This window comes from Scyliorhinus torazame, chromosome 10, assembly GCF_047496885.1.
Source record: "Scyliorhinus torazame isolate Kashiwa2021f chromosome 10, sScyTor2.1, whole genome shotgun sequence".
Classification (NCBI taxonomy): domain Eukaryota; kingdom Metazoa; phylum Chordata; class Chondrichthyes; order Carcharhiniformes; family Scyliorhinidae; genus Scyliorhinus; species Scyliorhinus torazame.
In genome coordinates, this window is record NC_092716.1 from 30,367,443 (window position 1) to 30,655,800 (window position 288,358).

A 288,358-nucleotide genomic window follows, 5' to 3' on the forward strand; every position below is an offset into this window, starting at 1 on the left:
TAATAGCCGTCGCACGTTGACATTTAGTTGTCTCCCCTTTACGAACCCTGTCTGGTCTTCGTGCACCACCCCCGGGACACAATCCTCTATCCTCGCTGCCAGCACCTTTGCTAGCAACTTGGCGTCCACATTTAGCAGTGAGATAGGCCTATAGGACCCGCACTGCAGCGGATCTTTATCCCACTTCAAGATTAGCGATATCATCGCCTCCGACATTGTCGGGGGTAGGGTCCCCCCTTCTCTGGCCTCGTTAAAGGTCCTTACCAGCAGCGGGGCCAACAAGTCCACATATTTTCTATAGAATTCCACCGGGAACCCATCTGGTCCCGGGGCCTTCCCTGCCTGCATGTTCCCCAGCCCCTTGGTAACGTCGTCCACCCCAATCGGCGCCCCCAGGCCTTCCACCTCCTGCTCCTCCACCCTCGGGAACCTTGATCCAAAAACTGCCGCATCTCCTCTTTTACCTCCTGGGGTTGAGACCTATAAAGTCTCTCGTAAAAGGTCTTAAACACCTCGTTTATCTTCCCTGCTCTCCGCACCGTAGCTCCCTTTTCATCCCTAATTCCCCCTATCTCCCTCACCGCTGTCCTCTTTCGCAGCTGATGGGCCAACAGGCGACTCGCCTTTTCCCCATATTCATATCTCATCCCCTGTGCCTTCCTCCACTGTGCCTCCGCCCTCCTTGTGGTCAACAGGTCGAACTCCGTCTGGAGTCGTCGCCTCTCCCTGTATAGTCCTTCCTCCGGGGCCTCCGTGTATTCTTTATCTACCCTCAAAATCTCCCCCAGTAGTCTTTCCCTTTCCTTGGCCTCTATTTTCCCCTTGTGGGCCCTGATGGAGATCAGCTCTCCTCTGGCCACCGCCTTTAGTGCTTCCCATACTACTCCCACTCGGACCTCCCCGACGTCATTGGCCTCCAGGTATCTTTCGATACATCCCCGCACCCTTCTGCAGACTCCCTCATCCGCCAGTAATCCCACATTCAGTCGCCAGAGTGAACGCTGCTCCCTCTCCTCTCCTAGTTCCAGGTCCACCCAGTGTGGGGCATGATCTGAAACAGCTATGGCTGAGTACTCAGTTCCTTCCACCCTCGAGATCAGTGACCTTCCCAAAACAAAGAAATCTATCCGGGAGTACACCTTGTGAACATGGGAGAAGAAGGAGAACTCTTTGGCCTTCGGCCTAACAAATCGCCATGGATCCACTCCCCCCATTTGGTCCATAAACCCCCTAAGCACCTTGGCCGCTGCCGGCCTTCTTCTGGTCCTAGATCTAGATCTATCTCACCCTGGGTCCAACACGGTGTTGAAGTCCCCGCCCCCATTATCAGGTTTCCTACCTCCAGGTCCGGGATACGTCCCAGCATCCGCTTCATAAATCCCGCATCATCCCAATTCGGGGCATATACGTTAACCAACACGACCTCCATTCCCTCCAGTCTGCCACTCACCATCACATATCTGCCTCCGCTGTCTGCTACAATGTTCCTAGCTTCGAATGACACCCGTTTCCCCACCAGTATGGCCACCCCTCTGTTCTTTGCATCCAACCCTGAGTGGAACACCTGTCCCACCCATCCTTTCCTTAACCTAACTTGGTCCGCCACCTTCAGGTGCGTCTCCTGAAGCATGGCCACGTCTGCCCTCAGTCCTTTCAAGTGCGCGAACACTCGGGCCCTTTTAATCGGCCCATTTAGGCCTCTCACGTTCCACGTGATCAGCCGAACTGGGGGGCTGCCTGCCCCCCTCCCCTGTCGACTAGCCATCACCCTCTCTAGGCCAGTCCCACGTCCCGGTTCCGCGCACCCACCCGTTCCCCAGGTGGCGCATTCCCGCCCCGACCACCCTTTTACCAGTTCCTCTTCGATCTCTGCAGCAGCAACCCAGTTATCCTCCCCCCCTCCTCCCCCCCCCCCCCCGCCCCCCGCTAGATCCCCATCATATTGCTTCCGAAAGTCAGCTGACTTCAACTGACCCCGGCTTCTCCCGCTCTCTCCTTGACCCCCCCGTGTGGGTAACTCCCATCTACCTTGCGCCTATCTTCCCGCCATCATCTTTCTGGCGCGGGAACAAGAACAATAAGCCCCGTGTTCTCTATAGCTGTCCCGCCCCTTGTGGCGCAGCTCCCTCTGCCGCCCCACTCCCATTCCCCATCCCCCGCCTATGTCTCTTCTTCCCCCCCCACCGGCGCCCACATTTCTTAGTGTCCCCCCCTCCCCAATTTACATCTCTATATACATCAGCATTGTCATTTCTCCTCTAACATCAGTCCCTCAGTTCTGATCCAGTTTCTCGTTTTTAATGAAGATCCATGCTTCTTCCGCCGTTTCGAAGTAGTGATCCCTCTCCTGGTGCGTGACCCACAGTCGCGCCGGCTGCAACATCCCGAACTTCACCTTCTTCTTGTGTAGCACCTCCTTGGCTCGATTAAAACTCGCCCTCCTTCTCGCCACCTCCGCACTCCAATCCTGGTACACCCGTACCACCGCATTCTCCCATCTACTACTTCGTACCTTTTTGGCCCATCTCAGAACCACCTCTCTGTCATTGAAGCGATGAAATCGCACGATCGTCGCCCTAGGTGGTTCTCCCGCCTTTGGTCTCCTCGCAGGGACCCGATGGGCCCCTTCCACTTCCAAGGGGCCCGAGGGGGCCTCAGCTCCCATTAGCGAGCGTAGCATCGTGCTCACGTAAGCCCCGCCGTCCGCTCCTTCCACTCCCTCGGGGAGACCCAGGATCCGAAGGTTCTTTCTCCGTGATCTGTTTTCTAGGACTTCAATCCTTTCAATGCACTTTTTGTGGAGCGCCTCGTGCATCTGCGTTTTGACCGCCAGGCCCAGGATCTCGTCCTCGTTGTCCGTCACCTTCTGCTCCACCACGCGGAGCTCCATCTCCTGGGTCTTTTGTGCCTCCTTAAGCCCCTCAATTGCTTGTAGCATCGGGGCCAGCACCTCCTTCTTAAGCAGCTCCACACACCATCTCAAAAATTCGTCTTGGTCCGGCCCCCATGTCGCCTGGGCTCTCTCTGCCGCCATCTTGCTCCTTTTTCCTTCTGCCCCTGTCCTCGAGGATTCTTCGCGATCTGGCCGCCTCCGCCGATATTTTTCTTTTTCGTTGGGGGGGACTCCCTGTTGTCTCACCCCACACCGGGTTTCTTCCCGAAAAAATTCCCCGTTGGGGCTCTTAAAAGAGCCCGAAGATCCGTTCGAGCTGGAGCCGCCGAAACGTGCGGCTTAGCTGGTCATCGCCGCAACCGGAAGTCTATAAAACACTGTTGAAAGTAATTTTTCTCAACCATTATTTTCTGTGGAAAAAGTCACTCTTTTATTATTCATTTCATATCGGTGCCATTTATTGTTCATCCCAACTTTGCCTCAAAGGATGGCAGTGGGCCACCTTCTTGAACGTTTGTTGTTTGACTTCCTGGACCATTTGAAAGGGCAATGAAGACTAAACCATGATGGTTTGCGACTGGAGCCACATATAGACGACGCCAGACAAGGATAGCAGTGGGGTTTTTCACAGGATGTGGGCATCAGTGGCTAGGCCAACATTTATTGTCAATTCCTAATTGCCTTTGAGAAGGTGGTGGTGAGCCGTCTCTTGAACAGCTGCAGTTCAAGTGGTGTAGGAACATCCACAGTGCTGTTGGGAAGGGAGTTCCAGGATTTTGACCCAATGGCAGCAAAAGAACAGCAATATAGTTCCAGCTCAGGATGGTGGGTGACTTGCAGGTGGTGGTGTTCCCAGCATCTGCTGCCCTTGTCCTTCTAAGTACTAAAGGTTTGCAGGTTTAGCAGGTGCTGTCAAAAGAGCTGCAGTGCATTGCTAAATTGCCTTTTGTAGATGCTGCCAATGTAGGTCAGTGGGGGAAGAGCGGAGATGCTGAATGGGGTGTTGATAAAGTGAGCCGTTGTATCCTGGATGGTGCCAAGCTTCTTAAGTGATACTGGGACTGCACTCATCCAGACAAAAGGAGAGTACTCCACCACAGTCCTGACATGTGCCTTGTGGATAATAGACAGGCTTTGAGGAGTCAGAAGGTGAGCTACTCACCACCATGTTCCCTGACTCTGACCTGATGTTCTGCTGTTACAGCCAGTGTATTTATGTGGCTGGTTCAGTTCAGTTTCTGGTCAATGGTAACCCCCAGGATGTTGTTAGTGAGGAATTCAGCAATGGTAATGCCATTGAATGCAAGGAGAGATGGTTAGATTCTCTTTTGTTGGAGATGGCCATTATCTAGCACTTGTGTATTGTGAATTTACTTGCCACTTATGAGCCCAAGCATGAATGTTGTCCCAGTCTTGCTGTTTATGGGCACAGCATCAATCCCAAAAGAACATCCATGAACCAGTTGAATTTTCATGACAATCAGGCAGCTTTATTATCACTTTTACTGATAAAGGGTGCTGGATTCTCCAATTCTGGGACTATGTCCCCACGCCGGCGTGGGAACGGTGGCGTTTTACACCAGGAAAACAGGCGCAAAACGGCCTCCAATTCCCCGTTTTGCTGGGGGCTAGCAGGGAGGCAGTGTAGAGCACCCGACTCTAGCTGCCGATACGGCCTGGAGAATTGCCGGGTCCGTCGCCATGCATGCGCACGGTGGCAGCCAGCAGCAGCTACGGCGTGCTTCATGGCAGAGGCCGCTCATGGACCCGGCCCATGAAATAGTCCCCCCCCTTGGGCCGACTCGCATGCCCCGGACTGCCCCACCAAAGTACCCCAAGCCCCAAATATGTCCCCGCCTGCCCGCGGATCGGCACTCCTCCTCCGACTGTGGCGCCGTTGGACTGAGGCCGCAGCTGCCACGCCGAGTTCCCAACGGATGAGACCACACATGCCCCGTGCCGTTGGGAACTCAGCCGGTCAGGGGCGGAGCATTGGGTGGCGGGCCTCAAGTAATGGCCTGAGGCCATCGATACATGGCATGGCGTACTCTGTGAATACGCCGCTTTGGAAGGGGCGGAGAAACGCAAAAGCGCCGCAGCCCCCGATTTCGTTGCAAATTTAGATTCTCCGGCTGTTCGCGGAACCCGATTTCGGCATCAGCGACTGGAGAATCCAGCCCCTGATTTTTAAAAGATATATTTCCAGAATTGTTTCTACTGAATTCAAATATTCAGTCTGTCCTGTGGCATTTGAACTCAATTTCTGTAATTATTAGTTCAGGTGTTTGAGCTAATCATTCAGTGACGCGACTACCGTCCAATTAATCCATAAATTGACAGGGCCTTTTAAGTGGCAAACACGGTGCCCATCATTGTAACTATGCTTCGATTCTAACATCAGACAGAGATTTGGGTGCTGCAGTGCTCTAATAGCTCGCTGATTTTACCCCAGCCTCTCCATTTATTGTACTAGTTACTGCAATGTTCAAATATGTTTTTAATTATTTACAGCAATTTTTCAGGGCCAACTTTTTCTTCTGTATCCAGCCCCTTAATTAAATGCCCATTTCCCTTTAAAGCTCTCCATCGGTTTTGTCATCAGGATTGAATACTTTACCATTCCCACCCAAGAGCTTCCAATGTCAGGCCAATTTAAGGGCAGCAGCTCATCTCCCATCTGATCCACCATATTCACCTCTGGCCTACGACACAAATGCATTGGATGGATCAATACCACCTACCTGCCTTTTCGTTATTAATTTTCATTGTTCTTGAGTGAAATGCCTTTGAGCAACAGAGTCCTGTAATTTTGGAGAAAATATATCCCAAAGTATCTTATGATACACAGCACACTGCACAGTATACTACACTTGATATATGTAGGACAGAAGCAGCCCATTTGGTACAATTAGTCTGTGCCGGTGTTAATGCTCACGCAAGCCTACTCCCATCTTCCCTCATCTAAATCTATCATTATAACCTTCTATCCCCTCCTCCTTCGTCTGCTTGTCTAGATTCCACTTAAATACATTCACTTCAACACTCCCTGTGGTACCGAGTTCCACATTTTCAACACTCCTTGAGTAAAGAAATGTCTTCTGAATTTCCTATTGGATTTCCTTGCTGACTTTCTTACATTGTGTAGCGCACAAAGACTCACGAGAGACGAATAGAGATGAAGTCGATGAGGCTTTATTAAGCGTGACTTGTTCCCCGCAGTTCAGTAGCTGACTGGCCTGCGGGGGAGAACTCCAGGTTCTTATACTCCGCCTTCAGGGCGGAGCTAGAGGTCAACAGCCAACCAGGACCCAGGATCTGTCAACCAATGACATCACGGCTTCACAGTCCCACATGACCCCTAATGCATACGACCACATTCACTCCTTGTTAAAAATGAACCCGGCGGGGTGGTGCTTCGTATGGTGGTAAGGGTTTACAAGGCTGGTCCTGGGAGGAAAACTTTTGCATGTCATCACAGCATGTACAGAGGTTTTTTTTTGTTTTGAACTATTTACAGTAAAAGGGGGAAAAGGAAAACGTTCTCGTTACAGTCCACAATATAGTAGTGTTACATTGATGCCACAAGTCGGTCGGGCGGTCTGGTCGTCCTCGTCGATCGCCTCGGCCCCGGTGGTGGTGCTTGTTCCCGTATTGTTGTCTCCGGGAGCCTTACGGTTTCTGCTTCCGCTTCACTTCTGGTCGGACCTGGGAGGAGGACCGATCCCCCCGGAAAGGGGGCGCTCGCGGGGTGCGCCGGTGGCAGGGAGGGGGTGATTGGTGTCGGGGGGGGTGTGCGTGTTGCCGGCGGGCGCCAGATCTCGCAGGGAGACCGTGTCCTGTCGGCCGTCGGGGTACTCGTCGTAAGCGTACTGCGGGTTCGCGTGGAGGAGGCGAACCCTCTCGACCAACGGGTCCGACTTGTGCGCCCGCACATGTTTTCGGAGCAGGATGGGTCCTGGGACCGCCAGCCAGGTCGGCAGCGACGTTCCAGAGGCGGACTTCCTGGGGAAGACAAGGAGGCGCTCATGAGGCGTTTGGTTAGTGCTAGTACACAGTAGCGACCGGATGGAGTGGAGAGCGTCCGGGAGGACCTCCTGCCACCGTGAAACTGGGAGGTCCCTGGACCGTAGGGCCAGTAGGACGGTCTTCCAGACCGTGCCTTTCTCCCTCTCTACTTGCCCGTTCCCCCGGGGGTTGTAGCTGGTCGTCCTGCTCGAGGCTATACCGTTGCTGAGCAGGAACTGGCGCAGCTCGTCACTCATAAAGGAGGACCCCCTGTCGCTGTGGACGTATGCGGGGCAACCGAACAGTGTGAATATGGTGTTAAGGGCTTTAATGACTGTGGCCGCTGTCATGTCAGGGCAGGGGGTGGCAAAGGGGAAACGGGAGTACTCGTCCACCACGTTCAGGAAGTATATGTTGCGGTCGGTGGAGGGGAGGGGCCCTTTGAAATCCAGAACAAGGCGTTCAAAGGGACGGGAAGCCTTGATCAGGTGCACACCATCCGGCCTGAAAAAGTGCGGTTTGCACTCTGCGCAGATGTGGCAGTTCCTTGTGACTGTACGGACCTCCTCCACAGAGTAGGGGAGGTTGCGGGACTTTATAAAGTGGTAGAACCGAGTGACCCCCGGGTAGCAGAGGTCCTCGTGGAGGGTTTGGAGGCGGTTAATTTGTGCGTTGGCACATGTGCCGCGGGATAGGGCGTCGGACGGCTCGTTCAGCTTTCCGGGACGGTACATGATCTCATAGTTGAAGGTGGAGAGCTCGATCCTCCACCTTAAGATCTTGTCGTTCTTAATTTTGCCCCGCTGTGCATTATTGAACATGAAGGCTACCGACCGTTGGTCCGTGAGGAGAGTGAACCTCCTGCCGGCCAGGTAATGCCTCCAATGTCGCACAGCTTCCACTATGGCTTGGGCTTCCTTTTCCACTGAGGAGTGGCGGATTTCTGAAGCGTGGAGGGTTCGGGAGAAAAAGGCCACGGGCCTGCCCGCTTGGTTAAGGGTGGCCGCTAGAGCTACATCGGAGGCGTCGCTCTCGACCTGGAAGGGGAGGGACTCGTCGATGGCGCGCATCGTGGCCTTTGCGATATCCGCTTTGATGCGGCTGAAGGCCTGGCAAGCCTCTGTCGACAGAGGGAAGGTCGTGGTCTGTATTAGGGGGCGGGCCTTGTCTGCGTACTGGGGGACCCACTGGGCGTAATATGAAAAAAAACCCAGGCAGCGTTTTAGGGCTTTTGAGCAGTGCTGGAGGGGAAATTCCATGAGGGGGCGCATGCGTTCGGGGTCGGGGCCTATTATCCCATTGCGCACTACATATCCCAAGATGGCTAGCCGGTTTGTGCTAAACACGCACTTGTCCTCGTTGTATGTGAGGTTCAAGGCTTTAGTGGTCTGGAGGAAATTTTGGAGGTTGGCGTCGTGGTCCTGCTGATCGTGGCCGCAGATGGTCACGCTGTCGAGGTACGGGAACGTGGCCTGCAACCCGTGTTGATCAACCATTCGGTCCATCTCTCGTTGGAAGACCGAGACCCCGTTTGTGACGCCAAATGGGACCCTTAGGAAGTGGTATAATCGCCCGTCTGCCTCGAAGGCTGTGTACTAGCGGTCACTTGGGCGGATGGGGAGCTGATGGTAGGCGGACTTGAGGTCCACGGTGGAGAAGACCTTATATTGGGCAATCCGATTGACCATGTCGGATATGCGGGGGAGAGGGTACGCATCTAGTTGTGTGTACCTGTTGATGGTCTGGCTATAGTCTATGATCATCCTTTGCTTCTCCCCTGTCTTTACTACTACCACTTGTGCTCTCCAGGGACTGTTGCTGGCCTGGATTATGCCTTCCTTCAGTAGCCGCTGGACTTCGGACCGAATGAAGGTCCGGTCCTGGGCGCTGTACCGTCTGCTCCTAGTGGCGATGGGTTTGCAATCCGGCGTGAGGTTTGCAAACAAGGATTGGGGCTCAACCTTGAGGGTTGCGAGGCCGCAGATAGTGAGTGGGGGTATTGGGCCGCCGAATTGAAACGTTAGGCTCTGCAGGTTGCACTGGAAATCTAATCCCAGTAATGTGGGCGCGCAGAGTTGGGGAAGGACGTAGAGCCTGTAGTTTTTAAACTCCCTCCCTTGCACCGTTAGGGTTACTATGCAGAAGCCTTTAATCTGTACGGAGTGGGATCCTGCAGCTAGGGAAATCTTTTGCGCACTGGGACGGATGGTCAAAAAACAGCGTCTTACCGTGTCGGGGTGGATGAAGCTTTCCGTGCTCCCGGAGTCGACCAGGCATGGTGTCTCGTGCCCGTTTATCAGCACCGTTGTTGTCGTCGTCTGGAGCGTCCGGGGCCGTGCTTGGTCCAGCGTCATTGAGGCCAGACGTGATCGTAGTGTTTGAGCGTCTTCCTCGAACCCCGTGGAGCCGTCGACACTGGGGTCCGTTGTTGCCGTCCAAGATGGCGGCGTGGGTGAACAAAATGGCCACCCCCATGCATCGCACATGGCTGGGGGGTCACAAGATGGCGGCGGGGGTGGACAAAATGGCCGTCCCCATGCGTCGCACAGGTCTGGGGGATCCCAAGATGGCGGCGCCCCTCCTCCCCTCGTGGTGGCCGGTACCCAAAATGGCGGCGCCTGCGGGTCGCACATGGGGCGCTGGGGGGGTTGGGGAGCGTCAGAAACGCGCAGATCGCCTTGTTCTCCGGGGACAGCGGTAGTCGGGACCCAAACTGGTTGTGCCTGCGGGTCGTACATGGGGCGCTGGACAGCGGTGGCCGGGACCCAAACTGGTTGCGCCTGCGGGTCGTACATGGGGCGCTGGGGGGGTTGGGGAGCGTTAGAAGCGCGCAGGAATCCTTGTTCGCCGGGGACCGCGGCGACCTCCCGGGTCCGGCACACAGCCGCGAAATGGCCCTTTTTCCCGCAGCTATTACAAGTCGCTGCGCGGGCCGGGCAGCGCTGCCGGGGGTGTTTCGCCTGGCCGCAGAAATAGCAGCGAGCTCCCCCGGGACGACGTGGCGTCTGAACCGCGCAAGCCTGTGTGGTGGCGGGGGGGGGTTTGTCGCGACGGGGGTCCACGGAGCCCAAGGGGCTGCCGCGCGGTCGGGGCCGTAGGCGCGGGCGTTTCGCGCGGCCACATTAGTGAGGCTGCAAGGGCCCGTGCCTCTGAGAGTCCTAGCGACTCTTTTTCTAAAAGTCTTTGGCGGATTTGGGAAGAGTTCATACCAGCCACAAACTCATCGCGAATTAACATGTCCGTGTGTTCAATCGCGTTTACCAGCGGGCAGCTGCAGGCCCGTCCCAAAATTAGTAGCGCGGCGGAGAAATCATCTATCGATTCTCCGGGACTTTGCCGTCTCGTTGCGAGTTGGTAGCGTGCGTAGATCTGGTTCACTGGGCGAACATAGATGCTTTTTAGTGCTGCGAACGCCGTCTGGTAATCCTCTGCGTCTTCGATGAGAGGGAAAATTTCCGGGCTTACCCTCGAGTGCAGGACCTGTAGTTTCTGGTCTTCTGTGACCCGGCCGGGGGCCGTTCTGAGGTAGGCCTCGAAACAAGTCTGCCAGTGTTTGAAAACTGCTGCTGAGTTCACTGCGTTGGGGCTGATCCTCAGGCATTCCGGGATGATCCTGAGCTCCATAGTTCTTTTAAGCACGCTTAATAAATTGTAGCGCACAAAGACTCACGAGAGACGAATAGAGATGAAGTCGATGAGGCTTTATTAAGCGTGACTTGTTCCCCGCAGTTCAGTAGCTGACTGGCCTGCGGGGAGAACTCCAGGTTCTTATACTCCGCCTTCAGGGTGGAGCTAGAGGTCAACAGCCAACCAGGACCCGGGATCTGTCAGCCAATGACCTCACGGCTTCACAGTCCCACATGACCCCTAATGCATACTACCACACATTGATGTATTACGATCTGGTGAGGGACCATTAACAATTAAAAATAAATCCACATGCCTTGTTTGAACCAATAAAACTGCACCACAAGATTTCACTTATTTTAACAAAGCAAACTTTATTGTATACAAAAGACTTGAACAAGCACTATCAACTGAACAATACGGTTTATTAACAATATATCTTATGCATTCAGGTTTATCTCCTGCTTCCCCCAAGAGTTTTCTTCTCAGGCACATTAATCTTAAAGCAATTTACCTCTGAACGGACCAACCATAAGCATGCCTCAGTCATCTGGAGAATTCTCCTCAGCTTCAGCTATTCGGAGGTAAAACTTTCAGTTGCGGGACTGGTTTAGCACAGGGCTAAATCGCTGGCTTTGAAAGCAGACCGAGGCAGGTCAGCAGCATGGTTCAATTCCTGTACCAGCCTCCCCAAACAGGCGCCGGAATGTGGCGGCTAGGGGCTTTTCACAGTAACTTTATTTGAAGCCGACTTGTGACAATAAGCGATTTTCATTTCATTTTCATTTCTTGACAGTGGAGGCCTCAGTCCCTTGTTCTGGTTACATTTCCATTGTTTCCAAGTTAATTTGCTGGTGATTTTATTTTACTATAGGTTACCATTAGGCCCACTGTAGATTTCCCCACTAGCTTCAGACTAGGCAATCTTACAGCTTCTGTTCTTTACAATATTCAAGCTGAAATTAAGACTCGCCCTCTTTCCAATCGGTCAGTGTACTTCACGAAGGAATCAACCAAACACTTCGACTTGTCCAAACCAGAATCTTTTATTGAGTCTCGTGGGGTAAGATAGCAATCTGGTACAGAGCATGTTATCATGGAGCCTGCTAACTACTCCTTTGGATCTTGCACCTAGCACTGACCATTCACTTGTTTGTCTTATTACCCTCTCAATCTTCTTATGAAGATGGCCAGATGCGTCTTCCTTTATATCGGACTCGTAGGTCACGTGACCTTAGTCTAGAGACCGCATGGTGTGTCTGTGCCGCCACCTGCTGGTTGGAGGTCGCACACCATCCATCTATGATATAGCCCATAGGCATATCACCACACCTCGCACAAAAGAAAACATTCACTCTGTGTACACTCGATCACCATTTCACTCTTTCATAATTTCAAAACCCTCTTTTGGGTCACCCCTCAGCTTTTTTTAAAAAAAACAGAAAAGGGACCAGCCTGTCAACCCTTTCCTGATATGTATACCCACACATTTCTGGTATCGTCTTTGTAAATCTTCTCTTCACCCACTTTAGTGCCTCTATACCCTTTTACTTTTTATCTTTCTTATCATACTATAGAATACTGCATGAAAAAATGTACTTTCTCATTTTGATTTCTGGTATGAGATGAGGAGCAAGAATGTTCCTTGCTGGTCATGTGTGAGGCAGTCATTTTGTTGAATACCTTTCACATTTATAACCTGGGCTGATATCTAGCCCATACCCTTGAAAAGATGATCGGTTCTGTCTGGTGGTGGTAAAAGCCTTGGGTGAATTTGCCTGAGTGTAATCAAGTGTACCCGCACCCTCCTCACAATAGGGATAGACCTACAGCACAAAGTAGTGCTTAACCAACAATCTTGCTGAGGGGGCACAGAGACAGCTGATGTGGGGAATAGTGTGTTGGCACAAAGGTTTTCAGACACAGGGATCAGATTTATTTTTTGTTGTAGCTTTTATTCTGCCTGTGCAAAGTTACCCTGGTTTGGAAGGGGCTGACGTTGACGGGGATGGCATGAACTGGGAAGTTGTCCATTCCTCAGTGTCATCATCTTGATGAGTATTACATTTCAAGCAAAAAATTAAATATTTCTAAATTTTAATCTAGCGACATCTTTCATACATAGCATTTGATTGAAAGTGCTGGTATTGATTGTTCAACCATCCATGCACAGTCGTGTGATGTTATGAGAGCTGCTCAGTTTTGTCAAAGTAATTTCACAAGCACGAAAAAAAGTCATTAAAAAATGTCACTTCAACAACTGGGTACTAGAGCATGAATTACTAAAGTGGATAGTGGCCACTGTACGTTTCAGACTTAAGCATGTACAGTGAAACCAACTGATAACCACTTATAGCTTTGTTATATTAAACCAGAACTGTTTGAGCTGTGTTGGAGGAATATATATCAATGTCACTTGCCACTGATTCCAAAATGAAAAGCAATAATCGGAAAGTTAAATAGCTATTCATCATTTACAGTTGAGTTATTCAAATAAATGTGTATTTGTGACTTTCAGACGCTGTCCAAATTTACATTTCTCTGTATTAATTGCCTTACAATAAATCCTCATTTTAATGATGCAGGGTATTTTTGTAACTTTGACAAAAAAAAACAGCTTTGATCAAGGCAGATGTGGTTTTCTGTCGAGATTGTCCTGAACAAAGTCTTTTTTGCATTCTGACTGAGCATACGGTGTAACAAGCATTTCTGTAGAACTTAGAAATTGCCCTTCAGATCTCATCAGACCTCAGGAACAGTATAAGAATGATTTATAGTTTATCTCCCACGGTACCAGTAGGATTTGCTCAGAAGCTCCTGATCGAATTGAGGCTACACTTAATCTTTTGCCTTTGGGGAATGGTCCTCCTGAACACATGCGCACATACACGTGCGCACAACAGCAAAATACGAACTAAACTTTTTGACTTCCCCAGCAGGTTTTGCCGAGGGTGCCTGTAATAGCCCGCACGGGGCCAACGGGGTGGGACTGATTATCTTCCCCATGGCTGTTGCGGAACACGTGCTCCCCGCTAGGGGCGGGGGATCTTTATTCACCTCTGTGCTGAAGGTTGGCCCGTGAGGCACTGAGCAGAAAAGAACCCGGTAGGGATCTACCGGGCTGTGTGTATATTGAGCTGTAAATAAAGACTTTGTTTCTTTATTTCACTCGGCATGGACTCCCCACGTCCTTGTTAAAATGCACACAGCAGGTGCTGCTGAAGAACCTTGAAGGTTCCAATGACAACATAGGACCTGATTAGTCCATATTAATTAATGAGGCTGCTGCCTGAGGCAGGCACTTAAAAAGGGCCTAGTTAAGAAGGCAGTGGCTGGGAGTTGAGGGTGGCTGGTCCAGGAAGTGTTTGCATGGCTATTTTAACTGTATACCTGAGCCTGATCAGCAGGACAAGGAAGGAAATCCCACCTCCCAGAATGCCAGAACTGACTCTCGTGTTTTTTCCCTGATGCCTCATTAGTTGCCTCCAAGGCTGTGTAGTTTTAGTCAGGAATGCCATGTTGGTGAAAGACCACAAATCTCCAGTTGGCTGAACCAGAAAATTGTAAAAAGAAAATACACCTTTTGAAGAATTCACTGATACTGCTGCTATCAGCCATCAAGTTTTAGTGCCATACTCTGATAAAATAACATTCCTTTAGATCAATACTTACAAAAAAAAGTGAAACGCTTTGTTCAAATCCAATGGTGTGGCAGGAGAATAATATTGCTTTAGGCTAGAGTCTTGTTGGATTTTCTCTACATTTTCTCCCCGGGACCGGTACTAATCTCATTGGAAATTCAGCAACTGAATGCTCTCCAAAGATGGTAACAGGGATTGCACGAAAATTGTAATTAGAGGAGTGGAATGTTTGATGGAGATACAGGGCAGAAGGTGATTGCAGAGATGCAGTAGAGCTATGGAAGGATTTAAAGATGATAAATTTAATGAAGGGCACGGAGCAGATTATGAGGATGAAAGTGATAAGTTGAGTGAGACTTGGTGTAGGACAGGATTAATGCAGCAAAGTTAATGACTAACGGGTGGCCAGATAAGAGAGCAAGTGAGCAACCGAACTGGTGATAAATGCCTGTATAGCAGCTAATGAAGGGAGGGGAGTAAGGTGAAGCCACTCAACACTGTGGATGTGAAAGTAAGCAGTTGATTGGACAGGCGAATTATGGAAAGATGTTGGAAAGAAAAGGATTTTAAAGTATATGGAGGAATAAATGGATACGGAGCAGGAAGGTTAAAAGATAATTTCCATAAATTTAATATCCATTAAGTTAAGTCAATTCAAAACTCTGCTACCACACACTAACTCATTCACCCATCACCCCATTGCCCGCTAACCTACATTTGCTTCCGGTTAATCAACACCCCAACTGTAAAATTCTCATTCTCCATGGTCTTGCCCATCCCTACCTTGGTAACCTCTTCCAGCCTCTAAAACCCTCTGTGTGCCTCCAATTCTGGCCTATTATACATCACTGAAGGCACAGCCTTTAGCTGCCTTAGCCCGAGGCTCTGGAATTCCTCTCTAAATGTCTCCATTTCTGTATCTCATCTTTTCTATCATCCTTCAAGAAGCTCCTTAACACCGACCCCTTTGACAAAACATTTGGCCACCTGCCCTAATACCTCGTTATATGGTTTTGAGTCAAATTTTGTGCACTAATGCTCCCTGCTGTGGGGTGTTTTACAATGTTGAAGGCTCTCTATACAGGTGCAAGTTATTTTTATTGACTGGGAACTCATGGTGGAGAGATGGGAGGTGGAGTGGTAAATACTAACATGGATTGGTTGGGCTGCATGGCATGCTTCCATGTTATAGCTTCCATTCACGTCTATGTCTCTGTGATGAAAACGATGTTGGCATTGAACTAATCTCTGGATTGACTTGGACTTAAAAAATACTGGGGTAGAATTCAGCCTGAGAGAATGGTAGGCATCCATGGTAAGGAGTGAAGTTTACGGTTGTTCCTGCAGATGATGACTTTGGTCTTCTGCATGTTGATCTGAAATAGATTTTGATTCACCTGAAATTGGGCAGCAGTTAAATAATCTATTGGCACAGAGACAGCCAGGAAAAGTCAAGAGCAATGTTGAAAGAGGGTTATACCTGAGTTCAATCAGTGAACGTGTAAGGGCTGCACCCTTGTATGCCGATGTTCTCAATGGGTAGTGTACAAATTATTTTTTTTTAAATTTAAAGTACCTTTTTTTTCCCCAATAAAAGGACAATTTAGCGTGGCCAATCCACCTACCCTGCACATCTTTGGGTTGTGGGGGTGAGACCCATGCAGACACGGGAAGAATATGCAAACTCCATGTGGCCAGTGACTCAGGGCTGGGATCGAACCCGGGCCTTCAGCGCAGTGCTAACGCAGTGCTAACCATTGCGTGACCGTACTGCCCAATAGCATACAAATGATCAGGAAGGTCAATCACAGGATTTAGAGGATGAATTGATAAGAATTTTTAATGCTCATTACATGCAATTACACGTCCTTTCCAATCTCCTCAAAAATTGGAGGAATCATGGCTGGAATTGCAGGAAAATGGGGCAGTGAGTCACCACCACCTCACCATCTAACATTGATATCCCCACCTTCAGCACCACATGCTGCATGCTAACGGTATTGGAGTGGCGGATGGGGCGGAAGGAAAGAAGCACACTCATAATCTCCGGTCACCACTGAACCCCAGGGCCCCCTGGGATAAAGTAGTAATAGACCTGTTATTATTAAATTATGAGGGGCATAGACAGAGTGGATAGCCAGAGGCTTTTCCCCGGGGTAGAGGGGTCAATTACTAGGGGGCATAGGTTTAAGGTGAGAGGGGCAAGGTTTAGAGTAGATGTACGAGGCAAGTTTTTTACGCAGAGGGTAGTGGGTGCCAGGAACTTGCTACCGGAGGAGGTGGTGGAAGCAGGGACGATAGTGACATTTAAGGGGCATCTTGACAAATACATGAATGAGGGATACGGACCCAGGAAGTGTAGAAGATTGTAGTTTAGTCGGGCAGCATGGTCGGCACGGGCTTGGAGGGCCGAAGGGCCTGTTCCTGTGCTGTACATTTCTTTGTTCTGTGATCTTGCAAAATCTCCAAATTCTTCAACTATAGGGGAGAAGGCTTAAGAGAGCCCTCCCATCCCTCCATCTTTTCCGAAAGCCTCACCTGTTTAGCCTTCAGTCTGACACCTTTCATTTTGTTTTCAGGGCATATTTCGCCCTTTAATCTCTCTTCGTACCTTTTGTGCTGCTACAATGTCCTCATGACAGCATCACAGAATTTTTCACCTCTTCCATGGCACCAGAGGGAGCCTCTGGTGGAGAGGAAATCCCATCAGGGGATTGCCATGCATATCAAGTAACCCCTGAGCCAAGAAAATAAGTGAAGGTCTGGACGGATTGAGAGGGGCAGGCAGAAATCCCACCATGTTGGAACTCAAAAAAGACGAATTGAACTCTTAGAATCTTACGTTTACTCACAAAGTCTTTTGCCTTTCATTAGATCATGGGAGCATTTACTTAACATCACACAGTGGCATTGTATATGTTATCCACCCACATCAAATATCTCAGAAATTTAACTGCTGACAATAGCTGCTGTTGAACTACATTTTCATAACATCCACTCAACCTTTTCATTTTAATATATTGTAGAACTTGAATGTCACATAAGACGAAGCGACTTGAACAACATCAAGGTCCAATGTCAGGTTTCATCCCAGAGCATTAACATTGATGTATGCTCACATATTTTATTGGCTGGGACAGTCGAACTGCATTACATGCAACATTGTAGACTTGCAGCCCAAGATTAGAAAAGGCAATAAATTGAGTTATGTAGAAAGCATTTACATTTCACGTGTAAAGATTAGTGATGAAAAGAAACTGCACTCTTCAGCATCTGTACTTCTCAGCATGGGGGCGGCAAGGTAGCACAGTGGATAGCACTGTTGCTTCACAGAGCCAGGGTCCCAGGTTCGATTCCCGGCTTGGGTCACTGTCTGTGCGGAGTCTGCACTTTCTCCCCGTGTCGGCGTGGGTTTCCTCCGGGTGCTCCGGTTTTCTCCCACAAGTCCCGAAAGACGTGCTTGTTAGGTGAATTGGGCATTCTGAATTTTCCCTCAGTGCACCCGAACAGGCGCCGGAATGTGGCGACGAGGGGATTTTCACAGTACCTTCGTTGCTAATGTAAGTCTACTTGTGACACTAATAAAGATTACTAAAAGAAGTACTGAAAGTGAAAATGCATTCGGATGGATGAGCAAAGGGGAAGAGCAAATGGTTTGTGGCATATTAGTGCACAGCTGGCAGGTGCACAGCGGAGGGGTTGGGGGTGGCGGGTGCATTAGTTATGGTTGCCGCTGATTTTTAAATCTTGACCAACAAAGGAATGTCAAACTGAGGTCCTCACGCGACTGCACACAGTTACCTTTGCTTGAGCAGGGCAGACTGATTACCTGATGAGTGAGCATTTGGACACTTGTTTGCCCATCCCTAATTGGACTTGAACTGAGTGGTTTGTTAGGCCATTTTAGAGGGGCAGTTAAGATTCAGCCACATTGTTATAGGCCAGACTGGGTAAGGATGGCAGATTTCCATCAATGAACCAGATGGGTTTGGTGATAGCTAGCATGGTCATCGTTACTGGTGGTTGACTTTATCTTCCAGATTAATGACTTGCAGTTAAATTGCACAGCTGCCATGGTGGTATTTGAACCTGTGTGCCCCAAGGCCTGGACCTCTGGATTACCAGTCCAGTGACAATACTGTTACTCCACCTTCTGAGTATGTACAATATTTTCTGAATTAATTTCAGATTTCCAACATCTGCATGGTTCAATTAATTCCCGGGATTTGCTAATCCTTGAAATCTTATAATCGACTATTGAGACTGACACTCGTCTCATTTTTTGAACCTGCTGCAATGTATCTCACTGTGCAGCCCTGTACAACACTTGCCAGTTTTGACTGCCATGACCAATGCCCGTGGAGCGACCTATTGGTCAATTAGTTACCACCTGAGCTGTAAATTTCATTTAGTTTGGCATTCTTGAAGATAAAAATGTTAATATGTGATGAGAAAGGCCAGAGAGTGATTTCAAAAATAAGCTTTGGCAATTTCGACCCTATTCTCAGTGAACACAAGATCACAATGCAGACTAATTTTCCACTCACTATTCAATCAGAACTACAGCTGCAATTAGGATGGAGCTGCCATGCTGGTTCAGTAGGGTGGAGGAAAGGAAATTACAAAGAACTAAAGCATCACCCAGTTGATGAATTCCGTGTCCACACACACAGATAAAATGTTTAGGATGCATCGACACCAACATAAATATTGTACTGTCCATTCTGCATATAAGCCAACATAATCTCACTGTTTTTGTGTATATCACCTCCATTTTTTGTCATTTCAAGGTTTTGATGTTTGTAACAGGAAGCATTAATTAACTTGTTGATTGAAATCCAATTTGTTCGAAGGAACCACACTTTCAGTCAAAGATCTTGTGAATGTGTAAAGATTTCCCAATATAATATTGTAGATTATGCACGATCATTTCTGCCAATCGCTGCGAAGTCTACATATTGTCACAACATCATGGATCTTTTGTGTCCCTGGGTACTAAATTAGCAGTCTGTAGAGATTGTAACATTTAAGGTAGAGTATGTTCTAATGCTTATCCTGCCAAGTAACAAGGTTGGACCCTCTGGGAGTGTTTTGATAGATTCTCAGATCAGCTCAAGGATCAGGGAGCAACTCTCCTTGAGACAGTCAGTTTCAGGGTGCCTGTCAGCCAACAAGTGTCACAAAGGCAAAATGGACAGAAACAGGTCCCAGTTAAGTTAAAAGAAAGGAGCAGAGAAACAGACTCCAAATTAAAGAAAGAGCAGTGGGGAGCAGGCTTTAAGTAAAGAGGGACACTGGGGCAAGGTACCCCTTTGGAGCAGTGGTGTTCTGCTTGGGGTGGCCTTGGATCTGAAAGTGCGCTTGTGAGATAATGTTGAGCGCACTGGGGAATCCAGGGAGAAGGATTCTTAGAAGGCAAGATTGAAACCCTGTGTTGAGGTGGACCATTGTTAAAGCTGACTTTGTGGGGACAACTTTTGGTGAGAACTCCATGGAGAGATGCTCGAAGGTAAAGCAAGGAATCCCTCATGAGTTTCAATGAGATTCTTTGTCTAGGTGTTTACTGATATCTGGATGGGTTATTGAGAAATCCATGGACTCTGTCTTGGTTGCATCTGTCACTTCCTTGGTTATCGGTATGTTCGACCACATTTTGTCTTTTAATTCATAGTGCCTGTTATGATCCCAATTGATGTTACTACTGGACAGGTCGGATCCCAGGATGGAATCTGGCTTGATATAAACCAACATTTATTTTTTGTTTTGGTACATGGATGAACAGAGTAACAGGTGCTGATGAATTTTTAACAAAAGAACAAAACATATATTAAACAAGAAAATATTCACGATAATACACTACTCCTTCACCCCAGCTACCTTTACAGATATATGCAGATTTGCAAGGATAACACAATTACAAAATCCATCTTATACTCTAATGTTCTCAGTAAGTACACAGCCCATGTAAACCAATAGGTGAAATGTGATCAGACAACCTACACTCTGAACCCTAGTAACAGATATTATCCAAAACAACTTCTGCAGATTTCTCATCAAATCCTCCCAGATCCTTGTCATGCTCTAAACGACTGGTTTCACTGGAACTCTGGCTTCTACACAAGAGCTTCCAAACTCCGCTCTTGAAGAACACACCTTGAAATCTTTTCCCAAACAATGCTTGGATGCCTTTACCAAGGGTCCATCTCCAGGATTTGAACCTCTCCTTTTGGTTTCCGCTGCCCTGGATTTCCACTTGTATTCAAGCTTCTAGTAATCTCCCATGAACCCGGCCATACCAACAGAACACCACCGCTTCACAGGCTGTATTTATCTGTCACCAACCTTAGGATTACCTCATATGTTTGGCATCTCACTCGCTGACTTCACCCAGTCTGCACATTGCAGCCCTGTCTTTAACTGGGAGCCTCTCTCTGCTCCTTACTTCAACTTGATTTGACCTCACAGTTTTCCTGGGACTTTCCTATTTCCCATTCCCTAGTTTCTGGGACTTTCTGTTCTTCAGCATGGGATTGGCTTTCTGTCCCTAAGCATTATCCTGCCTGTTCTGACTTTCCACTGAGTTACCCCGGGTGGGATTCCCCGGGAATCGGCGGGGCGGGCAGAAACGGCGCAGTGGAGTGGCGGGAAACACTCCGGCGTCGGGCCGCCCCAAAGGTGCGGAATCCTCTGCACCTTCAGGGGCTAGGCCGTCGCCGGAGTGGTTTCCGCCCCGCCGGCCGGGTCCGCGCATGCGCGGGAGTGTCAGCGGTTGCTGGCGTCATCCCCGCACGTGCGCGGGGGGGGGGGGGGGGGATTCACCTTTGCACCGGCCATCGCGGATACTTACACGGCCAAAGCGTAGGAATAGAGTGCCCCCACGGCACAGGCCCGCCCGTGGATCGGTGGGCCCCGATTGCCAGGCCACCTTGGGGGCACCCCCAGAGCCAGATCGCCCCCCGCCCCCCCCCCCCCCCCCGAGGACCCCGGAGCCCGCCCATGCCGCCAGGTCCCGCCGGTAAGGGACCAATTCCAATTTATGCCGGCGGGACCTGCATAGAACGACGGGACTTCGGCCCATCGCGGGCCGGAGAATCGCCGGGCAGAGCCCGCCAACCGGCGCGGCACGATTCTCGCCCCCGCCAAATCTCCGGCGCCGGAGAATTCGGCAGCAGGCGGGGGCAGGATTCACGCCACCTCCCGGTGATTCTCCGACCCTGCGGGGGGTCGGAGAATCTCACCCCCGGTTCCAAATTGAAACTCAGTGCTTCTGCTTCTCACTGTGGGCCGCTGGTTGCTAAGCAAAAGCTCAGTTTTTTTATACTCTGATGTTTTAACAGTCGTAAAACCTGCATTATAATATAGTGAAACTAAACCTGTAGACTTTTTTTTAACATGAAACTAAACTGAAGTTATTAACCATTTATTTGCATGCAAATACATAAACAAGATTAAGCTGATTTACACTTATATCTTGGGTGAAATTTGGGCAAGTATTATTACTGGTGCACTGGACCTTGCGGTGAGCCAAGGGGTAACTCTTTAACGGAGTTGGCATAAAGTTAATCCGAGGGCCACCCTTTCTCCCCCCCCCCACACACAATGCAAGACCTGCCCACCCACCCCCACCAGAACCCTCCCACCGCCCCCCTACCAGAGACGCCTGAAAAAAAGAGGCCTCCTAAATAAAAATAACCCCCACAGAGAATCCCTAAAAATGAAACCCGCCCAGTGACCTCCTAAATAAAGAGACACCCCACAGAGACCCCTAAATATGGAAATCCCCAGAAAAGTGACTCCTGTCAGGAAATCCCTTAGAAGAGTGACCCCCATCAGAGGCCCCCCACCCCCCTCCGCCCCAGAAGAAAGACTCCTGGAAGCCAATTCAGACAGGCAATGAATAAATTACTGTTTTAACACTCACCTGACATACACCTGCTGGCTTAGACACAGGAGGCACCACCTGTCAATTCCTGAAAAGAGAAAACCAGTCAGCTGTGTTTAAACTCCCTCAGATCTTTGATCTGCAAGCTGTTCATTCATTTCTCTTTGATATTGATTTTACTAGGCTGTGATTGACATCTTCCACGCCACACACAGCTGTCAGCATTGTTCCATTCACTTTCCTTCACGGTTGAGTAACTTTAAAGTGCTGTAACTTCAATGTTTATAAAGATCAAGCTTTGATTGACAGGTCCTGGGTCACTTCAAACAGAATTAAATGGTTAGCAATCTCCTCTCTGCACGGTTCTGTGATTTTGAAGCGGTCCACTGGAAACTGAATATAAGAGTATAAGGTCCGTATTGTAAATTGTTTCACCTTTAGAAAAACAAACTGTACAGGCCCTTGAAGTGGGCAGCATGGTAGCATAGTGGTTAGCACAATTGCTTCACAGCTCCAGGGTCCCAGGTTCGATTCCCGGCTTGGGTCACTGTCTGTGTGGAGTCTGCACGTTCTCCCCGTGTGTGCGTGGGTTTCCTCCGGGTGCTCCGGTTTCCTCCCACAATCCAAAGATGTATTAGGTGGATTGGCCATGCTAAATTGTCCTGAGTGTCCAAAATTGCCCTTAGTGTTGGGTGGGGTTACTGCGTAATGGGGTTAGGGTGGAGGTGTGGGCTTGGGTAGGGTCCTCTTTCCAAGAGCCGGTGCAGACCCGATGGTTCGAATGGCCTCCTACTGCACTATAAATTCTATGATTCAACCCACGATGTTGGGCCGACCATTTATCCTAATCTAAGATCAACCTAGCCCCTTCAATTTACTGCTATCCATGTGCCTGTCCAAGAGTCTCTTAAATGTCCTGACAGAACATGGAACAGTACTTGTAAAGTTTAGTTTTTTTCCTGTGGGTTTATTACAAAAGCAGGTGTCTTGAATCTCAACCTTTGTCTACTTTAAACAGCCTTTTATTGCTCTTTGGCCGATCTCCCCCTCCACATTCTGGGGTCTGATCAAGGATCATAACAACATATGAAGCCCACATTGATGCAATTAACTTCTGTATGGATTTGAATCATTGCCAGAAATGTCTCGATTTTATTGCATGTTGACCTGAAATTCATGACTGAAGACATCATGAGGAGTTTTAGTGTTTAAAAAATGTGGTGATCTGTTTCCATCTGTTTCCATTACATAAGTAGTTCAGAGAAAATGGAATTCAACACCAGATGTACATGAAGAACAGCTTTCACATTCATTGCAGCAATAAATGGAAAAAAAAACTTGTTCAAGATAAATTGGATTGTTGCATTTCAAACTGCACACAAATTGATTTAGTTTTCCATTTTAAATCAAATTCAGAGCTTGTCAACTTTCTATCACAAAAACAATGGAGGCGTAGCAATTTAATGGCATCACATCCATTTTATAGGCTTAAATGAGCTCCTAAATGTTCAACAGTATGCGCATCTCCACCTGCACTGGAAGTGTGCCCTCCATCATATCGGTAAAGACTCTTGCATGGAGTCTGCAGTTGAAACAAACATTCGGCTCCATGTATGTCTACAGGTAGACAGCTTGTTTAAGGCCAAATTTGTTTGTGACTGCATTATACATCAGTCTGTACTCGCAGTCACTTAGCAACTAAATCAGTGATCCTCAAATGGTCCACTGGTGGGTACCTCTGTAAGGGTACGTTTCAAGGACATGGCGCCGGGTCAGAGAATTCCCGGACATGCCCCGGTGCCCTGACGCCGGCTTCCCCATTCTCCGGCGCCATTTTTCGGGCGCCGGCGGGATCGCCGCCACGCCGGTTGGGGGCATGTTGACAACGCCCCTCCCCGGCGATTCTTCGGGCCCCAATGGGCCGAGTGGCCGACGAGTTTGGCCCAGTCCCGCCGGCGTGGATTACTCAGGTCCCATACGGCGGGACCTGGAAGGTAAGTGTGCGGGGGCCGTCCTGGAGGGGGGGGGTGCGGGGGTATCTGACCCCGGGGATGCGGGGGCCCCACGGTGGCCTAGCCCGCGATCAGGGCCTACCGATCGGCGGGCGGGCTGGTTCCATGGGGTCCTACTTTGCGCCACGCTGGGCCCCTGCAGGGTTCTGCCATATTGCCCGGGGGCCAGCACGGGGAAGGGAACCCCCGCGCATGCATGGAAATACAGCGGTCATTCCGCGCATGCGCAGGAATATGCCGGCCGTTCCGCGTATGCGTGGACTTGCGCGGGCCTTTCCCCGCCGGCTGGAGCTGCGGGGACAACTCGGGCGGCAAACTAGCACCCTAGAAAGGTGAGAATTCCTCACTTTCGGGGGCCGTTGACCCAAAGTCGTTGGCGCCGGTTTCCATGCCAGCATGAGGACTTAGCCCCATTTTTAGAGAATCACGCCCCGTGCGTCTGAGATGGACACTCATGGTGCCTCCCAGCATTGGTGAGTTAGCTTTGGGCCACAACTGGCGTCTGCAGCTCACTGATAGTAAACCAATGACTTCTGCGATTCAAGTTTCTCAGGGCCTACCATTGGCCTCATGAAGCATCTGCACTAGAAGTGCATCTCAGCTCAGGAATGATCCAATTTCTAGGCCTGAATCTCAAGATTCGATTCTTCAAAATCAGCTATGGCCTTGGGAAATAACACAAGAAGTAGGAGCAGGAGTGGACCAAATGGTCCGTCGAGCCTGTTACACCATTCAGTACGATCAGGGCTGATCCTGGGCTTCAGCTCCATTTTCTCACCTGCTACTCATATCCCTTGATCCCCTGAGACACCAAAAATCTCTCAACCCAGCCTTGAATGTGTTCAATGATGGAGTATTCATAACCCTCTGGGGTAGAGAACTCCTAAGGTTTACAACCCTGTCAATGAAGTGATTTCTCCTCATCTCCGCCCCATACCGGCCTCGCCGAACAGGCGCCGGAATGTGGCGACTAGGGGCTTTTCACAGTAACTTCATTGAAGTCTACTCGTGACAATAAGCGATTATTATGATTATAAATGTTCGGCCCCTGATCCTGCAACTGTGACTTCGTGCTTTAGATTCCCCAAACAATCTCTCAGCACCTAAACTATCAGTCCCCTTCAGATTTTCGTAGGTTTAAATGAGACTGCTTCTCATACTTCTAAACTCCAGGAAATATAAGCCCAATTTACTCAGCCGCTCATCATAGGACAACCCCCCCATGCTCGGAACAATTTAGTGAACCTTCACTGTACTGCCTCATATCCAAGTATATCCTTTCTTAAAATAAATCATGACTGTTCTTCCTGGCAACTGGACTTAATGTTGAACTGGCACAAGAACAGGATAAAGGAGGAGGTGATGGTTTAGTAGTAAAGTCACTGGACTACCTGACCTGTCAGGCCTACATGTAACTGCAGACCCAATGTGGTTGACACATATCTGTCCTCTGAAATGGCCAGCAAGCCACTCAGTTGTATTAAACCTCTACAAAGTCTAAAAGGAGTGAAAACGGATGGACCATCTGGCATTGGCCGGGGAAGAGTTAACAGCAAATCCAACTCTCTTGACCCTGTAAAGGTGTCCTTCAAAACACCTGGCGCATTGTGCCAAAATGGGAGAGCTTCCCCATAAATTAGTCGAGCAATGTCCTGACATTGTCTTTAAGATATGCTTCCGAGAGAATGGCTATGTCCCAAACACCACCATCACCAGAGGTGGCAGCATCGCGGTATAAAGTTGGGAGAGAGTTGGCCTGGGAATCCTCAACATTGCCTTTGGACGCCATGAAGTATCATGGCATCAGGTCAGCCATAGGCAAGGAAACCTTGTGATGATTATAACCTACCACCTGCGATCAGCTGATGAATCAGTACTCCTTCATGTTGAACACCAATTGGAAGAAGCAGTGAAGGTGGCCAGGGCACAGAAGATACTCTAGGTTTGGGAATTTAATGTCCATCACTGAGAGTAGCTCAGTAACACCACTACTGACAAAGCTGACCAGATCCTAAAGGACATAGCTGCTGGATTGGATTGGTGGCAGGTGTGAGGGAATCAGCAAAGGGCAACAACTTATCTGACCTCATCATCACCATTCTACCTGTTACAGATGCATCTGTTCATGGCAGTACTGGGAGGAATAACCATCGCACAGTCCTTGTGGAGACGAAGTTCTGTCTTCACATTGAGGATATCCTCCAACGTGCTGTGTAGCACCAGCACCATCAATGAGAGGGGGCCGATTTAGCTCAGTTGGCTAGATTGCTGATTCATGATGCAGAGTGAGGCCAGCAGCGCAGGTTATTCATGAAGGCCACGCCTTCTCAACCTTGATCCTCAGGTTAAACCATCACCAGTCAGCTCTCCCCCTCAAAGGGCAAAGCAGCCTATGGTCATCTAGGACTATGGCCACTTTACCTTACCTTTAGATGCGAGAGATTTTGAACAGATATAGCAACTCAAAACTGGGTATCCATGAGGCGCTGGCGGCCTCTCAGTAGCAGCAGATTTCTATTCAACCACAGTCTGTAACCTCATGACCCGGCAGATCTACCACTCTAGTTCAATGAGGAATGCAGGAGGGCATGCCAGCAGCAGTACCAGGATTACCTAAAAATAAGGTGTTAACCCGGTGAACCTGCAGCACATAATTACTTGCATGCAAAACAGTGGAATCAGCTTTTATAGACAGGGCCAAGCAATTCTACAACCAGTGGATCAGATCTAAGCTCTGCAGTTCATTCGCTTTGCCTTCATTCTAACGACATCCAGTCCTGAATGGTGGTGGACAATTAAGTAACTAACAGGGGGAGGAGGCTCCACGTATACTCTCATCCTCAATGATGGGGGAGTCTAGGACATCTATGCAAAAGACAAGGCTGAAGCAATAGCAACTATCTTCAGCCAGCTGAGTATCACAAATGCCAGTCTTCAGCCACAAGAAATCCTAAAGCCCCTGGATACTGCAAAGGCTATGGGCCCTGAGAGTATCCCGACAACAGTACTGAAGACTTGTATTCCAGAACTAGCTGTGTCCCAAGCCAAGTTGTTCCAGTACAGCTACAACACTGGTATGTACCCGACAATGTGGAAAATTGCCCAGGTATGACTTGTCCATAAAAAGCAGGTCATATCCAACCCAGCTAGTTACCCTGTCAGTCTACTCTTGATCATTAACATAGTGATGAAAGGTGCAATTGATAATGCAATCAAAGTGGCATTTACTCACCAATAATCTTCTCAGTGACTTTCAAATTGTGTTCTCCCAGGGAGGGCCTCTCGGTTCCTGATCTCATTACTGCCTTGGTCCAACATGGATTAAAAAATGAACAAAAGAGATGAGTTGAGTGACGGCTCTTGATCGCCATGTTGCATTTTACCACGTTTGGTATCAAGGAGCCAACTGAAATCAATAGGAATCGAGGGAAAACTCTCCACTGGTTGGAGTCATATGATGTTATTGGAGGTCATAGTCCTGGTACATCACTGCAGTGGTTCCTCAAAGTAGTGTCCAAGGCCCAACCATCTTCAATTGCTTCATCAATGACCTTCCCTCCACCATTAGGTCAGAAGTGAGGATGTTTGCGGATGTTTACACAATGTTCAGCACCATTCACTCCTCCGCAGCCACTGAAGCAGTCTGTGTTCATATGAAGCAAGACCTGAATAATATTCAGGCTTGCGCTGACTCACGGCAAGTCACATTTATGCCACACAATTGCCAGGCAATGCCATCTCCAACAAGAGAGAATCTAACAATCCCCTCCTGATATTCAATGGCATTAACATCGCTGGTTCCCTCAATATCAACATCCTTTGGGGGTTACCATTGACCAGGAGCTTCACTGGACCAGTCATATAAATACTGTGGCTGCAAGAGCAGGTCAGAGGAATTCTGCAGAGAGTAACTCCCCAAAGCCCATCTACCATCTTCAAGGCAAAAGTTAGGAGTGATAGAATACACTCCACTTGACTGAATGAGTGCAGCTCCAACAACATTATTTTGGACAAAGTAACTTGCTTGATTGGCATCTTTAACATCCACCCCCTCCGCCACTGACTCACAGTGGCAGCAGTGTGTACCGTCTACAATATGCACTGCGGAAACTCGCCAAGGCACTTTTGACAGATGTTTCCAAACCTGCGACCTCTAACCCTGTAAGAACAAGGGCAGCAGATGCATGGGAACACCACCACCTGCAAATTCCCTTCCAAGTCACTCACCAACCTGACAAGGAACTACATCACCATTCCTTTAGTTTTCCTGGGTCAAAGTCTTGGAATCCCCTTCCTTACAGCACTGCGAATGCACCTACACCGCATGGAGTGCAGCCGTTCAAGAAGATAATGCACCACCACCTTCACCAGAGCCATCATGGATGGGCAATAAATGCAGGTCTAGCCAGCAACACCCACATCCCATGAACAAATGTTTTAAAAATTACAGTGAGACATAAGCGAGAATGATCTTAGAAATCTGTGAATGTGCTATCTCTGTTGTGTTCCTGTGGGAGACCATTTATATGTTGGAACAGTGAAAGGAATCTAATATTGCTCCCGTGGTTACCAGCGATTTACAACAGTAGTCTGGAGAATTACAGACTTCTGTTAGCTTTGCCTTTGCCTGCCAAGCTAGATGTCCAATGGTGCAGCTGATGGCTCTCGCAATGGCTGGCAGGTTAATATTGTTCAATATCTTACCATTTGTAGTGGGTGATTCCTCAAACAATGCAGACCATGGGCGGGATTCTCCAATCCCCGCCGGGTCGGAGAATTGCCGGGGGGCGGCGTGAATCCTGCCCCCGCCGGCTGCCATATTCTCCGGCGCCGGGGTTTTGGCGGGGATCGCGCCACGCCGGTAGGCCCCCCGCAATGGGCCGAGTGGCCGCCTGTTTTCGGCGGGTCCCGCCGGCGTAAATCACAACAGGTCCTTACCAGCGGGACCTGGCTCCACAGGCGGCCTGCAGAGTCCTCGGGGGGGGGGGGGCATCTGGCCCCGGGGGGATTCCCCCCGGTGGCCTGGCGACCGGAGCCCACCGATCCGCGGCCGGCCTGTGCTGTGGGGGCACTCTTACTCTCCGCACCAGCCGCTGCCAACCTCCGCCATGGCCAGTGCAGAGAAGAACCCCCCTGCGCATGCGCTGGGATGACGCCGGCACATGCTGGCGCTCCCCCACATGCGCCAAATCGCGTCGGCCGACGGAGGCTCTTCGGCGTCGCTTGGCGTGGCACCAAGCCAGCTGGCGCGGCGCCAAACACTCCGCCGCCGACCTAGCGGCTGAACGTGCGGAGGATTCCGCACCTTCGGGGCGGCCCGACGCCGGAGTGGTTCACGCCACACCTCGGTGCCGGAGTAGCCCACCCCGCCGGTTCGCGGAGAATCCCGCCCCATATGTTTCAATCTCCAAGCACAACACGCAGGCTATTTTGTAGCCTGATTCAGAATGCTCCCGATGGATTTTTTCTCTATATTGTGGAACACGGACTCATCAGCGCCTTCACACAACAGGATACCAACCAATGAAACCAGGAATTTAGTCTTTTCTCATCACCCCCCCCCACGCCCCCACCCCCCCACCCCCTCACACTTCAGGTGACTGGATGTGAAAGTTGTCTGTAAAGCTGGTAGAGTGAGGAGAAAGCTCGTGCACGGCACATATTTATTGCTTGTTGCAGGCCTAGTAATGCGGATTATAAAAGAATCAAAGAGATTTTGTTAAGCCGTATTCCTCATGTGGCATGCAACAAATGGCGGACGAGAGAGTTTTCGCCTGCCGTAGAATCCACATTGTGGAAAGATAAAATTACTTCCAAGGCTGAGAACATAGAACATTACAGCGCAGTACAGGCCCTTCGGCCCTTGATGTTGCGCCGACCTGTGAAACCACTCTAAAGCCCATCTACATTATTCCCTTATCATCCATATGTTTATCCAGTGACCATTTAAATGCCCTTAATGTTGGCGAGTCCACTACTGTTGCAGGCGGGGCATTCCACGCCCTTACTACTCTCAGTAAAGAACCTACCTCTGACATCAAACTTATATCTATCTCCCCTCAATTTAAAGCTATGTCCCCTTGTGCTAGACATCACCATCCGAGGAAAAAGGCTCTCACTGTCCACCCTATCCAATCCTCTGATCATCTTGTATGCCTCAATTAAGTCACCTCTTAACCTTCTTCTCTCTAACGAAAACAGCCTCAAGTCCCTCAGCCTTTCCTCATAAGATCTTCCCTCCATACCAGGCAACATCCTGGTAAATCTGCTCTGCACCCTTTCCAATGCTTCCACATCCTTCCTATAATGCGGCGACCAGAACTGTACGCAATACTCCAAATGCGGCCGCACCAGAGTTTTGTACAGCTGCAACATGACCTCATGGCTCCGAAACTCAATGCCTCTACCAATAAAAGCTAACACACCGTCCGCCTTCTTAACAACCCTATCAACTTGGGTGGCAACTTTCAGGGATCTATGTACATGGACACCGAGATCTCTCTGCTCATCCACACTACCAAGAATCTTACCATTAGCCCAGTACTCTGTATTCCTGTTACTCCTTCCAAAATGAATCACCTCACACTTTTCTGCATTAAACTCCATTCGCCATCTCTCAGCCCAGCTCTGCAGCTTATCTATGTCCCTCTGTAACTTGTAACATCCTTCCGCACTGCCCACAATTCCACCGACTTTAGTGTCATCTGCAAATTTACTCACCCATCCTTCTACGCCCTCGTCCAGGTCATTTATAAAAATGACAAACAGCAGTGGCCCCAAAACAGATCCTTGTGGTACACCACTAGTAACTGAACTCCAGGCTGAACATTTCACATCAACCACCACCCTCTGTCTTCTTACAGCTAGCCAATTTCGGATCCAAACTGCTAAATCACCCTGAATCCCATGCCTCTGTATTTTCTGCAATAGCCTACCATGGGGAATTTTATCAAACGCTTTACTGAAATCCATATACACCACATCAACTGCTTTACCCTCATCCACCTGTTTGGTCACCTTCTCAAAGAACTCAATAAAGTTTGTGAGGCACGACCTACCCTTCACGAATCCGTGTTGACTATTCATAATCAAATTATTCCTTTCTGGATGATTATAAATCCTATCTCTTATAAATCTTTCCAAGACTTTGCCCACAACAGAAGTAAGGCTCACTGGTCTATAGTTACCGGGGTTGTCTCTACTCCCCTTCTTGAACAAGGGGACAACATTTGCTATCCTTCAGTCTTCTGGCACTATTCCTGTAGACAATGACGACATAAAGATCAAAGCCAAAAGCTCAGCAATCTCCTCCCTAGCTTCCCAGAGAATCCTAAGATAAATCCCATCCGGCCCAGGGGACTTATCTATTTTCACACTTTCCAGAATTGCTAACACCTCCTCCTTATGAATCTCAAGCCCTTCTAGTCTAGTAGCCTGTATCTCAGTGTTCTCCTCGACAACATTGTCTTTTTCCTGTGTGAATATTGACAAAAAATATTCATTTAGCACCTCTCCTATCTCCTCGGAGTCCACGCATAACTTCCCGCTACTGTCCTTGGCTGGCCCTACCCTTAACCTAGTCATTCTTTTATTCCTGACATACCTATAGAAAGCTTTAGGGTTATCCTTGATCCTACCTGCCAAAGACTTCTCATGTCCCCTCCTGGCTCTTTGCTCTCTCTTTAGGTCCTTCCTAGCTAACTTGTAACTCTCACGCACCCTAACTGAACCTTCACATAGAATTTACAGTGCAGAAGGAGGCCATTCGGCCCATCGAGTCTGCACCGGCTCTTGGAAAGAGCACCCTACCCAAGGTCAACACCACCACCCTAGCCCCATAGCCCAGTAACCCCACCCAACACTAAGGGCAATTTTGGACACTTAAGGGCAATTTATCATGGCCAATCCACCTAACCTGCACATCTTTGGACTGTGGGAGGAAACCGGAGCACCCGGAGGAAACCCACGCACACACGGGGAGGATGTGCAGACTCCGCACAGACAGTGACCCAAGCCGGAATCGAACCTGGGACCCTGGAGCTCATCTATCTTTACATAAGCCTCCTTCTTCCTCTTGACAAGTGATTCAACTACTTTTGTAAAGCACGGTTGCCTCGCTCGACCATTTCCTCTCTGCCTGACAGGTACATACTTATCAAGGACACGCGGTAGCTGTTCCTTGAACAAGCTCCACATTTCAATTGTGCCCATCCCCTGCAGTTTCCTTCCCCATCCTATGCATCCTAAGTATTGCCTCATCGCATCATAATTGCCTTTCCCCCAGTTATAACTCTTGTCCTGCGGTATATACCTATCCCTTTCCATCGCTATAGTAAACGTAACCGAATTGTGGTCATTATCACCAAAGTGCTCACGGACCTCCAAATCTAACACCTGTCCTGGTTCATTACCCAGTACCAAATCCAATGTGGCCTCATCTCTTGTTGGCCTATGTAGCGCACAAAGACTCACGAGAGACGAATAGAGATGTAGTCGATGAGGCTTTATTAAGCGTGACTTGTTCCCCGCAGTTCAGTAGCTGACTGGCCTGCGGGGGAGAACTCCAGGTTCTTATACTCCGCCTTCAGGGCGGAGCTAGAGGTCAACAGCCAACCAGGACCCGGGATCTGTCAGCCAATGACATCACGGCTTCACAGTCCCACATGACCCCTAATGCATACTACCACATTCACCCCTTGTTAAAAATGAACCCGGCGGGGTGGTGCTTCGTATGGTGGTAAGGGTTTACAAGGCTGGTCCTGGGAGGAAAACTTTTGCATGTCATCACAGCATGTACAGAGGGTTTTTTTTGTTTTGAACTATTTACAGTAAAAGGGGGAAAAGGAAAACGTTCTTGTTACAGTCCACAATATAGTAGTGTTACATTGATGCCACAAGTCGGTCGGGCGGTCTGGTCGTCCTCGTCGATCGCCTCGGCCCCGGTGGTGGTGCTTGTTCCCGTGTTGTCGTCTCCGGGAGCCTTACGGTTTCTGCTTCCGCTTCACTTCTGGTCGGACCTGGGAGGAGGACCGATCCCCCCGGGAAGGGGGCGCTCGCGGGGTGCGCCGGTGGCAGGGAGGGGGTGATTGGTGTCGGGGGGGTGTGCGTGTTGCCGGCGGGCGCCAGATCTCGCAGGGAGACCGTGTCCTGTCGGCCGTCGGGGTACTCCACGTAAGCATACTGCGGGTTCGCGTGGAGGAGGCGAACCCTCTCGACCAACGGGTCCGACTTGTGCGCCCGCACATGTTTTCGGAGCAGGATGGGTCCTTGGACCGCCAGCCAGGTCGGCAGCGACGCTCCAGAGGAGGACTTCCTGGGGAAGACAAGGAGGCGCTCATGAGGCGTTTGGTTAGTGCTAGTACACAGTAGCGACCGGATGGAGTGGAGAGCGTCCGGAGGACCTCCTGCCACCATGAAACTGGGAGGTCCCTGGACCGTAGGGCCAGTAGGACGGTCTTCCAGACCATGCCGTTCTCCCTCTCTACTTGCCCGTTCCCCCGGGGGTTGTAGCTGGTCGTCCTGCTCGAGGCTATACCGTTGATATATCGGGGAGATTGTGCAAACGCCACACGGATAGTGACCCAGAGCCGGGATCGTACCTGGGATCTCGGCGCCGTGAGGCAGCAGGCTAACCACTGCACCACCGTGCTGCCTAAATTGGCTCATTAATGAGCCTGTTGTGAATGGGCAGGTCACTTGCATAGGCCCCTTCCCATCTCCATCTTAATTTTGTGCCATTCTCTCATTACCAGCAGATTGATACACAGCCTCTTCTAGGAGACCCAGCCACCATTTTCCCTGCCGTGATAGGCTGTATTACATTCTGCCCATTGTATCTTTAACTCATGTCAGCCATGGTTCCTAGCCAACAGGAAACATGAAGCAGGTGAAAACGGACTTAATCCATGGGGTAGGTGCTTTTATAGCACTGCTTGTGGGCCAAGAGGATCGGGAGTGTTTCCTCCAAAATCAACACGCTACCAGACAAAACCCTACAGTGATCTATCTGCTTCGAAGGCGGCATGGTGGCGCATTGGTTAGCACGGTTGCCTCACGGCGCCGAGGACCCGGGTTCAATCCCGGCCCTGGGTCACTGTCCGGGTGGAGTTTGCACATTCTCCCCATGTCTGCATGGGTCTCACGCCCACAACAAAAAATTGTGTAGGCTAGGTGGATTGGCCACGCTAAATTGCCCCTTAATTGGGAAAAAAAGAATTGAGTACTCGAAATGTATATTCAAAAAAAAGATCTATCTGCTTCTGTGAAACCATCTGCCTGTCCCCTGCCTCTGACTTCATTTTGATACCCCTCAACCTTTCCTCCCATCACCACCAGCTGCCTCCACCCCTGCCCAACCATGATTGCAACTTCCTCTTTCCGATCATCTCTGTCCCAATCAGAATGTCCCACCCTGCACCACTTCTCCCATAATCCTCCCACAAGAAATACCTGCTCTCCTGTCTGTGGCCTTGTGTTGCTGGTTCTCCTGCCTCACAGGCCTTCAGCATGTTAATGAGACTGCCTGCATTAGGAAACCAAGAGAAAATAAAATCAAACAAATGGGAACCCATTCTCCTGTGTCTCCCAATCATAAAACAACGTCCCCACATGGAAAGCACCCCCAGGCTAAAATCCAAACTCAAAGAAATTACTTTGTTCCCTCCTGGTCCTCAAGCGCTGGTCTTAAATTGAACAAAACCTTTGATTGACAGGCTTGGCTTCCAGTCAAGCAGAGAGCTAGTAGATTAAGACCACGGGTACAGGTAAGTAGAATGAATGGGATAAAAACAAATAAGTTCAATCCTTACTGGCACTCTGGGTCCTAAGAAAGATTTTAGGCATAACATGAAGCAAATATATTCTATATTTGATCATTTTCCCCATTAAATGACTTCCTGTGCAATAACCGTTAGCTCAAAAATGTAGGGCTTTTCTGTGGGCCAATTAAATTCTTTCACTTAATAGTCTTAAACTGGGAATCCTTTTTATATCCTGCAGTGATTACTTATCAATAAGGAATGGGAGATATTCTCATTAAAGCACGCATTTTCTTCATGAAGTGAAACCACTGTGAAAACTCTCTTTAGCCACGTTGAACCAAATATTGGGATTTTGTTTTATGTGTGCGAGAAAGTTTAATTTGTTTTTGCTTTTAAACTTAGAACATGATTATCTGACAAGTAATCGGAACAAAAGGTGCAGTTAATGTGGAGAGGGCTTTGCTAAATAGGTTTGAGTCCAATTCCCTGCAGATCAGCATTTTGGGTGTAATGCTGGTTGGGCTGGTTTAGCTCACTGGGCTAAATCGCTGGCTTTTAAAGCAGACCAAGGCAGGCCAGCAGCACGGTTCAATTCCCGTACCAGCCTCCCCGAACAGGCGCCGGAATGTGGCGACTAGGGGCTTTTCACAGTAACTTCATTGACGCCAGCTCGTGACAATAAAGCAATTTTCATTTCGTTTCATCCTTTTTTCCAATTAAGGGGCAATTTAGCCTGGCCAATCCACCCACCCTGCACATTTGGGTTGTGGGAGTGAGACGCATGCAGGCACGGGGAGAATATGCAAACTCCACACAGGCAGAGACCTGGGTCCTCGGAGCTGTGATGCAGCAGTGCGAACCACTGCGGTGGGTATAATCCTTAATACATAAAGGAGGCTACATAATACTACGATCACAATAACAGGGACATTAGAGCTGTGCAAAGACTGCAATATATTAATTGGCGCAATCTAATGGAAAAATTTCGAAGTGTTATTTGGGATGGGTTTGCTGGCAGCTTTCTGCCGGCTCTGTTCCCCACCGCGATCTAATGACACTTAGTCACTTTTTGGGGCCCTGGGGAGTTCCTATCCGGTAAAGCTGATACCATGGGGAGGATTTAATGGCCGCGTTGCGCTTAAGCGAGAAAAGACGAGGCTGTTAAATCGCGGGAGAGGCCAAAATCGTGAACCCAGCCGTGTGCCGATCTGTTTGCGATCTAACCCGGCCTGCTCCCATTGGCGAAATTAGGATCCCGCCGTGGCATGGCGAGAAACCACTTAAGCCAATATCCATACAATTAACAGGAGAGACATCCTATCTAATGACCTTCTGTGATCTAACTGCCTCCCCAGCAAGTGGTCAAGCGGGCGCTAATTCATAGAATCATAGAATTTACAGTGCAGAAGGAGGCCATTCGCCCCATCGAGTCTGCACCGGCTCTTGGAAAGTACACCCTACCCAACCCCACACCAGCCAATCCCAGTAACCCCACTCAACCAACAATAAGGGCAATTTTGGACACTAAGGGCAATTTAGCATGGCCAATCCACCTAACCTGCACATCTTTGGACTGTGGGAGGAAACCGGAGCACCCGGAGGAAACCCACTCAGACACGGGGAGAATGTGCAGACTCCGCACAGACAGTGACCCAGCAGGGAATCGAACCTGGGACCCTGGCACTGTGAAGCAATTGTGCTATCCACTATGCTACCGTGCTGCCCTAATTAGTACTCCCTTTTCAAAAACGTTAAGCAGGCGGAAGGGCTACTGCAGGAACCTGAGGAGGTGAATAGCTATCTTCGCTCCCAGGCAATGGGCCCAGTGGTACTACGGTTGCTGCCCCGGTGCTCAGAGGGGGATGGGAGAACCCCCGGGGGGATAGCCCCAGTTGAGGGCTGCCATCTGTGGGGGGAGTGCATGGAATGGGGAGGTGGCGTTCATGGGCTGGGCTGCGGGGGGGGGTGGGGGGGGGGGGGGGTGGGGTGGGGGGGGGGGTTGCGGGCAGATGGGTGTCTCAGTGCCCATGGGTCCACCAAGCCAACCCATGGATTGCATGGTCCTGTTCCGGGGACAATCTCAGGCCCTACCCGCCTCCCTCAGCGACCTCCATACCTCCCACTGACCACAGAGGCCTCTGGCCATGCGACTGAAGGTTATTGCTAATTGGGAATTGGCAATCGTAGTTAAGTGAGCACTTCACACATCCCAACATCCCAAGTGGATCCCTGTGGGTGGGTGTGCCATGTAGCATGTGGAGGTTATTGCCCAGCATCACAATCAGTCCGTGAAGCCAAGGCTCTTTGCCCGAACACTGCGGGAGGCAACATCACAGACACAGTGGCCAACATCCGAACACCCAGAGGCTGGACCCCAGTGCCGGGTGCAACTAAACGACCAGAAGGAGGGTTTGTGCACCAGGAAGGGGACCAGTCCCGGTGCAGGTAATGTTATATATGGGTATCTGGGGCACAGGGTGTGGGGTCTGGAGAACAGGGGCCACAATTGTGGCAGAGGGTGCATGGGCAGGGCGTGACGGGTGGGCCGGGACCAATGGGGCGCCTGGAGGTTACAAAGTGGAAGTCACCGCTGGTTGCCAGTCTGTCACCATCTCCAATTCCTCACAGATAGTACACGGAATGGATGGTACCTTGGACGTCACGGAAGCTGCTCTCATGGTGCTGCTACCAGGCGAGATAGCCAGATGCCGGAGGAGGCGGTGGAAGCAGTGTCGACAGAGACTCGAGGTGGCAGCCCATGTTTATGGCCCTGCCCCAAATCATGAGGACCAGACCACCCATCAGGCCATTGAGGGACCCAGAGAGGGAGGCCGGTGACAATCCAAGGAGTACAAATGTCCCTGGCCTTTTGAACAGATGACAGACAGCTTACGCCGCAAGAGGCTTTGCCTCAACAAAGGGATGCTGCGGCACCTGTGCCATGTCCATGTGGAGGAGGTGGATACCTGCTTCCAGAGGTGGTCAAGGTTACCACAGCCCTGAACCTCGACTCCTCAGGAGCATTCCAGGGCTCGAGTCGGAACATGTGCAGCATCTCACAAGCTACAGCCCACAAATGCATCCGTGAAGTCACCAGGCAGCGAACTATAGAAACGTTGACATGGACCAAGCCAACCAGGATGCCCGGGCAGCTGGTTTCGCCGCCATCAACGGGATGTCCCAGGTTCAGGATCTAATAGATGGCACCATATTGCCATGCGCTCATCGGGCCATCAGGGAGTACCCTATGTAAACAGGAAGGGGTTCCACTCCCTGAACATCTTGTGCGACCACCACAGGAATATCATGCTAGGGACCCCCTGGGGAAATTGTTAGATGCCAGAGGCTGGTAGATCCCAGGTGGTTATGTCTAAGTAGGTTTAAAACGTCTGGGGCTTGGTCATGCCCATTGTTGGTGGGATCCTGATCTCTCCGCCTTGCAAGGTCTGGGTAGATTTCGGAAAGCATGCTGGCTGCCAGGAAGCCCATGGGAGACTTCTCCTGGCATCTACGGGCAGCACGGTAGCATTGTGGATAGCACAATTGCTTCACAGCTCCAGGGTCCCAGGTTCGATTCCGGCTTCGGTCACTGTCTGTGCGGAGTCTGCACATCCTCCCCGTGTGTGCGTGGGTTTCCTCCGGGTGCTCGGTTTCGTCCCACAGTCCAAAGATGTGCCGGTTAGGTGGATTGGTAATGATAAGAAATTGCCCTTAGTGTCCGAAATTGCCCTTAGTGTTATGGAAGTGTTGACCTTGGGTCGGGTGCTCTTTCCAAGAGCCGGTGCAGACTCGATGGGCCAAATGGCCTCCTTCTGCACTGTAAATTCTATGATCTATGATGATTTACCGGCTGCGTCGCGCTCCTGGTCATGTGCAATGCGACCAGTAGATCACACCCAACAAGGTTATCTTCAAAGTCAAAACCAACCCTGGGCCTTGAGTGCAAATTGGGTACGAAGACCAAAACTGACTGGAGGATGAAGATGAGCAAGCCTCCCTTGGCCAGGGACAGTCAGAATGTTTTTTCCATCTGTTTTCAGTTTGGACTATAGCTCCAGGTGCAGGTTACACCAATGCAACAGTTGTAGGATAACTGTATCTTTAAATAACAGTTACGCTTCAAAAGAACAAAGCAGAAAGCTGGCTATTTCAAATGTGTTGTGCAGGTTTACCCCCTCCCTTACTGCTTCAATTTTCTCTTGAACATGAAGGAAGGTTATGTTATAGCTTTTAAGCTCTGTGAACTTTATTTGATATCAGCTGAAAAATTCAAGGTTAAATCTCTTTGACAAAAATGAATATGTAATGATAAATTATTCATGCGTAATGTAGTATGCAATATAATTTTTCTCCCTAAGATTTCTTTATTTTCTCAGAAATTTCTGTCAAATTTTAGTTGTCGTGAGATCTAAATTGAAGTGAAAAACTAAAGAGGCCCTTCAAAGTCCACTTTGAATGTGAAATTACTAAACAAATAGAATTGTTTCGCCACTTAAATCGACGCATCATTCACAATCGAGATGGCCCACATAAAATATGTTGTCAATCCATTGCCTTCGCAATGTTCGACCAATTCCAAGTAGTGCAAAAAGGTACAGCAAGTTTATTTTTCTGTCATTCCAATGTGCGAAGGGCCCCAGTGCATTTGATGGCGGCTCATGCACAACCGTGCCACGCTGTTCCGGCTGCTGGCTGTGAGACGTGGGCTCATCAGAGGGGTGTACACAGGATAGCTGGTGGCAACTGTCGCTAGTCCATAGGATGGGACCAGGCTGTCACCCTGCGCCACCTCCCTGGGGTTCACCTCAGGATGGAGTGGCGGTTGGATCGAGCCCCGGCTGCTCCTGCATCATCTGTGTCTGCCCGATATCTGCACCTTGGTGGCGACGCCTTTAGCGATGCTCCTCAGTGATTGGGCCATGCTCTGCAGTGCCTCGGCCAATCCCATCTGAGATTGGGACATGTCCCTCAGCGCCTCATCAAGGTCAGCCTGGTACTGGGTCATGTCATCCAGCGAGTCGGACATTCTGCCGAGGCCCTCAGCCATGGCCGTCACCGACTGCGCCACACCTTGGGCGCCTCCACTAATGCTGCTGGCGTCGTGCACCAGGCTTTCCACTGGGGTCGCCACCCTAGCAGTGCTGGCCTTGGTGCCGCGCATTGCTGGCGACATCTCTTGCTCCCATAGCCTCTGGGATTCCTCCAATTGGCTATTGACCTGCTGGAGTGTCACTGACATTACCCTCTGAATGTCCCGGCCACTCCCTAACGTCTCCATCAGCTCCAGGATAGCATGTTCCATAGGCTCAACATCTGGCTGTGATCTAGCTGGGTCCTGGGATACAGCAGTCCTCCGATTGCAGTCTCGCCTTGGTTTTACTGCCTCCACCTGATGTGCATCAGCGGCTGTGTTCTGTGCTCACCAGATTGTGCCCCAGAAGCCTGACCACTACCCTTGCCCACTGAGGTGCCTGCCTCTGCACTGGTAGAGAGTGGAGACGGCAGCTGTAACGCATCGATTGTGGCATCCCCGGAGCTCTCCGCCTAGGGGAGGGGGCCACCCCAGATGCGCCAATGCTGTCGGCTGGAGAATAAACACATGGTCAGTGAGAGTGATGGGTCAGTCTGTATGGCATTACCAACTTAGGTTTGACAGTGGGGCCCGGTGAATCCTCACCTCTGCAGCATGCGCCGACCTCAGCATTGGTGACCGCTCTGTCCTCTGCCACACCCGTAACCTCCAGGGCCCGTTCATCAAATGTCATGAGGATTCTTATGACCGGCACCCCTTTGCCAGCCTGGGCCCTCGCCTGATGATTTTCGGACAGCTTCTCCTGCGGAGACAGAGATGGCGTCGATAACCGCATGTCCGGTTCACATTGGTTGGGGGCGGGGAGGGTGCGGAAGCAAGGTTTGGGGGGGGGTGGTGAAGGGAAGGGGGTGAAGGGAGGGGTGTTGAAGGGAGGAGGAAGTGGGGGATGAAGGGTGGGTTGTGGGGCAAATGGAGGGTTGGGGGGCTGGTCGCACGAGGGTGGGACAGTATGTTGGTGTCAACTCACGCATTCGGCCCAGTGTAGGCCGTTGACCTTCTTGCGGCACTGCTGACCTGCCCTCCTGGTCACGCTTCCCGTTGCTGGCATCCGCTGTCACTTCATCCCAGGCGGCACTGGCTGCCCTGTAGCTCACCTTCCGTGACCCTCGGGGAAACAGGGGATCCCTCTTGACCTCAACCACATCTAAGAGCCTCGCGGTCCGAGTGCCGGGAAGCTTGCGGCAGTTCCCGCTCGCTACCGCACTTAGAAACCTTTCCGGAGAATCGTGCCCAGTATCTTTTCAATTTTTCATTTGTCTATGGTTCAATTATAACTTTACTGAAATCGCTACTACCTTGTATTTTAGTTTGTTTATACCTTTGTCGCAGTATGTGATTGTTATATTGATCATAATCAAGAAGACAACTGTGCAAACAGAAATATGATTGAACACTGCTCGGGGAGGAGTTTAATAACACCTAACTGTAGGTTTATTTCAATTGATACAATTAATAAGGATTATTATCGTAATGTAGTAATTAAGTTGTCACCCAGGCAAATTATGCAGAATGTAAAACAGCTTGCATAAGTAGAAAATATTTTGCTGTCAAACATATTTCTGAATTAATTATTTATAAATGTTGTAAGCTTGCTGCTTCCATTACTGGAGCAAAGATTGGTGGGTGGAAATTGCTAGCATCTGAAGGCTGATGGAAATCCAAAGAGGTGGGTCCAAGGTCTTGTTGGTGTTGGTCCTCAGGACCTCACTGGTGAGGCAGAGGGTCTGGTTTGGCGGGGGCATGCCTGTAACCTGGTAGAGCCGGTGCTCCTCCTAACTGCACAGGAATGTACTTTATAAGAGAAAGAAATGCCTCCGTTTCTGATGGCAGCCACTAACTGGGCCACATCTATGTCATGATATTCAGATAAACATATCATGGTGCAAACACACATACACACTGATGGACAGATTAACGGACCAATCAACACACACGCAACATCACAGCCAATCACCAGTGAGAGCACACGCACTATAAAACGGGGAACACCACAGTTCCCGCTCATTCCAGCAGGAGACACCTCAGGGCACAGAGCTCACAGCGTGCCACTCAGACATACACCATGTGCTGAGTGCCTCTCTAAGATAGTGTTAGGGCTAGGTCCACAGGTTAACGGGTAAATTACGAACCACAGTCATAAGTTTACAGATGTTGTTATCAAGAGTAATATAACAGAGTTGTACCATTTACAACCATGTTGGTTCATCTGTATAGCGGAACACCCAACACGACAATCTACTGATGGACAATCCTGTTTCAGGAAGGAGTTCTTGAGCACGTATTATGGGGCCTAATGCTTGGTTCGGCTGGTTCCAGGATCACCTCTAGTGTTTCCCAAGTAAAATCAAATGGGACATCTTCCTGACACTGTTCAAGCACAGGGGGTTGACCACGAAATTAGACTCTTGTATCCCCATTGTCTCCCCAGAAAGTGGATCCAACCAAAATCTGATTTAAGCTTTTGGAAGCACAATATTTATCCAGCTCCTAGTTTCTATGTTTATGTCAATTGCTACGGATGAACAGATATGTAATATATTCTCTTCTCCTGTGGAGCTAACCTCTACTACTGACCTCTTACAATCAGTGGTATTTCTACTGGTCTTGCAATCAGTCACAACCTGACCTTTGCAACTGGAGCCTCAAAATATCTAGTTGTTATCCAACAGCATGAGGCTAGGGAAGATAAGGTTGATTGGTTATTGTCAGTTTGATGTGTTTAGACTGGAAGGGGACCAGGCTAATCAGCTATGTGCAGCATTTTGTAACAATTTATATTCTTCAAGAGACAGGGCATTGTCCAGAGCTACACTGACTAAGATAAAGCTGGTCGACCGTAAACAGTTTATCTCAACAATGCATTCTTACTAAATTATTTTGAAGATATCACTTCAGACTACGGAAGCTGAGCTGAGCACAGTTTACTCCAGTAACTGTATCATCGCCAGGTTAGATAACTAAAATTATACGCGCACCAAATCTTCATGGGTTCTTTCTTGAGCCTTCTTCATCCTGTCTATTCTTGCAGCAGCTGGATCTCCAGCTATCCATCTTACTCTGTTCCACTTGCTGAAAAGAGCCCACCATCTGGCCATTCTGGTATGTTTCTGACCACTCCTGCTCAATCCCCACTGAGGCCAGGAGCATGGAGGGTCAAATCGTAACTGCTTTCACGCAGCGCTCTTGCTGGACAAGGAGCATTAAAATCCCAGTGTATAAATTGGGGGAAGTAATCATACCAGCCATCTCATTTTACCCAGCATACGGCATGTACACTTGGCTGGGAGCTGGATGGTAGGATAACTGAATGGCCCAACAGTTGAGTGGAGTAGAACGGTAAATGTAAAAATGTAAATGTCCCCAGAGTCCCAGAGGCTGCTCCCCCCTGGTGACATTTGCATTTTTACATTTACCGTTCCATTCCACTCAACTGTTGGGCCATTCAGATACCAGCCAGAAGGGGAGAGCTGGCTGGTGGTGATTTAACCTGAGGGTCACCACACCTCAGGCGAGGGGCAAGATTGAGAAGGTGGGTTCTTCATAAATAACCTCAACCAGTATAGGGAATATAACGATCAGTGTTGCCATCATACCACATCGCGAAAGCAGCCGTCCAGTCAACTGAGCTAACCGACCCCTGTATTTGAAATGGGAGATGAGTGGGCCAAGGGTGTGCAAGTTAGGTGGATTTGCCATACTAAATTGCCCCTTAGTGTCCGAAGGTTAGGTGGGGTTACGGGAAAGGAGAGCGGGCGTGGACCTAGTTAGGGCGCTCTTTCAGAGGGCCAGTGCAGACTCAATGGCCCGAATGGCCTCCTTCTGCACTGTAATGATTCTATGATTCTATGAATTAAGCAATTAGGTCAAACACCATATTAAATCATTGTACTCCTATCTGTATGCCTTGAATTTGAATCCTTCCCAGCATTATAAGAATTCTCCTCCCAGAAGAATTAAATTAAATGAGTTTAGGTTAGTCTCAAAGCAATTGATTTGGCTCCTAGTCAATAACGAGAAAACTGCTGTAATTTGATGCTGCTGAGCAGTGTATTGGCATTATCACTTGGAGTATGTAGAAGGATGGCAGGTATAGGGAATGAAAATGTCACCTTGTTATAATAATGCGTGCTCATTTGAGGCTGAGATACAGGCACGGCATCACAACAATGCAGGGACAGATTAGCTCTGCCTCTGCCCTGGAATTATTTGATACCGACATTGGATGTAAAAAGTGAAATAATTTTTCCCAAAACTGAGTTCATCTTGATTAGCTGAATTCATCACTTACTTGAGCCATCAGAAATGATTAGTTAAGGGAGTTTATTACCACTCAGTTGTGTCGATAATAAGTCAAGTTCATATCTGCAATCAAGACTGAGTTGTTATCTGAAATTGTCAGTTGTATTTTACAGCAATTAGCTTTTCAACAGTGAAATGCATTTGTGCAAAGAGAAATTATGTACATATTCATATTTGCCACCAACTGCAGGGAAAACGTTAGATGTTCATAAACCATTTTGAGACTTTTCAAAATTACAGCTATTAATCAAGCCTATTTTTGTTTTGTCCGTCGACTTTTTAGACGAAAGTTACTTCAATTCATGCATTACAACAACCAACAAAGAAAAGCTGACTTAATATTAACTATTGCATCCGGAGTTGTCAGGGTGGAAAATCAGTTTGTTATCTTTGCATTATTGCATAATTCTTTGCCCCCCACCCCTTTCCCAACCCTAGGAGGAGTGGGGGAGGACCAGGATGGAGCAGTAAGGATGAATCAGTGTAAGATTGAAGTGCGGTGTGCCTCCAATACACAGCACACATGTGCCAGCCGCTTCTTTACAGTATTGTGCTGTCCAGGAATATGGCAATGGGTTAAAGTTCTCTACTGCCGCACGGTTTTATAGGGATCGATGAAACCCAGCAGCAGTCGCGATGTTGTAGTCAATATTGTCCTGCTTCTGTAGTAGAAAGATTCAACAACGCTCGTTGAGACAAAATAACGAGGCTTTATTTACAAAACGACTGCATGCAGTAATGGCTGAAACTTGAGGTCAGAGAGCAATTAATGAAACTTGCTGATTCCTTCTCAAGTCCGCGCTTTTACAGAAAATCAGTTCAGTATTTATACATTATCATTATCAAGATTGCGTGACTACAGCTTAGTAAGGAATTCGATCGGAAGTAGAAACGGAAGCAATGCCTGCTGACCTTATTGGGCTCTTTGTCGCATCACTCATACCATTATCTTGTCCTTGGAGGGAATATTGAGAGGTCGGAGGAGACTTATTTCTTCCTGACCTTATCTTGGCTTTATCCTACGGCCCTGGGTTATGACGAGTTAGTCTTATCAGGAGTTGCCGAGGTCCAGTATTTTGGAATGGCTTGACCTTCTCTGATCTTATTCATACTTCAAGTTATGCAGAGTCAGCCTTATTAGTCTTACAGGGGTCTGAAATGGTTAGGGCAGCATTTCTTACATTGTATCAAATATTTTGACCAGTCTTCCCATTGACCAGTTTTCCCATCATGCCATTACTTTATTCGTACCATATCACAGAGAGGCAGGATCTGTTTGACTCCATGACATAATTCTTTTTCCAGCACTCTTTGTCGACCAGGAGAAACACGAGTGTTCTCCTCCCCTCTGCTGATTGCAGTCTCTCCCTTTCTCCCTGCCACCTTTGCCGGCAAATAAAAATGGGCAGTACGCTAGCACAGTGGTCAGCACTGTTGCTTCACAGCTCCAGAGTCCCAGGTTCGATTCCCGGCTTAGGTCACTGTCTGTGCGGAGTCTGCACGTTCTCCCCGTGACTGCGTGAGTTTCCTCCGGGTGCTCTGGTTTCATTCCCCAGTCCAAAGATGTGCAGGTTAGGTGGATTGGTCATGATAAATTTCCATTTAGTATCCAAAAAGGTTAGGTGGGGCTACTGAGTTGCGGGGAGAGAGTGCAGGTGTAGGCTTATGTAAGGTGCTCATTACAAGGGCTGGTGAAGACTCAATGGGCCGAACGGCCTCCTTCTGCACTGTAAATTCTACAATTCTCTGATGTCCCACTTTGAGGCTGTCGCGGAGACTCCAACCATCGACAAGGGCTACCTGGTTCCCGAGTAGATTTGCACCTATTGTAAGGCTTGAATTCACAGTCCGTAAAAATGCAGTCATAACAAATAAAAAGTTGTTCAAAAAATATGTGTGGTTCAGTTTAATTATAAATGTAATTTCTGCAGAAGGTGGAATACCACTTGAATAATTTGGTGATAGGAAAAGAACTGAATGTTAGGAATCAAAACAAAACTATAGAGAGCATAGAAAATGAGCCAAAGCACTTGAATAATTTAGTTTGTGTTATGACTGAGCGACATTGAAGTCTTGCAGCCACATAACAATGTTGCCTTTCTTTTCCTTTTATCAGTTTCAGGCTAGAGTGAATGAAGGATTTACTGGAATTATAGTGAATCTTACTGTGGAGGACAATGATGACCCAGCGACAGGAGCTTGGAGAACTGTGTACACGATTATCAATGGAAACCCTGATATGAACTTCAAAATCGAGACCAACCCACAGAACAATGACGGAATGCTGTTTGTTGACAAAGTAAGTCTGCTTCCAGTGCTCAATCTTTATAACACACTTTGGGATACAAAACACCATTGGTTTCCCTGTAACCAAATATGAGAGATGCTGGACTTCAAAATTATTTGAGGTACACAGAGCTGGTCATTTCCATGGGTTAAGGATGTCTCTTTTAAGAAGGTATTTTATTACTTATTCCTATTTTCTACATCCACCATCGCAGTCGCTGAATAAAGTTTTTTTTCAATCAGCTCAAGTAAGGAAAGCCAAGTTTGGACACAGGCTTCTGACATTTTCATCCAATGGCTAACATAATTTTTGGGAGACTGACTAATCTAAAGCCATTAGCATGCTGGCCTATTCCCTCGACATAAATTCCTTCTACAGTATAAATCCTTCTCGAGCTGCAGTGTGTGCACCTCTTCATCTTCCCAATTGTTAAAATTGTTTAGGGAATGTCACTAAAAAATGCTTGTTTTCAGGCAGCCTTTAAATATTCTGCTGAGTAAAATGTGGCACAGACTCCTCCTACCAAAATTCCACTTCTAAATATGCTTGCATTTTCTCCCCTGGTTTCCAGCGATGACCTTGATCCATCTGCTGACACCTTGCATTTGAGTAAATTGGGGGGACATCGTCAAGTGTCTGCCAAAATCTTCCAACAATTCTTCCCACTTACTGCCTGAGAAAATCAGGACCATTGTAAAGGTGGCAGTGCTGGGTTTGTACAGTGCAGCACAAGCAGGGAAATATAGAAGCCTGAACATTTGCAGCAATAGAACGGATCTCCGGATTAGCCAAAATTAACCCACAGCCACCATTTAATTTCTATTGGTAGTGAGGGTATGGGGGGAATGAGAGTGAATTGCATTATGCACGTGCCTTCAAATGGATCCAGTTTTCAGCACTGGGATGTCCAAAACACAACCTGTGGGCGTTCAACTTTTCGAGAGCAGGCGTGAACTTACCAGAGTTACTTGGTGAAGTAAGGTACCCCTTTGGAGAGCTCAGGTACCTTTTTGGGATAGTTAAAATTAGACATGAATGTGCATAAGAAGTGGATAAATTCATTGGAACTGTCAAGCTGTCAAGGCATTCAAATCTCTTGGCTTTTAAATGAAAAATTATGTTGTTTTAAAAATAAATCAGTGCTTGCTATTTCACTCTGTCTGTTGACATAAGCATTCTTTGCCAGTCCCTTGTCTGCAAGGATCTATCTGAATTCTTTTCAGTAGCCATTTCTGAGGAAGCAATGTTTTCTCCAGCATCATGACATAAATATGCCAGCTTTGGGAACTTGGCTTTCAGTCTCTTTCTCCTGAGGCAATGTCTTTTCTGTTACTGTGAAGGTGACATCAGCACTTAGATTTTTATACATGCAGATACGTCCCAGGTTCACACTGGGGGCATTAGTCACATCATTCGGTCAGTGGGTCACCCACTGTATTGACAGTTAATGGATGCTGTCCTGTTGAGGTAAGCTGTCATGGTGTTGTACATGAGCCCAGTATAGCCTTTATTTGGAGTAGCTAGATCTGAGAAATACAGGCTGTTATTGATGTCATCCATGTGGCTATGAAACTGTCATCTGTAAGCCCACCAACTTCATCAATAGGAAAAGATTTTGTTCCCTCAATGTTCAGATAATCAGTGGCGAAAATCAGTGATGCTCGCAACCTCACGTCAATGCACGCTACCTGCGGGTTAGCCGTGGTTTGTTTGTTCTCAGGCAAGCTAAGACACCTGCAGTGCTCTGCCAGAATGGTGTGACAGGGTGGTTAACGGAAGGCGAGCAGTACTGCCTTCAAATAACTAATGGCACTTTTCAAGACAAAGGCCTTCAAAGTTCCCAATGTGCAAGGGGCCACTGGAATTTTCAAGTTTTTTAAAAATCCATTCATGGGATGTGGGTGCAGCTGGCTAGGCCAGCATTTATTGCCCATCCCTAGTTTCCCCTGCAAACTGAGCTGCCGCCTTGAACCGCTGCAGTCTCATGTGGTGTAGGTACAAGTACAGTGCAGGATTTTGACCCAGTAACAGTGAAGGAACAGTGATATATCTCAAGTCAGGATGGTGTGTGGCTTCAAGGGGGACTTCCAGGTGGGGTGTTCCAACATATCTGCTGTCCTTCTTCTTCTGGATGTTAGTGGTCATAGGTTTGGAAGGTGGGTGAGTTCATGCACTGCATCTGATAGATGGTGCAAACGGCAGCTACACTGCATCGGTGGTGGAGAGAGTGAATGTTTGCGGAAGGGTTACCAATCAAGCGGGCTGCTTCGTCATGGATGGTGTTGAGCTTCTTCATTGTTGTTGGAGTCACACTCATCTAGGCAGGGGGGAGTATTCCATTACACTCCTGACTTGTGCCTTCTTGATTGTGGATAGGATTTGGGAAGTGGGGGGTCCTAGCTTCTGACCTGCACCTTTAGCTACAGAATGACTACTCCAGGTGAGTTTCTGGTCAATGTTATCCCACTGGATATTGATAGTGTGGGATTCAGCGACAGTATTTTTTTTTATTCATTCAAGCGATGTGGGCATTGCTGGCTGGGCCAGCATTTATTATCCATCCTTAATTGCCCTTGAACTGAGTGGCTTGCTGGCCACTTCAGGGAGTATTTAAGAGTCAACCACATTTCTGGGTTGGACCGCAGTTCTCGGTGAGCCGTGTTCACACACTCGTGAGAAAGCGGAGTGAGTGGGTACCGGAACCCCGGATTACCTGGCTGCCTCTGCGACCGCCAAGAAGTGGAGTCACATGTAGTCCAAACCAAGAAAAGACAGCAGATTTCCTTCCCCAAAGGACATTAGTGAAAGACTGACAGTCAAGGGGTGATGGTTAGGCTCTCTCTTGTTGGAGATGGTCATTGCCTGGCACGTGTATAGCGCAAATGTCCAGGTCTTGCTGAATTTGCACATGGACTGTTTCAGTATCTGAGTCATCGCGAATGGTGCTGAACTTTGTGCAATCATCAGCGAACATCTACGTTTCTGATCTTATAACGGCAGAAAGGTCATTGATGAAGCAACTGAAGATGGTTGGACCTAGGACACTAGGCGGAGGATCTTGAGTCTTATATTTTTATTTCCTGGACAAGTCAAGGAAATCCTGCAATATGATGGCTCAAGGGTTTCCAGTATTGCAGCAGCTTTTCATATCAACCAATAGAAAGGGAGCGAGACTGCCACTCAGAAAAGGTGAAGAATAGAAAGTGTGAGCAACCAATCCCCTGATCATGAGAAAAACTCACAGGAGGTAGTTCCTGGCACCATAGTGCCAGCGTCATGTGTCTTAAAGTAAAAGCTAATTGCCAACTTCTTCCAATAAAATGTGTATTCGACTGTCAGCTCTTTGTGATCCCTTCCCGTGGTTTCGGGTAATCAGTCTGATTCAATGTATCACCCTAGGCTCAGCCCCAGAACACTCTCCTCTGAGTCCGAGGTCATGGATTCAAGTCCACTCTGCAAATGTAATCTAGTCTAATCCTTCAGTGCAGGATTGAAGGAGTCCAGCATGCTCCATTTTTCAGCTGTAGAACCAAGATAACCAAGAACCAAGATAGGGGCAGCACAGTGGTCAGGACAGGTGCTTCACAGCACCAGGGTCCCGGGTTCGATTCCCGGCTTGGGTCACTGGCTGTGCAGAGTCTGCATGTTCTCCCTGTGTCTGCGTGGGTTTCCTCCGGGTGCTCCAGTTTCCTCCCACAGTCCAAAGATGTGCAGGTTAGATGGACTAGCCATGTTGAATTTCCCTTCGTGCCCAAAAAGGTTAGGTGGGGTTACTGGGTTACAGGGATAGAGTGGAGGTGTGGGGTGCTCTTTCCAAGGGTCGGTGCAGACTCAATTGGCCTCCTTCTGCACTGTAAATTCTATATATAACTACCCTTGCCAATGAACACAAAAGATCCTGCAGCACCTTTTGAAGAAGAGTAGCAAAGTTCTTCAGATGTTCTGGGCAACATTTATTCTTCAAAAAACATTGTTGAAATAGATAACACGGCCATTTGTTTCTCATTGCTGTTTGTGGGACCATGCCGTGCACAAATTGGCTGCTGCATCTGTTTACATTACAATTTTAGTTAAGCATCCAAAGCACTTTCAGCCATCCTGATGTGAAAGGCCCACATTAAGTTTTTTCTAAATCTTAATCTATAATGGGACAGTTGTTTTGAGCAGCGACAATGATCGTCAGATTTCTACCCCTGCTACACATTTCTTCAGGGGTCTGCCGATCCAGGCTTTCACAGAAATGTGCAGTACAATGTTCCTTAGCGAACTCCATCAGAGTGGAGTCGAGTCGGGAAGACAGGGTGCGTGCGGCCCTATTTATAGCCCTGGTTGCCATATGGTAATTAAAGTTCCACTCTTTCAATGTGAGTGAATGGGTGAGTGGATGAATGAGTACATTTGTTTTTCAATTAAGGGGCAATTTAGCGTGGCCAATCCACCTACCCTGCACATCTTTGGATTGAGGGGGTGAGACCCACGCAGACATGGGGAGAATGTGCAAACTCAACACGAACAGTGACCCGGGGCTGGGATCGCACTTGGGTCACAAGTGCCGTGAGGCAGCACCGCTAACCACTGCACCCACCATGCCACCCGATGAGTGAGTGAGTGAGTGAATGGGTTCTGGGGTAAGCGGGTGAGGAGGTAAGTGGGTTAATGGTTTGGTGGGTTAGTGGTAGGTGGATGAAGTGGGCTTTGGCTGAGATGGATACGTGGATAGGTGGGTGAGTGGATAGTTGGGTCAGGTTGACCAGAGAGTTAGTTGGGAGGGTAGTTGAGTGGTGAGGAGAGCATTGAGGTAGTCATGGAGGTGATCAAGGCGTAATCGGATGCTCAGGAGGGATAGCTAGTTTGAAAGGTAGTTGGGTTGGCAGGGTAATTGGATGGGTACTCGGGTCAGGTCAGGAGGGCAGTTGGATGGTTGGCTCGGGGGATACTCAGGTTGGCTCAGGAGCATGTAGTTGGGTGGTTGAGGTGGTGGTTGGATCATGAGGATAGTTGCTTCGGGTCAGGAGGTTTATTGGTTGATTGTGAGGAGTGGTCAGAATGGTGGTCGGGTTGGGTCAGCTGGTAGTTGAGTTGGTGACTGTAGCTGGGCCAGGGAGAGGAGTTAGTCAGAGGGTCAGGAGTGGCAGTTGGTGGGGTCAGGAGTGTGATTGGGGGTCAGTTGTACATTGACCCATGTGTTAGACTAGGCTTTAATCTGTCAAACATTTCCTGGCTAACAATCCAGGTAAGTGAAACTGTCCAAACCCTCCAACTTTAACTCAGATTTTGAGAATTTCTTGAAGGGGCCTTAGCAGCAAGGAAATTGTCCATTGGAAGTTGAAATTTCCTTAGCAATTCCCACATTCATTCAGGCATAAGGAGTTTCATAGGGCCTGAGTACACATCTTCAAACATATTTCTGGCCTATGGTGATCTGAAGAGTGGAAGAGTTGGCCTCTCATTTCTAATGTTCACAGTTACATTTGTAAATTACAATAAAATAAGGAAACCCAGAGGGTGCCATGTGAAAATAAAATTGAATTTCCAGAAATGTTCCCCACCACCTTGTTGCTGCTTCCTCGCCTCACGCTGGTGTCACTTATCTTCATGCCAGGTCCATATCCAAAACTCTTCGAGTATAATTTTAAACTCTTCTTATATGGTTCCACTTGAATGCAGAGAGACTATGAAGCTCATCACTGGAACGGTACCCATGGCTTTACACGCTATCCATCCCAGTGAAGCAGGCAGTTTTGAAGCACCGGATTTTGGAGCTCCTTGCTTGTACATCAAACCAGTAGTTCCCTCCTGTACTGGTTTTGGAAGGATCTGTATTGATGTAGTTGCATTGTCACTGCTACGAGAAGGAGCAACATTCACCTCCCAAGCTCAGTGGGATTGATGGTATGTCTGAGAACATGATGCGCAGTCCTAATTAAGTCTTGAAAGCCCAGAGCTAGGGCGCTCTCCAAACTATTTATGAAAATAATCTATTGTGTTAATTCAGATGCGATAACTGCTCTCAAAGCATCTTCCTGAAGTCTTGGCACTGCACACTGATCTACGTTGATTACCGCACTCTCGAGGGTGTTCCTCACTTCATGCCATTATTTTGGAGATGTGGGCTATGTACTCCTCCAGCATTTTGACTATTAGCACCAGAAAAAAGGAAATTCTCTCTGCTACCTGCATATGAGGTTTTCACTCAGTCCTCATGGATATAATCCCAGGCAGTAACTTCACATTTTCTGACATTCAAAAAGCACCACACAGGAGGAAGAGGTTAGGATCACAAGTGAATTGAGTTTTTGATATGGGTCAGTGAGTAAAGGTCAGAGGGCTCCTGAACATTTCCCATTTAAGAAATTGAACTCGGAGATCGTGGTCCTTCAGCTCTTCAGCTGAAGGAGCCATCTCTTTATCCTCCAATGAGAGACAATTGTTTCCTCATCAACCTTTCCCAGCTCATCCACTGGGTGGAATCCTCACTAACTACAGCACCGGAGACCTGGGTATAATCCTGGCTTCAGGTCACGATCTGTGTGTAGTTTGCACATTCTCCCCATGTCTGCATGGGTCTCACCCCCACATCCCAAAGCTGTGCAGGGTAGATGGATTGGCCACGCTAAATTAACCCTTAATTGGGGGAAAGAAAATCCTCACTAACCAAGCCATGTGATTGACCAAACATGTATATCTGGGCTGCTACTTGGTTGATGGATTGGGTGAATCAGGCAGAGGATGCGGGTCCTCCAGTGGGGTGGACAGGTCTCCGGATGCTTCTTTCTGGAAGCATTCAGCATCTGTGCGAGCCATAAGGCATGTTCATTTTAGAAAGCGCAACTCTAACTTGGGAAACAGAACCAAGAAGAGAACAACAAAACCCACAGTTCTGTAAGTGCTCTATTTATTATTAACCTGAACCAGTCAGCTCTCTGTCAATTGTTTCATTTCTCAAAGCTGCCCAGTATGTCTCCCCATGAGTTGCAGAGATTCCTCCCTGTGCCTACAAAGGACCTAAGATATGGCAATCCTTTGCCTCTGCTGGTCTGCATGTTTCTTCGTTGAACAAATAACAAACATTGGTACAAAACCAATTAGTATTGTTTCTTGAGTCATTTCTGGAAATACTTTTGTGAACATGCTCTCAGAGGTAATCAATCTATCAGCCTTTTCACTCCTCAGACAAACATTCAGGAAATGAGAAATGGTAGGTGAGAAGGTGTCCCAGATACCCCTGTCAACCATGACTCAGATGTGGGTACTGTCTCTTGAAACCGAAGGCTGTGGGTTCAATTACCGCTCCAGGACCTGAGAACTAAAATTAAGACAGGCAGTCCCGTGCATTATTGAGGGAGCACTGCACTGTCAGAGGTGCCATCTTGAGGATGAGACATGAAACCGAGACACCATCTACTCTTTCCAATAGATCGAAAACATCACATGACACTTGAAGAGCAAGGAAGTTACCCATTGTGTCTTGGTCAATATTTATCCCACAATCAACATTACCAAAGCAAAGTACCTGGTAAATAAAATGTAGCTGATTGTGATAGCTTGCTTGTGAAAACTGGCTGCTGTGTTTCCCACATTGCAACAGTGACTCTTGTTATATTTCATTGCAGTAAACCACTTTTAGATATCCACGTTTGTGGAAGGTGTTGTATAAATGCAAGTCTTTTGTTTTGTTTTTCTTTAAGGTGTTCTGCCTTTCGCTTTTCTATGTTTAAGGCGCCTCCAACGCACTCTTTTTCTCTGTCCCTTCTGGGTTCTCTTGCTGTGCTTCAGACTTATACTTTACCCCACTCCCAACTGTGGAGACACAACATGGGGCAGGATTCTCACCATGACGCATGTTCTTCATGTTAATAAGTCCTCACAGCCAAAATGCAGTCATGAGCAGATGGGATCATGTGAGCAGCTGGTTGAAAGACCAGAACCTTCAATTTTTTCAACTGTCGGAGGAAAATCCAGGTCAGGAAGCTTTTCTCAGAGCAATAATGAACGTGAAGATCCCTGGTTGAATCTCTGCCCATTTGGAATTAGTTGACCTTCGTCATGGTACTCGGGCAGCAGTGAGCACAATTTCAACGTATGAAGAAAAGGAAAAAACAGCCATCATTAAGTTGCTCCTGCAGAAAATGGTGCAAGATTGTAGAAATTGGATGAGAACATTATTGAGATTGGCTCCCTACACCAATAGGCTGTTGAAATTAACCAACAAAAATTCCAACATAAATAACAGCAAAGTCTCAAAGCAAAACTATACAACTCCATCACAGAGATGGACAGAGTCTCAAGCAGAGTGAGAAAAGACATATTAATGTTGAGTGAACTCAGGGGCAGCACGGTAGCACAGTTGCTTCACAGCTCCAGGGTCCCTGGTTCTATTCCCAGCTTGGGTCACTGTCTGTGCGGGGTCTGCGCGTTCTCCCCGTGTGTGCGTGGGTTTCCTCCGAGTGCTCCGGTTTCCTCCCACAGTTCAAAGATGTGCAGGTTAGGTGGATTGGCCGTGCTAAATTGTTCTTAGTGCCCAAAAAAGGATGGTGGGGTTACTGTGTTACGGGGCTGGGATAGGCTTAAGTGGGGTGCTCTTTCCAAGGGCCAGTGCAGACTCGATGGGACATAGGGCCTCCTTCTGCACTGTAAACTCTATGATTCTATTCCATTCTTGATTGTCCATGAAGTGTTGCCGGGACACTTTTCCCTTCTTAGGAATCAACATGTTCCATGGTAAAGATTGATTCAAACAAATGAGCTGTTCTGTTTTAAATATTGATCCGCTCTTCGTGGAGATTAATTTCAAGTCAATAAAACTGTTTCAAGAAATTGCTTCGCATCTGTAATTGCTATCCTGATTTTGAATTCATTTAACAATTTGAGTAACGACAACATTTTTTAATTGATTTCATTTCAGTCTCTGGACTATGAAAGATCTGCATTTCACACACTGCTGATTAAGGTGGAAAATGAAGAACCAATCATGCCCGAGATCAGTTATGGATCGAGCTCTACCACCACGGTGCAAGTCACAGTTCTTGATGCGAATGAGCCTCCTGTTTTCATTCCCGATCCAACAATCGTCGTCAAGCCAGAGAACATCCCAATAGGCAGTGTTGTTGTGACATTGAATGCATCTGACCAGGATATTCTTCAGAAACAGACAATTAAGTAAGTGTCCTATATAAAGTTACTTTACACAGAGTTTACAAAGGTATAAATTTGAAGACCAAGGAGAAGACGGGATTGGTGTTAGAAGGCCAAGATGTGTATCAAGTGGTTCTGCAGTCATGCACCTCAAAATGTACAAAATCAAGAGTCATGCAGGGATTTAATCTGCTTCTCCAGACACAAATTTGAGGAAGGTGAGAGTTGGGTTCCATGGTGAAATTACGCCTGCAGCACTCTACATTTCTGTTTGGAACCACACACTAAGTACACTAAGTCTAAGATGCAGCTATTGAACTAAATGCCGAGAAAATCATAAAGCATTTACCCTGTCCTCCACTTCCAGCAGAATACAGCTGACTGTCAGCGAAAAGTTAAATCAAAGCAGAGATACTGTATGTGATAGGTTGTTATGAATGCGATAAATTAAATAGGTTTTAAATATCCCAAATCAAAATGACTTTACAGAACAATGGTATCCTCAGTAAGAACATGATTGTTTTAGCTGACAGAAATTGAATCAAGAAAAGGAATTTACGGACTGCAAAGTGTGAGCTCATCACAGTTGTAGAGTATAGATCAATAAAGGAATTAGAGGTTTCTCATTTCCTTTTAATATCTGTAAAGTGTATTTCATGAAATGGGTTCTGACAATGTAACTATTGCACTGGGGAAATATTTTTACAGCTGCTAGTGCATTGCCAGTCCCATTAGTAGAGTAGAAGGGCAGAAAATAACTATACTGCCTGTTCACACAATTGTCCCTTGGACATGTTGCTCTGAAACAGAATTTGTCCCACAAGGAACAAGAACAGAAGACCCTGGAAAAACTCAGCGTTTGGAATCTTACCAGAATTTGGCAAAGTGTCAGACTCAGACTGAAAAGCTGGTGTGTAATCTTCAGTTGCACAGATCGGTTTCTCTCCAACTATTGAACCTCTTTAAGAAAACGTGAACATGGTTTACACCATCCCTCTGGTGGGGCAGGGCCCCAGAGCCGGTAACCTACTCCACTGAGATCGGGGCGCCATCTTTAAAAGGCACTCCAATCAGCTCTACAGCCTCCAGCCCCATCACAAAGGTCGCGGGAGGTCTCTCACCCCACCCCCTCGACACTGCTGACCGTCATTCCCCTGCCCCCCTCCTCCCTCCCCAACATTCCTTTCCGGCATTCTCTCCCTCTTCCCCCCCCCTTCAGACAATCTTCACAGCATCACACCCTCCCCCCTCAGTGTCTACTCTCCCCTCCCCCCACCACACATCTATGAACACTCTCCCACTGAGACCCGTGTCTGGCACTGCCCCCAGCACAGGCTGGCACTGACTACCTGTGCTGGGGCAGTGCCCACTCTACCCCCAGGGGGCTATACTTACCTCTGCACCCCCGAAGGCCCCCTCGGCTGCTTCTTGTTTGGCCAAACCTGTTGTAAATCCCACCTACGTGACATCACGTTGGTAAGGAATGAACAGTCAGTGAGTGGGAGATCATGTGGTGGGGGAGGGGCTTTCTAATAACATTTAAAATCATACAAATCTTTCAAAATGAAGTGCACACCTCATGACATCGCTGGCGAGTGGCGGGGAACTTCAGGGAATGTGATCCCTCTGGCAAGAATTGTGTTTCCCAATTCTCACAAGGTTTTCCACCCATGCTGCTGGCCCCATACACGGCTAGTGCAGGCTCAAAATCGTGCCCAGCCGGTCTGCCAGCAGTTATTAGGAGAGAATAATAATTATTATTATTTAGAAACCGAGTATTTGGGCGCGATTTAATGGAAAATAAATCCCGTGTTGAGTACGTTTAGCCGAGTGTTTCCTGGAGCTCGCTGTCCCAAGAAAGACCCCGCTATTTAACGGTATTCTGTTTCATTTTGGGGCCTCAGTGGGGAACGCCCCGCAAGGCCGCACTTCGTCTAACATCCTGCACTGAGGAGCTCTGCTTGTCAGTGCAGGAAGGCACCCTGATTTCGAGACCCCCGGACTCACTCAATGCCCCGACTCACCAATTAGGGGGTCAACGACCGATGAGGCGCACTGCCAGGGTGCCAGGTGGAATTTTTCCTACACCGGGGGGTGCCCTGCCCTTATGAGATAGGGCAGTGTGGAGATCAAAAATGGCGCCCTAATTTTTTTCTGCACTGGTGAGCAGAGCTCATTAGTGCTGCAAATGGGCCTAAGTGCGGCCTCAGCAGGGGGTTCCTCAATGAGGTCTGGAAATCAAACAGAGTCCCGTTAGATAGGGGGGGTCATTCTCAGTGCTGCCGGCACTGGGATACACCCGGCGAACCACACTCGACATGGGACTGTTGTGTTATGCTGCTTTGGATAACACCGGCTGCTACTTGATGCAGTCTTAATTAAAGGATGCTCCAGACTCTGAAATGAGTTCAACGTGTTTATTGAACTATTAACACAGTTCTCAAATGAGTTCGACTCTCTGCTAATCTAATTGTAGTAACTCAGTCTAACTGCACCAGCTTGCTCTAAGCCACGTGCTGGGGTGTGATGCTGCTGATCAACCCTGTCTTAACTCTCCAGATGTCTGTCTGTGGAAAGAGGCAGGGTGTGATTGCCTCATCCCTTTTTTAGTGTTTATGTCATGCCCCCTTGTGGTGATGCCACCTCTGAGGTCCTGACTGTCCATTGGTTGTGTCTTATTCTGAGTGTTCGTTTGCATGTTTGCATATCATGACAGGGACAATGTTATTCCGTTCATTCGTGCCCTAGATTTCTGTTGGCCTTTTCCCACATATTACCTTAAATCTCCTCATTAGTATTCACTGCAAAGTCTTTCCCAAGACTGCTGGGTTTCTTATATACTCACACAGGATCCAGAACATAAGAAGCAGGAATCTCCATTGGGTGTTGCCAAAATTGGAAAACACAATTGGACAGAGAATAGGTTTTGACGCCAAAATCACGGTGGGAGCCAATTTGACTCCAAACTGCAATTCTCCATTACTTCGACAGCGGAGTCAATGCAGTCCAGAACACACATACACTAAACACAATTTGTATATCGTTAGTGGACCTGACAAGGTATTCTCTAGGACCTCCACGATTCTCCGCCTCCGATGGGCAGAGTTTCCGACGGCGCAGTTCACTCGTGCTTTTAAAAATCGTGAAACCAGCGTCATTGCAGCTGAGGGTGAGAGTGGGGGGTGCGGAAAGTGTCCAACATCACCATAGTTTGCTGACAGTAGTACCGCTGGCCGGGGGGCGTCTGCCAGGGCTGGGGGGAGTAGCGGGATGTGGCCAGGACGTGGGCTGTGGAGTTGGGGTGGACAGACACAGAATACCATGGCCACAGACGGAAAGGCAGCTGTGCGCGCCTCTGCCAGCCCACTGTGCATTTTGGGCCAAGGGTCGCATCGGTGTGTCTCCAGGACACTCACCTAGGTGTCCTCTGGCCCCAGCCGACCCATCAGCTGCATGGGCACGCTTCAGCGCAACCAGTGCCATCAACATTAGTCTCAGGAACAGAGAATCCAGCCCAAGGTTCTGGTGATTAATTGCTTCGGTTCCGTGGATATCGGTATTTTTTTCCAGTGGGGAGGCATAAGCATCAAGGTGCATAGTTGTATTTTTAAGGCTAAAGTGAGTATCTTGGGATGTCCAATTGTTGACAAAGTTGCTCAACGGATGACAAGGAAGCACCATTGAACATGCCGCCAAACTACAAATACGTCGGTCCCTCCGGATATCAAGGGTTGGATTCTCCCAAAATGGGACTCTGTCCCCACGCCAGCGCACAAATGCTGGAGTTTTACTCTGGAATTTCCTGCAAAAAAGATCAGCTACTTCAGTGACCTGCAGGGTGCTAGCAGGGTCCCAGAGTAATTCACACAGCTTTAGCTGCAGATAAGGGCCCCCGCACTTCTGGTATTGAGTCCGTGCATAAGTACGGCGGTGGCGCCAGCAGCCGTGCCGAGCGCCATGGCGGACTCGGACCGCGGAGGCAGAGATAGAAATTAGACCCGCCCCCTCCTCCCGATCCGCCCATGCCCGAGGATCTGACCGCGCGGATATAGCCCCCCCCCCCCCCCCCGGTGTCCGATCCCCCCGCCCCCCACTAGGGTGGCCGCGGGCCAGCATTCCGACTGGCAATACTAGGTTAGTTCCACGCCGTTGGGAACTCGGCCAGTCGGGAGCGAAGGATCGCTGGGTTGCCCTCTTTCAATGGGCGCCTAGCCGCGCGGCGTACTCCGCGATCACGCCGATTCTCAGGTCCAGGAGAATCGCCGGCACGACGCCGGGCCCAATTTCGACGCAAAGTTTGATTCTCCGTCCCCGCGCCGAATGCGATTTTGGCGCTGGGCTGCAGAGAATCCAGCCCCAAATCAATGGTCCATCAGACCTGGTGGGAATGTTGAGTTACCCTGAATGGGGGAGAGAGCGGAATGTAATTTTGTTCTTCTTTCCAGCTGACAGATAATCTTAGAGTATTGATAATTGTAGGAATTTCGCTCTTGACAGGTCCAGCCTTGACTGTCCGGGTCACGTCTGTGTGGAGTTTACAGGCTCTCCCCGTGTCTGCGTGGGTTTTTTTCCGGGTGCTCCGGTTTTCTCCCACAGCCCAAAGATGTACAGGTTAGGTGGAATGGCCATGCTAAATTGTCTCTTAGTGTCCAAAGTTTAGGTGGGGTTACAGGCATGGGGTGGGGGAGTGAGCCTAGGTGGGGTGCTCTTCCGGAGGGTCGATGCAGACTCGATGGGCTGAATGGCCTTCCTCTGCACTGTAGGTATTCTATGAAGCCGAATAATTATGGGCCAGGGATGGTAATTGTCCCTAGGCCTCAAAAACAGGAAATGATATGCCCTTTCTAGCTTAATACACCCTGCTTAAGAAAAGATGGCAACCAGCTCTCAAAAATTTAATAGGTAGCTTATCCTCCACTCTTTCTGGCAAACCGACGACCCGGACATTTTTCCTCCAGCCTTGGTTCTTCAGGTGGTTCAGGAATTCTGACATACCACTAAGCTGATTTTCCAAGGTTTGCCAGCGGGCCTCAACTGAGGAGATTACATTTTCAACAGTAAGGATTCTCTCCACCGTTTCATCAAGGCTCTTTTTAAAAATTTGTTCATGGGATGTTGACATCGCCGAGGAGCCAGCATTTATTGCCCTTGAACTGGGTGGCTTGCCAGGTCATTCCCGAGGGCAGTTAATAGTCAGGAATATTGCTGTGGGTCTGGAGTCACATGTAGGCCAGACCAGGTAAGGACGACAGATTTCCTTCCCTCAAGGACATTAGTGAACCAGATGGGTTTCAACACCAATCGACAACGGTTTCACGGTCATCCAGATTTTATTGAATTCAAATTTCACCATCTTCCGTGGTGGGATTCGAGCATTACCCTGGGTCTCTGGATTATTGTCCAGCAACAACATCACTGAGCCACTTCCTTCCCTTACTAGCACTAGTATGCTGCAGTTCAACGCCAGGAGCACTGATATTCTGCGGCAAAAAGCCAAGGTTATCGTCAATGACTTTAATCATATTAGCAGCCATCAGCTGTAATGCCTTCAAAAGAGCTGGATCGAGAGCCCACTCGAGGACCAAGTCACCATGTTGAGGAGTTGGCTCCACCCTAGTGGCTCCTGACTGCTCTGTTTGGTCGACAATTTTCGTAGGATTCCTCGGCATTTTGTCACCAACGTTTAGCCAGAAATCTTCCAGGGACGTAATATGGAGTTCTCACTCCAGGATGAGGTAAGCATGGGCTGTGTCAGTGCGATAAATTAGAGGATTAAAGGATGAGTAGTGAGAGAGCCTATAGAAATGCTGCTATTCCTGTGCTTGCGTCACGTGACCCCACGGAGTTGATTTCGATGAAGACTGAAAGCAACATAATCTTAATCGTTACAACGCTGAGAAGCAACATGGTATCGGCTATTGGACTTGGACTGAGTGTGTGGAAATAGAAAACACAGGTTTAAAATTGACAAGCCCCAAGTGAGAGAGAAGAGTAGGCGATTTCATTTGTTCTCACAGAGTATTCGATACATGGGATGGTTTACTAGCACGAGAGGTAGTTGTTGCTATATCGATTGACTCCATCAAATAGATTCTGACCATATTTTTTACAGCAATTGTGAATCAAAAGAAAAGAAACAGGATAAACTAATTAAAACCATGCATATCATGTCACGGAAATCATGTCTTATTGATGAGGTAAAGCCAGAAGCAATTAAGAGTACACTTTGGACTTTAGTAGGACTTGTCTATATCACATATTGCTGAAGAAGTTGCTCTTCCTTAACCTGAAAGTCAAATAGAGTCAACACAAACATGTAAGTGCAAAGCAAAATTGAGTCAAACCGGCTGGCGAATTATATTCTGATAAATGCATTGTGAGAGTGACTGCCTTTGAATTTACAGTGCAGAAGGAGGCCATTCGGACCATTATGTTTGCACCGGCCCTTGGAAAGAGCACCCCACTTAAGCTTAAACACATGCCTTCACCCTATCCCCGTAACCCACTAACCCCATGTAAACTTTTTGGACACTAAGGGTAATTTAGCATGGCTAATCCATCTAACCTGCACATCTTTGGACTGTGGGAGGAAACCAGAGCACCCGAAAGAAACCCACGCAGACACGGGGAGAACATGCAGACTCCGCACAGACAGTGACCCAAGCCGGGAATCGAACCTGAGAACTTGGAGCTGTGAAGCAACAGTGTTAACCACTGTGCTACTGTGGAGCCCCGGTAAAATTGAAGTTAGTGGGAATGAGGTAGAAAACTTCCCAGTGGAATGAGTCGTACCAGTGCAAAGGGGGACAGATAGCTGTGGTTGTTGGAGGTTAAACTTCTCAGCTCCAGAAGTCTGATGTGGGATGATTCACCAGCAAGAAAAGTAGGTATTGCTGTATCAATTGACTTCATCCAATAGATTCTCACAATGTTTTTGTTTTAGAGCGTTTGTGATTTTTTAAAAATCAGCAGGATAAACTAATTAAACCTTACATGTCCTGTCACAGGAATCAGTGTCTTATTGATAAAGTAAAGCCAGAAGCAATAAATCCCCCTAAGGCATTGTCCTAAGTGCAACTAGCATCATCTGCTTCATCAATAATCTATACACCATCATAAGATCAGAAATTGGGGCGCTCACTCAGTGTCCAGTGTAATTATTCTAATCTTTAAAAGGTAGTTGTTGTTGTCACTCATCATTCTAATCGATCAGGTTTGACTGCAGCCAATATGATGGGATATTGAGTTTAATGAATGTTTAAGATGGAATATAACACATTACTAGAGAGCAAAAATAGACAACTGAGACAGTTAGTGAATCTAGTGCGGCTAAGATAGCTGCTGTGAGCAAACAGCTCTTTCTTCTCCCTTGCTTTTCCTTCTCATCACCTCATATCTTTAACTACCTGAGAGTGTTAACATGGGAAAACATCGAGGAGTTTCCCTGCACTAAGTTCTGCAAAAACCTCTTCTTTGCTTCTGAGGGGCGTGTCCTCCGCCATATAAAATCTGCCCCCTACCATCCAGCTACTGACGGCTTAGCAGGGGTGGACTGTGATGGCTTATTGACAAGGCCTATAAAGATTTACTTTATTACAAAATACACCATCTAATGTCAAGTTCTATGCCTAAACTTTGGTTTAAAATCTCACCTTTAATGCCATTCACCTCTGTTATGTTCTTTGTTGTGGCCACAAAGTGAAAGAATCAGAGGTGGTGCACATTGAGCTCGTATAACATAGTGCAAGGGGTTTATTTACAAAATGCTGCTCAAACAGGGTACAATGGTGAACTCCACAAAAGTCCGTGAAACGCTCTGATTACGTCATTATGTAACACGTTACATTACACCATCCAATGGTGTTACTCTGATACATAACACCCCTCCATCTTTACTCATTTAGTGTCGCTGGCATTTTTACAGTTTAACATAGATCCAACACATTATCCCATTACTAATATTGCTCTGTTACGGATGTGTATGTACATTGGTAAGACAGTCCCTTGGGTGGATGCCTGTTTTACTTTGGCAGAACACTACATTCAGGAACTTGGCTCTTAGGGGTCCTAGAAGTGTTTTCCTTTTCACTGGTCGGTGTCACATCTGGCAAAGCCAACTCAGGAACTGTCTCTGGGTGTGTGGATGACTCTGTCACAACAGATTCCGTAATTTCAGCAATTTTAGTCCTGAAATCTGGCATGTCACTGTCCATACTCTCTGTGGTGAAAACATTTGGTACAGATTCTGTGCTCTGACCATGTGCAGCAATGATTGGTCAGTTTGCCGACGTCAAATTCGTTCATCGTCAGTTTGCACAGTTTATGAAATCGAGCCCATTTTAGCTAATACAATTGCTGGAGTCCAATTATTTGCCAGAGGTGTAATTTCTCATAAAAACATGTTCTTCACAATCAAAGATTCTGCTTTTGGAATGTTGTTCCCGTCTAGCCACTTGCATCTGGTGTTGTTGACTGTCTATCTCTGAAGTTGAAGGAGGAGTCAAAACGTCAAACTGTTGTGTCTAGTTTCCTTTCTAACATCAGTGCAGCTGGTGAGCTTTGTGTTGTTGAATGCGCAGTGTTTCTGAATGTCATTAGAAAGCTATTGACACGTTTAGGTAGAGAGCCTTTATCCGTCAAAACCTTCATTGCAGAGATTGTACAAAATGTTCAGCTAAGCCGTTGGTAGCTAGATGGTAGGTAGGGGGCAGATTTTATATGGTGGATGCCACTCCCCTTCAGGTAGTCCTCTAATTCAGCTGATATGAACCGCCAAAAATGGCCGGGTCCCAGGGCCGCGCATACGCACAGCTGACGACCAGCACCGGCCGTGCCGTTAACCATGGCGCCGGGCGTGCGCGAACCCAACCAGCCAACTGTGACCCCACAGCCCACCGGTCCCTTCAGCCTTAGCAGAAACCCCCCCAGCCAGCGGCATGGATCCCAGCCGAGTGTGGCGGCGCTGGACACTGTCCGCAGCTGGCACGTGGGTTCCCACATGCTCGGGACCACACGTGGCCCTCGCCGTCGGGAACTCGGGCCCATCAGGGGAGGAGCCTCGTGGGTAGGCCGGACGATGACGCGCAAACGGCATTGAAATGGCGCACGTCACAATAATGCCAGTTTGGAAGGGGCAGAACATGGCGGACCAGCGTCAAACTGGCACCAGCCCCGATTCCGGCATCGGAATACATTCTCCGCCTCATCACCGATCACTATTTCCAGCCCCTCATCTTCTGACGAGCTGCGTTATCCTTCCCCTGGCTGCAGTCACTTGTGCCTGTTACCTCAGTGCATTTAGATCCCACATCTCTGCCTTTTTTTAATTCACTCCCTTGACCAGGCCTGCATTTATTACCCATCCGCAACTGCTTTTCAGAAGGTAATGGTGAGGCACATTCTTCATCCACTGCTCTCCTTAAAACACACACAGTGTCTGCATTTCAACTGTTGGGTGTGAATGTTAAACTGAGAAAAGAAAAGAAAGACTTGCACTATTGAGCACCTTTCATGAGCACAGAATCACCCAAAGTGCTTTACAGCCAATGAAGTACTTTCAAAGTGTATTTAATGTTGTGATGTAGCAAAAGCAGTAGCCAATTTGCGCACAGAAAGCTCTCACAAACGCCAATGTAATTAGCAGATAACCTGTTTTTTGCGATTTGATTGAAGAATAAATATTTGCCAGGGCACTACAGATAACTCACTTGTTCTTCTTTAAAATAGTTCCATGGGAACTTTTACATCCACCTGAGAGGGCAAATGGGGCTTTTGTCTGACATTTCATCCAAGAAGTAGCATTCCTAACATTGCAGCACTCCCTCAGCACTGCACCAGTGTGTCAGCCTAGATTTTCGAGCAATGCTGTTTCTTTTCATAGAATCCCTACACTACAGAATGAGTGCTATTCAGCCCATCTAGTCTGCACCAACTCTTTAAAAGTGCATTCTACACATTCCCACTCCACCGTCCACCCCACTCTATCTCTATACATCCAACCTGCACATCCCTGGACACTAAGGGGCAATTTATGATGGCCAATCCACCTAATCTGCACATCTTTGGACTGTGGGGGGATACCAGAGCACCCGGAGGAAGCCCACACAGACATGGAGAGAACTCCATGCAAATTCCACAGACAGCGACTCCAGGGCCAGAATTGAACCCGGTCCCTGGCGCAGAGAGGTAGCAGTGCTTACCACTGTGCCACCATGCCACCCCTTCTTTATCATCTATGTAGTATTGTTGACGCTTTACCGCTGCCTGGTCAGATGTCAGTCCTTGGGCATCGGAAAGAAGAAAAGCACAATGTTAAGGTTTTTGGTGATGGGAGAAGGGGGTCACTAAACCCCTTTCTGATTGATCAAGATTGTTGATAGGTGGGTGATGGGGGTGTCGTGCATTGAGCAGTGTCTGAGAGTGGTGCTGTTGGAGGATTACAGAGTTTGAAGATGCATTCACTGTCCTTTCCTGCTCAATTCATGCAACCACCCAGCAGAATGATTAGTCCAACTGCACAATCATGGCAATGAGCAAGGGGTTACCGTGCTGCCTGAATCACGTTGAACTGGTTCAGTGCTTGTTTTCAGGTTCTACCCAATTGAACTTCCTTTGATTTTTAAAAAAAATTACTAAATGACAATCAAGTACTGTACACATGTTCAGTATGGTTTTGTGAATTTTATTTGTCCGATAAACTGATTGCAAAATATAACCAGTTGCCTCATCTGCATTTGTCTTAAATTTAGATCAACTTTTGCTATGCTAAATGAAAAAGGTTGATATTGTTTGCACACCAATCTCTGTGATATGGACTTCAACGCAACAACTACCTGGAGAATTTAATGTGGTGATTGATAACTGCTCGAGGCTAGAATCAGAAAGACTTTGGTGAAGTATGTGGGGATTTATCATCGTAAACAAGTGCATACAGCCAATTTAAAGTCACATTTCTCTGAAATACATAAGAAAATAAAAGATCAGTGTGAGCTTGCAATTGCATTCGCCATGTATTTTCTGATTCAAATACTTTAGCCTACTGATTTGTATTCATCTCCATTCCTTGTTTGTAAACATAATCTTATTATACGCAGGGATCAAAACTGTTGACAATTCAACTGTTCGGGATAGATAAACAGTACAATGGGACTGTGGCAAATAGGGACTTCTATCTTTACTTTGAAATATTATGGGATAGGTACATTGGATTTGCATTTATCTTGCTAGCAGTTCTGGCCATACCTATCTCATCAAAAATAGAAAATCTATTTTTAAACATTTTATTCCTGCTTGATTTGAGGAACCTGGATTAAAAGGTATAAAATCTTCCTGCTTCAACTGAGCCCCAAACACTCATGGTACAATCCCTACTGTCCGCATATCATAAATTCATCAGCACTTTATTTTTTTAAATTGAGAGTACCCAATTCTTTTTTTTTCCAATTAAGAGGCAATTTAGCGTGGCAAATCCAGCTACCATGCACATCTTTGGATTGTGGGGGTGTAACCCACGCAGACACGGGGTGATTCATCAGCACTTACTGATGGAGCAAAATATTAAAAAATAAATTCAGATGAATGAAATTATATCAGTGTTCATCATTATTTTAATGGTTTGACTTGATTTTAAAAAAAGAGTGTTTTTACAATGTTTGTACAACATAAGATCATAAGACACAGGAGCACAATTAGTCCACTCGGCCCATCGAGTCTGCTCCGCCATTCAATCAACGCTGATATTTTTCTCTTCCCCAATCTCCTGCCTTCTCCGCATAACACTTGATCCCCTTCTTAATCCAGAACCCATCTATCTCTGTCTTAAAGACGCTCAGTGATTTGGCCTCCACAGCCTACTGCAGCAAAGAGGCAAAGAGTCCCACAGATTCACCACCCACTGGTTGAAGAAATTCCTCCTCATCTCTGTCTTAAAGGATCGTCCCTTTAGTCTGAGATTGCGTCCCCTGGTTCTAGTTTTTCCTACAAGTGGAAACATCCTCCTGAGTTCCCTGGAATGGGCGAAATTGATGGGAATCAGCCTTAAATTTCACCATTACGCATCCATAATTGACAAGTCAGAATACACCACGGCAATGAAAGGAGCCAGAAGCAAATCAGAAAACAGATAAATCATTCATATTGACTATCAAATCCTGCAGGAATTTCAACTAAATGCATTTGTTTACTTATTTATGTGGCATAAATGATATAAAAGGGAATAAAATATTTTCAATTGACTATTTGGAAAATTAGAAGAAAGATTGTTGGAGAAAAATAATTCTCACGTGAGACTATGGCAGGAAGCTGTCGATTTTTAAGAAGAGTTCTTTACTTTATCCATCATTTCCATTAAAAAAGAACTTCGAAAGCGGTGTGGAAAATAGCCTGACCCTGAGGCAATATCACAGTGGTTCAAAGATCGCTCCCATGCTTTTGATTGCAATACCCAGCAGGAGTTTGCATTAATAACATGTACGTTGTGTTGACTTGGCCGTCAAACATATGGATTCTTCTTTGACTGGTCTGATCAAGGACATTTTGTCTACCTTAGGAAAGGAAGGTATCACAGTATCATGATGCTCAGAAACAATGTTGCCTCATGTGAATGCGTCAGTGTTCGTTTGTAAGAATAATTATAGTTTAATTCTGGACGCATAATATTGATCAAACCAATAATTACAGATGCCAAATTCAGAGGAGAAACTAGGCTTCTCAACTGGAAATTAAAAGGAATATGAAATGAGAAGAAAAGAGGACTCAATAAGATAATGATGTGACACATGATGTTCTTCGGCAAAGAGAAGACCCAGAGGGGGAAACGTTTGAAGTTAATTTTATCACGCACATAACACCAAGCTATTTGGCTCCAAGTTCTAACCCAAATTCCCAACAGATTTGCTGCAGTCAAGCACTTTATTGTTTGATCCTTTTTATTCTGTTGTGCTGTGATATGTTGTTACACAATGACTAAATAGATAATTTCCACTCGTTAAAGGAATCATATTATTTGGATGTATCACAGAATTTGACTGATAAACTACAAAAAATATTCGACTGAACACAAATGACCTGGATTCTCCGCCTCTCGATGTCAGGAACGCAAATCCTCATCGGGCAGAGTTGGGCTAGAGGTTCTTGCCCGGCACCGATTCGAGTGCCACGCTTCGGTTCCTCGCTGGTGGCGATGACGAGGTATGCGCCCCTGCCGGTGGCGGCATACAAAACCGGCATTTACATTCATTTACATGTCACTAGCGCGTCTGACCCAGTGTTCTCCGGTTATCCGCGATGCTCCGCCCCTCTCAGACAGATGTCACACGGCGTGGTTTACTACAAACGGGGACTGGGTGCCATGGCTGCTGAAGAGGAGAGAGAAGGTAAATAAAGTCTGAAAAACAGTTAACAATTAGAACATAGAACATTACAGCACAGTACAGGCCCTTCGGCCCTCGATGTTGCGCCGACCTGTGAAACCACTCCAAAGCCCATCTACACTATTCCCTTATCGTCCATATGTCTATCCAATGACCATTTGAATGCCCTTAGTGTTGGCGAGTCCACTACTGTTGCAGGCAGGGCATTCCACACCCTTACTACTCTCTGAGTACAGAACCTACCTCTGACATCTGTCTTATATCTATGTCCCCTTGTGCTAGACATCACCATCCGAGGAAAAAGGCTCTCACTGTCCACCCTATCCAATCCTCTGATCATCTTGTATGCCTCAATTAAGTCACCTCTTAACCTTCTTCTCTCTAACGAAAACAGCCTCAAGTCCCTCAGCCTTTCCTCATAAGATCTTCCCTCCATAACAGACAACATTCTGGTAAATCTGCTCTGCACCCTTTCCAATGCTTCCACATCCTTCCTATAATGCGGCGACCAGAATTGCACGCAATACTCCAAATGCGGCCGCACCAGATTTTTGTACAGCTGCAACATGACCTCATGGCTCCGAAACTCAATCCCTCTACCAATAAAAGCTAACACACCGTACGCCTTCTTAACAACCCTCTCAACCTGGGTGGCAACTTTGAAGGATCTATGTACATGGACACCGAGATCTCTCTGCTCATCCACACTGCCAAGAATCTTACCATTAGCCCAGTACTCTGTCTTCCTGTTATTCCTCCCAAAATGAATCACCTCACACTTTTCTGCATTAAACTCCATTTGCCACCTCTCAGCCCGGCGCTGCAGCTTATCTATGTCCTTCTGTAACTTGTAACATCCTTCCGCACTGTCCACAACTCCACCGACTTTAGTGTCATCTGCAAATTTACTCACCCATCCTTCTACGCCCTCCTCCAGGTCATTTATAAAAATGCCAAACAGCAGTGGCCCCAAAACAGATCCTTGTGGTACATCACTAGTAACTGAACTCCAGTCTGAACACTTCCCATCAACCACCACCCTTTGTCTTCTTCCAGCTAGCCAATTTCTGATCCAAACTGCTAAATCACCCTGAATCCCATGCTTCCGTATTTTCTGCAGTAGCCTACCGTGGGGAACCTTATCAAACGCTTTACTGAAATCCATATACACCACATCAACTGATTTACCCTCATCCACCTGTTTGGTCACCTTCTCAAAGAACTCAATAAGGTTTGTGAGGCACGACCTACCCTTCACAAAACCGTGTTGACTATCTCTAATCAAATTATTCCTTTCCAGATGATTATACATCCTATCTCTTATAAACCTTTCCAAGATTTTGCCCACAACAGAAGTAAGGCTCACTGGTCTATAGTTACCGGGGTTGTCTCTACTCTCCTTCTTGAACAAGGGGACAGACAACATTTGCTATCCTCCAGTCTTCTGGCACTATTCTTGTAGACAAAGTTGACTTAAAGATCAAAGCCAAAGGCTCAGCAATCTCCTCCCTAGCTTCCCAGAGAATCCTAGGATAAATCCCATCTGGCCCAGGAAATTTTCACACTTTCCAGAATTGCTAACTCCTCCTCCTTATGAACCTCAAGCCCTTCTAGTCTAGTAGCCTAAATCTCAGTATTCTCCTCAACAACATAGCCTTTTTCCTGTGTGAATACTGACGAAAAACATTCATTTAACACCTCTCCTATCTCCTCGGACTCCAAGCACAACTTCCCACGACTGTGCTTGACTGGCCCTACTCTTACCCTAATCATTCTTTTATTCCTGACATATCTATAGAAAGCTTTAGGGTTATCCTTGATCCTACCTGCCAAAGACTTCTCATGTCCCCTCCTGGCTCTTCTTTGCTCTCTCTTTAGGTCCTTCCTAGCTAACTTGTAACTCTCGAGCGCCCTAACTGAACCTTCATGTCTCATCCTTACAAAAGCCTCCTTCTTCCTCTTGACAAGTGTTTCGACTGCTTTAGTAAACCACGGTTGTCTTGCTCGACCACTTCCTCCCTGCCTGACAGGTACATACTTATCAAGGACACGCAGTAGCTGTTCCTTGAACAAGCTCCACATTTCCATTGTGCCCATCCCCTGCAGTTTTGCTCTCCACCCGATGCATCCTAAGTCTTGCCTCATCGCATCATAATTGCCTTTCCCCAGATATAACTCTTGCCCTGCGGTATATCCCTATCCCTTTACATCACTAAAGTAAACGTAATCGAATTGTGGTCACTATCACCAAAGTGCTCACCTACCTCCAAATCTAACACCTGTCCTGGTTCATTACCCAGTACCAAATCCAATATGGCCTCACCTCTCGTTGGCCTATCTATGTACTGTGTCAGGATACCCTCCTGCACATATTGGACAAAAACGGACCCATCTAAAGTACTCGAACTATAACGTTTCCAGTCAATATTTGGAAAGTTAAAGTCCCCCATAACAACTACCCTGTTGCTTTCGCTCCTATCCAGAATCATGTTTGCAATCCTTTCCTCTACATCTCTGGAACTTTTTGGAAGCCTATAGAAAACCCCTAACAGGGTGACCTCTCCTTTCCTGTTTCTAACCTCAGCCCATGCTACCTCAGTAGACGAGTCCTCATCAAACGTCCTTTCTGCCACCGTAATACTGTCCTTGACAAACAATGCCACCCCTCATCCTCTTTTACCACCTTCCCTGAGCTTACTGAAATATCTAAACCCCGGCACCTGCAACAACCATTCCTGTCCCTACTCTCTCCATGTCTCCAAAATGGCCACAACATCGAAGTCCCAGGTATCAACCCATGCCACAAGTTCACCCACCTTATTCCGGATGCTCCTGGCATTGAAGAAGACACACTTCAAACCACCTTCCTGCCTGCCGATACACTCCTGCAACTTTGAAACCTTACTCATGACCTCACTACTCTCAACCTCCTGCATACTGGAGCTACAATTCAGGTTCCCAAGCCCCTGCTGAACTAGTTTAAACCCTCCCGAAGAGCATTAGCAAGTTTCCCCCCCAGGATATTGGTACCCCTCTGGTCCAGGTGTAGACCATCCCGTTTGTAGAGGTCCCACCGACCCCAGAATGAGCCCCAATTATCCAGAAATCTGAAACACTCCCTCCTGCACCATCCCTGTAGCCAAGTGTTCAACTCCTCTCTCTCCCTATTCCTCGTCTCACTATCATGTGGCATGGGTAACAACCCAGAGATAATAACTCTGTTTGTCCTAGATCTAAGTTTCCACCTTAGCTACCTGAATTCCTGCCTTACATCCCTATACCTTTTCCTACCTATGTCGTTGGTACCTATGTGGACCACCACTTGAGGCTGCTCCCCCTCCCCCTTAAGGATCCCGAAAACACGATCCGAGACATCACGCACCCTGGCACCTGGGAGGCAACACACCAACCGCGAGTCTCTCGTTCCCACAGAAACTCCTATCTATCCCCCTAACTATGGAGTCTTTAATGACTAATGCTCTACTCCTCTCCCCCTTCCCTTCTGAGCAACAGGGACAGACTCTGTGCCAGAGACCTGTACCCCATGGCTTATCCCTGGTAAGTCATCCCCCCAACAGTATCCAAAGCGGTATACTTGTTACTAAGGGGAATGACCACAGGGGATCCCTGTACTGACTGCTTCCTCCCAGCCCCTCTCACCGTCACCCATCTATCTTTATTCTTCGGAGTAACTACATCCCTGATGCTTCTTTCTATGACCACCTCTGCCTCCCGAATGATCCGAAGTTCATCCAGCTCCAGCTACAGTTCCCTAACGTGGTTTCTGAGGAGCTGGAGATGGGTGCACTTCCCACAGATGAAATCAGCAGGGACACTGATGGCGTCCCTCACCTCAAACATTCTGCAGGAGGAACATTGCACTACCTTCCCTGCCATCCCCTCCAGGTAAAAAAAGAAAAAAAAAGAAAGAGCTTACCAGTTATTCACTCCCCTTCTCAGCAAGCACTCACTCAGCAACTTCTGCGCCCCGCACGATAACACCTGAGGGAAAATAAAAGAAAAACTACTTACCAGTCCCTTACCTGCAGGCTGTGACGTCACGGTTCAACTTCTACCTGCCTTCGAACCTTCCTCTTGATCTTTACAGTGGTTGTTTTTTTTGGTTAGAGGAGAGGGTAGGGAGGGAAACACTGAAGAAGTGTTTCGGGTTTAAGTGTCACTTGACAACAGCTCCTTCACAAACCACCTTCAAGTTAGGGGGAGCACACGGACGTATGCAAATTTCCCCCTCAACAGCCAATAGCAGCTCCACTCTACTGCCCTCTGCTGGATGCTTGTCTTCACTTGAACAGCTTCGGTCTCTTGCTCAGGTACACCTACAAGTTAGGGTGAGCACACGGACGTATGCAAATTTCCCCCCGCTACAGCCAATCAGCAGCTCCACTCTACTGCCCTCTGCTGGATGCTTGTCTTCACTTGAACAGCTTGGGTCTCTTGGTCAGGCACACCTTCAAGTTTGGGTGAGCACACGGACGTATGCAAATTTCCCCTGCAACAGCCAATCAGCAGCTCCACTCTACTGCCCTCTGCTGCCGGGGGGGGGGGTGGGGTAACGCTTGCTGGAAGGGGTGATTGCCAGGGCTGGGGGGGTGTAGTAGCGAGCCACTTGTCAACAGCTCCGTGGATTCAGGGTGTCCCTCTTGTGATCGGGGTGGCCTGGCCCAGGCCGCCATTGCTTCAGTATTTTTTTTAACGCACCCACTTGGTACCAGTTGCAGGCCCCAGGCTGCTCACTCTGCTGACTGCTCACTGTGTCCTGTAAATGTTCACAGAGACGCTGGATATTTGGGAGCCCATCCAGCCATCCCACTGGAAACCCTCAGACCTCATCAGCTAGCCCACTCTGCACAGCTGTCTTCAAGCACTGCCTGCCTACGTCGTCTCTGCCCATCCATCCTGCCCCCGGACAGGTTGTAACAACCTGCGTGTCACACCCAGGACCCACATCACTTTGTAGATAACTGAACAGGGGCCACAGAGCCTATCGCGGACACAGGTTGTGAAAGCCACAGGTACCCCTGTCGACAGGGACGGGTCGTGAGGATGGAGGGTCTTCCCAGTGCTACTCACTGCTGGAGACGGGTGCAGTGCGGAAGCAGCATATCGAAGGGGAAACGGCTGAGGGGCGGGGTTGGGGCTGGGGTGTGACATTTGGAGGGTGGAGCTGAAGTGCAACTCAGGGTCATCATGTAGCCTGCTGTATCTGGATGGGCAAGGGAATACTTACTCCGCTAACATGTCTTCTCCTTTTTCCCCCCTGCCGAGAATGGATTTTGGAGTACAGCCAGGAATGCTTGCTGTCTATCTGGCCACAGCTGCTGTTGCGGACGCACGGAGGCTGGGGGCACAGGACCTGCTTGGGAGGCCCCTGAATAGTTTGTCCCAGAAGAGCAGGGGCCAGCCCATGCGGCTGGAAAGCCGTCCGTCCAACAGGCTGACGAGGAGTGCAAAGGAAGTGCCACATCAGGGCACATTTATACCGTCGCCCCTGTCCTTCAAGGACCTGCCGGACCGAGTGTGCCACCAAAGACTCCGGCTAACTAGGGAGACAATCTATCTCCTGTGCCAGATGATGGCACACCTGGAACCACAGGGGTATGGAAGAGGGTTCTCGCTCCTAGTCGCCGTCAAGGTGATGGTCGCCCTGAACGTTTATGTCTCTGGGTCCTTCCAGGCATGAAGTGGTGACCTGTCTGGGATATCTCCCGTTCCATGCGGTTTTGAGCTGTCTTTTCTTAGGGGAACCAATAAAGGACATGGTGAGACACATGGACTTGAGTTTCATGGGGGGGTCTGTAGCTGGTCGCATGTATTTGTAAACACCTGGCCAAAGAGGGCAATACAGGTTTGGTGCAGGGTGTGATGTAAGGGGGATGCAGGCAGATGGATTTTGATTGGCCACCGGGGGGGGGGGGGGGGGGGGGGTGGTGGTGAAGTGAGGACTGTGAGCCAGGAGTTCTACCAGGGGCACAGAGATGGTGACTTACCCAAGCTGACTTAAGGAGGTCTTTCATTTTTTTCCTGCATTGCATGCCAGTTCGCCTGATGAGGCCCACAGCACTCACCGCCTCTGCTAACTTCATCCAGGCCCGGTTCACATCCGCGGGTGATAGCCTCCTGCCCACCCTGGGGACAGGGTGTCCTGTCTTTGCTCCACTGCATCCAGCATTCTATCCAGCTCTGCATCCATAAATCAGGAGCAACTCTTCATGCAGTCACCTTCTTGGCTGAAATGAGAGTGTGTGGGGAGTGAAGTGCTTACAAGCAGCTCCTGCTTGTCAAGCTCCCCAGCGCCAATTCCAGCCCCAGCAAATCCGATGCCGGCGGCAATGAGAATTGCTCTAGATTCACATGGGCAGAGTGCCGAATTGTTCCGGAACAAGCGCCCCCAATGGGAACCCGAACGCCACGCAATTCAGTGCTGGCGTCAGCACATTGGGCGTGATTCACTGGAAAAATTCTAAGTGTGATAGCGAGCGGGAATTGCCGCGAGCAAGCCAGCGCTCGGCCTAGCAAGGCCAGAAACGCAATTCAACCTTAATTGGTTCACTTAACGAGGCCTCACGTGCTTCTCGCCCCAAGTGAAGGCTCGCCAGCTGATTCACCGGGACTGCACCCCCCGTTAGTAAGGTCAAACAGCACTTAAGCTGCACTTGCTCAGCCAACCTCAGCCAGCTTGCAACAATGGCACCAAGGAGACTGGCCCAGGATTTGGGGATGCTGACATTGGGAGGTTGCTAAACGACTTGTGGGCTCGGAGGGACGGGTCCCAGAGAATGGCAGCCAGTGTTGCCTGGGATGAGGTAGCAGCAGCTGTCAGCTCGGGGAGTCTGACCTGGGGGACTGGCCTTCAGCGCAGGATGAAGGATAATCACCTACACCGGGCAACATGAGTGAGTGGACACCAACACCACCCCCCCCCCCCCCCCACCTACCCCAAGAGAGCATCCAACTCCCAACACCCCATGCGACTCCCAGTCCTCCCTCCACCCCCTCTCCCCTCCCACGACTGTGAATCACACATCTGGCTAGCGATGCCCCCTCTGTGTCTACTCAGAAAAAGCTCTCCCATAATCATTGAGGGATAGCCCAGACTGACAGAGGGAAGCCGGACTTAAGAATCCTCACCACCTTCCAGGAGTGGGTCCTGGAGGTGGCTGGTGTGGCCGAGGACAAGGCAGTCGCGCGGAGGCTGGCGGATGACGCAGAGGTGAGGAACCACTGGGTCCCCGGGGGAACCTGTCAAACATGAGTTGATAATGCTTTACTGACTGACCCATCCCTCCCACTGACCACATGTCCATTCTCCAGCAGGTCCTCCAGCCGACAGTGCCAGTCCATCCCGCGCGTCACGCCCTCCTGACTCCAAGAAGGACACCTTGGAGGAGAGCTGCGCGGATGCAACTTTGAAAGTCGCGGCACAGCTGTCATCCCCACCCTCCACCAGCGCAGATACACACACCTTGGTGGGAGATGTTAGTGGACAGGCTTCCGGGCACAATCTGATCAGCACCACACGGTTGATGATGCACATTATGCGGAGGCAGGAACCCCCAGGCGAAACAGCAGTCGGAGGGCTGCTGGACCCCAGGACCCAGCTGGGTCCCAGCCTGATGCTGAGCCTGTGGTACAGAGGTACCCGGAGCTGATGGAGATGATAGGGTGCAGCAGGGACATTCGGGGAGATGACAGTGTTACTCCAGCAAATCCATAGCCAATTGGAGCTGTCCCAGAGGCTAGGGGCAGAGGAGATGGCACCAGAAATGCATAGCACTGAGGCCAACACTGCTAGGGTGGCGACCACAGTGGAGAGCCTGGTGCATGATGTTGGCACCATTAATGAAGGTGTCCAAGGCATCGCGCAGTAGCTGACGGCCATAGCTGAGGGTCTTGGCATAAAGTCCGACTCACTGGGGGATGTCACCCAGTACCAGGCCGACCTTGATGATGTTTTGCGGCACATGTCCCGGTCTCAGATGGGAATGGCTGAGGTGCTGCAGAGCTTGTCCTGGTCACAGGTGGGCATTGCCGAGGTGCTGCAGAGCATGGTCCAGTCACTGAGGAGCATCGCCGAGGATGTCAACACTGTGGTGCCGACCATGGTGAGCCGCCAGGGCTGGCAAAGCCAAATGATGCAGGAGCAGCCAGGGCTCGAAGCAGCTGCCCCTCCATCCCAAGGTGAACACCAGGGTCTTATGGACACCGACCAAGAGGAGTGGGCACTGGGTGCCAACCCGGACCCATCCCTTGGAGTGGCGACAGTAGCCACCAGCTCCCCCGAGTTCCACCCCACTGATAAGGCTGTGTGTTGAAGTCAGCACACAGGACAGGGCGGCGCGGCCATGCATGTGCCGCCGCCAAGTGAGCCGGGGCCCTCGGGCCTCAGAGCCCCCTGGGATGCCCACCAGGGGCATCGGAGGCCACAAGACGAGGTTAGCAGCTGGATGCCTCCAACTCAGATGTGCATCTTTGGGAAACACTTAGACGTAGTGGTAGAGCTAGGAGCGCCAAGCACGTTGAGGATCACTGAGGGCATCAGGGAAGGGGGGTGGAGGGGGGTTGATGGGAAGTGTCGGTCGGGGGTGGGGAGAGGTGTGGGGGGGTGGCACCATTGGGAGAGTGGAGGATTGTAAAACACATTAAACACTTTTTTGCACAGCCTTTATGATGCCTCTGTTGCTTTCTTCCACAATGTGGGCTAACCCTTTGCGTATCTCTCCAGTCATCCCCACACCCCTCCCTATGGCACTCACCCACCCTTCGGCCATGGACATGCCCCCGGAGCTGTGTCCCATTCCCTGGGTGTTTGAATGTTGGCTGCTGCGAGTGTGGTGTTGCCTCTGCAGTGTTCGGGCACGGTGTCCAGGAATCACGGTCTCATTGGGCTGCTAGGCAATGAGCTGCACATGCTCCGGGGCCTGCCTACCCACGGGAATCCACTTGGGTTGTGTGAAATGCTCACGTAACCATGATTTCAAATTCCCTATCAGCAATTGCCTTCAGCCACATGGCCAGAGGCCTCGGCAGTCGGTGGGGGTTATGGGTGGTCGGTGGAGCAGACGGGCAGGGACAAGGGTTGCCCCCAGAATGGGTAAACGATCCAGGGATCGGCATGGTGGTGCCACAAGTGGCTGCCCACCATTCTCACCTCGCAACGGCGAGATCCCGATGTCGCCTACAGGAACGGGGCAGTTGCATCGCAAACTGTTTGCCGCCTGGCGCAGTTTTCATTTTTAGCCTCTCCCGCTATTCACCAGCTTCATTTTGCCTGAGAAAGGCCAGAGTATCGTGCCCATTGTCTCTCAAGTGGAGAATCTCGCCAAATGTATTGCAACTAATAGTATGCATGGGGAAAGAAAAAAGTGAAATAGTTATAAATCTGTGGAGTGTCGAATCAAAAACACATTTTGAACTCTAAATTAAAGTTTCTGTAATTATACTGAACCTACTGATCCCACCAGCGTCATTCTGTAAAGGTCTCTGTCACAATCAGATTGCCTTTGATTCAGCAAATTCATCATCGCCATTGATTTGAATAGGGACAAAGCAATAACTGTTCATTACTTCAGCAAGGGGAACAGTGGAGCAATGTGAAAATCCCAGAAGTAAACTTGAGACAATTTTTTTAATACCATGAAACATGCACTTATTCTGGAAATGCACTCGTAACAATGGTGGAGGTCTCCAATAAATTCTGTGTCGATGTTTCAGTACAGTTTCCTCTACATTAGCTGGAAATTCTATGTTCCAACATATGTGAAAATCTATGCTCTACCGCATTTAAACATTTCCCTTTGGGAGCATTTATTCCCTATAAAACTGACTTGCAGTTGTCATTTTCTTGTTACGCTTTGGTGTCATTTCTTTTCATTTTAAATTACAATATCAACATTTAGAATGGAACTGGTGCACAGAAATATCAAACTGTAATTCTGTAATTACACCTCCCACCCCCTCCCCATTGCCATTCTTCATGCTGCAATTTTAATCTCCCAGTTTCTCAGGCTGTATTACAAAGGAACCCTTTAAACTCCCAAAAGCTAAATTCTCTCTTTCTTAAACTGACACAAAGTGCGATTTCGTTATAAATAATGTGAAATGAAAATAGTAACTTTATTATCTGTGATTCTGTAACGTGAGGGCACAGGCTTAAAGTAATTGGCAGCAGAAGCAAAAGCGACATGAGAAAAATAACATTTTACAGTGGTCCGGGACTGGTTTGGACTGCCTTAGAGTGTGCTGCAGGCAGGTTCAATCGAGGCATTCCAAAGCAACTGAGACTGCTATCTGAAAAAGAAGAATGTGCAGGCATTTTGGGGAGAAGACAAGGAGAATCCTTGTCTTAGGGCAGCACAGTCACATTGTGGTTAGCACAATTGCTTCACAGCTCCAGGGTCCCAGGTTCGATTCCCTGCTGGGTCACTGTCTGTGCGGAGTCTGCACATTCTCCCCATGTGTGCGTGGGTTTCCTCCGGGTGCTCCGGTTTGCTCCCACAGTCCAAAGATGTGCAGGTTAGGTGGATTGGCCGTGCTAAATTGCCCCTTAGTGTCCAAAATTGTCCTTAGTGTTGGGTGGGGTTACTGGGTTATGGGGATAGGGTGGAGGTGTGGACCTTGGGTAGGGTGCTCTTTCCAAGAGCCGGTGCAGACTTGATGGGCCGAATGGCCTCCTTCTGCAGTGTAGATTCTATGAATCACTGAGGGTGGGTTGCTCATTCAGAGAGCAGGTGCAGACTCGATGGGCCGAATGGCTCCTTCTTTGCTGCACTAATTCTGTGATTCTGTGACTCAAATAAGGTGTACATCATATTCTCTGCTTCTCCTAAATATTCAACTTGTTTTGCACTCCGCTTGGAAGATTGCCTGCCATTGAGTGGAAAATCTCAGACTTGCAAAAAGAACAGCAGAGGAAACACAGGAAAACTGTAAATGTAGCAACCTGTTGCTTATGTTTTTTTTCTCAGCCTGATTTTCAAAGTGAGTGCACATCTATCCCCGACAGCCCAGGGCAGGTATCGATAATACTTGTGGTGCTTGCACTTCGCCATACTTCAGGCATTAGAGTACATGTACTGAACGTCCGCTGGGCGTACGAAGAGCAAGTAGATTATGGCAATAATTGGCATGCTTATTTGACATCATTTAGAAATTCAAAGCACTGCCTTTCCTTAACCTCACACAGGTGATACACCTACAGCAACAGGACAGAGCAGGAATAAAAATTCACGTGTTTAACCAGATCATCAGCAGCTTGGAGGTTAATTACTGATTAATTCCATCTGGCTGTTGCTATAATTCTGGAACCCAATGTGCATTCCAGTAAAGATGCACTTTTGCAGGCTTCCATTAGTGAAGACAAAAAGGTATTAATAAGAATTGTAGAGCAGGCTGTAACTAGCTACCAAAATGTCTCACCATGAGGAGATTCTACACTCTGAGTCCTGATTGGTCACCTAGGCCATGTGATCCCTACTCTGCTGTGTTGCCCTTAAGGGGACAATTACCACATCCCTCCCCCTTTAACCTCTTTACAATTTTCAGTAACTAATTTACTCAGTACTAAATACTAACTAAATATCATGTACATGAGTTGGCCAATTAAAAGTCGACCCTTTGAGGGGGTTTCCTGTTGAGTGGCATTAATCTATTCGGAGCTGCTCTCTGCCTGGTACAGGAATGACTACTGTTGCTCCTCAGAGTATGATGCCATCCTGCCAGAGTATGATGCCACCCTGCCACTCAATTCATGGTTGCAGATTTAAAAAATGGTTTCATTTCCTCAGAAAGTGTCTCACTTACTCATCCTATAAGTATTTTGGTTCTTACTTTGGGCAGAAGTGGATCTCGATTGGTCCATTTCACAATCCGCTTCACCGAGACTGACTGTGTCAAAACAACATTAATGCCATGATGATTCCTTGTGGTACTGTAGTACAGGTGATATTTTCTTGAATGTGGTTAAACACATCCACATTCTCTATGTGTGTTCCAGGTCAGTGCTTGAAAGTATATTCATATTTTTTTATTACTTTATCAGAGTTACAAAGCCAGAGCTCAGAATGTGGGCAGGGGCAAACCCCTAATCCAGCTCCTTGCCCGCTCCAAAATCCAATTGAAATTGAATCCAATTCATGGTCCCCACAAGAGAGACATACCAGATCCAGGCATTACACCTGACCTCATGCTCATCTTAGCTAAAAGGCCGAGAAGCGATGAAAGTACATTCACAGGCAGACAGAATTAATGCCCATCGCTGAATTCTTACCAAGGTGATTGGTGGGATAGCCTTGTCTTCTTTGAGAGACCCAAGAGCGGTTTGTGGTCAGAAACTATGGTAAAATGTCTACTATATAAGTACTGGTGGAATTTTTTGGTGCTGAAGACTATTAACAGTCGCTCGATAAGTGAGCAGCCTTTTTCGGCCCCTGAGCGGGTTCTTGACATATATTTATTGGCCTTTCAACACCGTTGTCCATCTCATGGGACAGTACTGCACCAATGCCATATGGAGAGGTGTTACAGATCAATATCAGTTCTTTAGTTGGGTCGAAGTGCACTAACAGATTTGAGGAATGCAGCAATTACTTTACTCTGTTGAAGGCTTCCTCCAAGACCAACAATGATGTTTCTTCTGTAGAATATGCAAGCGGACCCAATAGCATCAATAAGTTTGGTAAAAAAATGTCCACAGTAGTTTACTATCCCCCAAAAAACGATTTGATTTCAGTTGTGTTTGTGAAGGCATTATTGTTTATTGTCTTCACCTTGTCTTCCACGGGATGTAATCCTTGTGCATCCACACCATACCCAAATAGGGAAAGAAAATCAGTTGTGAAAATGTTATGCTGAGTGCGGCCCATGTTTAAATTTATGAAAAGGATATGCCTTCACTGAGCATGACAAACATCCATATTAAAAAATCCTGGAGGAAATCTAACTTGGTGCTTTAAATAAAATTATTGATTTCATAGTACGTGTGGAAGTTTGAAATGCAAAATCAAAGCATTTAAGCCAAATGAAGTATAGGATGGCATGGGTTGCTAGGTAGTGGTTTTAAACCCGATGTACGGAACAGAAAAATTCATTTTACATTCCACCTGTTTTTTACATGGGAACAGAAAGATTAATAACTAGGTGAAATTCATGAACAGTTGAATCTATCATTACATGAGTCATCTGTGAGCAGGAATTCCCTGAAATTAACATTTTAGTTATCAAAAGCTGTCACTAGATTCCTAAAAAAAGAAATTGACACATTGATGTAGACCAAGAGTCAGTCTAAAAATACAGAAGTATAAAAGATGGCAATGCAACACTTCAGGAAGGAGGATGGAGCATTATATGTTCAGAGCAGCTTTGGTTTTGCAGACCATCAGAGAGGGACTGTAAAAAATTCCATGGTAAATGTAATTGTGTATTCTTGATAGTGTAACACTTAATATCGATGCTTTCGGTCTCCTTACCTAAGGAAGGGTATAGCTACTTAGAAGGAGGCGAAAGGAGGTTTCACCAGATTGACTCATGGGATGAGAGAGTTATCCTATGTGAAGAGATTGAATAGAATGGGCCTCGCTTCAGATTCACAACATTTTTACAGTGCAGAAAGAGGCAAGTGGGCCCATTTATCCATTCTCTGGAGTTCAGAAGAATAGAGGCAAATCCATTGAAACATATAAAATTTGGCTCATAGTCTCAGGAGAAGGGAGAGGCCATTTGGACAGAACCATAAAAAATAGGAGCAGGAAGAGGCCATTCACCCCTTCAAACCTGCTGTGCCATTCATTATGATTATGGCTGATCATCCAACCCAGTAACCAGTTCCCGCTTTTCTGCCATATCCTTTGATCTGTTTAACCCCAGGAATCATAGAATCCCTACAGTGCAGAAGGAGGCTACTTGGCTCATTGAGTCTGCACTGCCCTTTGAAAAGGTCCCATGGAAAGAGCACTCTACCTAAGAGCCGAAGAGGTATATACAACTCTTTTTGGGAAAAAAAACAATGTTTTGACCTTAAATGTTTTCTGTGGTGGCGAATTCCACAGGCTCACCACTCTCTGGTGAAGAAATCTCTCTTAATCCCAGCCCTAAATGGTTTACCACATGTCCTTAGACTGTGACCCCGGTTCTTGAGTTGCCCACCATCAGGAACATCCTTCCTGCATGTAAGCCGACCAGTCCTGTTAGAATTTTCTCGGTTTCTATTGGATCCCCTCTATAATTCCCTGTGTTCTCTCTGCTTCCCTTTGTAAATAGTGGGATTACGTAAACTACATTCCAGTCTGTAGAAACTGTTCTACAGTCTACAGAATCTTGGAAGATGACCACCAACGCATCTACTATTTCTTGGGGAGCATCCTTATGTCCTCTGGGATGTAGATTACCAGGCCCTGGGGATGTCTCGGCCTTCAATCCCATCAATTTCCCCAATGCCATTTCCCAACGAATAATGTTTCCTTCAGTTCCTTCCTCTTCCTAAACCCTGTGTTCCCAAAAAATTATGTTACGTTATTTGTGTCCCCCTTTGCGAAGACAGATCAAAATTATGTATTTAGTTTATAGAATAGAATCTCTACAGTGTAGAAGGAGGCCATTTGGCCCATTGAGCCTGCACTGAACCTTGGAAAGAGCACCCTACTTAGGCCACGACCCCAACCCATCCTTGTAGCCCAGTAGCCCCACTGAACCATTTGGATACCAAGGGGCAATATCTTTGGATTGTGGGAAGAAAACGGAGCATTTGGAGGAAACTCACACAGACACGGGGAGAAAGTGAAAACTCCATATAGTCACCCGAGGCCAGAATTGAACCCGGTCCCTGGCTCTGTGAGGCAGCAGTGCTAATCACTATGGCATTGGTCAGCTATTTCTTTGTTCCCCATTATAAGGTCTCCTGTTTCTAACTGTAAAGGACCTACATTTGTCTTCACCAATCCTTTTTCTCTTGTTACGAATGTGAGAACAGATTCTAACAGTGGCTAAGGGACTGTACCTGAACTGCAATTTAATAAAAATGTTAAATAAATATTTTTATTAGCTTTTTCATAAATTAAATTACAAATATTTAACATTTAACAATCCCTTCCTCAACCTGAAAACAATTAATTAATTAACTAACTATGCTCTCCCTTTTAGCTGCTGACAGCAGTTCATTCCTTAAAATGTTAAAATGTTAAACCTCTCCTCATTCCCTCTATAGCTAAATTTAACCTTCTCTAGGCTTAGAAACATCAGTAAATCTCCAAACCATATTGAGGCACCGGGTGAAGAAACTGACCCCCAACCCAACAGGATATGCCTCCTCACCACCAGTGAGGCATAGGCTAAGACTATGCGGAAAGATCGATTCACTTCAGGAGTGATTCCATAAGCAATAGGGCTTGGTTATTTTTATAAACAAAACTTTATTATAGCAAAAGAAAAACAATATTCAAACATTTAAACTTAAAACCTAACAAGAACAGCTTAAATGTATCTCTTAACAGTAACACACAATTTCCCATTAAACAGCACATAAAATGAACATACAGCCCTCAATTCCACTTACACAGGTAAAAGTGATATTTTTCTTACAAAACTGCTGGTAGTGGAACTCTTTTTGACCTTGTTTGTATTCTTTTCTCTGTGGTAGCTTTTCATGACCTCTCCGATCGCTTTCCAAATCTTTCTACTTCAACGTGTTCAAACATTTCTCTAAGCTCCGCCCAGCCCCTCAAAGATGGTTCTGTTCAGGCATATCCAGACTTGAGCTCATCATCGCTTTCTGGAATTTTGATTACCCACTCCCTTTTACACTAAAGAACAGGGCCATGCCATGAATATCTAACTAACCTCCAATTTACGGACAAAAGAGGCAACCAGACTCTGTAATGGGCTAATGGCTGGTCAGACCAGAGTGTCCCAGAGGAAAATGGATCTCGAGCGAATCACTCTGGCTGAACATGGGCATCACGTCCATTCCCATCAACGAGTTTAAGTCTGAATGGGAAAATGTAACTCAGGTCAAGTGTGGGATCATAATACTACGCATTCTTCTATTTCTTATGTTCCTATCCCTTCTCAGAGATGTCAGATGATAGCTCTGGATTCGCATAGAAGAGAACCTTCCTGTCACTTCAGTTTTGCTTGTCAAAAATTGAATTATAAAATACAATTTTAGTTCTCTTGCTTTCAAACCTTTCTGTAAATATCATGAGAGGAAAGAAAAGTTAGTGTAACATATGAAAACCATCTAAGAGGCAATCAATAAAAAAGCTAAAATTAACTTTTGATAAATTACAATTTTTTTATTCAATCAGTCGTAAATTGCAACTTTTTATTGAATCAGTAAGAAACCTATGATTCATATGATTTATTTTTGGAAAACAGTTATTCTTGATCAATACTTAGCTAGATAATGCTTCTTTTAGAGGAAATAAAATCCTGTTCAGGAATTGTATGTGACATAACCGCTAAATGTCCTCTCCACATTGTGATGAGTCAACTCTGAGGTGAGAATGCAATTAACAGAAAGTAGGGGTTGGATTTTCACATATTTTTTCAGAGTGTCAGTCTCTGGCTGAGACGCAGCATGTAGTTCTCCAGCTGCACAGCATGTGCCAACCTGTGCCAGAGGGCAATGCCATGATACTGCCTGGGCATGACCCTCTGCCACCCGGGAGCTGTACTTCCCTTTGCACACGCAGGGGATCCCCTCAACGGATTCCCATTTTTCAGAAACTATTGGAAACCTCGGCCAACATGGGAAAATTCAGTGAGGGGGGAATCATATGGCAGGGGAGCTTGGGAAGTAAAATGTGTTCAAATGCATTTAAATCAGGTTCCCACCCTTTCTGGGAGTGAACCTCCTTATGTCACCAGGGAGGGGGATGGAAAATCGTAAATCCCGGTCTTGCCGGTGAGATTCTTGCCTGATACTCCTCCCGCATCACCGTTCTCATTAACAGCCAACACAAGCTGAAAATCATCCCATTGGTGTAAGTAAGCCTAATGAAGAGTTTGAACTGAATTCTGGTGGGAAACGTATAAATCGATCTAAAATTAGTTTCAGGAGGGTAAGTAAATCCCCTCAACTGCCAGCCTTGTTTTTAAACCACAAGTTCTAATCTGTCTAATATGGTAAATATAAAATATTGAGCGATGCAGTTATAGTGTGGATTTATGGCCACTGGGGAGTTTGGAGGTAGGTGTCAGGCAGGGGCCATTAATCAGGCACCGAGAGTCATTAATCCATCCAGCAGCCATGCTAAGCAAACTTTACAGTCAGTTTTATGCATCCCGCAATAACTCAACAAGTTTTAAATCACATATTTATGGAGATTTGTAATGGGCATTATAAATGTGTTATTTATGGATAACTGGATACATTCAACTGAACATCTCCAACTGTCAGTAGACTACCTCCATTTTGCAAATGAATATCTCTGTACAAAGACGTGGCAGAGACTATTTATCGTGTCACTTGAGGAAAGTTTTGCAGTGGCCACAGATAAATTCCCCCCCATGTGATATCTCAACGCATGAAGAAGCTAGTCAGCTTAGTTCGCTAGTTGGCTCAGCTTGTGGTTCAGAGTAACACCAATAGCGCAGGCTCAATTCCCGTACCAGCGGAGGTAAACCTGGGACCTGCCTCCTCGCCCTGCCACTGAGAGCAGAAGGCAACGGCAAGCCACCACTGATTTAAAAACTGTCGGGCAAATAGCTCAGGATGAAGCATCAGCAGACAATGAACCAAAGAGCTGCCTTCAGGTAGAGCACGCGTCACTTGGTATAAAAGACAGGATCTTGAAGCAGATTGAAAACAGTTTGACAAACCTGTGTTTTGTGTGTGTCGAAATGTCAGTGTGTTAGGAATGATTTGTTTTTCAGCGCAAGGTGAGATACAGCCCAGAATGCACATTGAATTTACAACACTAACAGCAGCAACTTCTACTTCCACAATGCCTTTAACATAAGAAAACATCCAAAGGCAATTCACAAGAGAACAAAAATGATAGCAAGCCACTTAGAGACATATTGGATCCTAGGCAGGATTCTCTTTTCAGAGTCTAATTGCTCCCAGCAGCCGAGAAACCCGAATAGTATAAGCTAGCGGTAGGAACGATCCCGACGTGCCATTCAATGGCACCTGGAAAATATTTTTGGCAAAATCGCCTTTTCCGTGCCATTCAATGATCCACCAGAGTCTGTGCTGCAACTACGAGGGATGTGAACTAATTTCTCAGAGAGGTCTCGCAACTTTGAAATCAGAGTGCCCAATGCGCTCCCAATCTGAAACAGCGGCTGCAACCCTGCTGGAACGCTGGCAGGGCACACCACCCCCACCCTAATCACTGACAAGGCCCCCCCCCACCTCTGAATCCCCCTTTAGTACCCCCATCCTCCCATTCTGTTCCCTCCGCTCACTCCCCCTTCTTTGTTCTCGAGTGCTTCTTAGAAAGTGAAGGGGAAGCCCACAGCTTTTTCCTTGAGAACAAAGGGGCAGACTCATTGAAAAAAATGCGGGTAGAGAAACAGCTGCTACCCTGATTTAATGGATCCCTACAGAGCCACAAAAATAAACAATCTGATTCATTGCTTTGAAGTTCCAGTGAGCTGTTAATCAATGATTTTAGCCGGCAATGGAGTGTGAATTTTGATATAAACAATCCAGTTCAAAGCATTCAGCCTCCGAACCATACATACTGCCTTCAATACTTCAAAAGGCAATAAAATTGACTTCCTGAAAGCAACTTCAAAGGTTTCCACCACTTTAAAGGCATAATTTAAAGGCATCACCTTTATTGGCTGTCAGTCAGAAGGCAGAGAGTTGGGATAAAAGGTTCTTTTTCGGAATGGCAACCGGTGACGAGTGGTGTCCTGCAGGGTTCAGTGTTGGGGCCACAGCTGTTCTCTTTATATATTAATGATCTAGATGACGGGACTGAGGGCATTCTGGATAAGTTTGCCGATGATACAAAGATAGGTGGAGGGGCAGGTAGTATGGAGGAGGTGGGGAGGCTGCAGAAAGATTTAGACAGTTTAGGAGAGTGGTCCAAGAAATGGCTGATGAAATTCAACGTGGGCAAGTGCGAGGTCTTGCACTTTGGAAAAAAGAATAGAGGCATGGACTATTTTCTAAACGGTGACAAAATTCATAATGCTGAAGTGCAAAGGGACTTGGGAGTCCTAGTCCAGGATTCTCTAAAGGTAAACTTGCAGGTTGAGTCCGTAATTAAGAAAACAAATGCAATGTTGTCATTCATCTCAAGAGGCTTGGAATATAAAAGCAGGGATGTACTTCTGAAGCTTTATAAAGCATTAGTTAGGCCCCATTTCGAATACTGTGAGCAATTTTGGGCCCCACACCTCAGGAAGGACATACTGGCACTGGAGCGAGTCCAGTGGAGATTCACACGGATGATCCCAGGAATGGTAGGCCTAACATACGATGAACGTCTGAGGATCCTGGGATTATATTCATTGGAGTTTAGGAGGTTGAGGGGAGATCTAATAGAAACTTACAAGATAATGAATGGCTTAGATAGGGTGGATGTAGGGAAGTTGTTTCCATTAGCAGGGGAGACTAGGACCCGGGGGCACAGCCTTAGAATAAAAGGGAGTCACTTTAGAACAGAGATGAGGAGCAATTTCTTCAGCCAGAGAGTGGTGGGTCTGTGGAATTCATTGCCACAGAGGGCGGTGGAGGCCGGGACGTTGAGTGTCTTTAAGACAGAAGTTGATAAATTCTTGATTTCTCGAGGAATTAAGGGCTATGGAGAGGGAGGGGGTAAATGGAGTTGAAATCAGCCATGATTGAATGGTGGAGTGGACTCGATGGGCCGAATGGCCTTACTTCCGCTCCTATGTCTTATGGTCTTATCTCTCAGACCTTTGATGTTGTCATACTGACAGACTCTTTAACGGGTTGAGGGGGGCAGATGAGAACATTTTCACTTTATTATTAGGGATGTGTATTTATGAGATAATGAATGCCTGTCTAAATGGTATAGGGGTACGGGTGAGCACATTTACACTTTATTATGGGAAAACTTTAACAGTTACATACTGACTAACTGTTGAATGGGTTTGGAGTCTGCAGATGGGGAAATCAGCCAAATGAGCCTCATCCCAAGGAAGATCCCCTGACTTGAGGCCCACCAGCTCAGCACAAGCCCCCTTGACTTCCCCCTATCAACTCCCAGGAAGGCCCCACTCGGCACCTTGGTGGCAATTGTTGGGAGGGCACTGACCACCTTGCGACCCTCGAACCGCAAGCCACCAGGTCCTCAATACTTGCACCAATTCATGCCAGCAGGACTCTAGGCTAATAGAACCTGAGCATCCCACCTGGTTTGTGAATGGTGTGTTCTGCCCACCAATGATATGCAAAATAGCTCTAATAAGCTATATGCAATGTTCCGCTCGGTCTAGGTGGGAACCCGAATGGACCTTCGGGAAACCAACTATCACCAGCTAGGCGGGCACAGAGACTAGCGCCCGGTTTGTCTCCCGGCACGAATCCCAATTTTCCCCATGGGATTACCCGCCCGATCAGGATTTCTGATCTTAGCGGCTATTTCCAAAAGGTTGGACAAAGAGATAGCTTTAAAAGGTGTATCTTAATGCAGAACAGTGAGGTAGAAAACCAAAGAAATATAAGGAGGAAATTATAGAGCTTGGGATCCAGGCAGATGAATCCACAGCCAACAGTAGTGGTACCGTTAAAATTGAGAACACACAAGAGTTCAAAATGAGATAATCATTCATATCTCAGAGGGTTCAATCGTTAGCGGGTTGGGGGTTGTCACGTGCGGCCTCTGGCAGGGTTGTGTTGCACTAGAAGTTACAAAGAAAACCACAAAACTAGCTTGTTAAAACTTATGTTAAAACCGTGTCTGCTTTTTCTAAAGTTATCTCAATGACAAGATGCTTGAAGGTATGGACATTCAGAAATATGGAAAATAAATACACTAAATATAAAAATACGGAGTTTGCACTTTCTCCCAGTGTCTGCGTGGGTTTCCTCTGGGTGATTCGGTTTCCTCCCACAGTCCCAATATGGCCAGGTTAGATGTAGATGATTGGCCATGCCAAATTGCCCCTTCGTGTCCAAAGGTTACGGCGATAGAAGTGGGCGTGGGCCTAGGCAGGATGCTCTTTACAAGGGTCGGTGCAGACTAAATGGGCTGAACGGCCTATTTCTGCACTGTAAGAGTCTATAATTCTGTAAACACCGATCATTTTTGGTGCCTGAATGTTTAAGTGAGATTATTATTCTCAAAATTTTGAACATTGCAGTTTGGGGCAATTGCTGACATTGATGTCAGTTGCGTTACTTGTAATGTTAAATGATAGCTACATGATTGCTTTTAGAGTACAATTGAAGTTAGAATTTTAGAGTACAATTGAACGACAGATCTGAGGCGTTCAAGTCAGACGACCCTGACCTGTCCAAGAAATCCAGGTACGACCTCCGCAAAGCTATCCGATATGCCAAGAGAGACTATCAAACCAAGCTAGAGTCACAGAAAGACTTTCGGCGGTTGTGGCAAGGACTAAACAATTGACAATTGACAATGGTTTCACAGTCGCCATGAGACTTTTAATTCCAGATGTTTATTGAATTCAAATTCCACCATCTGCCCTGGTGGGATTCCAAACAGGTCCACAGAGGATTACCCTGGGTCTCTGGATCAGTAGTCCAGTGACAATACCACTATGCCACTGCCTCCCTTTTTTACCTTTCCAGATGATCCTTGCAGTGAGAGCAAAATTGCAATGGCGCAGGTTCAAACTTGTGAAATATAAAATTTGGACTGATATCAAGAAATTTGTCTTCACATGGTAAATGGTTACAGAATGGCTCGGGATTGAAGCAAAATTATGAAGCCAAAAACCTGGAATCCTTTAAGAAACAATTGAATGCTGAAAAGAAGAGACTTAATTATCTCTCTGAATAGATGACACATGATCAGTTTAATGGCTTTCCTCATTCATAATTATCTTGTGAACTCAAAAATGGCAAAGATAGAATCCTAGCAATAAGCTGATGATTTGACCTCCCATTCAAGGAATGGTAAAAAGAAAATGAAAGAAGCTTGCATTTATATCGTGCTTTCATGATCTCAGGAAATCCCAAAGCACTTTAAAGCCGGTGATGTGGCAGCTAGCTCAGTGGGTAGCACTGTTGCTTCACAGCTCCAGGGTCCCAGGTTCGATTTGGGTTTGGGTCACTGTCTGTGCAGAGTCTGCACGTTCTCCGTGTGTCAGTGTGGGTTTCCTCCAGGTGCTTCAGTTTCCTTCCACAAGTCCTGAAAGACATGCTGTTAGGTAATTTGGACATTCTGAATTCTCCCTGTGTAGCCGAAAAGGCGCCGGAATGTGGCGACAAGGGGATTTTCACAGTAACTTCATTGCAGTGTTAATGTATACCTACAGTGACAATAAAGATAATTATGTGACGATTTTTGTACTAGCAGGCAATTTGTGTACACCAAGGTCCCACAAACTACAATGTAATAATAATCAGATTATCTATTATAGTGATGTTGGCTGAGAGATTAACATTGGGCCAAACATCAAGGAAAACATAAGGGAATGAAAGAATACTACTGTTATAATGTGGGGAGGAGAGATTTGCAAAACTGACTAATTGACCATGTTAATCCTCGAAATCTCCGTGAGATCTAATGGACGTTCAGAATAATTTACTTGGCTTCTTTGCATCATCCACACAAGTAGGATCTAGGAAGCAGAGAACACTCTGCCAAAATTGCTTCTTTCATTCGAATTAATTGTGCTTTGTTCTATGCTCTTCTCAAAATCATTGACAAAACTCAATACAGTTGTGGCAGCCAAGCCGGAGAATTTCAGTCTCCAGGGAATAAAAAGGGGTGCCGGCATTTTAAAAAAAAGGTTTTCAGTTCTTAGGTACAAGAACAGCCTGATCCCACGATGTTTGTCATTTTGTGGTCTTCAAATCATATTGCAACTTAATCTATTCACTGGTCTAATAATTCCTTTTTTCCTTTGTTGATTTTGCTATAATATGCTAAACTGTATCAGCATTTTAAAAGAATGATTGCAAAATGTTGAATCAATCAATCAATAACAAGGTGTCACATTTCCCTTGTGTATTTACTATCTATGTCACCTTGCATGACAACATTGAAGAGATCTTCGAAAAAGGGTTAGGGGGTAAATATGAAGTTGCAAATCATAGCAATTTCAACCGTTGCTATAGTGATGACATTCGAGTCAGCGGTGATGCACTGCTAACTGTGAATTGTGCAATTCTGATTCTTTTGACACATTCAAAACTGTAATCTTCCGAGAGTGACTTTTATTTAAAGATTATTCTTATGAAACTATTCAAAACATATTTATTGTCAGAACTGCGGCAACCTTGCATTTTCATTGCCATCTTTGATTATTCAAATAGCTATTCTCTTTGAAAGCTTGTGAAATTGAGTTTTCATTCTTTCGCCAAGAATTCCCCATTGTATGCTGGAATGGTAATTTTTACCATAGCAAGCATTAATTAAATAATGCAAGACTAATTCTATGCAACTTATCTCCAACCAATACTTAAACAAGTCAAGTGTTAAAATTGATTAATTCCATTCATACAATGGTCCAGACTTTTCTGTCAATATCATGGTGAACTCAACAGTGCTCGCTGTTCATGAGCAAATTGCACAGCAGTGTCAGTTGAGGGAAGATCTACAGTTTGCTTGTTTGTTATATACAGCACAGAAGGAGGCCATTCGGCCCCTTATGTCTTCTCTGGCTCCCAAAAGAGGAACCTAGCTCGTTCCATTCCCTAGCCCTAGCTCCGTAGCCCTGTAAATATCACTTTCAGTATATTTCCAGTTCTCTTTCGAAACCTCCTATGGAATCCACCTCCACCCCTCTCCCAGGCAACGCATTCCAAACCCCAACAACTCTCTGAGTAAAGCAGTTTCTCCTCCTAGCTCTCTTGCTAACCATCTTGTGATCCCTGTCACTGACAGACCAACTAGTGGAAACAGAATAGCCTTCTTTACCTTGTTAAGATTGTTCATAATTTTGAATACCTCAATAAGGTCTCCTCTTAATCTTCTCTGCTCCAAGGAGAACAAGCCCAATTTCTACAATCTTTCCTTGTATCTAAAATTCCTCATTCTTGGTATCGTGCTAGTAAATCTCCTCTGCACTCTCTCCAGGGATTTAACATCCTTCCTTAAATAAGGTGCCCAGAACTGAACACAATACTCCAAATGTGGTCTGACCAATGATTTGGAGAGGTGTAGCATCTCTTCCTTGCTTTTATACTCTATGCCTCTATTTATAAACCCAAGGATGCTTTAAGCCTTCTTAAAAACTGTTTTAACTTGCCTGGCCACCTTCAGAGAATTATACACTTGAACGCCAAGATCCCTCTGCTCCTGTACCCCCCTCAAAGTTGTACCATTGAGCCGATATTGTCTCCCCATGTGTCTTCTACCAAAATGCATTACCTCACATTTCGCTGCATTGAAGTTCATCTGCCAGGTGTCTGCCCATTTGGCTATCTTGTCAATATCCCTCTGAAGTTGCTCAGTGTCATCCTCACAATTCACTATTCTCCCTAGCTTAGCATCATCTGCAAATTTAGAGATTATTCCCTCAACACCCACTTCTAAATCATTTATGTAAATCAGAAAAAGCAAGGGTCCCAACACTGAGCCCTGGGGAACACCAGTTTCAATTCCTCTCCAGTCTGAGAAATGCCCATCAATATCTACCCTCTGTTTCCTATCACTTAGCCAACTTCTAACCCATGCTGCCCAGGATCCAGCAATCCCAAACATTTTAAATTTGCCAACCAACCTGCCATGTGGCACTGTCTCAAATGCTTTCTGAAACAGGAAACCCAGAGGTTCTTGATTAGATTGCATTGTTTCACTCTTAGTTTTGCAAGAAAGAGATGTAACCATCTGCCCTCCATTGAAATATATTGAATGCCAAAATGTTCCACTACTTGCATGGTAGATATGAACAAAACTTCACACGGAAAGTTGGGACTTGACTCTGTCAATCTAGGCGCCCTTTTTATGGCATGAGAAGTGTTCTGCCAAACAACCTCTCTCAAAATGAAAATTAACTATTGGCAATGCTGAGTGTAATTTTTCAGCTTTAAATTTTTGGAGGTTTTATATACATATATATATAAACATATGTATGTATACATAGATAATAAATATATATATATTATGCATATATAAACTTAGATTTTTCTTTTGTTTAGTTCTCTCTGTCTTAATCCGATCTTTCTTTCTCTCTCTTTATTTCACTTTCTGTAACTGATTTGACAATGAATTCACTATTCTAACTGACACTCCAGATTCAGATTCTGTGCCGTTCATTTCACAATCCTTCAGTTTGGTTGGTGAAAGAGATGCACGTTGGACGGGATTCTCCACTCCCCAACACCGATTTCGTAATCGGCGATTGGGAGGAGAATCCATTTGACGCCAAAATCGGGGGGCAGTGCCTGTTTGACGCAGGTTTTGTATGCTCTGCCCCATCTGAAATAGCATCATCACGGCGCATGCCACATGACATTACGACGGCCTCAGCGCATCACCTGAAGGCCCTCCCCCGATGCTCCGCCCCTGATGGGCCTAGTTTCCAAAGCTCATGGTCTCAGCCGTGCGGGAATACGGCGTGGCGGCTGCAGACTGTGCCCAGCGCCGCCACAGTTGTGCTGCTGGCCGGTGGGGGGGAGCTTTCGTGAGGGCTGGGGGGACTGGTGGGGGGTGGCCAAGAGGCACTATCTGGTAGGTCAGGTCTGTGCACGGCCGACGCCATGTTTTACGGTGTGACCGCTGCAGGTCATTGCTGTGCACATGCATGGCCACGGACTTGGCCATCTCTGGCCACTTATTTCATGGAGGCCGGGCGTTCTACGCGGAGCAGCTGCTAGTCTCTCACCGGTCGCAGGATCGGTGAGGGGGCGCCGCCAATTGTTTCCTCGTAAAACGTCACAGATCCTCTGCACGTAGCCTCAGAAACGGAGAACCTGGCCCGGTTTCTTTCTTATTTAAATTTAGAGTACCCAATAAATTTTTTCCAATTAAGGGGCAATTTAGTGTGGCCAATCCACCTAGCCTGCACATCTTTGGGTTGTGGGGGCTAAACCCATACAAACATGGGGAGAATGTGCAAATTCCATGTGGTAAACCACTTATTGTGTTCATTGTATTTTATTCACTGTGCTGTGTTGTACATGCCTGGGCTTGTCCAGGCCTGCTCCGCCTGTGGCATCTCCCCTTGGGGCTTCTGTATAAAAGTGGCAAGTCTCCACCTCTGGACCCAGTTCGGGTCCAAATGCAGGAGGCTTGCTGTTTAGTGTATTAAAGCCTCAGTTACGTTTATCACTCATCGTCTATTATTGATGGTGTATCAATTTAATACACTAAACTTTTAAAGATGGACTCTTCACTCAAGATGAACTTCTCACTCAAGCTTGATTGCTTGCACCTGGACCCACAAGCAGCTGACACGACAGAGACTTTTGAACACTGGTTAAGCTACTTCGAGGCCTACCTCGCATCTTTCAACGAAGACTTCACGGACCTCCAGAAGAAGCAGGTCCTCCACGCACGGGTGAGCCCAAGAGTGTTTATCCTCATCAGGTACACCCCCTCGTATGTGGAAGCAATAACGCCGCTAAAAGGACATTATGTGAAATCCGTCAACCAGGTATATGCTAGGTACCTCCTCGCCATGAGACGTCAACGCCCTGGGGAATCACTCGCGGAATTCCTGTCCGCCTTGCCTCTGGCGAAACTGTGACTGCCGGGCGATGTCGGCTACCCAGCACGCGGAGCTGCTGATCAGGGACGCCTATGTCATGGGCATGCACTCAAACTATATACGCCACCATTTATTAGAAGGGGGGACACTTGGCCTCCCAGAGACAGTCCAGCTCTCCAACTCACTGGAGGTGGCCTCTCAGAACATGGGGGCCTAATCTCTGACCGCGCGGCACCCTCATGGGCCTCGTGGGCGCAGCCATCAACCGACCCGGACGCGACGCAAGCCTGCGCCGCGCAGCGGCCCACCAATGCCGAAGGCCCGAAGTGCTACTTCTGCTGACAGGGTACTCACCCCTGGCAACGCTGCCCGGCACGGAACGCTACTTGTTACAGCTGTGCGAAGAAGGGCCACTTTGCAAAGGCCTGCCAGGCCCGACCCCCCCCCGAAAAATCTTCTAGGCCCAGCAGCGCTGCCTGCTGCTGGTTGGGGCCACCCCCAGCTGCCGTGCCACCCACCATGTGTGACCCGTGGGCACCGCCATCTTTAATCTCAGCCGACACATGCGACCCACGGGGGCCGCCTACTTGGACGCCATCTTGCACCTCGCCCGCCACGTGCGACCCACGGGGGCCGCCATCTTGAACACCATCTTGCACCTCGCCCGCCACGAGCGACTCATGGGGGCCACCATCTTGAACACCATCTTGCACCTCGCCCGCCACGAGCGACTCATGGGGGCCACCATCTTGGACCCCTCCGCTACCTCCCGGGAACCCAGCTCGCCCGACCGTACGCTGGCCGCCGTTACTGCCGACCGGTCCGCCGACCGTCTTCCGACACTCGCATCCGTCGCACTGGACCAGTCCCGGCCGCACCACCTCGCGAAGTCTGCAATGACCGTCCGGATCAACGGGCACGAGACGGCCTGCCTTTTCGACTCCGGGAGCACAGACAGCTTCATGCACCCAGATATGGTAAGGCGCTGCTCCCACCCCATCCTACCCACGACCCAGAAAATCTCCCTGGCTTCCGGATCCCACGCAGTGGAGATCCGGGGGTACTGTGTCGCGACCCTCACTGTGCAAGGTGTAGAGTACACCAACTTTAGGCTCTACGTCCTCCCCCATCTCTGCGCTGCCCTATTACTGGGGCTTGACTTCTAGTGCCACCTCCAGAGCCTTATCCTAAAGCTCAACGGACCTCTGCCCCCCTCTCCGTCTGTCGCCTCGTGACCCTTAAGGTCGCCCCACCCTCCCTCTTCGCAAACCTCACCCCGGACTGTAAGCCCGTCGCTACCAGAAGCAGACACTACAGTGCCCGGGACAGGGCCTTCATCAGGTCAGAGGTCCAGCGACTCCTGCGGGAGGGGATCATTGAGGCTAGTAACAGCCCCTGGAGTGCCCAAGTGGTGGTCGTCAAGACTGGGGAGAAGCACCGGATGGTCATCGATTATAGCCAGACCATCAGCCAACACACAGCTCGATGCGTACCCCCTCCCCTGCATATCTGACATGGTCAATCAGATTGCGCGGTATCGAATATTCTCTACAGTTGACTTGAAGTCTGCGTACCACCAGCTCCCTATCCACCCGGATGACCACCAACACACTGCCTTCGAGGCAGCCGGCCACCTCTATCACTTCCTCAGGGTTCCCTTCGGCATCACCAATGGGGTCTCGGTCTTCCAAAGGGAAAAGGACCAAATGGTTGACAAGTACGGGCTGTGGGCCACGTTCCCGAACTTAGACAATGTCACCACCTGCGACCATGACCAGCAGGATCATGATGAGAACCTCCGGCACTTCCTCCACATCGCAAAACTCCTGAACCTCAGTTATAATAGAGAGAAATGCATCTTTCGCACAACCCGCCTGGCCAACCTCTGCTACGTCGTGGAACACGGAGTCCTAGGGCCCGACCCCGACCGCATGAGCCCCCTCCTGCAACCCCCGCTCCCCCATTGCCCCAAGGCCCTGAAGAGCTGCCTGGGGTTCTTTTCCTACTATGCCCAGTGGGTCCCCAACTACGCGGACAAGGCCCGACCACTGATCAAGTCCACCACATTTCCCCTGGCGACTGAGGTCCGACTGGCCTTCGATCGCATCAAAGCAGATATCGCCAAAGCAGCGATGCACGCTGTGGACGAGTCCATCCCTTTCCAAGTGGAGAGCGATGTTTCGGATTTTGCTCTGGCCGCTACACTCAACCAGGCGGGCAGGCCCGTGGCTTTCTTCTCCCGTACCCTCCATGCCTCCGAAATTCGACACTCCTCCATCGAAAAAGAGGCCCAAGCCATAATAGAGGCTGTAAGACATTGGAGGCATTACCTGGCCGGCAGGCGATTCACTCTCCTCACTGACCAACGGTCGGTTGCCTTCATATTTAACAATACACAGCGGGGCAAAGTCAAGAACGACAAGATCCTGAGGTGGAGGATCGAGCTCTCCACCCACAGCTATGACATCTTGTATCGGCTCAATGAGCCCCCAGATGCCCTCTCCCGCGGTACATGTGCCAGCACACAGGTAGACCTCTACAACGACCTCTGTCACCCAGGGGTTACCCGCTTTTTCCACTTTATCAAGGCTCGCAACCTGCCCTATTCCATCGAGGAGGTCAGGTCCGTGACCAGGGACTGCCAGGTCTGCGCGGAGTGCAAACTGCACTTCTATCGGCCAGACGGAGCACATCTGGTAAAGGCCCCCCACCCTTTTTAGCGCCTCAGCATGGACTTCAAAGGGCCCCTCCCCTCCACTGACCGTAACGTGCACTTCCTCAACATCGTTGATGAGTACTCCAGATTCCCCTTCGCCATCCCCTGCTCTGACATGACCTCTGCCTCCGTTATCAAGGCCCTGCACAGCCTTTTCACCCTGTTTGGGTTACCTGCCTGCATCCACAATGATCGGGGCTCCTCCTTTATGAGCGACGAGTTGCATCAGTTCCTGCTCAGCAAAGGCATCGCCTTGAGCAGGACGACCAGCTATAACCCCCGGGGAAACGGACAGGTGGAGAGGGAGAACGCAACGGTCTGGAAGGCCGTCCTCCTGGCCCTACGGTCGAAAAGTCTCCCAGTCTCCCACTGGCAGGAGGTCCTCCCCGATGCGCTCCACTCCATCCAGTCGCTTCCATGTACGGCCACTAACCAGACTCCTCATGAGCGTATGTTTGCCTTCCCCAGGAAGTCCAGCTCCGGGGTCTCGCTTCCGTCCTGGCTGACAGTCCCGGGGCCCATTCTTCTCCGCAAGCATGCGAGGAGCCATGAAACCGACCCCCTCGTCGAGAAGGTCCTGCTGCTCCATGCAAACCCCCAATATGCCTACGTGACACACCAGGACGGGCGGCAGGACACGGTCTCCCTTCGGAATTTGGCTCCTGCAGGCTCCCCGGCGACAATCACCACCACACCCCACCCTACACCATCCCCCCACACCTCCGCCCACCTCCCTCACGAACTGACTCCCGCAGGCACACCGAGGACAAGCACACCAACACCACAGCCGGGACTGAGGCGGTCACAGCGGAAGATCAAGGCCCCCGACAGACTTGACCTTTAACACGACTTCACCCCCGCCGGACTTTTTTTAAACAGTGGGTGAATGTGGTAAACCACGTTATTGTGTTCATTGTATTATATTCACTGTGCTTTGTTGTACATGCCTGGGCTTGTCCAGGCTGGCTCTGCCTGTGGCTCCTCCCCTCGGGGCTTCTGTATAAAAGTGGCAAGTCTCCGCCTCCGCACCCAGTTCGGGTCCAGAGGCAGGAGGCTTGCTGTTTAGTGTATTAAAGCCTCAGCTACGTTTATCACTCGTCGTCTATTATTGATGGTGTATCACTTCACACGGACAGTGACCCAGTGCCAGGATCGAACCTGGGACCTCAGTGCCGTGAGGCAGCAGGGCTAACCCACTGCGCCACCGTACTGCCCTCTGGCCCGGTTCCTTTCCCTGTTTGCAGATCGCTGATTCTCTGTTCAGAGTTCTATATTGTTTCCAACTCTTCCATTCCAAGGATTTATGTGAATTAAGTAGGCAAGAGCAAGTTTAACTTAGCTACAAAAAAAATCCAGGTCCATAAATATAATTAAATACATTAATTATATATTAACTGAGGAACATTTTGATTAAATTTTAAGTACATTGCAAATCATATTTCATTATCCATATGTAAATAATTAGAGCATCATTTTGAATTACATAATTAAAGTTATGGGGCCATTATTGTATGTTTATGTTATCTTTATAAGTGTTTATAAGAGTCAAACATTTATGGACAGGCAATTTATACCCAAAGCAAGCAGCCTGAGGGTCAGTAGAAATTGGCTCACGAGCTTTATCTATGTAAATTAGACTAATTTTCTGCCACTGACTGTGCCGCCCTAAGCAATGCACCCAATAGGCAATCCCAGGAGCATAATTAGGTCCTGTGAATTTGATAGTGGGGCCAATGCCTGTATAGATTTGGACACAAGCAGTCCCACAGCTAAATTGGCACACTTTGTACTTAAGAAAATGGAAAAAAAGAATATCAATTGCACCCTCTATTTCTATACTATTTTGTTTTACCTTATTAGGTCTCTTTCTCCATATTGGTTTTAAAATAGTCCAAATACAATGGAGAAGTCTGCTACAATTCTAAATTCTTCACACCCTGTTCTTGTTGAGCACTGGGATCACATTTGGGGCTGTAGTTTGTGATTAAATTAACTGAGACAAAGATAAATCTTATGAGAGAAAATGCTGGAAAATCTCAGCAGGTCTGGCAGCATCTCTAAGGAGAGAAAAGAGCTAACGTTTCAAGTCCAGATGACCCTTTGTCAAAATCCACGGTAATTTGCTTTTCTCCAAAGATAAAACTTAGCCTTGAAGTAAACAAAAGCTTCCATCAGAAAGAAAGGTTGATTTGTGGAGTACATATCATAACCATTGAACACCCTTAAGTACTTTTGAATGTTAACACTATTGCATTGTGGGAAATATGACTGCCAAGTAGACATGGCATTATTATCGATGTGTCTGTCTTGTGTCGTCTTCGTGAAGGTAAAGCAACCCTCACTCAGATTTGTAGCAACTCACTCAACTATTTGACCAACCCATGTTGTATAGAACCAGTCATTGTTGAATTTAAATCTTTGAATTAAAGAAAAGCTTGGGGACTAAATTTCCCTGAAGTATTCTCCATGGCAATTCCTTAACCACTTGCCAACCAATCAACTCCCTTTTTGTGTGGAAAAAAAATTATTCCCTTGAAAGTTGATACTTTTGCATTTGTCATAACAAGAGTAAGATTGAAATCTTCAACAGATTATCTAGTTTTTCAGCAAGACTGCTTTTAACAAGATTTTATTGAACATTGAAGAAAAAGCCTTCAGTGGCCACATTTGGAGATTTATCCACACCACATCTCAATTTATGCTTAGAATTACATTTGCCAGCATTTTATCATCTTCTAAATATCTTGTGGGAAACAGCCCCAAATGTAATGTGAAGTAAAAAGCAAAACCCTCAAGAAGCCAAACAACAAGAGTTTACAAATGCCAACTATAATTCTTATGCACCAGAGAACATAGCAATTCATCAGAGAGGGACACAGTTTATCCCTTTTTGACTGAATTCACTTCTCTTTCAAACCTGCTGAACAAAACCGAGGCAGCAGTGTACTGGAAGTAGGTTATCCTTCACTGTTCAAAACTGAATTAGTTTTTCTAATTATTTCATGATTACAGTCAGACAATGGGAAAACTTGAAGCATTGTTTCCGAAGTTAGTTATTTAACTTCAACTCAATTTTAGATTGTTTACATCAACATGGATTTATGCAAATAGCAAGATAGCAACTGGCTGGGGAACTAACCCGAAGAATATGCTCAGTGTTAAATGAGCACAAATTGCTCAAGTGTAATCATTCAAGCTCTATCTAGCTTTCCACAAATCATCCCAACTTTAGCTAGCAAGAGCATGATATAAATTATTATGTTAATTAGAAACGGAGCTTCGATTTCCCTAATCAGTTGGGTTTGACATGGGAAGTGGTCTATCTATGGCTGTCCCATTTAGTTGTGTCAAATTTAATATGTATTCAGGATTGTCTTTAGTATCATGAATGCTCTTTATGAGGCCTTCTTCACTGGAAGGGTGGCTTATCCCGTGCCGTGCAATGTCCCATTTGCTGCAGTTATTTGAAGGAGCAGACAAGTAAAAAAAAAACAGAATAAAATAGAGGTGCCTCCCAACCATTGCTTTAAGTGAGGAGGAAGTAGCAGAAGAATTCCTAAAAATATGCTAACAAGAAGAATTGTTTATGGGAGGTGGGTTGAGAGCTGGATTAAGCTCTGAGCTCCAAAACTCACTGGAATACGGTACTTGGGTCAGCACTGGGTAGAGAGCTGCACCTCAAGACGAGGAGTGGAAGGAAATGCCAACGGCCATTTTGGGCATTGACTTTCAGCAGTGGTTGTCCCCATTCTATTTTCCTTCATTTCCCACCCCTGTACCACCCAGCATTTAGAGAGAAAATCACCAGATCTCCATGAAGAACAAATATAGACATGTAATATTGTAAAATGTCTTAAGTTAAAAGATTTTCAGAAAGTATCGTTACAATAGAATGTTACCTGAATTTCATTATGCAGTCCTTTCAGCACCTTTGGAACAGTATTTCTTTACTGTAAGATGATCCAATTCTGTTCTCAGAATATAAATATCCACCTTTTCTGAAACTTCCACAGATAAATGAAGCAAAATGCAACAAAAGCGACACAAGTATATGTGATTTAACAATTTCACTGAGAAAGAGCAGGAGAACGCAGGCATAAACTTTTTTAATGGTCTATACTTATGGGGCTGATGTTTGGGTATATTGTGAAAATAGAATTGAATCAATACTGTATCTTAAGTATACATTAGCCTATTTATCAGGGGAGATTGAAATAGCTGAAGGCACACCGATGTTGCTCATGGATAGAAGAGTGAGATTACCAGTTGTGGTAGTATGCATTAGGGGTCATGTGGGACTGTGAAGGCATGATGTCATTGGCTGACAGATCCCGGGTCCTGGTTGGACGTTGACCTCTAGCTCCGCCCTGAAGGCAGAGTATAAGTACCTGGAGTCCTCCCCCGCAGGCAGTCTACTACTGAACTGCGGGGGAACAGTCACGCTTAATAAAGCCTCATCGACTTCACTCTATCCGTCTCTCGGAGTCTTTGTGCGCTACAATTTATTAAGCGTGACTAAAGGACTATGGAGCTCAGGATCATCCCGGAATGCCTGAGGATCAGCCCCCACGCAGTGAACGCGGCAGCAGCTTTCAAGCACTGGCAGACTTGTTTTGAGGCCTACCTCAGAACGGCCACCGGCCGGGTCACAGAAGACCAAAAACTACAGGTCCTGCACTCGAGGTTAAGCACGGAGATTTTCTCTCTCATCGAAGACGCAGAGGATTTCCACACGGCGTTCGCAGCACTAAAAAGTCTCTATGTCCGCCCAGTAAACCAGATCTACGCTCGCTATCAACTCGCAACGAGACGGCAAAGTCCCGGAGAATCGATAGATGAATTCTACGCCGCGCTACTAATTTTGGGACGAGCCTGCTGCTGCCCGTCGGTGAACGCAAATGAACACACGGACATGTTAATGCGCGAAGCTTTTGTGGCAGGTATGAACTCCTCCCAAATCCGCCAAAGACTTCTAGAAAAAGAGTCGCTAGGACTCTCAGAGGCACGGGCCCTAGCAGCCTCCCTAGATGTGGCCGCGCGAAATACCCGCGCCTACGGCCCCGACCGCGTGGCAGCCCATTGGGCTCCGTACGTACCCGTCGCGACAAACCCACCCCCCCCCCCCCCCTCCCCCGGACATCCCACAGGCTTGCGCGGTCCAAATGCCAAGTCGCACCTGGAGCGCCCGCTGCTATTTCTGCGGCCAGGCGAAACACCCCCGGCAGCGCTGCCCGGCCCGCGCAGCGATCTGTAAGAGCTGCGGGAAAAAGGGCCATTTCGCGGCTGTGTGCCGGTCCCGCGAGGTCGCCGCTGTCCCGGGAGAACAGGGAGCCCTGCACGCCGTTTACGCTCCCCAACCCCCCCAGCGCCCCATGTACGACCCGCAGGCGCACCCACTCTGGGTCCCGACCACCGCTGTCCCGGGAGAACAGGGAGCCCTGCACGCCGCTTACGCTCCCCAACCCCCCCCCCCCCCCCCCCACGCCCCATGTATGACCCGCCGGCGCTACCACTTTGGGTCCCGACCACCGCTCTCCCCGGAGATGAGGGAGCCCCGCGCGTTCCTAATGCTCCCCAACCCCCCCAGCGCCCCATGTGCGACCCGCAGACGCCGCCATTTTGGGTCCCGGCCACCACGAGGGGAGGAAGGGCGCCGCCATCATGGACCACCCCAGACCTGTACGACGCATGGGGCGGCCATTTTGTCCACCCCCGCTGCCATCTTGTAACCCCCCAGCCATGTGCGATGAATGGGGGCAGCCACCTTGTTCACCCCCGACGTCATCTTGGACGGCAACAACGGACCCCAGTGTCGACGGCTCCACGGGGTTCGAAGAAGACGCTCAACTACTACAACCATGTCTCGCTTCAATGACGCTGGACCAAGCTCGGCCCCGGACACTCCAGACGACGACGACAACGGTGCTGATAAACAGGCACGAGACACCATGCCTAGTCGACTCCGGGAGCACGGAGAGCTTTATCCACCCCGACATGGTAAGACGCTGTTCTTTGACCACCCATCCCAGCGCACAAAAGATTTCCCTAGCTGCAGGATCCCACTCCGTACAGATCAAAGGCTTCTGCATAGTTACCCTAACGGTGCAAGGGAGGGAGTTCAAAAACTACAGGCTCTACGTCCTTCCCCAACTCTGCGCCCCCACATTACTGGGATTAGACTTCCAGTGCAATCTACAGAGCCTAACCTTCAAATTCGGCGGCCCCATACCCCCACTCACTATCTGCGGCCTCGCAACCCTCAAGGTGCAACCCCCGTCCTTGTTTGCAAACCTCACCCCGGATTGCAAACCCGTCGCCACTAGGAGCAGACGGTACAGCGCCCAGGACCGGACCTTCATTCGGTCCGAAGTCCAGCGGCTACTAAAGGAAGGCATAATCCAGGCCAGCAATAGTCCCTGGAGAGCACAGGTGGTAGTAGTAAAGACAGGGGAGAAGCAAAGGATGGTCATAGACTATAGCCAGACCATCAACAGGTACACACAACTAGACGCGTACCCTCTCCCCCACATATCCGACATGGTCAATCGGATTGCCCAATATAAAGTCTTCTCCACCGTGGACCTCAAGTCCGCCTACCATCAGCTCCCCATCCGCCCAAGTGACCGCAAGTACACAGCCTTCGAGGCAGACGGGCGATTATACCATTTCCTAAGGGTCCCATTTGGCGTCACAAACGGGGTCTCGGTCTTCCAACGAGAGATGGACCGAATGGTTGATCAACACGGGTTGCGGGCCACGTTCCCGTATCTCGAAAATGTAACCATCTGCGGCCACGATCAGCAGGACCACGACGTCAACCTCCAAACATTCCTCCAGACCGCTAAAGCCTTGAACCTCACGTACAACGAGGACAAGTGCGTTTTTAGCACCAACCGGCTAGCCATCCTGGGCTATGTAGTGCGCAATGGGATAATAGGCCCCGACCCCGAACGTATGCGCGCCCTCATGGAATTTCCCCTCCCGCACTGCTCAAAAGCCCTGAAACGCTGCCTGGGGTTCTTTTCATACTACGCCCAGTGGGTCCCCCAGTACGCAGACAAGGCCCGCCCCCTAATACAGACCACGAACTTCCCTCTGTCGACAGAGGCTTGCCAGGCCTTCAGCCGCATCAAAGCGGATATCGCAAAGGCCACGATGCGCGCCACCGACGAGTCCCTCCCCTTCCAGGTCGAGAGCGACGCCTCCGACGTAGCTCTAGCGGCCACCCTTAACCAAGCGGGCAGACCCGTGGCCTTTTTCTCCCGAACCCTCCACGCTTCAGAAATCCGCCACTCCTCAGTGGAAAAGGAAGCCCAAGCCATAGTGGAAGCTGTGCGACACTGGAGGCATTACCTGGCCGGCAGGAGATTCACTCTCCTCACGGACCAACGGCCGGTAGCCTTCATGTTCGATAATGCACAGCGGTGCAAAATCAAAAACGACAAGATCTTAAGGTGGAGGATCGAGCTCTCCACCTTCAACTACGAGATCTTGTATCGTCCCGGAAAGCTGAACGAGCCGTCCGATGCCCTATCCCGCGGCATATGTGCCAACGCACAAACTAACCGCCTCCAAACCCTCCACGAGGACCTCTGCCACCCGGGGGTCACTCGGTTTTACCACTTTATCAAGTCCCGCAACCTCCCATACTCCTTAGAGGAGGTCCGTACAGTCACAAGGAACTGCCAGATTTCGCAGAGTGCAAACCGCATTTTTTCAGGCCGGATGGTGCGCACCTGATTAAGGCTTCCCGCCCCTTTGAACGCCTTAGTCTGGATTTCAAAGGACCCCTCCCCTCCACCGACCGCAACATATACTTCCTTAATGTGGTGGACGAGTACTCCCGCTTCCCATTCGCCATCCCCTGTTCTGACATGACCGCGGCCACAGTCATTAAAGCCCTGAACACCATATTCACACTGTTCAGTTGCCCCGCATACGTCCACAGCGACAGGGGGTCCTCCTTTATGAGTGACGAGCTGCGCCAGTTCCTGCTCAGCAACGGTATAGCCTCGAGCAGGACGACCAGCTACAACCCCCGGAGGAACGGGCAAGTAGAGAGGGAGAACGGCACGGTCTGGCAGACCGTCCTACTGGCCCTACGGTCCAGGGACCTCCCAGTTTCACGGTGGCAGGAGGTCCTCCCGGACGCCCTCCACTCCATCCGGTCACTACTGTGTACTAGCACTAACCAAATGCCTCATGAGCGCCTCCTTGTCTTCCCCAGGAAGTCCTCCTCTGGAACGTCGCTGCCGACCTGGCTGGCGGCCCCAGGACCCATCTTGCTCCGAAAGCACGTGCGGGCGCACAAGTCGGACCCGTTGGTCGAAAGGGTTCACCTCCTTCACGCGAACCCGCAGTACGCTTACGTGGAGTACCCCGACGGCCGACAGGACACGGTCTCCCTGCGAGATCTGGCGCCCGCCGGCAACACACACACCCCCCCGACACCAATCACCCTTCCTGCCACCGCCGCACCCCGCGACCGCCCCCTTCCCAGGAGGATCAGTCCTCCTCCCAGGCCCGACCAGGAATGAAGCCCAAGCTGAAACCGTAAGGCTCCCGGAGACGACAACACCGGAACAAGCACCACCACCACCACCGGGGCCGAGGCGATCGACACGGACGACCAGACCGCCCGACCGACTCGTGGCGTCGATCTAACAGTACAATATGTGGACTTTTAACGAGAACATTTTGTCTTTTCCTGACGATTACTGTAAATAGTTTGAAACAAAAAAAAACCTTGTACATACTGTAATAACATGCGAAAGTTTTCCTCCCAGGACCAGCCTTGTAAACCCTTACCACCATGCGAAGCATCACCCCGCCGGGTTCATTTTTAACAAGGGGTGAATGTGGTAGCATGCATTAGGGGTCATGTGGGACTGTGAAGCCATGATGTCATTGGCTGACAGATCCCGGGTCCTGGTTGGACGTTGACCTCTAGCTCCGCCCTGAAGGCGGAGTATAAGTACCTGGAGTCCTCCCCCGCAGGCAGTCTACTACTGAACTGCGGGGGAACAGTCACGCTTAATAAAGCCTCATCGACTTCCCTCTATTCGTCTCTCGGAGTCTTTGTGCGCTACACCAGTCTTCCATGGTGTTACACACAGAGGACGTACACCAAAGTGTTTGGGGGATCTGAGGTTAGAGGACTAAGGGCTGATTAGGCCTAGCACGCAAGCATGAAACCTTTAATAAGATGGTCCTCAGTCACAGAGGTTAAGGGGCTAGGAGGCATAAACTAAGCCAAATTTCTGGAGGGTATAATTACAGTATAGGTTCATAGATTCAGTTTCTATTCTAATGTCGACAGAGGACTTTATCATTGACACAAAAACGTGAGAAAAGTACAACAGCCCCCGAGAGGGGGATAAGAATTTCGAAAAGTTTATTCAAGGAATGTTTGTTTAATTTAAGCATCTGAAGTGGATAATCTTTTTTAAGAGCTTTCAAAAGGCTTCCAAATGCTATTATTGTGCTCATGAATTTTGTTTATAATGGGTACTATGTGAATGGACAGGGGGCGAGGGGCATGAGGGGAGTAAGGAGGGTGAGATGTGTGGTAAACACCAAAAACATAGTTATTGGGATTGTTCCTATCAGAAAATGATGAGCCCAATAGATTAAGAGACAAGAAAAAGTAAATTAGTTGATGCAATGGAACAGAAACATGGAAATCTGATGCTAATGTACCAGAACAAAGGTCAGATAGTTTTGAATGCACTCATCAACAATCCCCAATCGAAGAACATATTTGGTGGGGACAGTGGTTGAATTGAAAATATTTTACACGTAACCCATGCCAGTTTCTAGTCTTGGGACTAAAAGCTGATGGCCTACATCTTAGCGTCTTAGAGTCATAGAGGTTTACAGCATGAAAACAGGCCCTTTGGCCCAACTAGTTAAGCTAGTCCCAATTGCCCGTATTTGGCCCATAACCCACTATACCCAGCTTTCCCATATAACTGTCTAAATGCTTTTTAAAAGACAAAAGTGTACTCGCCTCTACTACTGCCTCTGGCTCGTTCCAGACACTCACGACCCTCTGTGTGAAAAAACTGCACCTCTGGACCATTTTGTATCTCTCCCCTCTCACCGTAAACCTATGCCCTCTAGTTTTAGACTCCCCTACCTTTGGGAAAAGATGTTGACTATCTACCTTATGTATGCCCATCTTTATTTTATAAACCTCTTTCAGATCACCCATAAGCCTCCTACGCTCCTGAAGAAAAAGTCCCATTCTATCCAACTTGTCCATGTCGCCCAGTTTTTAACCACGAAGCTAGTCCCAATTGCCCTCATTTGACCCATAACCATCCAAACCCTCTCCACCCAGCTTTCTCATATAACTGTCAAAATGCTTTTTAAAAGACAAAATTGTATCTACCTCTGTATTGCAAAGGGATATAGATAGGTTAAGTGAATGGGCAAAAATTTGGAGATGGAATGTCTGCCTTGCAACACCAGCAGCAATCATTGCGATTGGGCGGAGAATTGTGTGATATGAAGAAAATCTGTTTTGCACCTGGAGCCGTTTCCGACACCACGTTCCGGTCCCTCGTTATTGAAGTTTGAGTCCTGCGTCAGCGGATCCATGCAAAAATGTAATTTGCATGGATTTAAATATCATTAGCGGCTGGGACACTTCATGCTCCAGCATCCCGCTATGCTCAGCTCCTCTTAGGTGGCAGTGGGAGGCTATTAAACTCTGCAAAAACTTCAAAAATTGTCAAGCTTGCTGGGGGGGTAGCTTCCTGGGCCAGGGGTAGGAATGGGGAATGGCTTGGTGCCATGTCCGTTGACTCAGGGCATCCCCCTTGGGATCAGGGTGGCCTGGCTCAGACCGCCATTGCTGCGGTATGTGGGTTTAAATACACCCCTTTGGTGCTACATACAGCCTCCTGGCTGCTCACACTGCTGAGTGCTGCCATCTGGGAGCCCATCCAGACCACCCACCCGGAAACACTCAAACCCCGGCTGTATCATCAAGGGGGTCGGCAGGGCCAAGCTCAGTCAGTAGCCCAACAGGTGTTGGCACACTTCAGAAGTGTTGCCCCACTGCAGAGGAAGCAGGGGATTAGCAGAGCTGGTGAGGTTGGCAGCACTGATTGCCTCTGCCGCCACCTCCCAGGCGCTGTTCACGTGGGTGGGCATGAATCTGCAGCCCATCTGTGGAAGAAGGTGTGTCCCCCTCTCCTCACTGACATGTCGCAGTGGGTCCACCTTGGACTCCCAAACTCAGGGGGGGCAGGTCTTCTATGAGCCATCTTGGTGGCTGCAGTGAGTGTGTGGTAAGTGTGATTGAGTGCTTAAAAACAGCGTCAACTGCCAGGCTCTTTGGTGCTAATCCTGGCCCCAGCAGTTCCAATCCCCGCGGAGCCAGGAATTGCTTTCAATTTGTGCCAGTAGAGTGCTGGCCCATTTGCATGTCCTGACACGCTTACCAAATAATTCCCCCAACAGAAACGCAAATTGCACGCTATTCAGTCCTGGCAAGAACACTTAGGGATCAATCGAACGGCTTCGCTGCACCCAACTCCGTGACGCAATGAGGCCGATAAATCTTGCGAGAGGCTTCTCTCAAGATTTGGGACGCTCAGAACATCTTGCGAGATCTAGCAAGATCCTCTGAGACATCGCGATCTGGATCTTACCCTTGCTGGGCGAAATCCAAATTTACATATTTGAGTGAGGATTTAGGCTGCTGCTCCCTTGTTCATGATTCACAAATTGTCAGTGATGTGTTTGGTCCCTTGCACTTTATGAAGTAACTCACCAAACACTGACATATCCAAACCAGGATCCTTTTATTGTGTCTTGTGGTAGGATGGTAATCTGAATCAGAGCACTTTATCATGGAGTCATGCTACTCCTCTGGAACTTACACCTAGCACTGACCAATTACATGTACGTCTTATTACCCTCTCTTTATTCTTCTGAAGGTGGCCGGATATGCATCTCTTTATATCACATGACCTTGGTCTGGAGACCGCATGGTGTGTCTGTACCACCGCCTGCTGGTTGGATGTATCACAACATCTGATATAGCCCACAGGCATATCACCACAGTTAGTATGCAGGTACAGCAAATAATGAGCAAGACAAATGGAATATTGGCCTTTCTTTCAAGGAGGAGAGACTAGAAATGTGGGGTACCTTGCTACAACAATGCGGGGCATTGATGACACAGTACCTCGAGTATTGTGTACAGTTTTGATCTCGTTACTTAAGAATAGATGTATGTGCATTAGAAGCAGTTCAGAGAGGTTCAGTTGGCTGTTTTCTGGGATTAAGGGATTGTGTTATGAGGAATGGTTGTGCAGGTTGGGTCTAAATTCATTGGAATTTAGGTGAATGAGAGGTGATCTTTATTGAAACATAAGAATCTGTGTGGGCTTAACAGGGTAGATGTTGAGACAATGTTCCAGCTCGTGGCAATATCTAGAAGTAGGGGTATCGTTTCAAAATAAGAGATCTCCCATTTAAGATAGAGGTGAGGAGGAATTTCTCCTCACAGGACCATTAGCCTTTAGAACTTTGTTCCACAGAGAGTAGGAGAGGCTGGAACATTGAATATATTCAAGGCTGAGTTAGTCAGATTTTTGATTGACAAGTGAATCAAGGTTTATGGGGCACAGGCAGAAAAGTGGAGTGAAGGCCACAATCAGAGTAGCCATGATCTAATTGAATGGCAGAACAGGTCCAGTGGGCCGGATGGCCTACACTTTTTCCTGGCCTTATGGTCTTTCCCAAAGTTTAAAACATTGCTTAATTCTAGGTAGTGACATTCCTTACCTTGATAAACACAAAGATAAGACCAGAAATATGGGGGGCGATTGATCAACCTTGTCACACCGGACTTGGTGACACGACAAGGTCATTAACCTCTCGCAAGATTTGTAACGCTCGGACCGCCTCGCTGGGCGAAATCCAGATTTACATATTTAAGTGAGCAGTTAGGCTCACTTAAATATGTAACCGGCTGCTGCTTCCGAGGCCCCGGAACGAGCACCCATGTCGGGGGGATCTCACCATAGTACTGTTTAGCACTGGTCCACACAAATGTGGACCAGACATAATGGCACCTGGAAGGGTCTCCCAGGCCATCGGAGGCCACCGGGGAGTCGGGACTCTGGGCAGGGCACTTGAGGTGGGGTGAGGAGGGGGCCCGAGCAGCCCCTAACAGGTAAGTTGCAGGGGGGGTGGGGAGTCCTGAGGCCGCAGTGGGGAACCTGAGGGATTTTTAAATGCCACCCCGATCTCTTCCTGCACTGACGAGCTCAGCTCGACAGGATAGGAAGCGGAGTAAGTGCGGCCTCAGCGTGGCTTTCCTCGTCGAAGCCCAAAAACAGAGCCCTGTTTGATAGCAGGATCATTAGCCCCAAATTAAATCGTGCCCATGAATTCTGAAGAAAATGATTGAATATAAGTAAGTAGTGCTTGCATTATCTTTTAGCAATAACAGTGTATGCAGATTTGTCAATGTTTCAGAGTAACCTCTTCGAATTTAACCATGCTTTGAGCTTTCAAAGTTTGTCATTGTAAAATAACAGAGATGACTATTCATATAACCACTGAAGCACATTCCTTGTTTTTTCAGCTCTGCTCCTTTTTTTTGTAAAATGAAGTAGGAAACTATTAAATGTTGTTTTTGTGTGGCTGGAGATGTGCCAAGAGCCTTTTGGCCCATTATGTGTTTTTAGTCACATGATGCACACAGCTTTAAGGCATGCACAGAACCCTTAAATCACACCAGTGACAGCTCTAATTTATCAAACACAGCTTGACAAGAACTGCCACATATTGACATTCCAGTAATGCACTGTGTACTGCTGAATGAACTGGTATGGAGAATTGGCAACAGGAAATAGTTTTTCTCATTCTGTATACATTAAAGAATATAATAAGTTTATGGTAACTATGCAGCAATTGGTTTATTAATCCCAACTTCATCCCTTCAAAAGAAATCTTACTGAGACCGAATATCCTATCAGAAATTGTAATTCAGGAGGTGCTGAGCAATATTTTTTCCATATCTTTTTTCCGTCTCCTGATGATCTTAAATTCTAAATATTTACCTGAAGACTGGCATAACAGCAATGCCAAAGCACCTTTGCAATATTGGCTGCAACTCCCATGTCTGTTTTTGACGCGATTGTATATCGAAACAGGTTGGTCCATTTATGATCAGTGAAGGTGCTCTTAACCCTTGATGTGCCATGGTATGAAAGAAATATGTGTTCGTATAACACTATTGACCGCAGGATTTCTAAAAGCATTTTTCACATAATAAACTATTACCTATGGTATTGAAGGTGGATGGGAGGCAAAATCTTTGCCTGTTTGTTAGTTTGTTTGTAAACATTGTATTAGTTTTTGGCAAGGACGTCGATTTGGTTCCTAAAGTTTTACAAAGGACCTGTTAGCATTGGGAGGTGGGGAGGGCAGCACGGTGGCGCAGTGGTTAGCATTGCTGCCACATGGCACTGAGGTCCCAGGTTCGATCCCGGCTCCGGGTCACTGTCCTTGTGGAGTTTGCACATTCTCCCCGTGTTTGCGTGGGTTTCGCCCCCACAACCCAAAGATGTGCAGGCTAGGTAGATTGGCCACACTAAATTGTCCCTTAAGTTGGCAAAAAAATTGAATTTGCTGCTCTAAAAAAAATTGCTAAGCATTGGGAGGTGGGTCAAATTGACTTTTTTTTTACAATCTGGTGGATTGTTTTATCTAGAATGATGTTGATTTGGAATGTTGTGACTTGTCTCAGCTGTTGTGGTGGAATTTGTCAGCGCTGTCAAAATTATGAGCAGAAATTTCAGAGCAGGTTGTTGGATGAGGATTGACATGAAGCCACTTGAGTGAGATAGAAGCTCTTAATAGAAAGATTTCTCTTATTTTCAGCTTTGCAGTTTCATAGCATCAAGCAGGCAGGGCAACACCGCAAGGAAGAGCTGGGCAATTGTATCAATGTTGGGTTGACACAGTGTGGCGGAGGTAAGCATTCAACTGAGTTGCCCTCTTCAATTGTTTGGACATTGTTGTAAAAATAGCCAATACACACTCAGCAAGGTCCCAAAAACAACAATGAGACCATGACCAGATAATCTGTTTGTGATGGCCGACGCAGTGGCCAGGGAGAATGTCCCTGCTCTCTGTATCTTCAATGCTCATCTGCAGGACAATATTGCTTTAGAAAACTAGATTAATATCTACTTAACTGAAAATATGAGAACAATAAGGGCACTTTTATTGAGCTATTTCTTGAATTCCATAACCTTGATAAATCTGTTTATAATTGTCAACGGGATATTAGAAGCTGCCAACTGTTATATTAACAGTCAAGTGGTTTGGTTCTATGTATTTACATGATTTAAAAACAACAAAAACTGACCTTTACTTTTGAAAGAATGCATCTTAGAAGTTGTTCTACTGCACAGACCTTCATGATCATGTTGTGTGAGGGAGCCTGAATGCAAACCAAGTTACCCAATGACACAATCAAGATCACAAATTACTGTACAGTGCTCTGTAGTAATTCTAGTGCATACCAATAGCATACTCTTCACTTGGATACATCATTGTCGATTTGCAGTTGTCGCAACTCTCGAGACAAAAGAGCTCAGTTACGGTTGGATGAAAGTTTCTGGACACAAAATTTACAGACTTGACTGTTAGCTGATTTCTGTTTCTGTTCACTGTTTTTTTTAATGAGTTTCAAGTTCAAATGTAATTACTTTGGGTTTGGAAGTAGCTAAAAGGTTATACATATGGTTTAACATGCATTGCATAGTTCAGATAATCCTGGACATTAATAGCACAGAAATTAGTAGAGATAAGAAAGTTGGCGGAGGACACTTGGAAACTCACAAGGGAAATTTCAACCATTGTCACTTAAACCATTTAATGCATATCTCTGACTTTTTAAAAATGGATCTGCGAGATAATAGCATTGATGTATTGCCTTTTGCAGGTTTGCGCAGTTTCAGGATCCTGCTGGCTGGCTGACTATCAATCCTGCAGATGGCACAGTTACAACCAGAGCATCCCTGGATCGAGAATCTCCTTACGTCCACGACAGTCAATACACAGCCTTATTTCTTGCAACTGATAACGGTATGTTTAAAAAGAAGCCTAACTAAATACTGTTACTTTTTTGAGCACTTGGGGCATATACCAGTGTTGGTAGTCATCCAATACCAGTTCCAGTTGTGAAACAAATGTATAGCATTGTGAGAATGCACAGCATGCATACAGAACCTTAAATATAAACCATCCCTTTTCATGCATCTGATGCTTCCCTTTGTTATGATGCTTCCATTGTGTACTTAATAATGTCTTCCCGACGAGTGCACAACAGGAAACCTATGCAAACTGGTATTATGCACTACACACCAAAGCCTTCTTTATTCTGTAACACTTCTTGAATTTTTCCAAGAAGAACGTGCTGAGTGCACTGGCGACAGGCAAGGCTGTTATCTCTGACTACACACTCGTCATACGGCTGAAGCCAAGTGCTCCAAAACTAGTCAAATGCCTAGCCAGGCTGTTCCAGTACAGCTTCAACATGGCATCCACCTGACCCAGTAGCAAATTGCCGAAGTATATCCTGTTGACTGGGTCCCTTGCTCCTGTTAATTGATAGACACAGCACCTTTAACGTTTACTCAAGTCACTTCTTTATTAAACACAATATAAAAATCCCAATGCTTCTCACTAGAAGAGAGATTCCGTCATATACTGTATCAAAAGCACACAAATGATTCTATTTTCCTGTACTACCACAATAAGTTCATAAGCATAGCTTTGACTGTTAATACTTATCTAATAACTTTTAGTGGACCTGTAGAGACGTCACCACACAATCAATCGCATTGGCCAGGCACAAGCTGGATGCTTGAGGTTTTCTCCTGCAATTGTTCTTCCTCAAGGTTTTGCGTACATACTGTCGTGTTGGGTGTTCTGATGTACAAACGATCCAACACGGCTGGAGATGGTGTAACTCAATTTTATTAACTACTCAACTGTAACAGCACACTGCTAACTTGGGTACGTGCATTACCAGCTAATCTGTGAACCCAGTCCTATTACTATCTGGGTGAGGCACTCAGTACATGGTGAATGTCTGAGTGGCAGGCTCTGAGCTCGGTGCTCTGAGCTGGCTGCTGCTGGAATGAGCGGGAACTGTAGTGGCCCCTGTTTTTATCGTGCGTGTGCTCTCACTGGTGATTGGCTGCGATGTGTGTGTGTTGGTTGCTCCTACTGCATGTCCATCAGTGTGTGTTTGATTGCACCATGATATGCTGATCTAAATATCATGACACATACATTGGTCCGAATCGCATCCATATTTATATATTTCTTGGGATTGTGTGCCCAACCGCCTATGTGCATTCCATCGGCCAGGCCACAGCAGGTGCTAATGTTTATGGCCGCTATATTTCCCACCCGCTGATCTCTCATCCTTCCTCTTCCCGGGTGATCATTCCCAGAGCTGTTTTCATCACGGCACGATGGCACAGTGGATAGCACTGTTGCCTCAAAGCTCCATGGTCCCTGGTTCAATTCCGGCCTCGGGTGACTGTCTGTGTGGAGTTTACACGTTCTCCCCCTGTCTGTGTGGGTTTCCTCTGGGAACTCCGGTTTCCTCCCACAGTCCAAAAATGTGCAGATTAGGTGGAGTGGCCATGCTAAATTGCTCCTCAGTGTCCATAAGACCTAATGATGTGGAGATGCCGGCGTTGGACTGGGGTGAGCACAGTACAAAGTCTTACAACACCAGGTTAAAGTCCAACAGGTTTGTTTCGATGTCACTAGCTTTCGGAGCGCTGCTCCTTCCTCAGTTTCACCTGAGGAAGGAGCAACGCTCCGAAAGCTAGTGACATCGAAACAAACCTGTTGGACTTTAACCTGGTGTTGTAAGACTTTGTACATAAGACCTAAGACATAGGAGCAGAATTAGGCCACTCGGCCCATCGAGTCTGCTCTGCCATTCAATCATGGCTGATATTTTCTCATCCTCATTCTTCTGCCTTCTCCCCATAACTCCTGATCTCATTATTAATCAAGAACCTATCTATCTCTGCCTTAAAGACACTCAGTGAATTGGCCTCCACAGCCTTCTGTGGCAAAGAGTTCCACAGATTCACCAATCACATGCTGAAGAAATTCCTCCTCATCTCTGTTTTAAAGGATCGTCCCTTTAGTCTGAGATAGTATCCTCTGGTTCTAGTTTTTCCCACAAGTGGAAACATCCTCACCACGTTCGCTCTATCCACGCCTCGCAGTATCCTGTAAGTTTCAATAAGATGCCCCCTCATCCTTCTAAACTCCAACGCGGAGGGGTTCAAAAGTTTAGGTGGGGTTACTGGGTTACAAGGATAGGGTGGAGACGTGGGATTAATGAGGGTGCTTTTTCCAGGGCCGGTGCAGCCTTGATGGGCCGAACGGCCTCCTGCTGCACTGTAGATTCTATTGTCTCTTGCTTCTGGCACCTTTTGTCGATAACAATCGATCTCGCAGTCGGGGGAGAGCATCTGCTCTCCTGTTTCCTGTTTCAGAATCTACACTCTCAGCTCTTAATGTCTCTTTTTGTTTCTTCAGTGTCTCTGTGACTTGGCCACATTTCCCAGCAGACTTAATGTCACTTTTACTTGGCCATATTTCCCAGCAGGCTTTGGGCCAGGGCCACAATCCTGACCACAAAAACGGAGGACAAATCCAAGTTAACCGATCACTGCTCCATCAGTCTATCCTTAGTCGCATCAGGAAAAAAATGGGCCATGTCAACGACATTGTCATCAAGCAGCCCCTATTCCCCAAAAGCCTGTTCACTGGTGCTCAGTTTGGGTTCTGCCAAGACCATTCAGCGCCAGACTTGTTTGCAGCCTTGCTCCAAGCACGGACAAAAGAGTTGTATTAAAGAGATAAGATGAGAATGATTTGCGCTTGACATCAAGGCAGCATTTGATCGAGTGTGGCATCAAGTGCAGTTATTCAGTTCTTCAGGAGTTCCTCAGTGTAGTCCCCTAGGTCCACCCATCTTTAGCTGCTTCTTAAATGACCTTTCACTCCATCATAAGGTCAGAAGTGGAGGTGTGCATTGTTAATTGCTGTGTTCAGTTCTTCAGATACCTTGACAAGACATGGACAACATTCAGAATTGTGCTAATAAATGGCAAGGAATATTTGGGTCAGATAAAAGCAGTGCCCATATTCAAAAAGGAGAAAATCAATGGTATTCACATCGTCGGATACCAGACCATCTTGGTGGGTGTGGGGGTGGGGTGGTGGGTCAGGCAAGGTACCCATGGAATCCCTATATTGCAGAAGGAGACCATTCAGCCTGTAGAATCTGCATGGACCCTCGAAAACGGCACTCTATTAGGTCCACTCCTCCGCCCTATCCATGTAGCCCTACGTATTGACCATGGTCAATCCACCTAACCTGCACATCTTTGGACTGTGGGTGAAAACGGAATGCCCAGAGGAATCCCACGCAGACACAGGGCGAACGAACAAACTTCACACAGTCAGTCACCCAAGGCCGGAATTGAACCTGAGTCCATAGAGCTGTGAGGCAGCAGTGCTAACCACTGTGCCACCTTACCCAACAAGCCTGTTCTTGCATAACTTAAAAAACAGTGCACAACATTAGATATGATTACAAGATTGGACAACATTTGCTAAATGAATGAAATGAAAATCGCTTATTGTCACAAGTAAGCTTCAAATGAAGTTACTGTGAAAAGCCCCTAGTCGCCACATTCCGGCGCCTGTTCGGGGAGGCTGTTACGGGAATTGAACCGTGCTGCTGGCCTGCCTTGGTCTGCTTTCAAAGCCAGCGATTTAGCCCTGTGCTAAACAGCCCCTAAATAAGCCTCAGTATGCTCAGAGGTACGCTGAAAACCAATTTAAGATTGTCAGTCACAATCACAGTGTGATGCATTTGCATGTACTTGAAGCTATGTATGTTAATACACAGGGCCGTGTACTTTTCAGACAAGAAAGATCATGTACACACATTGTACCTGTTTCAGCTAAACAAAATAAGTGAAAAGTTCATTCCTCAGGGAAATCAGAGTCAAGTTGCCTGGTTTAAATATCAAACAATGCTTGGCAGTTAACTACCAGTCACCACAACTGGTGCATTCTCCATGACAATGTGTCTACTCATCAGAGTCCACTTGCCAATTAATCAAAACTCTCTTTCCTTACTGTATAAATTTGTTGATTTCCCTTGTATTATATTCTTGCAAATGACCTGATGAGAGTAGGACAAAAAGCTTCCACAAAAAAAGATCTCTTTTTCAGCAATAACCACAGAGACATGGTTGATTCTTCAGGTGAGATGGGAGGGGATAAAGGAGGAGGCGGCAATGCATTATTGGTTAAAGAATCAGTGAAAGAGAAATGATATCTTGGAGGGAGCATTGAATGACTCTTTGTGGGTAGAGCTTTGGAATAAAAAAGGAACAGCCACATTGCTAGGTGTTTATTATAGACCCTGAGATAGTCAGCGGGAAAAGGAACAAATATGTGCCCAATTGGCGGATTATTGTAAAACAAGTAGTAATACGGTAATTATATTCGGTGATTTCAACATTCTCAACATTAATTGGTATAGTCATAGTATTAAGGGCTTATATGCAATGGATTTCTTAATGTATTCAGGAGAACTTTTTAGGTCAATGTGTAAAAGGTCAAACAAGGGACGGCGCAGTACTGGACCTTATTCTGGGAATGAAGCTGGATGGGGAGGTGGTGGGGAGTGGGGGGAGCATTTTAGTGATAGCGATCACAACATAGAGCAATTTAAGCTTGTTATGGACAAAAAAATAGATAAGTTGCAAAAAAAACGTTTTGGATTGGGGGATATTGGATTTTAGTAAAATAAGGCAGGATCTGACCAAGGTAGACTGGGAAGAGTTAGTTGTGGGGAAATCTACAGAAGAGTAGTGGAGGGGCATTTGAAAAGGAAATGGGGAGGGTATAGGCCCAACATGTTCCCAGTGGGGGCTCGGACCGATACAGCACGCTCCTTATTTTCACGCCTTATTTTCCTACCTATCTTTGTGTCATCATCAAATTTAGCAACCATATATTCATAGAATAGAATCCCCACTGTGCAGAAGGAGGCCATCCAGCTCATCGAGTCTGCACCAGCCCTTGAAAAGGGCACCCTACTTAAGCTCACACCTCCACCCTATCCCCGCAGCCCAGTAAACCCCACCTAACCTTTTGGACACGAAGGGACAGTTTATCACGGCTAATCTACCTAACCTGCAAATCTTTGGACTGTGGGAGGAAACTCGAAGCACCTGGAGGAAACCGACTCAGACACGGGGAGAACGTGCACACTCCACACAGGCTGTTACCCAAGGCCGGAATTGAAACCAGGTCCCTGGGCTGAGAGGCAGCAGCACTAACCACTGTGCCACCATGCCGCCCTAAGATCCCATCATCCAAGATAGTGATAGAGATAAATAGCTGAAGGCCCAGCACTGATCTATGTGGCAGTCCAGTCATTAAATCTTGCGAATCGAAAATAATCTAGCATGGCCACTCTCTATTTCCTGTTAGCAAACCAATGAGCTCTTATTTTGTGTAGTAACCTTTGATGTGGCACTTTGTCAAATTGTAATATCCCAGATTTCAGGGTTTGGGTAATAAGTGAGGCAATGGTAATGTCACTGGGCAAACAGTCTGGAGGCGCAAGCCAATGCTGTGAGGACACAGGTTTCAAATCCCTCCCTTTGCAGCTCGTGGAACTGAAATGCAATTAAGAAATCTGGAATTAAAAACTCTCAACTTCGTAATGGTGACCATAAACCATTATTAATTGTTCTGAAGACCCTTCTGTTTCACCAATGTCCAGAAGAGAAGGAAATCTGCCATCCTTACCTGGTCTGGCCGAGATGGGACTCCAGACCCATAGTAATGTGCTTAACTCTTAACTGCCCTTTGAAATGGCCCAGTAAGCAACACAGTTGTATCAAATGCTACAAAGGCTAAAAGAAAGGACACTTGAAGGACAATCCAGCACCAACATAGGCCTCAGGAATGACAATGACACAACATTGTTAACCCTGCATAATCCTCCATGGCAACATCTGCAGCCTGTGCCAAAGTTGGGAGAGCTGTCCCACAGACTGGTCATGCAACAATGTTGTCATACTCATAGAATCATACCTGAGAGACAAGGTCCCAGACACCACCGTATGCCATGGGGCTGAAAACAATCAATGCCCTAGAGGAGTATGGAAAGTGCAGGGGGATACTCAAACAAAAATAAATAAATCTGGAGAGCAAAGAGGGGGCATGAAAAAGCACTGGCGGGCAAAATAAAGGGAAATCCCAAGGTTTTTTGTTACTATATTAAGGGCATGAGGGTAAGCAGAGAAAGAATAACCAGGGTAATAGCTGCTGAAAACTTCCTAATGTTCTTCTTTAAGGAGGAATTTCATTCAGAATAATGTTCATACAATGTGTTGCATGTGGATAACATACTGAAAAATAAGATTTGTTTGGAATAGGGTAAAGTTACGTGCACCCGACAAACCTGTCTCTTACTAATAGGTAATAGCTGTACCTACCTGACTTTGCCCTGTGGATATGTACCATTTCCTGTTTAGCCAAATTACACTCTTCATTTCAATTGCTTTTCCCCAAAAACCTGTCCCACAAATCTATTACTCTACTTACAAACTTCTTACTACCAGCATCCTAATATTCAAATTGCATCACTGGATATTTGGGCCTTTTTCAAAAGTAAACGATGTGACCGCATCAATTTATAAAAGTACTGCTCACAGATTAGAATACATTTTCTATATACTTAAGGGATTGCATGTAGACAAGCGGAAGGAAATATTCATTGGTTTTGTCACTGCCATTATAATTTTTAAACTTCTATTAAGTTACTCATAATCTCCTGATCACCAAAGAATAGCAGCCTTGTTTCTTGACCTTGTCTCTTTATACAAATTCAAGATATCAGAAATCATAATTACTGCTTTGCCTCTGAACCCGCACACTTGAATCACTTGTAAATATGCAGAATTTGGCAATTAGAATGTTTCATTCTATTCCGTTCTGTTATGGTCAAATATGGAATCAGCTGGCAATCCACCTGCAGCATAAATGCCAACTAACTGTCTTATTGAACAAAGTGTAGAACTAGTAATAGCTTTTTGCTATGTGTGTGGTTTCCATGGAGATACCCAAACTAAAATTTCATAATGTTAGAATCACCGAGAACCTGCAACCTTTTGCGTCTTTGTGAAAGTACATATCATAAATTTTCCAATTCCAAAATGGATGATGCACTTGTTGACTGAAATGTAAGAATTGGTTATGAATTCAGTATAAATATCGCTGACAAAATGAATATAACTGAACTGTATAAATACGTTAAAGATTGGCAGACTTTCTAAAATAGAGTTGAAAAGATCATGTTTTAATCCTCTGGTACCTTGAAGCACTTTACATTAATACCAAGTAAATATCTTTGATTTAGTGTGCTATTGAACACTTTGTGTGGACCAACATAGACTGCGAGAGATTGAGTACAAATCGAAAATGCATTGTACTTTCAACAGCAGTCACGCTGTATGTGGCCATTACAAATGAAAGGACTGAATTAAGAAAAAGAATCGCAGGAAAATCTTCTTTAGGTATCATGCCCTAACATTCTTTGGAAAAGATCCTTCAACGGTTATTTAAATCAAATTGATTCCTTTCCATTTCTTCCCAAACCACTGAACCTTCTTGCTCCTTGTTGTCGCTTAGATCCTTGTCTTAGGCAGCCCCTCAGGACCGAAGATGATTCCAGTTCAATGGGCTCTGAAATGGCTGAAAATGCCAATGAGCGCTCTGCAGATTCTGCTGCATGTGGGCCAGGTGGTGTTTGAAAGGTTGGGTAGATGGGTTGTTTAGAGGTTTGTGCGAAACCTCTGCATGTCCCCAGTGTAAATTTTCAAAATGATTGGTGCCCTCCCAACCAAACCTTCTCTCTTTTGGTCGGCCACATGGGTCCCCATGCATTGCTAACATCCCAAAAGTGTTTCCACTGATCTCCTGGGAGTCTCCTGCTGTGACCGAGCTCCAAGTAGAGCAATTTCGTTGAATGTCTGGTGTCAAACAAACGACATGTCCCACCCAGCAGAGCTGGTTTGGAGCGATTATCACCCAGTTGCTGAGCATGTTAGCTTGGGAGAGGATGCTACTGCGGTTGGGGTGTCTTTCTTACCACTAGATTTGAAGGATCCTGCGAAGGGACCACTGGTGGTACTTCTGCAGTGTTTTAAAGTGCCTGCTGTAGGTTGTTGAAGGCTCTGAAGCAGATACGAGCATGGGGATCACTACTGCCCAGTAAGCCGTGACCTTAGTCTCAGGTTTCAGATCTTGGTTCTCAAAAGCTGTTTTCCTCAGTTGACCTAAGATGGAGTTGGCACAGTGGAGGCAATGAAATTTGAGGACAATGGGAAGTCCCCAAAGTATGATAAATGGTCTACATTTTCCAGGATCTCACTGTTGATCTTAATTGACCTGGGGAACATATTTTGTACTGGGAATTGGCTGGAAGGTCTTAGTTTTCTAGGTGTTTAGTGAAAGGCCTATTTTCTCGTATTCTTCAGAGGAGTCAACAATGATCTGGAGTTCAGTTTCTGAGTGAGCATACACACAAGCATCTTCAGCATATCTTTAACATTTCATTTACGGGATGTGGGCATTGGTGGCTCATTCAGCATTTATTGCCCATTCCTAGTTGCCCTTAAGAAGGTGGTGACAAGCCGTCTTCTTGAACCACTGTAGTTCTTGAGGTCCAGGTACACTGCTGTTAGGGAGGATATTCCAGGATTTTGACCCAGCTACACTGAAGGAACAGTGATATATTTCCAAGGCAGGGTGGTGAGTGAATTGGAGGGGAACCTGTAGATGATGATGTTACCTCTGCTGCTCTTTTCATTCTAGATGGTTGTTTGTGGGTTTGGAAGGTGCTGTATAAGGACGCTTGGTGAGTTCCTGCAGCGCATCTTGTAGATGGTACACATGGCTGCCGCTGTTATCGGTGATGGAGGGAGTGAATGTTTGTGGAAGGGGTAGCAATTAAGTGGACTACTTTGTCCTGGATGGTGTCGAGCTTCTCGAATGTTGTTGAAGTTGTATTCATCTAGGCAAGTGGATAGTATTCCATTACACTCCTAATTTGTGCATTGTGGACAGGTTTTGGGGATTCAGGAGTTACTCACTGCAGGATTCCCAGCCTTTGACCTGCTTTAATAGTCCCAGTATTTTTTATAGCTAATCCAGTTCAGTTCAGTTTTGATCAATGGTAATCATCAGGATGTTGATACTAAGTGATTCAGCGATTGTGACACCATTGAATATCAAGGGGCAATGGTTAGATCCTTTCTTGTTGGAGATGGTCATTGCCTGGCACTTGTGTGGCACGAATGTTATTTATCACTTGTCAGCCCAAGCCTGGATATTGTGCGAGACTTGTTGTACTTGGACATGGACTCCTGATTTACTTTTCATTTAATTCCAACTTCCTAACACTTGACACAATACCCAGAGGAGCCCTGCAGTATTTCACAGAGCACTTGTCAATATTCAGTATGTTCTTCTGAATACTGTGTGACCTGGCCATTATGAGAGGATAGCTTCACCACCAGCAATATGCTGAATGACTGAGAAGCAGCTGTAACAGGGTGAGAACAGGCAACCTATCCTCGTTCCAGTCTGGCTGCTCATGAAGAGCTCAGCTGAGCATGATACCAGCGAATACACTCCCAATTCCCCATTCGCCAACAGCCCTGTACTTTGCTTTCACTGTGTCACTTCCCATCACTTGGCCACCACAATATAAACATTTTAAATTGAATTTGTAAATTAAACCATTCCATATTGCATGCAGTGGTTAACTAATCAAATTTGTGCTTTCCCTTAGTATCTTTCTTCCTTGTGTTTTTTCCTACCCCCATGCCCTGAAGCAATACTGCCACAATTGCTGTAGTTTGCCAAGAGACTGCAGATGGACTTGAAGGATGCCTGTGAGAAACCTTGGAGCCAGAAGGCACAGCTGTGGACTGCACAATCTTGCACGGGGTGAAAGGGTCTGGTTAGCTAACGGACGTAAGCAAAGGCATTGTCTAAGTGACAATGGTGGGAGGACAAATTATGTCTTCTTAGAGTGGACAGCAGGCAAAAATACTCCATTGGGTCCACTGCATTTCCCCTGGGTGGTACTTCAATAATCCTAGTGATGTGTGGGATGACGGATTGCTGTACATTTTATGAATCCCTGCAAGCCACTTTGAATACCGGCAGCAGAAGTATCTCCCACGCCATTTTTCAGACTACTGGTGAAAGTTGCTTCTGCAGTAATTGAAGCTGAGATGTCAGCTAGCCAGACACTGCATCATGCTTGGGTTCATAAGTGTGCAGATAGAGTTGGCCACTATTTCCATGATGGCAAATGATGGGCTCCTAGATCTGCGCAAAACCCTGTTCCAAATTGGTGGCAGACTCTTCCTTGCTTCCAGACTTTTACAATAGACGTTCTGACCACCTTTCAAATGCACCAAGCATTTAGTTAGAACATAGAACAGGACAGCATAGTACAGCCTTCAGCCCATGATGTTGTGCTGACCACTTATCCTAATCTAAAATCAACCTAACCTACTCCCCTTAAATTTACTGCTGTCCAAGAGTCGATTAAATGTCCATAATGACTCTGACTCCACCACCTCTGCTGACAGTGCATTCCACGTACCCACCACTCTCTGTGTAAAGAACCGACCTCTGACATCTCCCTTATACCTTCCTCCAATCACCTTAAAATTATGTCCCCTCGTGACAGCCATTTCCGCCCTGCGGAAAGGTCTCTGGCTATCCACTCTATCCATGCCTCTCATCACCTTGCACACCTCTATCAAGTCACCTCTCTTCCTTCTTCGCTCCAGTGAGAAAAGCCCTAGCTCACTCAACCTTTCTTGATAAGACATGCCCTCCACTCCAGGCAGCATCCTGGCAAATCTCCTTTGCATGTTCTCCAAAGCATCCACATCCTTCCTATAATGAGGCAACCAGAAATGAACAGAATATTCCAAGTATGGTAAGTTGCATGTGCCCATCCTGTTTTTTCAATAGACTGCCCCTCAAGTGACCATTGTAGCACAACTTGCATAAAATCTGGTGCTGGAGACTCTAGCCAATCAATAGTACAATTATTGCTGGGTGCACACTACAATCATGTCAAACAGCAGGCAGGGTCACATGCTGACTGCTGCAGTCAACAGACATAGATTCAACACGTTTCATAATCCCCAGGCCTCGTGTTGGAGATGATTGAATTTAGCTCCCTTTGAATTTACAACTTACATGTTTGTTTTCAATCTTTTTTTTAATGTTCCCTTAACCTCCCTTTACAATGATTTTGACTCTTGTGCCTTCTTTCTAATTCCCCAAAATGTCTCTTGAGTTTCTCAATTTTTTGTCTCCTTAGCTATTATTATCTTCATGTCTCACATCTACTCTTTCCTCTATGCTGTGTTAATGTTTCCGGTTCCAGAACTCACAGAAGGTAAATATCTAGTCCCAAGTGGTATTCTGTTGCTGCTCCTTGCCATCTATGGAATAAGACTCGAGTTTGCAAGATATGTATCTGCTGTCGGCGATTCATGATGACAGTCCTTCTGCAATTTGCTCCATCATTTTGGGCCGGAAGGAAAGATGGAAATTATTTTACCATTTGCAACGTTGCACTCAACTATTCATTTACTTTGTAACCTTGCTTACAACCCTTCTAGAATTGTGTTTAAATAAATGTTGATGGAATTCTGTCCCTGCCGTTATTTGTTAATTGATATAAATGCCATTATGCAAAAGTGAGAAATATGAGAATGACTAGAGCGAGGGTAGGACCGATCAAGGACAGTAGCGGGAGATTGTGTATTGAGTCTGAAGAGATAGGAGAGGTCTTGAACGAGTACTTTTCTTCTGTATTTACAAATGAGAGGGGCGATATTGTTGGAGAGGACAGTGTGAAACAGATTGGTAAGCTCGAGGAAATACTTGTTAGGAAGGAAGATGTGTTGGGCATTTTGAAAAACTTGAGGATAGACAAGTCCCCCGGGCCTGACGGGATATATCCAAGGATTCTATGGGAAGCAAGAGATGAAATTGCAGAGCCGTTGGCAATGATCTTTTCATCCTCACTGTCAACAGGGGTGGTACCAGGGGATTGGAGAGTGGCGAATGTCGTGCCCCTGTTCAAAAAAGGGACTAGGGATAACCCTGGGAATTACAGGCCAGTTAGTCTTACTTCGGTGGTAGGCAAAGTCATGGAAAGGGTACTGAAGGATAGGATTTCTGAGCATCTGGAAAGACACTGCTTGATTAGGGATAGTCAGCACGGATTTGTGAGGGGTAGGTCTTGCCTTACAAGTCTTATTGAATTCTTTGAGGAGGTGACCAAGCATGTGGATGAAGGTAAAGCAGTGGATGTAGTGTACATGGATTTTAGTAAGGCATTTGATAAGGTTCCCCATGGTAGGCTTATGCAGAAAGTAAAGAGGCCTGGGATAGTGGGAAATTTGGCCAGTTGGATAACGAACTGGCTAACCAATAGAAGTCAGAGAGTGGTGGTGGATGGCAAATATTCAGCCAGAATCCCAGTTACCAGTGGCGTACCGCAGGGATCAGTTCTGGGTCCTCTGCTGTTTGTGATTTTCACTAATGACTTGGATGAGGGAGTTGAAGGGTGGGTCAGTAAATTTGCAGATGATACGAAGATTGGTGGAGTTGTGGATAGTAAGGAGGGCTGTTGTCAGCTGCAAAGAAACATAGATAGGATGCAGAGCTGGGCTGAGAAGTGGCAGATGGAGTTTAACCCTGAAAAGTGTGAGGTTGTCCATTTTGGAAGGACAAATATGAATGCGGAATACAGGGTTAATGGTAGAGTTCTTGGCAATGTGGAGGAGCAGAGAGATCTTGGGGTCTATGTTCATACATCTTTGAAAGTTGCCACTCAAGTGGATAGAGCTGTGAAGAAGGCCTATCGTGTGCTCGCGTTCATTAACAGAGGGATTGAATTTAAGAGCCGTGAGGTGATGATGCAGCTGTACAAAACTTTGGTAAGGCCACATTTGGAGTACTGTGTACAGTTCTGGTTGCCTCATTTTAGGAAGGATGTGGAAGATTTGGAAAAGGTGCAAAGAAGATTTACCAGGATGTTGCCTGGAATGGAGAGTAGGTCTTACGAGGAAAGGTTGAGGGTGCTAGGCCTTTTCTCATTAGAACGGAGAAGGATGAGGGGCAACTTGATAGAGGTTTATAAGATGATCAGGGGAATAGATGGAGTAGACAGTCAGAGACTTTTTCCCCGGGTGGAACAAACCATTACAAGGGGACATAAATTTAAGGTGAAAGATGGAAGATATAGGAGGGATATCAGAGGTAGGTTCTTTACCCAGAGAGTAGTGGGGGCATGGAATGCACTGCCTGTGGAAGTAGTTGAGTTGGAAACATTAGGGACCTTCAAGCAGCTATTGGATAGGTACATGGATTACGGTAAAATGATATAGTGTAGATTTAGTTGTTCTTAAGGGCAGCACAGTAGCATTGTGGATAGCACAATTGCTTCACAGCTCCAGGGTCCCAGGTTCGATTCCGGCTTGGGTCACTGTCTGTGCGGAGTCTGCACGTCCTCCCCGTGTGTGCGTGGGTTTCCTCCGGATGCTCCGGTTTCCTCCCACAGTCCAAAGATGTGCAGGTTAGGTGAATTGGCCAATGATAAATTGCCCTTAATGTCCACAATTGCCCTTGGTGTTGGGTGGAGGTGTTGAGTTTGGGTAGGGTGCTCTTTCCAAGAGCCGGTGCAGACTCAAAGGGCCAAATGGCCTCCTTCTGCACTGTAAATTTAATGATAATCTATGATTAATCTAGGACAAAGGTTCGGCACAACATCGTGGGTAGAAGGGCCTGTTCTGTGCTGTATTTTCTATGTTCTATGTTCTATGTTCCAAACAATTTATTTTATTTACATCGGACAACAAAACGGCCAAGAAAACTGAATTCTATTTGTCCTCAGCTATTTATAGAACGACAGCTATGATTTTTCCCAAAAAACCCTGCGTCAACAAGAAGAATATCCTGACCGTTTAAAAAATAAGACTTGTGTTAAACTGTGTCTTCCACGACACTCAGAAAAATCTCAAAAAGTTTGGAGAGTTGAAGTGCAGATTAGTCATTCTTGAATTGAATGGCTAGCCTCCCGTCTCATCTTCCCAATTTAATGAATTATGTGGAAGATTTAGGGAGCGATCGAATCCAGAAAAATAGAGTTCATTCTGGGCGGGAATTAAGGGCTCGTTCCCTGCGCTACAAACGGCGAGAATGACCCTGCTATCTAAAGGCACTTTTTTGGGGTGGGCGGAAGGTCAATTCCCCCCCCCCCCCCCCCCCCCGAGGCCACATTCAGTCGCATTTCCTATACTGAAGAGCGTCTTGATGCAGGAGAAGATCGGTGCGCCATTCTTAAATAGAACCCGATCTTTCGCCCCACCCCCCTTCCCGATGTGACCTCCCCCAATGCCCCAACTCATCTATACGAGGGTCCTCAGGTTCCCAGGCTCTCACCCTGCACCCCACTTCAAACGGGCAGGGCACCCCCAGTATCGATCCCTGGGCAAAATGCCAACCTGACACCCTGGTAGTGCCCCTGTCAGCACCACTTGGGCATCCTGGTAGTGCCAGGCTGACACCTGGATGATACTGCCAGGGTTGCAGTGCCAAGGTTCTTAGGAGGCACCGGCAGTGCCTGGGGGCACCCTACCCAGTGGCCAATCACCCGGGAGCTTCCGATCACCAGGGAGACCCCCCCTCCCAAGTGCCATTCCACCTGGTCCCCATTTGTGGGGACAAGTACTGAATGGTGCTCGCCTACGGTCCATCATCTGCCTCAGGCAGATCAGTGCATATTAGAGTGAGACTAGTTACTCACTATATTATGCAGAATTGCCAAACACTGATCTCCCCCCACACCCCCCCATCCCCCATAATGGGCGCGATCCAGATGAAGACATCTCAGGAGGTCCCGTTAGATCTTATGAGGAGTGGTGAGCCAGGTAAATCCTGGAACAGGCTTCTCCCGGCATCTGCCGGCCACGTTGCGCACCGGATCGGCAGGGTTGTAGCCGGTTGATCATGAACTTATTAACGTAAGTGAGTGTGTCAACCATTTTTCACAAGACAAGATACTGCAAGTAGTTCTGAGACATTGCTTTAGAAAGGAATATTGGCCAGGTCGCCAATAGAACTTCCTGCTCTTTCTCCCAGGAAATGCCCTTGAGGTTTTTAACAGCATTTAGAACTGGTGGAATGACCGTAGGGGACTTTGACTTAGTGCCTCATAGAAAGGAAATAATTTCTGACAATGGAAACATTTGTCAGTACTGGGAATTTGAGAATGGATGTGAGCATGCTATCAACATAGCCAAGCCAAAATCAGATAGGCAATCAAGTTTCATTATTCCAGATCTTAAATGAATACTCCTTCAAGAAATAACTTGCGAGATTTTCAGACCATCAGCTGAAATGTTCCATCCAGTGATGCATATAAGATCTCCACCCCGTGAATTTGTTTGCGCATGCAGTTATTTAGAGGGGAAGACTGGCATGCCCAGGAATGTCCGGGCTGTTGCGCGGCCGCTTGGCTGATGGGCAGCATTGGTCAGTTTTGTTTCATCTTCTCTGTAAAGCAGAGTTACAGTTATGCATTGTGTAGAAGTGCTGGGTTCCAACGTCTGGTATCCAAGAACTTAGAACAATAACAGTTTAATGAATACTCTGAGTAGCTCTGACATGTCGCGCGCTCTGGGGAGAACTCCTGCTCTACCAACTTATATAGCTGCACCATCCCTGCATCCACATGACCACCCTGTCTACATCTTTCACGTTTAAGTTGGGACAGTCAGTGGTACTGAGATGTAACAGTGGGCGGGAATAGTCACTGGATACTAACTATTTACAACATACAAATTGAACAGGCTAACAACATGTAACCATATACATTTTCTGATGCATGGACTAGGCTACTGCAGCTGATGCATAGCTCATCACATCTCCTCCAACTCCCCTTTTTTTACAAAAACAAAGTCCCATTATAGATTGGTCCATGACATAGTCCTAGAAACTTGCATTCGGCTAAGTCATATGCCCTGATCCTATGATTGTTCCAGTTGGCTGGAGATGAGTTTGTGTCCTCAGTGTAAATGGCAGCAGGCATCCTTGCAGTGTACACAGTGGCTTCAGCGCTTACTGTTGGCTTCTGGAGGAGCCTCCATTTCCACTGATATTGAGTGCCAAGATTGTAGGCTGGATGCCTGGGGTATCGTGGTGGTTGATGGTGCTTGTTCTGATAACTGCGGTAGGTGACGCTGGTTCCATATGTAATGGGCATCATTTGAGGCTATCACGTAGCTGCGGGGCATGGGTGTGCCCCACCACCAATTTGTCGTGGTTGTGTGTCGTCTGCATCTTGACCATGTGACCAGATTTTCAAGGGCAGAATTTGTGAGCATTTCGATCATAGTTTCCGTGTCACTGAGGGCCCTTGATGCAATGGAGAGTAGCCACATCTCAGGAGGTTTGTCCACCATAAGCCACGAGGTCCACCTTGGTGTTAGGATCTGGTGTTGCATATGGGTCTAGTTCCACAGCATTTGCCTGGGCAGTAGGTTGCACTTTGCTCCAGTGTCAATCTTTACTTTTAGTTTTGCGTTGCTGAAGGCAATGTTCAAGGTGGTGAAAATCTCACCCTTCTCTGTGATGGTGTCAACGCTTTCACAGTAGCGTGTTGTTGAAGGCTCTGGTTTGCTTCCTCTGATTGAGCTCCAATTTGTTTACCTTGTTCATGTTCCAAACCCTGGAGGAGTGATCAACTACAATGTGGCTGGTGGGTTAGGAAGAATGTCATGATTTAGAACTGCAGCATTTCGCAAAATGGTTCCATTTTCCACATTCGTTGCAGCGTTTCCCAAACATGCAGTTCTGACCTGTGAGTGATGACAGCCATAATTCAGGTAGAACATGCCCGATACAGTGAAAACCTTATTTTCCTGCCTTAATTCCTTGCTGCTTTTTTCTGACTGCTCATTCAGCTGATAGCTGATTGCAATGTTGGATCCTTTTCATGAAGAAGCTGCTTGTCGACAAGATCACTATGGACCCCACGCACAATGTCATCCCTGATGAGCTCATTGGTAAAGATTTTTTGCTAGGATTTTTAGAGTTGCGATGAAGGACTGAATCGATTCATCAGAGTTTTGATTGATAGTATTAAACACGTGTCTATCGAGTATGATGTTCTTTACTGGCAAAAAAATGTTCTCAAACTTTTTAAACAATATCTCGGGGTCTTTTTCTCCTGCTCTATTTGGAAAACAAAAGATTTTCAAATTTCCCGACAGGCTCAGGGCCTGGCCTGATGAGTTCAGTAAAGTGTATGCCTGAATGTTATTGGTTTTGCCTGATAGGCTGGCATCACAGTAAATACGGCACACTTTTTCAAACCTCTCCAAGTTGTCCTCAATGTTTTCGTCGACCATGAGCGGGTCGATGGGGCAAAGTCCCTGTGCCATTCTGCCAACTCCTGACGCCAATGTAGAAGTGCTGGGTTCCGATGAGTGACAACCAAGAACTTAGAGTGGTAATAAGTTATTGAATATTCTGAGCAGCTCCGACATGCTGTGTGTATCTGCCCCTGCTCCAAGGAGAACCCCCATACCACTGACACATGTTCAAAGATATGCAGGTTAGGTGAATTGTCCATGTTGAATTGCCCCTTAGTGTCCATACCGACTCTGTCTGATCCTGCCACTGTTTTCCAAGTGCTCTGCTGTTAAATCTTTTATAATGGATTCTAGACTTTTCCCACCTACCAATCAGGCTGGATGGTATTTAATTCCCTGTTTTCTCTCTACCTCCCTGTTTAAATAGTGTGGCTACATTAGCTACACTCCAATCCGTAGGAATTGTTCCACACTCTTATCGAATTCTTGGAGATGACCACCAATGCATCCACTATTTTTAGGGCCACTTCTTTAAGTACTCTGGGATGCAGATTATCAGGCCATGGGAATTTATTGGCCTCAATCCCATCAATTTCCCCCAAACCATATCCCTACTAATACCGATTTCCTTCAGTTCCTCCCTCTCACTAAACCTTGTGTTCTCCAACATTTCTGGTACGTTATTTGTGTTCTCTATTGTGAAGATAAAAAAAAGTATGTATTTAGTTGGTCAGCTATTTTTTTGTTCCCTATTATAAATTCCCCTGTTTCTGACTGTAAGAGACCTACATCTGTCTTCACCAATCTTTTTCTCTTCACATACCAATAGACGTTTTTACAGTCAGTTTTTATGTTCCCTGTAAACCTCCTCTTGTACTCTATTTCCCCCTGCTTATTCAAGCCCTTTGTCCCCCTTTGCTGATTTCTAAACTGCTCTAAATATTCAGGCCTGCTGTTTTTTCTGGCCAATTTGTATGTCTACAAATTTGTATGCCTGCAAACAATGGTACTTCCCAGGAACTTCATAAAACAACGTTTGACACTGAACAACATATATTAGGTCAGATGATCAAAAGTTTGGTCGAAGAGATAGGTTTTAAATAGTATCTTAAAGGATGAAGGCGAGATAGAAAGTCGGAAAATGGAGGGAGGGTATTCAAGAGATTGGGGCCTAAGCAACTGAAATCACAGCCACCTTGGTAAAACAATTATAACTGGGAATGCACAAGAATTAGAGGAGCACAGATATCTCAGAGGGTAATGGGGCTGGAGGAGATCACAGAGACAGGGAGAGACAAGATAATGGAAGGATTTGAAAGCGTGTGAAAACAAGGGGGCATTGAATGAGGGATTACCATTAGAAGAATGTTAAGGTAGTTAGAAGTAACTATTCCATACAGAGTGAAGCATGTGAAACGATGGAGGGAAATGGGCAGAAAATAGATTTAAAGCAGGTAACTCCAATTAAACAATTGGCACTAACACAGATACAATGGGCCTGTCAGTTTCCATTCGTGCAATAGGTTCTGGGATCCTATCAGTATGTATTTCACTTGTTCATAGGTAGCCAGGAAGCAAATCAGGCCACAATCAAACCACCCTAATATGTGGTTGCATTTATTTTCATTGCTTCACTTGTCTTTTTTATTGCTGAGGGACAGGAAATAAGATTTCATTATTTATTGCTTCTCAATGCTCTGCTTTAATCATAACTTAATTGGTAAGTTTGTTCCAGAACTGCCTGTAACTAAGGAAGGGTACTCTTTCCAAGTGTCGGTGCAGAGTCGATAGGCTGAACATCGTCCTTCTGCACTGTAGAGATTATACGATTCTAACTGAATGAATAAATACTTGCAAACATGGAGTTGTTCACACATCCCAAGCATCTCTTTGTTTCAGTCAATAAGAAATCTGGTTATAATATTGCAAGAATTTTTCATGGTTAATAAGCAACTGAAAAATGTTGTGTGTTATCCAAACGTCACTCTGCACCTGAAAAGCAGCGCGCCACGGCGAGCATGGCCAATAAATGCCAGGAGACCCCACTCCCAGGATACACCCAGCTCGCATAAGATCCAACGCAATCTCGCAAGACCTGCAATGTAAATCCTGCCCATTGTGGGCGGGATCACATTTTGGCAAATCTGCATCTTAAAGCGAGACAGTTAGTCTCACTTTAATGTGCAGATCCCTGAGGTACCTGAGGCTTTGGGATTTATCCCCTTCGCCCCTGAGACCTGCTGTTTGGTACTGGTCTCCAAAAACTGGGACCAGACGGAACAACACTCGTGGGGGTCTCCCAAGGGATCGGACACTGACAGTGCCAGCCTGGCAGTACCAAGGTGCCCAGGTGGCACTGCCAGCTTGCATAGCACTGCCAGGATCCTCAGTATACACAACGGGCTATGTGCACCCTTAGCCGCGTGCTCCCCGCTGAGGCCACTTTTCCAATGTGAGAGGAGTTGTACAGCCGTGTGTGTCTCGGTGCTGCCAGCGCCGGAAAACACGTGGCCAAAAACGCTTGCTATGGGTCTTTGTTCCCAATTAGTTGGATCGGGCCCAATAATGACTGAATCTTTATAAATTCTTGTCTGGGTTCCTATGGTATATTCTAACTAATTGCAGTAACACATAAAATGTTAAGTCTGAAGTATTGTTTTAGTTTAGGTACAGGTAGTACAACAGCGATGGAATACCACAAATGAACTGCATTGTAATATCCTCACAAGACCCAAGGGGGCACCTCACTTGATGGGACGCATGGAATACGAGCTCCCTCACTAGTAGACGGAGGCCTGCCCAGCTGGGGCGAGTAAATCCACCTAATAAAAGCCAGTCAGGACTGGGACTGGCGTGATCGGTAGTCCCAGTTGGGACCTTTGAATGGTAAGACACATTGTGGCCTCTACTTTGTGTTGGGTTATTAAATTCTGTTTAACTTACCTTCTCGGGCCTACTGCGCTGTTATCATAGAATGTATAGTGCAGAAGGAGGCCTTTCGGCCCATCGAGTCTGTACCGGCCCTTGGAAGAGCACTCTACTTAAGCCCACACCTCCACCCAACCCCGTAATCCAGTAACGCCACTTAACCTTTTATGTAGACTACGGGGCAATTTATCATGGCCAATCCACCTCACCTGCACATCTTTGGACTGTGAAAGGAAACCGGAGCACACGGAGGAAACCCATGCAGACTGGGGGAGAAATCCACACAGCCAGTCCCAGAGGCCGGAATTGCCTCCGTCTACTGGCGAGGGAGCTCGTATTCCATGCGTCCCATGTGGAAATCAAGTGAGGTGCCCCCTTGGGTGTTGTGAGGGTATTACAATGCAGTTTATTTGTGGTATTCCATCGCTGTTGTACTACCTGGAGCTGTGAGGCAGCAGTGCTAACCACTGTGCCACCGTGCCGTTATATGCACATACAGGTAAAAGAAGCATCAAGGCTACAAAATAACAAGGCCATCTTCTGCACTAAAGATTGAGTAGATTGTTTAATTATCATGCAGAGTGACAACAGAAGCAAGTTAGAAACATTAGGTCCAATTTGAAACTTACTGCCTTCTTGCTAAGTGTGCTGTCCTATTTTGAATGAGTTAAACATCGAACGAGACTTGCAGCACAGCTATGTACTCATTATAATGATTGACTCCACATGCAGCTTTTCCCTTCATTGCGCAGTCAATTAATTACCACAGTAATCCAATTAAAAATAATTAGCCACATCATGTACATTATTTGCTAACAATTCAAAAAAAATTTAAGACAGCCCCACCACCTGTGTGGGAGGAAAATTGCCAGTAGTGCCAAAACTTAGTTTCAAAGAATTATTAAGATCTAAAAGAAACAGTGTTTTGAAGGAAAAGGTTTTGCCACTTATATAATGTCACACATTTTAATTTAATGAGTGGGTAACTGCAAACATAAATGTTGTCTCAGTTTAATTTGAGACCCAGTTTGTATGAGGATCGTAAACATCTAACACATAATTGTCACATATTATTGCTGACCCCCTGTTGAATTTGGGCTGTGACGTGGAGTCGTGTTAGTTTTTATTTGTACTCTGCTTAAATAAGATTATAGCATTCCATCGCTCGACCAAAGTTGGCAACTGTGAAAAGGCCAAACTATTTTGCAAATTCCGACTTCAGTGTCACATTTTTACCAACCGACATTGATAGCATAGTTCAGATAAAAGAATATTTGAGGATCTGTTAGATTCTGGACTTAAGACAGCTTGATGTACTTATACAAGAATGTGTCGAGGGCTGATCTAGATTTGTGGGCACCAAAAGTAGCGCACAAACTTTCAAACGTCTTCTTTAATTCTGTCTCTGAGATGCCTTTTGAACTGGGACGTTAAAAATGTAAGAGATTGTGGCATTAGCAAAATAAATGTCACTTTTAATGACATCTGCTAGGTTGCTGATGAAGATGGGAAGCAAGCTGGGATCAGCCATCCTTTACAAGAGATGCCTGTGTAGGTGTTGCAACAAAAAAACAGATGTCTATTTATCATGTCTGCACCCTGTCATAATCTAATTCAGCAGTTCATCAAATGCACTACGGGATTCCAGCTTTGTTATTAGTTTGGGTAATATACCCCAGTGAATTTTTCAGATATATTAATGGCTGCTGCTGGGCAGGACATTGAAAGAATGTCTCCATTTCTGCAGCATGAGACCATGAGACAGTGTGCTCCAAAGAAGAATGAAGGGCAGCGCAGTGGCTAGCATTGCTGCCTCACAGCGCCAGGGACACCGGTTCAATTCCGGCCTCGGGTGACTGTCTGTGCTGAGTCTGCACGTTCTCCCCGTGTCTGTCTGGGTTTCCTCCGGTTGCTCCGGTTTCCTCCCACAGTCCAAAAATGTACAGGTTAGGTGGATTGGCCATGCTAAATTGCCCCTTAGTGTCCTGTTACTGGGTTACAGGGATAGGGTGGGGACCTGACCCTAGGTAGGGTGCTCCTTCAGAGGGTGGTGCTGACCTGATGGGCAGAATGTCCTCGTTCTGCACTGTAAGGGTTTTATGAATCTATGATCACCAGGATGATAGTAGTTGCGATTAAGGTGGAACTTAGTTGCTATAATTCCACAGTTGGATGCTCTTTATTTAGCAGTCAGGGCTTAACTGTGATTCCTTTCACATGAATAACAAGTAATTGAGTCTACTCTGAGGGTTCATAACCTTGTTCAACAGAAATGTACACTGGAGAAATTGACTCAGAAGTTAGCACATCCAATTCATGTTCGGTATAACATATAGAATTAACAGAAAGCATTCTAACTGAAATTCAAACCCACATTGGGCAGGCAGAAATGGAAGTGTGCAACGTCCTACCCCATTCCTAATTGGATCGATGGACGAAAGGGGGGGGGGGGGTAGTCGCGGGGCGCGAACCCACACGCAGCAGTCCAGTCGTTGTCGGCTCCATCCATTGTGGGCTGTTAGAGTCTCAATCACTGCCTCAAAAGGGAAAATCCGGCCCATCTCAATCTTCTTTTTCTTCATTCTTTTATGGGATGTGGGTGTCACTGGCCAGGCCATTATTTATTGGTCTAGAATCGCATGTAGGCCAGACCATGTAAGGATGGCAGATTTGTCCTTCCCAAAAGGACACGAGTAAATCAGACATTTATTTTACAACAATCACTGAAAGCTTCATGATCGTCATTGCTGGAAATATTATACAATATTGTACAATTCCAGATTTTATTAATTGTATATAAAATCCACCAACTACCATGGTGGGATTTGAACCCATGCCCCCGGATCATTAACCTGGGTCTCTGAATTATCAGTCCAGCGATATGCCAACATCTCACTGACACACCACCCTCTCTCCCGTCTTAACACTCTTATCTTTGTTTTAAAATCCCTCCATGGTCTTGTCTCTCAGTACCCTCCAACAGCCCTCCCAAAATTCAACATGCTTAGGCTCTTTCCTAAACCTCTTTGTTGCTCTGGATCTTTCACCTTAAACCCTACCTCTTTGACCAAACTTTAGTTGACCTTAGCCTAATATCACCCTTAATGTAGTTCAGTACCAAACTCTTTTTGATGACACTCAAGTGCCTTGGGACATTTTACTACACAGCCCATTTCGGCCAGACCTTGTCCAATAATACTGATTATAGATTACATACATTAGATATATATCCAATTAAATTTGACATTACGTAAAGTGGGTTGGTATCTTACCAGCCCCTAACTTCATGAAGAAGTCACTCATACTAACTGTTAAAGTTATGTCTCCTCCCTGCACCTGGAGACCTTGAGCTGGTGAAGATACATAATGCTCTCTGTCCTGTGGAGCTGTTATCAGTGGCTGGTAAAGTTCTTCCACGTCTGTTTCAATCATTCTTGTCCCCTGACCAACTCTGCTGTCTGTAATTAAATGATGTTGTTTATACCAGTTTGTAACTTAACCCAGCTAATAATTGTTCAGGAATGTGGCTAGTTCATCTAAAAGCCATTTTGTGTCTTTCAGTATTGCTAGCTCAGCTAACAGCCATTTTGTGTCCTTTCGGATATTAGTAATTCTTAGGTTATAAAATCACAAGCATTGTTTATACACTATATATTCCTACAAACTGCCTCTTATACAGGCATCTAAGCCAATGGGTACCTTTTGTCTAAAAACCTCCTTTCTAAATCTGACTTCAACAGGGATGACAGGTCCTCCGGTTGGGGTCCGATGGTTCCTCACCTCAGCGGCGTCCGCAAACCTCTGCTTGGGTGACCGATTTGCATGGGGAGTTGGAGAATGGATAATCCCTTGGAGGGAGTGGGGGGATGTTGATGTCTACTCACTCGTGCTGCCCGGTGTAGGTCAATGACCATCTTATGGCACTGGAGGCCAGTCCTCCTGGTCACACTCCCCAAGCTCACAGCTGCTGCCACCTCATTTCAGGCAGCACTGGCGGCCTCTCCTGGACCCTCGGGGGAACAGGACACCCCTCCTGGCCTCCACAACGTTTTGCAGCCTCCCCAGGTCAGCGTGCCCGAATGTTGGGGGTGGTCTCCTCGCCACCATTATTATGAGCTAACTGGGGTTGGCTGAGCACTGGCAACTTAAGCGCTGTGCGATCTTGTTAGCGGGGGCTGGCGAGCGTGGTCCCGGCGAATCAGCTGGCGAGCCTTCATTTGCAACGAGAAGCCCGTGGGGCCTCGTTAAGTGGACCAATTAACGTTGAATTGCGTTGCCAGCCTTGCTGGGCTGAGAGCCGGGAAGCTCGCGAGAATTCCTGCTCGCTACCACACTTAGAAATTTTTCTGGAGAATCGTGCCCAAAGTTTGAGCCAGTTTAACAGTGCAATGATCCAAACTGTCCTCAATCACATTGCAAGCTGGTAGCTGGTTGCTGACGAGAGTAAATATAGCACATCAATATCATAGTAACAGAACAAATATTGATATAGCTGCTCTGGCTGTGATGGCTAATGTAAAGAGAGGAGTCATGACTGTGTCAAACTGCAGCACTGGAAATCATTTTTTGGAGTCAGAGAAGCTAGGTTCTGAATTATGTTCTAAATATTCCCTGATTTGTCATTCCACTGTTGCATCACAGTTCAGGATGAGTATTTCCACATAAACGTGTTCATGTGCTCATTACTACAGAGTGGAATTTCAACATGATAGAATCATAGAATTTACAGTGCAGAAGGAGGCCGTTCACCCCATCGAGACTGCACCAGCCCTTGGAAAGGACACTAAGCCCACACCTCACCCTATCTCCGTAACCCAGTAAACTCACCTACACTGTGCTATTAGTTACTTTAAATGGGTTAAATTTCAGAGAAGGATAATTTCTAACCCACCTAACCGTTTTGGACACAAATGACAATTCATCATGGCCAATCCACCTACCCTGCACATCTTTGGACAGTGGGAGGAAACCGGAGCACCCGGAGGAAACCCATGCAGACACAGTGACCCAAGCCGGGAATCGAACCCGGGACCCTGGAGCTGTGAAGCAACAGTGCTAACCACTGTGCTATTAGTTACTTTAAATGGGTTAAATTTCAGAGAAGGAAATTTCAGCTGAATGTGCGGAGCATTAATTTGCTCGTGCATCACAGTGTGACGTTAAATATTGCTGATTCTCTTATTACTTTTGGCATGTTAATACTGTCCAGCAGCAATGTTAGATCTGACCAAATCAAATTAATATGCTCAAGACTTGATGTAGAATAGTAACAGTCTATTTGCATAGTGATTTGATCAATAAATTATTGCACTGAGATGATTGGAGAGTAATGTAATCTTAGATGACCAAGGAAGTTATGTGAGACTGTGATCTTGTATATTAACCTTATTCTCAATTACAGTAAATGTAAATGGATGTGCAGATAGTTTAAAAAAATTATATTTCATGTCAATCTCAAATAATCTGATGAACTCCAATGCAAATATTTCCTTACACAATAAAATCTAATTACTGTACTTTGTGTTATGTGTCCAGAATCTAGGCTGCACTATTATTCCATGAACTGTATGCGAGAATGAATAGAGTAATCGTACATTAACCTATCAACTTCTCATATCCTGCCTTATTTAATATCTATTGCTGCTGATAGCTTTGCTATGCTTTCTTGCCTTTCCATAAATGTAATTATAATGCAAGTTTTAGATTAAATTAATGCCCTTAAATGTGTGAAATCAAAGATGGCAAATTATACAGAGTGAACTTTAGAATGTGTATGATTTCAGAGGGTATTCATACAGAAACTTCTATTTAAGGCTCAGTACTTTCAAATATTCCACGTGTTTTTGTTTGTCTATAAAGGAAAATGTGGAGAGCTTTAGTAGAAGGACCATTGAGTTAAAAACACAGTTCAATGTTCTTATGGTAGAGCAATTTAAACCCAAAGGACAGGAATGCAAGGTAACTTGCACTATTTTGAAATTAGTAGTCATTCTGAAGCAGATGGAAGACTGAAGGAAAAGCTGAGAACAAACATGCATTTTACTGATTCTTATGTGCATTTTCTTATGTGCATAGTTCTATTTGCTGCAACTGTTTTATTCTGAATATCTGATGATATTACAATTACTTTGTAAGCGTGATGATGGAATTGGCATTCTGGAGGTATACTGTATCAGTCTGCACATATATGGAAATAGGACAATGAAATCAGAATTGTACAAAATATTTTATTCAAGTTGTATTAACTGACTACTCCAAATATTGGAAATTACCTGAGAAATATATTCTTAATTTGAACTAAATTAAGGGTCTATTAATATCATGTCTGTGCTGTTAAGGACGCATTGAGGTCAATTTTCAACAGAACTCTTGGTATCCTAACTCAGAGCTTTACCTTAGTGGCCTGACATTGAAGCTTATTACCACTTAGTGCATTAAACTGACCCTGAATAACCTTGCCACACAGACCGCTGTCACTGCAGTCTCTCTGGACATGATAAACCGAACATACTGGGATGATTGACATTTTTCTTTTATAAAACCTAATCCCAAAATGTTCGTACTTTGCTGTACCTTCAAGGTTGAATCCAGCACCTTCAGGGCACGCAGAAATTACTTTCCAAAATAGAGAAGTTAATCTATCTAATATTATTATGTGGTGAAAAGGGGCAATCGAGTGAGAAATAAGTAATCTTGCCAAAACCAGTATCTGTGTCCAGGGAACTGTTCAAAATATTTCAAGATTATTTCCTTTCTGAAAATTGAAAAGTGAATGTTCCTGCCTGGTGCTGATCGGATTTGGATAACACTGGCCGGAATTCTCCGCTCGGCGGGATTCAATTTTCCCGTTGGCAGCGCAACCCTCTGCCAACGGATTTTGCGGCCTCGTGGGGTGGTTCCAATGGGAAATCCCATTGACAAGCGGCGGGAAGATAGAATCCCACCGCTAGTCAACGGTGCGCGGCCGAGAAACACGCGGCTGGGGAACTGGAAAATCTCGCCCACTGTATGTTTATCTTTTATTTTTAAAATAATAGACTCTTCTGTAAAAGATAAATATTTCTAAGTAAGTGGATATTGAACATTTTGTTTAAAAAATTCTTTATGTAGTGCTCCTTTAAAATGTTCGGGACACAAAAATTTCGACAGATGCCAGCCAATCTGGCATTGGGGCAGTGCTCCTGCAACGCGATGAGGCCTCATCATGGGCCCCCGTTGCATATGCATAACGCGCCATGACCCCTACGGAACAGCGCTACGCGCAGATAGAAAAGGAGCGCCTGGGCCTGTTGACCGGTGTCGTCAAGTTTCATGATTATTTGTACGGCCTTCCCCAATTCACCAGCGAGACCGACCATCGCCCGCTGGTCAATATAATACAAAAAGACCTGAACGACATGATACCTCGCCGCCAGCGCATTCTGCTCAAACTCCGACGATACGACTTTCAGCTCGTATATACCCCGGGAAAAGACCTGATCATAGCCGACGCTCTGTCCAGGGCAGTCAACACCCCGTGTGACCCAGCGGGATTCGTCTGCCAGGTTGGCGCCCATGTGGCCTTCGTGGCCTCCAATCTGCCAGCCATGGATGAACGCCTCGTCCAAATTCGCCGCGAGACTGCAGCTGACCCCCTGCTACAGCGTGTCATGCGCCACCTGACGGACGGGTGGCTCAAGGGCCAATGCCCGCAGTTCTACAACGTGAGAGACGATCTGGCGGTAGTCGATGGTGTCCTCCTGAAGCTGGACCGCATCGTCATCCCGCACAGCATGCGCCAGCTCGTCTTGGAACAGCTACACAAGGGCCATCTTGGCGTGGAAAAGTGCCGCCGACAGTCCCGAGAGGCAGTGTACTGGCCCGGCATCAATGAGGACATCGTCAACACAGTGCTCAACTGCCCCACCTGTCAGAGGTTCCAGCCGGCCCAACCACGTGAGACCATACAGCCCCATGAGTTGGTCACGTCCCCTTGGTCCAAGGTCGGCATTGACCTGTTCCACGCGCTCGGCAGGGACTGTGTTCTGATTGTAGACTATTTTTCCACCTACCCTGAGGTGGTATGCTTGCATGACATCACATTGTCTGCGGTCATCCGTGCCTGTAAGGACACCTTTGCTCGTCATGGCATCCCACTCACTGTGATGTCGGACAATGGCCCCTGCTTCGCAAGCCAGGAATAGTTCAACTTTGCCAGAAGGTACAACTTTGTGCATATGACATCCAGTCCCCTGTACCACCAATCTGATGGCAAAGCAGAGAAGGATATCCGCATAGTCAAACGGCTCCTCTGCAAGGCTGCCGACGTGGGATCCGACTTCTACCTCGCCCTGCTGGCCTATCGTTCGGCCCCACTGACCACGGGCCTGTCACCAGCCCAGCTGCTCATGGGTCACACCCTGAGAACGACGGTGCTGTCCATTCACGTCCCAGGCCTCAACCACGTTCCGGTCCTTCAACGAATGCAATTGTCTTGTGCACAACACAAGACGGCTCATGACGCTCGGGCAGCTGATCTCCCTGCTCTGGCTCCAGATGACAACGTCTGCATCTATCTTCTGGATGGTGGCTGGTCTGCAACCGCTGTGGTTCTTCGGCAGGTGGCTCTCCGCTCGTTCCTGGTTCGTCTACCGGATGGTTCCATTCGCCGCCGCAATCAGCGTGCCCTTCGTCTCGTTCTGCACTCGCTATGTGATCCTCTGCCAGTGCCACGCCCTCCTGCTGTCCCTGACCTGGACTATGCAAAGATTCCAGATATTCTGCATCCTCCTCACTCTGACGCAGTCCAGCCCGCTCCTCAGCTGGTGGCTCCTGACCCATCCTTGAGGCGGTCAACCAGAATTCGTCGCCCACCTCAGAGACTTAATTTGTGAACTTTGCACTAATGGACTCTCTGGTTCTATTCTTCTGTTTAATCGTTCAAGTGGTTTGTATATAATGTTCATCTCGTTGTTGGTGTGACACACCGTTTTTCTGCACCAGGCACCTTCCCATGTAAATAGCTTATGTACATAGTCCTGTAAATAATTCGCGCACACATCATCAGGAACATTCACCACGGACTATTTATTGTCACGCAGGCACATTTTTTTTATATAAAAGGGGGGATGTCGTAATATACACCAGTATATCATGGTGCAGACACAGAGTGGAACCAATCAACATATACAACACCGCAGCCAATCACCAGCGAGAGCACACGCACTATAAAGACAGGGGACATCAGAGTTCCCGCTCTTGGGAGTAGCAACCAGCAAGGAGCACAGAGCTCGCAGCCTGCAACACAGACATTCTCCGTGTGCTGAGTGCATCAACTGGTTAGGACTAGGCAAAGGTCTTTAGTTAAAGCTGGTATCGTATTTACCCACAGTTCAAGTATGTTTAAATAGTGAACCTTGTAATAAAATAGAGTTGCACCACTTCAAGTGTTGGTGATCTGTTTGTGATCCAGAACACCCAACACATCACACCGGGTGCTTCGGTTTCCTCCCACAGTCCAAAGACATGCAGGTTAGTTGGATTGGCCATGCTAAAATTGTCCTTTGTGTCCAAAAAGGTTACGTGGAGTTACTGGGTTACAGGGATAGGGTGGAAGTGTGTACTTGGGTCGGGTGCTCTTTCCAAGGGCTGGTGCAGACCCGATGGGCCGAATGGCCACCTTCTGCACTGTAAATTCTACGATTCTAAACCCTGAGAAAGGAAAGAGAATGTAAAGGGACTGACTGGACCCAACAGCAACTTAAAGCAAAAAAGACCACATAAACTGAATAACGGCACCCGATGATATGTTACAAATTTCAATGATTCTTTAATCAGAGAATCCTATTCATAAACATGCAAACACCTTTTCTATTGCAGTATAACTTGAAAATCCTTGTGCTCTTTCCCTCAGGTGTTCCTGTTGCCACTGGCACCGGTACCTTGATCATCACTATGCTGGACGTGAATGACAACCCGCCCTCAGTTTTTCCAACTACAGCAAAGTTTTGTGAGGATTCGAAAGATCTCAATGTCGCTATCTTGGGGGCAACAGACAAAGATCTCCACCCTAATGCAGATCCATTCAAATTTCAGTTGGGAAAGCAGCCTGGAATTGAAAAAACCTGGAAGGTCACCCAAGTGAACAGTAAGGGACTTTTGTTTTGATTTCTGAACAGGTGGTCGAGGAATCTCTCAGTATGGTGTGTGTTGTGTTTTTGGTAATGATATAAAGGCACTAATCACTCATAAGCGATTGTGTATATAGGTTGTGGGCACCGTTATTTGCACATGGCGCATGGCACACACAGCAGTGCTGTGTGTGTGTGCTATGCTCAAAGCAAATGTGAAACTAAGACAACGTTTTCCTTCCAGTGTTTTTATTCCTGAAAGGCATATTACAACAGCGCGATGTTCCAATCCTCTGACAATGTGCAGTACCGAGGAAAAGGATTGAGATTGCTGCTTGCAGTGCTTGACACACTTTCCTATTTTGTAGAGAGTTTCATGTACTGCCAGAGGCCAGGCAGCTCACCACAAAGATGGAAGAAATCAATAGCCTCGTGACCCCAACCACTCTCTTATCGACTTGACCAAGCACTGCTGACCTGTATTTTGTAGGCCAAGCAATAGACCGTGGCCTCGTTGTGGGAAAACATGAAAGCCTGCCTTGTGCGCCATTAGATGTAGGAAGAGGAAAATTAGCAACAATACTTCTTGGCACTTACAGATGAGCTAACCTAGCATAGAAATAGAGAAATTGCTGTTAAGCTACACATGTTACTTCATAAAACATCCATCACCATTATAGTGATGACAATGGACACTTGTTTTTCCTCCTTAGGCAGAAGAGATTTTCCCTAACTGTGTTTGAAGCAGTATTTTTTCAAGGGATGTCACATGGTAATGGGGAATAGAGAGCAATTTATTCTGCCCAGTATAGACAGCATGAAGTGTACTATTACCTGGGCCATTTGTCATGGGCACTGTGCCAGTTCACTGCTCCCTTGATATTTTTTGACAAATTCAGTAAAGCATCCAGTTGTGGAATTCTAAGGATAAATTTGTGGTATTAAGGCTGCAGATGGGTCCAGGTCAGGTGGGGAATTTAAAAACATAGGCCTCGAGCCTAACCTGTGTCCATTGGTGGCTTTTACAGAGGGAGGATGGGCAAGAATTCTGCTCCCAGGAGTCAGGGCAGTCGCTGAAAGCTTTTAAGAAGACTGCTCCTACATTTTAACAGGTTTTCTATTTTTGTCTTATGTTGGCTGGGTTTCGAGGCCCAGGAAACATGATAGATAAAAGGAGACGAGATGGCTGGATCCTCTATTACACTGTCTGTGGACCTGGAAGAGAAGGAATGTTTCTTTTCTGACCAGCCAACCTGCCTTGCAAATCTATGTTGCCCCCGACCAAAAGGCGATCTTTTCACTATCTCCAAAAAAAATCAAACAATATGAGCATCCTTCCAATCCAAAGAAATGGTACCTGTCCCTAACAAGCTGTTTAAAATGTAGGCAAAGAGTTTATTTTAAGGACCCTTGATATTATGTTGCAGGTGCCGGGGTTTAGATATTTCAGTAAGCTCAGGGAAGGTGGTAAAAGAGGGGGAGGGGTGGCATTGTTAGTCAAGGACAGTATTACGATGGCAGAAATGACGTTTGATGAGGACTCGTCTACTGAGGTAGTATGGGCTGAGGTTAGAAACAGGAAAGGAGAGGTCACCCTGTTAGGGGTTTTCTATAGGCCTCCGAAAAGTTCCAGAGATGTAGAGGAAAGGTTAGGGGGATTAGCCATGATAAATTGCCCTTAGTGTCCAAAATTGCCCTTAGTGTTGGGTGGGGTTGCTGGGTTGTGGGGATAGGGTGGAGGTGTTGACCTTGGGTAGGGTGCTCTTTCCACGAGCCGGTGCAGACTCGATGGGCCGAATGGCCTCCTTCTGCACTGTAAAAAAAAAAAAAAAAATTCTATGATTGCAAAGATGCTTCTGGATTGGAGCGAAAGCAACAGGGTAGTTGTTATGGGGGACTTTAACTTTCCAAATATTGACTGGAAACGCTATAGTTCGAGTACTTTAGGTGGGTCCATTTTTGTCCAATGTGCGCAGGAGGGTTTCCTGACACAGTATGTAGATAGGCCAACGAGGCGAGGCCATTTTGGATTTGGTACTGGGGATTGAACCAGGACAGGTGTTAGATTTGGAGGTAGGTGAGCACTTTGGTGATAGTGACCACAATTCGATTACGTTTACTTTAGTGATGGAAAGGGATAGGTATATACCGCAGGGCAAGAGTTATATCGGGGGGAAAGGCAATTATGATGCGATGAGGCAAGACTTAGGATGCATCGGATGGAGAGGAAAACTGCAGGGGATGGGCACAATGGAAATGTGGAGCTTGTTCAAGGAACAGCTACTGCGTGTCCTTGATAAGTATGTACCTGTCAGGCAGGGAGGAAGTGGTCGAGCAAGGGAACCATGGTTTACTAAAGCAGTCGAAACACTTGTCAAGAGGAAGAAGGAGGCTTATGTAAAGATGAGACATGAAGGTTCAGTTAGGGTGCTCGAGAGTTACAAGTTAGCTAGGAAGGACCTAAAGAGAGAGCTAAGAAGAGCCAGGAGGGGCCATGAGAAGTCTTTGGCAGGTAGGATCAAGGATAACCCTAAAGCTTTCTATAGATATGTCAGGAATAAAAGAATGACTAGGGTAAGAGTAGGGCCTGTCACGAATCATGGGATTCAGGGTGAGTTAGCAGTTTGGATCAGAAATTGGCTAGCTGGAAGAAGACGAAGGGTGGTGGTTGATGGGAAATGTTCAGACTGGAGTCCAGTTACTAGTGGTGTACCAGAAGGATCTGTTTTGGGGCCACTGCTGTTTATCATTTTTATAAATGACCTGGAGGAGGGCGTAGAAGGATGGGTGAGTAAATTTGCAGATGACACTGGATGTTACAAGTTACAGAGGGACATAGATAAGCTGCAGCGCTGGACTGAGAGACGGCAAATGGAGTTTAATGCAGAAAAGTGTGAGGTGATTCATTTTGGAAGGAATAACAGGAAGACAGAGTACTGGGCTAATGGTAAGATTCTTGGCAGTGTGGATGAGCAGAGAGATCTCGGTGTCCATGTACATAGATCCCTGAAAGTTGCCACCCAGGTTGAGAGGGTTGTTAAGAAGGCGTACGGTGTGTTAGCTTTTATTGGTAGAGGGATTGAGTTTCGGAGCCATGAGGTCATGTTGCAGCTGTACAAAACTCTGGTGCGGCCGCATTTGGAGTATTGCGTGCAATTCTGGTCGCCGCATTTTAGGAAGGATGTGGAAGCATTGGACAGGGTGCAGAGGAGATTTACCAGAATGTTGCCTGGTATGGAGGGAAGATCTTATGAGGGAAGGCTGAGGGACTTGAGGCTGTTTTCGTTGAGAGAAGGTTAAGAGGTGACTTAATTGAGACATACAAGATGATCAGAGGATTGAATAGGGTGGACAGTGAGAGCCTTCTTCCTCGGATGGTGATGTCTAGCACGAGGGGACATAGCTTTAAATTGAGGGGAGATAGATATAGGACAGATGTCAGAGGTAGGTTCTTTACTCCGAGAGTAGTAAGTGTGTGGAATGCCCTGCCTGCAACAGTAGTGGACTCGCCATCTCTAAGGGCATTCAAATGGTCATTGGATAGACATATGGACGATAAGGGAATAGTGTAGATGGGCTTTAGAGTGGTTTCACAGGTCGGTGCAACATCGAGGGCCGAAGGGCCTGTACTGCACTGTAATGTTCTATGTTCTATTAGCAGCCTCATCTATTTTGAGAATTCTTATTCTACCTTAAATGATACCTTTGTCTATTTTACTGTTTTCTTTTTTGTTGTCAATGGTATAATCTATGATTGATAGTTTAGCATCATCTTCAAAAGTAAAGACTCATCTGAAGTTGTCATGTAATATCTCAAACCTTGAGAATCTTTCACTTTTAACACCCAGTATCAAGCTTTGAGGAGTTCCAGGATAAGTATATTGCCCAAATTCTCTTCTCGCCCAATGTTCTCAGTGATACCGGTTGACATGGCCTCTGCCTCAGCTGGCCCCTTGATGCTGAGAGCCATCGCTTCCATATGGATCATCTTGTCCCCAAATGTTTCTGTACTGCCCCTTCTACTGTGTGTTAATTTATCCTGCAGGAGAGAGGGACAAGTTTCAGTGATTGTGTAGTGATGTGTTTGGGTGATATTTCTCCCAAAGCCGAATAGCCGGAGATGTTTGGAAGCAGAAAGAAGTGGGCATAAGGGTTGCAGGATTGCTCAGTGCACTGAAGTTTCTGGGTGATGAGTGTACGTCGGGAGTGTCAGGGAGTGCTGCTGGGTAAATGTGTGGGTGCGGTGGAGTTACCGTGTATTAGGTATAAGTCAGGAGAGCCAGGGAGTGCTGCTGGTTAAGTGTGTGGTACAGTGAAGTTTCTGGGTTTTGGATATAAGCCGGGAGTGCCAGGGAGTGCTGCTGGGTAATTGTGTGGGTACAGTGAAGTTTCTGGCTGTAAGTCGGGGGTGCCAGGGAATGCTGCTGGTGAAGTGTGTGGGTACAGTGAAGTTTCTGGGTTTTGGGTATAAGCCGGGAGTGTCAGGGAGTGCTGTTGGGTAAGTGTGTGGGTACGATGGAGTTTCCGGGTATTAGGTGTAAGTCAGGAGTGCCAGGGAGTGCCGCTGGGTAAGTGTGTGGGTGCAGTGAAGTTTCTGGCCATTGGGTTAGTAAAGGTAAGGTAACATCAAGTCGCCATAGTCCCAGATGACCATAGGCTGTTCTCCCGTTCGAGGGGGAGAGCTGACTGGTGGTGGTTTAACCTGAAGATCACCACACCTCAGGCAAGGGGTAAGGTTCATGAATAACTTCAGCCAGCATAGGAATTGAACCCACACTGTTGGCCTTATTCTACATCACAAACCAGCTGGCGAACCCACAGTGTCTGGGAGTGCTGCTAGTTAAGTGTGCGGGTTCAGTGAAGTTTCTGGCTGTTGGGTGTAAATCGGGAGTGCCAGGGAATGCTGCTGGTTGAGTGATGGAGTGACAATAGGGCTAAATGGGGCTGGTTTAGCACAGGGCTAAATAGCTGGCTTTTAAAGCAGACCAAGGCAGGCCAGCAGCGCGGGTTCAATTCCCGTACCAGCCTCCCCGAACAGGCGCCGGAATGTGGCGACTAGGGGCTTTTCACAGTAACTTCATTTGAAGCCTACTTGTGACAATAAGCGATTTACATTTCATTTCATTTCATTTTCATTTCATTTTTTCATTTCATTCAAAATGCACAATTGCCTCTGTCACCTGTTAAGGATCGCCAGCTGTGGGCAACAGGGTGGCGCAGTGGTTAGCACTGCTGTCTCACGGCGCTGAGGACGCTGGTTCAATCCAAGCTCTGGGTCACTGTCCGTGTGGAGTTTGCACATTCTCCACGTGTCTGCGTGGGTCTCACCCCCACAACCCAAAGATGTGCAGGGTAGTAGATTGGCCATGTTAAATTGCCTCTTAATTGGAAAAAAACATCTCCCAGCTATAAAGTGCTCCATGCACTGACATTAATAGGTCTCACCTTGATGGTCAAAGGAAATTACAGTTATATATTGGGAACAAAGTTCACTTTTTCTTTTGTTCTTTTAGGCACCCATGCTCAACTCAGACTCCTGCATACGCTGAAAAGAGCAAACTACATTTTGCCAATTGTGGTGACAGATGGAGGAAAGCCCCCACTGACCAACAGTACAGATGTTCTAGTGCAAATCTGCTCCTGCAAGAAGAACAAAATGGACTGCAGTACAGCCAACTCTCTCCACATCAGCATCACGCTCCTCCTGGCCTCTATCATCACATTGTTCTGTGAGTTTTCCTCTAGTTTTGTTTTCATGGTGATTTCTATTAAATTAAACCATTTCATTTTGATTGCATTTACTGAGGTTGCAGCTTGGATTTGTTATCAGTCAGTGCTATACTTTAATCATTTATAATGTAATGGCAGGCTAAAAATTTTGGAGGCGTTCCCTGCAGCTCAATTACCAAGTTGAAACCTGAGTTCAATAGAATTTTGTTCAAGGCGGGAGGTTGGAGTTAGGATACAGTCCAGCCGCCAATACACTGAATGGTTAAACAGGCTCAAAGAAGCTGATTTGTCTCCTCCTGTTTATTATCATAGAATCCCCACAGTGCAGAAGGAGCCATTCGACCCATCAAGTTTGCACTGACCCTTCGAAAGGGCATTCTACCCATGTCCACTTCCCCACCCACCTCAACCAACCCCTGTAACCCCATAACCTAACCTGTAGATCCCTAGACACTAAGGGGCATGGTTAATCCACCTAACGCGTACATCTTTGGACTGTGGGCTGGAACCGGAACAGCCGGAGGTAACCCACGCAGACACGGAACGAATGTGCAAAAGCTGCACTGATAGTCACTGAAGGCAGGAATTGAACCCGGGTCCCCGGCGCTGTGAGGCAGCAGTGCTAACCACAGTGCCACTGTGCTGTCCCTTGTTCCTCATTTTAGTATGTGTGGGTGGCACTGTAGCACAGTGGTTAGCACTGTTGCTTCACAGCTCCAGGGTCCCAGGTTCAATTCCCAGCTTGGATCACTGTCTCTGCAGAGTCTGAACGTTCTACCCGTGTCTGTGTGGGTTTCCTCCGGGTGCTCCGGTTTCCTCCCACAGTCCATCGATGTGCAGGTTAGGTGGATTGTCCATGCTAAAATGCCCTTGGTATCCAAAAAAGGTTAGGTGAGGCTACAGGGATAGGGTGGAGGTGTGGGCTTAAGTAGTGTGCTCTTTCCAAGGGCAGGTGCAGACTCAATGGGCCAAATGGCCTCCTTCTGCACTGTAAATTCTATGATTCTATGATGTGGAATTGAATGAATCAGGCATATGTAAGTTTAAAGCATACAACAAGGCGTATATATCTATGAATTTTTAATTTGCGCATCAAATCTCCACAAAGACAGAGCATATTAGATTTCAAATTACTGCTGGCGATATAGAATTTACCTTTTTGGTCCTCTCTCTGGTGGAGGCGGCAACATATTTATTTTACACAAGTGAAAGCCTCTGTTTAAAAATTGACCAGTGAAATATAAGATGGACAAAATTAAATGTTCATCTGCTTATATTCCAATCGGCGGCCCTCGGTTCAGGCTGTATTATATGCCCACTATGCCTACATGTCTAATTCCATTGGAAATCAGAGAGAACTATGCTTGCTTAAATTTTTAAGGAATAACCTTTCCTCTTATCTTGATCTTTATGGGAGTCTTTCTCTAGTTTTCTGTTTTTGAGTTTCAAAGAAAAAACATCGTCAATACACAGAGGCTTTGTTGAATTCAACATTCTATCGAGTCCAAATTTGCAGGGTTTCATGATTTGCTTAATATGCAATGTTCAGATGTTCAGTTGCAAAATGAGATATATTTTCTGCTTGGAAGCAATTATAGTTAATAAGAAACAACATTTTATATCCGTTAATATTGCGAAAATCCGTGCCTGCATCTCCCTTGAGAGTTCTGCAATGGGAGGTCGCTGACACAATAATGTATTTGTATGCTGGTTAGTCTGCAATACTGTATTGAGCTTGTAATATTGCTGACAACCACATGATACCAATGACTCTCAAATCCCCACAAGGAAACATGATAGACATTTCCAAAATAAAATAATTTGTGGTCAACATCAGGCATTGCGTGTCCGCCCACCTCAGTTCCTGTCCACATTTGACCACCAACATCTTCCCCCCACCAGGAGTCACACCATCCTGGAGTTACACAGTTATGCTCCATTCAGGAGTATGACGATTCTGAAGGAGGCATCCTTCGACACAAGCAAGGTGAGATTGTTTCCTTCAGGATATTGGCATCACTTTCCCCAAGAGCAAGATTGCGACTAAACTCCAGAGTTATACTGCAATGGCAACATCCCTGCCGGATAAGGTCACTCTTTTCGCTTGAGATTATTGGATCTTTATCTTGGACATTGTTACAATTTTAGTAGATTGAGCTTCCAACAATTTGCTTTCACATGGCCTGTCTTATGGCAATGATCACATGTTGATTTTTTAACATCGCATTTGTTCTCTCTGCCATCGCTTACATTGGTTGCAACAGCTTCTGCCCTCTTCCTGAAGCTGAAATCTTTTCTGTTCCTCCACTTTCATGGTGAGTTTACAAATGAAGATTTACTGCGAATGTCATAACCATTTGTCTGAACTGCCGATTCCCAAATTTTAGAAACCCTGCTGTCTTCCAGGTGTGCCATGATGGCAGTAGGGATTCTGCTTCAAATTTTATTCCATTATTATTAACTTCCTCACATTCTCAAACTTCTACTCTGACTTTGTTGATCGAATGGTGTCTCTTTCGCCCTGGCAAATTCTACAAATGTTTTATTCTATCTTTTTCTCCAAAGACTGAAATTTTAATTGAAACATTTTGGGGAGAAGCTCATAAACATAGTTTTAACTATCTCATAATCAGAGGATTGTACTTTCATAGTAACATCGAAAATAGGAGCGGGAGTTGGCCATTCAGCCCTTCGAGCCTGCTGCACCATTCAATATGATCATGGCCGATCCTCCACCTCTGCCATACTCCTGCCCTGTTCCTATACCCCTGGACACCGTTTGTGTCTAGGAATCTATTTATTTCTTAAATCTATTTATTTCTTAAATATATTCCATGATTTTGTCTCCACAGCCTTCTGTAGTAGAGAATTCCACAGGTTCACCACCCTCTGAGTGAAGAAATTTCTCCTCATCTCGATTGTAAATGGCCTAACCCATATCCTGAGACTGTGAACCTTTGTTCTAGACCCCCCAACCAGAGGAAAGAACATCACTGCATCCATTTGGTCCGGCCCTGTCAGAATTTGATGTGTTTCAATTAGATCCTCTCTCATTCTTCTAAATTCCAGAGAATACAGGTCCATTCGGCCTAATCTTTCCTCATCCGACAATCCTGTCATCCCAGGAATTAGTCTGGCGAACCTTTGCTGCACCCCCTCTACAGCAAGCAATAATAATCTTTATTATTGTCACAAGTAGGCTCCCTTAACGCTGCAATGAAGTTGCTCTGAAAATGCCCTCGTCGCCACGCTCCGGCGCCTGTTCGGGTACACAGAATGTCCAATTCACCTAACAGCACATCTTTTGGGACTTGTGGGAGAAAACCGGAGCACCCAGAAGAAACCCACGCAGACATGGGGAGAATGTGCAGACTCTGCACAGACAGTGTCCCATGCAGGAACCGAACCCAGGATTCTGGCGCTGTGAAGCAACAGTGCTAACCATTGTGCTGCCGTGTTGCCCTGCCTTATATCTTTTCTTTGATAAGGAGATCAAAATTGCATACAATACCCAGGGTATGGTATCACCAAATCTTTTTACAGCTGCAGTAAGACATCCTTGCTTCTGCACTCAAGTCGTTTTGCATTGAAGGCCAACGTATCATTTGTCTTTGTGACTGCTTGCTGAACCTAGATGCTTGCTTTCAGTGACTGGTGTACAAGGATATCCAAGTCCCTTTGGACATCAACATTTCCCAATCTATCACCATTTAAATAATACCCTTCATCTCAATCTGTAGTGGATAACCTAACATTTTTTCACATTATATTGCCTCTGCCATATATTTGTCAAATCAACTTATTCTTGTAAACGTCTGAACACCCACCTTACCACTCACATCCCTACCAAGTTTTGTGTCAGCAGCAAACTTGGAAATACTACATTTGGTTCCCTCATCCAAATCGTTGATGTATATTGTGAATAGCTGGGGTCCAAGTACCGACACCTCGGGGGCCACACTAGTCACCGCCAGCCACTTTGAAAAAGACCCATTTATTCCTACTCTCTGTTTTCTGTCTGCCAACCAATTCTCAATTCATGTCAACATATTACACCCATGTCCATGTGTTTTGCTTTTGCCCGCTAACCTCTGGGACTTCATCAAAAGCTTTCGGAAAATCCATATACACCACATTCACTGTTTCTCCCTTAGCTACTCTGCTAGTTATGTCGTAAAAAAACTCCAGTAGGTTTGTCAAACATGATTTCCCTTTCACAAATCAACGTTGATTTTGTCTAAACCCATTGCTATTTTTTAAGTGTCCTGTTATCACATCCTTTGCAATAGATTCTAACATTTTCCCTATGACTTGATGTTCGGCTAACCGGTCTGTAATTTCCTGTTTTCACCCTCCCTCCTATTTTAAATAGTTACATTTGCCACCCTCCAGTCCAGTCTGCTGGGACTGTTATATAATCTACAGAACGACTATTTCCATGGACACCTCCTTTATATAGATTATCAGGTCCTGATAATTTCAGTCCCATTAGTTTCTCCAGCATTATGTTTCTAGTAGTACTCATAGCCTTCAATTCCTCCTACTCAGTAGACCCTTGGTTCCCTAGCATTTCTGGGAAGTTATTTGTGAGTATATCCATGAAGACAGAACTAATGTACTTGTGTAATTGCTCTGCTCTTTACTTGTTCTCTGTCATAAATTCTCCTGTTTTGGATTGTTCAGGACCTACACTTGTCTTCACTATTTCTTTTTTCATTTCACATACTGATAGAAGTTTTTACAATCTGCTTTTATGCTCCTTACAAATTTAGAGTGATAGAGCTGTACAGCACAGAAAAGGCCATTCGACCCAGCGAGTCTGCACCAACAATAACGACCCCTAATCTCGCGCTATTCCCACTTCCAGCACTTGAACATGATGGTGGTTCAAGTGCTCAGCCAAGTGCTTTTTAAAGGTGATGAGATTTCCAGACTCCACTCCCTTCCCCGGCAGTGCATTCCAGATTCTCACCACCCTCTGAGTGAATTTCGTTTTTCTCAAACCCACTCTAAATTTGTGCCCTCTGGGGCTGGTTTAGCACAGTGGGCTAAATAGCTGGCTTGTAATGCAGAACAAGGCCAGCAGCGCGGGTTCAATTCCCGTACCGGCCTCCCCGAACAGGCGCCGGAATGTGGCGACTAGGGGCGTTTCACAGTAACTTCATTGAAGCCTACTTGTGACAATAAACGATTATTATTATTGTGATTGACCCCACAACAAAGGGGAACAGCTGCCTCCTATTTACCTTGTTCAAACCCCTCATAATCCTTTACAACTCAATCATACCCTCCCCCCTCAGCCTTCCCTGCTCTAAAGACAACAATCCAAGCCTATCCAGTCTTTCCTTATAGATCAGATGCTCCATCTCAGGCAACATGCTGGTGAATCTCCTCTGTACCCCCTCCAGTACAATCACCTCCTTCCTATAGTGAGGTGACCAGAACTGCCCACAGTACTCCAGCTGTGGCCTAACCAACACTCTGTTAAGCTCCAACATAACATCCTTGCTGTTATATTCTATGCCATGGGAACCACCCCAGGATGACAAGTTGGCTCATGGGGGCAAGGGCTAACCGCTGGTCATGACTGATAACACCAGTGTGGAGGCCTGAGACTGAGGCAAAGACCCCATATAAAGAGGCCCATGTTGCCAGATGTGCTGTCATCGAGCAGTGCATCAGACTGCTGAAAAGGTGGCTCGATGCCTTGACCACTCTGATGTTGTCCTGCAGTACACCCCCAGAGGGTCTCCCGCTTTGTGGTGGTCTGCTGTGCCCTCAAACATCTGGCACAGCGAGGGGGTGACATGCTGGAGTAGGAGGAGGAGAAGGAGCAGGAGGAGGCGGAGGACATGCGGCCTCATCTGAGGAAGAAGAGGTGGTCCAGGAGAGGCTGGAGGATGAGCCTGAGGAGAAGCCGGAGGATGGAGGACAGGTGGCGGCAAGGGTCTGACATGCCAGAAGGACCAGGGAGGCTCTCACCGTCTTCCGATTCACGAAGGATGAGGCTGTGTCCGTCAACTCAATGGCCCCCACAAATCTCTTCCTCTCCCATTCTCCTCCCTCCCTATTTTCCTCCCTGCCCCCAATCACCAGTCACCCCATTCCCTATCCCAATCCCACCCATTTTCCACCCTCCCTCCCAATCCTCCTACCCTCCCCCTATTCCCCTCCCTCCCCCCATTCTCTTCCCCCATTTTATTCCCTCCCATTACCGCCCCCCATCACACTACACCCTCCCCGATCGCACTGTTCCCCCCCTCCAATGCTCTGTGTAACATCATTCCAGAGTGATGGGCCTGTGTCGGCACTGTCAGCGGATCACTACACAAGGCAGCAGAATGATGATCACTCCCTGTGAGGAAAGCTCAGCTGCTCCTCAGTTTCTGCCAAAGTCTGACTGCTGTCTTTCTGCTGACAGCGCGCTCACACCCATCTTCTGAACAGGGTCTGCATCAGGGGCTTTTGATCTTGGACCACGGAGTCCGGGGTTGGGTGGTGGGGGAGCAGAGGGCAACAGGGGGTGGGGGTGCAGGCAGGCCTGCTGTGAAGATTAACCTGACAGAGGATTCACATGTATCAGACATGTTTTAATAGTGAATATTTACTGTCACAGATTTCCATTCGCCCTAGCTACAGATAGTGACCTCATCAGTGCCCACTCAGTGCTCCTCACTCTACTTGATTTTCCATGGTCTACTGCTGTATCGAGGTTGTTCCCAGCCTGCTGCCTTCTGTGTCCTGCAGCCTTAGATGCCCTGGGCGGATGTCCTCTGGAGGGGCCTGGAGGTGGGGGGGGGGGGGGGGGGGGGTGGGCAGTCAACTCATCGGTACCACTGGAGTTGCCATGCCACCCTGTTCTTTCCGCTGCTCTTGAGATGCATTAGTGTCAGGAGGAGGGGATATTGGAAGAACTGGAGACCACCGTAGTCTCCTTGGTGGCAGGACAGGTTGGCCTCCAGTGCTTCCTCCTTCCTGACGGTGCCCGAGGGATCTGAGGATCCCCATGGGATAGAGGGGCAGCTCGAGTGAGCTCCAGAGGCCTCAGGGTGATCTGGCACTGCCAGTCCTGGAGGCTTCCCATTGTCTGTGCTGTGGTGTTGACGCCCTCACCGATGCTCCTCTGACTGGGCCATGTTCTACTGTGTACGGACATGTCCCTCAGGGACTGGAACATGATGTCAAGACCCTCAGCCATGGTCGTCACAAACCGAGCCATGCTCCAGGTTTTCCACTGCGTTTGCCACCCTAGCAGTGTTGGCCTCGGTGCCACGTATTGTCAGCACCTTCTCCTGCACCTGCAGGCTTTGGGACTCCTCCAATCTGCCTTGAAGTGCCTGAAATATCGCTAACCCCCTCCTGAATCCGACATCTGAGTCCTATCAGCTGTACAGCTCGGGAGAACCTGGTCGAGAAATTCGGCGTCTGGCTGGGACCCAGCTATGTCCTGGGATCCAGCAGACCTCTGACTCCAGTTTCTCTTGGATGTTCCTGCCTCCATCTGATGTGCATCAGCAATTGGGTGGTGCTCACCAGATTATGCGCCAGAAGCCTGTCTACTTATGTCGCTCACCGAGGTGTGTGTCTCTGCTCTGGTGGAGGGTGTGGGTGATAGCTGTTATACCTTGCATGTGGATTCCTCAGACCTCTCCTCCAAGGTGGTCTCTTGGGAGGCAAGGGGGAGGGGGGAGAAACAATTCCAGATGGCCAGGCCTCATCTGTTGAATCGCACCCGATAATTTGCACCTAAGTAGCAGATATAACTAAGATAGCTCTCATAAATCACCTCAGCAGTTCACTGGGTGGTGACCACACAGTCACAAAAACTATCAAAACCTACCTTCCTGATAAAGCATTTCAGCTCCTTTCCTGCTAAGTCTCATCGACTGCTACTGCTCAGGTTGGATTGTTCTGTGTCCTTACTTATCTTTCAAACAGGGGTAATTTGCTCAGAGGGTTTGGTTTCCACATCTCATTTGGGGGGGTTTTCGAAAGGGGGAAAGTCAATTTCCTTTCTATCTTTACATGTTCCCCTTTTCAGTTCAGTTTCTATTTCATTTTGGGTAAAAAACACAAATTAGTTTTACAGATACCCTCCTCCGAGGCTATTCTTTCCCTTCAGGATAATGATAGGAATTATATGAACAGGAATACAATGAATTATTGGTCTCTGTCGAGAAATTGAAATAGGTTTTGAAAACAGGGATCAATTTGAATCAAAACACACACTACCAAGGAACTGTTGGCATTAAAAGACATGAAAGGTTTAACCAAAGGGACATTAAAGTGCAGATAAAAACAAAAGTGAAAAAGGCAAGGTTGGGTGAAACTGATAGGAAGTGTATCAGTAATTCCACAAGTGACTTTTTTTTTGCTATCTGTTAATACTTTTCAAATGCAAATCACCACCCTCACCCTCTGTCACACTGTCTCTCTCTCTAGCATTTATTGGATTGATAACACATTAGAAATTTTGCCCAGAAGAAAACGGTGACATTTGTAACTATCTGTACTACACAATGGAGGAAATGCATGTGTCATATTAATGAGTTGCAAATAGCATTAAGTGAGTTATCATGGTGATGCAGTTGAAAAGTCCATAATGGATACATTAATTCATGATAACTGGCCTGACACTGTTTGAAACACAATAATATTGTATCTCTAGCGGACCAAGGTAAACGTTAAATAGAACAAAGGGACTTTTATAGTCTTGATGTTTTTGCTCTTTTCCACAGATAGTTTTAAGGAAGTGCCTTGGGATGCTATGGAAGCTTGAATTGGTTGCTAGGAATGGTCCCTGTGTGGGAATGTGCAGGCCTCAGGCTTCACTTACAAAGCCCAGTGAGCTGCAGTCACCTACAAGCCACCCCCAGGTAGCCCGCCAGTGGGGGAAATTTCAATTTCAGGCGATTGCTTCACCACAGCAAGCCTCAGCAAACCAGCTGGGTGGGGTCAGTGTCACGATCAGTAGACAGTGGAGGAGACGGTGATTGGAAAAGGAGGGCACCAATCAGTTAGGGAAGGAGATGGATCAAATTGGGGGTCGCCTATGGAGCGGGATTTTATGGTGGGGTAAGCACTGCATGCCCCCTGGGAATGAAGTTGGTTCCACAGCAACTGACTTTTAAAAAGGCCGGCCCACACCAGTGCATAGCTAACCAAGCTGAGGGGTGGACTTCCATCCTTCAGTGAGAGCAAGTTCCACCCTTAAGAGGTACCAGTCAATTTGATTGGCCAGTAGGGCCAGGTGCCCCAGCAGTGTCAGTACCGATGTTGCTGGGACTGCAAACAGACCCATAGAGATCAGGGATGGACACTGGACCCAGGTAGGTTCCATGTTTTTTGGGCTGGAGGTGGGATTAGACACCCAAGAGAGTGGGGTATGAATGTTTTTTTGGAGGCCAAGCAGATAGGCACAAGGTGCAGTGTGGGAGCTGGCAGGTAACATTTTGGAGGTGGATGCCCCTGATGTGCACGGGATTCCCCCATAATTACATGCCACCCCCTTCCTTCCCACCTTTTGACCATAATTGTTTTCTAAAGAAGCCTGTCTACCCTTGCCCGCCTACCATAGCTGAGCATGTTATGACAATCTTAAATGGGCAATAATGGACAATTTAACCTCTTCATTAAGGCAAAGGGAGGGCGGGCTAGTGGATGCCGAACTCACCATGCCAGTATGATGAGGAACGGATAAGGAGTGCTGGGGCTAGCCACCTGACATATTTTGGGTGCCCCCTCACTGAAAAGTGGGCACTGCATGGGATCTTTGGAACTGCACGGGTATTAGGAGAAGCACTTGCACCTCCCTTATCCACAATCAGTTATATCCTTTGTTATTAGTGTTGGCCTCTAGCTGGACATATAGGTTTGAATCCTCCATTCACATTGTTTGTGTCAAACCTTTGAAGAAGTTACAGTGGAAATCAAGAAAACCTGATAGAAATACTTGTTCTTTGTGTCTGCAATAATGTATTTCAATGCCAGTGTGTCAGTAATACTGTAGGCTGCGTCATTGAATCTATGCAAAGCTGATTTTTGATCGACAAGGGAGTCAAGGGCCGGGGGGGGCAGAGAGGAAAGTGGTGTTGAGGTCACAATCAGAACAGGCATGATCTTTTCCAAATGATGGAGCAGAGAAGTTTAGGGAGGGAATTAATTCAATTACCTTCATTTAAAAAATGAAAGCTGATGCGGTGCAATGTTTGAAGCTAAATGCTAAATTTCAACTTTAAGCTGTTTTAAAGATTAAAATTACCTATCATTTTCTCAAAAAAATAAAGAAGTATGACCCGAGGGTATAACAAGAAAATCTATGTAGTGTGCACAAACTAATTTTCAAGTAATCGTTTAATTTTTAGTTTTAAAGTTGTGCAGTGAATTTCATCAATAGGCATTGGATGACAGATAAAATCTTAATATGAATCTTAACCTGAATGTAAAATAAAGCAGTAATATTGAACTGATATAAGGAGGTACTATATGAGTATTGAAATGTATCACATATAAACATTACATCAATAAATGGAGGTAAAATCTGTCATGTTTGCTGAACATTTTCCAGAATTGACAAAATTAAGCATGAAAAGGACCTTTCATGTGTTGATGATGTGCTGATATCTGCTTAGGCAGCAGACACTACAAATATCCACAATCTTTTGGACAAGATTGGATATGGAAAAAGTAATCTGATGATCATGATCCTGAATACAAAGGACAAAGCAGCCTGCTAGATTTTCACCCCTCCCACAAACATTCACTCTCTCCATCTCTCCACCACTGACTCAAAGTAGCCGTGTGTACCATTTCCAAGATGCACTGCAGGAACCCAGCAAAGCTCCTTATGCAGCACCTTTCAAACCCAAGACCACCATCATATCTAGAAGAACAAGGGCAGCAGATACATGGAAACACAAACACCCGGAAGTTCCCCTCCAAGTCACTCACCATCCTGACTTGGAAAATATATCGCCATTCCTTTACTGTCGCGGGGTCAAAATCCTGGAAGTCCCTTCCGAACAGCGCTGTGGGTGTACCTACACCACATGGACTTCAGTGGTTCAAGAAGGCAGCTCACCACCACCTTTTCAAGGGCAAGTAGGGATGGGCAATGAAGTGGGGCTCGTTGAAATAATTAATAGCTTTGAAGGAGGAAAATGTAGTGATGAACATTAACAGCTTTAAATGAAGTCATTTGAGCCCTTTCTCAGCATGTTGGTGTGGAAAAGTAACATTTACAAACTTACTGACCTTCACAGGACGGGTAAGCAAAATTGTGATAAGCACAGACTTCAGTCTTCAATTAGTTAAATTACAGTTCCAGCAGTATACTTCTGCTAATTAGAATTTATAGTGAAAAGGTGATAACCAAAAGATATAAATGTGTTACACAGCCTTGGTACAAGTCAGACATTTTGTAGGAGCAGCACTATGTGTTCGCAAATGTTTTTCTGAATAATGATTCAGTTATTGCAACTTGCAGACCTGAGTGGTTTCAATTTGACCACAATGAGCAATAAGTGCTGGCCGAGACAGTGACACCCACATCCCGAAAAATTAAAATTAATTAAAAAAATTAATTGTTGGGAAGTGGTCGTTGTAACATTTCAAATTGAAAAAGGGGGAAAGAGATAAACCAGCTGATAGTAGACGAGCCATCCCTGCATCAGTGGGTAACTTGTAGACAGTAAAATAAAGAAGAACTTTTATACTGATCTAAATTAAATAGATTCATTGAGGATGTCATAATATACACACAAGTATATGATAGTGCAGAGACAGACACTGACTGACACACTGAAAGACCAATCAACACACAGAAGACAGCAGCCAATCACCAGACAGGACATAGCCACTATATAGCCATCCGCCTGCCAGCTTCTCGACTACAATGGCAATGCCATTGCTGCCAGCGGCTCATGCCAGCTTGTGGTGTCGCACCGTTCCTTAAAGGCCACCCGACCCTTTGAGATTGTAGGTGCCACTAAATCTTCCCTGCTCGGTGCTCAGGCGTGCAAGATCCTAAACCTCGTCCAAAGGGTTCACTCCATGTCACCCGCTGAGGCTTCAGCATCACCGGACGCCGACTTTCAAACACAACTGAAGAACATCAACACTCGATACCACAGCATTTTCGAGGGCATGGGCACACTCCCATACACGTACAAAATTCTTTTAAAACCAAATGCCATGCCTGTGGTTCATGCACCTCGCCAAGTATCGGCACCCCTCAAGGACCGCATCAAGCAGCAGCTGCAGGACCTCCAGGACCAGGGCGTCCTATCTAAAGTAACAGAACCAACCGACTGGGTCAGTTCCATGGTGTGTGTTAAGAAACCATCCGGAGAACTACGCATCTGCATCAACCCCAAAGATCTCAACCGTAACATCATGAGGGAACACTACCCTATCCCAAAGCACGAAGAACTCACCTGCGAAATGGCACACGCCAAATATTTCACAAAGCTGGACGCATCCAAGGCGTTCTGGCAGATACAACTTGACGCATCCAGTCAGAAGCTCTGCACCTTTAACACCCCATTTGGCCGGTTTTGTTATAACCGGATGCCGTTTGGCATCATCTCAGCCTCAGAGGTGTTCCACCGAATAATGGAGCAGATGATGGAGGGCATCGAAGGCGTGCGGGTATATGTAGACGACATCATCGTCTAGTCTACCACCCCGCAGGAACACATTGATCACCCCCATTGCGTCTTCTGGAGAATCCATGAGACTGGCCTCTGCCTCAACAGGGCCAAATGCTCCTTTGGTCAAACAGAACTAAAATTCCTTGGCGACCACATATCACAGTTTGGTGTGCAGCCGGATGCAGACAAGGTGTCGGCAATCAATGCCATGAAGACACCGGACGGGCAAGAAGGCGGTCCTCCACTTCCTGGGCATGGTCAACTTCCTGGGGAAGTTCATTCCCAACCTTGCATCCCACACCACGGCTCTCCGCAATCTGGTGAAGAATCCAATCGCTCCCCGCCTACGAGCAAGAGTGGCATGAACTCAGGGTGAAACTCACCTAGGCCTCGGTATTGACATTCTTCGACCCTGCAAAGGAGACAAAGATCTCCACTGATGCTAGCCAGTCCGGCATTGGAGCAGTGCTCCTCCAACGCGACGACGCCTCCTCATGGGCTCCAGTCGCATAAGCATTGCGTGCAATGACGCCCACCGAGCAACGCTATGCGCAAATCGAAAAAGAGTGCCTGGGCCTCCTCACGGGAATTGTCAAATTCCACGACTACGTCTATTGACTCCCCAAATTTACGGTCGAAACGGACCACAGGCCACTGGTCAACATTATACAGAAGGACCTTAACGATATGACGCCGCGCCTGAAACACATCTTCCTTAAACTCAGGCGGTATGACTTCGAACTGGTCTACACCCCAGGTAAGGAGCTCATCGTCGCCGATGCACTCTCCTGTTCTGTCACTACGCCCTGCGAGCCGTCGGGCTTCGTGTGCCAAATTGATGCTCATGTTGAGTCCTGCGCATCTAACTTGTCCGCCACAAACGAACGACTCATCCAGATTCGTTGTGAAACAGCCAATGATCCTTTGCTCCAACGCGTCATGCGCCATCATACAGACGGATGGCTCAAGGGCCAATGCCCGCAATTCTACAACATCAAAGATGACCTGGCAGTGGTGGATGGAATTCTGCTAAAGTTGGACAGGATCGTCATCCCGCACAGTATGCGGGAGCTCGTCCTTGAGCAACTCCATGAGGGTCACCTGGGTGTGGAGAAGTGCCGACGGCGGGCCCGTGAGGCAGTGTACTGGCCTGGCATCAACCATGACATCGCCAACGGCGTTCTCAACTGCCCGACATGCCAACGGTTCCAGCCAGCTCAGCCAAAAGAGACCTTGCAGCCACATGAACTGATGTCGTCCCCCTGGACCAAGGTTGGCATTGATCTTTTCCATGCACTAGGCCGTGACTATGTCCTCGTAGTGAATTACTTCTCTAACTACCCAGAGGTAGTTAGGCTGCATGACCTCACGTCGACAGCGGTCATCCGTGCGAGCAAGGAGACTTTTGCTTGCCATGGCATCCCACTCACGGACATGTCCGATAATGGCCCGTGTTTTGCAAGTCAGGAGTGGTCCAACTTTGCCCAGCGGTATAATTTCACGCACGTCACCTCAAGTCCCCACTATCCCCAGTCGAATGGCAAAGCTGAGAAGGGGGTACACGTTGTCAAACGACTCCTGTGCAAAGCGGCCGATGCGGGATCTGACTTTTACCTCGCACTACTTGCCTACAGGTCAACTCCATTGTCCGCTGGCCTGTCATCAGCTCAATTGTTGATGAACCACACATTACGAACGACGGTGCCTGCAATACACACCCCAGACTTGGACAACTTTCCGGTCCTGCGTCGATTGCAACTGTCTCAGGCCCAACACAAGTCGTGCCACAGATCCCCCTGCTCTCGTTCCTGATGACCAGGTTCGTGTACAACTTCCTGAAGGTGACTGGTCTGCCGCCGCGGTGGGAATCAAGCAAGTGGCCCCCAGGTCATTCCTGGTTCGTATGCAGGATGGCTCTGTTCTTCCCCGAAATAGGCGGGCCCTGCGGCTCCTTCCACTCTCGCCGCCAGATTGTGATGCCCTGCCTCGCCCTCAGGACAGGCCCGTCCAAGAGCTCGCAGATATGCCTCTTCTGTTGCCACCCTCTGCGACTGACACAGTCCCGCCTGTTCCAGAGCAGGCGGCCCCTGACCCACCATTGCGGCGGTCAACCAGAATTCGTGCCCACCACAGAGACTGAATTTATGAACTGCCTGAATTTATGAACTCTCTAAACTCATGGACTGATTGTTTTGTTACCCTGGTTATTTGTTCGCTAGTTTGCACATACTGTTATTCATGTCCTGTGTTTTGTTACATACAGTCTATCTGCATTAGACACCTTCCCGTGTAAAAATGTTAGAATGTTTGTATATAGTCCTGTAAATCTGCTCACCTATTCTCCATATAGCCAGGAACATTCACATACGACACTATTTATTGCCGCGTACACATTTTTTTTTCAAAAAGGGGAGATGTCACAATATACACACAAGTATATGATGGTGCAGAGACAGACACTGACTGACACACTGAAAGACCAATCAACACGCAGAACACAGCAGCCAATCACCAATCAGGACACGGCCACTATATAGCCAGAGGGCACTAGTTTTTCCGCTCATTTGGCATGCAGCCTCTGAGACAGCCAGAGCCCGTGATCAGTAACACGAACATCTACCATGTGCTAGCAGTATAGTCTGGTCAGGTTAGCCTCAGGTCTCCAGTCAACGTAACATATGTCAACCCACAGTGAAAGTATTCATAGCTAAATAAAATAGAGTTGTACTTCTACAAGTGTTGGTAGCCTGTCTCTCTCACTGCTCTGGTAAATGCAGTCCTCGCAGACCCAGCATACCCAACATATTAGAGGACAGTCAGAATAAATTTGTAAAAGAGAAGTGACATCTAGCAAATGTATTTGAGCTCTTTGGCGATATAATGGTGTCATCAATAAATAATATGAAGCTGATGCTTTCTAAAAGGACCTTTAAAGGGCATTTATTCATACAGGATGATAGGAACAGTACAGGGCATTCATCCCCTTGAGTCGGTTCTGTCATTCAGTTAGTTAGTTGTATGCGGTATAGGAGATATGTTGGTAAAATTAAGACTCGTGTTACGAAAGTGAAAATGGAGCCATGGATATCAATTGCCTTGAAACGGTTGTTGGATCTGAGTCTGGTCAACACACAGCCCAGCCAACATCTTTAAAAACAATCAGGGTGGACATGTAACTTACTGACCTCAGGCATAAATATAAAGTTTCTTAAAAAGTCTGTCATGTGTTCTGGGGGGATTTCAGAGCCAATGGTCCACATTCCATGAATTAATTTTTTAAAGTTAGTATATTACACACTCACTACAGCCACTGCTCTCTGTGGACAAGAATTCCACAGAATAATGAGCTGATGAGAGGAAAACCATCTCCGTCTTAAATGGGAGACACCTCATTTTCAATCTGTGACATTTGGTTCTACACTCTCCCCCAGAAGGGGAAACATTCAGCATCCACTCTGTCAAGTCTCTTCTGAATCGTATATTTTTCAAGAAGATCAGCCCTCATTCTTCTAAGCTCCAATCGGTATAGGCCCCAGCCTGCTCAACCCTTCCTGATATGGTAACTCCCTTCATCTTCTTGGCTCCTGGTCAAGCAATGTTTTGACTTTGAAATTCTCATTCTTGTTTTCAAATCCCTCCATGGCCTTGCCCCTTCCTATATCTGTAGTTTTCTCCATCCCAACAACGCTCGAATTCTGTCTTCATGTGCATTCCCAATTATAATTGCTCCTTCATTCGTGGTTGAATCTTCAGTTGCCAGAGTCCCAAGATCTGGAATATCATCTCTATACCTATCTGCCTTTCTTTCTTGCATTCCTTCTTTAAGACACTCCTCTGACTCGGCTTTGGTCACAGGGCCTAATATCTCCTTACATTGAATGGCCCATTTGTTATATATCACTCCCATGTAGGGCCTTGTGTCGCAGGCAGAATATATGTTCTCTCTTACTGCTCGTAATCAGTATCTTTTGTATGGGAACAGGTGTCTTTTCCTACCCTTGGATTGTGTCTGCCAATTAAAGGATACAGCAGCAAGTTCTCATGAGTTTAAGATAAAGGGATTAATTCATTATCTCACATTTACCCTGAAAGAACACATCACACACTCTATCTGTCTCTCTGTCTCTGCCTCTGTCTCTCTCGGTCTGTGTCTGTCTGTCTGTCTCTCTCTCTCGTAAACACACACATGAACACAAACACACAAAGATTGGATACAGGTCAAGATAGTGCAGTTTTACAGATGTGTTGAATATAAGAAATTGCCATACTTTATAGTTTGTATCTTTGCAGTAACATTATTAAAACCTAGGTTAAAATGCTTACAGACAATATGTTTGCTAGAGCTGTGATTCAAAGCCATTATACCTGTTTTCAGATGGAGAGCTAATGGAATTTTCTAACAGATTGAGCTGGCTAAATAAATCAAGGCACATCTTGCAACAAGAGACAAAAGAATGATGTGCGCTTTGAGTGTAGCTGGTGTAGCTAATGGGAGGAGCGAGGACTGTCTGGCCAAATGGGGCCAGAGGCTGGTTTAGCACACAGGGCTAAATAGCTGGCTTTTAAAGCAGACCAAGGCAGGCCAGCAGCACGGTTCAATTCCCGTTCCAGCCTCCCCGAACATGCGGCAGAATGTGGCGACTAGGGGCTTTTCATAGTAACTTCATTGAAGCCTACTTGTGGCAATAGGCGATTTTTATTTCAGTTCATTTCAAATGGAGTTTCTTCCAGGGCTCTAAGCTGAGAAGGTTTTAAGTTTGTTCCGAAAGAAAGGTTTCCCACTCAAAAGGCTGTACCCCAAGAAAAGCAAGTAAAATCTGGTTGTTAACTTTGGACATTAGAATTTGAAATATATGGATTGCTTAATTGGAATGTAGAGGCATGTTTCAGGAAGCAAGTTTAGTTGTTATAACTGTTAATTGTAAAGCTATTTCCTTTTGCTGATGTGCTTAATTCTTTGTTTGAATTAGTTTTTGAAAAAAATATAAAAGCTGTCTGCTGGTCAGTGTTAACACTCCTGTGATGCAGTAACATTTCCCCTCAGTTTTACCAAATTCAAATAGTTGGGTTCTCATCCGGGACCTTAGCCAAAATTGGGGTTCTGGTCCAGTCCCATTACACAGATAACAGTCAATTCAGTCTCTGATTTATGATTTCTGGGCCTGCATGTATCAGATCTGTGGTTTCCTGACTGGATTCAACAATTTAATGTTGAAGTGAGAGTTGTGTAAAGTGAGATACTCACAGCAGGTTGTGAGGTTCTTTGTAACGCTCGTGTATGGGGAGATATTGGCGTGGTGGTAATGTCGCTAGATAGTAGTCCAGAGTCATAGGCTATGTCCTTGGGGCATGTGTTCAAATCTCATCATGGCAGCTGGTGGGACTTAAATTCAATGAATAAATATGCAATATAAAGCTCGTCTTGATAATGGTGACTAGGACAATGATCATCGATTGTTGTAAAATCCCATCGGGTGCACTCATCCCTTTTAGGGAAGGATATCTGCCATCCTTAGCTGGTCTGGCCTACATGCGACTCCAGGCTAACTACAGTCTAGTTGGCTCTTACCTACCCCCACAACTGGCTGCGCAAAGTACTCAGCTGTCTCTGAATTCAGTTCAGAGACAATTCCGGATGGGCAACAAATGCTGGCCTTGCCAGTGATACACACATCCCAAGAACGAGAAAGATTTTTTAAATAATCAAATATCTTGCAGGCTGGTTCTCAAGGAAATTTTGAGACTGGAACAGATTGAATACTTTGACTGCCGGATGACTTGCAGCCAGTTTCAGGTTGGTTGATGAATGAGGGTTCTGATGAATCTGCTGGATCATGGAGTAATAAAGGAAAGCCCCACAACCAATTAACTCTTCTGAGGCCCACTCAGTCTGGTTTGGATGACGGAGGCTACTGTGATACAATGGGAAGTTGATAGTGGCCAGTGGGATTCAATCTTCCTTTTTGTTCAGTATGGAATATGGAGACAGGTAGTCTGGGAATGCCATAGTCTTTAGGCATTAGCCCATCCTTAAATTCCACAGATGACTGTGAGGTAGCTTCACCTATGTCCATATTTGAGTAGGTATTCACAGGATACATGACACTCTCTTGAGTCTAAATACCAAAGGTCACATGACCTGTGTCATGATATTCAAACACACACATCATGATAGACACACCAACAGACAAATCAGAACACACAACACCACAACCAATGACAGAAAGATATAAAAGCACAGACACGACCCCCGGTGGTCAGTATTAGCTGCAGAGGAGAACCAGGACACATCTGTTGCCAAACACACTTAGGGAGACAGCACGTGCAGAGTATCCAGAACGAACTGTATTATAAGAGTTATAATAAAATAGAGTTGTACCACATACAACTGTGTTGGCTCATCTGTGCACCAGAGCACCCAACACCACATGGTACAGGAGTGGATCGATACCTGCCGGCATACCTCCGTGTACACAGACAACCAGCAGTGCCCAGGCATGATGTACGAGCTCCCGGTTCCGCAGCCGCTCCAGTGCCACGGCGACCTCCGCGAAAACTGGCGGCGATTCCGGCAAATGTTCGAATTGTTCCTGGTGGCAGCTGAACTCCAAGACCTGGATGATAGGGAAAAAATTGAATTTCTCCTCACCATCGCCGGTGCAAGGGCAAGAGAAATATTCAGAAGGTTCAGGTTCTTCAGGAGGCAGCAAAGGTACGATTACCAGGCAGTCCTGGGCAAATTCTCCAAGTACTGTGAAGAAAACGCAATCCAATCGGCACATAAAGGTAAGAAAAGCTGCAGTACTCACCTCGTGGCCGGGATCCCGGAGCCCGAATTCCCAGAGGCCGAAATCCCGGGCCTGAGAGAAGGCTGGGTCGAGGTCGACGGCCATCTTGCTAAAGGTATCACGCTAGCACAGTTGCGCGAGCAGTGCGCAGAACCGGAAGTTTCGTTTGCGCATGCGCGAGATGCTGCGCATGCGCAGTCCAGAAAACGGCCATCGGTAAAGGAACAGCGATCTGAGCATGCGCAGTCGCTTCCTACGTGCTACATACCGAGCGTCAGGATGTCAGAGGCCCCAGACTGCACCAATTTAAAAGGGAAACGTCCCAAATCCAATTTAAAAGGGAAACGTCCCAAATCAAAAAAACAAAAATCTGTTAAAGCTGTAAAACAACCTTCCCTCACCTGGAATGACAGCACAGTGCCGCAAATTGACCCAGGAGATGAATTTGACCTCCGAAGAACCCTCCGACAAGCAGTTACCTACGCACAAGCCGATGATTCCGACCTTGAATACTTCGATGACGATCTTTACAGTGTTTCCGGACCTCGCGAGCCCAATGATAGCTCCGTGGTCCTATATGACTATGACTCGGACGAACCTTTCGTGTTGCACATTGGCGGCCCCCACATTGAATCCGACGCAGATGCGGATTCATTTTTCGGATTTGAGGATCTTCAATCCAGCAGATATGACGTTCCAACTTATCAGTACCAGATGATGCTGCAGCCTGACATTAACAGACAGGGAGCGGTGCAAGCACACGGAGAGTGCCCTGCTGCCACACAGAGCGTGGTCCACGTCCCGCTCAACGTTCCCGACTCTATGAAAGAAGACATGCAAGACTCCAGAGTGCAGTCCTCGCATGAACCAGAAGTGACTCCAGTGTCACAAGCTTCCACAGCAAGCTCGTGGACAGACTCCACAATTGCAGAAATGCAAGACTCCAGAGCGCAGTCCTTGCACGAACAAGAAGTGACTCCAGTGTCACAAGCCTCCACAGAGAGCTCGTGGACAGCCTCCACGATAGAAGCAACGCAAGACTCCAGAGCGCAGTCCTTGCACGAACAAGAAGTGACTCCAGTGTCACAAGCCTCCACAGAGAGCTCGTGGACAGCCTCCACGATAGAAGCAACGCAAGACTCCAGAGCGCAGTCCTTGCACGAACAAGAAGTGACTCCAGTGTCACAAGCCTCCACAGAGAGCTCGTGGACGGACTCCACGATGGAAGGAACGCAAGACTCCAGAGCGCAGTCCTTGCAGGAACAAGACCATGAGGGTCTAGCAACCTCTCCTGACCAACCAGCGGCAGACGATGCAAGTCTGCCATGCTCACGTGAACAGCAAGAAGGCTATAACAGCCTACCATGCTCCACTACACAGCAGCATGAACATGACGGTCTCTCATGCTACAATGAAGGGCACAGCGCTGAAGACTGTTCAAGCCCAACTGAAGACAAGCCAAAGGAATCGCCTCGTCCAAGCCCGAAGAAAAAAGGTTTATGCGCTGACCTTCAGGATCATTATAGCCGAACAGAGATTAATAATGCTGCACGGCCACAGAAGGATGCTGAGGATTTGCTAACAAAATTAATTGAATGTTTAACTTGCAAGGAGCAGACTGAGAATTGCTAGTGTTTTAGTACGGATCGAAAAAATGGACAAGACATTGATCCTCAGGCAATGGAAATAACACAACCTGAATCATATCTACAGCAGGGACAAATGTCTCCCTTCAACACAACACCGCAAAATCCCAACTTCGGAGACCAGCAGTTAGTCAGAAATGACTCTTCAAACCTTGAGGGGAACATTAATTGCATTGAACCTATACACGCTCCACTGATTATTGAGCAGAACATTGGAGCAAGAATCCTGAGGACACCGACATCGAGTAGCCAGATAACGAATTTAAAACCCACAGCAGTTTCAAGTGAACCAAGTGTGCTTTCCACTAATGGTGAAGATGCAGATAAGGTCGACCCGATTATCCATTGTACCACACTAACCCCAGTGATTAAGCAGTTATGTATGGGGAGTATAATGTGGGCAATTGAGAACAGTAAAAGAGAGACTGTGACCATGCCAGTCCCAGCAAAATCAGACCCAGAGACCATGAAGGCATGTACATTAGACAAAGATACATATGAGGCACCTGAGAAGAAAAGTGAAACGGAATGTTCTTTGGAAAATAGTACAATGTCGATAGAAACATTGGATCCTATATTCGAGACCATACCTATGGGAGAATTTGGGGGTAATAAACAAGGTTCTGCAATGTCTGGGGGAAGATTTAAAATTCCAAAGAAGAAAAGCCCAAATGAAGGACAACGGCAAGACAATGACAGTCCACCGACATGGTGTGCACCACCAGATGAAAACTCTGACAATTTACCCAACCCTAGTGAACAGCAAGCTGCTAATGAGGATCTATCCACGGGATGTGAGACGAGTGACGACAGCATCCCACTTCCCATGCAAAAGGTGCAAGGTGACGGACCTCGCCTAGTGCGTACCGAGGCACTCGACGATCACGGTGGGACCACTGACGACTGCGGTGGCGGCGCACCGCTTCCACCCTCGATGGCTCGACCCTCTCCACTGGTTGGTGCATTCCTGCATGTTCCGACTCCAGAAGTGCAGCTTCAGGGAATCTCGGCTGCCTCCAGTGAACCTGTTGGGACTCCGGACGGGGGGCATCGACGGAAGGCAGACCGGACTCCAGATGGGGAGCAGCCAAGCGCCGACTCTGATTCGCGCACGCCAGACCTTGCTCCGGACGGGCGGTGTCGCGGCCTCGGTGATGGCACGCTCAAGGTGACGGCGGATGCCACGGCGACAGGGAATGGATCGCGTGGCAGTCCCACTGGGTCGGCAGTGGCAACCAGCACCGGCGGTCCAAGATGGACACACCAATTCGCGCCATCGCCAGACGTTGATGCGAGCAACAATTCTCTCTCCAAGGCGACATGCTTCGACGTTTCTCTGCGGAGTCGCCCTTCCGGCACAGCAGGTGGCCGGAACCAGCGTACACGGTCTCGGCCAACTTCCACATCTGGCACAGTCATCGCCTTGCATGATATTAGTGATGGTGCTACTTCGATGGCGACGACCCATCGGCTACAAGATGCCGTCCACCACAAACATAAAAAGAAAAAGACTCCACCTTGTTCCTGGCATGCAGGGCGGATGGATTGGTGCGTAGGCGCAATCAGCGAGCTTTGCGCCGCCTTCCACGCTCGCAACTGAACCGTACGCACACGCCGGATCCTCCACTGGTTCCCAAGGATGACTTCGTGGAGATGCCACGGATCATGCCCCTTCCATCGCCACCAGAACCAAACCACAGCCAAGGCACCACTAACAAAGATGTTGAATGTTATATTTGCACGAATGAAAAAACCAAGCACTGCACGAAGTACAACAAATGGTAAAGTAGAGACTTCGGCAACAGCATCACCTCCAACAGTCCAAGGTGAACCAGTGTGACCCCAAATCTCCACAGCTGAACCGGCTTGAGGACCAGCCCATTCTTGAGGCGGTCACCCATTAGACTGGACTTATAACGCTGTTCATACGTTCAAAAAGTCAAACACTTCTGTATTATAACCTGTTGTTGTTTATTGTTCCAGATATCGTCTGACCAGACCAATGTTCAAGTTTTTTTTTTTCTCTCGCATCCAAGTTTTGTTATGGTACAACCTTGTTAGTGTGACGCACCCGACATCGCCCCATGTAAATAGTTACGTCATATACACACGCTGTACATAACACACACACACACTCTTCGATGCACTCACGACACAATTATATTTATAACCACGTAGGCACATATCTTTGTAAAAAAGGGGGGATGTCATGATATTCAAACACACACACCATGATAGACACACCAACAGACAAATCAGAACACACAACACCACAACCAATGACAGAAAGATATAAAAGCACAGACACGACCCCCGGTGGTCAGTATTAGCTGCAGAGGAGAACCAGGACACATCTGTTGCCAAACACACTTAGGGAGACAGCACGTGCAGAGTATCCAGAACGAACTGTATTATAAGAGTTATAATAAAATAGAGTTGTACCACATACAACTGTGTTGGCTCATCTGTGCACCAGAGCACCCAACACCACAACCTGTAGAAGCATAGTTTATTTGTGTCCAATTTTTTAAAGTTGTCACGAAATAATTTTTTTCACCTGTATGCTTTGTCAGCTCGTACCTGTGGAGATTGTAGAATTCGGGGCACTGGATGCTCCAGTACTTGAAATGTTTAATTCTGCTCAGTTACAAGGGCAGGACCTTCTTAACATGTTTTGTTCGGTCACCCAGATCAGTGCAAGGGTCAGTCAGTTTTAGTCAATCTGTTTTATTTAACCAGCGAGTCAGAAGCTGGGGACGAAACTCCACGAGGCACTGGTGTTACTGTTCACTCTGAAGAGCTGTGTTGGAGGCTTAGTGAACCCCTGGCAACCATTTGATAGCTCTGGGAGCTGTTTGCTGTTTCGTGCAACTGAGAGAGTGCATGTTTATAAGAGGTCTTGGGAGCTAAAGCAAGCCCACGTGACTGGGCAAAATAGGAAAAGGTTCCAGGCAGAAAGTGCTGCTGTTAGCAGTATTCAGGCAGTTATTTCAGAGACGTCCAGGAGATGTGAGAAAGTGGTACCTGGACACGTGTTGAAAAGGTTGAGGGCTCAGCAAAAGGACTGGGAGTGATATGTAGCTGGGTATAGACAGGAGACTGCAGAAACCCAGGGGAAGTGCCAGTTCAGTTAGCTTGTTGTCGAGCAAAGAGTTGAAATTAGTGCAGTTACTCGAGGCTGGGTAGAGACTCTGGAGTCCACAGGAATGTAGTCTTGGAAGACAAGATTGAAAGCCTGAAATATGAGTAGTTATTGAGGCAATCCAGATTGAAGTGGCTCTTGAGGGAATTCAGAGATGAGGGGAAAGATTCTCTGGCCTCCCCGTGGTGTGTTTCTCGACAGTGGGAGGCGTCCGCTGTTGGCCAGTGGCGGGATCTTCTGGTTCTGATCCACCCCATGCCGCTGGGAAACCTATGGCAGAGGTGCACCAATGGCGGGACCACAATATCCCACCAGCAGGAACAGCCAGAAGATCTCACGCTAGATCTTCTAAAATGAAGAGTTTGAAATCCCTTGAGCGTGAGAGAGGATTTCAGTGAGATTGACTGACTCACAGTGTTCACTGACATCTGAGTGGGTTGATAAGAGATCTGTGAATCTGTCTTGGTTGCAGCTGTCATTAATTATACAGTGTGGTGTGTTTGACCACAGTTTGCCTGCTAATTCATATGTACCTCATGCTAATTCTGAATATTAGAGAATTGGGTAGATATTGTAAATTGTTCTACTTTTCTGACTTTGGATAGTAAAGTTTACTTTGTTTGTTCAAAAGCTGTGGAATTTTGTGGCTTTTTTCTCTTAATATGTATCTGGAATCTCAAACTTTTATCCACTTTAAACAAAATTGTACTGACCCTTCACCGGTTTTACCAAATATTTGGGAGTCTGGTCCAGAATCATAAATTATTGGCTGAAAGTTCATATGATATGCCTGTACTGGGCATGAACTTGGGATGTTTCAGTACATTAAATACACTATATAAATGTAAGTTATCTGTTATTATATTAAAATCCTATAGAAATATAAATTATTATCCTCTATATATAATATAATAATAATCTTTTATTGTCACAAGTAAGAAGTTACTGTGAAAAGCCCCTAGTCGCCACATTCCGACGCCTGTTCAGGTAAGCTGGTACGGGAATTGAACCTGCGCTGCTGGCTTTGTTCTGCATCACAAACCAGCTCTCTAGCCCACTGAGCTAAACCAGTCTAAACCAACCAAATATATATCATATAATCTTAGAATCTACAGTGCAGAAGGAGGCCATTTGGCCCATCGAGTCTGCACCGGCCCTTGGAAAGAGCACTCTACTTATGCCCATGGCTCCACCCTATCCCCGTAAACTAGTAACCCCATCTAAGGGACAATTTATCGTGGTCAATCCACCTAGCCACATCTTTGGACTATGGGAGGAAACCGGAGCATCCGGAGGAAACCCACTCAGACACGGGAAGGAAGTGCAAACTCCAGACAGATAGTCACCCAAGACCGGAATTGAACCAGGTTTTCTGGAGCTGTGAGGCAGCAGTGCTAAACCACTTGGTCACTGTGCCACCCGGTGTTATATATTTGGAACATTATTAGGTTATATAGCTGGACTTAGTTTACCATTCCCACCATTTCAGTTTTAAGCTGTTCATCTTCAGATGAAGGTGTCCGACAGTGCACTGTAACAGTCTTTTATACCTCTGTGCACATTTTTTGGCAAATGTTCTGTTGTTCATTTATAATGTAAGAAACATGATAGGCAGCAGATCATAACAAATAGGAGCAAGAGCAAGACCATTTGGCCCTTTGAATCTGCTCTGCCATTCAATAAGATCATGGCTGATGTGATTGTGACCTTAACTTATCCTTGACTCCCTTGTCAACCAAAGATTTGTCTAACCCAGCCTTGACTCTATTCAATGGCACAGCCTCTATGCTCTTTGGGGGCGAGATTTCCAAAGTTGAACAATCCTCTGAAAGAAAATAATTCTTCCTCATCCCCATCATATATGGGCGACCTCTAATTTATAAACGATTGCCCCCTGGTTCTAGACTTCCCCACAAGGGTAATTACCTTCCCTGCATCCAACCTCTCATTCTTCTAACCTCCAATGAATGTTGCCTTTATCTGCTCAACCCCTTCATCCCAGGAATCAGCTCAGTGTGCCTTCTCTCAACATCTTTCAATGCAATTCTTACCCTCCTTAAGTAAGGTGATGAATGTAATAAATTGTTACATTTTTTATTTGTTGCAATAATGTTTTTAAAATAACAAGTTTAAGATGCGGACAGCGAATATGTCTGCTAAAGCTGTGATTAAGGGGATTGTAAAAGTAATCATTGACTTTAAACTTTAACTTGTTTACAGATAGTGGGCTAATGGAATATAGTTTGGGATTTGGAGGATCCCTGGGCTGCAGATCATTTATGAGGGATTGTGTTTTGGTCCTGTCTAATCAGGTCATGAGACATATTGTGGGAGGAGCTAGTAGAATGCCTTAGCTGAGGGTAGACATAATGAAATAAAGTGGAGGAGCCAGATTTGTTTGCAGTTTAATTTTGCCATAGGATTTGAAACTGAACAGAAGTGTCTTGAGTTGGTTGCGAAAAGGTTCTCTCCAAGGTCTTGGCTCATAAAAAATTAAGTAAACCTGACTGTTAACTTTATTTATAAGTGGTCTTTGAACTATATTGGTTTTCTTACATGGAATATATATATAGTTGCAGGTACAAGGATTAAGTTAAAGTTATTTCCTTAATATTTAAGAACTATTTTAACTAGTAACTGTGGAGCTATTACTTTGTTGCTAATGTGATTGATTTTGTGTTTAAATTAAAGTTTGTTTCAACACAAAAATACCCATTGGTCAGTGTTATCACTTCTGTGGTGCAGTCGCCTCTCCTCACAGTTTTACAAATTGCAAACAGTTGGATTCTCATCCGAGATCCTAACAGTTAGAAGACCAAAAACAGCATACAGTACTCCAAATGCAGTATCACTTAGGCCCTGTACAGCGGTACCAACACGTCCCTACACTTACATTCCATTCCCCTTGCAATAACTAATCAGATCTTATTTAGTCTCTGTCATCTGCATATGAAATGAATCGGATGTCCTCCAGTTAAAATCAACCCGAGTAAGAAGTTACGAAAGATAACTCACAAATGAACAGTGTGGTGAGAACATGTGTTTTTCCGTTGCGTGATATTATGCACCTCTATAATCAATAACTTTTTCTTACTTCCCAGGCCTGTAACAAGTGCTGATGTTGATGCTGCCTACTGAGTTGCTGTGGCAACAAGAGGAAATCAAAAGCCAAATCCGAAGAGTTTACAGGATTTACAGTTGCTCAAGTTCTAGACCTCCTTGCTCCAAGCACGCTTTAATTTGTACTTTCACTAGTCTATCAAACTGTGCTACGGTCAGCGACAGCCTCTGACCTTACTAGCTTCCACTAATGGGTTCCACCTCTATGAGCAAGTGTTACATTGCTTTTCTTTGAAGTTAGAATGAACATCTATGCAGAGGACCTGAGGACAGAATACTCAATTAACCCAATGCTCTGCTGCACAATATTTTAATTGTAATGGCATTGAAAAGAAGGATATTTTGTCAAAGCAAAACATTTTCTACAGGAGACACTATTTGGAAGCTAAGTAAGACATGCTGTTGGTTCTTGTAAGGCAAATTGTTCTCTGTGTGTCAAGGAAGTTTTTAAGACAAATTGTTCTCTCTTTGTGTCAAGGAAGTTAAACATAGATTGTGTGTAAGTGGTAAATATTGCTGTACATGCTTTTGTTTCCCTTTCTTTTCTTTTCAAGCAGTATTTTTAGGCAGAATTGAATTCAGGAACCTCTACACTGCCACATACAGGATGGTACCACATATTGTGATAATATTATGAGCCTCTGCCATCACTAATCATGTATAATCAAAAAAAAAAGAGTTTGCGCAACTTCAAATTAATGACAGTAAGTGCCAAGTGATGGGCGAGTAAAGGACAATACGCTTGATTCGAGAATAACGCCAGCCAAATGACAGCTCAATATCCAGATATCGTAAATGTAGGGTCTGCTGGGAAAAGAATGGTGGGCAATTTTGTCAAAGCAGTTGCAATGTTGCATGCTAATTTGTGATTTGGATTTTTGCTACAAATTAAGAGTATTTGGCTCATTGCTGTCCTAAATGGGGTTGGTTCTGCATCGCCATGAGGTTTGTGATATATTCTAGATGGAAACCACAATGCAAGAAATTCTGACATTAAGCACCTTGAGCTTTTCAGTCTAAGTATTGGCAACAAACTCTTGCTTACATTCAATGTTTGATGAGGAAAATTACAAGCATCTGCCTATTTCCTCCATTTGCCATCACGCGAGCGCTGGCGGAGGGACCTTAAAGGACCATTGGCCGTTAGTCTTGATGTTGCTGTGTTTTTTTTTTGCAATCAACACTTTGGAAGTCTGCAAGTTGCAACTCACTGCCACCTTCCCAATGGCCTCCCATGTACGTTCCCAGTCCACGCGCTTTAGCGATGTCTCCTGTCAAGATTCTGTTACACTCATATCATTAATATCCATACCGTCCAACAAAACCCAACTCTCAGCCCTGCAAAATATTTGCCAGCTTTTCTTAACAACATATTTGCACAGTAGCCGTATCTCAAGTGAAAGATATAGCTGTAATGCAATTCGCTGATGGACGTAACAAAATCTGCTGCTGGTAAAGCCCAAACCAAAAAAAAATTTAAAGCTCTCTTTTCAACTTGCATGGTTCAAAGAAAGGAAGGAATTTTAGATTCATGGTAAGTTACAGGTATATTTCTTATGTTTGTGCAGCTTTTATTTCTTTCCCTTATGCTAGATTTTACATCAAGATTTAGCCTCTCCAAGGGATACTGCAGCTGCATTAAATGTAAATTATTTACAATTTTAGGATAAAAGAAGCCTTACTTTACATTTTTTTTCAATGAAGTGTGCATATATTCCTGCCTTTGTTAGAATTACTCTACATTGCAAAGTCTCCTGCTAATGGAAACTATTAAACTTCTCCAAATATTTAGAGACCTCCTCACAAAAAAATGTCCCAAATTGTTTTGCACCCTTACTATTTAATGCTCTTTGATATTCCATAGTTTTCTACAAGAATAAACGGAGACTCCCAATCTTACAGAACAGTGTCTCAAATCCGGCTGTCCAAAACCCAGACTTGGCCGAACGTCAAACATGTGTGGAACGTGCGATGCACAAATTATAATTGAGTAAGATAAAACAGGTTTACCTGGATAATTCAGCCAGGCACTGCATTAGTGAGATATAATGCCTGACTAGTTAGCCCTTATGTCGCTTACTTTCCAAGTAACCCTTGACCCCACATGACCCAGCTTGCCTTGAATTGGCCATAGCCCAAACTGCCTGACCCGAAATCCAAGAAGATCTGAAATCTGGGCTAGTCTCTTTCGTGAAGTTTATTAGATCAGTCATGATTTCATTGATTGGCAGAGCAGACTCGATGGGCTGAATGGCTTACCTCTGCTCCTATATCTTATGGTCTTCGGTTGCCAGATTTGAGACATCGTACCTGTTGGCAAATTAAATAACACGGACATTAGATTGAACAAGTAAACGAAGAAAGCACCACCAGCCTTTCAAGATCAGAGTTTCAGTGCAGTCCAAGGAACAGTATTGAAAGATGTTTGTCACAGACAGCTATCAAGATTACCAATAAAATGAGATTAGTTTAATTTGTAATGGGTCAAATGCATAACACAAAATTCCTCTTAATTTGCTAAGTTTAAATACGGTATTTCCACTACGCCCATTGGAACTCAGGTCATTTCCTTAAATCTGACCATTCAGCAGCCTTGTGGTACAAGAAGCCCACGTATGATTTAGACTTTGCATTGCAGTCCGAAACAGCAACCTGTTTTACAGCTCTCCTGACTGACTTCCACTGATGCCAGTGGAAATAGAAATGATGAGAGATATAACAGGGAATGCAAACACACCATCACCCATTTTACGCTGTCTTCATGGCCAAAAGCTTCCATGTAGTACATTAAGTTACTGTTAAACTCTGTGTGCATGAGAGCAAAACAGACATTTTACTTTTCCAGCTCTCTCCTACAGGGTAAAAAATTGAAATCTATCTACAAAATAAGAAATGTAATTACAGTATCAGTTGGGAACTCAAAGGGACAACAATAAATTACTAAATCTAGGTATCTGAGAAAATGTAAAATAAGTAAATGGACCTCCATAGGGGTTGTCGCAGGCATTAAGTACACAGTTAAGGACCCATTTATTTGCGATTTGTTGTTGAAAGTAGGACTATCCGTTATCGGTGGCATTTTTCTGACCTGCGAGTGTATTGGGCGAATTTTGCCAACCTCATGGAAAAGCAGTTGGAGGCACATTTGCTCAATGAATGAGCGAACAAACCCCCAGCCTCCCACAAGCTTGCAAGCAACATGGCTTAATGGGTTAATACCAATGGCAGTGGGATGAGGCCTTTAAATGGGCATTAATGCCTTAGATTCACAGGGCCCAACTGACGATGAGCAGGAAGCCACTGATGGGCCTCCTCACCATAGGTCTAATCAGGATGGAGTTCGGATGGTGGTGTGAGTTGACCTGTAACAATTTTGAACTGTCTTAGTCCAGTTTCCAGTTGGCATGAGCAGATGGCCCAAAACCGTTCCTAATTTGACACAGTTTAGCAACAAATGGACAATCTCCCTCAGGAAGGTCACATGGATGACCGATGCAAGAAAGAAAAACTATAGCACATTGCTATAGTTGAAGCAGATGTCTATTATTATCAGGCTTAGGCCTTGATTTTCACTCCTGTGGCAGGTGCACAGAGTTGGGAAATTCAGGGGGGGGGGGGTGTCCCAAGTGGTGGGATCTTTGTCCGGGTGGTGCCTGACAAAGTCAAGCCCTGCCAACCTCTGATGCACAGCAGGCCACAGAAGCTGCCTAGTACCAAGGCGGGGGAGGGGGGGGGAGAGTTAAAAGATCTTCCTCAAACCTCTGGGATTTATTCCAATGGCCCCTCATATCCTTCATGCCAAGCCATGCCCCTCTACCCATCCATATGGCCCCATGCCAATTTAATGCCCTCTTGCCCATCATCGTTTGCCTTAAACATTTCATGCAAACTCACCCCAGTACCTTCCTTCCATGGGCAGGTTTCAGCAGCCACGCTGAGATGAAATAAATTTCTCAATATTTATTCTGGATTTCACTTTAAAGCCCCTCAAGCCCTTAATCCCTTGTGAAAAATTTGTATTCATGACCTCACATCACATCCTTTAATAATCTCTTGGAGCTGTCAATCAAACTGTAAACGTACAGGCACCCTACTGTGATAATAACAGGCCGTGAAAGCAGTCAATATTGCACTTAGGGCTGTGTCCACAAACATCTATTAAAACTGCAAGCATAGATTTTTTTTTCAACTCGAGCACAGGCAGGCTATTTTTAACAGCTTGACAGTGCTCCAGAACTTGTCCCCCCTTGATGAGTATGTACGCCTACTCTTTTTTTTTAAAAAGTCATAAGTCACACACTGCAGAATAAGGCCAGCAAAAATGGGGGCTGTTTAAACTCAACAATTAGTTCAAAGGCCCTGCTGAGTCCACAGGTTTCCCAAACGTGCGAGCCATGACCTGCTGCAAATCCCGCCAAAAGGTGATGCGTTTTGCTGACTTGGAGAGGCTCAAATGAAAAAAAGGTGCTGAAAATGAAACAGCCCTCACCTTGACTACAAAGAAATACATTTTCAAAAGAATATTCCCTGAATTTAAAAGAAGAAACTGTCTCCTGTGCTTTCTTTTGTACTGTGCCAATGCTTCGCATGTTCTACTTATCAGAGGTAGTGTTTATTAGCTTCCATCGAGAATTAGGAGCACCAAAAAGAATATTAAAAAGATGAATGTTCCCAAATTTAATTTTATAAATTAATGGAAGATACAGTGTGGCTTGTTACTGAGAATGAACTACAATATAACCGTGCTTTCAACTGCCTTAAACCTGCAGTAAATTATACCCTGAGCATTGGAGGGAAGCAAAAAATATTTGAGACAATCCCCCGGAGAACATTTTAGCAAATTGCAGTGATGGTTTTAAAAGGATATGTGCTCAGTTAACAATGAAAACAATCAGGGCATAACATGATGTGGCACTCTAGGAGTTCAAAATACTGTAGTACTTTATCAATTATATTTCCTCTTATTAAATGTTACTTGTGAAATGAATCTCGGTATCTTTATTAGTGAATGTACAAATGCAAACTGATGCACATTATGTTTCAGATGCACATATTAAATGAAATTTTGTTATTAAAAATTCTATATATATTTTTCTCTCAGTTGTAAGGGTTAAAGACAGCTGCCCGAACCAAGCATACCGACACTAACCACTTTGTTTTTACTGCTTTGAACTTACAAAAAAGGTTCTGTCGCCAAATTGATCCATTTGGATAGAGGTGCTGTTGATTACTTAATTAAAACATATTTGCTGAAATGCTTGCTGTTACTTAGCTGTAATAAATGTTACATTCATGAACATGATGTGATTACAAAGAAAAAAATTGTATTTATTTGTTGCGATGCTGAAATAAAGGAAGTCTGGGATTTTAACCTTCTGAGAATTATTGAATTTCTTTCCACAAACATTTTACCTCTTTATTACCTGAGTCTCACGGACTTGGAATCCCTTGTGTAATTGATTGGAACATGATTTATTGGCCGTATGGCGAAGCATGCCCTAAAATGACCATTGCCATTCATCGCTCAGACCTGCCTGACTGGCCCCCGCACCTCCAGACCCCACTCACTCATTGAGGGTATGCGACCATGCCCACCAGTCCTAGTGACACTGTTTGGCTCTGTCAGTCCTCTGATTGAGCCGGCAGCATTTGGGGATGGACTGCTATCCATAATAGGATCGGTGGCCGATTAAGTGGCTGCCTCCACAAAATTCGGCCTTGGAACCTGATGCTCAACAAATCACCGGGGTCCTCTTCTGCCAACATGAAAATAAAACCATTATTTTGTTCTCTGTCCCATGAGCACTCCCTTTGACCATGAAACACTTTGGGCTGGATTCTCCATTTCTGAGGTTAAGTGCCGGCTGCAACGGGGAATCCGTGGTGTTCCACGACAGGACAATCGGCGCGAATCCCTCACTGATTCCGGTACCGGTGAGGGGCCAGCATCGGCACCGCGTGGAACACCCCAGATCCCGCGGAGAATCGCCGGGTCCCGGGCCGCGCATGCTCAGGGCTGACAAGCTGCAGCTGCGCACACCTATGCCCACACCGGTCGCACCGGGAAACATGGTGCCGGCCATGCTGGATCGCATACCCATCCACCCCAACCCCACAGCCCACCTGCTGGCCACCTGCATCATTCCCACCCCCCCCAGCCCTAGCAGAAGCCCCCGAGCAGCGGCACGCATCTCAGCCGAGTGTGGCAGCGCTGGACACTGTCCGCAGCCAGCACGCCAGGCTCACGGCCGCTGGGACCACATGTGGCCTGCACCGGCGAGAACTCGGCCCTTTGGACGTGGAGCATCGCCGGCGTTGCTGATGCCGATTTGGAGGGGGCAGAGCATTGCGAACCGGCATCAAACCAGTGCCTGCCCCGATTCCGGAACAGGAAGCCAATCTCTGCCCGATCGCCATTCCAGATATCGGCGTCAGGCTATGGCGAATCCCCCTCCCACTTTGTCTTTTAATCTTTCCTGCACCTCCACTCTATCAGGCACTCTGTTTTGTCTTCTTCCCACCCCATCCCTTTTCACTTGCTTAAAACCTATTATATTTCCAACTTTTCCCAATTCTGTTGAACGCCACAGCCCTGAAATGTTGGACAGAAATTGCATTTGCTTGCGGAGCGCTGCCATTGTCCCGCCTCCAGACCAGTTTCACGTAGAGAAGCCTGTAGCTGATGGCTACCCGCCCGCAGCAACAGTAACCCTTTCGGCCAATTCAAGGGACTATTAAGGCAGAAACCAACTGGAAATTTGCAGCTGGAATGGGAACACCCAACCTATTGAGACTGATACACAGTTGAGAGATGGAGATGGACTTCTGGTGACAGACAAGGGTAGGGGGGAGAGTGAGGGGGAGGCAACATTCCGTCCCAGGAAACGCCCAACCTTATACCAGCCCTAGACATAGGGCCACAGCTGCAGGTCCCTCCAATGGAGGGGTTTCCTGTCAGCTGTCACATTTTGTTATATTTAAACATTTATGAATGCTCTTGAAAAGGCCCCTCCATATCTCTCCTATCTTCATCAGCAGCTCCCATCTCTGACCGTGGGACTGCCATCCTTTCAGAGCTGGAGGGACTCCTGTTGACACCCTGGCCACCAATGAGCCTGCTCAATAAAACTCACATTGAGCGTCAGGTGAGGCCTGGAAGTGCTCCCGATGTCCAGGTGACAACCCTAGGACAAATATTCAGCCTGTTAACTCTGTTTCTCTCACCACATATGCTGTCATGCCTGCTGAATAGTTCCAGAATTTTCTGCTCTTATTTCTCATTTCCAGCATCTGCTGTATTTCAGTTTTCTAATGTTCATTATAAGTTACAAATGGCTTGAGGGGGGGAAGGGAAAATTAATCTACAAGAATGAGAAGGAAAGGAAGGTAGTAAATTGATTTTAAAAAGAAATGTGGATTCCAAAATCTATAAAAGCAAAAAAAAATGCCCCTCAGTGTTTTGCTCTTCAAATGGACAACATCAAATTGATTCATTGTAAACAACTTGGACACTTGTGGAAAGTTCAGCCAAATCTATGAAGTTCCTTCAATGAGTCTGAACCTTGGTTCTGGCTGAATAGATACCTCACCACCTGTAAGCACCGAGTGTATAGATACTGGGGAATTCTACAACTCCTGACTTATTATTTGTAGGTTAGCAAAGAAAAATACTTCAACTGAAAATGTTGGTTTCTAAATATATCTACAGCTCAGGTTACTGAACAAAAATAGCAAAAATTACATTCTTCAATATCAGGTTAAAGCATTCATACTCAATAAACAGCCACAGAATGTATGGATAGACATCTTCGCTCATGATCCAGCCGCCTGGAGATATATAACATCAGTGTCAAAATTCAATGTGTAATTAAATCATTCAAATTTCAATACAGGCTTACTATCTCCAGCCCAATTTTCCCTTACATAGTCCACACAGGTGATAACCTGTCCCTAGGCACAAGAGAAGAAACATTTGCCCTTGTATGAAAGACACAAAGGACAACATCTTCCCATTGCAGTAATCGCTATATGTGCATGTGCACAAGGCGTTGATGTGTAATCAGTAGCACCACATGATCACTAGAGGGCTGGACCAACAGGGGTATAAAAGGCAACCACATTGGGTCTCTGGCTCTCTCGGGGGTGCACTGTGACCAGAGCAATAGCAGAGTAGTTCAGATGGCTAATGGAGTTAGGTATGGTTACTGTAGTTAGATCTTGTTAACCTTATCACTAGTATCAAAGTTAAAGTAAAGAACTCATGCAATTATTGTTATAGTTACTCAATAAAACTTTTGTTACTACTGGATGAGTTTGAGTCTTCTTCATCGAGATTCAGAAGACCTCTTCATTAGCCAAGGATTGAGTAGCACATGTTACCTGTCATAATATACACCAGTATATCATGGTGCAGACACACACTGATGGACACACAGTGGGACCAATCAACATACACAAACCGCAGCCAATCACCAGTGAGAGCACACGCACTATAAAGACAGGGGACATCAGAGTTCCCGCTCATTCGAGTAGCAGCTAGCTAGGAGCACAGAGCTCACAGCCTGCAACACAGACATTCACCATGTGCTGAGGGCATCAACTGGTTAGGACAAGGCAAAGGTCTTTAGTTAAAGCTGGTATCGTATTTACCCACAGTTCAAGTATATTTAAATAGTTAACCTTTTAATAAAATAGTGTTGCACCACTTCAAGTGTTGGTGACCTGTATGTGATCTAGAGCACCCAACACATCATTACCTACCACATAGGTAACAAAACATGGTACCAGGCGTGTTGGCTTTAACTGAACTACTTAGATTAAGTTAGACAAAAAGAGAAGAAAATTCAGACCGGATATTCGACTGTGGAAGACTTTGCAGCAAATGGATCCTCGACGACTAACTATGGGACTCATTGGACCTCTAGGGCAGCTGGAAACAACCGGTAATTTAAGTTATAACTGGAACAAATTTGAACAGATATTCCAAATATTTATCGCAGCTAATGATTTAAGCACGGTCTCTGAGGCAATGAAAATAGCACTACTACTCTCAATAGGAGGGCATGAAGCTCGAGAAATCTATAATTGTTTTAATTACTTAGAAGGTGAAGACAACACCAAAATAGAAACAATACTCAAAGAATTTGATGAACACTGTAAGAGTCAGTCTGGAGAGATGCTGGAAAGATTTAACTCTGGTCATAAATGCCAGAGGAGCGGAGGGCCCATCACTGATTTTAACACAAATCTCAAGTTAATACCACAAGGCTGTGATTATGCTGATTTCAGAGACACTATGATAATGAATCAATTAATTTCTGGACTAAATGACAAAAATTTGAAGGAAGAACTTTCACATGATAAGTGTCTAACTCAAGAAATTGCTATACAAAAATGCCTTGCTTATGAACAAAAACAAAATCAATACTGTGAGTCTTTACAAACACAGAATCAGTATCTAGAAAACAAAATCGGTAAAAATGGCGCGAACACTCAACTCGAGGCAGAGGCAGGATCTCACTCGATGCAACAGCGCTTTTTGATTGGCAGCCATCTTGAGTGAGAGCGTTCCGGCCAGTACGCACATTCGCACTTCTCAAAGAGAAGGAAAACGGCAAAATACACTCGAGAAGCCGCGCATGCACAGTTGCGAAAAGAGCGCACAGTAAAGGAAACTCGAATTGCGTATTCGCAATCGATTCCTACGCATGATGTCGCGAGCGTCATGACATCAGAGGACCTGGACCACGCCCACTTAAAAGGGAAATGCACGCAAATGAACAAAAAGACATTTAAAGCTGCAAAACCAAATTTTCTGACATCAAAAGACAGAACAATGCCCGAACTTACGCCAGCAGTTAAAAATAACCTTCACAGCACCCTGGCACAAGCAGTTTGCACCACTCAAAGAGGAGAGCACAGTGATTTGTTCATTGAAGAATACTACACAGAAGATGATTTCTTCATTGAACATAGAAAGAACAATGGCAAATCCGAAACAATAAAAGATGATTTGTTCATTGAAGACTACTGCTCAGATATGGATGAGTTATTCGGAATTGATGATCATTGCATCAGGAACACGGTTGAAATGCTCAACACGACTCTTCTCATGGTAGATGAATCCAATACCATGATGCCATGGCAGATCGTCGATACATTGGATGACAGCAATACCCAAGAAGAAGACAACGCCACACAGAGAGCACAGATCGACTCTACAGCGAGAACACTGCACGACTCCACAGAGAGAGGGATGACAGACTCCACAGAGCAGAGAGAGCGATGAAGGACTCCACAAAGAGAGCGGTGAAGGACTCCACAGAGAGAGCGATGAAAGACTCCACAGAGAGAGTGATGAATGACTCCACAAAGAGAGCGGTGAAGGACTCCACAGAGAGAGCGATGAAAGGCTCCACAGAGAGAGTAACACAAGCCTCCACAAGGAGAGCGACACAAGCCTCCACAGACAGCTCGGTGCCAGACTCAAAAATGGAAGCAAGCAAACACTCCATAGCGAACGCCATGCATGAACAAGACTATGAAGGTCTATCCACCTTATCTGGACAACCAGCAGCAGACTATAAAAGTCTTCCAAGCTCATGTGAACAACAAAAAGACTATGACAGTCTACCCAGCTTATTTGAGCCACCAGAAGAAGACTATGAAAGTCTACCCAGCTTATTTAACCAACAAGAAGACACTGAATGTCTACCCACTGCATGTGAGACAAGTGATGAAGAAATCACAATTCCCATACAGGATGTGCAGGATCACAGCGAGACTGACAGATCTCAGCTCGTCTGCACAGAAGCACTCAACAATCAGAGGAGGGCTACTCATGAGTCCAGAAAGACCACGTCAATTGAAATCTTGAAGATTTTGACTCCAGAAGTGGAGCACATTGAGACCAGAGAGACCACGTCACTTAAAATCTTGAATATTTTGACTCCAGAAGAGGAGCACCAAGACCAACAAGAAAATGAAATCGTGAAGATTTTGACTCCAGAAGAGGAGCACCAAGAAACCAAAGGTGATTCAAATGAACCAGAAATAACTCCAGAAGAGGAGCACAAAGAAATCAATGATGATTCAAGTGAACCAGAAATGACTCTAGAAAAGGAGTACCAAGGTAGCAAAGAAGAGGAATCAAATCCACCACAAATGACTGATGTCACCAACATCAATGCAGCACGGTAGCATTGTGGATAGCACAATTGCTTCACAGCTCCAGGGTCCCAGGCTCGATTCCGGCTTGGGTCACTGTCTGTGCGGAGTCTGCACATCCTCCCCGTGTGTGCGTGGGTTTCCTCCGGGTGCTCCGGTTTCCTCCCACAGTCTAAAGATGTGCAGGTTAGGTGGATTGGCCATGATAAATTGCCCTTAGTGCCCAAAGTTGCCCTTAGTGTTGGGTGGGGTTACTGGGTTATGGGGATAGGGTGGAGGTGTGGACCTTGGGTAGGGTGCTCTTTCCAAGAGCCGGTGCAGACTCGATGGGCCGAATGGCCTCCTTCTGCACTGTAAATTCTACGAACATCAGATCATTTTCACAATTCTCAAGAAGAAACGCTCAATGTAACAAATACCACAACGGATACTGACACCAATAACTGTGACGATGACTCAAATCATCCACACGGAACGCTCATTAAGCGCAACAGGAACAACAAACACCGCAAGACGCACAGCAGAAACAAGAACAACAACAGCAACAACAAAAACAACAACAAGAACGACAACAAAAACAGAAATGACAGAAACAACAACAATGAAACAACGACCTGTACAACATGGTACAACTCTGCACATGAAAGACAATGCCACAGCATACTTCAAAACTATGACAAGACTACAAACATGCCAAGGCACGACAAAGAATCTCACAAATTAACATTTGCTCCAGAACAAGCAAGCACGCCAGCTTTCAAGGCAAATGACACACTAGATCAATACCGCAAGCACAGAAAAAAGTCCAGTTCAAACAATGGTGTAACACAGAATCGCTACCACAAGTTTAGAGAAAAAAAAAGAAAGTCTAAATCAGACAACAAAGTGATTCGACCATTCGAACACCTCATGATGACTTGATGTCACTTAAACACAAGAACACTGACGACGCTCACAAAGAAATAAGGACATCAACATCACCACTTCAACAAAAGAAGACAAAAGCAACTCAACCAAACAAATTCATAAAGTTTGGACTCACAAATTGTTTTATTAAGATTGGACTCATAAATATTAATTGGCTTTGTATAATCATCAAGATCATCACAACTTGTACATAACATCATTTGTCCACCTATTTCACGCAAGCGAAAAAACCTTAGAGACTAAATGTATTCACATTTGACGGACTAACTCATTGATTTTATGTCATGCATTTGCAAACTGCATCCATTATGTTTGTTCAATTTTCTTTACAACATACAGAAAATATGTAACATGAAAAAAGGGGGATGTAGTGATCTCTATATGTGCATGTACACAAGGGGTTAATGTGTAATCAGTAGCACCACATGATCACTAGAGAGCTGGACCAACAGGGATATAAAAGGCAATGACATTGGGTCTCTCGCTCTCTTGTTGTGCACTGTGACCAGGGCAATAGCAGAGTAGTTCAGATGGCTAGTGGAGTTACATATAGTTACTGTAGTTAGATCTTGTTAACCTTATCACTAGTATCAAAGTTAAAGTAAAGAACTCATGCAATTATTGTTATAGTTACTCAATAAACCTTTTGTTACGACTGGATGAGTTCGAGTCTTCTTCATCGAGATCAGAAGACCGCTTCATTAGCCAAGGATTGAGTAGCACATGTTACCTATCACACAGGTAACAAAACACCCACCAGTGCACAGAGTGCTGTCTGGGGCAAGAAAGCTGAGTTTTCTCTCCCGATTTAAGTGCACTCTGGTGAACAAAATGGTGGGCCGGCAATGAAGGATTCACAGAGATCAGGAGGCCATCTTTGAAGGACGCCCCGATCTGCAATAAAAATAAAGTCCCCCACCCATGCCCCCTATGGACAAGGGAGAATCCCGCATTAGCATGGCTGCCTCAGCACCCACAGGCATAGGAGCGCGCTCCCCCCGCAAGCATCAAGGCATTCCCCCCATCGCAAGCATCGGGGTGAACCCCCACCCCTCCACAACACATAAGGGATACCCCCCCAAATGGGACTCCGCAGAGGGCCTGCCCCTGGCATTGCCAGGTTGGCACTTCTCAGGCATGCCGCTCTTCACCCCCTTACCCCCTGCCACCTGGGGGGCTATACTTACCTTGGCATCGCTGGCAGGTTCCCCTCAACTGCTTCAAGGTTTTGAAGACCTGGTGTGAACCTTGTCGATGTGAGGTGAGGGGGAACATATTGCAGGGAAGCTCTCAAATGATATTTAAATTTATTTAAATTTATTGAAATAGGGCCAGGGATTTTTGGGCACTTGCGGGATTGCCGCCACACCGGTTGGGCGCCGTTAAAAGCGCCCCCCTGGCAATTCTCTGGGCCTTGACTGGCTGAGTGCCCTCTGAGTTTAGACGAGTCCCGCCAGCGTGGGTTACTCAGGTCCCACACAGGGGCCGTCCTGGAGGGGGGGGAGAATCCGACCCGGGCGGGGCCTCCACAGTGGCCTGGCCTGCGATCGGGGCCTACCGATCGGTGGGCGGGCTGGTTCTTTGGGGGCCTATGTTCTTCCGCGCCGGGCCCCTGTAGGGCTCTGCAAGTGGGTGATATCGGGGAGGGGGTGATATCGGGGAGGGGTTGCTATCGTGGAGGGGTGATAGCGGGGAGAGGGTGATATCGGGGAGGGGGTGATATCGGCGAGGGGTGAGAGGTGGAGAGACGGGAACCCACGCACATGCGCGGAATCACGCCGGTCATGGAGCGCATGTGTGAACTCGTGCCAGCCATGCCGCACCAGCTGGAGCTGCGGGGACCACTCTGGCGCCGACCTAGCCCCCTAGGTAGGGGAGCATACCGGACAATTGTGGACCGTTGACGCCGGAGTGGTTCATGCCGAATTTCATGCCGGCGTCAGAACTTGGCCGCTGGATTGGAGAATCCCAGCCGAGATTTTCACTCGTTCTGGCAGGAACTTGATTATGACGCGGGCAAGGGTCACGGAAAATTGGGAACCAATATGCAGCTGGTGAGAATCCTGTTTCCCAACTCTCACGAGATTTCGGGCCGACGTTGCTGTTTACGCTGACGGCTGACGCAGGCTCAAAAAGCAGCCCCAGAATATGGGTTTCTGTCGGACGAGGAGATGGGAGAAATTGACGGTTTTAGCATTGTAAAGCAGAAAGCCTAATCTAAACTATTCCAGTCAGCATCACTGAATCTAGAAATCGTGGAGTTAATCTTTAAACCTCCAAGAGGAGGTGGGTTTGGCTCAGATGAGAATGCAAACATGTCCACTTCCAATTGGAACAGAGACAGGACACGTGCAATTTGAAGAAGAATGCTGGGCAATTCCTTTCCTTCCAGCAAAACTAAATGAATCGATTATCACAGAATTGCATCATTGTTACGGTGCACAAGAGTCCATTTGGCCCACCATGTCTGCACTTGACTCTCCGAATAAGCAATCCCCCACCTTCTCCACGTAATCCTGCACATCTTCCTTTTCAGATAACAGTCCAACTCCCTTTTGAAGGCTTCAATTGAACCTGTTTCCACTCAGGCAGCGAATTCCAGACCCTAACCACTCGCTGCGTAACAAGTTTTTCCTCATATCAGTTTTGCTTCTTTTGCTAATTACATTAAATCTGTGCCCTATCGTTCTCGATCCTTTCTTCAGTGTGAACAAATTTTCCTTGTGTACACTGTCCAGACCCCTCATGATTTAAAACATGCCAATGAAATCGCCTCTCACCCTTCCTCTCCTGAAGGAAAACTGCCCTGACTGCTCTAATATATCTTCAAAGCTCAAGTTCATGGAACCATTCTCGTGAATCTCTTGTGATTGTTGGACCTTAAATGTTTGCAAAATAACTGATGCATTTACCTTTATCGGAAAAGCTACTGTACCGGCATGTATTTGGGGCAATGGGTTTGAGATATGGAATCAATTGCTATATAAATGTGACTTCTTGTTTCTATCAATTTTATCACCTCAAAACAGAAAAGTTTCTCGATATTCCTGATAGAATAATATAGCACAGAACAGGCCCTTTGGCCCACGATGTTGTGCCAAACTTTTGTCCTAGATTAAGAACTAATTAATCTACACCCCATCATTCTACCGTAATCCATGTACCTATCTAATAGCCGCTTGAAGGTCCCTAATGTTTCCGACTCAACTACTTCCACAGGCAGTGCATTCCATGCCCCCACTACGCTCTGGGTAAAAAACCTACCTCTGACATCCTCTAATGTTTGAGAAAACTCATTTTTTGTCTGTTCCAATCTAAGAGAACTGACATTTTCTCACATATCTCCAAGCTTTGAAAAGTCAATACAATAGGTTAATGATTCCTGCGATTCACCAGCTTTCTACTTCAATAATGATTGCTTATCAAATATTAACCATTTCGATAACAGCCTTTGCATTTCAAAATGTAATTCAAATGCTACGATTATAGTGGGAGGTAATGCTGACACAGGGTGATCAGTGTGATCAAGTGGCACTTACTCAGAGGTAACCTGCTCACTGATGCTCAGTTTGAGTCCCACTAGGGCCACTCAGTTCCAGACCTCAGTACAGCCCTCGTCCAAACTTGGACGAAATTGCTGAACTCTGGGAGGTGAGGTGAGAGTGACTGCCCTTGGCATCAAGGCAGCATTCAAGGAGCTCCAGCAAAATCGGAGTCAATGGGAATTGGGGAAATCTCTCAATAGTTGGACCCATGGCTAGCACAAAGAAAGATGGTTGCAGTTGTTGGATGTCAATCATCTCAGTCCCAGAACGTCACTGCAGGTGTTCCTCAGTCAACGTTCAGGTTTAGGCTGATAAGTGGCAAGTAACATGTGTGCTAAACAAGTACCAGACAATGATCAACTCCAATAAGAGAGTCTCCAACCATGACCATCATTGAATCCCCCTATCAACATCCTGGGGGTTACTATTGAGCAAAGACTGAACTGGACAATCAATATAAATGGAGCCACAAGAGGAAGTCAGTGCTGGGAATTCTTCGGTGAGTAGCTCACCTCCCCAAAGCCCATCCACCATCATAGGCACAAGTCAGGAGTGTGCTGGAATACTCTTGTTTGCCTTGATGAATGCCGTTCCTCCAACACTCAAGAAATTCAACACCATCCAGGACGAAGCAGCCAATTGATTGGCATTCCATCCACCACTGATGTATGGTGGCAGGAGTGTGTCCAATCCACAAGATGCACGGCAGCAACTCACCAGGGCTCCTTCGACACTACCTTACAAACCTGCAGCCTTGACTAATCAGAAGGACAAGGGCAGCAGATGCATGGGAACACCATCACATGCAAGGTCCCCTCGAAGGCTCATACTAAACTGACCTGGAACTATATCGCTGTTCCTGTCTCTGGGTCAAAATCCTGAAATTCCCTTCCTGACAGCCACTCTGGGTGTACCTACAGCACATGAGCTGCAGCGGGTTCAAGAAGGCAGCCCATCACCTCCTTCTCAAGGGCAATTAGGGATGAGCAATAAATTCTGTCCTAGACAGCGATACCCACATCCTGGAAAATAATTTTTTTTAAATGTGGATAATTTGAGAAAATCAACATTCCATTTACCAGTACATAAAAATTAGAAATCCAAAGTTTGCTTTTGTAAAATGGCATTCATAAATAATTCTTTACATTACTATTACTATTTTAATTCCACAGTGTTGAACAGATTCAACTGCACGCATTTTTGGTAAGGTGAGAGCTATAAGACTGAATTTGCACTTAAACATTACAATGAAGCTTCTGACTGCGAATGTGCAGCTGAGCTCTTGGTTAGTTCTGACAGGTGAGTCTCACTCCAGGCACATGAGATCACTCCTCAGTAGTACACGTGAATGTTGAGGCAGAGAAAAAGTCAGTTCCTCTCTTTCTGATTGATCTCCGTCTCAGTTTCTTTGCTTTTCAACTGTGGCACTAGCACTGAGCTTGGCATAGAAAGGTTAGTCAAGGCAGAAAAGGAAGACTTCCGGGTGCGGCGATGACCAGCTAAGTCGCACGTTTCGGCACCTCCCGTTTTAACGGACTTTTGGGCTCTTATCGGGAGCCCCAACGGCAATCTTCGAAGGCTAAACCCACTGTGAGGCGACATAGAAGGGAGTCCCCCGGATGTGAATGGACAGAAGAGATAATAGTGGCCAGATTGCGGAGGATCCTCTGGAGCAGCGGCAAAGAAGGGAAGTGAGAAGCAAGATGGCGGCGGAGGGAGGCCAGTTGGTATGGAGCCTGGAACAGCAGGAGTTCCTCCGGCGATGTGTGGAGGAGCTCAAGAAGGAGGTGCTGGTGCCGATGCTGCAGGCGATTGAGGGGTTAAAGGAGGCGCAGAAGACCCAAGAGATGGAGCTCCGTGGAGTGAAGGCAAAAGCGGACGAAAATGAGGACGAGATACAGGGCTTGGTGGTGAAGATGGAGACGCACGAGGCACTGCATAAGAGGTGTATGGAGAGACTGGAAGCCCTGGAAAATAGCTCGAGGAGGAAGAACTTAAGAATCTTGGGTCTTCCCGAAGGGGCAGAGGGAGCGGACGTTGGGGCGTATGTGAGCACGATGCTCCATACCTTAATGGGAGCTGAGGCCCCGACAGGCTCCCTGGAAGTGGAGGGAGCGTACCGAGTCCTCGTGAGAAGGCCAAGGCAGGAGAAATACCTCGAGCAATAGTGGTGAGGTTCCACCGCTACAAGGACAGGGAGATGGTCCTGAGATGGGCGAAAAAGACACGGAGCAGCAGGTGGGAGAACGCGGTGATCCGCGTGTATCAGGATTGGAGTGCGGAGGTGGCGAGAAGGAGGGCGAGTTTCAATCGGGCCAAGGCAGTGCTCCACAAGAGGAAAGTGAAATTCGGAATGTTGCAGCCGGCAAGACTGTGGGTTACACACCAGGGTAAACACCACTACTTCGAGACGGCAGAGGAGGCGTGGACATTTATTGAAGAGGAGAAGTTGGACTAGATTTGAGAAAGAGTGTTTGAAATGAAGTAGCGAGGTGGTGGCAAGGGACTGTGAATCAGATGGGGGAAAATTTTCTTTCCCCTCGAAGGGGGGGACACACGAAGAAATGTGGGTGCCGGTGGGGAAGGGGAGGGGGAAGGAGAGAGGGTGCTGCGCCATCAGGGGCGGGGCCGAGAGGGAAGCGCGGGCTTTGTTCCCGCGCTATGGAAATTGTGGCGGGAAAAGGGGGCGCAGGAAGGAGGGGGCCTCACATAATGGGAGGCTAAGGATAAACGGGGGAAGCCGAGGTCAGCCAGAGTTTGCTGACTTCCGGAAGCAATATGTGGGGAGCAACTAAGCCAGAGAGGGATCTAGCGGGGGGGGTTGTTAACTGGGTTGCTGCTGCTAAGGGGAAGGGGGAGCTGTTACGGGATGGGATGGGAGGGATGGGAGGGCGCCGTCGGGGGGAGATACGGCTACGTGGGAACCGGGTGAGGAGCTGGTCTAAAAAAGGGGATGGCTAGTCGACGAGGGGGGGGGGGGGTAAAGAGCCCCCCAACCCGGTTGATCACGTGGAACGTGAGAGGGTTGAATGGGCCGATTAAGAGGGCAAGGGTACTTGCGCACCTAAAGAAGCTAAAAGCAGACGTGGTCATGCTTCAGGAGACGCACCTGAAACTGGCAGATCAGGTCAGATTAAGAAAAGGATGGGTGGGACAGGTATTCCACTCGGGCTTGGATGCGAAAAATAGAGGGGTGGCAATACTGGTGGGGAAACGGGTATTGTTTGAGGCGAAGACCATAGTGGTGGACAGTGGGGGTAGATACGTGATGGTGAGTGGCAGATTGCAAGGTGAGGCGGTGGTGCTGGTGAACGTATATGCCCCGAACTGGGATGACGCGAACTTTATGAAGCGTATGTTGGGGCGCATCCCGGACCTGGAGATGGGAAAGTTGGTAATGGGGGGGGACTTCAACACGGTGCTGGACCCAGGGCTGGACCGGTCCAGATCTAGGACCGGGAGGAGGCCGGCAGCGGCCAAGGTGCTTAAGGGCTTTATGGAGCAGTTGGGAGGAGTGGATCCCTGGAGATTTACTAGACCAAGGAGTAAAGAGTTTTCCTTCTTCTCCCATGTCCACAAAGTCGACTCCCGGATAGACTTCTTTGTCCTGGGAAGGGCGGTGATCCCGAAGGTGGCAGGAACGGAGTATTCGGCGATAGCCATTTCAGATCATGCCCCACATTGGGTAGATATGGAAGTAGGAGAGGAAAAGGAGCAGCGCCCACTCTGGAGATTAGATATGGGACTGTTGGCGGACGAGGGGGTATGTGTAAGGGTGAGGGGATGTATTGAAAGGTACCTAGAGATCAATGATGACGGAGAGGTCCAGGTGGGAGTGGTCTGGGAGGCGCTGAAGGCGGTGGTTAGAGGGTAGCTGATCTCCATAAGGGCCCATAAGGGGAAACAAGAGGGTAAAGAAAGGGAGAGATTGTTGGGGGAGATTTTGAGGGTGGATAGGCAATATGCGGAGGCTCCAGATGAAGGGCTATCCAGGGAAAGACGGAGATTGCACACGGACTTTGACTTGTTGACCACGGGTAAGGCGGAGGCACAATGGAGGAAGGCACAGGGAGTGCATTATGAATATGGAGAGAAGGCGAGCCGGCTGCTGGCCCAACAACTTAGGAAGAGGGGGGCGGCGAGAGAGATCGGAGGGGTTAGAGACGAGGAGGGAAAGATGGAACGGGGAGCGGAGAGGGTGAATGGGGTGTTTAAGGTATTTTACGAGAGGCTATATAAGGCTCAACCCCCGGAAGGGAAAGAGGGAATGATGCGTTTCCTAGACCAGCTGGAGTTCCCGAAGGTTGAGGAACAGGAGATGACAGGACTGGGAGTGCAGATTGAGGTGAGGAGGTGGTAAAAGGAATTGGGAACATGCAGGCAGGGAAGGCCCCGGGACTGGATGGGTTCCCGGTGGAGTTCTATAGGAAATACGTGGACCTGCTGGCCCCACTTCTGACGAGAACCTTTAATGAGGCTAGGGAAAGGGGGACACTACCCCCGACGATGTCGGAGGCGACGATATCGCTGATCCTGAACAGAGACAAAGACCCGTTGCAGTGCGGGTCATACAGGCCTATTTCCCTCTTGAACGTAGATGCCAAGCTTTTGGCCAAGGTGATGGCGACGAGGATAGAGGACTGTGTCCCTGGGGTGGTGCATGATGATCAAACGGGGTTTGTTAAAGGGAGGCAATTGAATGCTAATATACGGAGGCTGTTGGGGGTGATGATGATGCCCCCACCCGAGGGGGAGGCGGAGATAGTGGTGGCGATGGATGCAGAGAAAGCATTTGATAGAGTGGAGTGGGACTACCTGTGGGAAGTACTGAGGAGATTTGGATTTGGAGAGGGGTTCATTAGATGGGTTCAGCTCCTGTACAGGGCCCCGGTGGCAAGTGTGATTACAAATAGGCAACGATCTGACCACTTCCGACTATATAGGGGTACAAGACAGGGATGTCCCCTGTCCCCTTACTGTTTGCGTTGGCAATTGAGCCATTGGCCATAGCGCTGAGGGGCTCTAGGAAGTGGAGGGGGGTACTTTGAGGAGGAGAAGAGCATCGGGTGTCATTATACGCGGATGATTTGTTGTTGTATGTCGCGGACCCAGTGGAGGGGATGCCTGAGATAATGCAGACACTCAGGGAGTTTGGAGAATTTTCAGGATATAAATTGAATATAGGGAAGAGTGAACTGTTTGTGATGCACCCCGGGGAACAGGGCAGGGGAATAGACGATTTACCGTTGAGGAGGGTAACAAGGGATTTCCGGTATTTAGGGATCCAGGTGGCCAGGAACTGGGGAACCTTGCATAAGCTTAACTTGGCACGACTGGTAGAGCAGATGGAAGAGGACTTTAGGAGGTGGGACATGGCGCCCCTCTCATTGGCGGGCAGGGTGCAGGCGGTTAAAATGGTGGTCCTTCCGAGGTTTCTTTTTGTGTTCCAGTGCCTCCCTGTACTGATTACAAAGGCCTTTTTTAAGAAGGTGGACAAGAGTATTATGAGCTTTGTGTGGGCTGGAAAGACCCCAAGAGTAAAGAGGGGGTTCCTGCAGCGCAGTAGGGACAGAGGGGGACTGGCACTGCCGAGTCTAAGTGATTATTATTGGGCCGCCAACGCGTCAATGATATGTAAGTGGATGAGGGAAGGGGAAGGAGCGGCGTGGAAAAGACTGGAGATGGCGTCCTGTAGGGGAACTAGCTTAAAAGCACTGGCGACGGCGCCGTTGCCGTTCTCTCCGAAAAAATACACCACAAACCCAGTGGTGGTGGCAACTCTGAAAATTTGGGGGCAGTGGAGACGACATAAGGGAGTGACGGGTGCCTCAGTGTGGTCCCCGATAAGGAACAACCATAGGTTTGTCCCGGGAAGGATAGATGGGGGATTTAAATCTTGGCAGCGAGCAGGAATTGCGAAATTGAAGGACTTGTTCTTAGACGGGACGTTCGCGAGTCTGGGAGCACTGACAGAAAAATATGGGTTGCCACCTGGGAATGCATTTCGCTATATGCAACTGAGGGCATTTGTGAGGCAACAGGTGAGGGAATTTCCGCAGCTCCCGGCCCAAGAGATCCAGGACAGAGTGATTTTGGGGGCATGGGTGGGTGATGGTAGGGTGTCAGATATATATAGGGAAATGAGAGACGAGGGGGAGACGATGGTAGAGGAGCGGAAGGGAAAATGGGAGGAGGAGCTGGGGGAAGAGATTGAGGAGGGGCTGTGGGCAGATGCCCTAAGTAGGGTGAACTCTTCGTCCTAGTGTGCCAGGCTCAGCCTGATACAATTCAAGGTTCTACACAGGGCGCATATGACGGGAGCAAGGCTGAGTAGATTTTTTGGAGTGGAGGATAGGTGCGGGAGATGCGCGGGAAGACCGGCGAACCACACCCACATGTTTTGGTCATGTCCGGTATTGCATGGGTTCTGGGTGGGTGTGGCAAAAGTGATCTCGAAGGTGGTGGGGGTCCGGGTCAAACCAAGCTGGGGGTTGGCTATATTTGGGGGCGCAGATGAGCCGGGAGTGCAGGAGGCGAGAGAGGCCGACGTGTTGGCCTTTGCGTCCCTAGTAGCCCGGCGAAGGATTCTACTTATGTGGAAAGAAGCTAAGCCCCCGGGTGTGGAGGCCTGGATCAACGACATGGCCGGGTTTATAAAACTAGAGCGGTAAAATATGCATTAAGACGTTCGGCTCAGGGGTTCACCGGGCGGTGGCAACCGTTCCTCGACTATCTCGCAGAGTGATAAGGGAAAATAGGAAAGGCAGCAGCAGCAACCCAGGGGGGAGGGGGGGTGGGGGCAGGGCTCATTTGGGTCCTCAGGGGTTTTATGTGTGTGCTTATATATTAGTTATTTATATTTGATTTCACAAAGTTACTATTTTAGTTATTATTTCTGTTGTTTCTTATTTTGTTGTTGGTAGTTGCCGTTAGTTAGCATATTATTTATTTAAAAAACGATCAATGTATATATTATTACAAAGTTGTAAAATGGGAAATTTTTGTTTGATCGAAAAACTTTAATAAAATATATTTTTTTTTTAAAAGGCAGAAAAGGATGTTGACTGGAACAGATGGCATGCCATCAACTTCCATTCCTCTATTATTTAGCAGATGTCCTGTGCCAGGCACAACTATCTGATGGTGGTAACAATGTGCTGAAGGAGGCTGAGGTCAGGTGGGAAGACAATGACAGAGCTGTGTCATCTTCAAGAAAGTCTCCAGATAACATGCTTCATCCTTGCAATCTAACACTAGGAGTTTTGCATTGTTGACCTACAGGTATATCAAATCTGTCACAAATGCATTATTCAGCCATGTTAATGATTTCTTTGTTTTGGCCAATGATCAATATGTCAAACTGTGAGTGTATCAACGTAATGCCACAGAACGTTTTGAGTCACGGGTGTATTTGTTTGGCCATTTAAGCAATTGTCCAAAAGACTGAGCCCCATGTAGGTAGTAATGGATTTTGTATCTCAGTTTCCACGAGGTATGCAGCAATCAGCATAGAACCAGAGAGGTTAATATCTCGCAATGTTTAAGAATATCATTATGTTCTATCCTAACGTAATGAGACGTCCAGAATAGAAGGATGGTTCTGGGAGACCCACAGTTACCTCGACAGGCATGGCCTACAGAAGACATGACTATAAACAGAAGTAGATAGCAGCAACCCCAGTACCTCAGTCAAAATGTTAACTGGACATGGTACTTGAAACTTAAAGCAACCTCTCACAGGTCTGGGTCGATTGCAGGCAGATATGCAGTGCGGAAGGGTTTTGTGACGAATGCAGGATTTTAGACATATTGGATTATAAACTGTCAGAACCAGCATGGGACTTATCGGGTGCAACAATTAGAATCCCCATTAACCTCAGCAAATAGGAGCTCCCCATTAAGGGGGCTGGGAACCCTAAACCATGTACAATTATTTCTTGTACAAGTCGTCCGGTTTTAGTGCCAACAGGAGGTGAACCTGCAGAGATCACCTATGTTGTGTAAATAATAGTTTATCGTAATAAAACTTTGTTTCATCTAACTACTCAGTGTGGACTCCTTTGTGGTCTAAAAAACTGGCAGCGAGGGTTCAACTGGTCTGCTACCAATGCCAGTACACTGTAGGATAAGCCGCCTCCCCGACCCTGCTGGATATAGGTTGGAGGTTCATTTTTGAACCATGCCTCTGTTCGGAAGGTTACATATGTCTGATGCCACCTTGGAAGATTGGACTCAGTATGCAGAAAGAATGCGTTACTTTATCAGAGCAAACATTATCACAGAGAATGAATGGCAGACAGTCAATTTGCTAACTGCCTGTGGCATGCCTACCTATGGTGTGATACAAAGCTTCACATACCTGGCGGTTCCTGACACTCATACTTTGGACCAGCCCAGATATTTCAGAGCCCACCCGGTCCCTCATGCATTGTTGGCGAAGGTGGAGGTCGAGCTCAGCAGGCTTGAAGGATTAGGAATCAGGGGCGGGATTCTCCGAGCCTTCGCGCCGAAATCGCGATCGGCTCGGGGGCGGAGAGTGGACGTTGATGCCGCTCTCGCGATTCTCCGGTCTACACGGCGCGGGTAGGGGGGCCATTGACAGAGGCCCCCGCGGCAATTCTCCGAACGAAAACTGGCCGAGTTCCCGACGGCATGGTTCTAACCACGCTTTGCCTGTCGGGGACAGCCAGTGGCGGCTGCGGAGTCAGTCCACGGCTGCCCTGGTGGAGGGCGGGGGGTTCATTCACCCGGGAGGCCTCACGGACGGCCAGGCTAGCGACCGGGGGACATTGATCCGCGGGCGAGCGCGATCTCGGGGAGGCCTATATTTTCGGGGCCTGTCTGTGGTGTGAGTCCGCCATGTTGCAAGGGCCGGCCGCCGAAGGCAGCCGCGCCATGCGCATGCGCGTTCTCCCGGCCGGAAATGCAGGGCCCCGTATTGGCAGCCAGAGCTGCGAGGAGTTCTCCGGGGTCCTGCTAGCCCCCTTTAGGTGGGAGAATCACTCTCGACTTTCTTCAGGAATGTCCAGAGTGAAATGCCTGTGTTTTGACGCTGGATTGGGGACATAGCCCCGTTATTGGCGAATCCCGCCCCATGTGTTCACAGATTGGATGGCGCCAGTGGTTCCAGTGTTGAAGATGGACAAGACGGTTTGGTTATATGGGGATTATAAACTGACGGTGAATAAGGTTCCATGTTTGGCCCGTTGCCTGATGCCCTTCACAGAAGACCTTCACCTGAATTGACAGGGGGCTTTTCGTTCACTGAACTTGAAATGAGTCAGACTTATTTACAGCTCGGGTTTGACCCGGCCACCCGCAAATACGTAACGATCAACACACATCGAGGCCTGCATGAATACACCCGGCTACCTTTCACCGTGTCGCTAGCGTGCACCATCTTCCAGAGGGTGGATGGGGAATATTCTGCATGAATTGCCAAGGGCTGCAGTATATTTAGATGATGTGTTAGTTACCGGAGCAATCGAGCAGGAACACCTCGACAACCTGGGGGAAGTATTTCGGCTTTTCTCCGAATCTGGCATCCGCCCGCAGAGACCCACGTGAAGAAGATGGTGTACCTGGGTTATCGTGGGGATTGCAAGGGCTTACACCCGGAGCGTCATTCTCCGACCCCCCGCCGGGTCGGAGAATCGCCGGGGGCTGCCGTGAATCCCGCACCCGCCGGTTGCCGAAGTCTCCGGCAACGGAGATTCGGCGGGGGCGGGAATCGCACCGCGCCAGTTGGCGGGCCCCCCCCACTCGATTCTCCGGCCCGGATGGGCCGAAGTCCCGCCGATAAATTGCCTGGACTGCCGGCGTAAATTAAACCACCTACCTTACTGGCGGGACAAGGCGACGTGGGCGGGCTCCGGGGTCCTGGGGGGGGGGCGCGGGGCGATCTGGCCCCGGGGGGTGCCCCCACGGTAGCCTGGCCCGTGATCGGGGCCCACCGATCCGCAGGCGGGCCTGTACCGTTGGGGCACTCTTTCCCTTCCGCCTCCGCCACAGTCTCCACCATGGCGGAGGCAGAAGAGACTCCCTCCACTGCGCATGCGTGGGAAACTGTCAGTGGCCGCTGACGCTCCCGCGCATGCGCCGCCCGGGGATGTCATTTCCGCGCCAGCTGGCGGGGCAACAAAGGCCGTTTCCGCCAGCTGGCGGGGAGGAAATTCCTCCGGCGTCGGCCTAGCCCCTCAATGTTGGGGCTCGGCCCCCAAAGATGCGGAGCATTCCGCACCTTTGGGGCGGCGCGATGCCCGTCTGATTGGCGCCGATTTGGGCGCCAGTCGGCAGACATCGCGCCGTTTCGGGAGAATTTCGCCCCGTCACAGAAAAGGTGTGTGCCATTCAGCAGGCCCCGCCCCCATGGCTGTCTCAGAACTTTGCTCCTTTTTAGGGTGTTTGAGCAGGTGCATCCTAAACCTCATGACGATGCTGCCCCCCCGCCCCCCTCATCTACTTTTAAAGAAAAAACAGGCGTGTTTGTGGGGCAGATTGCAAGAAGTGGCTTTCAGAGAAGTGAAGCACCAACTGTCATCTGCTGGATAGTTGACTCTATGATCCCATCAAGCCCCTCATCGTCATGTGTGACATGTCGTGAACGGCATTGGGGGTGTTCTGTCCTATCAGATGGTGGATGGCAGGGACTAAACAAATGCTTCCTCCTCCCAGACATTGGCCATGGCCAAATTAAAGTCAGTGCACATCAAAAAGGACGGCCAGGCGGTGGTACTCACAGTGAAGAAATTCCACCAATATGTGTATAGCTGCTATTTCACCATCATCATGGACCACAAACCACCACTTGGTCTTTTAAAGGAGGACAAGACAATTCCACCACTCGGTTCCGCTCAAATCCAACGGTTGGTCTTTTGTTTGCTGCCTAAGAGTATTCGTTTGAACATTGGCCAAGCATTTAGATTGCAAATGATGCATTGATCCGACTGCCCTTGCCGACTAGCCCTCCATCTCCTCCCAGGGCGGATGAAGTTGTCGCCACTTTAAACTTTATGGATTAAATGCCGGTCACTGCTTCTGGGATCCATCAATGGACCCGATCGGACCCATTTCTTTCAAACGTTCAGCATCTCGTATTGCATGGTGGTCAGCATTATCAACCCCCGGGTGAATTGAGGGCTTCCTCATCAAAGATGTCCGAGTTCAGTGTGGAGGACGGTGTCCTACTATGGGCTACGCGCATCATCATCCTGGAAAAGGACCAGGATTTGATCTTGAAAGGCCCCCACAACGGACAACCGGGAGTGTCAAAAATGAAAATGTTAGCACGCAGCTATGTTTGGTGGCCGGGCCTGGATGCGGGTGTTGAACATATGACAAACAATGCAGAATATATCAGGACCACCAAAAGCTCTCTCTGGCTAGGCCCCTCCACCATTGGGAATGGCCGGGGTGGTCGTGGGAAGAGGTGCATGCCAACTTTACGAGCACATTTCAGGGTTCCACGTTCCTCCTGCTGGTCGCCGCCCATTCAAAATGGCTGGAGGACCACAGGATGGTGGTGACAACCTCCAGAGTAGCAAATGAGAAGCTGCGTTTGTCCTTCAGTCTGCACAGCATTCCCAAAGTTATCTTTATAGACAATGGTACTTTACAAGTGAGGAGTTTTGTGGTTTTATCATCCATTTTAACATCCATTCTGTCCTGTACCACCCAGCTTTGAATGTGCTAGCGGAGTGGGTGGTCCAGACGTTCAGGTTGCAGAAACAGTCTTCTGGGTTGCTGGACACAAGGTTCACCTGGTTTTTGTTTTGCTATCGGACTATACCACACACCGAGACCGGGGTGGCCCTAGCTGAACTGCTGATTGGCCAGGGGTTTCGGACCCACCTTCGTTTGGTTTTTCCTGATATAGGCGGGAAGGTTCGCTGCACCCAACACTTGCAAGGGTGTTTCCCCATTCAACACTGACCGTCCAGGCTCTTTACGCCGGGAACGTGGTGTTTGCCCAAGATTTTGCAGATGGTGCCCGGTGGGGCTCTGGGAACGCTGTCCGCCAGACAGGGCCAGTTTCCTATCAAGTGCAAGCCCAAGATCGAGTAATGCGAAAACATCTGGATCACATTCGGTCCAGGTGACCAGTTTCCCATAAACTTCCTTGTGCACGGAATATTCTTGCCAAGCTGAACCCGATGCCCAAACAGACCAGAGCAGAACCCCGAGGGGGTCCAGACGTCGACGTAAGAGAAGTAGTCAACATGGATTTGGATATAGAAGCGCAGGCTACCGGGGTCTCAGGTGGGGGGGGGGGGGGGGGGGAGGGGGTCAACGGCACAACAGCCCCAGACATAGCTCCTGCTGTGACATTCCAGTGGAAGCGGCATTTGCTTTCCCAATATACAGCACCTGATCCAGCACCACGGGTGCACGACGAGACAAAGCAAGTCCAGCACCCTCGTTCTCCCAAGCCATCGAAGGATTCTTCGGAATTGGGGGGGGGGGGGGGGGGGGGATGTTGTAACTTGCACCGGGCTTATGGGTTGGCAACAATTAAAATCCACATTAACCTGCTGAATGCATGCTAAGGGGGCGTAGAACACTAAACCATGTATATTTATATCTAGCATAAAGTCAGCCAGTTTTGGAACCGACAAGATGTGACCCGGCATGGAACCTCTGTGTTGTGTAAATAATAGTACATCCTAATTGTTCCATCAAACAACTCGGTGTGGACTTCTTTGTGGTCTATAAAATAAACATTTGACAATTTAAGGACTAAAAGCCTGGGTGTTTTTGACTGCAGTAGTTATGTTTTTTTTAGAATAATCTTGTTTTGCATGACTAGAAAGCTTTTGGTACCAGAGGTGAAATTGACCATCTATTCCATTGGGAAGTGGGATGGATTGAGCTGTATGTTTTTCCTTTCTTGTTGTTTGATTGGGAATAGAGGTAGCAATTAAGGGTATTGTATTTACTGTATTGAGTGGTATTGTTTAAGGGGTAATTGTAAGCTATTTCCGGGTGCGAAGTTAAATAGTGTATTAATGATAACATTTTATTTTAAAATACTAAATGCCTATTTCTTCATGCAATCACTTCTGGACTGCAATATTCTTTCTGCACAGTCTTACAAAATAAAATAAAATATTGGAGTTTCGGTTCAGTATCCTAGCCACTGCTGGGGTCTGGTCTAGGATTGTAATAGTTTCCAAAATAATTGTTAAAGTTTCAGAGCTTTAGCCGCGGAACAAGGCTTCAGCATGTATGCTGTTAAGCAAAATGACAAAGTTATGGAAGGTGTCATGATATTCAGGTAAACATCATGGTACAAACATACATACATACTGATGGACAGATCAACGGACCAATCAACACACACACAACACCACAGCCAATCACAGGCAAGAGCATACACACTACAAAACAGGGAACACGACACTTCCCAGGCATTCCAGCAGGAGACAGCTCAGGGCACAGAGCTCACAGCAAGCCACTCAGACATCCACCATGTGCTAAGTGCCACTCCAATATAGTATTAGGAATAGGTCCACAGATTCTAGGGTTATGATCGAACCTCAGTAACCAGTTTACCACTGTAAATAAATGTTAGTAATAAAACTGAGTTGTACCATTCGCAACCGTGTTGGTTCGTCTGTGTAGCAGAGTACCCAACACATCAGAAGGCTAAACAAGTAAAAGTGACACCCAGGTATTTCAAGCAGTACGAGAAATGTAACAAGATGCACAATCTTTAAGGGATTGTCAAAGGTATATCATTTCTTCAAGGGGTGTCTGCACACTAATGGTGCCCAAAATATCCCAAGTTCAGCTCTTCAAAAATCACCCACTGACATTTATAACCTGATATCTTTTCCTTCTTCTTCAGGCAACTCCTCAGCATCGAGGATGGATTGCTTCCATTCTGCCTCGATAGGTTCTGAGATGGCTGGTGAGTCCATTGTATAATGTGTACACACTGCCACAGGCAAGGAAGGTGGTGCTTGACGGGCTGGATAGATGGGTCGTTTGGAGGTTTGTGCACTCCCTCCGACACCTCGACTTTGCCTCTGCACGTTCCTGGTGAAATCTCTCAATGTGTTCAATACCTCTGACATACCTGTGAATCTGATACACTGTAAGCATTGACAAACAAAGATTCGGCACCTATTTCAAAATAGCCATCATGCATTTACATCGGCATCTTAAGTTAATATGACACTGTCCTTGAAGTTTTGTTTCAGATGTGTAAAACCTAGTCTCCTACTGCTTAATGATTTGTTGTGGAAGGATCAAATGTTAAAGTTGACTGCAGAAATTCATGAATGGGAACAACTTGTTGGGGTTCTGTTTGCCTGGAACACCTTGAACTTATAATATTCTTGATGTCATTTGACTAATACAGAATCTAGAATGTAACTGCAGAGATCTATGAAATGTGAGCGTTATTGGGGTACATCTTATTGCTCTGACTACATCTCCCACAAGGCTGCTCAAGTGTGACAAAATCATGTGACATCACATCGCTTCCTGTGATGATGTACGTAGTATCTGATTGGCATATTAACCTGTTAGAATTAACCCATGACACTCCAGGGTTCTGCTCTGCAAAGGCCCGAACTGTATGTTCTACCATACCCAAAATTGCGGTTGTTATAATTGCTTCTCCATGCCACATCCACCAATCTATCTTATGCTTGGCGCACCTGCTTCTGTCTCATCGATGTTGTTTCTCCGCTTTGTATATCTGTGCACCTGGGCTATAAAACCCGCTTTCCTCGCTCTCTAATTGCCAATTCTCCAGGAAATGTGTCCAATTAAACTGTGCGTTCGTCTTTCCAGTAGTTTTTCTAAAGCTATGTGCTCCTTTTCAGAGCCACACCACTAATTTCCCGGTATTGTTTCAGATGCTGATGTGCCTCTTCATTAGAACTCACAGCTGACTATGAGGGTTGCTTATCTTTTCTCTTATCTCATTGGTTAGCTCATTACATGAGAGATTATAGTTCGGCTGCAGATTGAAGACACTGAAATCTTACACTGATTCAGCCCAAGGTAAATGTACACCTGGCAGTTCAAAGTGCAATGCAGCACCAAGAGCATTTTGAGGCTACTGAAACAGGAATTGTGGTCTTTTAAATGATTTATTTGATAGGCACTGGATTGCACAGGCTGCTCTTTCACCCTGAGAACGTGGATCAATAACGGATACTTTATTCCATGGTTTTACAGCTTCGAGAGACAACGCAAAGGGTATATGGCAATTACCTCCTCTGAGGCATGTGTGATAGCAGGGGGTTCATTTAATTGGGTGCAAGGGTGACGGGTAGGGATCCCACCTCCTTCCTGTCTCTGCCCCAATTAAGTCCGGGGCATGGGAGGTTCGTAGACAGCCTTCCCACTCCCATTGTCAATTGAGAACCTCAAACCCATTTATAGCTAAACCTTAATGTTTACCAATATAAATGTTGGTGTAAACTTTCTGCATTGGCAGTGTATGGTGGGATACTTGGCTCTATGAACTAATACTTGTTTTTTGAGTTGCTACATGGTTTTTTTCTGCTGAGACAGTGAACTTTGGTCTAAGAGTGACTCTAACAGATGTATCCTCCAAAAACAATGGGTCAGTAATAACCAGTGCTCCACGGATTGCAGGAGCTGTTATTCTAAGCTGTCAAAACAGCTGCGAGATGAAAGGGGGCCTCTAAATCACATCTAGGACTGGCAACTTTTGATCTTATGTAATCATACATATTGCAATCGTAACATATTGATTGGACAAATGTACCATATTGTGTAAAGAATTGATAACTATATATGGAATTAACAGCGATACTAAGAGAATTGATTGGCTGTATGTAAATGCGAATACGAACGAATTCGGCTTTTGAAAGTGTACATTAAGCCAGTTTAAGCCACAGCTCGGAGAAAGTGTGCCGGCAAGTCTGCTGGGTTTAGGACCTTCCTCCCAGAGCTCAGCAACAATAAAGTGCTTCTTTTGCTCACGTTAAGGTCTACTTGTGAATATTTTCACCCAACAATAAGTATAAATGCCTTAAAACTACCTTTGTTGTCCAAACAACCAGCACATACCCGTCACACACACACCTCCAATTTGCAATGTAATTGCGTGCATTGCACTTCCTGATGTGTGAGCGGATGTCGTGCCCATGCCCAGCCCCACTGCCAGGAGATGCAATCTCTCCATTAAATTTCATCCTATGAGTTCACCACCTTCCATTCTCCACATTGCTGAGTGTCAGGCATTATCAGATCTCCCTGATGACCAACCCAGCCTTGATTGCAATCATGGTTGGGTGTGCATTTCTTTGAAAGGTTGAGCCTGCAGGTCATGCATGAGCTTCTCTTAAAAATTAGGTCTCAAGTCGTGTTAAATTTTGATATTTTGGGGGGAAAAGCTTGAGGGACCTTCATTCCCTTAATATGTGTGCACAACCGATGCTAGATAAATAGCTAATATGAATGGATAATATAATTTTTATCTACATTGCATTACTCTGCTTTAGGCTGTACTGTTTTAATTACCATGGATTAAGCCAGTCTTTATTTACTAATCCTAAAACTCCCCCTTCAGTGTAAGATAGTAACGTAAGTGCATCAGCAGTTTCACCTACTACATATGGATTTTCTTTACACCAGGAGAGATTAAAATTAATATTCCTGAATTGCACATCGCCATTAGTATTCAAGGAAAACAATAATGCAAACCAATTGTTGGGCTTAGTTCAGTCAATTTAATGTTTTAATTAAAGCTCTTGTTGGTGATTTTCCACTCAGGAAGAAAAGCCTAATGGCACTAAATAATTCACACAAAAATATGACTCATAGTAATCGCACCCAAAGTACGTTTGTATGAGTGTTGACAGTACAAACCACGATTGCAGACAGATTGTTGAAGGTCTCTACCCACATATTTGGAACAGAAATATTTAATTCTTTATATATGTTAAATTCTCTTTTACTGAAGTTCTATACTACTGTATAACATTTTTTGCATGGTTTCACTCCCCCTATAGACCAGTTCTATATTATTAAATTCCAAGTTATCTTTTAGTGCCGGAAGTAACAGGCATTTTTTAAAGAATATCTATTTGCCTACAGAATGACAAGTTATTACTTTATAAATTGCTCTTTCACTAACATTGTTTTTTTAAAAAATCATTCTTAGTATATGGATGTTGAAAACAAGGCCAGCATTTATTATCCACTCTTAATTGCCCATGTGAAGGCAGTGATGAACAATCTTATTGAACCACTGCATTCCATCTTCCAAAGGTGCTCCCACAATGGTATTCGATAGGTAATTGCAGGATTTTGATTCAGTAACCGTGAAGAGACAAGATGTGTAACTTGGAGGTGGTGGTGTTCCCATACACTTACTGTCCTTATCATTCTTGGTGTTGGAGACGTAGATTTGGGTAGTGCTGCCAAATGCCGCCATTTCAGAGGGTATTTAAGAGTCAAGAGTCAACCACATTGCTGTGGATCTGGAGTCACAGGGAGGCATGTTTCTTTCCCAAAGTGAGCCAGATGGGTTTTTACGACAATGGTACCATGATCATTGTTCAACTTTTAATCCCAGATTTCTTATTGAATTCAAAGTTCAACACCTTCCCTGATGGGATTCGAATCCTGGTCCCCAGAACATTATGCTGGGTCTCTTGATTGCTAGTTCAGTAACAATACCCCCGCACCCCATGCTGACACCAAGAAAGTATGAGACCATAAGACTTAGGGGCAGAAGTAGGCCATTTGACCTATCAAGGCTTTCCGCCATTCAATGAGGTCATGTCATGAGGTAGTTGAGTAAATGATAAAATTAATCTGCACTTGTTCCCATATGTGCATTTAACACGATCACACTGAATCCTTCTGTGTGCCTTTTAAATGCAGCCGCTATCCCCAGGTTAAAAAAATATATACCCACAGAGGAATTTAGTTTGACCTTACTATGGATTTTTACAGAAAGAGCATTACTCAGGAAATATACCCAATGCTATTAGTTCTGAGAAAAGCTCATGCTAAGTGATGTGTAAGCTTTTCTTTTTCTCCCCGTTTTCTCTATTGCTGCACTAAAGGTGCCAAATGTTTCTGGGATGCATCCAAATGACCCTTCTTCATACAGTGGGTGACTGTCAGCAGGTTATTTGAGCATGGCAAATTCCACACTTGAGACATCAACTTCGCACTCAACACCCAAGCAAGTGCTCTTTCTAGCGAGGGTCACTGTTGATTAGAAACAGAAACCATTGCTGAACTTTTATTTCCCTCCTTTGCCAAAAATACTGAGGTCAATTGTGAAGCACTGCTGAAATCATTACAGAGTGGGAAGCAAACCTGGATCTTTCTCATCTATTCTTTTGACCTCAATGTTAGGACAACACTTAATATTCAGATTATTTTGAACTTGGGATGCTGATTCATTATTGGCTGTAGAAATACGTTGGGTACAGTAGATTCTGAGCTCGTTTGGCTCATCGTCTTCTGTGGAACCAGTTCAGTCCAAGGCAAATTGAGCAGATCGCAATATACTAATTGTCCCACCAAAAAACTTGCAACTCTTGCACCTTATGCCTGATTAGTTCATCTTATTTATAGTGCATTCCTCATGCAATAAAAATCCTTGTCCTCTGGCCCAGCGGTATTCAACAATAGATTTGCTAATCTCTATAGGCATATGAAACTGCGAGGTTCACTCATTCGTCAATTAACTCAATTAGAAGCCCAACAGGGTTGTTCCATTCAGTTCCCAATGAAAGTCCCGACCATAATATTATTCCATCTGCTCCTATTTTCCAGCTCATCAACTTTTGCAGTTAGCCTGATTGCAATTCTTCATTGCTCTTCTGTCTTAATAGTAATGTGGTCTGTGGAAGACTATTTATGTTCTACATCTGTCACCTTGATAATGATCTTGCTGCCGTCACCTCTTAAATTAGCACACATTTTAAAGGTTAGCAGTTGGATCGATGGATCAGATACTGCCGATTTCCAACTTCAAGACAGCTATCCACACAAGACAGAATGCAATGATTCCTGTTCTTCTTGCCATTTTTATAACTCTGAAGATATGGAATGTTTAAAACATTTGTGAGCCCTTGACCTTTGTGAGCCAAGTGCTTTCAACCTCGAAAATTAATGGTTTCTCAGTTTCATTGTCTTACGACCATCTCAGAGAAAATTTATTTTGGATTAAAATGAAGACGAATGGATGCCATAGCGATAATGAAAGATTAAGGCAAATCCCTCTACTGCATTATGTTTTTAATTTAAATTGACAGGTTTTTAAAAATTCATTTACAGGATGTGGGCGTCGCTGGTTAGGCCAGTATTTATTGCCCATGACTTGTTGCCCTTCAGAAGGTGGTGGTGGGCTGCCTTCTTGAATCACTGGAGTCCTTGTGGCGTAGGTACTCCCACAATGCTGATAGGGTGGCAGTTCCAGACTTTGACCCAACATTGCCTAAAAAATAAAATCATCTATTTACAAGGATGTAGATTTATTTCAAGTTAAGCTCCTATACCATATTGAAAAAATGCATCATTGGCAAATGACATTATTTAGCATGTTGGAAGTATATAGCTGAAGTGTAGTTAAGATGGTTGAATATGGTTGAATACTCAGCGTAAAAATCCTTAACATTTTACTCCTTTCAATGTATTTGCCTTGTGGATATTTGTCAAAGTTAAACACTATTTCATATATCATGTTCCCAATTCAGTGATCTCATGGTGTATAGTACAATATCCCCTTTGGAATATACAAAACTCTGCTTTAAAGTTAAAATTAGGATACTGATGAATAAATATTGAATTTCTAAAATATGGCAGATCATGCTTCATGTAGATTTTAACAATTATAGAATACGTAGTACACATTGTGCGTAATTCTGCTTCATATGGGTTATTCCAACGTTCAGATTTTACAAATGCGATAAATAATACAAACAAAACCAAGTAGGATTATGTTCAATGCTACCTTCCCCCCTTCCCAAAGGAAACAATATTTAATAAATTCAAGTTGCATTTATTGGTCTCTATGGTGTTTAAATAAGGAACTTGCAATCATTGGCACCTTTAACCTCTGAAACTTCTTCATGTAGAATAAAAGGTTAACTCTAATGCTAGCTACTGAGCATGTGCAAGAGGAGCAACAATGTCACAACAATGTCACTCACTAAGTGACGATGACTGAGAAGCACCAGAGAGTAGCTCGAACTATATCTTGGTCTGAATTTATGCTTCTAAAGAGTTAGTAAATAAACACATTTTTTTTCAACAAAAGACCATTGCCTCCCACAAGATCTCTTCGAGAGTAAGAAGGTAATGAATTCCGAGATAAAACCATGGTAATAGATGGTAGCACTAGTGCCTGTGCCCGCACAGAAATGGTAGAAAATGTCAGGAAAAGCCTCAAGCAACAGAGTAGCTCAGTGGGTGAAGGATTCCAAGGCCAACCCAGAAACCACATTGGAGATAACAAAATAATGAGGGGAGCCCAGCGACTGTCAAGACAAGCAGTGAAGGAAAAGATTACCTCAAACCAGAGTAAGAAACAACTACTACTTTGCCCTACCAGAATCATTCAAAATATAGAGGGCTCCTAACTATAGAGTAATGGGCTAAGAGTTATAATGAGATTGTGATGTGTTCTATGGTGTAACAGCGATATCAGAAATCATACGCAGGAGAGTGTGGGGAAAGATGGAATAGTCTGTATGTGAGAAAGATGGACTTGGCTAGAAGCCTATTATGTATTTAATAAGGACACGGGGAGTCCACGCCGAGTAAATTAACAAACTAGATTTATTGACAATACGGTGTAAGTCTCTGGGAACTCCCAACCTCTCTATGGTTGATGCCTTACTGGCTGACCTTTTATACATTGATTACCCATCATTGGGAGTGCCCATCATTAGAATTCTTCTGACCTAGCCAGGGGGCTCATACCCCATGAGAGCCACGGGAAAAACAATCATTCCCACCCCATAGGCCCCGGGCAGATGTTACATTCCCCCACCCAAAGTCAGAAGACCCCCTCGACGACTGATGAAGAGAAGAAGGATGAGCAGGTGGAGGATGTTGGACAGGAATCCCATGGGTGGAGGTGATCGTCGCCACCTTGTGGACCTCCAGCCACTTGAGTGGGCATCCATTAGGACAAGAAATATCGAACCCAGGAATGGACCGGCAGAATCGTCTTGCCCTGGCCACTCCCAAGGGTGTAGGGGGTGCCACTGCGGGGAGCTTCTGGTGCTCTTAACAGATGGAGCACTGTTGCAACAATGTCTCGATATCCATGTCCAAATCTGGCCACTAGATGTGGCTTCTTGGCAACATCTTCATTTTGGATATTCACCTGTGCTAGTTGAGAAGGTCCTTCAACATGATTGCCTGGCCCATCGCTGGAACAACAACCGTTGTGCCCAAAGGAAGTTACCATCTTCCACAGTCAGCTCCAAGAACTTTGAGGATAAAGCCTTCAACTCTCCTGGTAGCTGTCGATGCTGGCACCTGTAGAGCACCGATGCCACATCTTGGCAAGTACGGGGTCAGTTTGCGTCCAGTTCCAAATACACAATGCTGTGACAGGTGAGGAGTGCATGAAATTCAGGTCCATTGTAGGGGGTCTGCCAATTCAGTCTGCAGGGGAAGACGGCTCAACGCATCAGCATGCGCAATCTGGATCCCTGGACTGTGCTCGAAACAATGTTTGTAAGCAACCAACAGCAAGGCCAAGTGCTGAATCCTTGCGGATGCTATCAGCGGAATCGCCTTGTCTTCACAGAAGAGCCCCAGCAATGGGGTCCATGACGATGAAGAAAAGGCTGCCTTCATGATGAAGAAATGGCGGCCATAGATTACTGATGAAATCGCTTTTCACCAAATACGACCGGCAGTCATTTTTTCTCAATCTGAGGGTAGTTTCTCCCAACCAGAGCCAACATCCCGGAGGCAAAGCCGATCGCACATTGCTCATCCGATGAGACAGGACTGCCCCACTCCCATTCGACTATGCATCACACATGACAAATAATGGTTTCAAAGGGTCAAATTGCATCAACACCCCTGAAGAGGACAACATCCATTTCACCTTCTTCAGTGCCTCATCCTGTGCCTTGCTCCATTCCCAAGGCTGGTGCTTGAGGATCAAATGAAGGGGAGCCAGGACAGCCACCGGATTCGGGATGAACTGGCCATAATAATTGACCATTCCAAGGAAAAGGCGAAGCTCCGTGGCATCTCGCGGGGCGGGGGCCAGTTTGTTGGCTGTCGCTTTCTCGGCAAACTCATGCAGGCCGTCTTGGTTTGGGGACCATGGGGAAGCTATTGTTGATCTCCACATAGGATGTGTGAAGTACGAACTTCCCAGATAGAGGCCACCCAGATGATGCTCATTACAGACTTACATAAAAGCCGGCACAAAGCAGGGGCTGGTGTGGTTAGTTCTCCCAGCTGGAGTGGGAACAGGTTGCTGCCTTGAGCAGAATATTGTACATAGTTAAATAAACCCCTGTTCTACTGCCGATGGCTTCCACAAGTTACTAAAGCAGGAACGACACCTGGGCCGGGATTCCTCTATCCGAGTTTGCCCTGCCACAGCTGCCAACGAGAATGGAGAATTCAGCCAAAACTCCATTCACTGTAGCGGGACAAGAGATTGGATGGAGAATTCCGTTCCTGAGACTAACTGTTGGCGCCAGGATCGTGGACTACTACGACAGCAAAACTTGTGCCGAACCTGAAACGATTCAACAGCTGTTGAGATGTTATTAATCACGTAGGGGGTTGCAGGGGGGGGCTGGCCGGGGTGGAGGGTAGTGTGGGGATTGATGCAGTGTTCGCACCCCTGGGCGGTCCCCCAACTCCAGTTGGTGAACCTGGAAACGATCAGTGCGGCCTCCCATGCCTGCCTGGACTCCATGTCCTGGCCATCCTCCCCCTCCCTCGCATTCCAAGGACTGGCGTTCATCCTCCTCGTCCAGCACATCTCCCCTCTGCTGTGCGATGTTGTGGAGGATGCAGCAGGCCATCACGATGCGGGCGACCCTCCCAGCGCTAAACTGGAGGGCCCCTCCAGAGCTGTCCCGGCACCTGAACCGCAACTTCAGGATGCTGAAGCACTGCTCGATCACACCCCTGGTCACTGCATGGGCGTCATTGTAGTGGGTCTCTGCATCAGTTTGTGGCCTCCGGATAGGCGCCATCAACTGCAATCGCAGTGGATAACTCCTGTCGCCCAGGAGCCAACCTCCCAGCCGGGATGGGGGAGGCGTCTCGACCATGTCAGGAATCGTTGAGTGTGCCGGGGTGAAGGGGTTGTGCACACTGCCCGGGTATCGGAAGCAGACGTGCATGAAGTGTTTCTGATGGACACACACCAGCTACTCATTCATCGAGTGAAGCCCCTTTCGGTTTGTGAAGACCGGCCTGTCACCTTCAGGTGATTCTGGGTGGCATGTAACCTGTTGTTCGCCCCCTGGACTCGGCGCATCTCGGTGATGGCGGCAAACCCCACTGCCCGGGCACCTTGGTGGGCTCTGTTCACACTGAAAAGGATCTATTGTGCTGACTGAGCATAAAGAGCCTCCGTGATGGTACGAACACACCTGTGCACCAAGCTCTTTGAGATCCCGGACAAGTCCCCACTCAGTGCCTGGAAGGACCCTGTGGAATAGATGTTCAGGGTGGCCGTCACCTTGACGCCCACCAGAGGCGGGTGTCCTCCCCCATTCCCCCACGGTGCCAGGTGTGCTATGATCGGGCAGATATGTTGCATTGTACCCCTGCTCAGCTGTAGCCTTCAACAGCATGCTCGGTCCAGCAGGTCTTCGAATGACAGTCTCATGCAGCGTTTCCTCCTCCTCGGCCTGTTGGGAGGCCAGCTCTCCATCCTCAGTGGCTGCCTCCTGTTCCTCTGGAGCACGCTCCGCTGCTGCAGCTTCCTCCTCCTTGAGCAGCTCCAGCTCGTACAGCCGCAGTGCTTCCCCCAGGGATGCAGTGACTAGCAGGAAGGCCACCATTGCTGGTTGAATTCCATTATCTGCAGAGGGTGAAAGGACAACATGTTAGCATGGTGCGAACCCCCATGGCCAACCAGGTCCAACGGACTACATGGTGGCCCCGGCTGGCATTGCGGAATCTGCCCCTGCATGTTCCCCCCACTCCTCCAACTCCGTACCTCTGGTTCCGTCTGTGCCCAGCTCCTTGGGGGCCTCTGGCCCTGGCGCCCGTCACTGCTGCTAGGGTACCGTCAACTGCCGCTGCCCTTGCCCCGTCCGGTGCCCCTCTGTAGGGGGTACTGTGGCCGTTGTCCTTGGTAGGACATGTGATGCTCTGCTGGAGGGTAGCGGCCGGTTGGGGGGGTTGGTAAGGCTGAGGGTGCGGTGCGGGGTGATGGGTTGGGGGCACTCATACGGCCGGTGTCACTCTGCAGAACCAAAGGCCAAGGTGGGTGGTCAGTGGGGTGCGCAGCAAGATGGTTGCCTTGCAGGCCGAGGCAATGGCGGTCTGCGCCTTAACACCGCCCCAGTTCCTTGGAGGGTCACACCAGCCTCAAAACCCGTCCCTTTGTCACCCTCCTCTGTCCTGGCAGAGGCCTCCCCCACCCGAGGCAGACCAACCAGTGTGAGACCAGCAGCCCATGGTCGTGCCTCTCCATGTCCTACCTCCTCTCTCTCCCCGTGTCCTACCTCCTCTCCCTCTCCGTGTCCTACCTCTCTCTCTCCGTGTGCTACCTCCTCTCTCTCTCCGTGTCCTACCTCCTCTCTCGCTCTGTGTCCTATCTCCTCTCTCTCGCCGTGTGCTACCTCCTCTCTCTCTCCGTGTCCTACCTCCTCTCTCGCTCTGTGTCCTATCTCCTCTCTCTCGCCGTGTGCTACCTCCTCTCTCTCTCCGTGTCCTACCTCCTCTCTCTCTCTCATCAGCTACTGCGCCTGTTTCTCGATTTTTAAAATCACAAGCGAACCTCGGGGTCGGGAATTCCCCCCAGCAGAGGCGGAGCATCGTGGAGACCCCGGGGAATACCGGGTCAGGCCCGCTAATGATATACAAACTGTGTTTCCTGTACATGCGGAGTGGAACGTATCGACGCTGCTGTCGAGGCACCGAAGAATTGCAAATTGCCGTGAAACCAACCACGATCCTGGCTCCAAAAACCGATTCTCTGCCCAATCCCGTTTCACCATTCAGGCATCAGCCGACAGAGAATCCTGCTCAAGATGGTTCATGTAGATTTCACCTAATTATCAACAACAAAGTGTCAGTCATTGTGGTGAACCACCTATTGTTACTATATATATATTTACCGTTATTCGTCCTACTGTTATCCACCACTGTATATATGTTCACTGTTGTTCTTATTCACTGTTACTTACTGTTGTTGTGTTGATGCTTCTGTTGGCTCCGCCCCTCGGGGGAGGTATATAATTGGCAGACCTGTGGCCTGCTCTCAGTGCGGGAGCAGCAGCAGGCTGGCATACTTCTTAGCTTATTAAAACTACTGTTCTCTTCTACAACTCGACTCGTGTAAATTGATGGTCCATCAGTTTAATAAGCTAAGATATCACAATGGACGTCGCTCTGGTGAATCGCTGGCAGAATTCCTGCGTGACCTGAGGGTACTCGCCAGGAATTGTAACTGCCAGGCAGTTACGGCAGTGCAACACATGGAACTCATGGTCGGGGACACCTATGTGGTCGGAGTCCGGTCCAGTTATCCGGCAACGACGGCTCAAAAGGGTGCCCTCGACCTCAAGGACACGGTACAGCTATCTACCTCGTTAGAGGTAGCATTTCAGAGTTTGGATGCCTTCACGCCTGACCTCGCGGCATCCTCGTGGACGTCGGAGACGCGGCCATCACTTGACCCGGGCATGTCCCTTGCTGCCCACCAACTCCAGGAAGCCGTTCTGCTACTTCTGTGGCCAGGGCCAGCAACCCAGGCAGCGTTGCCCAGCTCGGAACGCAACCTGCAATGAGTGCGGTAAGAAGGGGCATTTTGCCAAAGTCTGCCTGGCCCTACATAAAGTTCCCAAATCGAAAGCTTGCCAGGCCCGACCTGAAGCTCACAGATCCCGCAGTGTGGCATTGTGCCTGCCGGTACCGCCCCCTTCTGACGCGTCACCCACCTCGTGCAGTACGTGGGGGCTGCCATTTTGTCCGCCATCTTTAACACCGCCCGCCACGTGCAACCCATGGGGGCCGCCATCTTCGACGACGCCCGTCACGTGCGACTCATGGAGGCTGCCACTTTGGGACCACCCCGCTACCGCCGACCGGACCAGTCATCCGCAGCTCGGCTGTGTACACTCGACCAGTCCCGGCCCCATCACCTCAAGAACTCTATGATGGCCGTCCGGGTCAATGAGCATGAGACGTCCTGCCTCTTTGACTCTGGGAGCATAGATAGCTTTGTCCATCCGGATACGGTAAGGCGCTGCTCCCGCCGGATTTTCCTCGTGTCCCAAAGAATCTCCCTTGCTTCCAGATCACATTCCGTGCAGATCCGGGGGTACTGTGTCGCAAACCTTGTGATACAGGGCATCGAGTATGCCAACTTTAAACTTTACGTCCTCCTCCCATCTCTGCGCTCCCCTCTTATTAGGACTGGATTTCCAGTGTTACCTCCGAAGCCTGACCTTGAAGTTCGGTGGACCCCTGCCCCCTCTGATGTTATTTAGTCTCGCGACTCTTAAGGTCGCCCCTCCCTCGCTCTTTGCAAACCTCACCGCCGACTGTAAGCCCGTCGCCACCAGGAGCAGACGATACAGAGCTCAGGACAAAGCCTTTATCAGGTCAGAGGTCCAGCGACTCTTGCGGGAAGGGATCATTGAGGCCAGGAACAGCCCCTGGAGAGCCCAAGTGGTGGTCGTCAGGACCGGGGAGAAGAACCGGATGGTTGTCGACTACAGTCAGACGATCAACCGGTACACGCATATCTGACATGGTCAACCAGATTTCACACTACCGAGTCTTCTCCACGGTAGACTTGAAGTCCGCGTCCCTCCAGCTCCCTATCCGCCCGGAGGACCGCCACTACACTGCCTTCGAGGCAGATGGCTGCCTCTACCACTTCCTCAGGGTTCCCTTCGTCATCACCAATGGGGTCTCGGTCTTCCAACGAACGATGGACCGAATGGTTGACCAGTAAGGGCTGCAGGCCATGTTCCCGTATTTGGATAATGTCACCATCTGCGGCCATGATCAGCAGGACCATGACGTTAACCTTAAGAAATTCCTCCACACCACCCAACTCCTTAATTTGACCTATAACAAGGAGAAATGCGTTTTCCGCACAACTCGACTAGCCATCCTTGACTATGTCATGGATAACGGAGTCCTACGGCCCGACCCCGATCACATGCGCTTCACCTGCAACTTCCCCTCCCCCGCTGCCCCAAGGCCCTGAAGAGATGCGTGGGGTTCTTTTCCTACTATGCCCAGTGGGTCCCCAATTATGCGGACAAGGCCCGCCCACTTATCAAATCCACCATTTTTCCCCTGACGGCTGAGGCCCGCCTGGCCTTCGACCGCATCAGGACAGACATTGCCAAGGCCACGATGCACGCTGTTGACGAGTCCATTCCGTTCCAGGTGGAGAGCGATGCGTCAGACTTTGCCTTGGCCGCTACCCTCAACCTGGCAGGAAGGCCCGTGGCTTTCTTTTCCCGTACCCTCCATGCCTCCGCGATTCGACACTCCTCTGTCGAGAAGGAAGCTCAAGCCATTGTGGAAGCTGTGCGACATTGGAGGCATTACCTGGCCGGCAGGCGATTCACTCTCCTCACCGACCAACGGTCGTTTGCCTTCATGTTCAATAACACACAGCGGGGCAAGATCAAGAATGACAAGATCTTGAGGTGGAAGATCGAACTCTCCACCTATAACTACGATATCTTGTATCGTCCTGGGGAGCTCAATGAGCCCCCAGATACATGTACCAGCGTGCAAGAAGACCGACTTGGGGCCATCCACAATGACCTCTGTCATCCGGGCGTCACTCGGCTTCTCCATTTCATCAAGGCCCGCAGCCTGCCCTACTCCATCGAGGAGGTAAGGACCATGGCCAGGGACTGCCAAGCCTGCGCCGAGTGCAAGCCGCACTTCTATCGGCCAGACAAGGCCCACCTGGTGAAGGCCTCCCGCCCCTTTGAATGCCTCAGCATCGATTTCAAAGGGCCCCTCCCCTCCACTGACCGTAACGTGTACTTCCTCAACATCATTGACGAGTACTCCCGTTTTCCCTTTGCCATCCCATGCCCCGACATGACCTCGGCCACTGTCATCAAGGCCCTACACAGCATCTTCACCTTGTTCGGTTTCCCCACCTACATCCACAGTGATCTGAGCTCCTCGATTATGAGCGATGAGCTGCGTCAGTTCCTGCTTAGTAAGGGCATCGCCTCAAGCAGGACTACCAGCTACAACCCCGGGGAAATGGGCAGGTGGAGAGGGAGAATGCGACGGTCTGGAAGGCCGTCCTTCTTGCCCTATGGTCTAGAAGTCTCCCAGTCTCCTGCTGGCAGGGGGTCCTTCCCGATGTGCTCCACTCCATCCGGTTGCTTCTCTGCACCGCCACTAACGAGACCCCTCACAAATGTTTGTTTGTCTTCCCCAGGAAGTCCATCTCCGGGGTCTCGCTTCTGTCCTGGCTGACAAAACGTGAGGAGCCATAAGTCCGACCCCCTGGTCGAGAGGGTCCAGCTCCTCCATGCAAACCCTCAGTATGCATACGTGGCACACCACGACAGACGGCAGGACACCGTCTCCCTCCGGGATTTGGCACCCGCAGGTTCCCCAGCAACCATCACCAACATGCCCACCCCTACACCGCCTATCACCATCACTCGAATGTGGCGGGACTTGGCACCGGCAGACCTCCCTGGGGCCGTTATCACCGCCCCCGCCCCTACACCATCTCCCTCTCCGTCAACACATCGCGATGAAGCTGCAGACGACACGTTCACGGAGTCGACGGTTCCGACACCCGTGCCCACACCAGAGCCGGGGCTGAGGCGATCACGGCAGAAGATCAAGGCTTCCATCTGACTCAACCTGTGAGTCCACTTTGCCCCCGCTGGACATTTTTTAAACTGGGGGTGAATATGGTGAACCACGTATTGCCACTATATATATATTTACCGGTATTCGTTCTACTGTTATCCACCACTGTATATATGTTCACTGTTGTTCTTATTCACTGTTACTTACTGTTGTTGTGTTGATGCTTCTGTTGGCTCCGCCTGTGGCTCCGCCCCTCAGGGGAGGTATATAATTGGCAGACCTGTGGTCAGCTCTCAGTGCGGGAGCAGCAGAAGGCTGGCATATTTCTTAGCTTATTAAAACCATTGTTCTCTTCTACAACTCGACTCGTGTGAATTGATGGTCCATCAGTCATGAGATTCAATTCATGCTGCATGCTGCATGGAAGGATGTGAGGGTCCTGGAGTGGGTGTGGAGGAGATGAGTCTTTTCAGTGGCAATGTTGGTTTGGAGAAGCTGGGGTTGTTCCGCTGGAGCAAAGGAGATTGAGGGGAGATGTGATAGAGGTGTACAAATTAGGACATATTTAGAAATAAAAACTATTCCAATTAGCTGATGTTGCAATGATTAGAGGCGCACAGATTTAAGATTTTGTTTGTGGATGAGAGGAAGATTAGTGATAATGACCTGGAACTTACTGCTCAAATGGGTGGTGGAAGCAGAGATGATTAACGCTTTAGAAAGGAAATTGGATGGACATTGGATGGGCACCAGTGGTGTCACGAAGATCGAGCCGAGATTACAATTAGTACCTTGTTTGAGAACTATTCTACTTGTAAGCACAGCTTCCTGCAATGCGAATGGGAATGAAGAGATTTTCCCTTCATCCAGCATATCTGTATATCCCAATCTCCCATGGATTTTATCTTACCCGAAACATGTTAACTTGTTAAAATTGGGCCCAATATTTCTACTCTGCTTTCCCTTTGCATTATCCAACTGGCATTTTTATTTTCGCATCATGAGCTGTCTATAAAGTTTTACAGTGCTTCAAGGTCCATGGTCACCAAAAATCAATGGAACATTATTGCTGTGCATGTTGAACTCTTAAAGGATTTGTAACCTGAAAGATTATTTCTTATGAATCCTATGTGCTCTTAAAACAAATAACAATTGATGTAGCCTTTAATTTGGCACTGGATGAGTTGAATACTAATCTCTATTTGATTAAGGCCTCTCCTTTGCTAATTGTTTCCAATAACGTTATGCCTTAGTGCTGCATGCTTCCCACAATTAATCATTTGTGGTTGTCATGAAAGTTTGGACAAAAGCAAATGAGTCAGTTGCACCATGTATCCGATATGTTTATCCAGAAACTTAGTTGTGAGAGGGTGGGGGAAACAGGCGTAACAACACATGACACAGCCAAGGTTGAAAAGAGAAGATCATTTATATTTCTCGGACTGTGTCTCCACTCTCTCTTTCACTTTTCTTTCCTTCTCCTTTATCTTTTTACTTTTACCTTTTCTGGCACAGAAGTGATCTCAAGTTGGACCCCTTGACTTAACCTCAGATATTTCTCGCTCACTATTTCTGCGTTGAATTGTAAACCCCCCAAAAATGGGTGGATTGAGAGCAGCTGAGAAGTTAAAATGTTTAGAAACCTATCCAACCACAACCCACCACTTCCGGGTTTTACGGGAAGCAGGGCAAGGGACAGACAACCAGGAGGTGATTGATCATTGAAAAAAGTTCATGAAGTTAGTAGCTTCAGTTTGAACTTGTCTTGCGTGTTTGGCCCTGGCTGGTCAGGTTTCTCGAATGCAGGAAGCCCAGCAGCCCAAAGGAAACTTTGAGGGGAGGTAGCTTTAACAGTGTGGCTGTGGGAAAAGAGGAGCAGGAACGCTCCCCACACTCTGGCCTCAAAACCTCTTCCCACAATTTGGCCCCCAGCCTCCATGAGACCCCGCGGCATGCTGAGGTGAGGGATTGGAACATCCTCTGGGTTTTCCCACCTCCCTCCCCGCAGGACGTCTGATTTCTGGCATCAGATACCCACCACCCTCTGAACAGCAGCTGCCCGCTCCCAAACTCAGGATGAGACCTGCTCCCGATTGCTTCCAGCCCGACTGAAAATCAGGTCTGTTAGTTGGTCTGATTTCTGTATGGGGATCTTGTGAAAACAAAAATACACATGCTGTGTCATCAACACAGAGAAAGCTGCAGTTTTCTGGCTTCCCAAATGTGAAAATTATGAAATTGAGAGGTGCAAGAATGTTAGGGTAGCTATACCGGGGACATTAATTAACTTAATAAAGACTGGGGTCGTAATTGTGTAAAGGACAGAGTGGGGGAAAAGATTTTAAATTGTGATCAAAAGAATGTTCTATGTCAGTATGTTCCCAGGGTAATGGAGACCTTACTGGAGCTGGTTCTGGGGAATGAGGTGGGTGAAGTGGATCAGGTGTCAGTAGGGGAACATTTACTGGATGGCGGTTATGATAGCATAAGGTTTAGCTTGGTTATGGAAAAAAGGCAAGGGGCAATCAAGAGTAAAATGAATTTATTGGGGAAGGTCCAACTTCAGTGGGGTGAGAACAGATCTGGTCCAGGCAAAACTAATCAATGGACCACCTGTAAAGAGGAGACAATTTGGTTACAGTTGAGATGTATTCCAATGAGGGAGAAAGGGCAAACAAATCCAGAGATATTGGAGTATAGAAGGTTCAGAGGGGAAGTGAAAAATAAGTAAGAGAAGCAAAGAGAGGACGTAACAAGAGATTGGCTGCTAAGATAAAAACAAGTCTAGAAATCTTCTATTCGACAAAATAAATAATAAAAGGGTGGTAAAAGGAGGAGTGGTTCACATAAGGATCGAAAAGTGGAGGCAGCGAACGTGGTTGAGGAAATAAATGAGGTACTTTGCATCTGCCTATACCAATAAAGGAGAGATTGCCAAAGCCTTAGGTAAAGAATGGTTGGTTGAGTCACTGGATAGGCTCAGAATTGATAAAGAGGAGGCTTAGATAGGCTGGCTGTACATAAAATTGACCAGTCACCAGGACCAAATGCGATTCTTTATTATTGCATGGGATGGGGGCATCACTGCCAAGGCCAACGTTTGCTGTCCATAAGACCATAAGACATAGGAGCAGAATTAGGCCACTCGGCCCATCGAGTCTGCTCCGCCATTCAGTCATGGCTGATATTTTCTCATCCCCATTCTCCTGCCTTCTCCCCATAACCCCTAATCCCCTGAATAAGATCCAGCCCGGTCCACCCCTAATTGCCCCTGAATTGAGTGGCGTGCCACACCATTTCAGAGGGTAGTTATGAGTCAACCACGCTGCTGTGAATCTGGGATCACATGTAGCCCAGACCAGGTAAGGGCAGCAGATTTCCTTCCCTACAGGGCATTAGGTGAACCTTCGACCATGCGACAATCAACTGGTGGTCACTATTACTGAGGCTAACTTTTCAATCCCAGTTTATATCCAGTTTATTAATTGAATTTAAATTCCACCAGCTACCATGGTGGGATTTGAATTCATAGAATCCCAACAGTGCAGAAGGAGGCCATTCAGCCCATCGAGCCTGCATCAGCCCTTCGAAAGACCACCCTACCTAGGCGCAATCCCCCACTTTATCCCTGTAATCCCACCCAACCTTTGGACACTTGGGCAATTTAGCATGGCCAATCCACCAAGCTTGCATATCTTTGGACTGAGGGAGGAAACTGGAAGACCCAGAGGAAACTCATGCAGACACGGGAAGAATGTGCAAACTGCACTCAGACAGTAACCGGAGATCAGAATCGAACCCGGGTCTCTGGCGCTGTGATGAAGCAGTGCTAAACCCTGTGCCACCATGCCCCCCATGTCCCAAATTCATTAGCCTGGGTCTCTGGATTACTAGCAAAATGACGTTAACATCATGCCACCATCTCCCTTCCAATGAGGTGCATCCAAGGATACGGCGGTAGGTAGGGCTGGAAATTGCAGACACATTGGCCATAATCTTCCTGGTATATATTAATGACCTAGCCTTGGGTATACAGGGCACAATGTTAAAATTTGCAGATGACACAAAGTTTCCAAGTATTATGAACTGTAAGGGGGATAGTGACAGACTTTCAAGAGGAAATGGACAGGTTGGTGGAATAGACAAGGTACATGGCAGCTCAAATTTAATGCAGATAAGTGTGAAGTGATACATTTTGGGAGGAAGAACAAGGAGAACTCAATATAACATGAAGCGTAAAATTCTAAAAGAGTTGTAGGGGCAGAGGCGCTGGGTGTATATGCGTACAATTCATTGAAATTGGCAAGGCAGGATGAGATCACGGTTAATAAAGTATACAAGATTCTTGATTTTATAAATAGGGAAATAGGGTACAAAATAAGGAAGTTATGATAAATCCGAATAAAATACTGGGTTGTCCACACCTGGAGCAATGCAATTCTGAGCACCACACTTTAGGATAGGCAAGTAGACATTGGTGAGGGTGGAGAAAAGATTCAAAGGATGAGAAACTTCAATTGTGTGGATAGATTGGCAAAACTAGGGCTGTCTTCTGTCCATTCTGGAAAGAGCAGTTTGGGAGAAACTGTTCCTATTGGCAGAAAGATCAAGAACCAAAGGGTACTGATTAAGCAAAAGAAGTAATGGTGATACGATGAAAAACGTACTTATACTGTGAATGGTTGTGATCTGAAATACACTGTCTGGTAGTATGATGGAAGCAGATTCAATCAAGGCCTTCAAAAGAGAAATTGGTTAATTATCTGAACAGGAAAACATCGCAGGGTTATGGGAAAAGGCCAGGGGATGGTGGTGTGGGGAGACTCAGTTGCTTTTGCAAAGTGGTAGAATGAATGCGGTGGGCTGAATGGCCTACTTCTGTGCTGTCATCATTCCTGCATATCAGCAGAAGCAGCACGGTATCATAGTGGTTAGCACTATGGCTTCACAGCGCCAGGATCCCAGGTTCGATTCCCGCTTGGGTCACTGTCTGTGCGGAGTCTGCACATTCTCCCCGTGTCTGTGTGGGTTTCCACCGGGTGCTCCAGTTTCCTCCCACAGTCCAAAGATGTGCAGGTCAGGTGGATTGGCCAAGATAAATTGCCCTTCGGTTAGATGGGTTGCTGGGTTAAGGGAATTAGGTGGAGGTGTGGGCTTACGTAGGGTGCTCTTTTAAAGAGCCGGTGCAGACACGATGGGCCGAATGGCCTCCTTCTGCACTGTAAATTTGATGATAATCTATGACTCTATGATTCTGTGCTGCGAATTTCTATGAATTGTACTGGACAGGGTTATTTCATTGCTTTTGCTGTTGTGTTTTCATTGTGATGCGCACAATGTCACACTCGGCAGCTGAACTAAAATTATACATTCAAGACTGTGCTGTGTAATGCAAATGCAACATGAGAAATGTTCAGTTCCCTCCTTATGAAAGAGACATTTCAGTGCTCTCGTTGTCAAGGGAATACCCTCCATCTTTCAAAGGTTAGCATCAGTAAGTAGCGAGATTAGAGGTAACGCTTCTAGTATTTAAAGATCAGGTCAGGATCATAATTTGCATTTAAAATCAGTATTTACAGACTACAGTTGGATCACAGCTCGACTGAATTTGGTTACAAGAAATATCTAGTTGACACATTGCATGGATCCTTGTTAAATTTCATTCAGGTTCCCTTAAAGGCTCAAGGGTAGCCTGGCAGAGAAATGATCAATGTTATAATGTTCCTTTATGGACAGACTTAGATTTAAAGTGGAGCTCCCTCAAGAAGACTGCACCAAACTCCTTCACATCAAAATACTTCACAAATGTTGCTGAATCTCTGTCTATTTGAGACATCCCTGTCTTCAAAGAGTTGAATCTGTGAGAGTTTTTTTCCCCCCCGTAATATTGATGCCGATCTTCATACATCCTCTCTTTCTGTCCTTTCTTCGAAAGTTATTGTGGTCTAAGTGGAGCTGCCTGCTGCCTGAAATGGTGATCAGTGGAATAGCCACAGACCTACTTTCATTCACCCAGGAGAATTCAGTAGAGAGGGCATACCAAAGGCAATATGCAAAGTTTCTTGTGCACCCTATTTTCATTAAAAGCGGTTGCAAATGACGCACCTGATGGATCAGCGAGTTTATCCAGGGAATTACTAAAAAGTACAGATCAGCAAAATCCCAGAATTGATGCCTTTTCCGCTTTGACATGACCTCAGCTGGAATGCTAAGTAGCAGACTATGATTAGAATTAGCATCCCTCAGTAAGAGAGAGCAAAGTGAGCCAGAGTTCCCTACTCTTATCACTAGCTTGAGGTCCACGCGGGAAACACATGAGCCCGGTTGCCAGTTACGGTTAGAATCAGCCATGGTTCAACAATGTTCAAATAGACTGCTGCTATTTACTGTCAAAGGTTTATTGAGGTACAGGAGGGAGTACAATGTTCATGTAACTGTACCCCAGCAAGGAATCAATGTCTTGAAAAAGTAAAAATATGTATAATTAAAAAGCTATCAAACAACATTTGCATATTATGACTATCCAGAGTTGGCAATGGCTTTCTTCAACTTTGAAAAAGCGTTTCTTGGATGAGGTGAATCATAGAAATTAAAGAACAGAATGAAGCGGCTAAACCCATCATGATGAGCAGCATGTTAGCACAATGGTTATCACTGCCAACCTCAGCGCCAGGGACCCGGGTTCAATTCTGGCCTTGGGTGACTATCTGTGTGGAGTTTGCACATTCTCTCCTTGACTGTGTGGATTTCCCCTGGGTGCTCCGGTTTCCTCCTACAGTACAAAGATATGTAGGTTAGGTGGGGTTATGGGGCTGAGAAGGGGATTGGGCCTAGGCAGGGTGCTCTTTCAGAGGGTCGGTGCAGACCCGATAGGCTGACGGGCCTCCTTCGGCACTGTAAACATTCTATGGATTTCATAGATGCTAACTATTGATCTAGGGCTATCAGACAGTATTTTCTCTCATTTACCAGTGGTTTTACAATGGTATGGCAAAAAGCGAGGACTGAAAAATTGATTGCGACCTTGCTGCCACACTACCCTGCCCATTTTTACATTTTCCCCCAGTATCCCTCAATCTGGAGGATGTAATGCTCCCTGTATAAAATCTCAATTTATATTTAACAGGCCTACATCCAACTAACTCCAGGGTATTGCTAATGGAGGTCATCAGCGCACAAGAAGCCCGCAATGTTTTATGTCACATGTTTAAACTGACCTGAAATGCAAGATTCTTTTTTTTTTTAATTTGTGGGAGGAGAAACATATTATCGAACGGCAAAGAAGGCAACTTCAGGAAGTAGAGTCTCCAAGCTTTCAGAGCAAGGGTAGCTGCACCAAATCACAATCAGGAGCGTCTGAGCTGAGGGACCTGGGGATATATACACTCAAATCATTGACGGTGGCAGAACAGGTTCATGAATTGTTGATAAGCCAAATGGTATCCTGGGCTGTACAAATGGAAGCATACAGTACAAAAGTAAAAATTTATGCTGAACGTTTTTAAAACACTATTTCAGCCTCAACTAGAGTATTTTAGTGATATCATGGTTGTGTTGTAATTTACCAAATGCCCACTAGGAGTCTCACTTGTATATAAGTGAATGTTGAAATCAGCTGACCCCTCAGACTGGCTAGAGGAAATAAGAGGGAGACAGCTTGTGCATGCCACTGTTAAAATACTGGCTTGGAATTGGATTAGTGGAAAAAAATCTGGCCATCCTTCCATGCTTTCTTCATCCTGATTATAGGCTTGCTTTATTTCCTGCAGTATTCCGGTAAGCGCTGAGTGATCAAGGATATCTATGCTTCAACCTTTTAGATGAAGTCTAAATCCTCCTGTTCAGATCCTTCTGATAGGATATGTGTCAATGTGACCGCTGTTGTTTGACATTTTCCTTGCACATTCTCTGTGATGGAGTTGTATCTCATCAATCTTAGTCAAAAACTGCTGGATTCTAGGGGCAGCCTCACAATTTATTTCATGTTCAGAAGGGCAACTAGTGGTTTCTGGTCTGTGTCATTTTGAAAGGTACACCTACGCCCATAACCTGAAAATATTCACATGCCCACGTAGCTTCCAAAGCCTCTTTTTACTTTGGGTGTGTCATTTTTCCTTTTCTGCTCGTGGCCTAGAGGCATAATAGACTTAGACCATAAGACATGGGCCAAGTGGCCTAATTCTGTTCCTATCGAGTCTGCTCCGCCATTCAATCATGGCTGATAGTTTCTCATCCCCGTTCTCCTGCCTTCTCCCCATAACCCTGATCCCCTTGTAGACTTGTATACGCTTGCTGTCTCTTTTCACTTGAAATAATGTTGCCCCGGAAGAGTAATTGAAGCATCTGCTTCTACTCTCACAGAATTACATGTTAGGATCCCGGGCAGCATGGTAGCATGGTGATTTGCACAATTGCTTCACAGCTCCAGGGTCCTAGGTTCGATCCCCGGCTTGGGTCACTGTCTGTGCGGAGTCTGCACGTTCTCCCCGTGTGTGCGTGGGTTTCCTCCGGGTGCTCCGGTTTCCTCCCACAGTCCAAAGATGTGCAGGTTAGGTGGATTGGCCATGATAAATTGCCCTTGGTGTCCAAAATTGCCCTTAGTGTTGTGTGGGGTTACTGGGTTATGGGGATAGGGTGGAGGTGTTGACCTTGAGTAGGGTGCTCTTTCCAAGAGCCGGTGCAGACTCGATGGGCCGAATGGCCTCCTTCTGCACTGTAAATTCTATGAATGCCAATTCCTTATGTGGAACCTTGTCAAAAGCCCTTTGAAAGTCTAAATCAATCAAATTAACTGGCTCCCTCTTGTCAACTCTACTCGTTACATCCTGGAAGAATTCCAGTACCATAGAATCATAGAATCCCTACAGTTCAGAAGGAGGCCATTTGGCCCATCGAGACTGCACCAACCCTCTGAAAGCGCACCCTAACTAGGCCCAATCACTGCCCTATCCCTGTAACTGCACTTAACCTGCACATCCTGATCTGGCCCACATGTGACTCCAGACCTTTCCTTGCCTGGTCTGGCTGACATGTGACTCCAGACCCACCAGAAATGTGGTTGACTCTTAAGTGCCCTCAGGGATGGGCAACAAATGCTGGCCGAACCAACAATGCCCACATCTCATGGACGAATAAAAAACAAAATTCCTTGTCCTAGCCCCATTATTTTTCACTGTGGCTGATTTGATTCTTGCCCTTGATTTCTCTGCCTATCACTTTTCTTATTCCCCTTTCTATCTTTTGTTCATGTCCGTGTTTCCCCCTCCTCTGACTCCTTGCATAGGTTCCCACTCCCCTGACATTTATAATTTAAACTGTCCCCGACCACTCGAGTAAATATTCCCATTAGGACATCAGTCCCAGTCCTGTCCAGGTGTACCCCGTCCTCTTTGTACATTTTAAATTTAGTGTATCCAATTCAGTTTTTCCAATTAAGGGGCAATTTAGCGTGGCCAATCCACCTACCCTGCACATCTTTGGGTTGTGGGGGCGAAACTCACGCAAACACAGGGAGAATGTGCAAACTCTATACGGTCAGTAACCCAGAGCCGGGATCGAACCTGGTACCTCGGCGCCATTAGGCAGCAGGGCTAACCCACAGCGCCACCGTGTTGCCCTCTGTCCTGTTTGTACAGGTCCCACCTCCCCAGACCCGGTCCCACTATCCCAGAAATCTGAAACCCTCCCCACTCACAACATCTCTTCAGCCACTTATTCATCTAATATACCCTGCTATTTCTACTCTGACTGATCCTGAGATCGCTACCTTTGAGGTCTTACTTTTCAACTTACTTTCTAACTCAATATATTCTGCTTTTAGGACCTCATCCCTTTTTCCTTTGTCATTTGTACCAACGTGTACTGGCTGTTTCCCCCTCCCTCCTGAATGTCCTGAGCCGCTCTGTTACATCCTTGACCCTAGCACCAGGGAGGTAACATCTCATCCTGGAGTCTAATTTGTGGCCACAGAAAAGTTCATCTATTCCCCTTACAACTGAATCCCCTGGGCGAGATTCTCCACTCCCGCGCCAGTTGTGAGAATCGCCTGGACCGCCAAAATTTCCCGGGATGCCGGTCCGACGCCCTCCCGCGATTCTCCTAAGTGGCGGGAATGGCCCCGTCGAGTTCCGCGGGCCGCAGGCCGGAGAATCGCCGGAGACACCCAAAATGGCGATTCTCCGGCACCCCCCGCTATTCTCAGGCCCGGATGGGTCGAGCGGCCAGGCCAAAACGGCAGGTTCCCCCCCGGCGCCGTCCACACCTGGTTGCTGCCGTCGGGAACAGCGCAGGAACGCTGGTGGGACGGCCTGCGGGGGGGGTGGGGGGGGGGGAGGGGGGATCCTGCACCGGGGGGTACCTCAAATGTGGCATGGCCCGCGATCGGTGCCCACCGATCGTCGGGCCATCCTCTCTGAAGGAGGACCTCCTTCCTTCCGCGGCCCCGCAAGATCCGTCCACCATCTTCTTGCGGGGCGGACTCCGAGAGGACGGCAAACATGCATGCGCGGGTTGCCGCCGGCCAATCCGCGCATGCGCGGGTGGCGCCAGTTATGCAGTGCTGGCCGCGTCATCTATGCGGCACCGCCTTTACGTGGCGACAAGGCCTGGCGCGTGTAGATGACGCAGCCCCGATCCTAGCCCATTGTCGGGGCCTGAATCGGTCGGGGTAGGGGCCGTTTCGTGCCGTCGTGAACCTCAACGCCGTTCACGATGGCGTGGGCACTTCGGCGCGGGAGTGGAGAATCCCGCCCCTGATATCTGCAACAAGGGGTTGATGATCATGAAACCTATGGTGGCTTGAGACATTCACTGGAGGCACGGTAGCACAAGTGGGTAGCACTGTGGCTTCACAGCGCCAGGGTCCCAGGTTCGATTCCCCGCTGGGTCACTGTCTGTGCGGAGTCTGCACATTCTCCCTGTGTCTGCGTGGGTTTCCTCCGGGTGCTCTGGTTTCCTCCCACAGTCCAAAGACGTGCAGGTTAGGTGGATTGGCCATGATAAATTGCCCTTAGTGACCAAAAGAGTTAGGAGGGGTTATTATGTTACGGGGATAGGGTGGAATGAGGGCTTAAGTGGGTCGGTGTAGACTCGAGGGGCCGAATGGCCTCCTTCTGCACTGTATGTTCTATGTTCTCCCAGTAGTGAACAAGAGGTTTATTGATGAAAGGCAACAGTAGGTAAATAACAGACACAGAACACAATATAATAGGTCTGATCACTCCCGCTCCGGGATCCACACTGTCCAGGGTCCTGCTCCCAGGGCCCTGTGGAAACTCCTTATTGGCCGAGGTTCACATGCTTCCACGCAATTGGCCTTGAGCCGGTCACGTGGTCCATCAAGCTCGCCTCTTAAAGGGGCCGCACTACCACATCCCTCCCCCTTAAGTCCTTTATAACATCATACACAAAAACTAAAGACAATACATGACAAAAGACAGCAGAGGAATGAGAGCCCATCAAGGAGAAAATCAGTCCTCCTGGACCTCCGCAGCCCACCTACATGCTGGGCATCCTTTGACTCCTCAAGTGGTCGGCGTGCTTTTTGACAGCCCTTCCATTTACATTGACCATATATGACAAAGGTCCTGACTGGGCCACAATCCATCCAGCTAGCCAAGGTAACCACAAAACAAAGTTACGAACCAAAACAGGATCCCCCACCCGTAACCACCTGTCACTCCCCCCTGTGTAGCCCATTGGGAGGCCTGATGTGCCTCCACCCTCCCTGCCAAATGAGAAACACACGAGATCCAAACAGATTCTGAGGCAATAGCCCATGAGAAGCTTAGCAAATGTGACCCACATGGTAGCTTGGGGGGTTGAATTGTATGAGAATATGGACGGCATGGTGGCACAGTGGTTAGCACAGCTGCCTCACAGCACCAGGGTTCAATTCCGATGTCGGGTGACTGTCTGTGTGGCGTTTGCACACACTCCCCGTGTCTGCGTGGGTTTCTCCTGGGTGCTCCGGTTTCCTCCCACAGTCCAAAAATAAGCAGGTTAGGTGAATTGGCCATGCTAATATTGCCCAAAGGTTAGGTGCGGTTAAGGGGTGGGGGATTGGGCCTAATTTGGGTATTCTACCGGAGCAAGGGCTGGTGCAGGCTCAATGGGGCAAATGGCCTCCTTGTGCACTGTAGGGACTCTATGTTCAATAAAAAATTGGCCAATCCTTGGTGAAGCGGTTTGTCAGGCTGTTTCCACATTGCGTTCTTAAAGGACTGAATGGCTGTCTCGGATAAACTGTTCGACAGCAGGAGGTAGGGGTCCATCATCGTGTGTCATACGCCATTGGCTCAGACGAAAACTTGGAGCTCATCGCCTGTAAAATGGGTGGCATTGTCTGACACAATGGATTCCGGAGGTCTGTGAATAGCGAACACTTGGCGCAAGGCATCCACCATGGCCGCCAAGGTCATGGTCCCCATCTCCTGATAGACAGTGACTGGAGTGGGCATCCACCAAAACTAAAAACATCCTGCCTATGAAAGGGGCCTGTGTAGTTAGAGTGGACCGGGTCCACAGGCACCTGGTTATTCCCTAAGGTGGAGAGTGGCTGATAGAGGCATGGTCTGCTGTGTTTGACAAGGGTGGTGGCATTGTTGTACCAATTCTTCAATAACATTATCAATGCCCGGCCCCCAGACATGGCTGCGTGTCATCTGCCCTGGGTGCCCACTATGCAGCTCATGTAAGAGTCCCCTGGCTGGAGGCAAAACGACTACTATTGATCCCCATAAGATCACACCATCCTCGCAGGTCAATCCATCCTGATGACTTACTTAGGGTCTTAATTGCTCAGATTTCACATAGTGCCCCCTGGGGCGACATTCTCCGACCCCCCGCCGGGTCGGAGAATTGCCGGGGGCTGGCGTGAATCCCGCCCCCGCCGGTTGCCGAAGTCTCCGGCACCAGAGATTCGGCGGGGGTGGGAATCGCGCCGCGCCGGTTGGCGGGCCACCCCGCTCGCTTCTCCGGCCCGGATGGGCCGAAGTCCCGCCGATAAATTGCCTGTCCCACCGGCGTAAATTAAATCACCTACCTTACCGGCGGGACAAGGCGGCGTGGGCGGGCTCCGGGGTCCTGGGGGGGGGCGCGGGGCGATCTGGCCCCGGGGGGTGCCCCCACAGTGGCCTGGCCCGCGATCGGGGCCCACCGATCCGCGGGCGGGCCTGTGCCGTGGGGGCACTCTTTCCCTTCTGCCTCCGCCACGGTCTCCACCATGGCGGAGGCGGAAGAGACCCCCTCCACTGCGCATGCGCGGGAAACCGTCAGGGGCCGCTGATGCTCCCGCGCATGCGCCGCCCCGAGATGTCATTTCCGCGCCAGCTGGCGGGGCACCAAAGGCCTTTTCCGCCAACTGGTGGGGCAGAAATTCGTCCGCCGTCGGCCTAGCCCCTCAATGTTGGGGCTCGGCCCCCCAAAATGCGGAGCATTCCGCACCTTTGGGGCGACGCGATGCCCATCCGATTGGCGCCGATTTGGGCGTCAGTCGGCGGACATCGCGCCGTTTCCGGAGAATTTCGCCCCAGGTCTGTGTCATTCTCTTTACTTTTGCTCGTATGGGGTCTCTCTGAATCCAGCTCATAGAAATATTATAGAATGAAAGAATCCCTACAGTGCAGAGGGGGGCCATACATCTCATCGAAGAGGGACTGAACTTCCGAAAGTGCACCCTACCTATGCCCATTCTTCCGCCCTATCCCCGCAACCCCACTTAACCTTTGGAAAATAAGGGGAAATTTAGCATGATCAATACACCTAACCAGCACATCTTTGGACTCATCCCAAACCTAAGTTGCACGCCTTTGGAATCAGTAAGGAATGTTGCCTGGCAGGGTATCTCGGAAGTACAAAGCCAATACAATTTTCTGGTGTATTTGTGACGGGATGCTCTTCGGCATGGGGGGGTCAGCTCAATGCATCTGCATTGGCAATCTGCGTACCTGGCTAGCAGCAAGGCACAAAACTGCATCTTAACCAAGGCTACTGGTAGTGTCGACTTGTCTTCCCTTAAAAGTCTCAGTAGTGGCTAATGGTTGGTGATTATGTCCAATCGCCATCCATACACATATTGATGGAATTTCTTCACACTATATAATAATAGTCAGTCTTACGTCTGTGGTGAGCAAAATACTGCAAAAGATTCTGAGAGATAGGGGGCGAGATTCTCCACTCTCGTGCCGGTTGGGAGAATCGCTTGGGTCGCCGACTTTTCCCGGGACGCCGGTCCGACGCCCTCCCACGATTCTCCCAAGCGGCGGGAACGGCCCCGTCGAGTTCCGCAGGCCGGAGAATCGCCGGAGACACCCACCCAAAATGGCGATTCTCCGGCACCCCCGCTATTCTCAGGCCCGGATGGGCCGAGCGGCCAGGCCAAAACGGCGGGTTCCCCCCGGTGCCGTCCACACTTGGTCGCTGCCGTCGGGAACAGTGCGGGAATGCTGGGGGTGCGGCCTGCGGTGGGTGGGGGGGGGGGATCCTGCACCGGGGGTACCTCAAATGTGGGATGGCCGGCGATCGGTGCCCACCGATCGCCGGGCCATCCTCTCTGAAGGAGGACCTCCTTCCTTCCGCGGCCCCGCAAGATCCGTCCGCCATCTTCTTGCGGTGTGGACTCGGAGAGGACGGCAACCACGCATGCGCGGGATGGCGCCGGCCAACCCGCGCATGCGCGGGTGACGCCAGTTATGCGGCACCGGCCGCGTCATCTATGCGGCGCCGCCTTTACGCGGCGACAAGGCCTGGCGCGTGTAGATGACGCGGCCCCGATCCTAGCCCATTGTCGGGGCCTGAATCGGTCGGGGTAGGGGCCGTTTCGTGCCGTCGTGAACCTCAACGGCGTTCACGACGGCGTGGGCACTTCGGCGCGGTAGTGGAGAATCCCGCCCAGGATTTATGATTATTCAGAGAAACATAGTTTGATTGAAGATTGTCAGCATGGCTTTGTGAGGGGCAGGTCATGCCTCACAAGCCTCGTTGAATTCTTTGAGGATGTGACGAGATACATTGATGAAGGTCAGGCAGTGGATGTGGTGTATATGGATTTCAGTAAGGCATTTGATAAGGTTTCCCATGGTAGGCTCATTCAGAAAGTCAAGGGGCATGGGACACAGGGAAGTTTGGCTGTCTGGATACAGGATTGGCTGGTCGAAACAAGACAGCGAGTGGTAGTGGATGGAAAGTATTCCGCCTGGAGGTCAGTGACCAGTGGCGTCCCGCAGGGATCTGTTCTGGGACCTCCGCTCTTTGTGGTTTTTATAAATGACTTGGATGAGGAAGTGGTTGGTAGAGTTGTAGATGGTGTCGAGGGCTGTTGCAGGTTACAACAGGACATTGACAGGATGCAGAGCTGGGCTGAGAAGTGGCAGATGGAGTTCAACCTAAATAAATGTGAAGTGATTCATTTTCGAAGGTTGAATTTGAATGCTGAATACAGGGTAAAAGGCAAGGTCGGGATTCTCCCAAGAGTGTCTACGCTGTTGTAAACGCCGTTGCGTTTTAGGATGGCGTGAACGGGCCGTTGCCAGGAGTAACTCTGGCCCCTACAGGGGGCCAGCACGGCGCTGGAGGGGTGCGCACCCCTCCAGCTGCCGATCCAGGCACTAACTGTGCATCGCGGGATACGCGCATGCGCAGTGGCGCCGGTGCCAATGTGTGCATGCGCGGTGGCCTCCTTCAACACGCCGGCCCTGACGCAACATGGCGCAGGAGTACAGGGGCTGGCGCGTAGGAAAAGAGGCCGAGGGACTGTGGCCGGCCCGCTGATTGGTGGGCCCCGATCACAGGCCAGGTCGCATCAGAGGCCCCCCTGGGGTCGGAGCCCCCCGCCCCCCCTCCCACAGGCCGCCACCCGACCTTGCACGTAGAGTTCCCGTCGGCTGCGAGCAGGTGTGGACGCTGCCGGCGGGAATCAGCATTTTAACTGCGGCCACTCGGCCCATCCGGGCCAGAGAATCGGCGGGCCGGCTGCGTAGAGCGGCCCGCGACCACCGCCACACCAAACGTGGCGGCATGGCCTGGTCGCGGGGACTCTCCAGCCTGGCCCACGGGTGGGAGAATCCCACCCAGGATTCTTGGAAGTGTGGAGGGATAGAGGAATCTTGGGGTCCACGTACATAGATCCCTCAAAGATGCCACCCAGGTTGATAAGATTGTTAAGAAGGCATGTGATGTTTTGGCTTTCATTAACAGGGGGATTGAGTTTAAGAGCCGCGAGGTTTTGCTGCAGCTTTATAAAACCCTAGTTAGACCACACTTAGAATATTGTGTCCAGTTCTGGTCGCCTCATTATAGGAAGAATGTGGATGCTTTGGAGAGGGTGCAGAGGAGATTTACCAGGATGCTGCCTGGAGTGGAGAGCATGTCTTATGAATCATAAAATCATAGAATGATAGAATTTACAGTGCAGAAGGAGGCCATTCGGCCCATCGAGTCTGTATCGGCACTTGGAAAGAGCCCTCTACCTAAGGCCACACCTCCACCCTATCCCTGTAACCCAGTAACCCCACTTAACCTTTTTGGACACTAAGGGCAATTTAGCATGGCCAGTCCAACTAACCATCTTTGGACTGTGGGAGGAAAACAGAGCACCCGGAGGAAACCCACGCAGACAGGCTTTTCTCACTGGAGAGAAGAAGGCAGAGAGGTGACTTGATTATGCAAGGTGATGAGAGGCAATGGTAGAGTGGATGATCAGAGACTTTTCCCCAGGGCGGAAATAGTTGTGACGAGGGGACATCATTTTTAAGGTGATTGGAGGAAGGTTTGGGGAGATGTCAGAGGTAGGTTCTTTACACAGAGAGTCGTGGGTGTGTGGAATGCGCTGCCAGCGGAGGTGCTGGAGTCAGAGTCATTAGGGACATTTAAGCGACTCTTGGACAGGCACATGGACAGCAGTAAATTGAAGGGGTGTAGGTTAGGTTGATCTTAGATTAGGATAAGTGGTCGGCGCAACATCATGGGTCGAAGGGCCTGTACTGTGCTGTATTGTTCTATGTTCTATGTTCTGTATATGACTGCTAAGACCTCTTTCTCAAGTTCGGCGTAGTTTCATTCCGCTTCTGTAAGTGTCCTGGAGGCAAGAGTGATAGGGCGCTCGGGACTATCTCCCATCTTGTGAGATAATATTGCCCCTATACCATAAGCAGATGCATCACATGTGAGCATGATCAATTTTCCAGGGTCGAAGTGAATCAAAATGTTCGACGACTGCAAAGCTACCTTCACCACTCAAAAAGCTTCTTCTTCGGCTCCCTCCATTACCATTGCTGATGCTTCTTTAGTAGCTGGTGTAATAGTGCCAATGTTGTAGCTAAATTCAAAATTCATCTTCTGTAATAACTTACCATATCGAAGGAGGAATTGAGCTCACTTACATTTCTGGGTGCTGGACCTTTGCGTGTAGCCTTGACTTTCTCTTCCAGGGAATAATGTAACTCTGTCACATCAATGCAAAATCCTGTATAGGTCACTTCTGAAGCCTGGAAAGACATTTCACGTGTTTGAGATAGACCCCCGTGTCCCGAAACCTCCTCGAGACTTCCTCCAGGCTAGTCATATGAAATGAAATGAACGTTTCTTTTGTCCCTGCTCTTCAGGGTGGTACCTGTGACCAGAATGTCATCAAGGTAGATCATCACCTTGGAAATTCCTTGGAGGAGATTTTCCATCATACGTTGGAAAATAACTCAAGCTGATGTGATACTAAATGGTGGTCTTGTGCACTGAAGAAGGCCTTTGCGGGTGTTTATTGTGGCAATCTTCTAGGACGTTTAGTCCAATACTAGAATACTAGTTGCACATATGCATGCTAAGATCCAATTTAGAGTAGGTGAGCCCCCCCCCCCCCCTCCCGCCTCCCCACCACCACCACCAACTTGGCATGGAGGTCCTCCATCTGGGGAATCAGCTGCCTGGCGACCTGGCAGCCAGATTTGTCGTCCAGACAAATTCTTATCAAAGGATTTGGTTTGAATACAAAGACTATGAGGGCCGCCCACTTAGGAAATTGAACCAATCTGATTATTCCCAGTTCTTCTGATTTTTTAAGCTTAGTTGCAATGTTCCGGTGCAGGCCATAGGATTTGTCTCCAAAGAACTTGAACGTCAAATCCGGATTGACATAGATTTCAGCTTTGATGCCTTTGATCCGGCCCAGTACTTTGTGAAAAACGTCCTCGTACTCCCTCAGGACATCTTGTAGGATACCGTTGGAACTTTAAAATTTCCAGCCATTTGAATCTAATCTACTGTGTCTTCCCATTAGGCTGGGCCTGAGCCCTTCCACAACAAACAGCGGCAGATTGGCCTCTTGCTCTCTGGTGGATGCAAGGATTTCCAATGTTCTTTTTTCTTGCCAGCCGCATAGCTCCTTTCAGTCTTGCCTGGTCTTTCACTCACTGCCACCGTGTTTTCTTATGTGGTAGGGGTCTAGATAGGGTTTGGGGAGTGTCTCATCTCCCAAAGATATGCTTCTTGAGTCCATAGTCTTTTTAACCAGAGCTGCTTATTTGCAATAGATATTTACACATTTGAACCCCCGCTCAAGATAAGAGCTTCTGCTCTCTTCAAAATCTCTCTTACTAGTAAGACATGTGATTGGATTTAATCATTACATCAGCATCATGTATCTTCTGCTGTTAACCCTTTCCTCCATAGTTTTGAACATGAGGAAGGACTTTCAAAGTTAATGCTCAGGTGACCTTGGCAGTAATTATCTACTCATGACCTCTTCCATCCCAAGATAGAAGAACTTTAATGATCACAACAGATCAGAAGAGAATGTACTATATTGAACTTATATTTTGCTACCTTTACCTCATTGTGTTGAAGGACTTCAGGAGCATTTCATAAGTGCCCATTAAGTCCCACAGGACCCTTTTCACAACCTTTGGTGTTTATCTGCCTGTTAATTCACAACATGAATAATTTGCTAAATCCTCACAATGTACGCAATTATTAATGTAAAGTATCAGTCACCAATCCCAGACGTGCTGAAACATAGAAACATAAAAAATAGGAGCCTGCTCCGCCATCCATTATGATCAATAGTCTGATCCTGCCTTCCTTCCATATCCTTTAATACTCTTCACCCCAAGTGCTATTTCTAAAAGTTTCTTGAAAATATACAGTGTTTTTGCCTCAACTTCTTTCTGTGGTAGTGAAGTCCACAGCCGACCACTCTCTGGCTGAAGAAATTTCTCCTCATCTCAGTACTAAATGGTCTACCCCATATCCTCAGACAATGATCCCTGATTTTGGACACCCCCACCATCGGGAACATCCTTCTTGCATCTACCCTATCTAGACTTGTTGGAATTTTATAGGTTTCTATGAGACCCTATCCCTCATTGAAGTCCAGCGAATACAATCCTAACCAAATCAATCTCTCCTCATATGTCAGTCCTGCCAGGAATCAGTCTGGTAAACATTTTCTGCACTCCCTCTATAGCAAGAACATCCTTCCTCAGATAAGGAGACCAAAACTGCAGACAATATTCCAGGTGTAGCTTCACCAAGGCCCTGTATAATTGCACCAAAACATCCCTGCCCCTGTACGCGAATCCTCTCGTAATGAAGGCCAACATACCTTCTTTACCACCTGCTGTACCTGCATGCATACCTTCAGCCACTGGTATACGAGGACACCCAGGTCTTGTTGCACATTCCCCTCACCTAATTTATGGCCATTCAGATAATAGTCTGTCTTGTCATTTATGCTACTAAAGTGGGTAACCTCACATTTATCCAAATTAAACTGCATTTGCCATTCATTTGCCCACTCACTCAACTTGTCCAAATCATACTGAAGGATCTCTGCATCCCCCCCCCCACAGCTCACCCTCCCACCCAACTTTGTGCCATCTGCAAATTTGGAGATTTTGTATCCTCATTTAAATCATTAATATACATTGTGAATAGCTGGCGTCCTAGCACTGATCCCTGTGGTACCACACTTGTCACTGCCTGCAATTTAGAAAGAGGCCCGTTTATTCCTACTCTTTCTTTCCTGTCTGCCAACCAGGTTTCTATCCATCTCAATACAACACCCCTAATCCCATGCGCATTAATTTTACACATTAATCTTTGATACAGGAATTTGTCAAAAGCCTTTTGAAAGTCCACATAAACCTGATCCACTGGCTCTCCAGCATCAACTAGTTACATCCTGGAAGAATTCCAGTAGATTTGTCAAGCATAAATCCATGCTGATTCTGATCCTGCCACTGTTTTCTAAGTGCTCTGCGATAAAGGGCGGGATTCTCTGACCCCCCGCGTGAATCACGCTCCGACGCTGGCTGCCGCTTTCTCCGACGTTGGTTTTCGTGCGGGGGAGGGGTTTACGCCACGCCGGTCGGGAGCCGTTGGCAGCGGCCCCCTCGGCAATTCTCTGGGCCCCGATGGGCTGAGCGGCTGTCAGTTCCTGGCCAGTCCTGCCGAAGTGAAATGGACATGGTCCCACATGGCGGGACCTGGCTGGTAGGCCATCTAGTGGAGTCCTCAGGGGGCGTGGGGGGATCTGGCCCAGGGTGGGGGGGGCTCCACGGTGCCCTGACCCGTGATCGGGGCACATCGATCTGCGGGCGGGCCTGTACCATGGGGGCACTCCTTCCTTCCGCGCCGGCCTCTGTAGGACTCCGCCATGGCTGGCGGGGAGAACCCCCCCCCCTGCGCATGTGCAGGAACACGCAGGCCAGTCTGCGCATGCGCGGAACCACGGTGGCAGTTCTGCGCATGCGCCAACTCGCACCGGCCCTTCAGCGGCGGTTGGCGCGGTGCCAACCCCTCCGCCGCCGGCTAGCCCCCGGAAGTGCGGAGGATTCTGCAACTTCTGGTTGGCCCGACGTTGGAGTGGTTCGCGCCATTCTTGGCGCCAGCGTCAGGCCATCCCGCCAATTGCGGGAGAATCCCACCCAAAATATTTGATTATGGATTCCAGAATTATCCACACTACAATTGTCAGGCTGACTGGTCTATAATTCCCTGATTTCACTCGACCTCCCATTTTAAATACTGGGGTTACATTAACTACCCTCAAATCTGTAGGAATTATTCCAGAGCCTATAGAATCTTGGAAGATGACCACCAATGAATCCACTATTTCTAGAGCCATTTCCTTAAGTACTCTGGGTTGTAGATCATCAGACCCTGAGGATTTATCGCATTCAATCCCATCAATTTCCCCAATAACATTTCTCCACTGATAATGAGCTCCTTCCATTCCTCCCTTTTATTAAACCCTGTGCTCCCCAACATTTCTGGTATATTATTTACGTCCTCCTTTGTGAAGACAGAACCAAATTTAAGGGACATCTTGACAAATACATGAATAGGATGGGAATAGAGGGATACGGACCCAGGAAGTGTAGAAGATTTTAGTTTCGTCGGGCAGCATGGTCGGCGCAGGCTTGGAGGGCCGAAGGGCCTGTTCCTAGGCTGTACTTTTTTTTGTTCTTTTTCTTTGTTCAAATTTGTATTTAGTTGGTCAGTCATTTCTTTGTTCCCCATCATAAATTAACCTGTTTCTGGCTGTAAGGGACCTACATTTCTCTTCACCAATTTTTTCCTCTTCAAGTGAATCGTAAGTTCTCCTTTAGTAGCCTCTTGTGGTGATGAACTCAACGATCCAATAAATCAGGGTCATGCTTAATTGTTAGTTCTGGCAACGTTTGCTCCCTTGTTAATGTAGTTATAAAAAAAAGGAACTTGGTGTAATAAATGTTGCCAGTCTGCCTTGCCTGCAGGTTAGGATTCCTGTTGTCAGCGCTAATGGTACTGCCCTGCGGGATACTCCCTTTTTACTCAAGCACAATGCACGATCCTGGGTTTGTGCTTTCCTGTTTATCTTGTGCATTGTGTCAAATTATTCTGGGGAACTGCATGGCTCACGATCATAATTTGTACATCGACACAATGTCTTCTTTTATTCATGTTTATTCTTATTTTCTTTTCCAATAAATAATTGCGCGTAACCGGTTGTAATTACAGAAACTCTGTGGGCAATATGAGGTGTGAGATGTTTTTTCAAGCAGTCACTTAACCTAACATATCTGTGTATTATGTTATAATTTGCTGCATTTGTTGAGGAGAGTTTTTTTTGTTCCAAAATCCCTGAGCCCCTGTTGAACTGATTCGTATTCTGAATGTAGATGTGTTTTGAAATCTCAGAATGTGGTTACACTCTGCTTCTTGCATTATTATGCATATTGTGCTCAGACAGGCTCCAGAGCATTTATAATGCCTTTATTTTTGTAATAAATCCCTTCCGCAATTTGTACTTGGCTGACAGTACAGCTGTAATTATAAGATAATTTTCGACATAATTCCTGCTTCCCGAGCATGCATTTATCTGTACCGTAGCTATCTAATTTTCTTACATTCTGGTGGCTACTTGGTGGAAAATGGTGCATGTAGATTGTGATAAAAATGAGCAATTGACTGGTTTGCAAAATTACTGCTTTAATGTGGCGATGATGCTGGCGTTTATTTACTCTTTGACTCCCAATTGTATAGTTTATCGACTGTCAGTGCTCAAAGAAAAAAAAAAAGAATGAAAGCTATATTTGCCCTCTCTTTGAGAAATAGTATGTTGAAGATAACCTGCTTTAGATGAACAGCAGAAATTTGGATCAGGTTCTTTACATACGAATTAGCTTACTGAGAGCGCTCTTGCCTTTGACTCTGATGTTTGTTCCAATATCACAAACCCAAGCTGGCACTCCGAAGAGTACTAAGGGATTGCAACATTGTGGGAATTGCCATCTTTCAGACATAAAACATGAACATGAGGTTCTGACTGCCCTATCAGATAAAAGATCTCATTGCACATTTTGAAGAAAACAAATCACCATGGTGATTTGCTCATGTATCTTTGAATAGCTCTATGGGATCTTTTCCATCTGGGGGGCGGATGTGATCTTGAGTTCAATCCACAAGATCACATCCGCCCCCACAAGACAGTGCAGCAGTCCCTCAGCACTGCACCAAAGTCACAGCCTGGATTATGTGTTTAAGTCTGTGGAGATATGCATTTCTCAACCTTGTTTTCAAACTTCTCTGTGGTCTTGTGAGCACCCCCACCCCCCCTACCCCCCCTGCCCACGACTCCCAGCTCTCTCCTCCTCCCTATTACTGTAACCTCTTCCAACTCTACAATCCTGCAATACGTGCACTCCCCCAACTCTGACCTTTTGCGCAGTCCTGATTTTAATCACTTCATCATAGATGTCCATGCCTTCGATTGCGTAGGCCCTAAACCCCTGCACTCTCTCCCTAAATATGTCAGCCCACCTCTCCATCCTCCTTTAAAACATAACCAAGCTTTTGATCATCTGTGGCGATAACCCTTTACTTGACTCAATATCAAATTTAGTTTGATAATGCACCCGTAAAGTGCTTTGTGATATTTTGCTATGTTGCAGGTGCTTTATAAATGAAATTTATTGTTGTTGCTGTTGGAACCAAGTGAAGTTCATGGGCGGGACTCTCTGAAAATGGGGCTATGTCCCCACACCAGCCGGGGTGGGTGAAAAGAAATACATTATAATATTATGAGTGAGTTATGCTTAGCTCACAGGAGGTTCAATTCCCAGGACAGCTGCAGTGGGGCATTGATGCACGATCAATTACACAAAGACGAGAGTTTAATGCAATTGGGGCTTTATTACACTAAGATGTGTGGCCTCCTACAGCAGCTGGCGAAATGGCTGCTGTACGAGGAGCACACATATTTATACTCCGCCAACTGGGCGGAGCCAGCAGGCAGGGAACTACCCCCGTACCTGTAGTACAGGGGCCTTACTACAAAGCACCTAATATATACATCAGTGGTGACTATCACAGGTGTGAAAATTGGGTTCCAGGTGGCGCTGTGTGACCCAACGTGCTTCTGATAATGAAAGATTGTTGACACATCTAGTGATCATTTGCATTCATTGCTGTGACAACTCTATTCATTATCAAATTGAGCTCATGCTTTTCAACACTTGGCTGAGGGATGTAGCCAGTTTATTCTACAGAATGCCCATGACTGAACAAGAGAGTAGCTGGCTTTTATAGACTTCTGCAACACGTCTTGCAACACGGAGAAAATATTGAACTTGCCGCGCTACTGCACATGGTCTTAACGGGTACTTTCAGTTACTTTGATTGAAAGCTGACATGGGAGTCAGGCAGGCTGAAGTGACTGCAGGGAGAGGAAGTCCTTCAAGGTTGAAGGCAAAGAGACAGCGGCTCAGTTCAGTACACTGCTGGCATAGTCACACTGAAAATAAGATCACACGGAAATATGTAAAACACTTGATTTATCAGCAGTCTTGTTCAGTTGCGTTCCTCAGTTCCATATGTCAAAATGTAAAAGAAAAATTGTGATCTGACAACATCAAGTCGGTCTGTCAAAAAGGAGGCAATTTTAAAATTCCCTGGGTTACAGTATTATGTGAGTAGGTGTTGAGCAGTTGGAGTCAAATACAGCAAGATCAGGTGGGTTTGGTTTCCTGCAGGAATTATATTCCCTGTGGGACGCTTGTGTGTTTTAGAACCATGCAACCACAGAATTTCTACAGTGCAGAAGGAGGCCATTCGGCCCATCGAGTCTGCACCTACCCTCTGAAAGACCTCCCTGCCTCGACGCACTCTCTCCGCCCTATCCTGTAACCCCAGTTAACCTGCGCATCTTTGGACCTGCCCACCCACCGTACCTGCACATCTTTGGACTGTGGGAAGAAACAGGAGCACCGGAAGGAAACCCATGCAGATACAGGGGAGTAAGTGCTAACTCCACACCGATGTGGTGATGTGCATCAATGTAAATACATGTAGGCTAGCTAGACACTAGAGGGAGCACTAGAAACATCACACACACACACTCAACCAATAGATCAAGTAGATAGGACATGACCAATAGACATTCACGATACACAAGGAGGTGACACGATACAGGGGGGCATTACACCAACCCATATATAAAGGACACCACACACATGATCTGCCTCTTTCCAGTGGAGATAGTCAGTGAGTACAGAGACATGGTTGATTCAATATTACACCCACCACGTGGATTGCAGCAGCTGGTTAGTCAGTCTAGGTAGCGATAGTAGGATTAGCAGTAGTGTTGAACCCGAGTAATAGAAGTGTAAATAGTTTAATAAACGTGTTGAAGTTATCTCCACGTCTGAACCTTCCTTTGTCAAGTACACCACAAGGAAGCCGCTTATGATACACCTACAACATAACAAATCAACAGACAGTCACCCAAAGCCGGAATTGAACCCAGGCCCCTGGCGCTGTGCTAACTACTGTATCACCGTGCCTTGCCCGTGCTGTACAAACATGCCGCCCCCGGGTGGGTTTGAAGGCAAGTGGGGGACACCCTGCAGCTGTCGGGTAAGTTAACTAAATATTCTAATCAGAAATTAAGTACTGTTGTAAGAAAGGGTTCTGGATTTGAGAAAGGATTTAAGAAATAAGCTTCTTTTCTGAGCGATCAGGAACTTGCCAGGGTAAATGAGATGGCTGAACAGCAGCAAGAGATTCTCTGTTGCCAAGCTGAGAAGCTTTTATTAGAGACAGTGAAGATTTCTAGCTGTGATCAGGACAGGGGTTGCTGCTTACATCACATCTTCTCTGAGAGTACTGTCACAACTTGATTGCCAACTCGTTCGAAGTCAGTCCATCTGTCTTGCACTTGCCTCCCATTCCCTGTTGTCCGCTTTCAACACAGCATGGAAGTCCCTTTTGTGGTTCCAATTTGCATCTCTGACTGAAGTACAAGAGGAACCAGCAGCACCAACCGAAGACGGACCGACGTCACTTAGACTTGCCTTCTCCTCAGCCATATGCCACTCAACAGGGCAGAAGGGATGGAAACCCAGCTGGGTGGAGGCGAGACCCTTCCACGGACAGAGGCTCACGTCCCTCAAAATGTCTGAGTGCCGGTGCATCAGCTCTCACAGCAGCTCGCTGCTGACATCTGCAGCCTCCTGAAATAACATCTCCATCCCAGTGGACCAGATATGCACACTTTGTCAATCGCTGTTAAGGTGCCTGTAACTTTTTTAAAAGACATAAAACTTCAAAATGTTGATATCAGGGAGACTTGGATGATTCGTAGGGGAATCTCAAAAAGTTAGCATGCTTGCCCAGCAGGCAAAATTGTAAGGGGTCTGGAGTAGAAGAAGGATGCCTTGTTACAATTGTATTGTGTTTTGCTGAGAAAACGTCTGGAGTACTGTGCACAGTTTTGGTCTCGATATCAAAGGAAGGATTTACTTGCCTTGGTCCGAGTACAGCGAAGGTTCACTAGATTAGTTCCTGGGGTGATAGTATTGTCTAATGATGAGATTAAGTTCAAACTCGCTGGGGTTTAGAAGAATGAGAGGCAATCTCATTGAAACATACAAATTTGTGAAGGGGCTTGACTGGGTCGAAGTTGTTTCCCATGGACTGCAGAATGTAGAATTAAGGGGGCATTGTCTCCGAGATAAGATGCCAATCATTCAGGATCAGCATTTCTTCTCTGAGGATTGTGGATCTTTGGAATTGTCTATTTCGAGGAGTTTCGATGCTCAATTGTTGATATGTTGAGACAGACAGATTTTTCATCTCTCAAAGAATCAAGGGACATGGGGAGCTGGCGAGAAAATGGAATTGAGGCAGAAGATCAGCATGGTCAAGGGAGGGATACGATCTACTCCTGCTCCTATTCATTCTGTTCTTTTGGAGCCTGAAGCATGGATGCTGATGGTGTGGTAAAGAGTTACAGCAAAATCTGCTGGAGAGTTGAATGGGTTTGTGACTTGTTAATCGTTCTGTTATTTCGATAGGGACCTTCAGCTGAAAGTTCCACATATGGTAAATGTCAAATATTCCTGAAACTGAAACGGTATCGAAGACAGATCGATTTTACAACAGTGGCTTAAATTCACAATAAGGCACCAGCGTTGCGAGGGTAATGCACCATTATTCCAAGAAATTTCACAGTGTGATATTGATGATCAACATGTTTATTTTAAATCGTCGTTTCCTTTGTTAAAATCATAGACAGACTAATTTTGTGCCGATGTGTTCTCTAGCACAATGCATCTCTTGTTCCCTAAATCTATTGGTGAAGAGGATTTTCAGCCGCCCTTCGCCGCAGGTGAAAATGGCGACGCCGGCGGAAAATCCCACGAGATCGGGGGGATCTCGGTGGCGATATCTCATTCTCAAGTATCCCCCGCCCCTCTCCACTGACGCAATGAGGTTCTGGAAAACCTTATTTAAGTACAGTTAAATGTATTTAAAGGGCTGCACCACCATATGTAGCCCCCAGGGAAATACCCCCTCGCCGATGTGACGCTACATCGACAAGCTTTACAGCAGCCATGCCGCGGGGGAGGTGCTGGGGGTGTTGCCCTGTTGCTTGTATCTGGGAGGTTGTCCAGTTGCTTGTGGGAAGGGTCCCCTGTGTCCTTGGGGGATGGGAGGGGTGGGGGGGGAGGGGGGGGGGAGTTAATTTTTAATGCAGACCAAAGCGCCCTTTAAAGATGACACCCTGATCTCTGTGGAACAGGGATTGGCCTGCCTGCCAACCAGTGATGGCGGGAACCACCCCCCCCCCCAGATTCTCTGTGCACAGCGTGGCAGAGAAGCTAGGGAGTTACACGCTGGCTTTCTCACGGAAAGTGACACTCCGAAGAAAATATCGGAAGATTCCGCCCCATTGCATCACCCTTTACACATGTTGGGTCTCGGGAACATGGACAAAGAGTGTCCATTGCCTGCAGCCACCTGAGCATCAACAAAGTGTATTCCAGGGCTTGCACATGTGCACTGCGTGTGGGGCAGTTTGGTTACAGCGCATCTATAATGTAACTGCAACATGACATCAATGTCTTTGTGCCATTAGGAGAGACACAGTTTTAAAAAAAAAGATCTGGTGCAGTTTTTGCATTGGTCAGTTAGTCTATCATGACTAACCGATGAATGCCTCCATCTCATGTGCGAGGTTGGGGCTGATACAGCTGAAGGTGGTATATAGAGCGCACCTCACGAGGGCGAGGATGAGCCGATTTTCTGAAGGAGTAGAGGATGTGTGCGAGCGTTGCGGGGGGGGGGGGCCTAATCACATTCATATGCTTTGGTCCTGTCCAAAGCTAGGAGAGTACTGGACGGAGGTGTTTAGGGTCATTTCCAAGGTGGTGCGTGTGAATCTGGACCTGGGTCCCTAGGAGGCCATATTCGGGGTGTTGGACCAGCCAGTGTTGGAAATGGGTGCGGAGGCAGATATCATAGCCTTCGCCTTGTTGACCGCCCGAAGGCGGATCCTGCTGGGATGGAGAGCAGCCTCTCCACCCAGTGCCCTGGCGTGGCGGGGGGACCAGTTGGAATACTTGACCCTTGAGAAGGTTAAGTTCGAACTGAGGGGAACTTCGGAGGGGTTGTAGAAGTCATGGGCACTATTTATTATGCACTTTCAAGAACTGGATAACATCGAGCATTAGTTGGGGGGGGGGGTGGGGAGGGGGTGGAGGGGAAGGGGGCTGTGTAGATTAAGGGTGACTCTGGGTAATCCCTGATTCCTTTTGGTCATTTGTTTATGTAAACATGCGGGCTGATGTATGGGGGTTGGTGGGCGGATGGGATCGTTTGTTATTATGGGGACTGACATATCTTGCTGATTATTGTCTATTGTTGATGGGTGTAAATGCGGGTGAAAATGTGAAAAAGGAGGAGAATAAAAATATATATTTTTTAAAAAGACTAACCGATGAATAAAACCAAAAGAAAAATAGATCTTTCTGGCCACTGGGCTACCAAAACCTTCATATGATTGTAAGTGATCCACCTTACAGGGGCCAGTGGCTGAGGGCTAATTTTAAAGCTGCTTAAGAGACAGGAAAAGACGAAAATACTAACTGAAAAGTTCCCAATTAAAATCTATAACTTGCTGGTTTCATTAGGGTTCACACCTGGGGCGAAATTCTCCTACCCGCCCCGCCACATTTCTGCCCCGACCGGCCGGCGGGAGTCTCCGTAACACCGGCCGGTCAATGGGGTTTCCCATTGTGGGGCACCCCCACGCCGTCGGGAAACCCCCGGGCACCGGCAGAATGGAGACTCCCGCCGGCGGAGAATGACGCCCCTGGTTCCAAATAGACAGTGTGTGTGAGACAGTATGAAAGGAATTTACAAAATCTAGGGATTTGTATTTAATTACCAGCTTTTACCAAGTTTAATTATCTTGTAATTGTTCTTCTTTGGCATTATTGTCATGTACTGCTGCATAAAAGGGATCTTCCTTACCCCCGGTACCAGTTACAAATGCGACTCAGCTGGCATCCGTACATCATGATAAGGATGTGAAGAACCAAATGTAATAGAATTATGGCAATTAAGCTGCAGTTATAGCAGTCACTATCTCGGACTGGTATCTTTGCAGCACAGTGTTCAGTCAGCAAGCTCAGTTTCTGCTACTGACTGTGGGTCAAATTGAGGTCAGAGATAAGTAAAGTTTTTAAAAAAAAGCAAAGTCCCAGATGACCATATGCTGCTGGGAGAGCTGACTGGTGGCTATTTAACTTGAGGGTCATCACACCTCAGGCGAAAGGGCAAGGTTGAGAAGGGGCGGGGCCTTCATCAATAATGGGGACGGCACAGTAGCACAGTGGTTAGCACTGTTGTTTCACAGCGCCAGGGTCTAAGTTCGATTCCTGGCTTGGGTCACTGTCTGTGTGGAGACTGCACGTTCACCCCGTGTCTGCAGGGGTCCCCCCCCCGGTTTTCTCCCACAAGTCCCGAAAGACGTGCTTGTTCGGTGAATTGGATATTCTGAATTCTCCCTCAGTGACCCGAACAGGCGAATCGGGGCTTTTCACAATAACTTCATTGCAGCGTTAATGTAAGCCTACTTGTGACAATAAAGATTATTATAACCTCAGCTGGTACGGGAATTGAACCCATGTTGTTGGCCTCGTTCTGCATCATAAACCAACTGTCCAGCCAACTGGGCTAAAGCAGAGGCGAGCAGCTCAACTGATTTGTTCTCGGATGCATGTGCAGATCTTTGGCCCCTGGGTGGGACCCATTTTCAATTTTAGTGCACAAATGAAACCATCACTTTTGCTGAATATTAAGAATAGTGAATAGTTTAGAGTTGCAGAAGACTGGAAAACAATCTTGAGATGTGGCGTACTGTGTTGGCCTATGCAACTGAGGTGAACTCAAACAGGTGGAAGGTATTCACTTGGATAAAACCTTATAATGCTTGATTTCATTGTGCTTGGAACTTGGAAAGCGACCTGATTTCTGAGTTGCGCAATAATAATCTTTATTGCCACAAGGAGGCTTACATTTACATTGCAATGAAGTTACTGTGAAAATCCCCTTGTCGCCACATTCCGGCACCTGTTCAGGTACACAGAGGGAGAATTTAGAATGTCCAAATAACCAATGCCACTGATACACCAATACAGAGGCTTCATCAAGGCAAATCAATGGGGATGCTCATTTGTATGTTAAGGGTTCATGCCTATATGCACATACATGCAAAATTAGCTTTCTATTTTTCACTTGTTCCCGTAGGCATCGTCCCTCCCAAGAGATGTTATTGCTACTAGTTTCTTAATATAAGCACCAGTAGTGCAGTTGACTGCTCATTCCCTTCCAATCCCCAAACTGTGCATGCACCATTAAACATAATCACAAAACTGTTACCTCAGTGGTTTTCAGCAGGTGTAGGTTGCATTGTTTGAGTTCCACAATTCAGAAAATAGATGTGGCAGCATAAAAATGATATGGAGACGGGAAAATATTCAGGCTTGACATCCCTTCATTATTGCATCCTGCACCTCATCTCCCCATTCTTTCTGTTATCTTTGTAGTATACTACGGGCCTTGATTTTCTTTCTCTCAGCATATGTCATAGCAATGTAATTCTCATCACAGCATTGCATTTGCTGCTCCTTGTCAATAAGTTGAATATTGGACAATGTATGACAAAAAGAAAATCTTGTCAAACCTTATCCAGTGGGAGTAACAAAGGTATTTTTGTCAGTGAATGGCACCAATAAGAGAGGAAAGAATACAGTCTAGAAACACACAGTAGACTGATGATTGTTTACAGCCTGCCTACATTTGTTTCCTTTCCGGATATACGCTGTTTCCCAAAATTCCCTCTTTTTTTTTTTCTTCGCTCTGCAACCTCCAGACTTGTTGTCAACTTCATTTCACTTTCTTGCTGTTCTCCTTTGCATGCTCCACTGTTGGCCTTTACCTCTGTTTCTCAAGGTGAAGCAGTAGCGACGTAAGAGTTTTGTGATGCAGGAACATTTATCATATTTTATTAAAATGAGAAAGGAGTTCATCGTGTGCAACTTGATGAGAATGCCCTGCCCTTTATACATACTGGAATCCTTTGAGTTTTCTTATGAACACACAGGTGACGGAATCAGCCATTATTCTAATTCAGGGTGGCACCGGGGTTAGCACTGCTGCTTCACCTCATCAGGGGACCCCAGGGTTCAAGTCCGGCCTTGGGTGACTGTGTGGAGTTTGCACATTCTCCCCATGCCTGCGTGGGTTTCCTGTGGGTGCTCCAGTTTCCTCCCACAGATCTGGTCTCCCTCTGCACTGTAGGGATTCTATATTTTGTCCAGCCAATTTCAGTTTGTATTGGCTGAAACAAATGAAATGGTATTTGTTTCGAAAGGAGGTGGTTGGTCTTCCCACCCTATTAACTTTGATGATCCAACTGTCGCCAATTTGAAATGTGTACACCATTAATTGTCTGAACAACTCATCTGTTTCAGACACTAATCAAGTTAAAGTCATAGAGGTTCACAGAACAAAACTAGTCCCTTCAGTCCATTGTGTCTGCACCCACCATCAAATATATCTATTCAAATCCCAAGGAAACTTGTTTTCGACTGTGATGTTTTAGGTTGGAATTGGCCAGAGCATAGAATCATAGAAACATGGAAACATGGAAACATGGAAAGTAGAACAGTAAGAAGTCTTACAACACCAGGTTAAAGTCCAACAGGGTTGTTTGGAGTCACTCGAGACAGGTGAGATGAAGGAGCTGCGCTCCGAAAGCTAGTGACTCCAAACAAACCTGTTGGACGTTAACCTGGTGTTGTAAGACTTCTAACAGTGCCGACTCCAGTCCAACGCTGACATCTCCACATCATAGAAAATATAAGCAGGAGGAGGCCATTCGTCAAGTTCAGGACCCTGATTCCCGCCTTCCCCCATATCTCTTGATGCCTTTTCCCCCAAGAGCTATATTTAATTCCATATATTTATGACTGAGTGAATAAACATCTCCTCACCTCAGTCCTAAACATTTTACCCCTTATCCTCAAACTATGACCCCCTAATTCTCGACATCCCTACCATTGTGAACATTCTTTCTGAATCTACCCTGTCTAATCCTGTTAGAATTTTGTACGTTTCTATGAGATCACCTCTCACTCTTCTAAACTCCAATGAATATAATCCTAACTGACTTAGTGTCTCCTCATATGACAGTCCCGCCATCCCCGGAATCAGCCAGGTAAACATTTGTGCACTCCCTCCATAGCAAGCACCATGCAGACAGTTGAGAAGAGGAGGGCCAGCCAAGGTTAAACTGACATTATTTATGTGGACAGCTTCTCTAGGACGGACAAAATAATTTGGACTACGTCCATCTCAAGAACCTCCCCTTTCCTCCGCTATGGTGACGCCGAAACATAGCTTTTTTGCTGGTCAGCACAGACCAGAATATGGCCTGATTTTAATGAGACTGTGATTCGAATTCACTATCATTTCTTTTCTGCTTGTGCCATCATGCTCAAAACCAACTCCAGTGATCCTCTATCACCTGTGTAACATTTCATTAATGGGGCTTTTGAGCTGGAGATTATCAGTAGCCTAAATTGAAGCCAAGGGCCCGATTTCCCAGCCCTGTTGCAACGGCATCGACCCGCTATTCCTAGTGAATATCGGGAGAGCTCAAAAATGGATTCGCGCTGGGCACCAAACCAATTGCGATGGTACCAACCCGCATCGCCCAATGCAATTTGGATCACACCCTTGCTGGGCATGATCCAGATTAGCATATTTAAATAGGTCATAAAACTCATTTAAATATGAGCAGCCAGTTCAATGCCGGAGTCTCCTGGCTCCCGGGATTCAACCGCACAGCGTGATGCCAGCACCAATCCGTATTGGTTTCCGAAGACTGAAACCAGATGTGATGGCCATGCCAGCCGACTTGGAAGCCATTGGAGCCCCCAGGTGGTCAGGGACAGGACAGGGCAGTGCAAACCTGGTGCCCTGGCAGTGCATGGGCACCGAGGTAGTGGCCGGGTGCCAGAAGGTTCTGGGTTTAAGCCCCAGTCCAGGGACTTGTGCTTAACACTCGGCTATCTAACGCCCATCCGGTTAGATACGGGGCCTCAGCGGGGAACGCGCGCCCGAGGCCACACTCAGCCCCGTTTTCTGCACTGAGGACTTCCGCTCGCTGGAACTCTTCAGTGCAGCAAGAGATCGGGACGCCATTTTTAAATCTCATCCCGATCTCTCGACTCCCGAACCCCGTCCCCCCCAAGCCCCTACTCACTATAAGTGGGACCCTTGTCCCGCCCGCACCTCCCACACCCACACAGTGCACCCCCCGGCCCAATCACCGCCACGTGGAAAATGCCAGCTTGGCACCTTGGCACTTCCAGCCTGACATACTGGCAGTGCCCTTGTCAGTGCCCTTGCCAGTGCCACCTGGGCACCTTGGCAATACCAGGCTGGCACTCAGGTGGCACTACCAGGGTGCGAGACTGGCAGTGCCAGGGTGCTAAATGGCACCAGCAGTGCCAGAGTATCACTCTGCCCAGAGGGCAAGCACCTGGGGGCCTCCGATCCCCTGGTAGACATCCACGAGTGCCGTTCCATCTGGTCCTTGTTTGTGGAGACCAGCACTGAACAGCACTTTTACATTCACCTAAGAGGAATAATGGGGTCTTGTTTGGAAACATCTTGTGAAAGACAGCCGTTCCAATAGTGCCGGAATCCCTCAGCATTGTATAGAAGCTTCAGCCTCAATTATTGCACAGGTCTCTGCACTGGGGCTTAAACCCAGAACGTTCTGAGATGTGAGTGTTCCCACTGGCCCAAGACAAACATTCAGCATCGTCCACATCGATCAACAGTTGTATCGGAAAATGGCAACTTTACTAAACTAGGAAGATTGCTTATTTACCAGGAACCTCAGCCTTGCAGAGACATGGGTGAACTTTCTGGTTGAGAAGGTAATGATCGTCACAGCTTCTAATTTTGGGAAAAAATCAACTGTTCCCATACAGTTCATGCAAAGTTGTCCTGACAAGGCAATTTCTAAAATCAGAAGAAGCGTACCTGGTATAAAATACTCCAAACGGAAAAGACAAGATGAGAAGGTATCATCCATCTGTTTGAAGGAGGGGACCTCAAGGCAAAAACAACTACAGAGGAAAAGGTATCAAAACTCCTCTGTCTTTACCTTTGCGGAGCTCCTGAAAAAGTCGGCTCACTTGCTTTTTTTTTAAAAAGCAGTAATAAAATGTGACTGGAATTGGATCTGAATGGAAACTGGTGAAGTAAAACATTTCAAATGTCAGGAAATGGCAGACTATCCAGCACTGATTGAATTCACCCCTAATAATTGGTTTAAATAATTCACGGGGTAGTGATCCATCGCTGCAGTGGCTTAGTTTCATCGGAAACTGAGGACTAGCACTAATATTAGTAAAAAAAGACATTTGCACCCAAAGTTGTTTTTCCTGATGGGTGGTAAGTGGGTAATGATGAGTAATCATCCATAAAATGTCCTTCTTATTCATGTCAACTGATTAACTAACATAAAGGAACATGTTCTCCTGTGCCCTCTCACATGTACTGTGGTTACTTACTTCGAAATGCAAAGGGATCATCAACACACCACTCAGTAACGAAAAACATGAAATAGTTTCCAAGCCTATCTCTTTTTGGTTCAATTAACCCTAAATTCCATTCAATATAGAACTCGATGTGAATTATCATCCAGAAACTATGTTAGCTACGGAAAGAGAAATTTTTGATAATTAGCTACCGTATTGCAATTAAAATGACCCAAGGTCAAATATTAAACAATATATGTCAACAAAGTGAGGTATTTTGCAGATCAACATGTAAGAAACAACCCTGTGATTGACAGAGGATTGAACGATAATATTTATAAAACATTCCAAATAAATCTGAGCTACCTATGTTCTGACTCCATATGGCAGAATGCATCCAAGAATCTAGGTTGAAAACTAACAAGATGGTGGCATTACGATTCAAGAAATCACACACAAAAAAAGTGTCACTTTCTTGATAATTATGTGGAAGAGGGCCTGTGGAGGAAGGTTTCAGTTATTTTACTGAATCAAAAACACAGGGCCAGATTTGGGGAGATTCCACAGCCTTTTAAAATGGCAGCCGCGACCTGAATGTGGAAGTCACACCCTCATTTCACACAGATCCAGTTTTTGCCAGCTGAGGGAAGGGAACAGGGTGTCTTTCACACAGGCAGGACAGCCAAACTTAGCAGGCTCATTTGAACTTAGTACTGAGTTCAAACAACCCTTATTTTGAATGTTCCAAGGGTTTTAACTTGCTGTGCGGGAGTCATGTGCTGATGGAGTACAAATAAAGGCCGGTGAGGGCAGATATATTTAAGTGTCATCACGTGAAATTTTTGTTTTAATTCCCTGCTCTTTAAACTTGTAACAAAACAGATTTATGGGGCGGGAAAACTGGCGTGAACCACTGCAGCGTCAACAGCCCCAAAAAGTGCAGAATTCTCCGCACTTCTGGGAACTAGATGAACATCGGAGGAGTTGGCGCCATGCCAGATGGCGCCGAAGGGACTGCGCGAGTTCCGCGCATGCGCAGACTGGCCGGCATATTCTGCGGCATGTGCAGGGGGTTGTCTTCTCCGTGCCAGCTATGGCGGAGCCCTACAGGGGCCGGCGCTGAAGGAAGGAGTGCCCCCACGGCACAGGCCCGTCCGCAGATCGCAGGCCAGGCCACCGTGCCCCCCCCCCCCCCCCCGGGTTGGATCCCCCCGCGCCCGCCCGAGGACCGCCCCAGCCATCTTACCTGCCAGTTCCCGCTGTGTGTGACCATGTCTAATCCACCCCGGTGGGACTGTCCAGAAACGGATGGCCGCTCGTCCCATTGGCGTGGCGTGAACCCCGCCCGAAAACCGGCGCCATAGATTACGGCAGCCAGTGTCGGGGCGGCGGGGCGGGATTCGCGCCGCCCCCCCCCGGGGATTCTCCGACCCGGCAGGGGGGGTCGGAGAATCCCGCTGAAGATGTCAGTCAAAGTTAAAATCAGTCCTGTACCACAAGTATTATTCTATGCCCTGCTAAAATACTGCATCCAACCAACTGTTCCAATTCATTAGCAATTCCCTTTCCTGTTCCAGTCATTTTTCACAATCCTTAATAGATACTTCTGAGACTTGAAATTCATCAAGTTCCAATATTTCAGAAGAAAACTCATCTTCATAAGTGAAAGATGATTTTCTACACTGAACAGTTTTTCCTCAGCAGAGTCTAATTCATGTGTGCTATCCTTCAAGCTCGTGCTCTTTCATTTCACTTCTGCTCATTGTTTTGCAGATCTTCTCACTGCTTTGTGAAAACTTTTTTTTTTCTTTTGCAACTGTTCAACCCTTTCTTGACATTTTAGGAGCTTAATTGTTAGCGTAGGGTTTACATTTTCCAATCTTATTCCATTTTTTTATTCCACTGTCGGCAACAGAACTTAGCTCTTGTTCTTCACTTTGGTTTCTTTGTTGGCATGGTCTGTCTCTGGAAACGTCTTAACTTGTTTCAGTTCCTTCATCGTATTTCTACGGCCTCATTACTCACACGCAGCTTGCACTGTACAGTTTTCCTTTCTGTGGCTCTCCTTTTCCATTCAGCTGGTTCTTCAGCTCTTTGGTCTCTTTGTTGTACCTCTTCTTTCCCTCTTAGAATAGTGAACATTGCCAAATCTTCTCTGCCAACTAGTCATTTAGTTCGTTCAAGGTGAAATTAAATTAAGCGTGCTACTCTTCATAATTTTGCAGAGGAACAGACTTTGAACTGAAGGATCCTTGGCGCATGTGATGGTCCTTCAACAGGTTTTCCTTTTTGCTGCAAAGCTGAATTGCTTTCTCTTGAGTTTTCTTGTAATGCAAGTCTCCTTGACTTCGTTCTGATGTAGGCAGTCTTCATCTCTTCATAAATTCAAGAAAGAGATAGATACTTTCTAGATTTTAATGGCAACAAGGGGTATAGAGAGAAAGTGGAAAAATGGCATCAAGATAGATTATCAGCCATAATCATATTGAATGGCAGAGCAGATTTGAAGGGCTGAATGGCCCACTACTACTTCTAGTTTCTATGTTGCTGACGAGTTATTTGCTCTTGAAGTCAATTCACAGTTTTTTCAACTGTTCATTTTTTTGTTGGTCTCCTGCCAACGAATTGCACTTCAGTACAGTACTTTGTCATTACTGATTGTTCAAATGTAACTTTTTCTGAAAAACAATGAGACATCTTTTTTCGTTCCTCATGCCTTTTTGGACCAATTATTGGTTCTTCAAAGAGTCTTTCAGGGCAGTGACATCTTTGTCGTCATCATGCGTGGCTGTACTTCTGGTTGAATTCTCCCAACTCAGCATTGATACAAAACTTTTCCCGTAGAACAGCTTCATTTTTCTTTTTTCAGGTTTTATTTCTTTTGAGTTACAGCAGATAGCTTTCCTTCATTCATAATCATCTGCTCACTTTGCACTGCCACCTGCTGTTGCAGCTTGGGATTTGTATCAGCATTTTTAAAAACTCTATTTTTAAGCCTTCCAGCTGCCTCTTCTTTCCTCTGCACTAAATGCTTCAGATCGTGCACTTTGTTCCGTTGACATAGTCTAACACCATCTTGTGGTTTGCTTGAGTTATGGCTCCTTCTCCTTCGGGTCTCTTTGTTCTTTCAGTGTTTTATTGGTGTTCTATACATTTTTTAAAGGTTTGCACTCTCCCCAATTTTCAGGTTGAAATATTTGACAAAGGGTTTTAATACCTCATCAAATGTGGTTGAGGACTCACCTCTACCTTGCATTAGGATTATTTCAGCCGCAAATACACCAAACAAGCATAAAAAATGCATTAACTTGTACTTCTTATTTCTTACCAATGCTGATGAACTCCTGTTACATAAATGTTTCTTCTCCATTGTGCCCAATTTTGGGTCTAGTTTGCGCCTTGCCTAAGGCGACATTGGTCTGGTAATGTTACTTTACTATACCCAGTCGTTTTTCTACACAGGCTGGATTGGTTCAATTATTATATTTTCAAGATGGTTTGCGGTAACAATTTTTTTCCTTCCTCTTTGTCCTTCTCATGCAGTTTTGGCAGTCGGCCATTGCGCTGTGGGGCTTTATTTTTTAATATAAATTTAGAGTACCCAATTCATTTTTTCCAATTAAGGGGTCATTTATAATGCCAATCCACTTACCCTGCACATCTTTGGGTTGTTTGGGCGAAACCCACGCAAACACGGGGAGAATGTGCAAACGGACAGTGACCCAGAGCCGGGATCAAACCTGGGACCTCGGCGCCATGAGGCAGCAATGCTAACCACTGCGCCACCATGCTGCCTGTGGAGCTTTATTTTAACTTATCAGCTCAAATAGTGGATTTTTAAGTCAGAGTAGTGCACTGAAAGGTAATTTGTCAGCGCTGTCTTCTGTTTTAAAACATTATATTTTTATGGAGTTGAGTGTGGCTGCCAGGTGTTATAGCACCCGCTGTGGGCCCATGCTGCAGGTTTCTTATAACTGCACTCTGGTATGCTAGTGCGGAGACTGATACCTGCTGATTTCAAAGGTAATTTTGCCTTTTAGTTGTTTTATGCTCAGTCTTTTGGGGATCTGGTTTGATCCATTGACGCTGCCTTTGCATTTGATTAGGTCTAACAAAGAACTTGCACACCTGCAATAGAGCTTTTTAGGTGCTCTCCAACTGCGTCATCAATTTAGGTGCAATTCTCACAGTTCAGACAGTGGTTTCTTTTTATTTCGTGCTTTAACATTCTGTCGTTCTTCTCCCGCTCCTTTAAAGTTCTGGGTCTGGTGCATTGCAGCCACCATGTTGAAAGGTTGTTTGATGTCTCGCTGAGAGATCGGCAGGTTTGTGTGTTTCAGATAAACTGTTTAGTAACAACTCACAACTATATACATACGCAAGGTGCAGCCCTATCTAGGTTTTGTCCTCATGCTGGTTTCTCTCAGACTCTATGTGCACTCTATCGTGTGTGCTATCATCTGATTCTATACACCATAACCGTGGGCGATCCTGTTCTCCAGCCCAGCATTCACCTTTGCTCTGCCAAACACCCTTATACTGTATGTCTCAGCATTTTTTTTGGTACTCCATGGAATCTGTCATTTAAATGAATGCTTCATTAATACTTGAAGAGGATAGGCATATTAATGTTTTGGTCACATCCCTTCATCTGACGAGATAATGAACAATTCTGTATGTCACCTGTGGTGATATGCATGCACACATAAATGGATATAGTTGTACAAATGTATATAGTTGAATAGCTGTGCATCTAACTGTTAGTATGACCTCCGGCCAGTGGGTGGCACCAGACATCCATCAGGTGACTGGAGTGACTCACCAGTTGGTAGTAGGACGTACAACATGATAGTCGCACTTAGAGTAGCTCCCGAGGAATTCGAGTAACTTTGTACTGCAATCTGTCGGTATCTTTCCACGTGTTTGCCAATAAATCACCATTCCAATGAAACACCTATTTGTTTTGTGTGCATCATTGCCAACAGTGGGACCACAGAACAAACATCACCCAACTTTTTTCACCTCTTTCACTTGTTTGCTGGTTACTTACGAAAAATTGCATCAGAAACTCATTATATATTTTTCATATAAATTGTAGTGGAAATCTGAAACTTGTTTCCCCCAAAAGGCTGGATGAATGGAAACTTTCAAGACTAAAGTTGCTAGACTTTTCTTAGATAAGGATGCTATGGTAAAGTCAGCAGAGTTAGGGTACAGATCAGCCATGATTTGATTGATTGGCAGGATGGGGCTAAATCCTCTACTCTTGGTCCCTCGGTTGTTATGTCTTCAGGATGTTTCAATGTGTTTCATCATCAATAGATATATAGACAAACACACCAGCCAGATTGTACATAGCAGTTTCGAACAAAATGCACAAACAAATGAATAACAATTGAATCTGTTTTTGGTGGTGATGGCTGGAGGAAGAACGTTAGCTAGTTCAGCAGGAGAATCCCCTTCCCTTACTTAAAGTGGTGTCATATTTTGTGTCAACATGAATTGATAAACAGGGCATTAGTTTTAAATCTCATTCATAAGACCTCCTCTAAAACAATGAAGTAATCACTTAATACAGCTACTGCATTTAAGAATCTATTTAGATTGTGCGCTTAAAAGCTTAATGGTCCTTGAGCCTGCAAAACTTATGATTAAAAGAGGAGAATGTCACCAGCAGAGATTTTTTTTAAAATCCAATAAACAAGTAACTGCTGTATACCACAAATTAGCCCTCCTGACTCGAGAATCTGACCTTGTGCTCTTTTCCCCTCTGTTATTTTACTTGATTAACGGACTTCAGTTCTGCATCCGACGCATTAATGTGTCTTTTCACTTTTCAGATAATGACAATGATGTGGCATTTTATTTCATAACTCACTACATTTGTGTTATAACCTGCCTGCTTACCACTGGCTGGGGACTAATGGCAATCCCACAATCCTTTGGGAGTATGAGCTTCCCCAATGAGGGGGGCGGAGAAATCATTAGCAGATTCCTTGCATAAATAAAGCTGGCCAGTTTGGAACCGGCTAGAGGAGAGTGAGCAGCAAGGAAGTTGCTGCTGCTCTTGTATATATATGTTATTGTAAATAAATGTTATTTCTTTCTATCTTTCAACTCGTGCTGGATTCTTCGTGGCCCTCACAAAAATTTGTTATTGCATTCTTTTTATTTGAGGTAATTTTTACCTAACTCATAGACATTCTCACATGCTGTATAATTAGTCCTTGCACATTTTATGAACAAAACATTTCACATAAAAAATGCAATGGCGTCTGAATATAAAATTAGCCAGCTTTTACAAACAGTGCAAACTATAAATGCACAAACTAAGAACATTCGATTAAAATCTTCACCATCATAAAATAAAGCTAGAAAAAGGGGGTTTCAAAAGTTTTACAGCCAAGTTGCTGCATTAGCTTAAAACTCTTTAGATATTTATACTGTACCTTTAAAAGTGATGCAACTACTGACTAAAAATACACCCCCCCCCCCCCCCCCCCCCCCCCCCCAGCCAGGCCGACACCTTTGGCGTCTCCACTAACCTCCACTCCAGTAGAATTCGGCAACAGACGATCAACGAAGCAAAAACAACAACATCAGCCCCCCTCCCCTACAAAAGCTCCAGTAGTTCCGATACCCCCAAAGATGGCCACCAGAGGGACTGGCGACATCTCCACACCCATAATTTTTGATAATTTTTTTAATATCGATCCCTAGAGCCCCACCAATCACGGACATGACCAAAACATGTGGTCATGACTGGCCCTCCTCCACATCTCTCACATTTATCCTCAATCTCCACCAAGCCAGCCAGATTCCATTTACACATCATGGTCCAATCATGAGCCACCTGAACACCCAAATACCTGAACCTACTCCTAGCCAGCTTAAACGGTAGGGCACTCAAATCTGCCCCTCTCTCCAAAGCATTCACCGGAAAAACTTCACTTTTGGTCATATTTAATATTTAGCCCGGAAAAGTGCCAAACGTCTCCAATATACCCATAATCCTATCCATACATTCCAATGGATTGGGAATATACAGCAACAGCTAATCTGCATACAATGAGACGCTATGCTTCCTGCCTCCCCGTACAATACCCGATCACGCCCCTGATGCCCAGAGCGCAATAGCCAAGAGCTCAATAGCCAACACAAACAGAAGTGGGGATAACAGGAACCTCTGCCTCATACCCTTGTGTAACCAGAAATCTCCCGAGCTAATAAATTTTATCCTAACACTCACCATGGGGGGTGGGGGGAGGGGGGGGGGGGTCACATATAACAACCTCACCCATGAGGTAAACATCCACAAAACCTCGAACAAATATCTCCACTCTACCCAATCGAATGCCTTCTCCGCATCCATAGCGACAATCAACTCTGGCACCCTGCCTTTAGATGGCATCATAATCACATTAAATAAATGTCTAATATTATTCAACAGCTGCCTCCCCTTCACAAAGCCCGCCTGATCCTCCAACACCAGCTCCAGCACATGCCTCTTGAGCCGTCCTGCCACTACCTTAGCCAGCACCTTCACATCTGTGTTTAATAGGGAGATGGGTCTATACGTTCCGTACTCCACTGGGTCCTTATCCTTCTTGGTGTTTAACGCAACTGACACCTCAGCCAGCATGGCCAGCAGCTCCCCCTGCACCAAAGAATCAGAAAACATCTCCAGGAGATGTGGGGCCAATTTCACCGCAAACCGTTTATAAAACTCGATCAGGTCTCTGGGTCTTTCCTGACTGCATCGGCCCAATTGCCTCTATCCCCCCTTGTAGTCCCAGCGGAGCCTCCAATCCCTGTCCCTTCTCCCGCTCAACCTCCAGGAACACCAACCCATCAAGAATCCGGCCCCATCTCAGCACCCTCACCCTGAGGTTCAGGCTTATACGGCCCACATTTGAGAAGGACTCAAATGCTTTTTCATATGTTCCCGCATTGTCACGGACTCACCCCCGTCCTCTCTCACTTGTACTATCTCCCGTGGGGCAGCTTGTCGCCTGAGGTGATGCACTAGCAGGCGGGTGGCTTTCTCCCTTTACTCAGACAGGACCCCCCCCTCACTCTCCGAAGCTGGCCCACCACCTTCCCTGTCATCAAAAATCAAATTCCCCTTGCAGCTTCTTCCGCTCCGTCAAGAGTTCCCTGGTCAGGACCATAGAGTATCGCTGATCCACCTCCAAAATTACTCCCACTGATCACTGCCACTATTCCCTCTCCACCTTATCCTTTTGTACCTTGTACAAAAATCACCTCCCCATGTCCCACCGCCTCCAACGGCTCCCAAAACGTAAAGTCTATGTACTCCTTAATTACCGAAGCCACCTTCCCGCAAAACTTTTCGTCCGCCAGCAACACTGAGTCCATCCTCCACAAGGCTCCCTGTAACTGGCCCACACCCAACCTCACATATAAAATGCGGTGCGTGGTCTGGAACCACAATCACCCCATATCCAACCCCCATTTTCCCCGGGACAATCGAGTTGTCCACCACGAAAAAAATCTATAAGGCAGTACACACGATGCACATGGGAGAAGTATGAAAACTTCCAGCCTCCTGGATGTTGAAACGTCTAAGGATCCCTATCTGATCCATAAACACTCCTATTTCCGTCGCCATTCCTGACCTAACCAGTGTCCTTGGGCTTGATCGGTCCAACCGAGGCTCCATCACACAGTTAAACTCACCTCCCATGATTACTCTATGCGGGTCTAGATCTGGGATATCACTCTTGTCCCGATTAGGTACACAAACATTTGCTAGCACTATCGGGAACCTCGCCAAAACCCCATTGACCTTTACAAACAGGCCCACGGGTATTGCACCTCCCTAGCGATCACAACTGTCACCCTCTTACTGAATAGAATAGTAACCCCTCTCAACTTGGAGTCAAATCCTAAATGGAATGTCTGACCCACCCACCCCTTTCGCAACTTCATCTGTTCCTTAATCTCCAAGTGTGTTGATCACCTCCACCTTCAAACTTTTCAAATGCGCAAATACCCTAGAATGCTTCACTGGCTAATTCACCCCGAGAACATTCCAAGTCACTATACTCGCCAGAGGTTTATGCCCCCCCACATTTGTACCCACCATCCCAATCCATCACAAAACCATCTCTGGCCCTATTTTCCTTTCTTGTCTGAGTTCACCCAAAATGTCCGCTCACTCCCCTGTGAACTGTCTTCACCCAATAAACTATCTGCCCCACCTGCATCACCAGCACCCTCCCCCAACTCCCCTCTCCCCCTCGACCAATCCCATCGCACCCCCGCTCGACTACCTGCTGCAGCCGCCACCCCATATTGCTTCCATTCGCCAGTAGGTTTGCTAGTGTGGCAACTCCCACCTGAAGACTGAAGCAAAGGCCCCGCCCATATCACCCAAATTGCTCCCTGCTCCCAGAATGCCTACCCGCCTCCAACATTTGGAGGGGTGCTGGCCCCGACCCACTCCCCCAACTAGACCCTCCCCCTCCCCCAAAACAGGAGAGAAACGTCCAGGATCCTAACCCATCGCCCCCTCAATCAGTGTAAAATACCAACTCGGCCAACAGGTGAAAATAAAACAGAACATTGGTAAACATGATGCACACATTTCAAAAAACCCAAAGCACCAGAAAAAATTCCCCCAATCAACCCTTCTCCAAACCATGCTCTTTAATAAAGCAGTGAGCCTCTCCGGGCAATGTAAAATAATGCTCCTTCCCCTTAAAAGTCACCCAAGATCTGGCTGAATATAGTACGCCAAACCGAACCTCATTTTGGAAGAGTAGCGCCTTGGTCCGATTAAAGCGAGCCCGTTGCTTGGCCAGGTCAGCACCAATGTCCTGGTATATTCAGATCCGCTGGCCCTCTCAAGTACAGTCTCTCATCGTCTTTGCCCAGTTCAAGATCTGCTCCTTCACCTGGAATTGGTGCATCCTCAGTATCACTGCCCTCAGTGGCTGCCCTGTTCTCGGCCTCTACCTTAGCAATCAATGTGGCCAATCCACCTCTGGGGCTTTCTCACAGGCTGCCTGATCCACCAGCTTCACCAACATCTTCTAGATGTAAGTCGTGGCACTCGTTCCCTCCACTCCCTCCAGCAGGCCTGCAATGCATAGGTTCTGTCACCTGGACCAACTCTCCCGGTTGTCCATCGTTATTTTCAGCTCTCTGACCGCTTTCACAGACCGCACCCCACATCGCCACCGCTGCCTCCAACTCCACAGTTCGATCACTGTGGTCCATAACCACCCTCTCCACCTCTTGGACCATCGCATCTTGTGACCCCAGGCACTTCTCCACCTGCACTATGGCACCATGAAGAGAGGCAACTGCTCCCTCAATCACGTTCAACCAGTCCTCCTGCATCTCTAGCCGATATTGTCAAAGTTCTCCTTTAATCAACCACCAATTGTCCCACTGGCAATGGAATGGACGCGATGCTGGCCCCGCCTCCGCCATGCCTTGTGCAACTATGCCATGCAGACCCTCCTCCTCTAACACCGTCGTCTTATTCGACTTCTGTCAGGTGCAACAACCCACCAACATTCCACCTCGGAGGAGAATTCTCTCTCCACCACTTATTCCGCAAACGTTCTGACCGACGAGCTCATTAATCGGGCAGAAAGGGACAAAACCGAAAACCTTCACAGAGCATGGTCGCCACCACAGAAACCTGGACGAATATTTGACTCCTATTAAGGTGACTTGAAGGTGCAAGTGGGCTGTGTTTCAGAGATGCAAATAGATAATCATCGTGGTGAATTAAATGAGGTTATGTGCAGTTGACTTCAATTTCAATGGACAGGCAGAAAAGGAACAGAGAGCAGAGCTTTTGAGTTGAGAAGACAATGACTTGCTTTTTGCCGATACGGAAGTTGAAGATCATCCCAGTTCATCCACAACTTCATGTCAGACAGGCACTTGCTTGTACAATACAGTAGCTAACTTGGGATAAAGTGTGGGGGACAGAGGGGTGAAGATTGATGTGGAAACTGTACCTTGCTTACTGATGGAGTGCAAATAAGGGAGTGCAAATAAGGTTGCAGTTCAACCTCTTTGGATTTTTATTATCCATTTCCAGGCTCTCATAGAGAAGCAAAGTCTACATTTTTTGAATTGTTGTTACAAGTGCGTGTAAGTTATTTGTTGACGAACCATTGCAGCCTGTTGCAAATGCGAAGCACATTACTGTGAGGCTCACCGGCAAATCCGATAGCGTCTCACGCAGCATGTCAAAGAATTATTTCAAATCCCTCACCGTTCTGATATTGCCTTTTTAAATTCAATTCTTTTATCTACATTCGGAGATATTTTCGGAGCAAAGCAGCCTATTTTATGAGACAATGAGGAATCTGAGCCAAATAAATATTTGTGCAGCAAAGTGAATCATTAATATGAAGTTGCAAAAGGAATGTCACACTTCTTTCCACAGAAGACTGCCCTCTATTATTGGGTTACCATTGGTGCATTGCACAGCCTTCCATCATCGTGTCCTTCAATCAGACACTCTATTTATTGAAGCAGATGGCAAGTTGTCTCAAGTTAATTGAAAACGTGCTGTTCATGAAAAAGAAATAACTATGAAAAAAATAAAATCTAATTTATCATCAAAATTGGAGCTAAGAGTTGGTCTGATTTTCAGCAAACGAGCATTTATATCCATAATTTGGAGGATATATTGTTTTGATGATGTGCAATATGCAGTAATATTAAGAAAATCACAGAGCCCCCATCTTGATTTGTCAAACAGGATGGAGCGGAGAAGACCTACTGAAGTGATAACGAGCGATACGTTTAGTAGAAGTGAAGATAAAAACATCTGGAACCAATTTACAGGCTCTCTGAGGTAAAGACACTTCAGACAATTTGGGAGCGGCTCTCAGTTTATGTTGAACTCACCTGAAATACCATCCCTGACTCACTCATGCAAATAAAATAGCTTCATCACAGTTCTTGCCTTCACAGTATCACTTTGCAGAATTCACTATTTTGTCCCCACAAACTGGATTGGCAGACACCATGAGAGCCTGAAGTGTTACAGGGAGGTGGATGTTTCCAAATCAAGAGCATGATACCCTCGACATTCCGTTTAGTGTTACTGATTGAGTTAGAGGTCTTTCTGAGCACACGGTATGATGTGCTGAATCTGTCTTGGTTACTGGGGCCTTAGCCACGCATGTCCCAAGAGACAAAAGAAGGTGGTTCACTATTCATGTGCAAGGACAAATCAGACTTGAGCAGCAATGGCCGTGATTCTCCGCCGGCGTAATTCTCCATTTTGTCGGCGCCCAGGGGTTTCCCGACGGCGTGGGGCTGCCCCGCAATGGGAAACCCCATTGACCGGCCGGCGTAGGGAGAATCCCGCCGGCAGGTTGGGGCAGAAATGTGGCGCGGTGCAGAATCCAGCCCAATATGTTTGCAGTCTAAAAGAAAATGGGTGAGATTCTCCGTTGCCCAACGCCGATATCGCAATCGACGATCGTGCGGAACATCGACTCCGACGTCCAAATCGGGGCCGCCACTAGTTTGATGGCGGTTAGCCATGCTCCACTCCTCGGAAATGGCATCATTGTGTTGCGCACCGTTGCAACAGCGTTGGTACGTCATCGGCCGGCCCTCCCACGATGCTCCGCCCCCAATGGGCCGAGTTCCCGACAGTGCGGGACACTGTGGTCTCAGCAGTCGGGAACCCGGTGTGGAGGCTGCGGACTGTGTCCAGCGCCGCCACACTCAGCCGGGATCTGTGCCGCTGGCCTGGAGGGGGTGGGGGGGGGGGGGGTGAGGGGGACTGGTGGGGGGTGGCCAGGGGGTGATCTGTGTTGTCGCGGATGGCGGGTCGGCTCCGCGCACGGCCAGCACCGTGTTGTACGGCGCGACCGCTACAGGCCCCAGCCGTGTGCATGAGTGGCCAGGGACCTAGCCATTCCCCGGCTGTTTTTGGCATGAGAGCTGGGAGTTTCGCCCAGCGCCGCTGCTAGTCCCTCACCAGACCCGGAATCCGTGAGGGGTCAGCGCCGATTCTTCCATCGTAGACCTCCCGCTGATTCCCTGTTCAAGCCGGCACTCAGCCGCTTAAACGGATTATCCACCCAATAGCTTTCGAAAGAACAGTGATATGTGTTGAACTCAGCTGAAGGTAACAAACGTTGCTATCAAAGTGGCTGGAAAATCACAGAGAAGATGGCAATAATAATCCTAAACTCTTTTTAAACTATGATTAAAAATTAAAGGACAATTAAGCACTCCATTGGATTGTTAATGGATCCATGAAGGAGGTTGATACAAAGTTCCAGGGAATAGCTACTTAATTGCATCAATCTTCTCTCCAATATGTTCAGCTGTCATTACTGCAGCATATGGTCAACACTAGCACTAAATACAATCTCAAAAAGAATAAGGGCTTTCAAATGAGATAAGGTTATTTGTCTTGTCAACGTTCAACCGAGATTGCTCAAAAAGATGGGAGCTGCGCCAAATGAGCCCCTTAGCAATTTACTGGAATCAGGGTTTCGACTCCAGGGAGGCTAATGTACCAATATTCATAAAGGGTGAAAAGTTAGAACTGGTAAATTTTCAATTAAATAGTTTTACTTTGATTATAGGCATATTGCTAGAAGAGATGATTACCAATAACCTACATGGTCATTTTAGCCCTTGAGAAAGTATTATTATGAACTATTAAAATAACTTCTGGAAATTAATACCAAGGCTGCAAAAAGGTGGCTCCCTGGTGCCATTAAGTTTCACATGATGGAAGGTGGTTGAAGTATAAAGTGATTCGTGGATAGTCGCTCCCTTTGACTTTCGGTGCATCTCATGGCAATCGCCATGTTTTTGAGGGTAATACCGTACACATTAGAAGTGTATGCAGGATAAACAGAACCTAACATCAGTCAGTGGCTAAAGCTGATATGGTGTGATACACCATCAATAACACACGACGAGTGATGAACGTAACTGAGTCTTTAATACACTAAACAGCAAGCCTACTGCCTCTGGACTCAAACTGGGTCAGAGGCGGAGACTTGCCACCTTTATACATAAGCCCGAGGGGAGGAGCCAAAGGCGGAGCCAGCCTGGACAAGCCCAGGCATGTACAACACAACACAATGCCATACAATGCAATACCGTGGATTACCACATTCACCCCCTGTTTACAAAAAGTCCGGAGGGGGTGAAGTGGTCTTAAAAGTCAAGTCTGTCGGGGGCCTTGACCTTCCCCCGTGATTGCCTCAGTCCCGGCTATGGTGTGGGCGCCTGTGTCGAAACCTTGTGCGTCCGGGAGCGTGTTGTCTTCTTCTTCTTTACCCAGATGTTGAGTCGGCGAAGGGGGGGGGGGGGCGGTGTATGGGCGGAGGTGGTGGTGCTTGTCGCCGGTGGGCATGCAGGTGTTAGTTCGTGTGGGAGGTGGACAGGGGTGGGGGAAGATGGTGTAGGGTCGGGGGTGGTGGTGATGGTCGCTGGGGAACCTGCCAAATCCCAAAGGGAGACCATGTTCTGCCGCCCGTCCTGATGTGCCACATAGGCATATTGTGGATTTGCATGGAGCAGCAGGACCTTCTCGACGAGGAGGTCGGTTTTATGGCTCCTTGCATGCTTCCGGAGAAGGAGGTCCCTGGGACTGCCAGCCAGGATGGAAGCGAGACCCCGGAGGTGGATTTCCTGGGGATGGCAAACATACGCTCATGAGTAGTCTCGTTGGTGGCTGTACACAGGAGCGACTGGATAGAGTGGAGTGCGTCGGAGAGGACCTCTTGCCTGCGGGAGACTGGGAGACTTCTAGACAGTAGGGCCAGAAGGACGGCCTTCCAGACCGTCGCGTTCTCCCTCTCCACCTGTCCGTTTCCCCGGGGGTTATAGCTGGTCGTCCTGATGGAGGCGATGCCTTTGCTGAGCAGGAACTGACGCAACTCGTCGCTCATAAAGGAGGAGCCCCGATCACTGTGGATGTAGGCGGGAAACCCAAACAGGGTAAAAAGACTGTACAGGGCCTTGATGACGGAGGCAGCGGTCATGTCAGAGCAGGGCATGGCGAAGTGGAATCTTGAGTACTCGTCAACGATGTTGAGTAAGTACACGTTACGGTCAGTGGAGAGGAGGGGCCATTTGAATTCGATGCTGAGGCGCTCAAAGGGGCGGGAGACCTTTACCAGGTGCGCTCTGTCTGGCCGATAGAAGTGCGGTTTGCACTCCGCACAGACATCCCTGGGTCCCTGGTCATGGACCTGACCTCCTTGATGGAGTAAGGCAGGTTGCGGGCCTTGATGGAAGTGAAAAAAACGGGTGACCCCCCAGGTGACAGAGGTCGTTTTGGAGGGTCCGAAGTCGGTCTACCTGTGCGCTGGCACATGTACCGCGGGAGAGGGCACCTGGGGGCTCGTTCAGCTTCCCAGGTCGCTACAAGATATCATAGCTGTAGGTGGACAGCTCGATCCTCCACCTCAGAATCTTGTCATTGTTAACCTTGCCCCACTGTGTGTTATTGAACATGAAGGCAACTGACCGTTGGTCAGTGAGGAGAGTGAATCGCCTGCCGGCCAGGTAATGCCTCCAATGTCTCACAGCTTCTACGATGGCTTGGGCTTCCTATTCGACAGAGTAGGGTCGAATTTCGGAGGCATGGAGGGTACGGGAGAAGAAAGCCACATGCCTGCCCGCCTGGTTGAGTGTAGCGGCCAGAGCAAAGTCCGACGCATCGCTCTCCACTTGGAATGGGATGGACTCGTCCACAGCGGCATCGCAGCTTCGGCAATATCTGCCTTGATGTGGTTGAAGGCCAGTCGGGCCTCAGCCATCAGGGGAAAAATGGTGGATTTGATCAGTGGACTGGCCTTGTCCGCATAGTTGGGGACCCACAGGGCATAGTACGAAAAGAACCCCAGGCATCTCTTCGGGGCAGTGGGGGAGGGGGAGTTCCAGGAGGGGGCACATGCGGTCGGGGTCGGGTCCTAGGACTCCGTGTTCCACAATGTAGCCGAGGATGGCTAGGCGGGTTGTGCGGAAGATTCATTTTTCTCTATTATAGGTTAGGTTCAGGAATTTAGCGGTGTGGAGGAAACGCCGGAGGTTCTCGTCATGGTCCTGCTGGTCATGGCCACAGATGATGTAATTGTCCAAGTACGGAAACATGGCCTGCAGCCCGTACTGGTCAACCATTTGGCCCATTTCTCTTTGGAAGACCGAGACCCAGTTGGCGACGCCGAAGGGGACCCTGAGGAAATGGTAGAGGCGGCCATCTGCCTCGAAGGCAGTGTATTGGCGGTCCTCAGGACGGACAGGGAGCTGGTGGTACTTGGACTTCAAGTCGACTGTGGAGAAGACTCGATACTGCGCAATCTGATTGACCATGTCAGATATGCGGGGAAGGGGGTACGCATCGAGCTGCGTGTACCGTTTAATGGTCTGGCTGTAATCGATGACCATCCGGTGCTTCTCCCCAGTATTGACGACCACCACTTGGACTCTCCAGGAGCTGTTACTAGCCTCAATGATCCCCTCTCGCAGGAGTCGCTGGACCTCCGACCTGATAAAGGCCCTGTCCCGGGCACTGTAGCGTCTGCTTCTGGTAGCGATGGGCTTACAGTCCGGGGTGAGGTTTGCGAAGAGGGAGGGTGGGGCGACCTTTAGGGTCGCGAGGCTACAGACGGTGAGGGGGGGGGCAGGGATCCACCGAACTTTAAGGTAAGGCTCTGGAGGTGGCACTGGAAGTCGAGCCCCAGTAATAGGGCAGCGCAGAGATGGGGGAGGACGTAGAGCTTGAAGTTAATGTACTCTACGCCTTGTACAGTAAGTGTCGCGACACAGTACCCCCAGATTTCTACAGCGTGGGATTCGGAAGCCAGGGAGATTTTCTGGGTCGCGGGTAGGATTGGGAGGGAGCAGCGCCTTACCGTATCTGGGTGTATGGAGCTGTCTGTGCTCTCGGAGTCAAAAAGGCAGGCCGCCTCGTGCCCGTTGATCTGGATGGTCATCGTGGACTTCACGAGGTGATGCGGCCGGGACTGGCTGAGCGAGACGGAGGCGAGCTTCGGAAGGCGGACGGTAGGCCGGTCGGAGGTAGCGGCGACCAGCGTACGGTCGGGCGAGCTGGGCTACCTGAAGGCTGCGGAGTGGTCCCAAGGTGGCGGCCCACATGAGTCGCGGGTGGCATCGGCAATGGTGTCCAAGGTGGCGGCCCCCCGTGGGTTGCGCATGGCGGGTGGCAGCAGCGATGGCGTCCAAGGTGGCAGCCCCCGGGGGTCGCACGTGGTGGCCGAAATTGAAGCTGGCAGCGAAGATGCCGGTGCCCACGGGTCGCACATGGCGGGTGGCGCAGCAGCTGGGGGTGGACCCGACAGACAGCACGGCCTAGAAGACTTGGAGGGGGATCGGGCTTGGCAGGCGTTTTCAAAGTGGCCCTTCTTCCCACGCCGTCACAAGTTGCGTTCCATGCCAGGCAGCGTTGTCTGGGGTGATTACTCTGGCCACAGAAGTAGCACCTCGAGCCTCCGGCGTTGGCGCGGCGCAGGCTTGCGTCGCACCCGGGTCGGTTCATGGTTGCGCCCACGAGGCCCACGAGGGTGCCACGCGGTCGGAGGTGTAGGCCCCCATGTTCTGGGAGGCCAACTCCAGCCAGTTGGAGAGTTGTACTGTCTCTGGGAGGCCGAGTGTCCCCCCTTCTAGTAGTTGCTGGCGGATATAGTTAGAGTTCATGCCCGCGACATAAGCGTCCCTGATCAGCAGCTCCATGTGCTGGGTAGCCGATATCACCCGGCAGTCACAGTTCCGGTAGAGTATGTGCAAGGCATGCAGGAATTCTGTGAGTGATTCCCCAGGGCGTTGCCGTCTCGTGGCGAAGATGTGCCTAGCACACACCTCGTTAACGGATTTCACGTATTGTCCTTTTAGCAGCGTTATTGCCTCCGCGTACGAGGGGGAGTCCCTGATGAGGAGAAAGACTCTTGGGCTCACACACGCGTGGAGGATCTGCTTCTTCTGGAGGACTGTGAAGGCTTCGGTGAAGGATGTGAGGTACGCTTCGAAGCAGCTTAGCCAGTGCTCAAACGTTTCTGTGGCGTTGGCTACCTGTGGGCCCAGCTCCAAGCGATTGGGCTTGAGTGATGAGTTCATCTTTAGGAGTTAAGTGTATTAAATTGATACACCATCAATAACACACGACGAGTGATGAACGTAACTGAGGCTTTAATACACTAAACAGCGAGCCTCCTGCCTCTGGACCCGAACTGGGTCGGAGGCGGAGACTTGCCACCTTTATACATAAGCCCGAGGGGAGGACCCACAGGTGGAGCCAGCCTGGACAAGCCCAGGACAATACAGTGGCAGACAATGCAATACCGTGGTTTACCACATGGTACTCAACATGCCATTTTGGATCTTGCTGTTCTCGCTAATGCCCTCTTTTCGACATACATATCTGAACATACATCCTGCTGCACGCGGGATCTGCACTCCTCCAGCGCCATATAAAACTTTTTGCTTAATTGTTTGTTATTATCTGCTGGTTCTTGCAGAGTTTTTGGCGTATTGGGTTATTGGAAGACTTTTGAAAAGTTGGTAAAATCTGCAGGGCTGTTACTGAATTTTGGGGGAGCTGTTGGTAGTTATTCAAAAGCCTTTAACTACCTCATTTTCACTCAGACATTGAGCTAAAGTTACATTCCACCTTAGCTGCAGCATCAGAGAGGGCACAAAGTTATTCTAAACCGAGTGCATCGTAAGCTAAGTGCAAAGGTTGGGATTTTGGTGGAAGTGGAAATTTAGTGAAGGGAAGATGGAGATGCTGAGTTTTATCTCTAATAGTTGTTGTGTTCATATTAATGGTAAATATTTAATTTAATCTATCCATAACATAAACCAGATTGCGCCATTACCTAAAGCTATAGGTTAAGCATGAATGGTGGGCAGCACGGTGGCACAGTGGGTTAGCACATGCGGCCTCACAGTGCCGAGGTCCCAGGTTCGATCCCTGCTCTGGATCACTGTCCGTGTGGAGTTTGCACATTCTCCCTGTGTTTGCGTGGGTTTCGCCCCCACAACCCAAAAGATGTGCAGGCTAGATGGATTGGCCACACTAAATTGCCCCTTAATTGGAAAAAAATTAATTGGGTTGTGATGAATGTATTCACCATAATATAAGTTGTCTGTGTAATACTGTGGCCTATGGCCAGGGAATGGTAATAGGATCTACTTCTATGTATTGTACTGGAACCCTGGTGGGCTCTGCCTCTGACTCCGCCCCCCCGGTGCAGTATATAGACCTGCCGCCTGTGGGCAGCGCTCATTGTTACAGCAGTCACAGGCAGGCAGGTTCTTGGATAATAAAGCGTATGTTCACTCGTTCTCATCGTCTTGTAGTGAATTGATGGCACATCAATTTATTACACAAAGACATCACTATGGAAGCCGCTCTGAAGCCTGATAAATTGGAACTCGACGCACGAGCAGCAGAAGCTAAGGAAATCTCCTCCCACTGGCTCCGCTGTTTTGAGGCCTACCTCGACTCCTCTGCAACGCCTCCCTCCGACGCCCTCACGCTGCGCCTCCTCCACGCCCGGGTGAGCCAACGAATCTCGGGTATGATTGAGGACACAGAAACGTACGAAGCGGCGGTCGCAATTCTAAAGAGACAGTTCGTGAAGCCCATGAATTAAATGTTCACGCGACATCTCCTCACTATCCGTCGTCAACGTGCCGGGGAATCGCTGGACGAGTATCTAGAGAACCTGACTCTACTCGCCCGCAACTGCAACTACAGGGATGTGAAGGCCGAGGAGCACATGAAACTGATGATCCGGGACACCTACGTGGCTGGGGTCCGGTCTAACTATGTCCGACAGCGACTGCTGGAAAACGGGGCCACTGATCGACAGGACATGGTAAAACTAGCCACCTCGTTAGAGGTGGCCTACCAGAGGCTCAGCGCGTTCCCGGCAGACCCAGCGAACCCCTCATGGGCACCACAGACACGGCCTTCACCAAACCCAACTACGTCTCAGGCCTGTGCCGCGCGGCTGCCGGTTCAGCCCGGGGGACCGTCTTGCTACTTCTGCGGTCAGGGCCAACACCCCCGGCAGCGTTGCCCAGCCCGCATTGCGACATTTAGCGACTGCGCTAAAAAGGGACATTTTGCCAGAATCTGTCTGGCCCGATCCAAAGCCCCGAAGTCAAAAGATTACCAGGCCCGATCCACGGACTCACAGGCCCACAGGCCTCACAATGTGGCTGCGTGCCTGCTGGTACCGCCCCCTTCAGATGCGTCATCCGCCTCGTGCAGCTCGTGGGGGGCGCCATCTTTTACTCAGCCCGACACGTGCGACCCATGGGGGCGGCCATATTGGCCGCCATCTTCAACACCAACCGACACGTGCGACCGATGGGGGCGGCCATCTTGGTCGCCATCTTCAACTCAGCCCAACACGTGCGACTTGTGGTGGCCGCCATCTTGTGATCCCGATACCTCCGACCATGCAGACTACCCGCAGCTCGGTCAGTCACCCTCAACCAGTCGCGGCCAAAGCATCTGAAGAATTCGATGATGGCCGTTCGGGTCAATGGGCACAAGACCCCCTGTCTTTTCGACTCCGGGAGCACGGAGAGCTTCGTCCATCCTGACACGGTAAGGCGCTACACCCTCCACATCTACCCCGCGTCCCAGGCAATCTCCCTTGCCTCTGGATCCCATTCGGTACAGATCCGGGGCTACTATGTCGCGAAACTTGTGATACAGGGCGCTGAGTATGCCCATTTTAAACTGTATGTCCTCCTTCACCTCTGCGCCCCCCTACTGCTTGGATTCGACTTCCAATGCAGTCACCGAAGCCTGACGCTAAAGTTCGGCGGGCCCCTACCCCCTCTCACTGTATGTAGCCTCGCGACCGTTAAGGTCACCCCCCCTTCGCTCTTTGCGAACCTCACCCCCGACTGTAAGCCCGTCACCACCAGGAGCAGGCGGTACAGTGCACAAGACATGATTTTTATCAAGTTGGAGGTCCAGCGACTCTTGAGGGAGGGGGTCATCGATGCCAGCAACAGCCCCTGGAGAGCACAAGTGGTGGTTGTCAGGACTGGGGAAAAGAATCGGATGGTTGTGGACGACAGCCAGACCATAAACCTGTTCACGCAACTTGATGCGTACCCCCCTCCCCCGCATAGCAGAGGTGGTCAACCAGATCGCACAGTACCGTGTGTTCTCCACAGTAGATCTGAAGTCTGCCTATCACCAGCTCCCGAACCGCCCGGAAGAGTGCCAATACACTGCTTTTGATTCAGCCGGCCGACTCTTCCACTTCCTCAGGGTCCCTTTCGGCATCACTAATGGGGTCTCGGTCTTCCAGAGAACGATGGACCGAATTACCATCTGCGGCCATGATCAGCAGGACCATAAAGGCTATGTTCGACAGCGCCGAACGGGGCAAAATTAAAAACAACAAAATCTTGATGTGGAGGATCGAACTCTCCACCTATACTTACGATATCAAGTATCGTCCTGGGGAGCTCAACTGGAGAGCCCTCTGATGCCCAGTCCTGCGGCACATGCATGAGCGCGCAAGATGACCGACTTCGGGCTATCCACAATGGCCTCTGTCACCCGGGGGTCACTCGGCTTATCCACTTTATTAAGGCCCGCAATCTGCCCTACTCCACCAAGGAGGTCAGGACCATGACCAGGGATTGCCAAGTCTGCGCAGAGTGCAAACCGCACTTCTACCGGCCCGACAAGGCCCACCTGGTAAAGGCCTCCCAACCCTTTGAGCGCCTCAGTATCGACTTCAAAGGGCCTCTCCCATCCACCAACTGCAATATATACTTCCTGACCGTCATTGACGAGTACTACGGCTTCCCCTTCGCTATCCTATGTCCCAACATGACCTCGGCCACTGTTATAAAGGCACTGCACAGCCTTTTCACCCTGTTCGGTTTCCCTGCATATGTCCACAGTGACCGGGGCACCTCTTTCATGAGTGATGAGCTACATCAGTACCTGCTCAGTAAGGGCATCCCCTCGAGCAGGACTACGAGCTACAACCCGCAGGGAAACGGGCAAATGGAGAGGGAGAACGCGACGGTTTGGAAGGCCATTCTTCTTGCCCTTCGATCTACAAGTCTCCAGATTCCCCGCTGGCAGGAGGCCCTCCCCGACGCCCTCCACTCCATTAGATAGCTTCTCTGCACAGCCACGAACAAGACCCCTCACGACCATTTGTTTGTCTTTCCTAGGATGTCCATCTCCGGGGTCTTACTTCCATCCTGGCTGACAACTCCGGGACCTGTCCTTCTCCAGAAGCATATGAGGAGCCATAAGACCGACCCCCTGGACAAGAGGGTCCAGCTGCTGCATGCCAACCCTCAATATGCCTACGTCACGCACCAAGACGGACGGCAAAATATGGTCTCCCTCCGGGACCTGGCGCCCGCTGGTTCCCATGACAACGCGCCCACTGCCTACCGCCACCCCCTGAATCCCTAACGCCCCCCTGAGGCTCTTGTACTGTCCTGCACCTACACTGCCGCCATCCACCACCCCCACCCCACCCCCGCCCACCCCCACCCCTCAACCGTCGCCGACACGCCGGACCGAAGCTCCAGACAACACGCTCTCAGAGTCAACGACTACAACGCCCGTACCGGCCGCACCACCAGAGCTGAGGAGGTCCAAAAGAACAATCCGGTCTCCAGACAGACTGAACATATGATGATGACACCACTTCACCCCCGCTGGACTTCATTTTTAACAGGGGGTGAATGTGTTGAATGTATTCACCATAATATTAAGTTGTCTGTATAGTACTGTGGCCTATGGCCAGGAAATGGTAATATAATCTCCTTCTATGTATTGTACTGGAACCCTGGTGGGCTCCGCCTCCCCCGGGGCGGTATATAGACCTGCCGCTTGTGGGCGGCGCTCATTGTTACAGCAGTCACAGGCAGGCAAGTTCTTGGATAATAAATGTTCACTTGTTCTCATCATCTTGTAGTGAATTGATGGTACATCATGGGTATTCTAAATTTATTTTTAAAAAGCATGAATGGGATGGGAGAGAAGGCCCAGGACAGGCCACGAAAATGCCCATGTCCCTTGAATGATTATAAAAGGGCACTCCAGGGCAGCATGGTGTTGCAGTGGTTAGCATTGCTGCCTACGGTGCTGAGGACCCGGGTTTGAATCCCGGCCCTGGGTCACTGTCTGTGTGGAGTTTGCACGTTCTCCCCGTGTCTGCACAGGTTTCACCCCCACAACCCAAAAGATGTGCAGTGTAGGTGGATTGGCCACACTAAATTGCCCCTTAATTGGAAAAAAATAATTGGGTACTCAAAATTTAACAAAAAAAGAGCACTCGGCTGTTTCTTAATATCAAGTAAAATGAAGCAAATTGGTTGAAAATTGGCAGCTGAAGACCTGAGGAGGAGGCCGAGAAGGATCATCTGCTCTGTTCTTCTGGCTGACACTGGTTTTGAATGGTTTAGGCTTGTCTCTTATACTCCATTCTAAGTAACGCTGGCATTGTCCCTGGATGCTCCTCCTCCCCCATCTTGCTTAAATGTCCACCATTGTTTGTGACTGAATTTGGCAGGACTACGAAGCTTTGACCTCACCTGTTGGACATGTGTACCATGTTGTTAGTAACCCATAGACCGGGCCAAAAATCCAGAGAATTTCTGCCTTAATTGTTCTTCTTGTTGTTTTTCATTATGGGCAGCACGATAGCACTGTTGCATCGCAGCGCCAGGGTCCCAGGTTCAATTCCCGGCTTGGGTCACTGTCTGTGCGGAGTTCTCCCCATGTCTGCGTGGGTTTCCTCCCACAAGTCCCGAAAGACGTGCTGTTAGGTAATTTAGACATTCTGAATTCTCCCTCTGTGTACCCGAACAGGTGCCGGAATGTGGCGACTAGGGGATTTTCACTGTAACTTCATTGCAGTGTTAATGTAAGCCTGCTTGTGACGATAAAGATTATTTTTTCAAAAATTAAAATACCTGCACAGTCAAGGCAATGTTGAGTCATTCTTTTTAACAAAAGGAAAATGAGCAGCTCAATGCAACTCGAACTATGAAAAAAAGAACTGTCAGTGGATGAATCATTAAACTGCAGGGGTTTCTTGTTGATTTTACACTGGAACGTGAATGAACTCCACAGCGATACTGATGTTCCATTACATTAGAACCACATATAATATTTGTCGTGTATCTCTTGGAAATTGATTGTGATGTTTAGTTCACTGTGTGAATGCTGAAATAGTGTGACTTGAATTCCAAATGTTTTATATATGTAGCTAATACAATACTGGGAACTTGATAAGCATCTGACTGGATCCGGTAAATAATGTCGATGTTAACATGGTTGCTGTCATCCATCCAGGTTTGGATAAACACTCGTACAATCTTCAACTGTATGCTTTTAATTCGGGTTCATTGCACTTATCATACATCACAGCAGGATAGGAATGAACCGAAACAAGACAAATTGGATGATTAAAAGCAAAATACCTTTGAAGAAGTGAAAGTCTTTGAAAAGGTAGTCACCCATGGTGCTGAAAGGGGTTTGTAAAGAATGTAATCTGGTATAAAATTCCGTCTGTCCAACGTTGGAATGTGCACATTTCTGAGGTCAACAGATAGCTTCAGAAACCCACTGATCTTAAAAGGTTTGAAACTACCAGAGGTTAAACTCGGATCTGATTGTACACTTGAGGGTGTTATGCTCACACTTAAAAGTGTGGTCTCCAATGCTTATTAATGAACGGCGGTAATAATGTTCTGAGAGAGCAATTGTCGTGTTCTTCCTGCTTTAACATGGATCAGCAAAAGTCAGGCAGCAGGTCTTAACCAACATTAAACATGGCACTTTGTTTCATTGCAACAATAACTAATTATAGTTAAGGCAATTATTAGGAACACTTTGCCCATTTAAAACGTTAGTTCTAAATGCAGCTTTCACCTCCCATATTTAATGGAAACAACAGTACTGTGTTATTAGATAAATCTTGATTGCTTTTTAAAAGGATGCAGACAAATGATTGTAAACATTGCTAATCCGGAAAATATTTGCCAAAAAAAACCCTTTTTTTGGATCAGAGAATATTGCCGTGTACATTTTTTTACATTATTCAATTCATGTTAACAGCTGCATATTGTTTGTATATATACGTATGTGGAAGAATGCATGTGAACCACAATGGACAATGTCAATTCCATACTATGATAAGTCACCATTTATGTTTTATCACGGATGTTTTAGGGAAATATGTTTAGCAACGTTCTCTTTCTTACCTTCATTAATGACAGTAAATATTGTCAAAAAATTATGTTTTTTTAGATAAAAGCATGACAGTCCATCATGCCATTAAATACTATTGGCCTCTTCTCCCCCATTTGTTAACTTTGGAGGAAAATGGGAGTCTGCATGAACAGTGTTCCCCAGTTTGTTCATTTTTGGACAAAATTATGGAAAGATTTAAAACAACCAGTCTCATATCCTTAAAAAATTAGGAATTTATCACTGCCTGGTGAGCTATCCAATGTTGCCTCGTGTACAATCACATTTTTTTATTTGTCCATGGGATGTGAGTGTCATTGGCTGTGCCAGCATTTATTGCCCATCCCTGAGGGCACTTAAGAGGAGTCAACCACATTGCTGTGAGTCTGGAGTCACATGTTGGTCAGACCAGGTAAGAATGATAGATCTCCTTCCCTAAAGGACACGAGTGAACCAGGTGTTTTTTTTACGACAATCAACAATGGTTTCATGGTCATCATTAGGCTTTTGGTTCCAGATTTCTTTATTGAATTCAAGTTACAGGGTCCACAGAGCATGACTCTGGCCCTCTGGATTACTAGTCCAGCAACAATACCACTACACCACTGCCTCCACAAGTGGTAGCTTATTTAGCTCAGTTGGCTGGACAGCCAGTTTGTGATGCAGAGCAAAGCCAACAGCGGGGGTTCAATTCCTGTACCGGCTGAAGTTATTCTTTTTTAAGGGCGGCCCGGCTTGGGTCACTGTCTGTGCGGAGTCTGCACGCTCTCCCTGTGTCTGCGGGGGTTTCCTCGGGGTGCTCCGGTTTCCTCCCACAAGTCCCGAAAGACGTGCTGTTAGGTGAATTGGACATTCTGAACTCTCCCTCAGTGTACCCGAACAGGTGCTGGAATGTGGCGACTAGGGGCTTTTCACAGTAACTTCATTGCAGTGTTGATGTAAGCCTACTTGTGACAATAAAGATTGTTAAAAATGGTGAATTTGTGTGGGTTAGGTGGGGTTACGGGAGCAGGGCGAGGTAGTGGGCCTCGTTGGAGTGCTGTTTCGGAGGGTTGGTGCAGACCAAAAGGCCGAATGGCCTCCTTCTGCACTGTAGAAATTCTATGGGTTCTCTGGACTATGAGCATGCTCACCTCTCATTTTTCAGTCAGCATACCAGGTGCTCTTTGGTTGCAAATATCTATCTCTTTAGCTTGTTAATTAGCACAGAAATATATTTGCCAAATATGAGCAAGTTAACTTGAAAAGCTTTGATAAACCTTTGATTTTCCACTAATGGAATATTGTAGCCTTGGTCAAAAGGCAGCAGAAAGCTAATTTCTTTCACCCAAGGCTTTGCTGCAGTTGAAAGCAATTAAAACATTGCTTGGATAAAACTAGGATTCTTAGTGCCAAAGAGCATTTGTGGCATAATGGAGAGATATAGTCATGCTGTCAGTATTAAATTGTAAGTAGAACAGGTTCTTAGCGTGTCAGGAAGACAAAAGTCACTACAGCCACAGCTTAAGTCAAGACTTTAGGCATAATGTTATGAGTCCACGTTGACATTTGTGGTGTTCACCCATCAGCCGCCAAAACAAATATTTGATTGCAGCTTTTTCCTCTTCCTGAGATCCTTCTAAGTGCAAGCTCAGGATCAGTATCAGTAGAGGTGCGTGGCTGCTTTTGTGGGACAAGAGGTTTCCAGGTCTGAAGTGATTCTCTCCTCCTGATCATTTACCACAGATAACGGAACTGGACCACAGACCGGTGGCTCGGTTAGTTGCCTGGAATGAGCTTGTGACAATATACTCCCAGCGGCTTCCTAAGGTTAACAAACAAACTTTGGGCTTGATTCTCCGGCCTCCCAGCCTCATGTTTCTCGGCAGCAGGAAGCAGCGCACCATTTGCTGACGACAGGATCCTCTGTTCCCGCTGTGGGAATTCCCATCGAAGCTACCCCACGCCTCTGGGAAACAAGCGGAAGGTGGTGTGCGCTGCCAGTGAATGGCGGGGGAATTCCTGCCTTTATTTACAGGGTTGCTTTATTAGCTGTATGTTTCTAACTAACTCGTAGCACGCTCTCTCTAACTAGGAAAACCTGTCCCCTTGAGGAAAACCAATTGATTGGTTGTTCAGACTACATGACACTGGTCTTAAAGTGACAATCATCCCATCCTCCCTTTAACTGCTTTGTAAAATCCTTGTTTACCAAATTACTTTGACAGGTGAATAAAGAGCAGTGGACGTGATTCAAAGAAACACTTTCTAAGTGCCACTTTGGGCGCATTTGAAAATGAAAAAATGAAAATGAAAATCGCTTATTGTCACAAGTAGGCTTCAAATGAAGTTACTGTGAACAGCCCCTAGTCGCCACATTCCGGCGCCTGTTTGGGGAGGCTGGTACGGGAATTGAACCATGCTGCTGGCCTGCCTTGGTCTGCTTTAAAAGCCAACTCTTTAGCCCTGTGCTAAACCAGCTCCTAATTTGACACGGTGTTTCTCGATGGCTGCGTTGGCGATATCGCGGCCCGTATTTAATGGCATTTAGTGTCAAAAATAAGCCGTCACGGGATTCACTGGCTCGCTCGCCATCTGATTCACTGGACTCGTGCCTCAGCTTTTCACCGCTAACAAGGGGGAGCTGCTTTAAAATGTAGCCTCACCACTCACTCCAAGCCAACACACAAGCGTAGCAGCACGTAGACCTGCTCCTCACTTCAGAGATGCCGCTCTCACGAGGCTTCTCGATGATGTGAATGATGGACAGGGCACGCTGTTTCCCCGAGGGGGTCGGCGGACCAGCAACAGGGTCAGCAATGCCACTTGGGGGGCAGTGGCAGTGGCTGTCAGTCTGGGCAGTATGACCAGGAGGGTTGCCATCCAATGTCGGAAGATCAACTACCTCCACTGAGTTGCAAAGATAAGTTATCACCTCTGTCCTGGCATTAGTTACTCCTGCCACCCCTCAAATACCCAAACCCCACCTCCCAACAAATTACTGGCTGACACCTCGCACCCTTCCCACATCCGATCTTTGTTCTTGTTCCTCAGAACCACCTGGCAGATGATAGGACATGGCCATGACTTTCAGGAAGCGATATCAGCGACATTCCAGCGACTGCATAGCTGATTGGAGGAATCCCAAAGGCTTCGGGCGCAGGACATGGTATTGACAGTACTTGGCACTGAGGCCAACCACAGGGTAGCGACTGCAGTAGAAAGCCTTGAGCACAAGGTCAGAGTCTTGAGTGGTGGTACCCAAGGCATGGCTCGGTCTATGACGACCATGGCTGAGGGCCTTGACATCATGTCCCAGTCACTGAGGCACTTGTCCCAGATACAGTTGGACATTGCCGAGGCACTGCAGAGCTTGACTCAGTCACTGAGGGCGTCGACATCATGGCACGCCAAAGAGGAGCCTCCAGGACTGGCAGAGCCAAATGACTCAGAGGCCTCTGGAGCTCACCCCAGCTGCCCCTCCATTCCATGGAGACCCTCAGGAACCTATAAGTACCAAAAGGAATGAGAAAGTGCTGGAGGCCAACCCGGTGCTTGCTACCAAGGAGACAGCGGTGGTCTCCAGTTCTTCTGAATTGCCCCCTCCTCACACTGGCACATCTAAAGGCAGTGGGCAGATCAGGGTGGTATGGCAAAGCTGGTAAGTCAGCTGTTTCCCCCACCCCGCCTCTAGGCTCTCTAGAGGATGTCTGCCAAGGGCATCAGAGGCCAAGGGTGTGGAAAGCAGCAGGCTGCCTCCATCTCTGATGTGCATCCTCGAGACTCACCTAGTAGCAGCACTAGACTACGAAAGATCAAGAAGAATGAGGAGCACTGAATGGGCACTGCGAGGTTTACCGTCTGTAGCTAAGGGGAATGGAAATGTAAAATCTGCACTATTAAAACATGTAACACCTGACACATGTGAAGCCTCTGTCACGTTAATCTTCACAGCGGGCTTGCCTGTACCCCACTCACTGTTGCTCTCCACTCCCCCATCCACCGTCCCCCGGGAACAGTGGTCCAGGATCAAAACACCCTGAAGCAGACCCCAAGCAGCAGAACTTTCCTCACAGGGAATTATCATCACTCACCTGCCTTGTGCTGACAGTGCCGACGCAGGCCCATCACCCTGGAGTGATGTTACACAAACCCTTGGAGGGTGGGTCAGTGTGTTCGGGGAGAGGGGAGGAGGGAGGGGGCAGTGTATCCTGTGAGCATGGTTCTGAAGTGGCCGCGTTTATACATTATATCTGAATCATTTTTAAAGATCTAGTCATATGTTTTGATCCTCTTCACCTGCTCCTGAAGGGGTTAAAAATCATTGACTGTGACTATATTTGTGTGAGGTTACGAAATCTGCAGTCTCATAGCTGCAATAACACTGGACAGAGGACATCTTGTGATAGCCACATATCACTGCTGTCCAGATAACAGCTCAGGACTGTATGTGTCTGGATGGGGGCAATAACTCATTCCTTGGGGGCCAGACTCTCGAGGATTATAGACATATGTTTATTGATAATGTCGTTATGTGTACGTGCCTTGCTAACCATAGCATATTGTAATGAAGCATGGGTAGATTTTTCTGTAATTGATCAGATACTACTGTGGGAAACTGATAAAGTAATTAAACCTATTAGCTGTGCTTGGATATTGATTATCTCGAATGAGTGTACAATTTCGATTGGTGAATGCAAATTACTTGTAACTGAAACTGAAGGTATGACTGTTGATGTATTTCTTTATTCTGGGAGCTGGCAGACCACATGGTGGATAACTAGCTCCAATGCTGTAGCTTGAATATGGGCAGTGTTTCAGAACACCTAAAATCTCCATCTGGTCACTCGTGAGTTAGTGGGTGAGGTACATTATAACCATATAGCTGTATTTGCTCACACAACAGTTCCACTGTCTGATACGATGACTTTGGCTAATCCATGAATTGAAAAGCATTGGTGTAATCTTTCAATGGTAACGTGATTGAGGTAACTTCACCTCAAAGAAATTCCATCCGTTTAGAGTGTGCGTCGATCAAAAGGATTGTGCCCAGGAAAACAAAATCATAGTCAATATGGATCCATAGCCATGGCCCGGCCAGGCCATCCCCAAGGTCGTAGTGGGGCTGCAGCTGGCAAATTTTGTTATAGTTGACACTGTTGACAGTGCTTGTCTATCTTTTTGATATCTGCTACAATGCCAGGCCACCACACAGGATTCCCGGTGAGCAGCTTCATCGTAGAGATGCCAGGATGAGCACCCTGAAATTTAGTTAGGAGCAGATCTCTGCCTGGTACAGGAATGATTATTCTTGCTCCCTAGGACATGATGCCATCCTGACAACTCAACTCACTTTTGTGGGTAAAGAATGGATTGATTTTCTCAGAAGCTGGCTCATTTATCCATCCTGTCAATATTTTGTCTCTCACTTTGGACAG

At 47.3% G+C, this 288,358-nt stretch overlaps 1 protein-coding gene across 1 annotated transcript; it reads left to right on the plus strand.

The window, feature by feature from the left end:
• The first annotated feature begins 14,443 nt into the window (after nt 1-14,443).
• Nucleotides 14,444-183,562, plus strand: LOC140384794 (cadherin-13-like). The gene is made up of 9 exons (XM_072466784.1): nt 14,444-14,516; nt 15,552-15,667; nt 34,773-34,823; nt 46,328-46,510; nt 55,404-55,657; nt 114,474-114,616; nt 144,899-145,132; nt 150,629-150,844; nt 178,173-183,562. The coding sequence occupies exons 1-9, from the start codon at nt 14,444-14,446 to the stop codon at nt 178,178-178,180; spliced, it is 1,278 nt and encodes a 425-aa protein (XP_072322885.1). The 3' UTR covers nt 178,181-183,562.
• The last annotated feature ends 104,796 nt before the right edge of the window (nt 183,563-288,358 follow it).

Excerpts from the sequence above, each read along its gene's own strand:
- LOC140384794 (XM_072466784.1), top strand. The coding sequence starts at position 14,444 with ATGGAAGGATTTAAAGATGATAAATTTAATGAAGGGCACGGAGCAGAT. Across the intron at positions 114,617-144,898 it reads ATTTCTTGCAACTGATAACG|GTGTTCCTGTTGCCACTGGC; the intron begins GTATGTTTAAAA and ends TCTTTCCCTCAG. Across the intron at positions 145,133-150,628 it reads GAAGGTCACCCAAGTGAACA|GCACCCATGCTCAACTCAGA; the intron begins GTAAGGGACTTT and ends TTGTTCTTTTAG.